General features: G+C 39.2%; 2 protein-coding genes and 1 long non-coding RNA gene across 16 annotated transcripts in view; 2 read left to right on the top strand and 1 right to left on the bottom strand.

Moving 5' to 3' along the window:
- The window catches only part of ASXL3 (ASXL transcriptional regulator 3), a 131,508-nt gene extending 90,435 nt beyond the window's left edge, over nucleotides 1-41,073 (top strand). For all 3 annotated transcript variants that reach the window (XM_085537410.1, XM_085537411.1, XM_015855547.3), the window contains 6 exons: nucleotides 344-463; nucleotides 4,887-5,050; nucleotides 24,034-24,130; nucleotides 24,632-24,737; nucleotides 29,712-31,668; nucleotides 34,491-41,073. In XM_085537410.1, coding sequence (XP_085393536.1) covers nucleotides 344-463; nucleotides 4,887-5,050; nucleotides 24,034-24,130; nucleotides 24,632-24,737; nucleotides 29,712-31,668; nucleotides 34,491-38,168 — 6,122 coding nt within the window. In that variant the 3' untranslated portion in view covers nucleotides 38,169-41,073. The remainder of the gene's footprint in view (nucleotides 1-343; nucleotides 464-4,886; nucleotides 5,051-24,033; nucleotides 24,131-24,631; nucleotides 24,738-29,711; nucleotides 31,669-34,490) is intronic.
- Nucleotides 41,074-81,837: 40,764 nt separating this feature from the next.
- Nucleotides 81,838-261,913, bottom strand: NOL4 (nucleolar protein 4). 9 transcript variants are annotated; one of them, XM_015855552.3, is made up of 12 exons: nucleotides 260,395-261,913; nucleotides 226,221-226,370; nucleotides 214,427-214,538; nucleotides 213,804-213,916; nucleotides 210,001-210,133; nucleotides 156,308-156,591; nucleotides 129,471-129,650; nucleotides 128,518-128,709; nucleotides 117,595-117,708; nucleotides 94,241-94,421; nucleotides 90,894-90,974; nucleotides 81,838-83,802 (listed from the first exon to the last, which is right to left on the bottom strand). In XM_015855552.3, exons 1-12 carry the CDS (start codon nucleotides 260,659-260,661, stop codon nucleotides 83,609-83,611), a joined length of 2,001 nt encoding a protein of 666 aa, XP_015711038.2. In that variant the 5' UTR covers nucleotides 260,662-261,913; the 3' UTR covers nucleotides 81,838-83,608. The 9 variants fall into 9 exon arrangements, with proteins under 9 accessions (XP_015711038.2, XP_032298590.2, XP_015711040.2 ...); XM_032442699.2 differs by having other exon boundaries at nucleotides 260,452-261,901; XM_015855554.3 differs by lacking the exon at nucleotides 260,395-261,913 and adding an exon at nucleotides 259,608-259,947.
- Nucleotides 261,510-286,403, top strand: LOC107310153 (uncharacterized). Of its 4 annotated transcripts, XR_014942548.1 has the most exons (3): nucleotides 278,929-280,178; nucleotides 281,144-281,182; nucleotides 282,674-286,403. It is a non-coding gene; the product is annotated as an uncharacterized LOC107310153 (long non-coding RNA). The 4 variants fall into 4 exon arrangements; XR_004306215.2 differs by lacking the exons at nucleotides 278,929-280,178; nucleotides 281,144-281,182; nucleotides 282,674-286,403 and adding exons at nucleotides 261,510-261,738; nucleotides 275,805-278,198; XR_014942549.1 differs by lacking the exons at nucleotides 278,929-280,178; nucleotides 281,144-281,182 and adding an exon at nucleotides 261,613-261,738 and having other exon boundaries at nucleotides 282,674-284,198.
- Nucleotides 286,404-288,358: the final 1,955 nt, after the last annotated feature.

Raw genomic sequence — 288,358 nt, 5'->3', positions numbered from 1 at the left:
TTTACTGCCCCATAGCTTGAGGTTAAAATATTTTTAAAGATATCCCTTGTGTGTTATAGGAAAACGTTATTTTTATTAGATCAGTGAACATTTTTATTGACTGTAATGTTCAGTAAACTTTAGTTTTCAGTGCGTAATTGACTTATTGATCTTCTTCTTCCATTTCCTCTGATGATGAGAAATTGTATTGTGACCAGAAAGGTGCATTGCCTCTCAGCAAGTAGATGTCAGTTTTCTTTAATCCCGTTTTTGCTGTGTTTACAGTGTAGCAAGGGGACAGGGAGGAGGGAGAGCTGGTGGTACGAGTGCATCGGTATCATGCTTTGTTTCATTTCTTCCTAAGGATCTGAATCTAAAAATGGTGAAGCAGATGGTTCTGATAAAGAGATGAAACATGGACAAAAGTCTCCAACTGGAAAACAAACAAGCCAGCACTTAAAGAGGTTAAAAAAATCTGGTTTAGGTGAGTAGGAGTAAAATAAGTGCATTTATTTGTTATTGTACTAGAGATGTTTAGAAATTCTGTGCTGTATATAAAAGTTTTGTGCTGCTGATTTACAGTCTCTTTCTTATACTCAGAAGTTGACCTTTTCTCAAGAAAGTATATTTTTTTTCTGTGTATTCCGAAAATCTGCAGGTGATTGTTTTTTCCCAAGAATGCTTTTCTGTACTTGCTTTTTAAATTGAACAGACCTAAGCAAGTGCAGACAGAGGTCATTTAGCAGCTTGCTTCTGATTGCTGCATTATGATTTTTGGGCGGGTGGCAAGGGGTGGAGTAGCGAATATTCTTACTGTTAAGTTTACTTGCAGTCTAATGCATGCTTAATCCTAAAGAGTACAGTGCATTTTCTTACATATCTCTTCTATTCTGAGTTAATTCTCTTTCATTTGCATTTTTGTGTGTCACGTAGCGGTTTGGCACATCATTTTTGATTTTTTCTGTTTCTTTGGCTGATTTGTTTCTTCAGTTGGATCCTTAATTATTTTTGTAGCTACGTCTCATGAGGTGGTAGATACAGTTTCTGTTTATTCTTTTTGTTTGTTTGTTTGTTTTCCATGTTATTCAGAAAGTTTCATGGATGTTGATCTGTAATTAATGAAGAATTTTCTCTGAAGAGATGCTAAGAGTAAATTCCCACTAGCTCCATGTGATGGGGAAAATTTTTCTGCACTGCATGAAACATAATTGGAAATGTTCCCTAAGGAACAGAAAAAGTACTATTCACTAAGACTCTTGTCTTGTATAAAGTAAAGTAGAATAATTACATAACCATTTCTTTACAGAAGACCTTTTGCATTCAGCAGACTGCTGAATCATTTAGAGAAGATTTTTGCAATGTGACCACATTGGAAATGTTTGCAAATAAGCTTTTCATAGTGGTTGAATAATCACAAAAATTATTTAATGTCTGTTTTTGTGGTTATAGGATTGTTTTTCTTTATGAATGGCCTCATCTATTTTCTTATATAACAATAGTGCAAAATAACTTGAAGATACTTTTCCTGCGTAGTATTATAGGTTGCTTGTTAGATATACTGTTACCTGTTTCTGGTGAGCTTTTTCACAGAACAGCCTCCCAGGAAATTGCACTTTGATTTCATGTATAATCTTCTGGCAGAATATTTATTGATCTGAGATGGCTGTGTAGTGTCTATGTTGATCAAATGGTGTTATTCAAAACTGATAATACTCCTTCAGGATTACAGTTTTTGCTGTGCAAAGATATATTCAGTTTCCGATGATTTCCTCTAACTTTTCTCTAGCTGTGAGACTGAGATGTGATTTGGTGCATACATTCGTCCCTATCCCTAGATAATTCATCAAAATGGTCTCTGGTACCAAATATAGAATGAATTCATTTTTTTTGTAGCTTTCAGAATAATTCTACAGCCCTTTGAGGTGCAGGCCTTGGAATGTGGGAAATATTGTATAGAGTTTTCTGTGGTTCTGTCCCTCTATTTTGACTCTCATACTTTGATGTAGAAACATGCATTTTCCACCTTTTTCATAGGTAATGCTTTATGTTGAAGGCTAATCTTTTCCAAGGGTGTAAGTTTGTCTTTCTCTCGCATCCTCCAGGTTCTATTTCTGATCTGTCCAGAGGTGCCCCTAAACTTTGGCAGCAGCTACATAAGGATTCAAAATGTCTTTTTTCTGTGGAAAAACAATATGAAAAACATTGACATTTGCTCTGTTATAAACTCCTGTCTCTCAGAGTTATGAGTAGCTATGCAGTAGAGATGTACAGTCCCTTCCCTTCCCTTCCCTTCCCTTCCCTTCCCTTCCCTTCCCTTCCCTTCCCTTCCCTTCCCTTCCCTTCCCTTCCCTTCCCTTCCCTTCCCTTCCCTTCCCTTCCCTTCCCTTCCCTTCCCTTCCCTTCCCTTCCCTTCCCTTCCCTTCCCTTCCCTTCCCTTCCCTTCCTTTCCCTTCCCTTCCCTTCCCTTCCTTGCCCTGCCCATGGCTGTGCTCACCACTCCCAGTGATCTAGTAGCCTACTATCCTAGGAGTAGTGTGCATGTTTTTTCCTCATGTTGATAAAGCAGCCATAGTAACCTGTAATGGTAATAGGTTAAATAATTGGAAAACGTGTAACTCAGGCACACAGAATTAGGCCTGAATTTCTGGTACTGTCTTGGTGACTTCTCACTATTAAATGTTGGATGTTACTGACTTTGCAATCATATCTTTTATTTTGGCTTGGACCACTTGTATGTGTATGGCTTTTCATAGAATATGACTGGGGAAAATGTTACTTCATTTTGGAGTTACTTAGAAGACAAGGACTTGTATGCTTTATTGATTAAAGAAAGGAGTTTATGTACAGGCATTACATTTGGATACATCATACTACTTGTGCTACACTTGGAGATTGTGTTCTTTATGCATTCATATTTTGTGGGTGGAACAGATGGTGAGGACAGTTTACTGTGATGCATTCATGAAAATGAGCCCTTCTTCCACACAATTGTATTTTATAACAGGGCATTCATTTGTTCATAGTGGAGATTTTGCTGTGCTGTAATACAGTATGTTAGAATTGAATTGGAAAAAGATATCTTGTGCTGAATGCAAAGTAATGCTTCTCTCATTCAGTTACTATTGTTTGCTAAAAAGCAAAAGGAAATTACAAGAATGTTTGTGGGAGGCTGTGACTGAAGGGGAGCTTGCAGAATTTACAAATCTATTGCAGTTTCTTTCATTTCCACATTTTGTGGGTGATGCTATAACCTTTCAGGTTAAATGATCATAGTCTTCCAAGAAATCTAAACCACAACTTTTTTATTACTGTTAACAATTTAACACTTTGTAGCATTTGAGAATTTCCTAATAATAACCCCAAATAGCCATATTCATAAAACATAAATTTTCTTAACAAATCAGTTATAATTCTTGCTACAAGGTCCTGTGCAAATGTCAAATGCCATCATTGATCATAGCAGTAGAATGACCTCTAAAATTGCTTTTTAAGAGATTCTTCAGGAGTTTATTCATAAATAAATTAAGGTCCCTCTTGTATCATTTCGGAAACATTTGCAAGTTCAACAGACCAAATCCTGGAGGACTTTCCTCTGAAGAGTTAGAAGTTTTTGATTTGTAGTGGCCATGTATGCTTTTCACTTCCTCCCTTTCTGTATTGTGCATCACAGTACATTAAGACTGGAAGGCAAAAAGGTTCACAGCAGTAGGGAGTGGCTTTGTCTAGTAATATTATCATAGAAATAAAAGCAAAGTTAGGACAGATGGGTCTTCCAGTGGTGACCTAGATTGTCCATTAGTCACAAGGCAAAATCAGCTATACATCTGTCATTCCTGACAGATATTTCTCTACGTATTCTTATTTTTTTTCCATTGATGAAGACTGAAATGCCTGTCTATGGATATAAGGAAAAGGTTCTTCACCAGAGGGTGGTTGGGCCCTGGAACAGGCTCCCCAGGGCAACGATCACGCCACTGAGCTTGCTGGAATTGAATAAGCACCTGGACAACATCCTCAGACATATGGTCTGATTTTTGGGTGGGGCTATATGGAGCCAGGAGTTGGATTCAGTAATTCTTATGGGTCCCTTCCAACTTAAGAGATTCTATGATTCTATGATAATCTAATGCCTTAGGTGGCTGGAAGCTTTGTATTACCTTGACAGTAATATTTATTACTGTGCAAGTGTTTAGGATTACTTCCTTTGCTCTACACTATGGGCAGTAAAAAGACATTTATGTCTGTACTCAGTTTTTTATATATTTTTCCTTTCCCCATGTATTGCTTGTCCTGTTTTTCCTTACAGACTGTGTTTTGTAGATTTCTGATAATTGTTGCTGTTGTCTTCTCTGTGTTGCTCATTTTAGATCGTAGGTTCTAACAAAAATTCTGGGAAATGCATGTTTTCAAACACTAAATTAACACTGTAAATATTTTCATCTCTGTGATAACTGTCTATTCACACAGGTAGTTTTTAGCAAGTCTGTGGAGTGAGTCAGGCAAACCATAGTGCACTGCAAATGCAGAGCACAGGCCCAAGAGAATCTCTCCATAATGATTGATTGGCATCAGCCTTTTGCTTGGAGATAGAATTATGTTGATGACATGACAGGAAAATTATCTGCTTCTGCTGAGTTGAGTTGATCTCTTGAGCTGAAAGTAAGAATGTGTCTGTTGTGCTGTTGACTGGAACATGAATCCTGTAAGATCTCAAGAAACAAATACAGGGAATATAAAATAAGCAGTTCGCAAAGAAAAGGCTGCTACCATCTGAGAGTACCATTTCTCTGGAGCTTTCTCTATTAAACTGATGAAAACTAAAAGCATAAAAAGAGGAATTGTTTTTATTCTCTTTCTTTATATGTGTTCGAAGTTATTTCTTGGTTGTTGTTTTTTTTTCTCTCCAGGACATTTGAAATGGACCAAAGCTGAGGATATTGACATAGAAACACCAGGATCTATTCTAGTGAACACCAACCTGAGGGCTTTAATAAATAAACACACCTTTGCTTCTTTACCTCAGCACTTTCAACAATACCTCCTGCTTTTGCTTCCAGAAGTAGACAGACAGGTAAGTAGCAACACACAATATTTCTTTCTGTACTTACTGAGACTATTTTTTAACAGTGTGTGCAGTGTGTTTTCATCTACGGACTTGGTTGCCAAGAAATTGTTCTAGAGAAGACTAAAAAGAGTATTTCCATACTTGAATTAGGTAAAACTGTGGTACATAGAATGAATGTAAAGTCTACCTCAGCACTGACCAGCTTCTGCAGATCTTCTGAACTTGTCAGATCTCTTAATTAGCGTTTTATCTATACTGTTGAAGACAAACTCGTCCACTTCAAGACAGTATTAGGAGCATCTCTGTTTTCATCTCTGATCTTCTAGTGTGGCAGCAATGCCCTTCTTGTTTTCTTCTCCACTTCCCTTTTACGCATGCTTATGTATACATCTACCCTATTTGGGTGCACTGGAGTCCATTCATTCATATGTTTGTAAGAAACATCTTGTCCAGTCTCACAGCTGTAGGCTTATACTGGTTATTAATCACTTGTCAGAGTTGAAGGATTTGAGAAGTAAAAACAGGGAAATAAAACACAACTTTGTGTGGTTTCCTGCAATGTTTAGTCCTTCGTGCATTTATTGTTTAGATTGCAGACTTCTTAGAACGAGAAGAAATCTTTCCAGCATGTCTAGCTTTTAAACAGGTCCAACACCAATTTCATTTACACGCTTGCCTGACTTCCATAGATGAACTGATCACAGTGGGGGGTACTCATGGATTTATTCAGACACATTCCTAAGCAACCTAACCAATTAGGGCACTGAATTTTTTTTTAGATGATCAGTATCTCACATCTTACTTATAAACCAGAGGATGCAGATGTCATAAACAATTGATTAAAACCTGAATCTTAAATCAGTAAGTTAAACGCCATGAATTCATTTCTTAAGCTGATACTGAGTAGTTTCTATCACACTTACGCAGGAGAAAGCAGTACAATATGACATAAAAGGGGAAAGAAAAAATCGTATTGATGTGCATTAACTCAACCTCTTACCAAATTAGTTACTGTGTACTATGGACTAAAGTAATGCACTTTGATATTTGAAAGAGAACATTAAAAAACATAGTCATAGGCAAAACAATATTAATGTATCTGTTCTTGAGCTTCTACAAGGCAACTAAAGCCAGTATTGACAAATCCTAATAATGTTTCTCCCTGCCATAAAGCAGGTTTTAATTTTGTGCCCAAGAAACATTTTACTGAGAGTTTAGAATTCTTTTCTCTTTCTAGTTAATTTACCAGTAAGGTTTCCTGTATTTGTATGTGTATATATATGTGTGTATGTGTCTGTGTTTATCTGCTAGGTAAAATCTTTTCTCTCCAACCATCAGAGATCCTGGTGTCTATACATTGCATTTCAAGCACAATGGGTTTACTCATAACCTTCTTACTTTAATTTAAAAAACAAAACAAAACAAAACAAAAACCAAACTGGAAGCTCTAGAACTGACATGTCATTTCCCTTCTTAATATATTTCTTACACCTGAGATTTTGGCAAGAAAATCAAGAGAATGAATTTAACCATACTCATTATTTAAAAGTAAACACGTTTCCTTTTAATCAGTGTTTTGGAAAATGTTCCATAGTATATATGGTACACACGTTATTTCAAGTGTCCAATGTTACATCCTTGAACACTATTGCTTCCCAAGATAGTTTGTCACAAAAAAAGAGTTGAGATGTTTACAGGTGTCCTTCTATCTTTGTTCTTTCTAGAGCATTCAGAGGATTTGTGCTGAATACCATGTTTAATATACATTTGGAAGGCCAAGGTCTTCATTCATCTCTTGAGGATTGATGAAAATGTTTGGCCTCCAGTTGTGATAGTCTGAGGATTGTTACCTGCTGGAGAGTAAAGTAGCAATGATCTATGCCAAGTTCTTACTTAGCAGAGGTCATAACAGAGAGAGAGTTGCATCCGAGCATGTGTTTTGTTTTTTTTTTCTATACCTAAAGAGCAGCATTCCCAGATACGGACTGATGAAACCAATTGAATTGATGCGTTTTTTATTCCTGTGGTAAATGGCAAACACCAGTGCAAGAGCTCAAGGATCTAGTGAGGGTGAGAGTAAATTCCAGTTAGGAAGTTCTGGTGAGAGCCTCTGATGCTCGTCGCTCTCACTGAGAATGGCAAAGGCTTTCAGTCTTCTTCCTTTATTTCTGCTTTCTAAATCAAATGGAACATCAGTCAAGCAAAAATTGAATAAAACTATACTTTGACTTAACTGTCTATCTTTGAGTGTTCAGTTTAGTTCTTTGGTGCTGTCCTTTTCTTGTGAGCGTTGCTACTTCTGCAGTTCGGGCCCCGATGGTTTTCCATTCTGTGTGCTGCTCTGCACTTGTTGGCTGCTCTCTTCCCCAGAAATAGCTGCATTTTTATGTTGTCATGTGGATATAGTATATGAAGTACTGTAATGAATGGTACGATAAAGATGTAATAGATTTATGCTATTTGTGTATATATAGTGATCTGTGACATAAATTACTAATGAAGTGCAATCTCATTTAGGCTTTATTACAGTTCCACATAGAAAAGTCCTATGATGAATGAGCCTTTGTCGTTTCTGTCATAAACACCATTTTTCTGGGCAGTATAACTCCTCCTTCCTAAATCGTACTGAGCTGAAACTTGTCATGCATATGTCAGTTTGAATAAGCATTTTTAGAAACCATTTCTTAAAGGAGTTGAGGTTTCCTTTTTATGTATGTGTTTTAGTTATAAATAAATAATATCTCTCTTAACCCTGGTTATTCTAATAAAAAAGTTAGGGGCCAGATTGGGAAATTCATAGGAAATTTCTTCTGTTTTTTTCTTTTGCTTCCAAGTTTTGCAGAAGAGTCTCGGAAGCCCTTTATGGCTACACAAAGCAGGGAGTTTTAGGAAAATTATGCCAGAATGGAAAGAGGATAAGAACAACTGTGCTGATGTTGGCCATGAGTTCTCACACTAAAAATTGAATTCAGTTTGTATATTTCTTTAAATTTTATTTCAGTAGCACTGAAGTCTGTGTATAATTCTCTCTACTCAAAATGCCTTTGAGAAAAATTCATCAGGTTGGCAGTCATGGTAGCAAGGCTTCACCAATGATTTTATTTACTTTCATTTGGGTTCTGAGTGAAGTAACATGAGGACATTGTTCACAGAAGCAACCATGAGCAGACTTGTATGATTGGTAGGCTGCTCCAAAATTTTGCATCATTGAATACTGGAAGCTACATGTCTGCAACTTTGACATTCAGGTGTTTATCCCTCCGTCAACCTAAATGGTCTCAAGAGCTCAAAAACATTAAAATTCAGCTGATACAGGAGACTTTTGGGGTATTAATTGTTTTATGAAACAAATTTAACGTTCTCTAATTGTTCTTGTCTTAATCATTCTACAATTTATAGGTAGTCGAGGTAGTTATTTAAATGCAGAACTCTAAACTTAACTGTTCTTTGAGAAAAGCCTCATAAATTGAAGTGCTCAAGGCGAGAATAGCCTCATACATGGAAGTGCTCAAGGCCAAGTTGGATGGGGCTTTTAGTAAGCTGGGCTAGTGGAAGGTGTCCCTGCCCGTGACAGGGGGGTTTGAACTGGCTGATCTTTAAGATCCTGTCCAAACCCAAACTATTCTATGGTTCTGTAAAATACTTAGGCTGCATACCATTGTCCAAATGCCTTTGAGTTGTTTCAGGTTTATAGTATGCCAACTCACTAAACAGAAAAACACAATTTACAAATCACAAGATGTTAAAATGGGTCAAAACACGCTGTAATCTCTGTGTTTCCAAATCAGTGAACTTCTGAATAATGACTGTCTCTTGGGTCAGTGCCGTGATAGCATCTTGTTGTGTCACAGTCAGCTCAAGTTCTGTTTTTCTCTCTTCACCTGCTCAGTATAACTTGATGCTGTCACATCCAAGTTGATTGTGGCACCTTGCAAAGGTTCCCTCTCACTTTGCATTGAAAAAATGCACAGGTCAATGTCATCTAGTGATGTTCTCTGTTCTATTTAAAATAGTTACAAGTAATTTGGGAGAAAGTTATATATAAAATATTTCAAAACCTCTTTGCTTTTGTATAGGTTAAATCGTCATAATATCATTCAAACAAAAGTAACATTGCACCCAAAAATGCTGCTGCTCCCAGTCACATCAGTGAGTTCTGCAGGGGAGAAGAATGAATACTCTAAAAAAGAAAAAAATCATACACTTGTAGAAGACATGGGGAGAAACCTGGTACATCCTATTCCAACAACTGAAGTTGTTTTTAGTCTTTATATTCAAAAGAATCTAATGTAGTTTTACTGTGTGAGATTTATATTAAAGAGAAGTTAAGCTTTATTTTCACATTTATTTCCTTGTAGAAGTAACCATTTTCCTATATGCTTTCTTAACTTCATCAGTGCATTAAGATGATATTTCCAGCATTTTCTTTCTGTTCAGAAATTAGTCCTGTGAGTGTTATTTCATCCCAGCTTTGCTTTACATCTCTTTGTAGAATTACAGGGTAGTAGTAGCTCAGTTGTTACCATTTCATGCTTCAGCTGCCTTTTTCTTCTAATGCCACAACCTTTTAGCTGTCCTTTTCAATTCTCTATCATCAGAAAACTCACTAGCTTTCAAATATTTATTATTATTTTCCTGTACATGTTTGAGTTCTACAGTGAAATTGTTTTAGGGTTATAACAGAAGCACTCAGTTCAGAGGAAAATGCTGAGGGAGAGGGTGAAATATAATGTATCTTTTGCACCTTAGTGTATTTAACAAGCTGTTATACTGATATACCTTTGTGAGCAGTAATTGAAGGTCATTTTCTGCCACATTTCTCCATGACATTTTTTCTTTGGCTTTATTGGTTAATGTGGATAGCACAGGATCATTGTAATCTGCTTTATTTGCACAACTTTGTAGAGTAGTTTAAATATAGCTATCTTATGGACTAAATGGATGGAGAGACTTCAAAACATATGAGCTGCCTTTTCAGTAGAGTTCCTGGTCTCCAATTTCAGATCTCTGCTAGAGAGCATCAAAGTTCAGAGAGGTTACTTCCCCAGCTGGCTCCTCTGTCCTTATGCTCCTTATGCTGCCAGTAAATTCATTTTCTTTTTTCTTTTTTTTTTTTTTTTCTTTTTCTTTTTTTCTCGCAAACACAGCTGTATGGATAAGTCTGCACAATTCACATTTATATATTAACAACAAACTTTACATGAAATGAAGACTGAAGGATATTAATTTAAAATCTCTGTTGGCTTTAACTACAGAAATATTCTTTTAGCCTCCCTAGTGCAGTCCAGTGGGGCTCACTGTAATTGCATTCTGATCTGGCTGTTCTGACAGAGGTTGTAATGGAATGCTTGCTCTCTTGTTTGCAGTCACCCTCTGAGGTCCTTCTCAGTATCAGCACTTTTACGTACCTAGAAGTTTTACATCTTTGATTCTCATGTTTTGTTGTTTTCTTTTCTCTGGAGGCTTGGTCACCGTATTTCAGAAGTGTGAACTGGAGTGTTGTTCTTTTTTTTTTTCCATCCTGCATCCGTGTTGTTGAAATGTATTCATTTCTGCAAGCTCTTTTCACACTTACAGCATTTCTCACCTTCATGAATGCCTAGTGCAGCAGTGTCAGCAGCTGCATTTGTCTGATACAGTGTTCGACTCAGTATAGCTAGTTAGGGCCCAGCAGTGGTACCGTGCCAGCTGGAAGCTTAAGGTCCAGGAGTCGTGGCTCTCTCTGCAATATCTTTCCACAAGTCCTTCTGGTTTGTGAGAGCCTTGGGCTCTTATGATTTCTTCAGAATTGAACTAGCGAAGCTTTTGTTCCCCTCTCCTTCCTTCCAAATTTTATCTAGCTTTTAGTGCTTAAAAAGGAGATTTTTGTGCAATACCAGGTCTGTTTACATTTATATAATTACTCGTACTTTAAAAAGAGAAAATAATTGATAAAACCACTCTCTTCCAGTGGGGAAACATTTACACAAATCCCCTTTTTAAAAGACATTCTGCTGGAGCTGTTATGAGAGTGTAACTAATATGTGGACATAAATGGTAACATTCATAGACACAAGGGACTAGCATACTTCAAATTATGTGGCTATTAAGGATGCACTGCATTAATGAAACATTTCAACTGCTCCTTCCTTACAAAATACTAATAAAGGGTAAGAGTTGGCCTACAGTGCCTCCAGTGTTGCCACTGTAGGGCTACACTGGAGCTAATATGGAGAACAAAATGTGCCTCCCAGAGGCTTACAGCGGGTTGGTAGATGGAGGTGCAGTGATAAGAGAGCAAACAGAATTGATCTATCCATGTTTCTGGTGCAATCACTGCCCCTCTTTTCACCCTTACTCTTTTCTATCCTCTTTTCTTCTTGTTGTTCTTCCCCCCCTTCCTTCTTCTCTCTCTCCCTTATTCTCAGTATCTCTATTTACTGATTTTACTTATATTTTCTTGATTTTTTTGCTTGCCATATCTTTTCATTTTTCCAGATTCATTATTTTCCTTAAATTGGTCATTTGATTTCTTGCATCTGAGCCCAACCAGATTGCACTGTATTGTCATTTTTGACAATACAGTGTATTGGAATGAATATAGCTATCCCACTTGTCTTCTTGATCTAGACAAGGTCTAAATTAACAAGTCACATTTCATTTTGAACATATGTTTGCAATTCTTCCAGTCTTACTTGGCATATTTCCTGCCTTAGTAAAGATCGAAGGTGTCTGTTTTCGTCTTTAAAAGAATCTTCTTCCTTCTCTCATCTTGTTGTCTGAAGCAATTATTCCTATGGTAGTAGATATTTTCTTTTTTCATCTTTAGATACATTATTTCTATGTTTAGTCTGGTTGTTTTTTAAAGGACTGAAGTAATATTTAGAATTACTTTTACCATCTGTCTTTGGAATCTGTCTTTCTATTTGCATTCCAGGGCAAACTGTCTGTGCTGTGTTGGTGGTCAGTTTGGAATGATGGAGTTTTACCTAAAAGAATCGATAATCTCATAATCAGGGCTAAATAAAATTTAGCCTTATTCTGCATCAGGTTATACTCTGCTGCTAAAAGGTGAGATGTGTGGAAGGAAGATTACACAGAGCAAACAGTAGCACTCAGAACTCATTGCATCAGAATTGCAATGAGTTGAGAGGCATAGCATAAGCAAGTATTTTTTCCATATTACCTACCTAAAATGTGAAGCTCATGTGACTGAATTTGTTGATCTGGGAGCAATTCATAAGTCAGATCCATCTATTGCTGTCTGCTGTATTCCTTTGTGTTGACTATATTTGTCTTATAATTATTGTATTTCTCAGATTTTATATTTTGTGGCCACAACAGAAAAAGGACCATGATAATTGCGTATTCTCAGAAGCAGTTTCCTTATTCTCCTACTTTTAACTCAGAATCTCATCCATTGTTTTTGGCTTTAGGTACATGGAGATTGAAGGATAGATTTTTCTTCGAAATGTGTGCATGTATTGTTGTGTTTGAGATGAGCCTCTAAGAGTTCCTTATCTTCAGGCAAAGAAACAGTTGCTGTCCTTTTGTGTCTGTGTTTTTGGCAAGTCCTGTTGGGTTTTTGTGTGTGTGTGTTTGGTTTTTTTAGACATTCTGTAGCTTCTATCTGTATTACTTCTTTCATATTCCTACCATCTGTGTCCACAAGACCTGAAAAGAGCATTTCATATTCAATTTGGTAATCAGCAACTCTTCTATTTATTCTCTCCCCCACTTTTTCTTTTCTTCCCATCTTCATTACCATACTGTGCCTTTCTCTGTGTATGTTTTTCTGTCCTTTTTTAGATATATCAAGCCATTTATGAAAGTTTGGTTCTCTTCAGGAAAGACAGACAGGGAAGACAAGAGGATTGGTTGCCCCCCTATTTAAAGGAGCAGTATATACATTTGGAGCTCTTTTATGGGATAGATTACAGTTTGATTGAGAACTCGTGGAGCAGGATCAGACGAGCGGCCAGTGGCATGGATGACATTGTGATGGGAGTGGGAGTTTGTTAGACCAAGTGATCTAACACAACCCTCATCAATGTATGTAAATATCTGGAGGAAGAATGTGACAGAACCAGAAACTGAAACACGGAATGCATAACTTGTTTACGCTGAAGGTGATGGAGTGTAGAAATCTTGCCCCAACATCTTTGAAAGGTCATGGAGATAACAAAGGTCCCTAGTGACTCATGTATGAAAATGTTACAACCATCTTCAAAAGAAGCCAAAAGAACCTGGTGTCTTCGTAGACAGGCAAGTTGTATATGTACCAGCAGTGCATCCTGGCAGTAATGGGTAGCTTTTCCTTTGCTAGTAGATCTCATTTTATGCCTGGCTTCTGTCTTGTAGAAGTTGGTGAACTTGAAATGTATTATGATGCTTTAATAGTACTGCCAGATTGATAGTTTACTTCAGCTGTCTTCATCTTTTCTGTTCGGGCAGATATTCTGAGACCTAATAATGTCACTAATGTTAACATTACATAGTTCTTGTTTGTGTTCCAGGCACTGTTTTCATGCCACTTCTGAGTGAAATATGAGTTATCTGTCTCATCTACTGATACTTCCTAAAGCTTAATGAACTCTTTATTTATTTATTTATTTATTGCTATTTTGCTTTTAGTACAAGGTTTAAAAGAGTTAATCTGATACCAAGGTGTTCTGTAGTGAGGCAGGTAGATGTTGAAATTTAATGGTGGTAGTGGAGCTTTGGTTTAGGAAAGCATACATAGTTTTCTACTGGAATTAAAGATGTGTGTTTTTTCATTGCTAGTTTCTAAATCGGATTATGTACAGCTCAACAGAATCATCTGATTGGTCAACCAGTTTTAAATAAATAAATTAATTAATTAATTAAATCTGTTCTTTAGATATATAATATTAAGTTATCATTTCATTTTGAATACTAAAATTAGCCAATTAACTCCTAAAGCTGTGGAAAGAGAAGTATGCAAAAATTTACAAGAACTGTATAAAAAAATTAAAATAAAATTCTCTGATTTTAGCTTTTTAATATACAAGACTCAGATTAAATATGAAGAGGAGCAAATTTAATAACAGTGGATTGCTGCATTTTATGAGTAAGCAACTGACCCATAGGAATCTTTTATGTATTAGAAGTTAGTACTGATTTTTTTGGGCAGATTTTATCAGATATAAATAGATGGTTGATGGATATATGTGAATAATGAGTGCACTTGCATCAAATGGACTGAAATATTTATGTGAAATAAAAATTCCCTTTTTTAGTTATATGCCACCTAGGCTAAACAGATACAGCAATCTTTCCTCTGACTGTTTTCCTAGTAATTGACTATTATGGTGTCTCTTGCAAAGCTTCATGATCTTTCCTTGTAATTATCAAGATCAGCTGAACCTCTAATTTTATCTGATGTTGCTACCATATGGTGCCAATCCCATATTGCTAACTGCAGAAAAATTTAGCTTCTTTACTTAACACTGAGTTGTGTAGCAGATACACTGTCATCAGAAATGCAACCATTGTTTAGCAGAGCTTACAGATTTTCTGTGACAAGTAAAGCTACTTTTACTTTTTTCTTACTCAAGTGTATTCACACTCATTCTCTATTACAGACTTGCCAACTGCTACAGCATCCATGTAGTTTGGTTCCATTTATCAGAGTCTCTTTGAATGGTATTTGTTTTTTAAGTAGAAAAATGACTTTTAAATAGGTAATGACATATGGAACAGTCAGCAATATTCTTTAGAAAATGGAGAAACGTTCTCAATGATTTCCATGCTAAAAGTACATGTCACTTCACTTAGAAGTATTTTTCAGATGTGTTAAATTTCAGTTCAGTAGCTGCCAACTATTATTTGACAGGGAAAGCTATAGCTGTGGAGATCTCCTTCATGTAGTTGGTCATTAGCTAAAGTACTGAGCAAGCAAATCTTATTTTATTATTATGTAGAATAAATGCAAGTTTTCTAGAAAACATTGCTACGTACAAAGCATATGAGTGTTTAATCCTACTCTGAAGACCTATAATGAACTCAGATCACTCCAGAAGTAGTGCCTCCTGTTTATTTCCATGGAAACTACTGCAAATACAAAAAAACACAATAACAGTCTTTGTTAGTGTTTTGTAGATAGAATTTGGTCTGTTTTTCAATACAGTCACCACCATTAGCTAATGCTAATAATAAACAAGAACTGTGTGAATCACTTGTAAAAATCTGCATGACGGTTGGGAACATTGGTTGTCTTTCACACCACTGTTGCCATTACTGAAACACACCACCCACTGCTTCACTATGCTCACATCCACTGTTTGGTTTCCATAAATGTTTAGCAAGCTTGAATGAATATCCATGAGTGCAGTTTTCTCAATTTTCTCCTCGTGGAGGAATTCAGTTAGACACCTTTGCTTCATAAGCATTTTCATGTCAGACACCATTCTGTCATATTGCCCTTCTGCTTCCATCTGTCTCACAGCAGCAAAAGATAATGGAATATTGACAGGAAGGTTCAGCCTCTTCTGCCGTACCACCAACATCCATCTCTGACTTTATGGGCAGCTGTAATAAAACATGAGGCATTACTTTTGCAATAGTGTTTTTATTTCCCAATTATATTTTCTGGCTTAATGAGAACTCTTTTCTACAGGGATACCTAACTTGGCCTCAAGAATAGAAGGTGTACAACCTGGCTTCTAATATGCATCCATTATCAACTGCTAGCTAAGGAGTTGATGATGGTTTGAGTATAGTTCCTAGCTATCATGAATGTGAGTGGCTGATATGAGGGTTTCTGTTTGAGAAAGACAAGTTCAGATAGCTACAGTGTGCAAGGCAAGCAGGGCCAGAGGACAGTGCTAAGAAGGTACAATGCTCCATGCCATGAAATCTGCTTGAGATGCTTACGAATCAAGTACATTCTAAGGTTTATATACAATTGAGGCAAAGCTAAGCCAATATCTTACAAAATCATGGTGTTTCTGAAAGCCATTCTGTTCAAATGACTTGTTTCTGTAACAGATCATTCACTGTGATCAGTAACTAGATTGCGCAGTGACTTGGTTAGAAGGGCATGAAGAGGTCTTGAAGGTAGTGTGAGGATTGACTTACACACATTCCTTTCACAAAGCAGGTTGATAAATGGTCAGAAGAGATAAGCATGCAAGAAAGCTTTTAGTTTTCTTTTTAATTCTGATGTAATAGGTGACAACTTGATATACCACCCTTTAGCTTTGTAAACTGGGACACTGTTACTAATTTATTTTTTCAGTTGTTTAGCATCTTTGATATCTTGGAACAGTAAATATGCATATAAAGCACAATTCCATCTCCTCTACACCAAGGAAGAATCAACAGTGTCTCTTTTCTTGATAGATATTGACTAGAAGAATTTTTGGCTGTCCAGTGATGGAGAACTCACAGTCTTTCAAGTGAAAGTCTAGTTTTACTATTAGAAATTTTTATCCTCTCTCTAACCAGAATCTTAAGGATTCTAACCATCTTACTTTTTGTTCAGTTCTACATATACCTAGAGCATGGAGATGACTGTGTTTACATTGCAATAGCCTTCAAGCCTGAAGACTGTAGACTGTGCACTATCTTCCTGTTTCCTTTTCTTGACATGCAGTGCTTGTTAATGCATTCTTTATAGCTTGAGGACCTTCAGCTTGTGATTGGCAACATTTCTCTAATCTGGAGTTTATACATGTTCTCAATTACAAATTCAATTCAAAATTGAATGTTTAACCCAGCTCAGATGGTAAGTAACATCAATTGGAGGATAACTGATTTCCATGTTTACACAATACTCTTCTTCATAACTTCCAGTGTGGTGCTCACCTTCTTTACAACTGTCTACCAAGGTTGAGTTATATTCAATTCATGATCACCCTGTGTTTTCATAAGCCACAAATCCTTATCTACAAAAGCATTGCATAGCCACTTAGTTTCTCCAATTTTGTATTTCTTTGCTTATGTATTTCTACAATAATGAGGACCTTTGCATTTACTGCTATTACAATACCCTACTTATCACCATTGTTTTCAGTTTTAAAATCTATCAAGACAGTTCTGAATTTCAGTTTACACTCAGTCCATCTCAGACTTACATCATTAGAGTATTTCTAACTTTTTAAAATCATGTCTCTGTAATAAAGCTTTCTAGTTGATAATAAGTGAACTGCAGTTAACTAAGAAAGGTTTTCTGAGTAGTTCTGCTGCCGCTTAATGGCAGTTTATATATCCTAGATTCCTTAAGAAAATGTCATGTGACACAATATTGTTAAGATACACAGCTTGTGCTATTTCTCTTCTATCATGAGGCCTTTTATGCTGCCAGAAAGAAAATAGATTGACTTGACATGATCTGTTGTTGATAAATCTGTGTTGGCTGTTGCTCAACTCGTATTAACATCCAGACAGTTTTTTATAGTCTGATATCTTGTGCTTTAAAGATTGCACATACTCTCTAGATCTTGCAAAGAGAGAGAGTAAGAAAGAGGTACTTAGCTATAGACTTTTTGTATTAATTTAGATGAGTTGTATGTATCATAGAATCATAGAATCCTTAGAGTTGGAAGGAACCTTTAAAAATCATTCAGTCGAATTCCCCTGCAATGAACAGGGGCAAACACAGCTTGATCATGTTGCCCTAGGCCTGATCCAGCCTTGGATACATTCCAACAAGTCTATGTCTCTCCTATACTGAGGACTCCACATTTGTATGCAGTACGTCAGGTGAAGTCTCACCAGCGCAAAGTAGAGGGGCAGGATCACCTCCCTCGCCCTGCTGGCCACGCTTCTTTCAATGCAGACCAAGATACAGTTCGCTTTCTGGGCTCTGAGGGCACATTACTGGGTCACATCCAGTTTCCCATTCAGAAGTACCCCGGGGTCTTTTATTGGCAGGGCTGTGCTCAATCCCTTTGTCCCCCAGCTCAATCAGTAGGGGATATTGCCTTGACCCACGTGCAAGACCTTGCACTTGAATTTATCAAACTTCTTGATAAATTCACTGCTCAAGCCTGCCTAGGTCCCTCTGGATGGCACCCAGTCCCTCTGGTGTGTCAACCACACCCTTCAGTTTGGTGTCATCAGCAAACCTGCTGAGGGTGCACTTGACCATAGATTACTAGATGTAATCTAGTACCAAGCTGCTTCTTCAAAAGAATGTAGGTCCCCTGTAGATTTTGTCTCATATTCACCCAGAATCAATCAATATGAATGATTTAGGACACCCTTGGACATTTCAAAAAAGAATGAGATATCTCTGTATAGGCTACAGAGATCTCCTGAAGTCCTTGGTCTGTAAGTGAATAGCTATGCTTATTGCTCTTTCTTCACTCAGGTGATACCTGTGTGCTGTATATGTAAAGCTAAATTATATGTTTCAACAAGTGTCACAGACCCACTTCAGTGTTCCATGGATTCTGAAATCTGACTTTTAACATTTCTGATGTAGATTCACAATAAGGCATTTAGGAGGCTGGTCCACCAAGCCAATCCAATTTGAATACAATTAAGTTTTCAGCTCCTTGCTTATTCAGGGCTGAGCTGTTATCCTTCTATTGATGGTATTTATTCTTTTAAGCACCTGGTATTAAGATGAATGCAATAAAAGGTGTTATGAGCATTAACTAAGTTCATGCATCCCTCCAGTTTTTGCACTGTGTTGCATGGTGAACTAACATTTTTTCATCATCTTCTTGCTACTAATGTGCTTACAGAATTATTTCTTTTAGAGACTGATATGTTTCTTGCCAACTGCATCTCATTTTGGCCCTTTGTAACCTGTCTACTGTGGTATTCTTGGTTAGTAACTTGAGCTAATTTTTGTTACTTGCAAGCTGCAAGATCAACAGTGGGTTTTTCACTAAAACAGTGTGTTCTCCTTATGCAGTCCCCATTGTTCCTTTTCAGGATGCTTTGCACTTGGTCAGTATTGTTTATTTAAAAAACTGTGAGGTTTCTCTAACACCATTTTTCACTTGCACAGAGTTCTAGATGTATTCTACCAACTAATTCTGGATTTGTGAAAATATGCCTAATTGGAACACATTTTTTTAGTCTACTGTCATTAGCATTTTCCTTCTTTTTCCAAACAAACTTTACTGTTTTATAGTACTATGAGTCATATGAATTACCAGATTTCCATTTTGCCCATTAAGTCAAAATGTTGATTGTCAACTAAATCTTCTTCCAAGTCCTCCTACGTATCATTTATAATTCTTGCATTAGTGTTCAACTGTTAGAGGCTGAGCTAAGTTTACCACTGCTATCATATTAGTTCCTTCTTTAACCTCCTTCTATAAATAAGCTTAGTCTTCACAATGATGCACAGTGCAGTATTTTATATCTAGTAGTTTATGTGTTTTGTTTTTTCTTTTTCCAGTCTTTCACATTGATTTATTTTGAAGTGTATCTCGCAAGTAGGCTTTAATAGTCATTCTTGCTCATATAATTGGGCCACATATATATAAAAACTGCAATAAGATGTAGAGGAAATGTCCACAGTGTCTTCACAGCATATTTCTTTTCTCTGTGAGGGCTCTTTTCTGTCTTTGCTTACCTATTGCCATATGTCTAAATATTCTCAAATATCACCTCATGGGAGAGGGTGCCAAAGCCATTCTGTCCATAACACCTATTCTACCATTCCCAATATATATCTGAGGATCTTCATCTGTTAAAAATGTGTGCATATTGACACTGTTTTTACATCTGTTCTAAAAATTCCAATAATTTTTTTAGCAGATTTGACAGTAATTTGTTTTATCATTTAGGGTTTCTGTGGAGCTACTGAGTATCCAGTACACTACATATTTCTGCTGACGTTGTCTTGGACTTCAGATTATTGGGAGGAGGGTGGTGTTTTGTGCTGTCTAGCATAGGTAGCAAATGCAGAGGAGAAATAATGGGAAGTAGATGTGGATAGAAAAATTACCCAGTTTCTTGGTATGTTTTTTACTTTTTAATGCTTTGTAATGTAAACAGATGTTGAGTTTTAGCAGATATGTTTTTGAGTTGGGTTATTTTTTGTTAGCTTTCAATTAAAAAGTGGAAATATTAAAGCCATTATGAATTCTGCATATAAATATTAGTTTTAAGACATAATTCTACCATTGTGCTTAGTTAGAATTTAAGGTTCAACAGAATAAGGCATAAAGTTTTCAAGAAATGTTTGTTATTCCAGGTCATTAACACACTCTCTCTGTTGGACGACATTTTTAAATAACATAAAACTTAATAGTGTATTTTAGAACTGCTCTTGGCATGTTTCTGCAAAGTCTAATTTAGACCTACTGCTTAATTGTACTGTTTGCTTGTCAGAGTATAGAGAAGTAAATACAGCCTTTGGCTTCAATAAATTTTGGCTTCTACTTTTTTTTTTTTTTTTTTTTTTTTTTGGCTAAAGTAAAAATATATTCTCTCAGTGAGATAAGACTTCAACAGAGGCAATGTTAATTAATCCTGTAGGAAGAATACCTGTTGGTCTTTCCAGGTTTAACAGAGCAGAAAAAAATGTTGGCCTGACTTCACACAACCAGTTTATTGAGGAAAGGACCAGAGCATCTGTGTTAGTATCATTGTTTCTTGTTGACAAGCATTTAATTCCCTGGTGTTTTGCTTTTATTTAGTAACTAGATTTACAGTTGTTAGTTCTGTGTCTGCTCAAACTTGTCTGGTTTTGGTTGCAGATTTTTTATTTCTTTTTCCGGCTTAGAATCTTTAAATGAATCAAAAATAGCTAAAAGGTTGGCCTTAATTTAATTGATGGGTTGGTTTTTTTCCCTTCATTTGGTAGTGAATCTAGCTTTCTTAAAACAATTTGAAAATTTCTGTCTCATTCATTTATTTCTTCAGCCATCGAGTTCCTTTAGGTTTGTTTGTTGTCAGCCCTTTCTCCTTGAGCTTTAACTGACTGAATGCATTCTTCCTATTCCAGTCTCAGCACAGGATTTCTTTGATCTCAAATTTCTGAGCACGTCACTGAGGACAGTCAACTCTGTATTTCCTGCTTTTTCTTTTTTCTTTTTTTTTTTTTCCCAAGAAGAAATTGTGTCTGCTTTGCATTAATTTGTTAACTTATGTGTTGATTTAAGGGGATTCCAAATCCTGTTGGATTTGCAAGTTTAGTCCTGTTACATTTAACTAGAATTCTCAGCTTCTTCGTTTTGAATTTATTTGGTATCTTTTGCCCTAAATTATGTCTACCAAGCCTATGTACTGATGTCTGCTTTCAACATTCCTCCATAGCATTTTAATCTGAAATGGTTATTTCATATTATGTTATAGAAGACCACTGGAAGCTTCTCCTCTAATTAATTATCGTTTTTCAACCTGTATCATTACATTATACATGATAGTTTTTTTCCTGTGGTTCTGTTTCTTTTTTCCTCCATAAGTACTTATTCCTTATTACTAACAACATTTTACCTGTGATCCTGCCAACATTTTATTTCAGTTAAGAAGTTCCAGCCTGTCTTTTTCTATTATGTGGTCTAGATAACCTTTCTGACATTTATCTTGATGTTTGCATTGCCTATTTCACCCCGTGTAAGATGCTATCACAAATATAGCACTTTTTGCAATTGTATTAGTTAATATACTGAAATATGTGATATCTCTTCCTATAAGTCTTGCTTCTCTCACACCCTTGTGAAAACAGTTACAATGAAGCTAATGCTATTCTTCTTACATTCATATGGTACTCTAACTTTGCAATCTTCTTAATGCTCTTGATTTATGCAGCCTAGTGAAATAGCTTGATGATACTTGGTTTAGTTTCTTGCCATCTAAAGGTTAATTGCTGCTGAAAATCAGCATTCTCCTTCAACCACGTGCAGTCCATTCCATCTTTTCATGAGATCTAATGATCATAGGACCTTAGAATAAGTTGCATCATCTTACTGGTTTAATAGAAAATTAGTGTATGTGAATTATTACTTTCCTATGCAATTTGTTGTTCTGACTCATAATACAAATGCACAGTTTACCACTAGCTGAGCAGAGGGGCTTCAGGAAGACCAGAGGTAACCTGCAGTTACACAAGGTTAAATTAAAATGTGTCTGTATTACCCTTACATGAAAAACAGTCAGAATTTGGGATGAAAATTGGAGTTTATTGATCTTTGGAGTAGAATGTACATTGATACAAGTGGGTGTCACTATTTCATCACCTTTAATGTTGAAGTTTAGGTAGCTTCAGCACCTCTCTTTAGAAAACAAAAAATTGTTTAGTAACTTTTGATTCCTGTCCTTCCTCTGTTATCACACTGATTTTATTTTCCTGATGCTTCTGCTGCACATTTCACCATTTCTTTCCAGTTTTTCTTCGGTTTTATCTTTAGTTGTAGCCACCCTGTAGTTAATGCTGTCCCACAGCTCACACTGTGTGAAGCGCAGAGGCATTATTTATCCACCTTAACTGACTCATGTCCTGTAACTTGTTGGCAAAACAGTGGCATATAAGAAGGCTGCTTTGGCAGGGAGGTTGGACTCAATTATCTCTCGAGGTCCCTTCCAACCTCTACAATTCTGTGATTCTGTGTGATTCTGTGATACAGCAGGAGATCACAGGCAGCAGCTCTGTATGTGTGTCCTGCTGAGGGGCACATTCACATAGGGTTTTCTGTCTGTAATCAAGTACATTTTGCATTGCCTGTTTCTTTTTTTACTACTATACATCTTTCTGTTTTACACATATGAGACTACTATGGAACAGTATGTGAGCTAGGCAATGAGTAAATTCTACCAGTCCTTATCCAACAAGTAGTCCAGACTTCATACCCATATTTCTCCAATTTAGAGATAAAGATGCAGTGCAAGACCACATCAAAGGCTTTTCAGAAGTCCAGGTAGATGATATCACTTGCTCTGCCTTTGTCACCTGATTGTAGAAGGCCATCAGATTGATCAGGCATGATCTGCCCTTGGTGAAGCCATGCTGGATGTCTCAAATCACATTATCAAAGGCTATTCAGAAAGCAAGGGCAGCGTGATCTGGGAAAGATAATGTTCAATGAGGGAAACATGCTTAAATATCCTGAAGTGTTTGTGGCACATCTACTTCTTTCTGACTCTGGTTTGGAACAGGTGCTGTGAGTTAAGGGAATTTTACATATCTGAAATATGCATTAATATACTGTTAATTTGGTGTCTTTCAGTACTAGATCACAAATGATGTTTTCAAGTATTAACCTGTTAGTAACTTAAAATGTAGAATGGCCTTTATTTATGAATTTGTGTTTGTAGTCTGCCTGTTGTCCTAGTAATTTGTTTTATTTAGTTTTTTCTGTTATTAAAATTATTTCAAATGCTTATTAGAATTCCCTCAGAAGTCAAATATATCCTCAGAAACTGAAAATCAACTTGTATGATAAAAAAGATCAATATTTGGATTGATTTTTAAAACTATTCCAGAAAATATTGCAATTGATACTTTTAATGGTTTTATGTCATTGAATGGTTGACAGATGTAAGAAGTGGAATAATTATAATGTTGTTCCAGAGTTTTGATGCTTGTAAAATTAGATGAATACCTGTTTTAACTTATTTTTTAAGGTTACTCATCATCCACTTACATAGCTAACATGAATGTTCATAAAACTGAGAAACAGAGCAAAGTTCTTTTGTCATTATCTTTAATTGGTTTTGTACCATATTTCAGGAAGTTGCACAAGTACAATAATGATCTTGATTTCTGACTGTGCACCACAGTTCCAGACATCTAAGGCTCAAGATAGAGAGCTGTGATTGAAACAAGTCAGTTGTAAACTCAGTTATCATTGGTAATAGTGAAGACTGATTACAGCTGAAGAGAGCACACTGATGTAGGATTAGTCCATTTGTTCTTACAGTAACTATAACGAAAAACATGTTTTAGTAGTCGTAGATTGTTTCCTTTGTTATTTCCACTTTCTATCCATCCCAGCTTCCCTTAATTGGAATTCCTCTTCTATGTAATCTTAGTTGACCCTATTTCTGACAGTATCTCTTGCTACCATTGGCTTATTTTCTAGATGGGAAGTGATGGAGTTTTGCGCCTCAGTAGTTCTGCTCTAAACAATGAATTCTTCGCATATGCAGCACAAGGGTGGAAACAACGATTGGCTGAAGGTAACTCTTTATTTGCTCTCAGATTTACCAAAGATTAATTATTTTCAAGAGACAAGCCACCGTTTCTCCATTTGAGAAATACTTTTAAAAGGGAAAGTGAAATGCAATGGAAATTTAGGGAAATGAACATTATAAATATATAATAAATATAATATTATATATAATAAATATATATAAATCTACATTATCACAACTTGCTGTGATGTTTTTTCTGAGCATTAATAAGAAGAAAAAGACAAGACATTTTCATTACTGCCAAACCTTGAAAACATAAATGCATGTGACTAAATTCCACCAATACAGTTTCAAAATAGTTAACTTACATGGTAAAACCAGTCTTGCTACTTCACACTCACTTTTGTTTTTCAGTGTATTCATTGGAGATTGTTGGCTGACTGTATCAGAAATCACTGTACATTATCTGTGTAGCTGTAATTTATAATTATATGTGAAACTAATTATCCGCAACTTTTATTCCACATATTAGTATTTGTTTTCTAGGAGAATTTACTCCAGAAATGCAGTTGCGCATCAGACAAGAGATGGAAAAAGAAAAGAAAACAGAGCCTTGGAAAGAAAAATTCTTTGAAAGGTTTTATGGTGAAAAGTAAGTATTGAAGCAAATAAAAGCTTTTATTATTTTTTTTTTTTTTCTTTTTTCCATTTTCTTTTAGGAGCAAATGAAAATATAATTCTCTGCTTCACATAGCACAGTCATATGCTGTAAAACTTAATAAAGTGGTTATCAAAGGCATCATTCCCTGATATAAGAAGTTGTGTGTAGAATTATGGTGGCACGTCTACACTTGCATTACAATTACATTTTTTAAGGTTTGTAACTCATCCATAAAAATTCATTTCAAGGAAGGCTTAAGACACAAGGCTCAGGCATGTGAGTATTTTTTAATTATCTTTTAAAAGATGAGATTAGGTCTGTTCTCCCTGCAAAATATAAATACAGCTTCTTCAGACTAGAAGACTAGTAGAAATGTTTCTTTGTTTTTTAAGCCCTTTCATTTTTTCTGTTAGTTGTAATTTTTTTTAATCAAATAATTCTTCTTAGTGTTTGACAGAGATGGCCTTTCCTGCAGAATGTACAGCAGAAGGAATACTGGACAGTCATATGAAAATGACGTCTAATTTTAGAAGTGAGATGTGCAGAATAAATAGATGCCCATAATTGGCTAAAATGAATTAGATGTTATTGCTCCAGGTGCTCCACTGCGCAGTCAGCATGATTTGATTGAAGCAGAGATGGCATTCTGCAGAAGCGTAACATTTAGTCCTTAATTCTGCATAAAGAATCAGAATTTCAAAGAGATTCACATCTTTTTAAAATTATAAAATCTTCCTTTTGAAATTTGTTTTTAAAAAGTTAATCTGTCCATCCCTTAAATCAGACTTCAATTTGAAACACCTATTAAAAATCTTAATCATAATAAAATAATTTAAAGCTACTATTTTTTTTATTTTCATATATGAATAAATGGAATTTATAAATTACACATAGTAGCCAAAATGTGCCAAAGGAACTTCACATGAGATTTCTTAGCTTTATTATTAGATGCTCTTTGCTTGAGAAATCTGAGGCACCGGAAAACCTGAGTATGAGTGGTTGACTTAAAGATGAGGCATTTAACTGAAATGCTTCTGTAGTAACACTGCTACTTCTCACAATCCAGCGCTTTGGCCTATTAGGAAACATGGTGAAAACATGGAGGGAAACAGTTATATTTTAATATTTTATTTTTCAAACCTTTCTAGGTGCTTCCTCCAAGTGTGAATACAATGTCATCTTTAAAAACTACACAATGTTATCTTTAAAAATAATGAAGATTCTAGGTCTTAACACTGAGATTTCATTACTGTAAAGTGCTTCATTTCTTAAAAGTTTTGAGACCTCGATTTATTGATTCATGTAGTATCAGTAAGTATTTATTAGGTTTTTAGGTAAGGGCTTTTCATTATGTGTATCAAGACAAGTCAGTTACCGTCTCCTTATGAAGGAAAAGGCTGTGTAATGTATTAACAAAGGACCTTCCACAGTTAGAAGTTTAGTAAGAGCAAAGTTCTATTTGAAGACTGTTGTGAAGACAAGACACAAATAACTGTCATATGCACAGACAATGATACTCTGAATTTTACAGAGCCAGCAGTCCTGCTGTGCCTGCTGAATGCTGGACACTGTAATGGTTGGCAGATAATTACTCAGTCTGCAGTGATATGTGTCACTTGGGAAGATAGGTTCCTGACATCAGCATTGTTATGCAAAATGTCATATTGCACATAATTCCCCTTTCTGACTAGAGCATTGAATGTGTTTCCCCCTGCCCTTTCTCCGACTTACATTATTTGACTCTCATGCTTCTTCTTGGTTAATATGTAGGCAGCTTCTACTTCTTTGCTGCTTGGCCAGTAGTAATTATTCTTCCCATTATTTACTGTCTCTTTGGTAACTTTCTGCTGCTTTCACCTTGTAACAGTTCTCTTGCCTTTTTTTGACTTTGTAAACTTGGTTCAAATATAATTGGGCTTCATCTATTTTCAGTCATGTTGATTCAACTGAAGTAGCAGATTTTTGAAACTTCCTGAGCTATTTCTCAGATTACTCGTCTCTCTTGCAGCCTAACTTACTTTCCAATCAATCTGGAATCTTGCTCTGACTTCAGCTAATTTGATCTTTAAATATTCCATAGCTTATTAAATTTTCACCTCATACCTAGAGGAGGATCATTAATAGATGCAGAGACTTTGGAAAACAGTTTTACATGGCATTCAATGGCTCTAGAGTGCTTCTTTCATGTAGGCTCTGTGCATTATGATTTTTTTGTGTGTGTTTATCTCTCTGCCCAGACTGTTTATCATGGGACTGCCAGTTGTAGTTTACTTCCATCAATTTATGCTCTCATTCCATTTTCTCGTGACTGTTGATTTTCCTCTCATGGACTTACTTTAAAAAACAGAAACTTCATTCTGCAGTCATTTGTCCAGGATTAGCTGATATTGCCAGAAATTTGTATTCTGGTTTACGTCCCTAGGACTACAAGTGCTATGTTCTGTTGTCTCAATATACAATTTCCTTTCCCAGTCTTGAGTGTGATACCTGTCAGGATAGTGCTGCCAGCTCATTGAATCAAAGGTTTAATTTTGGGCAGACCTCTTCTAAATATTATTCCTGATTTAAAAACCTTCATTAATTTTCTTTAATTTTCTGTAGTACTACTTATCACAACACTGGAGTATCAGCATCTGTATATCCTTGAGTAGCTGTTTGTGTATTTTACTGCTTGATAACTGTCTGCTTTTACTTTATCAAGTGAATCCTGTTCTTATCAGCAATTTCAGTAATGGCTGTTCTTGTATTTCTCTACTCTTTTACAAAGTTTGAGTGTCTGTTTCTCTAAGGAGGAAGACAGATCAGCTGTTTATCTTGCAATCTGGGATTGCCTTAAACATCCTGACCTTGAGCCTTCTTCTTTTGAAAGTATTTTTTCCTTCACAGCAATATCTTCTTCAAAATAGTGATATTTCCAGTACTGCATAAAACTGATTGAGATTCAGTGTTTGTTCTGCTGACTTTAATCCTACATTCTTATTTTTCTATACTCCTTCCTTTTTGATATATTACTTGAGTGTATGTATTTGTGCAGTGCCCATGTGGCAGTTGCATTGACCTTTATTGTGTAGTTCATTCCTTTGCTGTCTTTTCATTCTCTAACTATAATTATCAGGCAATATCTTCTGTGATGTAAGCTAGCCAGAGAAAGAATAGCAGTGGCTCAGTTTTCTGTAATGCACTGTAATTTCCCCCTCTTTATTTTCAAATTTATACACCTATTCCCAGGTAAATTAAACTTTACTCACCTAAACTTAAAATCTAAGTTTAGACTGTATAGGGATTCTATAGTCTATATAGAAGAGAGACACATCTTCAGAAATGAATTCAATGTGGGGAATGCAAATTAGCTGTTCTGAATTGCTCTCTGCAGGATCCTCCCTCGGTGTGTTGATGGCACAGGGAGACTTTGTGCATATTAACTGACTAGCACTAGTCAATATTAATAACAACCCTGAGAGTGCTTTTTGGGTACCATTTCCAGGCTGTGGATTTTCTTTTATACACCAGTCAGCGTGAATAATGCATCCAATCAGTATTTTTTTTAAAGCATATTCACAGATTGCATCTTTTTATGTATTCCTTATGTTATTTCATATATATGGACCTTTGTGATCTCTATTTCTCTGGCTGCCCATTGGTATGTTCTCCTGCTTCCATAGTATTTGAATATTTTTCATGCTCGCTTATTGCCATATTGTTATTCAGTTACTTTGTTGGGGATTAAAATGAGAACAGAGATCAAACTCCTCTTGATCAGATTTTAAGACATGACAACTTTTTAAGTCCTCCAACCAGGCTTTTGTGTATTTTCTACTGTTGTCGAATCACTCAAGCACAAAGTTTGTTTGGATGATCTCACTGAAGGTGCTGAAGACCTGTTCTGCTGTCCATAGCAGGAAATGAGGATGTAAGAGTACAAATGTTTTTTTTAAAATAACCACTTTTTTCAGCCATTGAGTTTTCTTTTTATTTTATTCTTTTTCTTTCTGTTGAAGCAATAAAAAAGTATTAAAAGTGTGGTTTCAGGAACGAAGGTAAGTGGATCTTCAGAAGGCAGCTATACAAAGGAAGGCAGTTTTTTGCACTTCATCCCGAAAATGAATACATTCATTATAAATATGTCTCCTTTTATCTCCTTAGGAATGTTATTTTTAATTACAGTGAAATCAATTGAATAGCATATACATAGAAATGTTTATTTACAAACAGTTTTTATCCTAGGTAAAGTATTTAGTTTGCTGAAAGAATTGAGCAATAACACATAAGCTTTCAGCTGATCCCTTGACTGGTAAAATGAGACTGAAGCGGAATGATTTCGATTTTCATGACAAATGTGAAATGATTGTGGAATTACAAATCCAAAATGTCTCTTTTTCTTTCTTGATTTTAGATGCAGCTTTTTCATTTTCACAGAGCATTTTAGCTATAGTGCTGGCTGTGTTGAACCTTGAAAGTACAGGAGGAAGAAATGAATTTCCTTTAGAACTGTTACTGACTTATGAAGGTGCAATTGTGCTTTGCCTCCACATTGTTGGCAGTGTTAAAATTGCAGCATTGTGCTGATATTAAAAAAACTATATATAAATAGCTGTGAATCTGTATAATTTGCTTGTTTAGTGGATTTTTGGGTGGTTTTTTTTTTTTGATGTTGTTGTTGTTTTTGTTGAAGTGCCATATAGTTAAATAACAAGAAATAGATTATTTGTATTTTAAATATTTAAGTTTTTTAACACTACTAAAGCAAGCTGGGCAATTCATTTTCCACAATTTATAAAGCCATATCTACAGCTACACAAATTAGTCTGCCACCACTTAGCCAAATTACTATTTTAAACTTAATAGTGTGTCTTTTTCTTGTAAATGGAAGACGTGAGTGAGAACGGGGATTCTATTTCTTTACCATGACTTTGATGACAAAACCTTATTTAATTTGTGGTTTTATTCTTATATAATTTTTTTTAGATTGGGAATGTCGAGAGGGGAATCCTTGAAACTCACTACAACACAGAGCAATGATGAAGATGACAGCAATTCTTTGTGTGGATCTTCTGGCAAACCTGGTCCTTCTAAGCAAGCAACCTTTGAGGAACATGAACAAAAAGGCACTAAAACTCCAGCCCCACCAGAGAAAGATAATGGTCCATCTCTTTGTAATATGGAACAGGCTCCTGTCAAGAATCTAGCGGCAGAAACAGAGGATATACTGATACCTGAGGAATCAATCATTCAGGAGGAGATTGCTGAAGAGGTTGAGACAAGTATTTGTGAATGCCAGGAGGAGAACCATAAAACAGAACAGGAGTTTTCTGAGGAGTCAAGAAGTTCAACCGGAACAAATGAAGAAACAGAGGCAGTGCAACTTGCAGACAACTCTGAGTCCTGTGTCATGATGAATGATGTAACTGATTCTGCATCTCACATTGAAATTAAAGTGGAGTTGAAGTCAGAATGCCCTCAGGAGGAGATGTCTGTTGTAATAGATCAGCTGGAGGATTGTGTATCACCAGCACAATCAGCTTCGTCCACAAATTCTGTCAGTGATACAGCAGAGAAGGATTCTGAGTCTGCAAAAGAGCTAATAGCTCCAGAAATGCAAAATGCTGCTTTGGAGGGCTCGTTGTTCACTGGTGGAGGCATTGCAGTGGATATGGAGCTTCAGAGTGACCCTGAGGAACAATCGTCTGAGAATGCTTGTATTTCTGAGACTTCCTTTTCCTCCGGAAGTCCAGAAGGACCATGTGTTTGTATTGCATCTCCTGGAGGAGACACTCAGTCAACTTCAGAGGAACCCTGTACCCCAGCTTCACTTGAAACAGCTTGTTCATCTGAAGTGTCCAGTACTGAAAACACTGACGGTGATATTCAGCAAAAGGCCACTGATGAAAACTTGCATACGCCTTTAATGTCAGAAATCTCTCCAATGTCCACCTCACCTGTAACCTCAGAAGCATCTTTGATGTCAAATTTACCTTTAACATTAGAGGCATCGCCAGCTTCTAATTTGCCTTTAACATCAGAAACATCTCCAATGTCTGATTTACCTACAGCATCAGAAACATGTTCAGTGTCTTCTGTCCTTCTTACGTCTGAAACATCCGTTGCAAATAGTTTGCCTCTTCCATCAGAAACATCTCCCATTTCAAATTCCCCAAGCAACGAAAGACTTATTTTGCAACAAAGGAAATCACCGTGTCTGTTAGAAGAGTCGCTCCCCACTTTAAAAGAAGAAAGCTGTATCATTCCTAAGGTGATTCAAGAAGAGAATCTTGTTGTTCAGCCAAAGCAACTTCAGAGTGCACCCGAAAATTTGAAAGTGGGTCCACTAACGATTATACCTGATACTTCAGCACTGGAAGAGCCCCAAAGCAAAAACCTTTGTCATCAGCTGTGTAAGTCACATTCTGAAATAGAGAAATCCTACACTGCTTCCGTCCCTGAACACTCCTCTCCTCCAGAGGTGATCAAAATTAAAAATCACAGTATTCAGCAACGAGGTGACAAGAAAGGGACACACTTGCCTTCAGAGGTACCTGTCTTACCAGAAGGATCAACAGGCAAAAATATTGAACTGTTTCCATCAAAGCAACACGAAAAGCTATATACCTCATCTCTAGATAAATCTTCATTCTCTGAAGTGTGCAGAAGTAAATCTCATAAGCTAACAGGTGGTACCCAAAGCCGACTAGAGGGTTCACATTCCTCCAAATCATTGGAAACCACAAAATCACCTGAAGTGAGGAATGAAAGCAGAGACCCGGAGATCCCAAAGAGGAAAACAGCAGAGCAGCACAGTTTTGGAATCTGCAAAGAGAAGAGAGCTAGAATAGAGGATGATCAGCCAAATCGTAGTGCTTCATCAACAAGTCCATCTGATAAAGACCAGCCACTCAGAGAGGAACCCCGAGTTCCACCTCTTAAGGTAAAGTAATGAACACCACACACTGACTGAGAAACTGGAGGTTTACTGTTTCTCTTCTTCTGGTTGCTTGCAGACCCAAAGTTTGGTGGATTTTTGTGTAGGTGTGAAGGGCCTTAGTACCATCCTATTTGCCTTACTATCCCTACCATGCCAAATTACATCTGATGTAAATATACCTGTAGTTGTTCAGGCAGGGTCTTTGCTTCAAAGTGCCTCTTCGTGAGAGTAAGTTTCCAGAATCTTTGACTTAATGTAATTAAAGACCTTCCATGTCATTTGTTCAGTGCTGCTTGTCTTTCTTTCTAACTGCCAACTATATTGTCCATTTATTCACCCACAGATGAGTTCTCCAGGAAACATGAATAATAAACCATAGCCATTACTGAGAAAAACAATCTCTGTCTTAATCTATCAAGAAAACCTAAAGTCAGAATAGTTGGAGATCCCATTGCAAGTCCAAGGCTTGGGGCAGGCTGAAGTATAAAATTTCATTGCAAAATTAATTTTGTAGTGAAAACCACAGAGCTTGCTATCAGGAGTAAGCATCTAATTGATGTATGTATAAATATCTGTTTAAGGCAAAGCAAAAGATAAAAAGAAGATACTCTAACTAAGCTCTTTGAAAGGTATCCTTCTACTGTGTAAGAATGTGAATTCCACTTTAGAAGCATTTTTTTTTCAAACAAAGGGATTTCTAGGTTTAGTTATATATAGTCCCTGTGTTTTGACCCTTTTAGTTTTCTACATGATGGTATCAGGCAAGTTTTAGATCCAATTTGCTGAACTTAAGCCACTGACTTTGCAATACTAGTTCCCAATTATTCAGAAATGCCCTTTTCTGCATTTAATTTAACTGCTGCAATCACTGAAAATTGTTAATATGGCCAGCAGGGCAAATGGGCTAACTGTTTTAATCACTAGTGTGGCAGCTTATTTCAACTAATTTATTTTTATGTGCACTGATGCAATTGGAAGTTAGCCCATTCTGAGTTTTAGTGGTATTCTTTCATATTTGGAAAGTCTCTATCTAGCCTAATAAATTTTAATCATTCTCTAAAGCCAAAGGAATGTAGATCACCAGCAAAGGAAAAAAAAAGAAAAAAAAAAAAAAAAAAAAAAAAGTCATGGCTATTATTATAAAAATAATCAAGCACTTAGAACTTGTGCAGTTCTGGTGATTCAAAGTAGAAAATGAGGAAAAAAAGCTACTGATGAAGAAAGCAAAATGTTTTAAAGTAGTTGTGAGCTTGTAGTACATTTAAAATATGTTAATATAAATTTTAATTGATCCATTCAACAACAGAGGAAGAAATCTGATGATGAAGGGTGTTAGTTACAAACGATGACCTTTCTTCTTATGTAACGTGCTATCTGAAAAGGAGGGGTAACCAAAATCAGAATTCACCTTTCGATGGATGTTTATTGGTATTAACTGCTAGGAAGAGTGAAATATTCCAGCCCTCCATGTGAATCCATCAGCTGGGCTGTCCGAAGAGACACTGCCCTGGCCTGTTCCATGAAAATTTTTATGTTACAGTACTGTCTTAATATCGATTTCCACTTGTCCTTAATAGAAAACCAGATGCTGTCAGTCTTGCACAGTCATATCAAGAAAGACCTGATGGGTCCAGGCCGTGAATGAGCATACTGAAACTTGGCAGGAATTCCAAAAATAATTTTGAATGATCATTTCCAAGATGTTTTTTGTGTGAAAACTATTTGCTTTTGGGTTATCTCACCAACAAACCACTTTGCTTGTTATTGAAAGAGAGGAAAGAACATCTCCTAAATCTCATAAGGCTTTCACTTGCTGTCATACCTTATGACTATTTTTCTAAGAAATAATACTACGTTTTTTTTTTTTCCAACTCCTTTTAGGAAAGAAGTGATAGCACTAACCACTAAATCATGTTACTGAGGACAGTCAGTAAATTTATGTCCTTTTTTAAAAGAAATGAAATGTTCTTTTGCCAGGTTTTGGGCATTCTAAGAGAGTGTATAAGTTACAGTGATCCAGGACTTCTAATCTCTAACCCTCAAAGCAGGTGTCCCTAATTGGAAAACATACAAATAAACATAGTGCTTCTAGAGAATATTGTTTTGCTTGAAGGTTTTGGTATTTAAAGTTTTGTTTGTAATTTTAATGTTTGAAGGTTTGAGATTTTTGTTTCAGAGATACAATAATGTAGGGGGTATCCCAGGGATGTGCTAAAGTGAGTCTCTTAAAATTCCAGTTGAGGACGAGAAAGATGTATCCTTGGTGATTCACTTCTTTTATAGTACTCTAAGGTGCTCTGTGATATAATGTGAAAAACAAGCTCAGTGGCGATACTGGTGCTACTTCTACATCCTCTCTAAAGGCAAGATTTGTTGCCTGGTATGTCAGGCTGTTCCTAATGGCTTAGTCACTGGAGGCTGAGGAGCAAAAGCCCTGCACCGTTATCATTGTTTCACGTTTGTAGCCAATGCTTAGTAATTTCCCAGTACTATTGCACCGGGCCTGTTCATCTTCTCAGTTAGACGCACTGCAGATAGAACAGAACTGACAAATTGTGTCAGATAAGCATCATGTAGTCCTCCAGTTCAGTCTTTCTTCCTGTCAGAAGAGCAGCATGAGTAGGCTAATACAGGTGTCAGTTAGTGCTGCTGGTCAGTGATGATATGATGCAGTGTAAACATCGTTACTTTCTAGCATTTTTCTGTCCAGTGGCACTGAACAGTAATTCCCTTCACCTTGTTCTGACCCTTTTAAGAGACAACCAGTGATTCTAACTAAAGTCGTTGGTCTGATTCAAATTATTGTTTTTCTTTTCTTCCTTTAGATTCAGCTTTCAAAAATTGGACCACCTTTTATCATCAAGAGCCAACCTGTTTCAAAACCAGAACCTCGAGTTTCCCCAAGTACATCGGTCAGCAGTGGAAGAAACACTGGGGCTAGAACTCTTGCAGATATCAAAGCAAGAGCTCAGCAAGCAAGAGCCCAAAGAGAAGCGGCAGCTGCAGCAGCTGTGGCAGCAGCTGCAAGCATTGTCTCTGGAGCAATGGGGACTCCATGTGAAGGTGGGAAGACAAGAACGCTGGCACACATCAAGGAACAAACAAAGGCCAAGCTATTTGCAAAGCATCAAGCCAGAGCTCATTTACTACAGACTAATAAAGAATCAAAATCACAGTTCAACTCAAAGGAAAGTACCTCATCTCTAGAAGTATCAGCTTCTACTGATACAAAGATTGAAGGTTCTACTGGTGTCATTATAGTTAATCCTAACTGCAGGTCCCCTAGCAACAAATCTGCGCATCACCGTGAGAATACTGCTTTATTACAGCAGTCACTTAACACAACTACATTACCAGAAACTGCTACTGAGATACCTGTGCACAGTTCCAATGAGAGTATACCTATGCCACAATTGTGTGAGAAAATTATTTCATCTACCTCTACTGAAAGTAACAGTGTGCCAGTGCTTTATAATAAAAGTTCAGTCTCTGTGTCTGTTTGCAGCACTGCTATGTCTGGAGCAATTAAAGAACTTTCTTTTGCAAGTTCTGTTGATAAATCCTCTGTTTTAATGTCTGTTGACAGCGTGAACACAGCAGTTTCAGCTTGTAATATAAAAATGCTGAAATCCATCCAAGGGGCTGATACTCCATGCATAGCCGTTGGACCCAAATGTATTGATAACAGTAATGTACCAGTCTCCATAGACAGTACAGTCTTATCAAATACCATCGATGACAAAAGGTTGCCGATATCAAGTAGCAATGCAAATAATGCAGTCTCCAGTCATTATGCCGCTGTGCCAGCTTCATCCATTGCAAATAACTTGCCAAATCATCTCTCTGGTAGTTCTGTGTTGATTCCCCCAGTGGGGACTACCAACAGATTTTCTTCTGATAAGATAGCCATAACAGGGTGTAACGAGCAAAGCACTGTCTCCGTCCACACTACCGTCAGGTCAGCTTTAAGTTGCAGCAAGGCTGTTGCAGTAGCAGATTCTGTCTCAAGGCCACCCATTTCAATGTTTACTGGTAACATGGTGACAATAAGCTCCTACGATAACTCTACTAAGTTAAATTCTGATCTCTTAGACAAAAGCTCTGGAGCACGAAACCGAATGGATCTCTCTGGTAAATCTCAGCCAGTGAGCTATACACAAACTGCCATGAATAGATCTATACCTTGCAAAGTCATTGTTGACCACACTACAAATCTGAATTCCAGTCTGTCGCTTTCTTCTTCAATTGAAAATGCAGAGAACAACACTGACCTGCAGAGCAGACCTGTACGGACAGAAGCTGCCTTACAAAGTATAGCCTGTCCTCAGGTGTCTGTAATAAGCAGGCCTGAAGTAGTCTCTAACGAAAGCCTTGAGCACAGTTCCAGCTTTATCAACATTACAGCAAAGCAAGACAGCAAGAACTTGCAGGCAGGTTGTTCAAGTCTTCGAGAAGTGCCTCTTGCTCCCCAGGATAAATTAATTGAGGTGGTTACTCCCAGCCAAAGTTTTGCCGAGCAGTTAAGAGGTCCTGCATTTAAAAGTGAAGCAGACACTGCCTGTGTCAGTCAGTATAGCACTAACAATAGAATTTGTTGGCATGATGAAGAGGCAATGAGCACAGACCAGCCGGTGGTCAGCCATCTTAACGCCAGTAAGCATAAGGAATATGCAGAACAAAACTGCTTAAAAAGTGTCAAAACCGAACCTTCCAGTTACACGCAAATGTCAGAGCTGCAGTCCAGGAGTCTTTTGACAAGCCTTGCTGTTCCTGTTAAATCCGAAACTAACGAGTCTGACAAGTGCTTCAGGATGGACACGGAGGATTTCACAGGCCCTGAAATGGCAGCCCAACCCACAGAAATAGCCCCAAGCGCACAGCCAACACAGGCCGCCAAGGCACCCATTGTGGATTCCATGGACGACTCCCTGTCCCTGACAACAGAGACCCTCAAAAGAGTTACGAGTGCTGGGGGCTCAAGCTGTCGCCTCTCATCAGTGGAGGCCAACAATCCTTTAGTGACACAATTACTGCAAGGCAATCTGCCTTTAGAGAAAGTGCTGCCGCAGCCCAGATCAGGAGCCAAACTAGAAATTAGCAGGCTTCCCTTGCCTTTGCAAACTACCTCAGTATGTAAAACAGCAGTGTCCGAGAGAAGTATTATTGAGCATCCTTCCAGTTCTCCTAACCCAGATGGTAAAGGATTTACAGCAGGCAGCATAGCCCCGCTACAAATCAGAAAGCGTGAAAACCATCCAAAAAAGAGAATGGCCAGGACTGTAGGGGAACACGCGCAAATTAAATGCGAGCCTGGGAAGGTGTCAATGGACACTGATGTTAAAGCGACTCCTTGTGTAATTAGTTCCAGCATGAACCAGCTAGGGCACGGGCAGCCATTTAAGCAAGAGTGGCTGAACAAACATGCAGTTCAGAGCCGCATCGCTCACAGCCCAGAGATCAAGCAGCAGAAGAGGCCATTGCCTTCGTGCAGTTTCCAGCAGAGCTTATTTCACATTGATAAAAACGGCAGCTTTCATGCAGAAGCTAGTACCTCACATAGACAGCATTTTTACCAAATGTCCATGGCTGCAAGAGGCCCGATTCCCACGGCAGCTTTGTTGCAAGCTACTTCAAAAGGCCCACCTGGCTGCAATGCCTTTACTTTTAGCAGACACCTGGAACAGAAGAGCTTGGGAGATGGGAATATTTCTACAGCAACTCACCAGCTGAGGCTAGGAAGTGTGTTTTCCCCCAACATTCCGATTAAGGAAGGTGATGACATTGCCAGTGCCTCTCAAACACTCCAGAGTAAAACCTTAGTGCATCCTCCCCCTCCACCACCACCCTTGCCCCCGCTTCCCCCTCCTCACCCAAATGCAGATGTCCCCTCTGATCAAAAACAACCGACAGTTACTATGGAAACCACAAAAAGACTTAGTTGGCCTCAGCCAGCAAGCATCTGTAGCAATATAAAATCTGAACCTGTTTCTTTTGAGGAAGGTTTAAGCAGCAGCTGTGAACTGGGCATGAAACAAGCTTCCTATGATCAGAATGAAGTGAAGGAACAGTTAAAAGCATTTGCATTAAAGAATGCAGATTTCTCTTCCTATTTACTCTCTGAGCCACAGAAGCCTTTTACCCAACTTGCTGCTCCAAAAATACAGACGCAGCACCCGCAGCCACAGCAGCAGCAGCAGCAGCAGCTCTGTGGAAGTTATCCAACAATACACTTTGGTAGCACAAGCTTCAAAAGGGCAGCATCTGCAATTGAGAAATCGATTGGGATGTTAGGAAGTGGCTCGAACGCTGCCACAGGCCTGTCTAACCAGAACGCGCAGATGCCGGTTCAGAAATTTGCTGACAATAGCAATGCCGATGAACTGGAACTGAAATGCTCTTGCAGGCTGAAAGCCATGATCGTGTGCAAAGGCTGCGGCGCCTTCTGTCATGATGACTGCATAGGGCCTTCCAAACTGTGTGTAGCTTGCCTGGTTGTACGGTAGAGACTGGGTCAAAGATGCAGTATCCCTTGTCAGCACAGGAGAACAGGGCAGAGGAACAGAGGGATGGAACAGTTTAGGCCATTAACAGTTTGCAATTAGTCGATTGGCTGTTTATTTTTGTTTTGTTTTTGTTTTTGTTTCCCTTGTGGTGCTTTCAGAATTTAGTTATTCTGGCCTAAGTACCATTCGCAGGAAAGAAGAGGAAACCTCCAGGACTAGTTGTAAAAAAAACTGAAAGCTTTATCACTGAAGCTTCTATGAGCACTCATACTGTGTTAAAAAAAAAAAATACAAAAACAAAGGCATTATTGCATGACATTCCTTGTTCCTATTTATTTGCACAAAGTGCAGCACGTTTTCCCCCACTTTTTTTATTGTTGTTAGAAGCTACTTGTTAAAGAACAGTGGAAAAATAACTCTATGAGAAGTGGAGTACTATCCAGGACTGCACACTGCATGCCAACTGCCTGTCTTGTGTAGGGCAATGGGAAGGTGTGCCCATCAGCCATAGTAGCTTCTCAGTTACTTTGCAGTTCTTCTGCTAATTGAATTACAGAATCACAGAATGACCTGGGTTGGAAGGGAACTCAAGGATCATGAAGCTCCAACCCCCAGAGAATTGTTCTCTTAAAATGGTTTTCACTGTCTGGAGTTAAAATATAGTCACCTCACTTAGCAAAAAATGAGGAATTTAGATTATTAGAGGAGTTTCCTCATGTGCCTGCTGGGGATTATGGAACTGAAATCTTACTCGTCATCTCTTCTTCTTGATTCCTTGAGAAAGACTCATCTGTGATGAGTTAGAGAGACCAGCACTGGAATCATGTTGCCTTCGGTAGAGTCTTGAGAAAGTAACTTCTCTACTGGGGATTAGAAGCCTCTTTTCCTGTTTCCTACTCAAATATTCTTTATTTGTGTTTGTCTCTCTAATCTGTCCATGTGATTTGTCAGCCCCAAATATATATAGGGTCAGACTATGTAATAGATTCTGGATATTATAGCCTTTCTGTGGCCTAAAATTGATGCATTCTTATGATGAATTAATAAGGAAAGATTTTAATTGTGTATTGACTGCATACTAGATTATCAGTTATTTTTCCTTTTATGCGAGTTACTCAAAATGTCTGAATTTTGTCACTTAAAATCATTCTTAAGCACTACCTTTTTTTTTCTTTTTTTTTCTTTTTTTTTTTTTTTCTGAAAGGAATGTGGACTTCTTATTCTACATTTTAGAAATTTGAAAGTGAAAAGGTGTTTTTAAAAGGGATACTGCATCTTTAAAGTGATCTTCAGTATTTATCCAGTACTGTATTTAAATTTAGGACTGTAGTTGCATTCCAAGTGTGTGAGCCACCATTACAGCAGAGAAGAAAAACAATAATTTGGGAGCCCTATACACCTAAAAGGAAAATATTATAAAGGGATAAAGCACGTGCAGTTGCTGGGGAGATGAAAATACCTTGGGTTTTGTTTTTTTTTTAACTCCCACTTCAAGAACACAGAATGTAGAGTGCAAATCATCCATCTGTCAATACGTGATTGGGTCTGCCCAAATGTGAGCATCAGAGAGAAATGTTATTTTTACCATTACAGTAGAACCTCATTAATCCAAAGGCCTTCCAATCTGCTCAAGAAAACTGGTTTTCTTTTCACAGTTCTCAGAGCAATGTAATAAGTGCGTAATAAGTGTGCATCAGGTGTAATGCTGTTTAGATCTCAGCATTAATTAAGTATATAATGCTGCAGTTACTCTGGCATTCTGAAATATTAATGTGAATGAATTTAGGAAATTAATGATTTTTGGAAATGGAAAGTATACTACATTTTACACAGTACTTTTTTAATACATTCTTTGTTTGCATACTTACTAGTAAGCTGTAACTGATTTCCCTGACGGTGGTATTAGTGAGGTCCTACTGAATGGAGGAACCACATTTATTTCCTTGTGGGACCATTTTCACAAACATGATAAATGCCGTTTACTGTCTTAATGTTGAGCTGGAATATCTACCGACATACATTCCTGTCATAGGAAGCTCTATGGTGCACCTTGATGTTCTCTTTTATTGTATTTAGCAACATATCATTATTATTTTTGACACTGTGTGATACAAAGGCCATTTATAACTACACTAACAAATTTGTTGCTGATACAATAACATTTTTTTTTCTATACAAAAGTGCTCCTTAATATGAAATGAGAGTTAAGAAATGGCTTCTCAGCACTTTCAGGTCTCCTGGTAAGAAAATACGCCAGCCAAGCAAAAACCTAGAAGTAACCGTATGAAAAATTGCACTCAGTGTTATGCCAGCTCCTGGAAAAATAGCGACTGGAAAATACTCATGGATAAGCATGAGTGTAGTCAGTTTATGCATATCAGATTCATATTTGAGGAGCCTTTGTATTGGAATTGTATTGCATTGTATTTATACTTGGTATAGGTAAGATGCTTCTATTTAAAATGAAGAGAGCGACCAGTCTTAGACTTCTTATAACCTGTGTTTATATAAGCCTGCTGGGAATCCTTATTTGTAGCTCAGGTTTTCCTGTCCACAGCACATATCAATATTTGTTTGTATTCGCATCTTGAAATACTTCTTGTATTGACTGACATCGTACAGAAATAAATTCCAGCCACAAAAAAGAAGAAAGTTTTACTTTGTTCAAAGGATAAGAGTGTGACTAATGTGGTAGGTAACTCATTCATGTCAGACTGACATTTTTGTATCAGGATTGCAACTTGCATGTGTGAGGTCATGATAAAATGTTATTTAAAGTAGCGTTAGACTAAATGGTGCTATGTTATATTATACCACTGACCAAACTCTTCCGTAGTGCAGTTCCATTTCTTTCATTTGTGAGTCACTGAAGTCGCACCAGGAATAAATTTGACCAATCAGTTAACAACAGTTGTGAAGTGTTGTTACAGGGAATAGTTTTAGGTTATTGAAATATTCAAAAGCAACTGCAGTGATATGGGAACCCAACTGAATCTCAGTAGGACTGGAAATCTTACTTGGATTCTCAAGTCACACAGATACCTGGGGAAGAGTGACCTATGGTCCTAAAGCAGAACACAATCACCTTTAGAAGTTAATTTTGAATGACTCCTTTTCTTTTGTTTAATTGCGAGGCTTTATGCCCAATGTCATTCTGTTTTCTAATGACTGTGCAGTTTGCACCCTTGGGTGTTAATAGTTTATGCACTGAAAAGTGGTGAAAGAATTTCTTGAGAACACACTGCTCTGTGTTTGCGTGTACATACGTGTTCCAATGTCCAACACATATATTTTTCTTCTTTTTTTTGTAAATCTCCAAATCTGTTCCCCTCTCCTCAGCCCCACTCCTACCCCTGAAACAGCACTTTTGGGTGAAAGGGAGAAACACTCCTTTTTTTCTTTCCTTCCTCTTTGTTTTTGTTAATTGCATACCTGCAAGTTATGCAGATTACATTAGGGCATTTGCAAGTGTGTATTTTCATGTGTTCCTGTTCTGAACTAGTTTTCCAAGCAGAAATTCCCTTTGAAATAATGTAAAAAAGAAAAAATGGAAAAAAAAAAAAGAAAAAAAAAGAAAAAGAAAAAAAAAATTGAAATGGTAAACTGGATGCTCCCTATTTGTGTTTTATTTACCTGCTGAGGTCTAGTACACAAAACAATGTTTAAAAGATGAAAATCAAGGTTGAGCCATATAGCAAAAGGTGTATTCTCTGTACTATAGACTTTCTTCTTGAGGGTGGTGCATGTTGTCAGGGTAAGCTACAGAATGTGCAGATGGTTTTTCAGGGCCCTGCAACTCCTTGCCCAGTTTTTAAACTGGTACATATGGTGCTTTATAATGCAATTTCCGAAGTAAAATTACCTTATGCTGCACCCCCTTCCCCTTATGAACACACGCACAATTTCAGAATAGTTATTGTAGCCTCTGGTTGAGCAGTTTCTCCAAGGTGTGTTGAAGTACCGGGATAAGCATGAGAAGTGCCACCGAAAGGGATCATTGTAGCTGACACATGTGAGGGGCCCTGCTTTGAGCACTGAATGACTTCCCCAGCCTCCTGGCTTCCAGCACAGCCTGGCGTCCTCTGGACTCTGCGGGACATTTGGTGGCTGTGTCACGGACCTGTGTAGCCAAGTGTTTCTGAGTCTATGAAATCCTGTTGTCTTCGGTCATCATGCTTTGTCACGGTAAAATCAACAACAACAAATGCATTTTTTTAGTCTAATTTAAGGAGCTGCTTCTTTTATAGCACATAATATTTCGCTTTGTACTATATTTGATAGTTAAAGAATAATTTAGTCCGTAGGATAACTTTGTTGTATTTGTACTGTTCATGAATGTTACAAGAAAAGTGCTTTACTTTGTTGCCATAATTCTCTTGTACTGCTGTAAAATATTTTTTCTGCTTTATGGAAACTTAACACAACCCACATTTTCAGTACAGGGTTTTTTTTGTGTGTGTATGTATTATTTTTAATTTTTTTGTCAGTATTCTGAATGTTTACATCTGTTTGACATTAGCCATTCTATGCCTTCATAGGGCAGTATTACTCCTGCAGTATAACAGCAATGTGAAATCCACTCATACTCCACGTGCATGAGAATTACAGATTTATTGGGGAGATCCCTACCGTGCATAGATATTTTTTCTATCCACATTCAGTGATGTAAATACACTCCTTCAGTCCTCTACCAAAGAAAATATTATTCCCATGGGACAAGGTTGGAAAATGGTTCTCTGAATCTTCCAAAGGGGGGTGTCATTGATTTCAGCAGGATTGCTACAGTTCAATGCTGTTATGCGTCGCTGTGTTACCCAGCCCAGCCCGGCTGGGGGAAATGAGCATCTTGGCAGTTTTGTTTTTGTTTCAAGACAGTGTTTTGTTTAGAATTCAGGGATCGTGCTTTCTTTAATGGTGCTGGTTTTGATTTTTGTTTTGTTCTGTTTTTATTTTTAAGAAAACATTTTGTTGCCTCCAAAAGTGACCGCTCACAAAACCATAAATTAAATAAAATAATTTGTCTTCGTACCTTCTCTCTTCTCCCTTTCCTTTTCCCCTTTTCTGTCCCTTGAAAATAACAACTTGAGCTTCAATATTAAACTATTCTGGGAAAAAAATAATAATAATAATAATAAAGAGATAAAATAATGTTTGCCGTTTGTTTATTTATTTTCCATTCAGTGCCCTAGGCAGGAGATCCTGCTCATGCACACCCGTTGTATGTACGTACAGGTCAGTGTAAGAGAAAAGGGAGAGAAAGCAGTTCTTTGGAAAGGATCTGTAAGTGACAGTGATGTAAGAATTAATCTGAATGGCATCTGATGTAACTCAAACACTACCATCTTATATTAGTAAAATAAACTAGGTGCTGTGTATTCAGTTATTGTAAGTAGAACTGGTCATGGATGGAAGCAATTATTATCTTGCTTTGGAGAGTTAATGCCTGGTATATCTGGGTGATTCCCCTCCATCTGCAACCCCATCCGGAATGATCCTAACAGCTCTGCGTCCAGATGTGCACCTCTGTCATTGCTATTTCTCACAGCAGAAGTAGTTAAAGGTCAGTAGTGCCTGTAAGGGGAACAGCCCAAACTGTACCTGTCAAAGCAGTTATCCTTTGAAATCTGGCACGTTATTCTGTAGTGGAAATAGAGAAATTGGGTAGTTACTGCATAAGTATATGTCTATATGTATGTGTATAACCCTAACCCTACATATATAGTTTGGGCTGGTACCCTTTCAGGCAGTACAGGCCTTTAACTATGTATATATATGATTATATATATAACCCTAGTATATAATCCTAACCCTATATATATATATATGTATATATAACCCTAACCCTATGTGAGGCTAGGGTTATATACTCATAGATAGATATGGGTATAGTTTTCAACATTTTACCCCACAAAAACATCTTTGAGTACTGGTGATTAAGGTGAAAGTGTTAGATTGTGGGTGATAAATAACATTTTCTTATGCCTCCACAGAAATACTTGGTCTGATACTTCTTAACCACCTCCTTTTGTGTAGCCTCCTATCATTATTGTTTGAATTCTGGTAGCAAATGTCGATCTTGCTAGTAGGAATCAGCAGCATCTTCTGACATAATCTGTGTCAGTGCAGAATGAAGACAGTGCCACTGTCTGTAGTTCCTAATCTTTTATTTTTCCCCCCTTAAATATCCAGTGCCTACATGGTAATCTCCTTCACCTGGGACTGCAACGCAGATAATTCAGCTCCTTTAATTCTGCTGAGATATTTGCCTTTGTATCAAGCTGTGTGAAGTCAGGGACTAGCTCTGCTTCTTACAGTGACAGCTTTTCAAGCTGATTTTTTTTTACATGTTTTCATCTAAGCAAATTCAATACAAATCAACTTCTCAAATCTGCTATAGTTAAATGTTTACTTTTCCTTCTTTTTACTTTTTAAAATCTGCCAGGTATTTCTGAACATTTTCTTTTATCCTACAGCACATTTGTTTGGCTGTTGTGTGATGTTTGTTGAGGACCTGATGAATACCAGCATGTTAAGCCCCACTGTTCCTCTCTGGTACAGGTGCTCTCCTTGGGTCAGCCCAGCCAGTCCACATCAGTTCAGCCAGCAGATGGCATCAGGAGAAAGCTCACTGATAGCTCTTAGGAAAAGATAAAAATGATAAAAGGTGTCATTCTCCAGTATTCATGTCCTTCAGCACAGGAATACCAGCCATGAATACACGGGTTTTCTTTTTCTTTCTTTATTGTGGAGCTGTAGTGCAAACAGGCCCTCCTTTCCCGTCCCACCCCTTGGACTTCGCTCAGCAAAGCAATGCCCCGAAGCTCACATCAGCCTTTCCTGGACGTTGTAGCTTTGGCACCTGTCTTTGCAAGCTCTGTCCAAGTTCTGCAGTCTATGAAAGTACTGATACACTGGAAGTAATTCTTCCCCAGGCCCAAGGCACTTTGTTTTCCCTCTCTTTGCCTTGCTGCTCACAGATGAAGGGAGACAGCCAGACAGCTCTGGGCATGGGGGCACATCGCAAACTGCTAGGAAGGTTTGATCACTGCTGGGTGTACAGAGGGGGTGCTGCTATCAGACCTGGCCCATGTCAGATCACAGCTCACAGCTGAACACCACCAAAGAGCAATACCTTTGTGTACCGGCACTTGGAGACAGCTTAACACTATAGGAGAGGTGGATGGAGTCATGGGCATTGGGAAGCACTGGCACCTGCTTATGGAGATAGAGTGTGTTATTAGCATGGCTGATTTTAAGGAATCTGAGCTAGAAAAAGAAATAAAGCAAAAGTTTGCTGGACTAATTTAGGCACCTGATACTCTCCAAACATAGCAGGCACTGATGAAAGGAGATTCTTGCATCTCACTGAAATGACAGCCACTGCCTTTTTAAGAGGGAAATTTCATGCTGCTGAGAGGTGACTTGTTTCACATGACCATGGAGAAAAAGGCCTGGATCATGCTTTTTGGAAACTAGTGGCACCCTGTGTAAGTTTTGATGTACAAGTCACCTTTCCAAAGCATTTTTGTTCTGTGTTGTCAGTTGTGGGCTCTCAGAGCATAGGTCAACCTACATAGTCTTGTATCTCTTCTTCCAGTGCCTCTGAACATCTTATGAATGCACTGATGGCAGAGAGGGCAGCTTGGGATCCCGCACACTTAAAAAAAAAAAAAAATAAAACACATTAGAAAATATGCTGAATACACTAGATAACCTACTTACATAAAAATGAAATCTTGCTGTGTCGAGTAAGTAAATGCCAGTTGATATATTTGTGAAGGAGATGTTTTATTGAGCAAGTATATGGCTTGCTGTGAACAGATATTTGTTTCTGACTCTTTTGCAGCTGCTCAGATTCACCCTGCAAATCACTTTTCATGCCCCCTCCTAATGAAATCTCAGCCCAGCATCCATCACATAGAATTTTAGCAAGAAATGGGTTCCTTTCTGGCATTTCAAGGAGCAGATCTGGAGGACTGTGAAAAGAACTGTATGCAACATCCTATTGTTTACTTATACATGGTGCATGGTCCTTTGGGAACAGCACAAAGTTAAAAATCACCTGCAAAACTGTAATAATCCTAATACGTGTTCCTTGCCTTCCTTTAGGTTACTGAGAGGAATAAGTCCAAGCTTCCTGTTTCTTAATGTCCATAATCAGCAGCTGGCCAAATGCAGCCAATATATACCATTTGTCCTGGGTTCTGTCCAGAAGTGAGTATTTACAGTTCAACAAGTCCAAACAAATGTCCTCAGAGCACCAGGAGAGCACAGCCAACCATGGTAACCTGCTGCTGAGAATAAGCTCAGGTAAGGAGGCGGTCAGCATACAGATAGTGAAAAATGTTCAGTGATGCTTTTGGAAGTGATCCTGCCTGTTGTTTGAACTTTTCGAGATCTGTGCAGAATTGTGAATATCAAGAACATCTTTTGTAGCTGTAAGTTGAGAGAGAAATTTACATATTTAAGGAAAAACAGATGCGCAACCAACTGATATTATGAAACCTGACCTTATAAAACTTGACAGCTCAGTTTTTAGTTATGGCTGATGGAATTTTATAGAGTTTCTGGTTAGAAGATTAAGAAGTTACTGAATACTCAGTGTTTTCCAAAGTATCTTTGTTTTATTTTCCTAAACCAGGAATCTCAGGGCCTTACTTTAGTTCCTTGTTTCCAAAAGCCCCAAACACTGCTGGGTAAGTCGGATTCATGTTCTTCATTGTGTAAGACAGTTCAAAAAGTAGTCTAGAAATACATTCATTGTCACGTATTTCATCTGTTAAGCATTTCATGCTACCTAGAACACAGTGAAACTTGGGGTTGGAATATGTGCATTTGCCTTATATTTTATATTTTATATCCCTTTAAAATTAAATGAAAGGGCAGTGAAGATATCCATGTGACCCAAGGGATTTTATGGAGTACTACTGAGCACGAGAAGCAGGCCTTCTCTATTCTGTATCCTCTAAATATTCAGAGAAATAATATAAAGATCTTTATGAAGTGTGCAGGTGATGGTAAAGAAGTCTGATCTGTACACCAGTGCCAATGGAACTTGAATATTTGTGAAGGGTTTATAGAGACTTAGGTGGAAAATGAAACAACCCTTTGGAATAGTGAGAGTTGTGTGAGGCATCAGCCACAAGGAGCTGTTCCTTCTAGCATCCAATGATTGTTGCTGAAGTGGGGCGGTGAAAAAGTTGATTGTATCTAACAACTACCAAAGGAGGGTAACACACTGGAAACTGGGACATGAAGAATGTTTGAATAAGGATCAAGTATTTGTGTGTTCCTGATGCTACAAAAAAGGCTGATTTTATTTGAGTATTATAGAATCACAGAAGTGGGACTGTCAGAAATCAGAAGGCCAGCTTGTCCCTTCTGTCCTCCAACAAGCTGAAATGCTTGTTGGCTGTGGTGTCCCCAGCTAACTCCTAAGGGCCTCAGTCACGGAGACAATTTGTTTCAGTGCTTCACTGTTCTTACAATTAGAAAGCTTATCCTAATGTTTAACCCAAATCTTCCTTGCTACAGTTTAAGTACCTTCAGTCTTATCTATGCTTCACAGACACTGAAAATAACTTTTTCCTCTACTCTTCCCAGCCGCCTATTAGATAGTTAGGCTGTTAATTTGCCTCTTTCAGTTTTCCATTGTTTAAGCTAAACAATCCTAATATTCAGCCTTTCTTTATAGGTCATGTTTTCCAACCTTTTATCTTTTTCATTCATCTTCTGTGGACTCTCTCCAGTTAGTTCAAATCCTCTTTGCTGTTCAGTTCCCAAGAGTGAATGCCTTATCACAGCCAAAGCTGAGCAGAGTGGTTGGAGTGTTTTGCATGCTAAAATGTAGGCTGAATTTGTGTTCTATGTCCCAGATCAGCGTGCTTGGTTTGTCCACAGACTAGTTGATGGAAACATAGTTTGGTCCCAATAATTCCTGCATGCTTCCCAGTAAAGCTGCTTCTTACATCTTCCCCACCCTATATTCGAACAACTATTTCTAAGTGTAAAATGTTTATCACCACTCCATACTATCCTAAGCTTTTAAATCATAACTCAAATTTAATTGAGATAATCTTCAAGTCTGATCTTATCCACCAACAAACCACCTGGGTGTGTATTGTCTGCAAGGTCAAAAGGAGCGTATTATCATAAGATAATTCATAGAATTGCTCACATTGGAAAAGGCCTTTGAGATCATCAAGTCCAACTATGACCTAACTGTACTACCCTAACTCTAACAACCCTCTGCTAAATCATACCCCTGAGCACCACATCCAATCTGTTTTTAAACACATCCAGGAATGGTGACTCAACCACCTCCCTGGGGAGCCTATTCCAGTGCTTCACAACCTTTTCTGTAAAGAAGTCTTTCCTAATATCCAACAACTTACCCTGGTGCAACCTGAGGCCATTTCCCCTCCTTCTGCCAGCTGTCACCAGTGAGAAGAGACCAAACCCGCTCTCACTGTAAGTACCTTTCAAATACTGGAAGAGATCAATAAGGTCTCCCCTCAGCCTCCTTTTCCTCAGACTAAACAGCCCCAGCTCCCTCAGTCTCACCTCACAGGACACATTCTCCAAGCCCTTCACAAGACTTGTTGCCCTTCTCTGGACCTGCTCCAGCACCTCAGTGTCCCTTCTGTACTGAGTTGCCTAAAACTGAACACAGTACTCAAAGTGAGGCTTCACCAATGCTGAGTACAGGGTCAGGATGACTTCCCTAGTCCTGCTCACCACACCATTTCTGATACAAGCCAGGATGCCATTGGCCTTCTTGGCCACCTGGGCACACTGCTGGCTCATATTCAGCCAACTGTCCATCAGCACACACCAAGGTCCCTTTCCATCGGGCAGCTTTCCAGCCACTCCTCCCCAAACATGTAGGGTTGCCGGGGGTTGCTGTGACCAAAATGCAGGACCCAACACTTAGCCCTATTGAAACTCATACAGTTTGCCTTGGCCAGTCCCAGTCCAGCCTACCCAGGTCCTTCTGTAGTGCCTTTCTCCCCTCTAGCAGATCAACACTTCCTCCCAACTTTTTTTCCACCCATTTTTTATTAACTAACAGCTTTTTTTCCAATCAGATTACTTATGAAGATGCCCTGGAAGTTGTGCTAAAAGCTTTACTGAAATTGAGATGTGACGTATGCTGCTTCTCAGTCTGCAGCCCTGTTCTTTGTCAAGGAAGGAAGCTGGACTGATTTGACACAGGTTCTTAAATTTATATTTACTGCTGCTGTTTTTATCTCTGGGGGCACTTTTTAATTATTAATGCTAATTTTTGCTAGCATTTTTCCAGAGAATGAAATCAAGCTGATGATGCTGATTCCCTCCACTCCTCCCATTTCTCTATTTTGAAATCTTGGTTGCTGTGGTTATGCTTTCCCCTCCCAGTGTTTTGCATTTTCCTATGAGTTCTGGATGATAATACCTCAAGGACCTCTGACCACACGCCTTCAAATGCCACTGATGAAATCCATTATGCCCACATCTTTTTAAAACATACAGTCCAGACAGATATTTTCTAACCTACTCAAGGCTGAGATACAACTTTTTGTCTTTAGGATAAGCTTTGTTAATTATCTTATTACAATCAACCTCTTAGAGATGGCTTTTCTTCTCCATTAAGTAGCCAACCAAGTGCTACCTTAATGTAATGATGATGTATTTCAAGACTGAAATATTTTTTATTCTTAATATATTTTGCTTGGCCTTCCTGATTTCACCCTGACATGTTTGTACTGTTGGTTTCCAGCTTCCGTTTCCTGCCTTCCCTTGAGGAAAGAAGTGCTCATGAGGAGGAGGTGTTACCAAATGTTGTTCTATCTGTCCTTACTCCTCCTCTTCAGAAAAACTGAACTATTTCTTCAAAATTTTGGCCAAACTGAAAAAGTAACACAAGAAAACTCCCTGGACCACCCCAGTCCATAAGGACATTTTGAAATACATAATAAAATACCTCTCAATAATCATTAAATGCTATGCATTAACAGGTCAAATTCATTTCAACATCTGTGAGAAGAATAATATGCAGCAGGTGAACTACAGCATTGAAGTCACAAGTACATAGTATGATGAAAACAGGACTTTGACACAGTGTATGTTTTCTTCAAGCTACTAGTCTTGAAAATAAACATCTTTACTGATTATAAATAGAAATAAACATCTTTATTGATTATCAGAGAACAAACTGAAAAACGAACTATAAAATAAAACTAAAAGTAAAAATGGGCATAATGTGTACAGTGCAAAAACTGGAGAAACAAGCAGAGCAAATGCATTTTAGAAACTGTTCAAAAATATGCATTTAAAAGGACTTCCCTGTTGATTTTTTTGCTGTATATTCTGCAGAATTTAGTACTTTCTGGTTCATTTGCTGTGGTTATAAGCTTGAAGGGATTTGCCTCAGTGTTTGAAGGTGTAAAAGTGTACCTGTAGGATTTTAGATCAATGTTATGTTCATTTTATTTGTTTAAAGAGCTATGTCCCTTGTCTAGGAGAAACAGGTTACTTTCATCTATGTTAATATATCATTTGCGGGCACTTCCTATAAAAGCATTGCCAGTGAATGAACTGGTTGTTTTGGACGTGTGATATTCAATGGAATATTCAAAGAAAAAAAAAATAATAGAGAAGCACAGTGGAGATAGACACGTCTTGATTTTTGATTAGATTTGGTTGAGACTCATTTGGGATTGAAATGTGTGTAGAGAAGGATCCCAGACTTGGATATCCCACCAAAGTGCAGCACAACACTGCGGCTGCCACTACCAGGCTGAATCACAGCTTGTCTTTATGCCAAGAAATGGCTGTTGCAGAAAACAAATCAATTCTCTATCATTCTGAAAGCAAGATGAGTCTCAGCTTTGGCAGATGCAGGACTGCAGAGGAAATAGATACTAAGCACACATTTAGAAATGTAAACCATGCCTGTTTATGTCTCAGAAATGAAAAACAAACAAGCAAACAAACAAAAACCCTTCTGCTGGTTGGTGCATGATGCTATTATTAGATGTGGGTTTCATGCATGTGGATTTTCTTATACTAAAGATCAATAGCATAGAGAAGTAGGTTCATTATGCTAAATTATGAAGTTTTATTAATACTGTATTTGATTCTACATTATAGCCTTTTCTTATATTTTTAAATTATGATTATCTAATAGTCTGCTAGCTTTTGCCCCCGAAGTGATTAGCATACATTATTTTCATCCTCCCACTAAAAACTGCATAGATTCACACTATTCACACTGAAGTAACAGGGAATGCATCTCTGATACACAGGACAAGGCTTCATCAACTGTAACAAAGTACATGGGTGCTACTATTCTCTATTATTCTTTAATTACATATGCATTTGGGTATGTTGTATGAATAAGTTACATCCCAGTTACAGAGCATATCTACAAGACAGAGTCCTCTTTTTCTGCTAGAAAACATTAGCCCAGTAGAGAGGCAGACCTTGCCCAACATTTCTTGCTCTCCAGCTTGTGAGCTCAGAGGATAACTGGAACAGGCCAGCACATGTCTCATAGCTCCAAAACTGGATGCTTGCATGGCTGCTGCCAGGGAATTAGACTAGGACTGCTCTGACTTGAGAATCATCCTCAGGAATTTCCTGAAATGATGCTTGGGCTGAAATTGGCATGGGCGAGAATCTCTAGTCCACCCTAATCATCTAACAAGGTCTTCTTTAATTTATCAAGGCACCTGGAATTAACATTTCAGGACAAAAATAACTTCTCAAAATCTGAATTAATTCTTGACCTTGTCGAGTATGATCTGAAGGCTGAGAGGTGTTTTCTTAGATTATTAAATTTTATGCATTTATTTTCATAATATCCATGATCTAGATATACTCAATGTAGCTTGTTTAATATGAAATAAAAGTGGATGGATTATTCTGGGAGGAAAATGGTAGTTCTTCACATTTCCTTTGAAATATTTGTCTGACTACATTTCCCCATAATTTAACTTCAATTGCATATTGCACTTTGATACCTAATTAACCCTGCACTTTTTTATTCTTTCTGAGAATCACACTGTACTCTCAAAAACATAACTTGACTGCCATGGACCTCACAGTTTCACCACTGTTTGTGTACCTGCCCTGTGGAAGAGTTTGGTTTTTTCTCCACGAAAACTGAATACCACTGTGCCTTTTAAATACTTGTTGGTCCAAGGTAAAATGTGCAAGTTCAAAAACTGAATAAAAAATGTATTACTCTTCCATGTGTAATCATAACATGTACTAGACTGAATTTAACAAATTAGTGTCTCTTTAGTTGGCAGTAAGCAGTCTTATTTAAATATAAATTGGAATTTAGAGATTGTATTGTGTCTTTCTTTGGCTTTTGTGCATCTGCTACTTAAACTCACTGACTCTGGTTTCCATAACTAATGAATAACTATGAAAACTTGGTGAGAAATTACCAAATAACTGTGGAAAGATTTTAAATATAGCAAATATGAAAATAAGACTCTGAAAGCTCGTGGTATCTAAATAATGAAATAGAAAGTGGCTAATTAATTGACTTATGCACAGGTAGCTCACGCTATTTGATGATGGTGTAACAAAGCCTAGTTTTTGGAAGCTAAATTGAGAAATATAGAATCATATTTTTAACAATGATAATAAACTGATGAATGATGAAGAGCTCCTGAAGTGTCAGGAGTTGTGGTGGATTCTCCATCACCATAAATTTAAAAGTCGTATTTGACATTTCACAAGATCTTCTTTATTTCAACCATACAGCTGTAATAGTGATGGGAAAAGCAGCCATGTCTGAGGGATCTTTTGCTTGATTTATTGCACTGCCAATTTACACCTTCTTTTGATTCAGGTATTGGTGAGAAAGGAATATAAATAAGAAAACAAACACTTAAGTAACCAAATTTTCTTTCTCTTTCCTTATGGCAAAAATCTCCAGTCTCCTCATCTTAACCTCAAATTACTTTTTCTTCCTTTGGATTTACACGGAGGGAGTCCCTCTCTATTCATTCTATGGCAGCTAAGGAGACTGAAGTCCATAGCTTAGAAATAAAGCTAATGGTTTATTTCTTCTACCTTTCTTACTGCTCTTCTTATTTTTCTTGCACCAATGAGGGCACCTCATTTCTTTCTCCCACACAGGATACTGTACAGCCTTCTTCTACCCAAATGCTGTGCATTATGCACCATTCAAAGAATAGTGTCCTATTTCAAAACACTAGGCACTTAGGATTGAGGGAGAATTATTCCCAGATACTTTGTCAGCTTGTTCAATAATGACAAGAGAGCAAATCCAACTACCAAATAAAGAAAGAAAGCAAAACCCTTATTTTCTCTGAAAATAACATTTTCATTGACTTCAAATATTCCCTATCTGGCCTGATTTCAACAACATGCTAATTCAGAAACTCTTTCCTCAGCCTTTAAATATTGTCTGATGAAAGCACACATTAAAATAAGTTCCCTTTTCAGTGTGTTAGTTATGCCAGTATGTGACCGTAAACAAAAATTGATAATTTTTATCAGAAAGGCAGTTGACTTTCTGAATACCTAAGTATAAATTAGAAATAACACATTCTAAGTTTTTGAAATAAACTCTTTTTGGGAACTTAAATGTTGTCAGCCTTGTACAATCAACACTCCCACTGAGTATCATAGAGTCACAGAATCATGAAAGTTGGATAAGACCACTAAGATCACCTAGTCCAACCATCATCCCCACCATGCCCACTAACTCATGTGCCTCAGTGCCACGTCTCCACCATTACTGAACACTTCCAAGGACTCCACCACATCCCTGGGCAGCCTGTGTCACTGCCTCAACACTCTTTGGACGAGAAATTTTTCCTAATATCCCATTAGAATTATTAGATCATGAATACCATTAGATGTCAAATTTGTCCTTGCAATATAACTTTCTGTCAGGTAATAACTAACAACTGCAGGAACACTCTGAGTGCTGGAGAAAAAATCATATCAGAGACATTTGTTACTGATTGTGTGGGAACCTGATAGATGATTTAATTTAAGAGTGCAAATTCAATTTCTGACCCACATGTCACTACACAGAAGGTTTATGTAATTATCATTAGTGTGTTGTTATTTATCCATGTGTAGATCCCGCTGACTTTTTATTATTGCTGCTAATGTTATCATTAAAAATGCATGCCTATTAACATAAATTTAAATGGAGACATGCAAAAAAAAAACAAAAAAGACCTTGACTCTACTTTAAATTTCAATGATTTATTTGATTTATTTTTCTTTCTTTTCAGCAGTTGTGGAATAACTAAAGAGACAATGGATAAAAGAATAGTAACCGGTACCAGTAACCGTATTAACTCTGTAAGTAAGGGCAATAGTTCCTCAGTTTGTGCTGGGCAAATTGTGTGCTGTCACCACTCAGTGGCCAGCCAGTTCTTTTTTTCCTTTATTTCTTTTGTGAATAACAAACCCCGGCACAGATGGCGTATCTTGTTGCAGCATTGCAGTTTTAAGGCCCTTCATGAATCACTAGAGTAGGTAAAAGAGCATCTGTCAGTTTTGTTATGTTGGATTTATTGAAAGCAGGAAATTACTAAAATGTAAGTAAGTATTAATCTCTATTTGGCAATTGATTGCAGTGCTTGGTGATCTGAGATAGCAAATTGAGATGTGATTACTAAAATGTTTAGATACATCAGGGTTTTTTTACGTCTCTTAACCAAGAAGATATTGTGACCATAATTTTACAAACCTTTTTCTTATGACAGGTGAAAGACTCCACATTTCAGATTAGATCAACTTTTCAGAACCTTATACAGAGCACAGTTTTCATGTAAGCTTTGAGGTGAAAATGAGCTTAGCTGAGAGCTGACCCCATACCAGCAATTTCAGCTCCAGCAAACTCCACACTGCCCAGCAGAAACCCACTCCCTGGAACTGCTGCTGTCTGCCTTGTTCTGTGAGGCAGCCCAGTCCCAAGGGGCTCTGCAGATGTCTGAAAACGTTAAGGAGCACAGGGCAGAAATGCTGAAATACACTGTTGGCTGGTCCTCAAAGCAAGGCAGTTATTGCTCAGGTCTCAGTTTCTTGCTAAAAGACCACATCTGTACACCACTGTTTCAGTAATAATGTTCTCCTAGCGTATATACCATAATTTTATTAATTCTATCACCTCCTTTTTTTTTCCCTTCTTTTTTAAACAGATGGGAAAACATATCAAGAAAGGTTGCAGATTATTTTTTCCCACAGCTCACATTGTTGATTAATTACAAAAATGTAAATATAATTTATAGATAAATATGTTGGTACTCTTTCCTTTGATTTAATTGTTTTTACAATTACACATTTACATTACATTTTATTTGTAAATTACATTTACACATCATAGGTATTAAGATTGAGATTACTGATTTCAAGAGACAAAAATAGGGAATTCTCCTAATGTTCAGATGCACACATTGGAAATGCTGCTCTCTCAGAGCCAGTAAACAGCATTCCACCAAAACCTGATACTTTATCTGGTCAGTAAGATCTTGTAAACTATTTCTGATATTGCCATCTGGTGAAATATCAGTCACGTTACAACTCTGCTGTTTACAAGCTATGTTTCTTTAGTAGCTAAACCACATTGTTTATTAGGAAATGAATCGCAGACTTCTTGAAAGTTAGGTCACAAACATTTCAGCCTTTGTTTTGCTGCTGGGGTGGGTTTTTTTCTTTCAAGGTTCCATTCCACCAGTTCCATCCAAAGTACCTTTTGGTATTTTCATTTTCTGTCCTTATTCCAATAATGAGGCTGCCCCTGAGCTGAAGCTTCCTATCAGGGAGCAAGATGCTGAAATGCAATCTTATCCATATGGAACAGAAGAGAAATGTAATTGGTGGAGATCATTTGAGTAATGGCAGGAAGGAAGTGCTGCTGCAGTGAATATTCTTTGTTTGTCTACTTGTATATTAAAGTACTGAATGACTTTGTAGGAAAAAATTGTCATACATTTTAGTACAAAAGGACACACAGTGTTGGAAGGAGGCTTTCACAAACGTCACTATATGTTCTGCTCATCAAGTGGATTCACAACAAGCAGATCTAAGCAGAAGAGTGCTTACTTTACAAATGATGCTTACTGATATAAGACACATAATGCTGGCTGAAGCACAGTAACACTAGCCAAGGATGTATAACATACTGTAACATACTGTCTGGTAGTAACTGCTTTAGTTTTGTTTCATAGCAGCACAGTCAAGTCAAAACTTGACTCCTCGGTATGAGGAATGTTAATGAAATGATGAACATGGTATAGAAAACTTTCTATTACCATGCTGAAAGAAGAAGAAAATATTGTTGTCTGTGGCTGGCATGGTTACATAGAGAGAGGTACTGGGGGAAAAGGGAGCTTGTCTGCCAGCAAGAATTTAAGGACAGGACAGTGAGGTGTTGAATCAATACAGAGGACAGAAACAAGGTGCGTGGACCTGTGAGCCCTTGGCCATGTTTCAGACTGGGAGGTGGGGGAGCAGGGCGGGGAGAGAGGTGGGGCTTCATGTCTGTGTAAAGAAAAATATTTGAGGAAACATATTAGTCCTACAGAGATGTTTATAATTTCTTTGAGTGTGAAGCACAGACTTTTTTGCTCTACCTTGGACAACAGCACCACTTGGCAGGCAGTGCATAAAAGAAAACATTCCTGCTAAAGTTTCAGTTTTAATGCTATTTTCATACCACTTCTGATGAGTTGAAAAAATCATGCTGATTAGAATTTAACTGGACATATATATCTTGGAAAGTAAACATCTATCAGAAGCGGAACAACTGGTCTATATACTGTGATCAATCAAATGCTAACTATAACTGCAATAGCTTCCTATTTCAGGAGGTCAAATAATAGAAAAAACAACCAACACGTCTGTAGCTTGTAGGAAATATATTCATTGATAGATAAATCCAGGAATTTTTCTGGTTTGTCTTGAGATTTGTTGTAATTCCCAGCCTATATAAAGACGAGATACATCAGTTTCATAAGAGAGCTCAATGAGAGCAGGTTTATGTGTTAATTTACTCATGATAAGTTTAGAGCGAAGATTACATTTGGAGAAACTGAACTTTATCTTCTAATTAAAAAAAAAAAAAAAGAAAAAAACACTAAAGAGAAATTAAGAAACAGGTAAGTTTATTTTTTTGACTCAGCAAAGCAGCTTTTGTGTGATGAATTAGTCCTATTTAATCAGAACAGAGAGCAGCTGGATAAATCCAAGCTTGAAAAATATTAGGTCATTTGTTAGCCCTTCTGCCAATTACACAGCAGCTGCTCTATGGTATCTTTTTCTACTCATCATTGAGCTTCTTTATCTTTCCCTTGAAAACACTAAATGGTAAGCCCTCAACAGACAAAAACATAGGGCACAGAGATCTTAAAGTGTCAGGGTGCTGGTGGATAAAATGTGATCCTTCTACATCACCAGTGCAGTGTCAATGAAACCTCTTCATGAGGCTGGAGAACTGCAGGACTGAAGGCCAGTCCTAAAGTGGCAGAAAGCCCTTTCTCTCTTATGTGTGTGTGTAAAAGCCAGATTCTTGGTCCTTTGACTATTTGGGTTTTATTAATCAGTCTGGCATTATAATGATCATGTAGCTATTGTTTGTGCTGAGGAGAAACATTAGTTAGGTGTTTTGTTCAGCCCTTCTTATCAAGACAAGAACATTAAAGCCTTGCCAAGCCATAAGTCATTGGGCAGCATGGGGGTTCTGGACATTCAATGCATTTAAGGAGCCTTGGTTCCGGTAGACAAAACAGGAATGCACTACCCTACCACTTTTTTCCTCTGTTGGAAAATTCCATGTGCCTCAGTTGCTTTCTAGTCAGTCATTTAAGACAAGTGAGAGGCTGTTTTTTTATTGTGAGGTAGAGCAACATTAGAGAGAGGTAACCAGAGTATCCATCCAACATTCTTGGACATGGATGTGGATGTGGATGTGGATTTGGACTCCCCTTGGGCAGCCTCAACTGCTTTGTGCCCTCACTCCCTGTCCTGTTGTGCAGCCAGAACAAGAACAGACCATTGCTGAGACTCTGGAGTTTATAGGATGTTTAAGCAGCAAATTACACCTTATGTTTTATTGACTGGTTTTGTCTACTACAGTGGCTTTGTGCTCTGATACATCCCCTGGGCTACTTCACAAGGTAATAATAGTGTTTCCCCTATCTTGTACATGTTAATTTTAAATTACGTTTACACAGTGTGTGAATGTGAATCAATTGAAGCTTGACATTCCTATTTCAGGGTAGAAATAGCTAGTCAATATTAGCTGATATCATTGATCATGCTGTTTGAGTGTCTGTTATGCAAACCATACAGGTAATGAACATCAATACTGAAGAGGCTGTTCAAATGTTTTGCAGTTAGAAGCAAGAAGAATTCACTGAATGTGGAAGGCAGCCTTCTATGTTGGAAAACAGCTGCCAATATTTTGGTACAATAGAGTCATCTGTAATCTGACGTACATATATAAAAATGAAATGTGAAATACTCCATCTTAAAGGGAAAACATGAACATATGTTTCACGTTACACTTCTGACATGTGGTGTCTCACACTCCAGAGTGACTTTTTTCTTTTTTTTTTTTTCTTTTTTTTTACTTTTTTTTTTTTCTTTTTTTCTTTTTTTTTCCTTCATTTTGATGCAGTGTTACACTTACTGGATTTTCAGGCAGAAGGGAAGGCACAGTGAAGGATCTCTCCAGCTCTCCTGACTGTCCCGCAGATGTCTCACACAGCTGCCTCCTCTGATTGCAGGGAACCATTTTGTTCCCTGTTCTCAGAGGGCTGAGGTACCAAGCTGTTGCTCTGGTTCCTGCCTTTAAAACTCAGTCTTATCAGATGCACACTCCAAAGAGACAGTTTCGACTGAGTAGTAATTAGGAATAGATAATAGATCACTATTCTAATCAGGATTACTAAGAATTCTCCTTACCTTAATTACAGTATCTGTAAAAGAAGAGACCAAATCTATGGCTGGTATGGGAAAATTAAGGCTGATAACAACCAGTTGCTAGCTTTGTAGCTATGGCCTCTGAAAAACTCATCTATCTGTCCTGGGAGACAGACATGGACTGTTGATGGGTGATACAAGTGATACAGGTGATCCTGGGTCCACCCCCTCCTCGCCCTCATTTAAAGATTAGCACCTGAGGGAGCATTTTTTCTCTAGAGACTGTGCTTGAGCTGTTGTTGGAAGGGGTGAGCTAATTTTTCTTTGTTGTCTTTTATTGTTTCATAGTGCTTATATTCTAGTAGAAGACACTGGTTTTGCCTCCTTTTTCCCTCATAATTTATAATCATCTTCCCTGTTCTCATCAAACTGTGTAGAAAGTCTGCTCCCCTCAAGTACTGGAAAGCCTGTGCGAGGTCTCCCTGAAGGTCTCTCTAGGCTGAACAAGCCCAATGTTCTCCAGCCATAACAATAAAGTGTTATAAACACACTAGGCTTTGTAGTGGCTGGACTCCCTCTATATATTGGAAAATAAAGCCATCTACTTGGGAACTGCACTCACAAGTGGGTGAAAGCCTGCCCCTCTGTAGTGTAGTTCGGAATGCTGATGTAAGGGTAACCACGCTTATTTTTGTCTGATTTTAAATAAATGATTTTAGAAAAGCAGAATGGTGGTGCGAATATCTGATGTCTCAGGCATGAATGATAATGTTGTTCTACATTATCTTGGTTATTAAGCTTTTCTGTAAGATTAAATGAAAGTTATTTTGATTTTTACTCAGTGAGCTATGATAAAGATTAAGAATACTAAGGAAATTTTGAAATACTTCATCTAACTAAATCTCATTATACTTAAACTGAATCTCAATATACTTAAAATCAGAACTCCGTTTACGTTTTTTGTTTTCAATCTGCCTCGTGAATGTGCTGAGTTTCTGGAAGATCCTATAGTAGAATTATTAAATATAAATACCTTTTCCTTATCATGCTTATCGAAGTATTGCAGGAGATTTTTTTTTTTATCATTCCTGAAGAAAAAGAAATTGGCATTTTAAAGTTGGATAGTTCACTCTATGAATCAGTTTATTGTTTTCAGAGTAAGGTGGTATTCTGGCTAGTGGGCTGCTATTATAGTGATTATTTACCCCATACTAAATGCTTTCCCTTGTGTGGCACAGCCTAACTTTTTATCTCTATGTTAAAACAATTTCTTCTTTAGTGACTCCACTTGAAAGGCATTGACTGCTTCCTCTGGGGACTGATGCTAACATTCCTTATTAGCTTCAGGATTGTCTCATCAGATGGCCAGCAGTGATTACAATAGTCTGGGGCATTGTCTCTTTCCAAGAAGTTGCCCTCTCAGTACTTAGCTAGACATTTCTTTATAAATCAATGCTAAGCTTTGAGCCTTGTCCTCCTCAAAGCACCAAAACCACTACAAAGTTGCTAGCAGTGTTTTTCATGCGCTTCTTCCTTTTCATTTGTTGACCTGAATATGCTGGTAAAAATTTCTGAAAGCTCTAATTGTGCATTTGAAGCAATTCTGCACTTATGCAGTGTGACATCATGTAAGAAGCTCAAAAGACGGGGGCAAAAAAAGGTGACTGATGGACTTCTGTGTACAAAAATGTGGCCATTATCAGCTTTAATTCAGTCTTGTGATTATTTTTTCCTTCACTGGAGTGACAGAAATGAATGTTCAACAAGGTACATTGCTTACCTGGATAGCAATTTCTTTGGAAAAGGGATTATAACAAGCTGTGTATTTTTCACGTATAAACTCTCCTGTACGAGGAGCTCCTTGATTTCGATGTTTGAGTTACAAGAGAGAGGTTAAGTGTTGCTAAATATAAACCAATCAATTCCACCATATTTTGCATGAGGTTCTGGGCAGCAGTTCTATAGCAAATAGATTTGAGAAGAATGTGTTTCTACCAGTGCTGCTGCTTGGATGTTCGAAGAGGATGAGAATATAAATATGCTATCTTCAAACTGGCAGTTTCCAAGAGGCTGCTACTCGGATCTCTGAGCAGATGAAACAGTTGCATGTTGTGTCACATATTCATGTGTTTAACTCACTTCAGTCATGTTATCTCCTACAGATTGCACTGAAGTCAGCTACTGCTCAAATATACATTTATCCTTTTTCACCTTACAGATGCAGCACATGCATGTGCAAAGTTCTGGATTACAGGTAGGAATGACAGCCATATGCTACAAGTATAAGATTATGAAGACAAAAAGAAGAACTGAGATAATCTAATCTGACTTCTCATGTAATGCTGTCTTTACATCCCTATAATGGTTTGCTGGAAAACATCTCATTTGGGCTTAAACACTTTTTTTGCATAGCCGTGTTAATCAGAAGTCTTCAACCATGAGGAGTTGACCTTGTTTCTCCTGGGATAACAACCACTGGGCTATTGGCTGAAATGGGCGAATGGGCTGTGAAATGAATTTTAAAAGTCGCCCTCCTATAGGCTACTATATTTCTTCCCAGGCACGTGCGCCCTGTAGTCTGTGCAACTGAATGTCCTGCCTTCAGACTTCTTGCCATTTTACTCTCATTTGGTTCAGCATTCCAGTAGCAGGCCTCTTAAATCTGACTCACTGCCACATTTTCTTTCACCCTCTGAGCTGACGATCCAGTCTTTGTTCCTCTAATGATTTGGCTTCTGCTTCTAATTTTCAACTGTAATTGTTTCCCTCTGCTGTTTGTGTCCATTCTCTGTTTCTTCCCCAGCCTTAGTTTTGTACATCAAAGGAAAAAAATGTCTTCTCTGTCTGTGTTTCTTTAAATACTCTGTATATTTGGCAGTGGTGTCTCCCTTTTCCAGTGATGTTGCTTAGTCACTGCTTTCTTGCAGTCATTTCTAATTCCTCTTCTCGTAATGACTTTCCTTGCATTTGCAGATAAGTGTTTTAGGATCCACCCCTACAGAGAAGCTTGGACTGATTACATTCCCTGGGAACTCTTCCTCCTGCAAACTGGGAGGGTAGTTGGCCCCATTATGCCCCCTGCATCACCCCACTTGTGCACCTCATTCCTGTCCCTGCTGTCCCAAGTACTTCCACAACCCAGTCCTGTTCTTTATCTGTTCCCCTTATTTCTCCCCTTGCAAAGATGAATCCCACCTCAACACAGTCCCAATAAGCTGACCCTTTTCCTGAGCTCTCCTGCAGTTCCTGTCCTGCTTTGCTTCTCTGTGTCAGTCTCTCTGATCAATGATTGAGGGAAATTTCTTCACTCTGCTCTATTAGTATTTTCTCTCTCCCTCTCTGCTTGTGTGGATGGGGGGGGAACAGACCTGTTCAGCTGTCAGAGAGCTGCTGCTGTCCCAGAAGATGCATTGCATCTATCTTACACCCCGGCTGTATCTGCGCTTCATGGCAGAAGAGCATCCCAGAATCTCCCTGGGTAAGGGAGCAGGGACAGCCACTAGAAGGCAACGTGGTCCCACAAACAGCCACATTATTTCCCTCAGAGCAAGGGAGGCTGAAGCTGGCACTTCTGCCGGGGGTGATCACTTTTGTCACTCCCTTCTGTAATTAGAGGGGATCTATTAAAAACATGGGGTTTGCTCCGGCAGAGACTGTGACACTATTTGTGAGGCAGAAGTTAAGGAGTGGTCTCTGCTGGCATGCAGGTGTTTCGGTGTTGTGCTAAAACAACATTTACAGTATTTGTCAGCTGTGTTAGCAAATTGGGCTGAAGGCAGTTTATTGGAAAAGAGTTCGATACAAATAGCAGTCTCTTGATAATTGCTACTGGTTTCATAGACCTGAAGCTCCTTATGGCTGTGTGAGGAGGATTTGCTGTGTGAGCAGCCAGCCTGCTCCTGTGGACAATTAGCAAGAAATACTTGTTTCTATCAAGAATTTAATGCTGGCAAAGCACAGTGCATAAATCCATATGTCTGGGTGGATCTGTGACTTCAAAATAGATGCAGTGCTCTCGTTTCACCTTTTCCCTTTCTTCTTTCTTGTAGCTGAAAGTCTCTACAGATGGTCCTCTCTTTATTTGTGTGTTAAAAGTTGGATAAAGCTCCTCTAAGTATTTTCTGCCTTTTAATTCTCAAGAAAACATTGAAATGGAGAAAATCTGCTCTGTGGATCAAAAGAATGGAGCCCAATTAGCACAGCTCTCAGCATTGCTCTGAACTAAGTATCATACGTTCCTTAAATGGACCATCTTGATCTACTGTTACCTGCTTTTTGTTCATGCTTGATTTGTTTCTCTTGTTTTTTCCTAGCAGTCACCTTGAATTCCACTCTCTTAGGTGTAGTTGTTTCATTTCTTACACTGCCTTTTGTCTTATGTGTGACTAACAAAGCCTTTTGTATCTGTTCCTTTTTCTCACTTGTGTTTCGTGTTCAGTCAGCTGATGCTGTCCGAGGGCTCCGGGGATGCCATGACCTTGTAACACCAAGCAAGCAGAAAGGGTCAGGGAGCAGAGGGGAAGTGCCCTGGCAGCAATTGAGTGGCCCTTCTCCCCCAGCGCTCCTCCTGCTTTCCATCAGTTTGTGGAGCAAACAAGAACATCTATTGTAGAATCTAATAGGACACCTATATTTAATTAAACCTGATGGAAAGGGGAATGAAAAAAATAATCACTTATGTCTTTGAGAGTAGAAGCTCACCTGTTACAAGTCAGGGCATACAGTCCTAATGTCTTTGCTGACAGTACCTAACACACAGCTGCCTTCTGCACAGCTCCAGTCCCTGTCCTGTAGCAAGCCTTTGGCTCCTCAGAAGTGACTCACAACTCTCCTGTGCTGTATCAAAGTGCTCTACAAGGAACTGAATGCTACGCCATAAGCATTTTTTTCTCATTACCATTGTGCCTGCATGTCTGTGGGTTGTGTGTGCCTGTGACAAGAGCCATCCATAAATCAGAAATCTGCCTGGGGACATCTCCACATCTCCTGGTTCAGCAGCATGGGACAGACCTGCCCAGTCAGGGGACAGCCTGCTGCCAGGAAGGCTGGTCTACCTGCACAGTTGTGTTTTTGCTCCAGCAGGTGCAGAACCTGTTGTTTATTTAACAAGGCTGACAGCAGCTGCTGCTCCCGCTCCAACACAATCAAAGGATGTGTTGTTTGGCAGGAGGTTGCCAGGTGCTGGCTGTCCTGTATGCTGTGACAAGCAGGGCAACATTTCATGCAAACACCTGCCAGAATCCCAGGCAAACCGGTACTAACAGGCTATTATGTACCTGCCATTAAGCCATTTGTGGGCTCAGCTGACAGCAACATGTGCACACCAGCTACTGCAGAAAGCCCTCAGAGAGATAAGATAGGGCTGTGTTTCCCTGCCTCCGACAGATGCAGGGCCAGAATGTATGAGAAAAAACAGCAGTTCCTTCATGCTCCCCTCCTAAACACACAGTGCCCAGTCTCTGAGTGGGGGAAAGACTTAAAGTAGCAAACATGGGGCAGGCCCACCAATTGCTGCCTGATTTTTCAGTGCTGGACTGTTTTCTCACGGAGAACCTGGATTTGGCATGGGCTTCCTGGCCTCCTTGTACATGATAGGCAGGTGTGTAAGTAAGCCATTTAATGGATTTGCATATAGCAACTCTGCTCTTTTAAGAAAAAAAATGTACAATCAGCACCATTAATTGCAAATGTCCCCTTGGAAAGAGCAGATGCTACTAGAGAAAAATCAGACCTTTGAAATGTTTTATAATGGTTCATACAATTCTGAGAATGTGTGTGATGACTGACGTTAACATTTGGTATATGAGCACCAGATATGCTGCTGCAGCTGCCCTCTGAGAGCGTAACTCAAGGAAAGGGGCTGTGCCTTCTTTTAAGTGACTGACAGCATCACAGATGGCTGAGGTGAGCACCTTTGGGTCCATCTAGCACAGCCCCTGTGCAAGCAGGGACACCTAAAGAAGGGTGCCCATGCAGGAGAATGGGGTCAGCCTTTGGCCATTCACTACAAGAAATACATTGAGGCCCTGGAGCATGTCCAGAGAAGAACAGTGAAGCTTTGAGGAGTCTGAAATGTAAGTCTTATGAGAAGTGGCTGAGGAAACCGGGATTCTTCAGTCTGGAGAAGAAAAGGCTCAGGGATAACCCTATTGCTCTATATGGAGACCTGAAAAGAGGGCGTGTCAAGGTGAGAGCCAACTTCATCTCCCAGGTAACAGTGATTAGGATGAGAGGGAATGGCCTCAAGTTATTCCAGGGGAGATTCAGTTTGGATATCAAGAAAAATTTCTTCTCTGAAAGAGTGGTCAGGTGCTGGAACAGGCTGCCCAGGGAGGTGGCAGAATCACCATTCAGGAGGTGTTCAAGAAACATAGAGATGCTGTAGTGAGGGACAGGGTTTAGTGCAAAAGTGGTGGTGGTAGTTGGATGATTGCACTACATTATCTGGGAGGTTTTTAACAGCCTTGGTGATTCTCTTCTATGAAAAGAAAAAGCCTTGCTCATAATGTTGTGGTAGCAGCTGATAAATTGTTGACCTTAATGGAGTAATGAGTTCACCACCAGTGCCAACGCTGCAACACGCCCTAGTTCCTGCAGACACCACCAGACCACTTCTGTCTGAAGCTCTGTGTGCATTCTGTGACTCCTTTCTCACGTTCAGGCAAATGGATGGTGTGCACATGCCTATTATTTATGCATTTTGAACTGTTCAGTGGAACAGTAGATATTCACAAGCTTACAAAAAATAAGGTTGCAGATTTCTTTAATTCTGCAGCAAGATAACCCTGCTATTGCTTAACAGGTGAGCATTCCAGGAGGAATGTATCCACATTCTTTCATGAGGAAGGGAATGAGTCTTACCTATACTTTCCATGTATGGTGATTGTTTGAACGAGCAGTCATTGCAAATGCAGCTTTCTTCCTTATTGAAAGTAAAACCTGCAGTCTCTTGCCCCCTGCAGTTTTCAGTGAATATTGTACATTAATTATTTCTTTCTTTCTTTAGAAAGTCTTTGCTCTGCGCAGCAGCTGTCATCTTGGGATTTCTCCCTCCCCCTTCTGCAGAAACGTCACTTGAAGCCATTTGGCTCAATGTAAGCAGAACTCCAAGTTGGCTGTGTTTATTCCATTAAGCTTCGTGCACTCCTTAACATTTCTTTTCATCTGGTGAGGATGCTGGTTAATATGAACCATTTGTGATTAAGGTCACACTTACAGGAGTATCACAGGATAACGTGCAGATAAATGTGTGCTTCAGAAACACTGCTCTGCTGTTTGCCCATGACATTCAGCTCTTAACAGTTAAAACACTATCAAAAGCAAAAAGCCCCACATTAATTTCACTTAATAATAATAATAGAAGAGACTTTTTGAATCAGTTCTTTGTTTTAATCCAGAAGTCATGCTAGCTATTCCTTTCTAACATATCTTTTCTCCATTTGCCGAGGCAGGGAAATCTCCTCTTGCCAAAGAGGCAAGATGTCAACTGAAATTCAAGGCACTATGTAGGTTAAAACGGACCAAAAGGAGCTGACCTACAAAAAGTCAATAACTCAGTGGGATGGCAGGGTTCTGTTGCTGGCTGCCCTTCCTCAGGGAAGAAATAACTGTGTCACACAGAGTAGTAACTTTTAGGAATGCTGTGAATTGTGATTCCTATTTTTATTTTTTTTTAAAAGTTCAAAGTAATATTCTGAAATAAGGCCACTAGGTGAGTTCCTGTATAAAGGGCAAGAAAATACAGTTACTGCCATGAGATAAAAGACAAAACTAATATGAGTAACAGGACAGAGAAACTTCAGAAGTAGACGATGTATCAAAGAGCAAAACAACAGAGGTTGATAAGGAAGAAGATTAAAGTAGAATAGGAAAAGTAATCAGAGGAGGTCTCAAGAGAGAGCTGTTGGAGGATGAACTACAGAGAGGAGGAAGCCTTTGAGTCGTTAAATGCACCTCGAAGTGTAGTTGTGCCTTTACTGATGGTCAAAACCACGCCCACTGAAGTGAGTACAAAGATTTCAACTGATGCAGAAGTGAGCCTACAAAGACCCTCAGCAGTGTCACTGCTGGATATGGCACAAGTCCCCTGCTGATGCTCTTCTGGTCACAAAGAGGAGCTGGAAAACTGTTACCAAAACAAAGTACGTGCAGTTCAGCGGTGCATGGCCTCTGGGAATTCCTTTTTTTAGGAATGCTGTTAACCAAAGAACCTGAAATCGGCCACAGTGTGCTGAGACTCCTGAGGGCAGATAAGAAGGTATATGGGGTACTCAGTGCAGGTTTTTGTGTGCAATCACAAGTGGATGTCTTGTGGAGAGAGACCTCAAATGAATGTGAAGAGAGTAGGCATATCAGCAATCAAAGTGGAAGATAATATGCCTGCATTAACATTGGGATTATGATCACTAACATCCACTGTTTGGACTCCACAAACATTCAGCAACCGTCAATGAATGTTAATGAATGCAAAATTTTCCACATGGAGGAACTCAGCTAAACAACTTCCTTTCATCTGCACTTCCATGTCAGACACCACTCTGACAGACTGCCCCTCTCCTGCCATCTGTCACACAGCAATAATATGTAGTGGAATATTGTTGGGGAGGTTCAACCTCTACTGCCATAACACCAGCGTAATAAAATAGGAGGCCTTACTTTTGGAGTAGACTTTATATATATATAATTATTTAGAAATACAGGTCTATGACTCTAAAGGATGAAGCCTGGGACATGGGAGCACATTTCTAAGAACAGAGGTTTCAAGCATGCGGTGGCAAGAAATGCAGATGGAGCCAAGAACTCAAAGAAAAAGAAGCTTCGTATGAGAAGATCACTTGTTTATAGGTTTTCTTTTGTTTGTTTTGTTTGTTGTTGGTTTTTTTTTTGTTTTTTTTTTTTTTTTTTTTTCTGCCTGTTAAACCTAGCAGTACAGGTAAAATAATCATTATAGAATGACCATTCTGCTCTGCTGGAAAGTGAACGGCAGTAAGGGAGGGGGAAAACATTAGCTCAGTCCTCTCAGAAAAATATGAGACTTAGACCCTTGCTCATTCAAGGGGAGTGTTAGAAAGATGGTCAAGTTCCAAAATACTGAGCTGGATGAGAAAAGAGAAAAGAGAAAAGAGAAAAGAGAAAAGAGAAAAGAGAAAAGAGAAAAGAGAAAAGAGAGAGAAAGAAGAGAAGAGAAGAGAAGAGAAGAGAAGAGAAGAGAAGAGAAGAGAAGAGAAGAGAAGAGAAGAGAAGAGAAGAGAAGAGAAGAGAAGAGAAGAGAAGAGAAGAGAAGAGAAGAGAAGAGGGAAAAGAAAAATGTCTAAAGGGGTGAAATCATCTATGGACAATGGACAAATGCATGGTTCAGCTGGAATCTTGTAGACCTTCTGAACAGCAATTGATTGTCTTCTCCTGCATGTGAACAGGCAGACGAAGTCTGACCTGTACCACTGCTGCTGCTAAGAGAGACACAAATGTGAGTGCATGTGTGAAATAAGGTTTATGTGACAATTCCATCATTTTTATGAAGAAGATATAATTTCCATATCACATTTGGATTGCGTTACTTGTTTGCAAAGCAATCCCACTTTTCTTCTCCTGCATTTCAAAACTTCAGACATTACAACTGTAAGCAAATATTGAATATTTGGTAACTAATGACCTTTCTAAAGACATCGTTTAACCAAGGGACCATGTAGTATTGATTAATGGCAAGAAAATAAGTGAATGTGTGAATATGCAGAAAAAGTGGAAAGCACCAAGAAATGTTTTTAGCACAAAAACTGGGCACAGCTTTAAAGTCTTCAAGAAGAGTACGTCAGCCATAGATAATGGTCAGGGTTGAGGTTTGCTTTCTACCAGAAAATGAACTGCAGACTTGAAGGGGAACCAGGGAGTGGAGTGGGGTTATGAAGACTTATTTCCCCTTATAAGGATGATGACTAGCCCAAAGAGGCCTAGTGAGAATTGGTGAATGAGCACATCACTGGGCTGTGATGTGGAAGGACCTCCAAAGAACTCAAGAGAGTAGATGGTGCCTGATAAATAATTGTATATTCTTGATTGTAGAAGAACTGCGAACTCAAAATTTATTCAAGACCCTTTTTGGTTTTTTTGTTTTCATAGAACCATAGAATAATAGAATGGTTTGGGTTGGAATGGACCTTTAAGATCATCTAGTTCCAGTCCCTCTACTATAAGCCAGTACACCTCCCTCTAGACCAGGGTGATCAAAGTCCTGTTCAGTCTGGCCTTGAATGCTTACAGGGAGGGAACATTCACAGCCTTTCTGGGCAACCTGTTCCAGTGTCTCACCAACCTCACAGTAAGGAATTTCTTCCTAATATCTAGTCTCATTCTTCCCTCTTCCAGTTTGAAACCATTTCCCCTCGTCCTGTTGCTACTTGCTCTTATAAAAAGTCCCTCACCAGCTTTCCTGTAGGCCTCCTTCAGGTACTGGAAGGCCACTATAAGGTTCCCATGGAACCTTCTTTTCCCTAGGCTGAAGAGCCCCATCTCTCTCAGCCTGTCCTCATAGAGGAAGTGCTTCAGCTCTTCATCTTTGCAGCCCTCCTCTGAACCTGCTCTGACAGCTCGATGTCTTGTGTTGGGGGCCCCAGAACTGGACACAGTACTCCAGGCAGGGGTGTTTTAATTTTGCAGCACCACTGAGTGCAGTATGGGGTTGCTTTCTCCCTCAAAAAAGAAAGCAAGCTGTTGAGTAGAAGAAACATGGTCGTCTCGATCAGCACTGGACAGTTCCTCCACAAATCACTCAGTTTCCCACTTTACTGGGGACATGATGCAAACGGTGATTTGATAACCAACTTCTTCTCTTTTCAGCCTTCCTTTAACTCCCTCTTCTCCTTATTAGTTACACTGACATCTGTTTTACCCCCTGTGTTGTCCCTATCTCATGTCTCATACATGAAATCTCATATTCAATACATCAAGAAGGGATTGAAAAAGCAAGGTATTTGAAGAAGTAAAATATAAGCTAGATTTAAAAGATTCAGTTGAAGAAGAAGTGTCGTATTGATTGTCTTAAGTGTAGTGTTCTCATTCAATGAAATTAATTTAATTGTACATTTCCATAATTAATTCCTGTTATTTTCAGTTGCATCAATTAGCATGGAACACAAATAAAGGGAAAAGGAAATAGTTGGTATTTTGCCTTCAGCAGCCAGCAGTGTAATATGTTAAGCCATCAAATGGTATATGTGCTGTAGATTATTTCTCCCTTTGCAAAAAGAAAAGAAAAGAAAAAGAAAAGAAAAAGAAAAAAAGAGAAGAGAAGAGAAGAGAAGAGAAGAGAAGAGAAGAGAAGAGAAGAGAAGAGAAGAGAAGAGAAGAGAAGAGAAGAGAAGAGAAGAGAAGAGAAGAGAAGAGAAGAGAAGAGAAGAGAAGAGAAGAGAAGAGAAGAGAAGAGAAGAGAGGAGAGGAGAGGAGAAGAGAAGAGAGGAGAGAAGAGAGAAAAGAAAAGAAAAGAAAAGAAAAGAAAAGAAAAGAAAAGAAAAGAAAAGAAAAGAAAAGAAAAGAAAAGAAAAGAAAAGAAAAGAAAAGAAAAGAAAAGAAAAGAAAAGAAAAGAAAAGAAAGAAAAGACAAGAAAAAAAAGAAAAGAAAACCCCCCAAAAAACCCCCCTGCCATTAAGGAGCTAGCAAAGAAAAATGAGCCAGAAGTTTCAGACTGAGGGGCAGTGCTTCAAATGTACATTTTATGCTGCTAAAGCGATCCACAGTGCTGTGACCAAAATCCCATTAAATGGAACACTTTCTATTTAAATCTTACTATGACATGTTTCTGGTATTACAGTACAGAGAGTCATATAACTGTCAGGCTTAGAGGCTGCTCTTCTTTTCTTCCTTGAGTAGCTCTGCAGATGCAAACTGTCACATCCAGTCCAGGATGTCAGGCTAAGTACTACATTTCTGGACTCAACACCTTCCCTTGGACTACTTCAGTTTACACAGCTCACCCGGTGAGGAATTAGTGAGGTGAGGAAAACCAAGACCTCTCACAGGAAGCTTCCACACTGTTGTCCCTTCCAATCAGCACTTCTACACATCCCTCATGGGATGGGCTCCAGCACTGTGTTGCTACCCTTCTTGGGCATGTCAACCTGGCCAGTGGTGAGTAAGCAGGAATAACTCAGATGAGGAGCTGTTGGCTGCTTCTCTTGCAGTGCCCCTCTGGGTGTCTGGAGCATGCTGTGGCTTCTGATGTGCACAAACAATAGTTTCTCATCATGCAGGGTAGCAGACTGCAGCAAGTTACAATTAAAGTCAATGTTCACCCGCTATCACCATCCGACATTATCTGCAATGCCACACTTTTAGCTTTCTTTCCAGGGCTGATCTCAGCATCTTGGATACACTTAATGCTGATTCACATTAAATGCTTGCTGTTAAATGCTTTTAATAGTCCCGAATGCTGTGTGTGCTGAATGGATAGTGCGGGACATGGTTCAGAGGAACAGAGAAACAGATGTTTAACTAAATCTTAAAAAATTGTCATCTTGAGCTCCCAGGTTAGTGACAGTGCTGAAAACAACAAAAAAGAGAATGAACTCAAAATGGTAAACTCATGTCTGTGAGTCTTACTTTGTCCACTGAGATACCCAAGTAATTTTTTTACATTCTGAATAGAAATGGATATTTTTTCCCTAATTCAAGTGCTTCCGTGTAAACTTCACTTCTACAATGTAGACCTATAGCATTATTATTCTATTAGCCTAGTTTATAAAATATGTAGAAAACTCATTAGATGTGGGATTCCTCCTAGAAAGAGCTTATCCAAACAGTGCAAGTTAGTAGCTCAGCCAGAGCTCTTGTTTTAATTATAAGAATTTTACATATTGGTGTGCTTTCTTCAGTTTATGTCTTGCAGTTAGATACTGAACTTTTGCTGCAGTTTGGCTGCCCTAACCATGGTTTTCTCACTTCATCTTGGAATATGAGCAACACTTTGGAAAAAAGTACCCTGGAGGTAATCACTTGGTGTCTAAAGTGGTCTCCATCCCCAAATGGGCATAATCATTGCTGGCTGAAATGGTGTCCTCCTCAAAGGTCTCAGATAGGATACTGAGACTCATACAGGTGCTGGATTCTTGTAGGGCAGTTGATTTTCCACGTTGGTCCATAGGCACATTGTCTGGATCAAGGAATTAATGTTCAGCTGATACATGTGTAAATCTTACTCTAGTATCCTTCCTAGTGCTTGTTCTCTGAGAGTTAAATCCAACTGAGCCCTCCCCAAACCCACAAACCAAAATAAGATCAGATAAATGAGTCACTGTCCCTGGAGGTGTTCAAGAAACATTCAGGCATCATACTAAGGGACACAGTTTAGTGGGGAAATACTGGTGGTAGGTGAAAGGTTGGACTGGATGATCTTGGAGGTCTTTTCCAACCTTGGTGATTCTATGATTCTACAAGATTATGAGAAATAACATATTGAGAGGGAAGAGCATGTTAACATGTGGTAACTGTCAGGTAACTGAGCCTGTACTTTGTTGCAAATATTTTTAAATGATTTTTCTGGCTAATATTACTATTTATCAGAGCTTCCTTTGTTTCAGTAGGAGTTTGTTACCTCTTGCTGCCTCCAGCCTGTCTACTCAGTCCTGCAGCACAGCCATTATGCTGAATTTATGACACAACAGTAATTACTGTGCCAAACTCAACCAGATGCTGTTTAAAAAGAAAAAAAAAAAAAAAGAAAGAAAAAAAAAAAAAGAAAAAGGCTGAGAAACAAAACCACTGGGTTGTGCCTAACAAAGCAGAATGAGATGGCAGAGGAAGGAAAGCTTTATTCAGGCAGTAGCATTGGCTGAGCTGGCATGGGCATTCAGGTTAATAGCAGTGTAAACAGCATGTTGATCGACATTTCCTCCAAGTCTGCCGCCTTGTGAGAGCCCTTCTTTAGTGCACCGAGCTGTGCAGCATCAAGCACACCACAAGCCTGGTGCTCCCTCAGAGAGAACAAAGCTGGTCTCCTGCTGATGCTTAATGCCAGAACTTTTATTAGCAGCAAGTGACAGCAGTTTAGCCTCCCTTCCTTTTTTTAGATGATTACATTCTTAAGCCGATTGACTGTGTTGACTAAAGGCAGCTGTTGATCCATACTCTTTCCTCTTGCACACAGTGTCACATAAAGAAAGGAAACGCCAGATTTTGTGTGCTTGGAATAAGCTTCAGATTTGGATTGCCTGAGCAGAGGTGAAAAATTGGTTGCTTTCTCTCAGGATGCACAGGCCTGGGCAGAGCAGGGGGCTGTGAGCAGGGCCTCATGAAGGCCCTTTCCTTGCCCACACCTCCCGGAATGGGAAAAGGAGAACAGTCACTGGATGGATCTGGAAGTCACCACCTTTAATGCAGGGAAAGTGCTGTCAAGAAGAGGGAGGATTAGTGAATGAAACACAAGTACAGTCTGCAGTCTTCACATAGAGCTAAATACGGATGTGTAAATGAAGCTGATCTCTTTTATTCAGTAGTGACTGTTAGTATGAAGATCTATACCCACATCCTAGGCCCCAGCAGGTGCTTTGCTCAGAGGACATCTGGGACATCAAAAATGGCAGCATATTTTTGGGCTCGAGCATGGGGATGTGATACAGGAATGCACCACCAATGTGTGGGCATGTGGATGATTCACCTCAGACTTTCTTGCTCTGAATGTGCAGCAATTCTCTGAGCTTGTGAACACTATAATTTTAGGTCATGACACTGGGAGTGTCCCCATAGCCACAAAAGAGCTGAAAAGCTGCTCTGCAGTTCAAAAAAAGGAAACTCCTAGAAGTCCAGCTGAGGGCCACAAAGATGACAAAGGGTCTGGAGCATCTCTTGAAGGCAGAAAGACTGAGAAACCTGGGTCTGCACAGCTTGGTAAAAAGAAGACTGAGGGGGGAATCTGATTAACATTTATAAATATCTAAAAGAAAGTGGGAGGCAAATGGATGAGGCCAGGCTCTTCTCAGTGCTGTGTAGCAACAGAACAAGGAGTAATGGCCTAACTTGAAAAAAATAAGTTCCATAAGAATATGTGAAAGTACTTCTTTACCAGAATAGTGATGTAGCACTGGAATAGGTTGCCCAGAGAGGCTGTGGAGTCTCCTTCTATGAGACAGTCAAGAGCCAGATGGATGCCTACTTGTGTAACCTGCTGTAGGGTACCTGCTTGTGCAGGGAAATAGACTCAGTGATCTCTAGGGGTCCTTTCCGACCCCTGCAATTTGGTGATTCTTGGAGAGGAGCTCCCTTTTAAGCACCTTGTGTGTGTGACTAGGCAAGCACATAACTTTACGCAGGGGGAAAGATGACAATGCAAATGACTTGCAGCCATAATTATCCAATTAAGCTTTTTTTTTTTTTTTTTCCCCCCAAGAAAAAACATGTCTTCCCTGATATAAATTAATAGAAAAAACTCTTTCTGTAAGGATTTAGTAGACAAAGTCTCTGGCTCAGTATCTGCAGGGTGTGATGCATGGCAAATAAACACATCAGGTAAAGATATCATGGGAGTCTCAACTAACAAGAAGGATCCTGATAGTGTCTTATCTCAGGTGAGAGGCAATTTGCTGATGCAAGTAACATCCAAAAGCAAATAATGAAATAAGTTTTGTTTGTTTCTTTTTTATATCCCCTGCAATCTGGCTGCAGTAAAAATAAATGAATAAATACAAATACATAACTTAGATCTGCACTTTCCTTCCTGACAAAACAGTTGCATATGGTCTGCTCAGAAACCTCTCCAGCTAATATGAAAACAAAAGCTGAAAAACTGCTGTTTTCAGACTCTATACTTGCTTTTTGAGTATTTTGTGCCTCCGTTTTTAATATTATTGACAGATCCTGGGCTGCATGCTTGGTCTGCATGGAGTTAGAGGACCATGATTGTAGGAGCAATTATTTTGCATTTGTGGCCACAGAAATCATGTAGGACCATCAACTGAATGTTCACAAGTCCACAGGTAGGTTTCTGATCCATCTGGTAGGTTTCACCCTGGTGTACCCTAGAGATAGCAGATGTTACAAATGGACCTCTCCAAGCAGTTTTCCAAAGGTCTTTGGAATCTAGGGAAGTCCCTGATAACTGGAAGGTAGAGACAAAAAAAGGCATGAGAGAAGATCCAAGAAACTATAGATCTGTTAGTGTAACCCCTGTACCTGGAAAAGTTGTCTAGAAGACTATCCTGGATGCTACCACACTTCATCCTAATACATGATGTAATTGCTTTAGTTGAATATTTTTCTAATATTCAACTGCTTAAAGTTATGACTGAAATTCTGCCTAGTCATACATTTATCCTGTTCATAGAAACTCTATGACATAATCTGAATCGGGTAAACTTATGACTTAGGTTACTGCTTCTCATTTGTATAAGGATTTTCTAACCTTATAGGTGCTCTCTGTTTAACAAGTGTCATTTCTTTTTCAAATCAGGAGTGCCTCAATAGCTATTATTTACATCCTTGGGTCAGGATTTGGAATATTTGAACTGCAGGTAATGTTCTGTAAAGGTTCTAAAGCATAACACAATAATTCTAACAGTATACTCTGATGCATATTGAAGTAATGAATCATGATGTTGCTACAAGGATCAAAATGATTTGGTGCTTAAATCACTAAACTTTAGTCAATACCGACACAGTAGTTTTTGAATTGAGTATGATTTCAAGCCCTACGTCAGCAAAATATTTATAAGGCAGCAAAGTGGCAAAGCAGTTGTCAGGGAGAGCAGACAGATGTATACCACCTTTGATCAGCTGGTCTAAAGTAAAGGGTTGACTCCCACTTTTCAGATTTCCCCACTCAGTAGAACTCTGTACTCTGTTTAACGTCCACTTGGATGACTGAAGAGTTTCTTCTGTACTATTCTAGTGTACCCTTCTCCCCCTCCCCTCCCCTCTACTTCTTCCCTCTCCTCCCTTTTCAATTTATCACTATTATTATAAATTCCCTACTGTCGTTTCCACCTACTTCACTAACAGTAACACAAAAGGAGCAAACATAAGGTTCTGTAGATTAGCAATGATACTACTAGCAATGATTTTCTGAACTGTAGACCTCAGCTGTACATTGGACATTAAAGACAGATATGAAATCTATAATTTTCTCTTTTTTTTCTTTATAGATAAATGTTTGTATTAAAAAGATGCTTGGGGGGAAAAGAAAAAAAAAACATTTAAAAATCAGCCTCTGCCTCTAGTTATTAAGGACTAGATCTGCAAGTGGAGCTTGCCTTGTATCTTGCAATTTTCAAGTATCAAGGGCAGCAAATAAATGCCAATAAAGCTGCCTGCTGGCTAGGGCAGTAAGAGCTTTTCTCAGCTAGAAGCTATTTCTCCATGTAGCAAATCCTTCCCTCCCTGCTACAGAAGATGAGAAGAAATAAATGGGTCAAGCCTGCAGTGTTAAAGCACTCTGAGTTTGTCACCACAGATAAAATTAATTTCTAAAAGTTAAACAAAGATGTTTGAAATAATAATAACAAAAATACTTTTCCTTCCTTTTTTTTTCTTATTTATTCTTCCCCGTGCTTTTTCTGCTATAAGTGTTTCGCTATGTTGTGACTGAGTATAAAAAATAAACCAGTACTCTGAACTGATTAGCAACCATACAACAATAAAATACTGACCTTGAAGGAAAGTGGAAATTTTATCTATATTTCCAGGGAAGCATTAGGAAAACTTCAATAACCAATGCAGTTTAGGGGCTGACCTTCTGGAGAGGAGATATGCAGAGAAGGACCTGGGTGTTCTAGTGGTCAGCAGGTTGCCTGTGAGCCAGCAGTGTGCCCTTGTGGCCAAGAAGGCCAATGGGATCCTGGGGTGCATTAATAACAGCATGGCCTACAGGTTAAGGGAAGTGATTCTCCTCCTCAACCCTGGTGAGGCCTCATCTGGAGTACTGCATATAGCTCTGGACTCCTCCATTCAAGAAAGTCTGGGAATCTCTAGAGAGTGCAGTGGAGGGCCACAGAGATGATGAGGGGCTTGAAGTATCTCCCTTCTGAGGAAAGGCTGAGGGACCTGAGTCTTTTCAACCTGGAGAAGACTGATGGAGGATTCTTATCAGTGCTTATAAATATGTAATGAGCAGAAGTCAAGTGGAGGTGGCCAGGCTCTTTTCAGTAGTGCCCAGTGACAGGACAAGAGGCAACCAACACAAACTGCAGCAAAGGAAGTTCCATACAAACCTGAAGAAAAACTTCTTTACTGTGGGTAACAGGGCACTGGAGTAGGCTTCTCAGAGAGATGGTAGAGTTTCCTTGTAGCAGAAATGGTAACTCATGGCCTGAACCAATGATTGAGCACCTGGTGGAAAGGCAGGGCAAGTCCAGGGGTGCTTAGGTCTATGCAATGCACCTGAGGGACTGGAAGGGCTGGAGCCAGGATCCACCTTTTTCCAGACCTCATTTAAAGGGTTGACAGTGGAGGTGAGGGTATCTTGCTGGAGATCCTTACCTACGTGTGATCTTCCAAAGGTAAGCAATTTATCTTCCTTTGTTTCTGTGCCTGCAGTTGCTATATTTGGGTTTGTTCTTATTTGTTGTAGCCTAGGCTTGTGCTACTCTGCTATTATTGCTGTAATTTCCATGTATTACAGCATTCCTCTCCTTCTGAGGAGATATTCAAGACTCACCCTCTTTAGTGGGAGACTGCACTTCGTGCTCTCCAGAGATTCTTTCCAAACTTTACATTTCTGCAATTCTGTGTTTCTCCCCCGCTGACTCAGTGGTTGCTTAGGCTTTCAGGGGGGATGTGATCAACCCTATCTATGAACAGTTAGTAGATTGGATCGTTCTCTCAGCTATCATTTCACCACAATTTTATAGTTGGCTTACCATGGCAAAGGTATACTTAGAATACAAATTATGTATATATGCATCATCACCGTAATTAGAATTCCTTTCCATTGTGTTTCTAGACATTCATTATTAGAACAAGGAATGAAAAATTTTGCATTAAAAAAAAAAAAGAGAGAAAACTTTTATCACAGATAAATTACCTGATTGGGTAGTGTAACATAAAGTCTCTATTCATAAGGCAGATAACAAATTTATATTATTTCCAACTCCCTTTTGTTCTTTTTTTTCTTTTTTTCCCCACTGGCATCTAAGAGATTTAAACAGATTATTTGGGTTGGAATATGAAATCATTTTGCATCCTCTTCCCTAATATTTGATCCAGTCCTGAGGACAGCTTAGCAGAAAAACTGAATCCAATCCCTGAACTTTACATTCTGTACTTGGCACATCTGGAGCGCTGTTTACTAGGGCAGGATTTTGGAAAGGAGTCAGTGGACCTGGCTCAGGCATTCACGCATTGCATGGCCTCAAGCAACTCATTTGTCTTTTGTGCCTGTTTTTTCCTCCCACTCACTGATATCCATGTAAGTAGAGTGGTTTTATAGCAGTATGATATCTCACTATATTTGCAAAGTACACAGTACAATGGGTTTCTGGTTTTGTCCAATACCGTTGTATTCCAAATGACAAAGATGCCCTTTAGGTCAAGCAACTCCTGAGCCTCTGTGTCGGGTTTGGCTGGGACAGAGCTAAATTTCTTTACAATAGCCCGTATTTTGCTTTGGCTCTGTGATGAAAAGTGTCATATGTTATGCACCAACATTTTGCTGGATAGTGACTGAACAACATCAAAGTATTCTGCTTTCCATGTGCTTCCTCACCGAAAGTGGGACTGGATGAGAAGCTAGGAAGGGACATAGCATATGGGTCTGTTGACCCATAGTGTCCAAAGAGATATTCCCTTTCATACACTGTCATTCTAAGATTTCTTTCCCTCTCTTTTGCACATCTGATTTTTCTCCTTTATTCTGCTGGGAGTAATGAGCAAGTAACAGGATGGAGACTTACTTACCTGTTACAGACTTAAACTGTTGAAGGCCGTGAATGTATACTTTAAAGCACCACTCTATGCCTGATCTATTCTTCTGGATTGCTGTATTGGCTATATTTGCCACATCTTTATATGCTTTATTTATTATCAGAGCCAGGATACAAGGCTAAGTGCAAGATTGATCTTCTCCCATAGAGTCATTTCATATTCTTAGGTACTTACTTCAGTAATCATCTGTGTGGCATTGCTTGATTTGTGTCATTATTTCAGAATTCACTTTCATGTGCCAGTAATTGGTTTTCACTAGTGGATGTCAGGGTAGTCCTGACTCTAGTCTCCAATCAGCTCAGTTTTACTTAGAACATATACATCTTCATTACAAATGACTGACAAGCCTCTCAAACTGAGAGGATTTTAACAAGTCTGCAGTAGGCTTTTAATGCAAAGATAGGAACTTGAGGAAAAACAAGTTTTCTCCAGGTTTGAATGGAATTTCAGCAACAAAACTATCTCCACTTACTGTTATCAGCAGGCACTCGGATCCTTACAGGAAGAGTATCCAATTCCTTCAGTATAGCTGCTTTCTGATCATTTTTGTAACTATGGCCATATACATGTTCATCTGCTTTTCCTTATTCAGAAGATTCTTCATAAAGAAAAGGAGGTAACTTGCTTACTCATACACTGGTTTTCTGGAGCTTGAGGTGTTCATCATGGCTGATACAGTGGTATTTTTTGACAACAAGGAGAAAGATGTCAAACTAGAAGAAATAATTTGACTGCAGGTCTTTCTTCACATGTTCTGTCTCCAGTTTTCCAGCTGACAGTGTCAAGTACAGTAAACAAATCAAGTAAGTTACTAAGCTGGTAGCATTTCCCACAGTCTAAGGCTGTATCTAAAGCTGCTGACCATAGTTGCCTGCTCTATCAATAGAAACCACCCTGGAATTTTAGGAGAGAATAATGACTTTCCTCCCTAGTGTGAATGGTTAAGACTAATGAAGCCCAATGCACTGACACCATTGTCAAGTTTGGTACTCTTGGCCCCAGATAAGATTGGAATTTAAGGAGATTAAAGGATATGCTCCTCCAAGACTTCCTTTTCCAGAAACTCCCTGGAAGACTGAAGGTTTTGCAGGACAGAAAACCCAAGGGTAGCAGAAAAGATGTAGGGCTGTCTCAAGGAGTTCCAGTACATACAGTCTGCATGGAAGATGTGTACTGAACCATACATCAGCTTGAAGGAGTGGTACAATAACAACATCAGACATAACGGGAATGCTTTTCTGAAGGCGGACTTTGGCAGGAATACTCAGATGTGCCCATACTGGAAGGGACTGGCTTTATTCTAATAGCAATATTTAGACTGAGGTTATCAGGCATTGATTACAGAAGATGTGGTTAAGTAAAAGGTTACTCTGAAGTTATTTTTGGATACCTTATTCAGTCTGTGGCTTGAGGGAATTCTATACCTGAGCCATCACTTCCTTAGGAGGTTCAGGGCAAGTAGAGAGTAGGTGGCTGTGAGAGCTGTACTGGATCCAAGAGAGCAAATTTGATTGTGATGCTCAGATCTATATTTGTACATACATAAATGGACTGAGATTTATAGTCTTTCCTTCACATGATAGGATTGAATTTCAGTACCCTCGTAGGAAAAGAAGTTATGGCTGAATCTGTGATTAATACAAAGAAGAGATGAATAAACCCAGTACACAGAGGTAGAAGCAGCTGTAGACTAAAAATTCCATTAGTCTGCTGGAATTTGGCATGGATAAAGCACTTGAGGGCTGAAAGCTAAGTATCTCTGTGACCATTTAAAGAAAGATGCATCTAAAATTGCCTCTAAAATTGAAGAAGGCCTTAAATGCTTTAGAGAAGGCATCCAGAAGAAGAGGATGTGGTAATAGAAGACATACTTGGAGAATGCTTAATGTAGGTCGGGAGTAGAGCAGAAAAAGGGGAAGGCTAGCAGCAGTCCCTGAAGGTCATTTGTTGGCCTATAACATTCCTAGTTCTTCCTCAAGAGAAGATATTATAGTTGGAAAGAGGACCCAGAGGGTAGGCCACCAACATATAACTCTTACCACCCTTTCCAAAGCCTGTTGTCCTTATTTGGATTTAGCAAAGCATCTCAAAAACTACTGAGGCTAACCAGTTGGGAAGCATTCTTGGCTGGGAAACAGCCTTCTGGACAATCTGCTGGTTGCTGCATACTGGCCCTATGAGACAGGACTAATGAAACCTATGCATAATTTTCACCCTTCTTTATGGAAAATAGGTGCTAGGGTTGTCCTTTAGCTCAGTAACGTAGCAGGAAGCCTGTGGCAGATTGCTTTGTCCCCTCTGACAAGCAAGAGACAGAAGTTGGAAGAGAGGAAAAAGGCACTTAGATCCTAATAGACTTTTGAATGTCTAGAGAGACAGAAGCTGAGGGAACCACATTTCTATAGGAGAGACAAGATACAGACTTTGACAGATGTGGTGAGTAGATGTGAGAAGTAAATGCATCTCTCAAGTGATAGGTTAGCAGCTAGTAAATAATTGAATGAATATTCTTATATCCAGGAACAAAAGTGTCTTTTAAAAAAGGCATCCAATAGCTTTTTTGTTTTCTCAAATAAATGTGGAGTAGCAAAATGGTGTTGCCTCCAGCCAATCTAATATTATAAGATGTTAGTGACTTGGATCTTGTGATTTATGGACCACGCGCTTCTAGACTTATTGAGGAAATTCTTCATTAAAAGAAAGTTCCAGCTAGACAAGCCTACTGGATTTACCCAATTATTTTGAGAAATGAGCTTTGGCTGTCTTCATGAATTGGACTGGAAGTATGTTTTTCCTGTCTAAAGAGAACAATTCTTAAACTTTAATGCTATTGCAATTTAAACGTTATAATGTTTCACAATCATGTATTTAAACACAGAAATATGTTTATTTACCCAAACAAAACAGAGGAAATGATTCCAGCCCTCAGGTTTTGAATTCCCATTTAAATATGTGAACATCAGTTCACAACTTAGAGATGTTTGTGTATTTATGTACCTTCAAAATACTCATATTTCATAGGCTTTTTCACATTAATATTCACCAACAGTATCACAAAAGTTCTTTTTCTTTTACATAACTGTAAGCAACAGTAATTCTAGAAACACTAGAGGAAAAAAAAGCATAGCAATGTCCACACTTACAAGAAAAAGTGCACATTACTTGGTCACAATCACAGTCATTACTTGGAAAACTATATGTAACAAGTAGATATAAAATATCACCGATGCCTTAAACTCATTGTCAAAAAATGGAATTACATAAAATTTTGTACATGAAATAAGGCAAATTTAGGAATGCACAAGAAACTTGTTATTCAACAAAAGCCAAACAACAGAACAGATAGTACAGTAAGCATAAACTAAATTACTGTTTCTATATACTTAAAAATAAACCTGCCATAGTGCACAAAGAAAACACCATTAATGTGTAATCAATATTATAAAATAAGAAATAGAGGGGTTGGGAAGAGTTGGGGGTGGGGGGGTAGGGGAGAGAGAAGAGTTTCAGTATAGTTGCAGCTGCATCCATTTACATTTTTGTACAGTTTTTAGCTAGGCCTGGGAATTATACATATCATACCAGAAGTGTCAGTGACCTTCCTCCATTAGAATTTTGTTTAAATTAAGGAAAATAAAATAAATACACACAAGAGTGCAAATTTTCAGATTGTCACTTGCAACCTCTTAACATTCATCACCTATATCCAATTACAACTAGAGGGACTTGTCTAGGACAGCAGTGATCATGGAGTTAGATGAGCTCACTGTAAGAAATCAACTTCTCAATTTGTTTTCTCAATGATATGTCATTTTTTTAAAAAACCCTCAACTTTTTATTAATTGCTAATAAAGCTGCAATATATTACAGAATGGAGCTGAGAATGGTATGAATGCAGGAAATTCATGCTTCCTTTGGAAGGTATTCCGTAGATGACAATTTACAGTACACAGGGGAGAATTATCCAGCATCAAGAGTTACTCACTGTAGAAAGAATATGAAGTTGGGGAGAAGGGCACATTCAGGGGTTCAAGAGAGGAAAGGGGACTTACAATAGCTCCTCAAAACGTTTTCAGGACCAGTGAAAAAGTTTACCAAAGTAAAAATGAAAAATCTTGAATGAAAACAAAAAAATCTTTTGTTTTGTTTTTATATAAAAATTACATATTTTTTTTTAAAATACAAGATCCTTTTAATTGCAATTGTGCCCTGTAGCAACAGGACATTTGGCAACGGTTTGCCATATACTGCAGCTTTAAGTCCAATGAGTCAGTATCACATTCCACTAATATTGCACTTGGATCTTGAACCTTGTTTTCAAAAAACATCACAGCATCTTCTGTTTCCTCCACGTGTTAGAACGAGTTAATTTCTAGCCACTGTTTCGATATTTATGCTGACACACTAAAACAAAAGCAATAGGCTGGACACAGTAAAGTACCTCAGAAATACCAGAGGTTGAAGTTCACTTGAAGCACCTTAACACATCACTTTATGGATCAAGAACAGTGTGGCATTACGGTAATTAACTCTCCTAAAAGACTGTGCGGTAACTGAAGTGTGTGCTCTGGGAAATCAAAATGTCATTAGTGGAAACTCTGAGATAAGACCAGGCCGGTGTTGTAGATCACATGACTCAGTTCTGCTGCAAAATCAGGTTTTCCAGTTCATCTGCAGAACGCAATAAAAAGGCGGCTGATTCCCGGTACCCTGCCACCAGCTGCCTCACAGCGTTGATTTCGGTGGGGCTCAGCTGGGGTCTGGAGCTTGTACTGCTGGAGGAGCCCGAGCTGCTTGCTAACTGCCTCTTCATACTGAGATCTGTTGGACCTGCAGGAAACAAAGGGAAAGAAGAGAAGGCTCAGATCCCACTGCCAGAGACGTTTCACAGCCACAGGTTTGTAGCAACAAAACCACAGCAGCAAAACTGGATTTGTACTCTCAGTTGAGTGCCAAAGAGAAGCAGCACATACAAGTAACAGTTCAGTTACTGTTCCCTTGACAGGAACCATAGTGATTTGTTTTTATATGTGACAGGAGTCCTTAAAATTCTGCTCACATGACATGAGTCCTCTGCCAGCAGGAACTTAGCCCCTGGGGTATCCCAGCAGTGTAAGCTGCTTGACCTGACACTGATGGGATCTACTGCTGGCAGGCAGGCCATCTGCACACTTGCATTCATTATCGCAGTGTACTGAGCTTACACCCTCTAGGTATCTATTTTCATAATTTTCTGCTGCTTCAATTAGCATGTGGCCAGATCGTGAATCTCTTACTGACATAGATAAGTGGTCATTCATTTGAATAGCCTCGATGCCATGTGTTAAATAGCCAGTCATGAGTGATCTGAGGTTGGTGATGATCTGGCTCATATAGGTAGGAACACACTGTAAGTTTCTTGTGGGCTGCATACAGCTGGCAATATACATCAGGGACCCTGTGAGGTCTGAGCACTGGCAAGAGAATCTGTAGCAAGCACCAATTTCTGCTGGCAGTTTATCCACTGTACCAATGCATTCTCATCATAGAATGCTCTCAAGAACACGTTTACTGCAGCAGAAGACAGCACTCCCAAGGGTAGGCTGCAAAGTACTGCAGTTAGCAAAGCCACCTGTGAGCATGAAGACCAGCTTTCTGGCAAACTTCCCTGGACCACAGTTATCAGCTAAAGCATGTGGTACTTTGATGAGGTGTCTGTCTGTATCACAGAACACCAATATAGTTTTTTTTTCTGCCTAGAGTTTTATACAGTCAAAATTGGACTTTTTTTAAACATAAGGATATCTATCATAGAATCACATCAGAGAACCCTTTGAGTTGAAAGGGACCTTTAAAGGACATTGAGTCCAACTCCCCTGCAGTGAACAGGGACACCTACAGCTACATCAGGTTGCCCTGAGCCTGATCCAGCCTCACCTTGGAAGTCTCCAGGGATGCAGAATCCGCTACCTCTCTGGGCAACCTATTCCAGTGCCTCACCCTCCTTACTGTAAAAGGCTTCTTCCTTATATCCAGTCTAAATCTCCCATCTTTTCATTGGAAACCATTTCCTCTTCTCCTGTCACAACAGACCCTACTAAAGAGTTTGTCCCCCTTCCTTCCTATAGTCCCCCTTTAGGTACCGAAAGGCCGTTATGAGGTCATCCCAGAGCCTTCTTTTCTCCAGGCTGGATAGCTCCAGCTCTCTCAGTCTGTTCTTGTAGGGTAGTGTTCCATCCCTCCCATACCTACATAAGTAAATATCAGGAAGTTTATTATATGCAAACGTGGATAAATAGCATTCATTCGGCTGACAGTGTAGAAAATCTATTTTATCAGGCAGAAGATCAGCCTAACGCAATATTAATCTGCTGGGAACTGAGATAAAGTCATCCACAGCAACGCATCTTACTTGTCTATGAGATAAACATGACTGTTTAGTTTCACCTGGAAAAACTGTGTCAGGCACAAGGCTTTCTTGTCACTGGCCTATTGGATACATGTTTCTCTCTAAAGAGATTGGAATCATTATAAAATCTAACATATTCAACTTTAGATTACTAAACACAGCAATTTGTACTCCAGAGATGTACCTAAATAATCTCATCAGAATCACAGGAATCAAAAATACATTTCCTAGACTAAGCACTACTCTCAAGAGTTGCCCTGAATTCCAGAAGCTGAAAATCTGGTCAAAAATATTCTTGTTTTCTTTCTTTTATGTTTATGCAACAACATAGCTGAGATCACAGAGAATGCTGAAATTGCCACGTCTCCATTTTCCCGGAACTTAATGAAAACCTCCCCTCTAGTGAAAGGAGAATGGGACCATGAAAAGAAACTACTCAGACCGAAAGGGTCCTTTTAGATCTTCCTGGTTCCTGCTATGTAACTGGCATGAACACTACTTAGCCTTACAACTGTATTATCCAGTTCTACACTAGCATAAATGAATTGACTTTAAATGACTTCCAGAGCACAAAGGATAAATAAAAGGACAATGACCTCAGCGAATTTGTTTCAGTGAGAACATGCACTACAGGGAAATGATCACAGTGCGAAGAAGCACAGAGGATACTTCCAAGTAAAACCTTAAACCAGCACAGAGAAGGGTATACTAATCACAAAGCCAGCTGGAATGAACAGTGGTGATAAGCCATTAAAGAAAGACTTGTATATTTATTGAGGCAGCATTGGAAAAGCTACCACAGACACACTGAGAGCATCATGCTCCAGGTAAACCTACTTTAACTTTCATGCTCTTGCCTGGATTTTCATTCATGTCATAGCCTAAAACACACACAATATGGGGCAGAACGGAGCTGCTGTGGCAGAGCTCATTTTTTTCCTGAAAAGAAACTGAAGGGCTTTTTTCCTTTGTAATCTAGATTTTAAGTGTTTGAGCAGAATGCTATTACACTTATAAATTGAAACTGTATAGAAATATCCTTGTTTACACTTGTGATGTTTTACTTTCAAAGTTTAAAGACGTATCGTAAAAGCACCACACTGAAAGGAAAACCAGGAGAATATGTGATGGTGGGCATGCATAAATCAGTGCAATGCCTCATAAATCCGTAGAGTAAATCTAGAGTACACAAAATGCAGACCTGGGCCCATGTTCATAGACATCCCAATTAACAATTATGAAGACAATTCCCTAATTCCCCAAAATAAGTATCTTTGAATCATAGACTCATTAAGGTTAGAATAGATCTTAGACATTCTTTCCAACCATCTATCTACCACCAATATTGTTTCATGCAAGTGCAGCTAAGAATTAAGAAATTAATTTCACCATGCTACTTCAAACTATTTTCTTTTTATTTATAAGTAGTAGGAAAATAGGTTTTTCATTAACAGGGCAAGTTTCACTTTGTTCTCAACAAGTAACTGCTGTCCTCCTTCCCCTCAAAGAAAAGCATCCCAGGCAATAAAACAAAAAACCCAGACACACAAAAAAGAGTTCTGGGCTATGGTTTCTGTTAGTGAATATACTCTTGCCTTCCAGGAAGGGAAGCCACACATGCTGTCAGAGAACCAAACAGAAGGAAACAAAACCACACCTGATGTGAGGATAAGGACTTCAGTTCTTTTAATTTTGCAATGTGACCCCTATGCCTCACCTGCAAAGCTTGTCATGACAGGCCAAGCTTTTTATCTGGGACAATATCTCACTCAGACACTCATCTCGTGATGTACTACATGGGATTCAGCTTTTAATAGCCATGATAGACACTTACTGGCAACGTTACAGATTATTCAGCCTGCATTATGCTAAAAATGCTTTAGCTTATCTGTAGTTCTGTCAGTCACAACTAGTCCTTCAAGAAGGAAATCAACTTTTTACAAGGGTAGACAATGATACAAAGGGGAATGGTTTTAAGTTCAAGAATGGAAGGTTTATATTGCATGTCAGGGGGAAGTTCTTCACAGAAAGAGTGGTGAGGTTCTGAAACAGGCTGCCCAGAGAGGCTGTAGATATCCCATCCCTGGAAGTGTCCAAGGCGAGGTCATAAGGGGCCCTGGGCAACCTGGTCTAGTACCAGGTTGGTGGCCTTGCCTGTGACAGGGGGGCTGGAACATGATGATCCTTGAGGTGCCTTTCCAACACAAGCCATTCTATGATTCTAGGATAAGGATAATTAATGCATCTTACTCTTCTAGTATTGATTTTCCTGTGTAATTTTGTTCAAATTAGCTACTGAAAAACAGGAACCTAAAACATTTCCACCACATTCCTTTACCCAGGCAAATAAATCACAACTGTTCTTAATGCTTCCTAAAATAACTGGTTACATTATACATTTCATATCCCTCCATCTCCAGAAGCCATCACTACTGATAACTAAATACGGAGAAAGTCAAGTAGCCTTTGCACTATTTCTCCTAAGTAGAAATATTTCCTTCATATGCTTAACAGTCCTTATTAACCTGCCAATCTTCAGAGGAACGTGGGAGTGTATCCTTAATAGAGGGAAAGCCTAATCTGATTTTTTTTTGTAACAAATTTTGCAGTGTTGAGATTCTCCAAGGTAGTACAGCATGATTTAGCATAATATTTCCCATCCTGGAGTATTTCAGGAAAATTAAAAATCCTATATGTAACTATTTACAGGTTCCACAGTGTCTGTGGCAGTGTGCAAGCAAAGATCAAACACACACTGTAAAAGTAAATACCCAGTTTTCAGCTTTATCTATTTTTCTTAGTGCATGCGTGTAACTCATTACTGTCACCACCCATGTTCCTATAGTGGCACTATATTCTCTTAAGCAGTGAGTTAAACATGTTCACAAGACAGATCCTTTCCTTTACAATCTCTGCAGTATACTTTCTGAAGACCCTGAGATACTGTCCCTCCACCCTTTAGAGAGGCTATGTGGAGACACTTGAACACAGGAATATAGTACATTTACCACCTCAGCCTAGTTACACAGACCTAATTTCCCCTGTGAAGTGAAATGTCTCCTGTTGGAATCACATCAGGCTAAATAGGAGAACTCTGAAAATCCACTCTTCATGTGTTAGACAACCACTTATCAAGTTGGCTGCTGGGAGTATCTGCCATTAAATACACTGGGCAAATGGTTTTTCCTTAAGTTGCAGGTCTGAAATGAAGCTGGTTATTACCTCGTGCACTACTCCTTAGCAATGCTAGTATATACATATATGTGGTGTATATACATATATATATATAATTTCAAAATACAAGTCAGACATAAAGGTACTATTTCTGATTACCTAGACAGTATCACATGTCCTAGCAAAACTCCCTTTAGAATTGTATGCTGTAGCTGGATAGACAGAAGTCTTATAATTACCAATAAAGTGAAATCAATAAATAAATAATAAATATGTCAGTGACTCAGTGTCTCTAATAATTAAAAATAAAAAATCATTTTTAAAAGTTGTATAATTTTATGCATCTAAGCTTGTAGACTTTTACTAGCAGCTATGGAACCTCTTTCATCAGCAGTTTCACATGTCTTTTCAACTGCACGTATACTGCTCCTCCCACTTTTTCCTCCATAAATGGCTTCAGAAGAAGTGAATATTGTACTTGATTCACTCCTATTCCCACAGAATTAAATAGAAAAGACTATCAAAACATGTAACTTTCCTGATTAGATGCATTTAGTATCACAGAACTGTTTCACTGAGATATTATGTATTTGTCAATGTTTCTTGTCCTCCTACCTCCAAACAGAACCGATGTGCCTTAAACTTTTGTTATAAGTGCCGGGAGATCTTAGATTCGGAAATCAGGGACCAATGTATTGTGCCTTTCAAGTTTATTTCTCCCTCCTACACCCTTCCCTCCAGGAAATACATTTTTTAGCTAATTTAAAATGTTGCCTGAGAAAAGAGATGTCAAAACACAAAAATATCTACAGCCACTGAATATCTTTTCAATGATCAACAAACACACTGGTTTTCAGTGACAGGATTATATGAGGCATTCCAGTAATGTTTCATAGCCATCACATGAGATTAGATACATAGCATACACTTGTCTTGCCTGCATGACTGTCTCCTGGACTTCGTGTAAAGGCAGAAAAGATACTGTCCGATTAATCCACAGACATTTCATCACAGTTCTTATGGTGAGAGCAGGATAATACTTGCAAATGCCATGTGGCTGATCATTTGAAGAGGAAGGGGAAAAAATATAAGGATGACCTTAATATACAATTTAGACAGTATTTCACTGTTCTTAAGGGAAGTTCCCACTTCTGCCACAACATATGCCAATTTTTCCCAGCACTGCATTTTGCCTTTTTGAAATGGAACTAAGCACACCCTCCCAGATTCCTAACTGTGTCAGTCTTATTCTGTATTTCTGTGATCAAGAGAGGCTCCTTTGCATTTCCTTTCTAGCTCTACTTTGGTTTCAGAAAGCCAGCACTGAGACCACAGAAAGCTGTACAGCAGTAGAGATGTAAAAAAGAGCTAGAGTAGGCAACTTCAGGGAGAACCCTGTTCACTCCCTGCATCATGGCATGCCACGTTGTGGGTTACCCAGTCATCACTTTAAGAACTTGCTGGACTCTTGATATTCTCAGTTGGACTTCATTTTTAATTACTTATTTCTTCTTTATTACCAGGAAACATCTACTGAACGTTCAAATGTCAACATTTTACACAAGATAATCTTTACAGCTTCAACAAATCTGAGCACATTTTCTCAGAACAGAGAAAATCCTCAGTTCCATGACAACTCCCTCTGCCAAGTGTTGTTTGTGGGCCATTTCATAAAGGTGCTGGGGCTCCTCATAAGCACAAAAATGTCAAGCCTTCCCAATAACCTGTGGCTAGATTACTTTTGATGAAACAGCTTCAGAAATATTCAGCCCACAACTGACCTCTGGATGGAAAATTTCAATTCAAATAGTTAAAGCTTGGCAAAGTTTATACACAAGGAAAATAAGATTGCGTAAAAGAAAGAATGGAAAAGACATACAGTAATTTTCATAGAATCATAGAATTGCTTGCTTTGGAAGGGACCACAAAGATCACAGCCCTCCTGCCACAGGCAGGGCTGCCAGCCACTAGATCAGATTTCCCTGTTTATCAGTAATGAATATCAACAGAAGTTAACTTGGACTGAACATGGGATAGATTGGTGGCTACTCATTTTACAAAACTACTACAGAAATCCTGCAGCCTGGGCTGATTGGATGACATAGGAGACTTTTCAGGAGCTTGAAGGACCAGGAAGGCTGATTTGCATGTGGCTAAAGCTGAGAATGGCCTATAGAGCAGAGGCATCATGGGGCAGCAGGGGGTGATGAGCAGTATGACTGGGGTACTTGCAGGGCAATGGGAATTTTGGCTAGTGTGTGAAGGCCTGCCTGTGGGAAAGGGGACTGCAAAAGACTCTCATCCAGATTCACGATCTGGTCAGGGTGCAAATTTATTAGAATTTGCTAGGAAGACTTACCTGAGTTGGAAGGAGACTGGACGTTTGTGGAGCCTGGGATGCAGTGCTGAGTTGTGGCTGTAGTGGAAGTTGGCTGCAGATCTGTGTAGAGAAACAGAGATAGAAGGACTGCTTTGTCATATCATAATAAAAAGGAATATCTTGAATAGCCAATCTATCAAATCTATCATCCAGACTGAAATGTACTTTTTTTTTTTTTTTTTTTTTTTAATACAGACACAGTTGGAAATGGTTGACATTTCTGCCTAGAAAACCTGACAACAGAGAAGCTGTTCCTGGAGCACCTCAAGGAAGCCCAGCAGTGGTAGTAGAACATACTGCTCACTGTCCAAGGGAAAATGGGCCTTAGGGCTGTGGAGATCCAGGCTCAAACTATGAAAAACCAGTCCTGACAGCTGGCAGACACGAGGAGAGGATGAACTGTAATCCATCAGACAGAGACATCTGGGACATTCCCAATTCTGTGGGGTCTCTGACAAATGATAGTGGCAATTAAACATTTTGCTCCCAATGGAGTAGTTTGTTTCCTGCCCTCAAGCTATGTCTCCAGGTTTGGTGGAGCTGTGCCAGATGAAGCACTTGTGGCTGGCTGGGAGCTTGGCAAGCCAATTTCATTCACACTTGCATCATCCTGGAACTTTTCAGCTCTGTAGCAGAAACTTCATCAAACTTAATAACAAGAACCATGGAAAGCCATGCTTCTCAACAAGTAGTTCTCTTTGAACATCTACAAGACTCAACAGTTTCTTTCCAGCCTGTGTACAGGCTGAAAGAGGCTCTGACAACCTATGGACTTCTTGCTGTTCAGGCAAAGCTTTCAAGCTGAGATGGTTTGCCTAGATGGCTTAAAAGCAGGAGGGAAAAAAAGACTTAATACTTTTAGACCAGGCCTTTTCCTGCTGTGCTTTTTTCATGCCTACAATAAAGGAAGGGTCATTGTACAAGCTGTTGTGTTCTGCTTGCTCATATTTAGCAGTTACATGAAGGCTCACTCCATACAGTTGTGTAAGGAGCTAATTATGGATCTGTAATTAGCCATGTGGACAGACAGACTGAGGAGGGAAGCACTGCAACAGCAGACACGGAGAGTTCCCTGAGCCAAAGCCACCAGACAGTTAGGTGAGCAGACATCAAAGTCCATAAGACGGTATCAGCATAGGAATGAACTGTACAGGGGAGGAAATAACCAAATTAAATGAGTTAACTGAGCAAAAATACCCAGAAATGGACATTCAAGCTATGAATTTTACCTAGCTTTTCCAACTTCTTTCTTTTTTCCTTGTTTTAGAAGATACACAAAAACAGTGTGTATTTGTTTTTACACTAGGAGAACACTTGTAAACGTGATGAGAGCATTTGATAGGTTTCTGAACTGAAGAGGAAACATGATCTTAAAAATCACTTAGGTCCATAAAACAATTTGCAACAGTGTCTCTCATTCTCCAGAGAGAGAAATAAAAAGATTCCCTGAAATGTAATAATGATTGAAAACAACCACAGTGTGAAGTCTTTTAGAAGCGAATTTGTTCCTACTCTCAACTACAACCCCACCCAATAATGAAAAACCAAATATCCGTGAACATGTAAGAGGTGATGGTCAAATCCCAAATAAATGGCCTCCAAATCCCCTAGTTTGCCCTACAGATATACTAGCTAACGGAGCTAGAGACTTTGCACTCAGTAGTCCAGAGATAATCAGTTTGACTACTGATCGCTTCTGTGCCGATGAAACTAAGAAATTGATGGCATTCCCACTCCACAACTTTCTTAATGAGCTTCTTGAAATGGCAGGTGGGACACAGACCTGCAGCCAGCTAGATTGTTAGCATCAACAACTGGTTTCCAAGAGCAGTCACCAGACTGTAGGTTTGTGCAGTTCTGGATCCCATGAGATCCCTGCAGAGAAGACGAACAACTTTGTTCTTGTTTCAACTGTGCAGAGCCAACTGGAAGAGGTGCAGTTGTTTACTTGTCTTCCAAAGTAAAAAGAAAACATTCAGACAAAATTTGCCAGGGCAAGTAGGAAAAGGAGAGAAAGAACAAATATTTGGACATACATCACTATGCAAACCGTAAGCATCCACTGATCCCTTTTCTGTGGTTTTGCTACACAGTAAAACACAGTGAAACACAGTGAACTCCCCACAGTTAAGTGGCAACATTAGCTGTGCAGCATCTGATAGATCTATGATACATTTTTTCCTACAAAACCCATCTTCAGCTTTAGTTGCAACAAAGCACTAGACTCCTCTAAGATAAAGAAAGAAAATGATGCTTTTAATCTGGAAGCAAGACCGATTTCTGATGCCAATTTGGTACCTGTATTTATGTATTTATTTATTTATTTTTAAATCAAGCAAATAGTGAAGTGACAAAATACTCTTGCCTAAATTTTACAGTTCACTGTAAAAAGTTGTGGAAATGTGTCCAGTTACAAGAGGTTTGAATGCAAGAACAAGGATACAACACAGTTGTGATTCCATCACAGTTTAGGATTACATAGAACAAGGAAAGAAGATGCATGGGAAAGACCAAGTGCAACTGTTTTCAGTGGGAACTTATTTGAACATTCTCTGACCATAACGTAAAAGATTAAATTTAAAGTTATTGTACGTTTTCCCAGGAAAACAGATTTCCAGTCTTACTCCTCTAAAAATGTTTGATCAGAGAGCATATTAGAGACCTCATATGTGTTCTTCATTCATATGGAAACCATTGTAAAATACTATATTTTTAAAGCCTTTTAAATGTATAGCACAAATTATTCGCAGAAGGGAGATGAAGTAGATGTGACTGAAGGTCACCAGTACACCATGCACTGCATACACTGCAGGCTGCAGCCTTGATAACATTTTGAAAACTGCTTAGCATGATGAAAATGGAGGCTGTAGCTGAACACTTCCTGTCTCCACAAAGTCAGTCCATGTACCTGAAGCCAAAAACTCCTCAACTGCTGAGGATTTTTCACTTAACACTTGTCTTTCCAGATTCTTACCTGCAGTAAATTAAATTAGCCAGAGAAACCACATGAGAAATCCAGGCTTATTCATTTTCTTCATAAAAAAAAAATAACAATATGGAGCTTCATGCTTTCAAACCAAGCTCAGCCACATAGCTTGGGTTCAGTCTAACACTGTTGTCGATTAGTCCCTTGAAACTGAAAGGGACTTGTAACATCCAGAAAACAAGGATTTTGCTTAGCAGTAGTCATTTGCAGGATTGCATTCCTCTTCATTATCCACTTATACCCCATGGATACTGAATCCCTTGGACTAGCTTTCTGTACAACAGGGGAAACATACACATGAGCACATACACACACAGACATATTTTGTAAAGAAACTCACCACTGCTAGAAGCATCATTGAGATTTAGCAGCCCACCTCCGAGCCCTCTGTAACTATGGTAACTGTAGGTCCCGTTTCCATTGATGTACAACACCTCCTGTGTGCTGGAAACAGCTGATGTTGAGTAAGTGACCTGGGCTGGCTCCTGTTTGTACTGTTTGTCAGCTGGTGTAGCTTCATCCTGCAAAAACAAAGAAAGGTTTTGAATTATTTTTTCCATTTTACCATGCATAAGAGTGGTCTTTTCCATTATTAGAACTTCCCAATTATTTGCTTTCACAAAAATTTTATTTATGTCAAACATGCACAGACATGTCTCTGATAAGCAGAACAGCAGCTGAACAGAAGCAAATAAATAAAAATGCAGCTTTCCCATAGATCCAAGAGTATTTATTTGTGCTCCAATAGCCAAACATACAGTTTCTTAAAAGGGAAGAGGCACCCTCTCATCCTGAAGATCTCACTGTCTCCTGAAAAAAAAAACCACCTCTGTCTAAAAATAGTATGGGAAATGAGAAAGAAGCCATTACTTTCTGACTACAGGAGTCACTAGTCTGAGTTGGAGAACCATCTCCTTCTCAATAAAAGAAATCAATGAAAAATGCTCCAACTACTTATCTTGAAGTATCATTCTCGGAAGTGACAAAAGGAGTGGAGAAACCAAATATAGTAACATTTTCTGTATTTGCAGATGGCTCAGATAACGACCATTCCTACAAGGACCAAGGGGGAAAGATGATTCCACAGACATGGTCTGAAAGCATTTACAGTCTTGCGTATGAGCAGCAACTGCACACCATGCATTTCCCTAACACTCTCAGTTTACTACTATGATGCTTGCATGATATGGAACAAGATTTAGCACAACTGTCCCACAGCTTTCCCCTTGAGAAGATTACATTTCAGAAGTCTGCTTTTCTCCATCAGATGCTGTAAGGACTGCTGAGAGCTCCACACCTCCACTCAGACTCACAGTGGCCACTTTAGCAAGGACACAGGTGAAAAAGAGGGAAAAAAAGACATCAAGGTTGTCCTTCTTTTACTAGTTGCACAAGGAAAACCATCAGTATCTGATAAAAATGTATTTCAGTGAGTTCAAATAAAGTAGATCCAAGGAGCTACCAGTATTTAAAAAAATAAACAACCAAACACAGGTTTGGTTGTAAAATATACTGAACTTACTGAGATTACTAAAAAAATATTACAAACTTTTAAATATTTTTAAAGAAATATCAATGTATATACCAGCATAGAAGAACCAAATAGTTCAGACAGCATCCAGGCTCTGTCAAAGAAAAAATGGTTGTGAAGTAGATTTCCTGTTTGCTTTAATCAGTCCCACCACCCACTTTTACGAGATGAAGATATCCCTGTCTTTTAGTTATTTATTGGCTAAAGAGATTTGGCTATAATTGAGATGACTCACAAGATGGAACATATATTATTAACAGAATTTTTAATATTTAATACAGAATGTTGAATCATCACATAATTAACTCCATAAACAATCAGAATGAGACCTCTTGGGCACTAATATGAGCTGAAGCTAAACTCTGCATTTTTTTAGAGTAGACTAAATTGGTCTTTTATACATTTTCTTAAACAATGATAGACTCGAGCAAAAATTACATTTTTGTTTTGTTTTGGCCAAGAATTCAGCCTTAATATCATTTACCTTTTAACTTCAAAGAAAACTGATATGTCATAAGATATAATGCATTAATTTCTACAAGAAAATATCCATAAGTTATACTGGAAAATTCTATCTTAGTAACAAAGCTTAAATCATCCAGTTCCTTAACAGTGTCAAGGCTGAGATCCTTATTTCTAAAACTATGTGGATCCTTTCTGGTATAAACTTCTTCAAGGCCTCAGTTTATGCTCACAAAAATTTGCAAGGGATCCTCAGCAAATTTACCAATAACCAGGTCACGACCAAGGGTGCCGAGGGAAGGGTACTAACTCATGCAAGCTACCAAAATAACTAAATGTATAGGCACAACTGGCACATCTTTACCAGCAAATGCATTGATGGCTCCAGAATAATTCCTATACAGCCAAGAAGTGCTATCCCACAGATGAGAAGAGCATCTTCTTATCCTGACTATCTGAGTACCACACATTTGCTGTCCCTGAATACACATTCATGCCTGAGCCCCCCTTGATCACTGTGAACTGAACATACAGCAGTGAGCGTTTTGCAGAGCTGATGCACTGAGCTCAAGGAAGAGCACAACAGAGCCTGGCCACAGGGCTGCACATTGCTGTACACTGATGTATGCTAGCCTGTGTGTTAGAGCACATGGCTGAAAGAGACCAGAGCTCTGCCTTCTTGTTGCGATGCACAGTGAAGAGGCATAAAATCTGGGATGTGAGCTCTTTGATAGCTGTGGTGGGGAGGGTACCTGAACTCAAAAAGCTGCCATCACTTAGCAACCAGGCTAAAAGCAAAGCTGTGGGAGGAGTCATAGCTGAAGTTGTGCCATTCACTGGGTGGAAATAAATGTACAATTCATAGAACAGCAAACAGTCAGGGAGCATGACTCAGGAACTCTTCCAGCACATACTCCTGACTCACCATCCCCCTGTCACAAATCTCATCAGCTGCTCTGACACTGGGATCTAAAGGCTTTGTATCAAACTAGTTATGGCCATGTGGAACAAATGGTGTGCCCTGTGCTGGGAACTCAGGAGGTAACCACATTTTGGCAGGGAAGACACCCCTGGCTGCTATGAGATAGGCTGAGTAGGATGCTGGGCACAGGACTCTTGGTTATGCATATTAGGTACTTATAGGCAATTTCTTCTAAATATAGTACACATTTTTAAAATCAGAACTATCACCAATTCCCAAATAGTGGCTAAGGTGCCATTCATTTCAGTCCTCAACTTTAGGCTTAAGCGCTTAGTTCAGCACCTCAAGATGTCTAGGTGTAGATGCAGGGTAGGATTTTGGACAAGTGTTTTCTGTGCAGGCTCAGCAGTCAATATTTCCTTACTGACTTTATCTGGGAGGAAAGGTGATTTGGGTCTTGATCTGGAAACGGGAAAGTTCTTTACTAGAAGAGTGGTTAGGTCCTGGAACAGGCTGCCCAGGGAGGTTGTGGATGCCCCGTCCTTGGAGGTGTTCAAGGCCAGGTTGGACGGGGCCCTGGGCAACCTGATCTAGTAAAGGTGTATGTTTGGTGGCCCTGCCAGGCAGGGGGGTTGGAACTACATGATCCTTGAGGTCCCTTCCAACCCGGGTAATTCTGTGATTCTGTGTGATTCTGTGAAATGTAGAAATACCTCTTACATACATATTATCTGTTCACTTTATAGACCAGAAGCATAAATTTGTGACCCTCAAAATGATGTATATCAGAAAGACATACAATGTCTCATATTTATGCCCAGGTCTGTATCAGGAGACCAGGTATTACTTTTATTTATTTCTCATGTAAGCAATTAAATAACCTTTTAAAAACAGTACATAATCAGAAAAGATTTCATGAACAATTGCATATCCTGTATAGCGAGGAAACCCTGCTCTGACTGAGACTTTGAGCATCTATGGAATAGTTTAAAGGGTAATACATCAGCAGCACAGATGTTAGTACAGAATGTCACAGCTGTGCTACAAGTAATCCTACTGGCAGCATCCCCATGTCCAACACCGATGCCAGAGGAGATACAATAAAGACATCTCTTTTTAAGGAGTCTGTATTTTCTGAAAATAACTCCTACATTACCAAGATTCCTTTTTGTTCCCTATCTCCTTTACCACCACCATAACAACAAAAGAAACAGCTTATTAAAATAAGAAGCTTTGGTAAATTGATTCTGCTCCGAGTTTTGATCCCATGTATACACATACACACACGTCAGAAATTCTGTGTACTCCCTTTAAGACAAAACATAGCTACTGCCTTGGCTTTTGCTTCACTGTTATCACTAAGCACAAAAAGCACACAAACAATGCCAGCTGACCAAAAAGCTAGCAAAACTTCATCAACATAATATAAATTGTAATGCTCCAAAAATGACAAAGATAGTGACATGCATTTAACTTGCTGCTTTCATGAAAGGCACTTTCTACCAGATCAACAAATTAACAGCTCTGCAAATACCAGCTTTTCACTGCCCCTATGTCAAGGTGATTTTTCCCCATTCAATTAGAAAAAAAAACAAAGAAACAAAGAAACACATTTTTGCCTCATGTTGCACATTTCATTTCTGAATATATTAAACTGCTTAACGTGGATTAGTTTTTGTTCCTGTCAATAAATACTGTTCTCACAAGATGACTTTGAGGCTAGAAAACCTCAAATGTAGATTAGTCTTCAAACAGATAGGAAAGCCAGACCTCCGTTTCTTCAGCACAGGAAAGAACACATTCACACTTGAAAAAAATAAAACACTTTCATGTTCTTTAAAATAATTTTTAGCCTCAATAGCTTGTAGCGTGGCTTTAGAAGAAATTAGATAATGTTTCATATATTTTTCCCATCCAAGCCACACCAATTTATTTATGTGATTTTTGATTCAAAAATGAAACAAACAGAAACGAATGATAAAACTGTGGAACAATTTTCAACATAGACCCAATTAATCCTTACAATACTCTTGCTGGATGGGAATTTTATCACTGTTTTTCAGATGGTGAGATTCCAGCAACCTTAAGCTAGCATTAACTAAGTGCTTGAGTTCTGCAACTATAATAATGCAATGGGCTCTGTTTGTTTAACTAGTTGTTGTTTTTTTTTTTAAACAATGGGAAGAAATTCAAAGTTCTGTTATAGGAACACTGCTGAATCTGTAGAGGCTGTGGGGCTGGAAGTGACCATCAGCAACTGCATACAGCAGTGCTGGAAGCAGTGTGAGTCAGGGGATTCCTGGCTCGCATTATCAGGTCTGTAGGCAGGCCCCCATCTGGGGACCCAGGCATTGCTGTTGTTTCCCCTTCCCCCCCCCCACCATGATATGATAACATATAACATCCTGGACTCTGCCTCTTCAGATTTGTTCCATACTGTGCCTTCCAAATGCCTGACTCATCCCATCCTCCTTGCTTTTCCAGTTTCACCTTCTACTCTCCATCTCTGTCTTCTTGCCCCTAAATCCTAATTTCCCCTTTTCAAACAAGACTCTTGTTCCTCGATACATAAGTAGTTTCAGGAACTCTAGTCCATTCATTTCCTATTTTGCATTTCACCATTGTTAATGTACACTGATGGTCCCTATCTGAGGTTTTCTTTCCCTCCTGGGACTTGTTTTCAGCCTCAGATCCCCAGTATCCTCTTCAATAAAAGCAAAGCTGGCTTCCACATCCAACAAAAGTTACTCCTGTTTTCAACTCATGTTATTTTCTCTTAGTCATTGTTACAATCAGAAAGGTAAACACAGTGGAAGAGCAATACAGGAGTGCAGTAGAAAAGGGGCTAGCATGAACGGAATGGCGTTACAAAGTGCTCACCCATCTCTGAAGGTCTAGGTTTGCAGGGAAAATACCATTTCAGTCAGCCCTGAAATGAGGTCTAAGAGAGGCGCAACGTGTCTCTGTCCCTCTAGATTACACAAGATAATTGCCTTCACTTGCTCCCAAAACTGACCAAGTTCTTTCACCAGGTGCTCAATCAGTGGTTCAGGATGTGACTCAACAGCCTCATATAGACAAATCTGACCCTCTTTCTTTTGCTTCAGCTTCATCCAATCCCATTTCACAACCTCACTCTTCCTTCATCCTTTGTTATCTCCACTCTTGCTGTGGTTCACAGCCCTGGTTCTTATCTCCTGTTTTCTGCACTGAAACCAGGTTCCTAGTTACACCCACTGAAATTCAGATATTCTGGGAATTTAGCAAATGAATATTGGTTGTGTAAGCATGTCCAGCAAAACATCGTTGACTTAAACGACACCATTACAGTGTAAAGATTAAAAGCATTATTTACCTTATTGTGAAATGCTCATCACATTTAAGTATCAAAGTACCCTTAAAGAACAAACCTTTCCTCATTCTTGAAAGTGGCTGAAGTTTTCTCTGGAATTCTTCAATAGATGGAAGACATACAGAACAGTAAACAAAACCAAGTTATTACCCAGCTGAATATCTGATAATAGAAATTGTCAGCTAATCTTAATAAGTGATGATACTATTGACTGCTTTGATGACATACATTGTTCTGATTGAACTCTGCATCCTTTAGTGGTTTTAAATGCACTACATAAATTCTCTTGGCTTTGATCCACCTTTTAATTTTATGACCAATATCCTGGAAGCCCAGAAATCTAAACAATATTTTAGCATAACACAGGAGAGTATATTTTCCTTTAAGACAGCAGTAAGGCTTCTGATTCACTTAGCAATGAGCTTCTTAGCAATGATGGAAGTGATATTTTCATAAGTGATGGATGTGAGTATTCACTTTGGTTTTGGTTTTCACTGCACATTCTTTCTCTTTCCAGTTATTAGGGCTACTGGTGGCATTATTATCCACTAAATAAAACCTGTTCAAGACCAGAGAGTCCTGAATAAAATTAAAGACATACACAGTTCAGTGAATTTGAAATCCAAATGAGGCTTTATGATAGTTCTTTAAATAAGGTCAGACATTGCAGAGTACTATTTATAGTCCTTTAAAAGAATAACATCTTTTAACAGTGTTAGAGGTGTTCTTACAACTTTGATCTAAGTATAGAGGCAAAGTGAGTGTAGAAATGGGTGACATCTTTTCCTAGACCAGGAGAAGAACTTCTATTCTTTCAGGTGCATTTATTAAAAGATATTACCTTTCCCAGAAAGCCTTATTTCTCTTATGGCACCATGTGAAAAAGCCAGGTGTATGGTTGAAGACAGCATAGATTCAGTATTTGTAATGAGAAAATTTCTACAGGTTTCCTGATCAATTTTTGTGAGGAAGACTATTCCATGTGACTTTGTTTGCTATGTTGCATATCTTAAAATTATTATAAAAAACAAAACAAAACCTTACAAAATCCCCAGTCTCTAAAGTTAGACATTTAAAATAAACATCTACCTGAGATTTCAACTACTCACAACACATCTACCACTGAAATCTGAAAATTTAATTGCTAGAATCCTTATAGTCTGTTTAAATATATATATATATATTCAAAACACACAGATGTATTTTACCATAGGTACAAAGTTATTCTCTGATAACTTCCCAAGTCAGACATTCTGAATATTTCTCCACCTCTTGGGCTGCTCACAATGGTGTTTTTTTAAGACTGGACATGACCCAGCAGTGTGCCCTCACAGCCCAGAAATCCAGCATGCCCTGGATGCATCAAAAGAAGCATGGTCAGCAGGGTGAGGTAGGTGATCCTGCCCCTCTGCTCTGTGCCGGTGTGACTTCATCTGGAAGAATGTGTCCAGATGTGGAATCCTCAGTACAGAAAAGATGAGGACTTGTTGGAGCACATCCAAAAGAGGGCCACACGAATTAACCAAGGGATGGAACACCTTCCTACAAGGACAGGCTGAAAAAGCTGGGGCTGTTCAGCCCAGAGAAGGCTCCAGGGAGACTGGAAAGCAGCCTTTCAATATCTAGAGGGGGGGTATAGGGAAGAAGGGGAAGGGTCTTTATCAGAGTCTGTTTTGATAGGACAAGGGGAAATGGTTTCAGACTGGAAGAGAGAAGATTTAGATTGGACAAGAGGAAAAATATCTTCTACAGTGAGGGTGGTGAGGTACTGAAAATTGTTGCTCAGAGAGGTGGTGGATGCCTCATCCTTGGAGACACTCAAGGTCAGGCTGAACAGGGCTCTGAGCAACATGATGTTCCTGTTCATTGCAGGGGAGTTGGACTAAATGGCCTTTAAGAGTCTCTTCCAACTCAAACAAGTCTGTGATTCTATGAATTATACATGAAGCCTATGCACAACCAAGAGAGAGACTCCTGTTTTTGGTTTGTTGGCTTCCCCCCGACCCGAGAAGCTCTAAGTATAGATTTGAACAAAATAACAAAATGAAAATACAAAGTCATCTCCAAATATTTTCTAAGGACTCATGCCAAGTACTCTTTAGATTAGGAATTGTTCTGATAATTTGGGATGGACTTGCCAGTGAAGTCAAGAGGATCCTAATTGCTGTTCTCACATATTCATGCTATTTCTTCACTTGAAAGGAACAGCTGGGGGACTGCACAGTTTTCCATTTTCCAGCCTCTGTATTCAGAGCTAGACTTTATTTTTTCATGACCTCCCTCTCTGCATCCCTTTTATATATTTAAGGCAAATACATTAAAAACTCCAGAGAAAGCCTGTTCTTAATAATTTTCTGTCACAGGCATAACATCAAACGAAAAAGATGCAAGAGATGCAAGACATTTCTGAAAGAAATGTTATTATTAATGATTTTGCTGGTCAGTCCAGTATTAGTTTTCTATGTCTTAGAGACAAAAATGATTAATACAGTTTTTCAAATAGCAAGGAAATATTGGTATAGACTGCTTGAGCTAAATCAGGCATAATACAGAGTCCAATTAGGAATCTAAACTCCCTGCAACAGAAATGGAGACACGCAGGATCTTGAAGTGTCCATCAAAATACTGTTAGTTGCCAGAAGTTCAAGAAAAGAAAAAGTAAAAAAAAAAAAGAAAAGAAAAGAAAAACTACTATACTTCAGTTTCTGATTATAAAAGAAGTAGGTTCCTTCTGTTTTTGCAGTTATTAACAATGAAATGAACTGCCAAAATCAGTGCTGTCACCAGGCATCAAAATTGACAATGCCAGCTCTCAACAAGAAATGAAAGCATGAGACTGGCAAGGGAAAAGATCAAAACATAAAGGTGCTATTGTGGAGAAGACAGTAAAACACACTTTAGTCTCCTGCATTTCTGATGGTATGACACATTATTTGTAGATTGGAATGAGTATGTTAACCTTAAATAAAAGGTTAGCATTCACATTGCAGTCTGAGCCATGTGGGGTTGTTTTTGGGGTTGATTTTTTGGTTTTTTGTTTGTTTGTTTATTTGCTTTTGTTTTTGCTTTAATCACCGTCACCTCTCCTACAGGACAGGAAAATTCTGGAAGAGAGACTCAGATGATCATTGCAAGGAGCTGTCAGAGACTCACCTTCGTTGGAGCGATAGCAAAGTAGAGGGATCGTTTTTCATAGCCTATCAGCTACATGTAATTCATTATCCACTGTGATATCAGAACAGTGTGAGCTTTTAGAGGTCACCAGCACTGTTGACTGGGAAACACAAACAAGCTAGGCTTGTGGTTTATATATCTGTGATGGGGAAAGGAGACACTGCGTTCTTCTAAAGAATTGATTCTCCTTCTGCTTAAATTTAGGACAGCTTATATCTTCTGCGGTGCTGGAGTTTATCACTTTCTTTAGCACGGTTCAAGATAGGTGATTCCCAGTGTTTTCCCCTGGAAAGAGCCCCACAAGTTACTTTTATTGCCCTGCTGTTCTTGTCTTAGGCAGAAGTTACGGTGGCTCACAAGATACTTGAGCATTTCCTGTTACATTAAAGAAGGAAATCTGAAACTTGGATATGGTCATGCTCTTGTCTAGCTTTAGTGTTGGGGGAAAAAAGAAAAAAAGTACTTTGCTAATTGTTTCTCGACTAATAGTATTAAGTGGAAGTGTCAACACAGGGGCATAGTGCAAGACTGCATACTGCACTGTAGTGTATGCACAGCTGTGGCTTCCTCAGTGTGATTTTAAATAGCACATCCAATGATGGCCAGCACCAGATTAGAAACTTCTACTGAACTTGGCTTGAGAAAGTAAACTGCTGCAATGCCTTTGGATCTTGGCAAAACTTTTCTGTGCTCATGGTATTTTTCACAGAATACTTATGGCACTTATCTTGGAGAAAGCCCCATCTATTTCAGTTCAGAGGGACAAAGGTGCCACACAAAGAGCAGAGTAGTCCTTGGAGCTACAGATTAATGGAGGAAGATGAGAGGAGAGGTGATGGGTGGAACTGTTGTTTTATCCCCATCACACCAGCAGAGAAAAGAGATTTGTTAAAGTCCAGACTTCACACAGATGTTTGTCCTCTTAGGATATATTAGCTCAAAATGGAAAAAACCTTCAAGATCATCAAGTCCAACCACAACTTAACCATACTACCCTATCTCTAACAGTCCTCTGCTAAATCATGTCCCTGAGCACTACATCCAAATGGTTTTTAAACATATCCAGGGGTGGTAACTCAACCACCTCCTTGGGGAGCCTATTCCAGTGCTTAAAAACCCTTTCTGCAAAGAAGTCTTTCCTGATATCCAACCTAAACTTACCCTGGCGCAACCTGAAGCCATTTCCCCTCGTCCTGTCACCAGTGAGAAGAGACCAACCCTGCTCTCACTGTAAGCACCTTTCAGATACTGGAAGAGAGCAACAAGGTATTCCTTCAGTCTCCTCTTTCCCAGACCTAACAGCCCCAGTTCCTTCCGTCCCTCCTCCTGGGCATGTTACCCAAGCCCTTCAAAAGCCTTGTTGCCCTTCTTGCTCCAGCACCTCTATGTCCCTTCTGTACTGAGGTGCCTACTGTCGAGGCATGGGACCAAAGGAATAGGCAAGCTGAGCTTGTTCCTAACAGGACTTCATCTGCTAGGTACCCAGTCTCAAAAGCAAAGCATCAGGATGCCCCCAATAAATAACTGACACCTTGCAGAAGATATTTGTGGGTGTCTATTGCTGCCTTCTCATTGACAGGCAGTACAAACAGAGTACTGAACACCTGACCTTGGTAACAAACAGAAACAGCATAAACTGCACGGAAGCAGTATTGTCATTTCCCATCCCACAAGCAGATTTGCCTTCAGGTAGTGCTGTTGAATGAATCAAGATACTGTTGAAACTGATGCATGGTGATACAGATGTTGCAGGACCTGCTGTATCTTTCTGGTTCAGTAAATTGAGAAAAATTCCTCTGTTGCCATCTCCGGTTCAGAACAAGTCTTGCAATGCCTCAGGCAACTCCACTTTTATTATAACAATTGTGAGGTTTTTTCCTGTGCTTTTCATAAATGGATGTACTGATCTCAAGAAACTACGTCAGTTCCATTCCCCCCTGCCAATATGCTATTTTTTGGTGATTATTATGGGCAAGAAGTTCATTGGGATAGATGAACATCACTCCAGTCAGTGGAGTAAAACTGTGACACTAGAGAACTTTTCAAAACTCATGAATCAAATATTTAGAAAGTACGCGAAGGAAAGCATGTGGGAGAAGTGGAGCAATGCTTGTGTGAGCTCTGTGGATTTATTACTATAATATCATCACAGTCAATATAATTAAACCTCCCACTATAGGTTTCATCTCATGCATTACACATGGAATCACTCCTGTAAGGAGAGGCAATCACAACTTTCCAGTCACCCAAGAAAGGTAGAGGTCCCAATCTGGTAACAAAAAAATAATTTCTTACCCCCTTTCCAAGGATCAGGACTCACCAAAAACCCCAAGGGAAGCAAACCCCAAGGAGAAATACTTTCCTTGCAGCTGCCAGCCCTTAAATGAGGTTCTGGTTGCACAGGTGAATGCTTCCACCTGTGCTCCCAGGGACGGATGGCTATGCCCCTTTACCAGGTGCTCAATCACTGGCTCAGGCTGTGACATAATGCTTCTCATACGGTTCCCAGCTACTGGCAAGGTATTTCCTGGATTCAAAATGGCTTTTCATACACCTGTTGACTCTGGGGTAAGGAGATTCAACTGCTTAGAAAGATTTTACTGGAAAATTATGGAGTATGGTTTGAACTTTTTTGAGCTTTTTTCCTACTTTTCTTTTGCTCTGCACTTTCTTTTAGTACTGTACGTGTTACTTTCCATGGTGGAGGGAAACACTGTATATTAGATTCCAAATGAAATTCTTTTTCATTTAGAAACGGGATCTGATAGCCTAGACACAAAGTGCTTGAGGTCAATGCTGAAGTTTTACCCAATTAAAAACATCTCTGTGTTCTGCCTTGAAAAGGAGAAAAATCCTGGAGATTTCAGCAGCATATTGCTGTTTTTAAAGTCTGGCTTTTCTGCCATGGGTAAATTCCAATGGGAGACACAGATAACTGCCATACAAAAACAGTTTTCTTGTCTCAAAATAAGACAGTGACAGTTGCTTTCCTGTATGCATTTAATGACTGGTTCTTGTTTTCAACAGCAGGTTCAGATACCTTGAAGTGTTTTGCCCTGTGGTTGACACATTTGATTCCTAACTACTCAGTTTCAAACCTGCCTTAAAATCTGAACTGTGTGCTTGTGGAAACCAAAATCATTTCTATGAATTTATTGCGTGTTTTTAAACACTGCCTTAGGTAAAGCTTGACTTTTATGTTTTTTTTGTTTTTGTTTTTGTTTTTTTTTTAATAAAAAATAAAAAGTATCTTTTTAAAAAAAGAAGAAGAAAAAAACTGACCTCCCCACCCTGTCTCAAACTATTTAGTAGCAGGGAAATGTTTTGCTAGAGAAGAAGACCAACTCTAAATATTTTTCTGAACTTGGTGTGTGTCCTTTGATTTCAGTTTTGTATTTTAAAAGAAGATTGAATAAAAAAGAAGTGATGCTTTGGGGTATGGCCTTTTGATTCCATAACCATTAAACCATAGCAGAGTAAGTGGCTGGACGAAACAAAGAAATGAACTCTGATCGTGCTTTGGAGGATGCACAGTCTGATTTGCTTTGTTAATGGAGACAGTAAAACTGAAGCTTAATATGAAATACCACGAGTAATAAGCATGAAATTTGTGCACTGCAGTATAAATCTGTTCCCCAAATATGCTCATTTCAGGGGAGGATTTGCTTGGCACAATGCCTGTGCTGCTGGCTACTGCCTACTTGGCTGCCCTGCCCTGCACCTCGCCTCTACGGCAGCTGGTGCTGCTTCTAGGCAATGCACTCAATTCCTGCTCCCACAGTTGATTTTTTTTGGCTTGGTTGTTGTTTTTTGTTGCTGTTGTTGGTTGTTCGGTGTTTTTTTTTCTTAGAAAAATATGTTTCTAAATTTAGCTTAGGGACATGAAGCCAGTTGTTGAATTACAAACATGTTCCTGCTACCAAACAGAAGTAGCCTGTGCATATATTCCAAATATATTTCCTGTGTGAATTGCCTTGTTCTGAGGAATACAACTGAATATATTTTGCAAATGATGTTTTGAATTTAAAAGTAATTTGTGATTGTTTAAAATCTTCTAAATCTACTTAATTTACTAACTGAAACCAAAACACATCACTGTTCTCTTGAAAAATAAGGGTTTGTACATGCACATTGTGAGTTTGCCTTGATTTCATAGAATCATTAAGGTTGGAAAAAATCCTTAAGGTCATCAGGTCCAACTGTTTACCTACCACCAATGTTGTCCATTAAACCATGTCCCAAAGTACTACATCTACTCTTTCCTTAAACACTTCCAGGGACTGTGATACCACAACTTCCCTGGGCAGCTTGTTCCAGTGCCTCACCACTCTTTTGGAGAAGAGCTTTTCCCTATTATCCAACCTGGTGCAACTTGAGGCCATTGCATCTTTCCCTGTCACTGTTACCTGGGAGAAGAGGCTGACCCCCAGCTTACTATACAACTTCCATTCATAGAGTTGTAGAGAGCAGTAAGATCTCCCCTTGGCCTCCTCCACACTGAACAATTCCAGTTCTCTCAGCCATCCCCCACTAAACTTGTGCTCCAGACCCTTCACAGTTTCATTACACTTCTCTGGCTAGGCCCCAGGTCCTCAGTGTCCATCTTGTAGTGAGGGGCCCAAAACTGAACACAGTGCTAGACATGTGTGCAGAGTACAGAGGGATGGTCACCTCCCTGCTTCTGCTGGCAACGCTATTTCTGATACAATTCCTTCTGGGTATGAAGGTGTTTGGCAGAACAGCCTGCTGTGAAGGTACAACACATCTCATATGCAGAGAGGTGCCAGAAATATATGTTTGTTAGGGCTCCATGGGGACAAAAAATACCAGGGAATCATGAATTGACTCACAGTTTCAGCTAAAAAGAGTCTGGTCAGGTATTTGCTACCAAAACATTTCACTAAACTGGCTTAAATTCTGCACGACAACAGGGATTTACTCCCAGAAACTACATCCCCACTCCATGTTGAAAGTGAAGCCCTTAGCTAAACAAGGAAAAGACAAAATAAGACTTTTATATATTTATCTATTCTAGAAGCATCTGACAGACTAGAAAGAGCTTCATGTTTAATATCTTCTTGTCATGTAAAAGGGAGGGATCATTAAATATCTATAATTCCTGGCTTTCAACATAAGAATGGAAAGAAAAAAAGGCCAAAATCTATGTCTTTGGGCCTGAGTCTCCTGAGAACATTTATTTCCATATTTCCTCTTCTGTCTCCTTGACAGAAGACAAATATTAAAGACACAGAAAGACAACTATTTTGGTACCTGTTCATTTGCATTCCATCTAGAGTAGGGAAGGGGATAAGATTATTTTAAAATTAATGTCCAGAAAACGTTTCTGAGCCTTAAACTTTACCAACCTCCAAAAATAAATAAATAAATAAATAAATAAATAATAAAAATGACATCAGCATCAATTTTACCTCAAATTCAAGACTGCAGCTCTGTGTGTTTAAAATGTTAGCAGATTGAAATTCACCACAAAGAGCCTGGAAAAATAAAGCTTTTACTAGTTTAATGATCTTGGTGTTGAGGTGAAAAATTACTTGCTCACCTTAAAGCCCCAGTGTAAATCCAAGGCATGAAATTATTTGCAATTGCATGCCTTGCACATTATTCCTTTCGAGTACATGTTGCAAATTCAACGCGGGCTGGGCTGAATGCAGCAGGAGGGGGTTGCCCTGTGATACTCAGCAGTTCCTTCCAGCTGCATCTGCAAATAGCACAAATCTATCCAGCACTGCTGAAATCAGGAATTTTGCCACTGACTTGAAAGGCAGCAGGATTTAAAATTACAATGCATGCTGCTTATTTTCTTCCCCTTGACAATATGGTTGATGCATTGTGGGTAGGAAGCTGAGTTTCCCACTACTGGTACATAATTTGGTCTCTTGACAATAATCCACATGCAGCTAAATGGTGCCTGCATAACATTTTGTGCCTCAGTGGTTAAACCATATCATTTGCAATCACAATAGCAAACCATAGCCCAACTCAGAAGTAAAATTATCATTAGGTGGGGAAATGATGGAAGTGTATAAAGCCTGAAACGCAAGCTGGCACGTGGTTATCCAAGGACAGTACAGTCTTCTCACTGACAACTTTGACCACAGATAAAGTAGGATAGGTACTGAAATACAGAAATCAGTCAAATCCCTATTAAATACCAAATCACAAGGAGGAGGCTGAACACTAAATAACCATCAATTTTCATTAATAAAACTAGCATTAATATAATAATAAAACTATCATTAATACAGTAAGAGGCATTGAACACTGCAATGTAAAGTGACTTTGCTTTGTGTGGTCCTTAGGATTCCAGTCTCTATTTGCCCATTTCTTGTTAAGTGAACTGTCTGTTTCTATTTGTTCTTTTCTGAGGCTCCACAAGTCTCCTATTCTGAAGGAAAAATGACTTTGAGGTGAAATTTTTCAGGTTTTATGGAAATACACAGCAGTGTCCCTCTGCACTGTTGCTACTTCTAGTCAGTGTGAATGAAGCACCTTTCCTTTCCCATCCCCTAGAGAAAATTAGGCTCCATGAAACCCAAGAGGAAGGGTAACCTTTTCCACTTCTTACAAGGATTAGAGCTGGTGTGCTCTTCCTGCATACTGAATAGCTGTTGCAAGGACTCGGTCTCCCTGAAATAAGACCAATTCCTTGTGCTTGCTGTATTTGTAGCTTTCTGCCACAGAAGCTCTGCATCAAAGGGCATTGTCCAGCTCTCCATTGGGAGATGTTTCTGCATAACCCCTTTTTATGTAACTAATATTGTCCAATCTACCCTGGATATGAAATCAGGCAATATAAATAAACAGAATAACAGAATTAAGAGAGCATTTAAGAGCCGTACTCTTTGTCTCTTCCTTCCTCCTTCAAATTGCAGTAGACATTCATCAGGAAGGAGAACACACACTGACACAAATATTCTCCTTCTTTCCTACTGTTTGAATTGTAACACAGGAAATACCTGCTCAATGTCAAGATTGAGAAGCTATGAATTATTGGCAAAGATGAAACAAATTCTCTGTCCTCAAATATAAGTTTTAAAGATCTTTTCCCCCTCAGTACTGAATACCACATACAGTGGTCCTGAAATGGAGGTCCATGCCCTCCCTGCAATTCAGATTTTCAATTAGTTTCTTCCAAAATAATTTTAGATTTACCTGTAATTTGCCCACCAATACCTTCCTTCCTTCTATACCTGGTCTATAACAGCCAGGCATTGAGTTTTTTTGAGTTTTGTCAATAAACCACACTTAAAGAGTCTTTCTTTGGGTCAACCACCTTATCACAGGTGGAGGAACAACAACAGATATTAACACTTTACAAGCCTCTATTTCTTTAAAAACGAACATTTAGGAACTACGTGTGAATGGAAGGGAACAGTATTGGTGATCTCCATGTATATGTGTGTTAATTAATATTCAGATGTATTGCATTTACACAGAACCTTTATCCAGACTGCAACTGGCACTTGTATCAAGCTTCTCTATTCAGGTTGCTGCTATGACAACTATCCAGAGGCAAATGTCAGGTCAGCTTCCAGCATGTGTGCCTGGGCTATAATCGCTTTGTCAGAAATCTAACAGCAAACTACTCCTGCTCCTCTAACAGAAAAAAACAATATTGTGAAAATTACAAAATGTTGCAATGTTCTTAACCCTCTATTCTTATGCATTGAAAAGTTTAGATTTCCCTTTTCTTTGTCCCCTAGCCTAGAATAGGGCATAAGAATATGTCTACAGTGCCTGTTTGCAAATTTATATTCATTTACCTTTTGCTGTAAACCTGGGATCATTAAACTTTCTCATCCTTGGGGGCTGGATATTATCCTCAACTCCATCATGATGATTATTGATATTTCATTTGCCTGACTACAAATGACAGTATGGGAAAAAAAATATCGTAGCTGCCCTCTTGATGAGAAGAAAAACAAATGCACTCAGTGTTTATCATCTGTTATCAGCTAAATGATAAAGAACTACATCATAGCATCATAGTGCACCAGAGTGACTTATTCTTATCAATTTGAAAAACTCAAATAATCAAAGACTCTTTTACTGAGTTTAGCTTTTATAATTAAACTGATGAGTTCCATAGACCTCAGACTATCATCCACATATTTATCTTAATATTATTCTAATTTTATGTTGTATTTTTTAACATAACAATGAAGAACAAACTTTTAGTATTATGTTGAAGATACGCAAACTTTTCTGGCATATTAAGCAGGGAATGAAATAATGAAAGCAGAGATAAAATTAAAGAAAGTAATGTTGTAACTGCAAAGTTGTCTCACAGCTATCTCCAAATACAATCTGATGTGAAGAATTAAAGAAAGTGTGCATATAATTGGTTTGTTCAGCGGAAGGGAAATTGTCTCCCATGTGCACATGAAGATGTACACATATTGTAATAGTCTCATTTTGTTACCTCTCATTTGCCTCGTAGGTAGTGATAACGAATAGCTAAATTAAATCAAACAAAACCAATTATGTGTTTTACAAGAAAAGTATTATCCAGATTTCTATTTGCAGTGAAGGTATGAGGCCATCACCTTGGTCAGGCTGTAAAATTGTCTGACTGCTGTTGATTTCAGGCAGCGTCTGTAATGAAATTAAACTGTTCTCCCTACGATCAGTTTTTTAAAAATGATAATGCAGAATTCTTTTTCTTAATATGTGTATTCTATAAAATACTGACTGTCAAGCACTCTGTAGAGTGTCTACTAATTTAAAACCTCAAGTTTTGGCTGAGAAATGCTCTTGTTACAATGGGAAATATATATGGTATCTTTCATTTTCCTTTGAGCTTAACCTCTCTTTTATCTCAACTTGTCATTTGCTATGTAAGTACAAAAAGAAGCCTACATTGCACATCCTATTACTTAGGGCATAAGGATGAAAGAAGTGTTATGTAGCTCACTCTTTTAGCTACTTAAAAACCTCTGCATGCTAAGGTAGCATTTCCATAACACTACTCGCTGAACTGGAGGTCAGACTGATAGGATAATGTGAACTGAATCGAGAGAATCCCATCCACTGGCTTTGCTGTCATATGCAACTTCCATTCTACCTAAAACGTCATAGTGAATTCTTAAGGGTTCAGATTCGTAGGCAGTATGAGTGACCATGATGCCACTAAAACTAGCTCATTTTTTTTGTAAAATGATCTGTCTATCTATGTCTAGAGATATAATATTCAGTTCTCCTACTTTCTGTTATTTATCCTCCTTCCTCTCATATTTTGTCTTGATGTGCAAAACTTTACTTCAGTTATAAGGAAAATGTTTACTCATAAATTTTGCAACATGAGAACATGCAAAATATTATTTCTAAGGAAGAAAACAATGAAACATAAGGCAACTGTTGTAAAAAAATAACATTTGTGTCCAAATATATGTGAAGGACTTTTTTTTTTTTTTTAATTAATATTATTTTATTTGCTTTTCCAAAGGAAGATTTCAATTAGAAAAAATAAAGGAGTAGGTGCTCCAACATGGAATCATATAATTGCTCAGGTTGGAAAAGTCCTTAAAGCCTGTTACAGTGCTCCATCACCCTCACCGTAATGAAGTTCTTGCACACATTTGTGCAGAACTTCCTATGCTCCAGTTTTTGGATGTTTCCCCTTGTCCTGTCTCCACACATTGCTAAAAGAGTCTGGTCTCGCCACTTTGCCCCCCACACCTCAGATATTTGTAGACCTGGATCAGGTCCCCTCTCAGTCTTCTTTTCTCAAGGCTCAACAGACCCAGTTCACTCAGCCTTTCTTCATAGGGGAGATACTCCAGGCCTTTCACCATCTTCATGGCCCTCTGCTGGACTCTTCCCAAGAGATCCCTGTCTTTTTGTACTGGGGAGCCCAGAACTGGACACAGTACTCCAGATGAGGCCTTACCAGGGCAGAATAGAGGGGGAGGATCACCTCCCTCAACCTGCTGGCCACACTCTTTTTAATGCAACCCAGAATGCCATTGGCCTTTTTGACCCCAAGGGCACACCGCTGGCTCAGAGCCAACCTGTTGTCCACCAGGACACCCAGGTCCCTCTCAGCAGAGCTCCTCTCCAGCAGGTCATCCCCCAACCTGCACTGGTGTATGCAATTATTTCTTCCTAGGTGCAAGACTCTACACTTGCCTTTTACTGCCCAGCTCACCAGCCTGTCCAGGTCTCACTGAATGGCAACACAACCTTTAGTTGTGTCAGCCAATCCTCCCAACTTCATATCATCAGCAAACTTGCTGAGGGTGGCCACTATCCCCTCGTCAAGATCATTAATGAAGATGTTGAACAAGACCGGACCCAGTACAGAACCCTGGGTAACACTGCTGGTTACAGGTCTCCAACCAGACTCTGCATCACCAATGACGACCCTCTGCACTCTTATCAAGTCACTAGTACTATAGGTAAAGTAATATTTTAGTTTGGAAAGTTGCATTATTTTACTGAAGTGCAGACTTACAGTAGGGACTTCTATGCAAGATGCTCTGAACTTCTTGCTATGAGATTGTTGTGTCAGACAAAGGGGAGAGGAAAGCACAAATAGAGTTCAGGAAGCTGCTGAAATTTCATCTTAATTTCAGGACTGGGTATCAAACTCATGTTCATTTCACAATGGCTCCAATCACCCCCGCAGTGGCAAGGTGTCCTTGAGTGATTTGAATGAAGTAAAGGATGTGACAGGGGACTGACACCAACCCTGTGTAACAGTGGAGGTGGCTCTATTCAGTGGTGACATTACACTGCTTCAAAACATGTACCATTCACAGCACTGACCCTGCAAGACAGAGACAATACACCTGAGGCAAGCACTTCTCAGCAACATAAATACAGAGACATTTTCTGTATAGCTGGAGCCAGGGAGAATGAGCAAGTGTGAGAACATGAGAATGAGCACACAAGGAAGAGTGACTGGGACCTTCCAGTTTCCATTCTTACAGACTTGATTGGTCAAATTACTAAGTTTCCTTGTAAAGACCTCCATGCATATGCATCATTTGCTATCTATATATTTATATATTTCTGTATATTTTTTCAGTACCTGAACAGGGGTTATAAGAAGAAAGAGGAAAGACTCTTTAGCGGGGTTTGCTGTGATAGGACAAAGGGAAATGGTTTCAAACTAGAAGAGGGGAGATTTAGATTGATTATAAAGAAGACAATTTTTACAATAAGGGTGGTGAGGCACTGGCGCATGTTGCCGAAAGAGGTGGTGAATGCTTGGAGACACTTGAGGTCAGGCTGGATGGAACTCTGAGCAATCTGATGTAGCTGAAGGTGTCCCTGTTCATTGTGCAGGAGTTGGACTAGGTAACCTCTAAAGGACCCTTCCAACTCTAAGGATTCTATGACTGTATCTACAAAAGTACATTTGCCATATTCTGAAAAAACGTTTTAGAAAACTACCCATAAAATGCATATACATGTCTGTATCTTCTGTGAAGATGGTGATGGGATTCAAATTACATCTATATCTGAGGCAGACTGGGCCCTCTGGAGAAAAAAAGGATGTAGCACAGTGCACCATAAAACATCTTTAATGCAACACTTCCATTCGCATCTGAGGGGAAGTGCTGGAGGAGTGCTCTCACCAAGTCCTTTCCAGAACCATCTAATATTTGTTCCCTGTTAGAAAGACTACTGATAAAATTTATTGAGTGGTAATTTCCATTATCTACAGCGTCTTTCCCTTTTCCACCTACCAGATTTCCATTGACCAGTCCTTAAAGACTGTGTCCATTTAATTTCTTTAATGCCTAACTTTGCAATATACATTTAAAAAGGAAAAGTAGAGCTATGTTAATGAGAACATGAGTTTCTTTTTGTTTGGCTTTTTTGGTTTTGGTTTGGCTTTTTAAATTGAGTTCATTCTCATTTTTAAATTTCATAGTTTCATAGTTTCATAGTTTTGTTTCATAGTTTTGTGCGGGTTGGAAGGGACCTTAGAGATCATCGAGTCCAACCCCCCGGGATTTGAGCCTCTGTGTAGCAGAGCGGCACTTCTACCACTTGCACCACAGGGGATTCGATTCGAACCCAGGGCCTCTGGTGTTGCAAAGTGGCGTCTTTAACCACTGCGCCACCGGAGGCACACAAATTTGTTTTTGTTTTCAAAACTACAGAAAAGTTAAAAAAATAAAAAGGAGGATGAACTCAACTTTCTCAACATTATTCTGCTTAAGGAATAAAGCAACATTGAAAATGTTTCATTTTGGATTTGTGTAAGAAATGTGAATAAAATTTGGAAGTAAATGAAAGGTAAAAATAAGAAAAATAAGAAGAGAAGGATATATTATCCTTTTATCTATAAAGCACTTTCTCCAGATACAGACTCACTACCCATCTCAGCATGAGAGTACAGCACTTTGTGTTAAACATTCCACTAAGAAATGTTCCAGAATACTTTCCTCTCAATCTACTTTATTAATGTCATATATTTGCAATAAATAACTACAGTACGATGGAACGGGGGCTGGAATCAAGTTTTTCTACTTCTTTAATGACTGTCTTAACTCTTCACCTTCATATGTTAAATTTCTTATTGTAGGTTTCACGAAGCTACTACAAAAATATTCCCATGTTTTTTTTTCTAGAAAAAAATATTCAGTACATTTATCCTAAATTCATGAATAGTTTTGAGAGCACCATCCCACATCGAGTGGGCTAATTTACTGCTTACTAAATCAAGTACCTGGCAATAGCCCTAACCAAAAATCTTAATTACTTTAACAGCACTCTTGGAAGTGAGATTATCAGTTTGGAGCTGTTCTGCCTGCAAATATTGAATTCTATAATTAAAAGAAAAGAAACGGCTCACCCTGTAACTAAAATTGTTACCAAATCCTTCAGAAACACCACAAATTAAAGAAAGAAAAATCCTATTAATAGCTTTCTGATTTCTGTCTGCAGCTTTTAAAACGTGCTTATTTCAGCAGCTCTCTGGCTCCTTGGGGAGAACTGTGGGATTTAAATCACTTGAAAACTCTGCCTCACTCTGGATGGACTGAGGAATTGAGCCACTCTATTTGAGATTATTGAGGTCAGGTTAGTCTCTAGACAGTGCAGTGAAAATAGCTGATGTTCGCACAAGTCTTTTCTCAGTCTCCTTGGGGCAAGTATGTTGATTCTGTAACTTTTTTGTTGTTGTTCTGGACAAATGAGAGAAAATAGTATATAAATTCTGCACAGTCTGCATGAGCAGTAAGCCGCTCACTCACATTACACAAGTTTGACATTCCAAGGGATTTGGAAACCTTAATGTAAATATACGGCATTAATGAAAATAAAACAACAACAAAATTAAAGAACAAAAGGACATATCATTATCAACTCACAAATCTCAAGTTATCAATAATCTAAGCATAACAGTAAGAATCCTTTATTCAGCTAGGGCAGGACCTGGGGGAAATAAATGGGCTGTGTAATGGAAATTCTTTTAAGCACTGCATTAAAAAAAAAAAAGTTCACCTACCATAACAGGAGCATATTTCATAAAGAGCAGAGATATTACTTGGACTGGGCTTTGTGATAGTCATGAAGAGAAATAAAGACTAGAATGGTTTTTGCAATAAAAATGTTAGACATCCACTGTATCCTTGGAACAATTAAATAATCAAAGCCTAAAATGAGTTATCAATTTGGATTTTAAATGTTGAAGGAAGGCAAACAATTCTCAGCAATTAAAAAATAATGAAATCCTATCACACAGTATAAAAGCTGAAAAAAATGCATATGAAAAAAATAAACATTGATATGAGGTTAGGACACTCACCGAGACATTTGACAGCTTTCTTTTTATGTATATTCTAATAACTTTTCTGTTTTGAGTAAATAGGTATTTTCAGAAACTTATCGAATTTCACACTGCACTTAAAAATACATACAAAAATTGGAATGGGAGTATGCTCACAGTAAGCAGTCTGACTCACGTATGCAAGCACTGTTTTTTATATTTATGTAACACATATACTGCATGTCCTGTTACTTATAATTTTAGCAGGCAGACTGCACGCTATGTCCTCAAAATCTACGGCTGAAAATACACAGCTTTATCCAGCTGAACATCGTAACTGTGCTTAGCAGCCTCATACTTCTCATGTACATATAAACAAAGGCATGCTACGCTCATGTATTGCTTTAAAGAAGTGCAGCTTCTGCACCACACTTCAGCACAACTGTCAGTTGTAAAGAGCTGAGTACATTGATCAATATGGATGTGGAAGACCCCGAAGAACACAGTACCTGCTGTCTATCCAACCGCATCCTTTTTGCAGCATTTCTGCTTTCACTCTCACAGGCGGAAGCCAGGATACTCTCTGCAACTGCTGAAGTAAGGTGTGAGGGAATAGGTCGTGACTATGAGAGAAAAAAAGAAACACAGAAATTATTTCTAGCACAATCCACTACGTCCTCATCAAAGCACACAATGCCGTCACCCAGGCAGGAGGATCGCTCATTGAAATGTAGTTTATACCAACAGAACAGGGAAATGGAACTCGCAAAGATGAAAATGAAACTAGTCAGATGCTAAAGCTGCAGCTGATCGGCAGATCCATGAGAAGCCCTTTCCCCCCACAGCTCTATTTTCCGGTGTGTTCAGTCTGCCTCATTACGCTGTACTTTACACAGACAGTGGCATATTCTCTGTGTTCCAGCAGCACTCCGGCCGTCTGATTGTTGGTAAGAAAGCCGAACGGCTTTTATCCTGTACAGCGTGTGACGGAGACAAGTAGTGGTTTTTTTTATAGTCATAAAACCCAAAACAAAACAAAACCAGGAAAAAAAAAAAACCAACAGAATGATGGGGCTGAGGCATCACTCAAAACAGAACAGATTGTCAGAGCATTTCGGAGCAGTCTCAATCTGTAGTATGTGAATATTTGCATTCCCTGCTGCAACATGACTGATGTGATTAAAATGACTTCTAAAAAAAAAATCTGTTTTCTTCTTGTTATTGCCAGCCTTCCAAGTATGTAGATATTTTGTGTTTTAACTAGATACAGCTCATTATTCACCTACAAAACCCCTTGTCACTAATTTCATAGAATTTACATGCTTTAGGTGAAGGGTGCAGTGAATCACAATAAATAAATAAATAAATAAACCTAAACATGAAAGAATGCTAAAATCTGTTTTTGCTCCTCTGTCAGTCATGAATTTCAATATGATCTTCCCTACCCCTTTATCAATAGGACCATTTACACGTATTTTCCTAATTACATCCACAGCAACTTAGATATGAGGCAAACAATAAAACTAGATATATTCTTTGTTAGTATATAAAGAAATAGTTGAACTATCAAGAAAATGAAGAAAATTAGGATATTGTCCCAGAAACTGTTATATACAGGGGCTACTCTGAAAGTAATGCTTTCTATCTTATGCTTGCCCACAATGTCAGAAGCAGAGGTTGGTGGTATGGCAGTAGAGGCTGAACGTTCCCACTTTTATTCCATTACCCATTGCTGCCATGCGACAGATGGCAGCAGAGGGGCAGTCTGACAAAATGGCATCTGACATGGAAGTGTGTATGAAGCCAAGGTGTGTCACTGAATTCTTCCATGTGGGAAAAATTGCACACACTGACCATCATCAATGCTGAATGTTTATGGTGACCAAACAGTGGATGGGAGCACAGTGAGGTGGTGCATTTCAACAGTGGTGACAGCTGTGTGAAGGACAATCCACAGTCCACATGACTGTGTAGAGCTGCCATGCTGTGAAACAAAAAGTGTCTCCATCAGCTCATTCACAGAATTTGGCTAATGGTGTGGCTGTGATGAGAAATCATCTTTTTGTAGTTGAGAGTTTGATTTGTGAAATACAGTTCCTGTGCTCTTTGTAACTATTGTTGTTTCCATGGAAATAAATAGGAGGCATTACTTTTGGAGTGACCTATGCACATAAACTTAAGAGCATTGGAGACCTTACAGTTTACTGGAACTTATTCTGAACTTCTGTAAATTTTCAGAGCTTCACTGAACTCGAGGACTTGAATTTATAGCTACTGGGAAGCTGGCTATATATAGTTCAGGGGATTTTTTTGGTTTCTTAATTGTTCTGTTTTTCACTGGGCTGGGCTGTATGTGTGGATTTTCTTGGGTGGTTCTTGTGGTATTTTCTTATTAAAAACAAAAAACAAAAAAACATGAACCTAATGTGAAATGTCAGAATTTCAGAAGCAGATTTTGAAGTACACCATTCAGTTTTTATGCAACCTCTGTGATCATATTGGCACAATTGATTTTATGGTTTTCATACAATTCCAGAAACTATGAGGAAACCACTACTACATTTTTACCTTTAAAAATTTAAATCAATTTATTGACTTTGAATGTGCTCTGCAGAATGTCAGTTTATTATCTTGTGCTCTACTTTCTCCAATTCTTAGCACCTCAGTCTGCTGGGGACCAGAGGCTGAACTAGCTTTGAGAAACAGACAAGGATTTGTAGGCCTCCATCTCTAGTGCACTTGGCTTAATTCTCCGCACTCATACATGAGGAAACTCTCTAGGCCCTGAAACAGCCATGCCAGAAAGACAATCAGGGGCAGCAATACTGCAATAAAATATAATATTTGGGTTTATTTGATGGAACAAAACCTAGTGAACTTGTATGGAGTTCACACAGCAATGCACTCCCATGCACTGAAAATAAATCACTCTAATAGACAAGGGATGCTGATATTAAATCCTGGTGTCATAACAAAGGTTAACATCATAGCAAATGCAGATACCTTCCACAGAGCTCCAGAGGAGGGAGTAAGCCTCTGAGTGAGGTTTTCATTGATAAAGCATAATTATTTTTCTTGTCTAGAATGTTGATGTTTTTGTGGTGATCTAAATACGTTAGCTAATCATTTAGCCACTCTAAATCCCTCTCTGTATTTGGTGGCCAAGTTTCACTGTACATGCCTTTTTTCTGCATATGTTGAAGATGCGTGGAAGTCTCGGCATGCTCCTCTAGTAGAGGGTTTCCGAAAATGGTGTGTAAATATCTGGTTTGTTCCTCCAGCTATACTTAAAGCTCAGAGATATAGAGCTACATAAACATCAACATACTTAGAAGGTGATGTAAGAGCTAAAAAAGTAACATTCTGCCCAAAAATGAAGTTCCCCAGATAATTTAGGGGAGATAATAGTTTTATTAGAATTAAAAAATAATGAGTCACCACCATTATAATGAAGAGTCACCTGAAGTTCTCTAAAAATAACTGAAGTGGGTATATTCATCATTAAAACACTTCTCAAAAGTTAAAACCCGGAAAAATGAGGAAATCTCCAGGTAATGGAGTATCTTCCTCTTGAAATATCTGTTAACCCATAATTTCTCACACATCACTGCAGCCAGCTGTTGATATGTTTATGTCAAGGACTATCCAGTATAAACTTTAGGAAGAACATAATGAATGCATGGTTGAATCACTCAAGCAGTAAAATACTTTAACAAAGCACAGCAGAAAAATAGTCTGATTGGGCTCTATGAACTCAACTCAGTCAGAGCCCTGGTCTGGCACTGACTGAGAAGGTGACTGTCAGTAATAGAGCTGTTAAAAAGATTTTCTGTTCCATGAAATGCCATATCTGTGAAATGTCAAAAAGATCAATTTTGAAAATCTTTGCCTAAGAGGGAAAAAACACTTTGAAATAATCTTCTTTCTTCTTGTACATATTCTTTCTAATTTCTAAATAAACTGAAGTCATAGCCTCATCTTCTAAGCTCAGAGGCCCTTTCTGCTTTAGCTTAACTTCTGATTATTTTTTATCCCTGTCATGATTACAGCTATAAAATCCTCTCAGTAAGATGCCCAAACATCCCAATCTCCGTGGACTGCCCATTTCTAACCTCCCTGTCTGAGGGTGAGACATAAAGACATAGGGAAATGTGAGAAAAGCAATGTAACTCTGCAGAATAAAGCTGGCTGATCTCAGACAAGCCAGCCTTTTTTTCAGGCTGTCAGGCTCCCTTCTGCAGAGCTGAGTGCTGTTTCACACGATTCTTTTGTTTCTATATGGAATCTAACAAAATGCTATGTTGCAAATGTACATTCCTGGTATAAATCTACCAATTACAAATATAAGAGAGGGGTTATTTCAATCTAAACCAGTAGGAGCAGTATGTTCACCTGAAAGAATTTTTGATCTGCTATTTGCTGCCTATAGTTGGAGAACTTTTGCCTCTAAAATTACTACCTTAACATTTGCTGTTAGGTCTAGTAATTTCTTATATGTAAAAACAAGTTTTCATGGAGGTAGTTTGTCTAGAAACTCTAGCACATATTGCACAGGTCTGACTCAATTCTGTAAAAAAATCAGCTACCAGTTATGTCAGACAACAGGCAGATGCATACCTGCTAATACACCAGACTTCTCAGCTTGACCTTTCTGCATAAATATTTCCCATTACTTTAGGCCAATCAACAACAAAAAGGAGAATCCTGTGGTACAAGATAGTTGCAGTCACACAAATATACAGGTTACTTTTGTCTGTTCACAGATGCATCTAATACAAATGTGTGAATGAGAACACATTTAAACTACTACTCAAAAACAAAAACATATTTTCCAAAGCAGTTGGGCATCCAAAGGTGAAGGCAAACCCCTAAGATACCTCACTGGCAATAATTGATTTTTTCCAAAGGTACCATCAAGCATTTTGAGCTCCTAACACCATTAGTCTCCCTACTTCTTTCCTGCATGTCAGTTATTTGTGTATGCATTATGTTCATTGCCAGAATCAAATATTGTGCTACAAACCTTTCATAATAACGTATTATGATCCAACACATTCTATTAGAATCTCTAACATATATATAATAGCAATAAGCAATCCCCAATTAGCAGTTTTTCATAGAAAACATCCAAAACATGGAGGGTGTGCATTATCTTCAAATGAGCTTCTTAATCAATATAATGGAGTTAACTATATGGCACAGAACTATCCTGCATTGCACAGTTAAAAGGATTCTGAATCCTTTCCATACAGTATTTTTAAATTCATACAGTAAAATACAGTACTACAGTCTCTCAAATGTACTTTTATATTTATTTAGGGCAGAATAATGAAATGTGAACAACTGGACTCGCATTTTAATTGCTGGCATTGCAGGAACTGTGTTTCAAACTGGGTTTTGATGTATTTTACTCAGTCTTCCAGACTGCTGTGATAAATAAGCTGTGATAAATACTCCAAAAAACAACTAGAAATATTTCTCCTAAAACATTCAGTGATGTTCACACCACTTTTTAAAGTTTTAAAATACATTAATTGAAATATTGACTATTACACATTCATTATGACAGCACTTAACTGTATCCATTTACCTGAATATATCCATATTCCTGCCTATATGCTAAGCAAATGACATTTTTCAACCGACTAATTCTTTCCTGCTCCTGCACCTACATACATGGCCAAGTCCTGGTCCAGTCATACAAGATAGCACTTTCAGTGGGGCTAGTGGAAATTTTAAATATATTTTGTGAACAACAGGAATAAGATCTATCTTATTTTATCCACAAAAACAAAAATGACCTGGGGTATTTTATCTAACCTAGTTATCTAGGCTCATTTTTCATATCTTTGAAAAGGCACGCATCTCCAGAGGATGACTCTCGAGATAGCTGGGGATAATCACTCGGGTGTGTGTGTCACCTATGGGTTTCATGTATTATCTCTGAGGGAGCCCAAGTCATCTAATTTCTCTCAACTCAGCTAACATAAGTGTGATTATGACTATCCTAAATATATCTGGTATTTCAGAGTCACACAAAGACATAGAAATCACTGGACAGAGCTAATTCCAAGGTGGGTTTGGATTGAATAGATTGGTTTAAACCTCCAATAGATTGGTTTAAACTGCACTCCAACAAGAAGCAGTTTGCTAGCAAAACTCCAGAGGACCAGGAACAAGTGAGTCTGATTTAACATTATTTCCTAGTTCAAACACTTCGAGTTGGGTCACGTACTCATGCTACTCGCACAAGCCAATTCATCAAGTAGCACTGTAGCAGAGGTCATAATATGTCAGTCATAGTACAAGAAAACCTAATCAAGCTGAACATTCTTTTCTCTCTCTCTCTTTATTTCCCCCCCCCCCCCCCCCCATAAAATAGTGGGCTTTATTCTACATCAGAACTTACTGAAATTTTTAAGTAAGAGACTAAAACAAATGTCAAAGTTGTATTTTTGCCTTTTCCATTCTCACAGAATGCAAAAGAAAAGAACAATTAATATAGGGTTGTATTTTTCACTTCTTTGTTTTCATCCTCTTTTTTTCCACATATCATGCCATTTTCCTATTTCCAAAGCTTACTTCTTCACATATTCCAAAGTTACTGGAAACAGGATAACTTCTGCTACTCACTTTCAAAACATTCTTCATACCTGCATAAGTTACTAAAAAGCAAAACAGATCTGAGACAGACTTAGGATGTAATTTCTAAACAATTAACATAGTACACATTGAAATGTCTTTAAAGAATCTGTTTCTAGAATTTTTTAATGATATGAGTTTGTTAGAGAAACGTTTTGCCCTTTTTAACCAGTTTACCCATCAGAATTGTGTGAACTACTGCTTCACAAGAGAGAAGTGCTTAGAAAGGAAAGGGACAGATCAAGAGTTTGGGGTACAGTATAAAATAACAATACTGTTACTATATGTAGATCATCATGCAACTGTTTTTGTGATATTTTTCTTAATACCTCCTTATTTAATCAATCAAAATTAGCTATATAACCCTCAACCCCACAGGCTTTCATACTGCTGAAAATAGATGCAATGTTTCCAACCAACAGGGGCTTGGAGGTCTGAAAAGTCAAGCAAATGCAAGGGCAGCTGGAGTACTCAACACTAAACTGATTAAGTAATGGAAGCTTCCTCTCTGTAAAGATAAAACTTAATAACAGAAATATTGTAAAGAGGCAGATTTCAGAAAACATACCACCTTCTGAAAACAGTCCCCATAGAATTTGCTCAATTACAATATAGGAGCATTTCGCCTCAATAGATACATTGCAAACATCTCAATCCACCCAAGCACGGTTGCAAATTGTAGAAACACCACTTACAGCCAATTGGCACAAACAAAAGACAAAAGAACCAAACGACACCAAGCTTGTTTTTTTGTTGTTAATGCTGGCAATAAGCTAGAATAAGATGGGAAGAACAACAACAGGATGTAACTCAAGAACTGTCTTTAGGGGAGGGGAGGGCATTACGTCGTTCCTTGTCTCTTACACATCCAAACATCTTTAGACAATGAAAGGCATTTATAACTTAGCCCATTTCCAATATATTACAGTAGTGACACTTGGCTCTTTGATAATGTTTCTTTGTATTACAGTAGTGTCTACCAAGGAAGGTTTACTCTAGCTTAAATAAAAATAAAAAGAATCTCTCTGTGACTGTGAGTTAAAAGCCGTGATCTTGTCTTGCGCTGCACATGGAAGAAAATACATCTGTGCAAAAGATACTGTAAGGTGCGGTGTCAAACAAAATACAGCAAGTGAGATTGATGATAGGAGATCTTGTAGGTGGGAGATCTTGTAGATGGGATGGAGCAGACAGTAGAACGAAGATATGCTTCTTATGCTACTTCAATCCCATTTGATCATTTCTAACATTAAAATTTTCTGGACCAATTAAGTAGATACCATCAGCAGCTGTCTACTATCTTTTTTTAATTATTTTTTTTTTTCTACAGATACGTAGGCAGGGACAACTCTAAACTCTGCATTTTATAAAATTAGTGAAGTAGGTCATTGAATATTTCCAGGAGAAAACCCCTCCTGTATACCGTATATAGGTCAGATAACACTTCTTATATAAAAAGGAATTCTCATTAACATCAGTCCTTCAGAGAAAGATGTTAATTGATTCTTTTTTTTTTTCTTTTTTTTTTTTTTTTGTGGTTGTGGGTTAATAAAGAAAATCTTTGTTTTAGTCTTCAAGAACTTCTTGATGTTCTCAAAGTGCTACAGCATAGCACAAGTGGAAGCAGAACACAGAGATCTCATCAGAAAGCCAGTGATTTCAGGAGGCAAAAAACTTCCTTCTCAATTGAAAATTATGAGCAAAATCAAAGAATTTAGTGAGGGAACATTCTCAATACACCACACAGAAAAGAGAACCCAAAGAGAAAATTGATATTACAATTCCTGAAAAAAAAAACCAACTTTACAGTGCTTTTCTGAGGGAAATGAATGAAAAGTGGGACAATTGCAAGCTGAAGAATCAAAAAAAAAAAAAAAAAGAAAGCATATTCAATTCTTCAAAAGGCTATTTGTAACAAGATGCTATTCAAGCTGCTTTGGAGGCCACAGACTCCAAACTGTCGTAAGTATGAGCAGAATAAATATAAGTATCTCTTAAAAAAATTAATGCTAACAAACATTATCTAACATGAACACTTGTGAGACTGAACCTTTTTCATTGCCTCATAGCTAGAACTGGCCTGGTATGCAGTGAGAATTGTCGTTTGAACTACAGATGGCAAATAACTGACAGAAGCATGCTGCAGGCATGATTTTTCATCTTTACTAGGCAGTCTTACACCAATTAAACTTAGTGTTTACATTTTCTCTTCACTTTGCAATATGACACTGCAGATAGCTGCACCACTCCACATGCACACTCTGTGCTGTCACATGTCACCTAAGAGATTAATTCTCTTTTTCTCCTACAGCAAGATGCTCAAAACATATAATTCTTGCCCTGAACAAAGTGAAAACCTTGTGTTCAATATGTCTATAGTAAAAGACACCACCTGTGGAGATTATTATCCAACATCCTATTTAGTGTAACAATGATCACACTATTGCTCCTGAGGAGATCATTATCCTGTTTTGCTGTAGTTGAGGGTAGTACTTGATTCAAATCAACACCGACATGTCCTTTCATGATTGTTTTGAACAAATGTTGTTATCCAGACAAAGTGATTCCTTTCCACGGTCAAAATGGTGAGTACACTGAAAATAATCATACAGTCAAGTGTCTCTATCCATGGCAGTAGCTTTAAAAAACTGCTTATAATCATGAGGTGCTAATATAGTAATTCAGAAATTAGAAAATAATTAAGACCACCAAACAGATACGTATTTCATTTGAGAATTATTCAAGACATAAGCATAAAACATCACTTATTATCTCAGGAAAAGAATGGGAAGTCCTCCAAATATACTGAAGATATTGAATAGTCTTTGGCTCATATTCCTACCTGCAGATTTCCCTTCTGCCCCATGACAGCCTCAAACTTTGGAATGAACACCAGTGCCTTGCCTTGTCAATTCCATTCATTGGCAGCAAATGTAATATTTTGGAGGGTTATTTGTTTGTTTGGAAAGAAATAAAGCCCATCATGAAATGTAATGGAATATTATAGGGAATATTTCTGAATTACAAAGATTGCATATTTGAATCATGTGCTCTCTTTCACCTCAGGGGAATAAATTTAATCCTGTAACCTTTATTCCTCTGAAAGTAAGCTTTCTAAATATACACAACCCTCGGAGGTCAGGCCAACCTAGCTTTTATGGGTCAGACTGTAAATTCCTTATTAATACTGAAAAGGAGTTGCACAAATCTTTCAGATAGCAAAAAGGAGTCAGTTTACATAACTCCTCATCAGTGTGAATAATGATTAATAAGGCTATAAATCAGAACATTGAAGAGACTTGCTAGCATTGGCTAATTTTGTAAGTATTTTCATTTGAAAGTACAGCAAAACAAAAAATATTTGGCATCACGAAAGGTGGGCTTAATGTTGTTTTTCATCTGGAGAGAATAGATGCAATTTAATGCTACATACTTTATGGAAGAACATATTTACCTTCTGTTCTTTGGCACTGGAAATCTATACAATTTGGCATGTAAACCATAAGTCAATCTTTGGAACTTTTATCAATACAGATGTCCTTAATTCTACCTGTGTCTTTTCATCTGTGTGCCCATTGTTCGGGAACAGCATTATCCTGTGTTTCCATTATAAAGCAACGTACTCATTTAGAATCACAAACACATATAAAAATTTTGTTTCTGTCTCTGCTCTTTGTAATATCCAACAGTGGTCTACTACAAAAAGAATTGTCAACTAACATCTTAAAACAGCATATGGACATAAGTATTCTGCAGAGACTGCAGGAAAGAAAAAGACAGAGAGAAATAGAGAAACAGTAAAATTCAATTATCCCCAATAATATTTTCAATGCAATCAATGGGTTTGCAGATGATTCATTAAAATAAAAAATGATATGTTTGATTGCTAAATGATATCTAATTGTAAAGATGAGGTGATTTCATTGTCATCTAATGGCCAGAGAGAAAGATAAGACACATCAATCATAAGGTGTTCAGGTAACCTAATTTATTACAGCTTTTCTGTCTAGGTTTGGGAAATACAAAAGATTGTTTTTAGAAACAAAAGCAAGTTGTCAACTGGTGAGAAGAATTACTCTTTACCCATTCTCAGGGGACCTGGTGATACTAAAACAGCTATGACTGAAAACAATGTCAGTAGTATGTTAATTTACTTTTCATGGTCTTTGGTTCAATTACACTTACTGCATCATTGTGATGCTCAAAATGTAAAGTTGATATCTCCCAACCGAAAGAATTCAAAATGGTAACGTCTACTGACAGCTGATAGAACAAACTGTGCAAGGACAAAAACCATTGCCAATGCGATGTTACTGAACTGGGCATTTGCTTGGAGATAGCATTTCTCTAGCAAGATATATTATTCACAGGTAACACAGAAGTATGGCCAGAAAAAGCATTTTAAAGAAAAAACTTAAGGCTTTGCCAAAGCAAAAATTTATAACTGTAACCTTGAATAGGAAATGAGCCATCATGATGACCACTCATGTAAGCCATCATTTGGTTTCCCTCCCTTATCTCTTGTTTTCCTATGGATCCATATTAGTTCAACTTGTGAACTGCAGTGTCTCAAAGCATTTTTAAACCAGTGAAGAAAGGGGATAAATTCAGGAAGAATGAAGGAGGGAAAAAGAAACCTCTGACCTGGCATTACCAAAAATAAAATAATAATAATAATAAAATAATAAAAAATGAAAAAAAAAGACACTAAGATGAAAACAAAATAGTGTCATGGATTTACATATGGGGTTTTGATGGAAACTAGGGCTGGGTTTTAAATCAAAACTCACCATCTCAAAACCACTTCTTTTCATCCGCCTGCAGGACTTGAGGTAAGTACGTATGCGCTTTCTGGCACGCTCTTGATACTCAGGGAATTGTCGCCTGCATGAGTCAATGATAGCCTGGATCTTTTCTTTGGGCTGCTTAGAGATTGGGACCATTCGGTCCAAGTTTTCATCTACAAACAGCCTGACAAACATCTGTTGGCAAGAGGGAGACAGAGGAGACGGGTTTGGAGGGCTGCTCTCTTCTCTTCCTAGCTTTCTGTCTTGATTACTGATAGGAAGACATTTTTTTCTATCCACGGAATAGCTTTGTAATGGGAAGCCAGAAATATTAAGCAAACAGTACTTTAAAGGATTATTTAGGGAGTGGGAAGAGGCTAATAAAAAAAATAAAAATAAATAAAAATAAAAAAAGAAGAAGAAGAGGAAGAAAAGAATAGCCTACAGGATATAGCACTTGTGAGATAAACCAGAACAGACTGTGAAAATAGGCACCACTTAGTTTCATCATTAACAATAAGCAGTGATTGCTACTTCATTTTATTGAAGTGAATATTACTTTTCTTGGTTTGAACAATTGCTTGTGTTTTCATGCATAATTACATACACTGGGAATGCAATAGAGAACAGCTGACCACTGGAATGGTCTTCTTATAAACTAGCTACAGCCCCTTTACATACACTGACTGAACATGCACTTGCACACATCCACACACACAGGCACACATATGCACGCACAAAACAAAGCTCTGCTTTCTTCACTGGTAAAGATGGCACTCTGCTTTAAATTCTAAACAAAGCACAGTAATCTGTCATCTTTTGGCAAGTGTTTAATCTGCATTAGTATAATAATTGAAAGAGATCAAGCAAATTAATGTGCCATTAATACTGTCAAATTCACCCATAAATAACAAAAAGATAGAAGTAAGCAAAGCAAGAAGTGAAGGAGGACTTACATTAAAAGCTTTCAGTCGCTCAGCTTCTACCCCATCTGACTCATTAACCTTCTCAGGATCTTCCTGCTCATCATGGTCATCCTCGTCCTCATCCCCTCGATTCAGAGACAGATCTTCAGCACCTCTGTCTACGCTCTCATTCTTGCCAGAGTCATAGCTTGAATAGCTATGTGCAGGAGACTAAAACAAAAATTAAAAAATATGTTAGTAAAAAATCACCATAGGAATAAGGTCTATTCATCAAAAACGCTTCATCAACATTAGATAATTCCATGATTTTGTTTTATTCTTTGTTCAACAAAATGTGCTCATGATTCTCTTAAGAATGAACAATTCACCATGATATTCATTTCCGTGCTTTAAAAAAATAAATGTGACCAGATGTAAATTCAGTAAACCAATTACCAAATAGATTGCCCATGGTAATTACAGTTAAGATGAGGTATTTGCCATACAACACTGTTCAAGTGTTACACACAGAATATTCTGACAAATACTGACCTCTGTATATTAGCCATGAATAAATAAGGGGCAGTAGAATTGCACAAAATTGCATATTAAAAATTATATATTTTAAAGCAAAGCAGATTTCAGTAGGAAAAAATATGTAAAGATAAATTCAGTTGGTATGAAATATAAAAGCTGCAATAAGTTCAAGATATTCAAGACATGGAAGTGATCATATTCTAGTTTTCACTTTCAAAACCCCAAAATGAACTGGAGGTGCATAGGTTTGTTAACATTATGAATGCTCTGCTGAGAAATATATATTACAGCCATTTTCACGTATCAGCACTCAGAATTTCCCTCAGCAGAACAGTCAGCTTATTATATAAATCAGATGACCATCTCATTAAAGCTCTACCCAGTTGTAGGACCTAAATTTTTCAGTTAGAAAGAGAGTCAATATTGTACATTTTTCCTTGTAACATTAAGAAAGACTTCAGTTACCTGCTTCCTCTGCATATGCTTCAGAATGAAAACCACAAAGACAACAGGAATAAAAAGCTTTATATGACTTAACACTTTGAGATCAAGTCTTTGCTCCAAACACACAAAGTTATCACAGAGAATCTTCAAAAGAGCTATCACATTCACCTGAAAGTAATTCAGAGCTCAATTTTATTTCTGTAATATTTTAATCCTCTAATATTTCAATATATTTTTCTCTCACTTCAAAGCATACCGTATTCAATTAGCTTCAGAGAGTCTGAATCAGGTGCTTCATTTTGAATTTCACATGAATCCCTTTTTGATACCTTGTCTAAATGCCGCCCAAAAAAAAAAAACAAAAAAAAAACCAAAAACAAGCTCAAGAGCATAATGCCTCACTCATAAATTTATTTCAAATGCACATACATAAAATCACATTTTGAGCTACATTCTAAGTCTCCCAGAATTCTCTTTTTATTTCAGGGGTGTTTTCATCAGTCACAGAATGTAGCTGGGTAATGAGGTAGAAGGGAAAGGCCAACAAAACTGCACTAGTCTTTATGATATACTTCTTGGTTTAAATTCTTACTCCCATAACTTTTTTATTTCTCCATTTTCATTTCCATCTCATCTTTGTCTTCTGTACATCATGAGTTTTGCAATTATTCCCATTCCTTGCCTTTCCAGCATTCATTGTCCAAGCCTTCCTTATCTAACCCTCCCAGACGACATTCTCACAATACAAATCCTCTTGAGTTCCACTTTTAAATATCTAATGCACCTAACAGCAGATCTTGCAGCATCTTGCTCAGCCCCTTTCCTAAGAGACTCTTCACTGCCTAGATCTTCCGTAATGGAGACAGGAAGAATGAAGAAATACCACAAGAAAACAGAAAAGCCAGCCTTGGAAAAAAAATGTCTCCAACAATTAGTAAGCTCAGCATCACCTCTTGTCTTCCTACAGCCTACAACTGCACAGCTGCAAGGTAAAAAATTTTTGCCTGATTGTGGGGGTTCAGGAAAGCAGATGTGGGATGGAGTGGAAAGACTGAGGAGAGAAGCAAAAACCCTGTTCTCTTATTTGGCACACTGATTTTTTGGAGGAAAGATGGTGAATATCTACATTGCTGCCCATTCATAACTAATCCTTGTAATAGGTATTGAATTCATTGAATAATAATAAGTTTCAGGAAGAATATGTTTCCATTCAGATAGAAAATGATGATTATAACATATCAGAGAGTCTAGCATACATAAACAGTATTTAACTATGTCAGTGGCTACCAGAAGGCCAACAGCAGCAGTCTGGTAGCTTTTTATGAAGGAATGACCAGAGCAATTTCACTTAGTAGTAAAGAGATTCTCAGAAGAGGAAGAAAAAGAAGTAGAAAGTAATTTAGCTTGCAAGAATTGTTCTTTTGCACTTCATAATTTCTCTTTTTACAACAGCTAGAGCTTGAAGAGAGATCCTAGATGATCTAAATACAATTTCCTGGGCTAAGCACCATATAAAGTTCCAGCAAGCAGAAGCTATTGCCCTGAAGAACTCTACTGTCTGAAATTCTTGTTCCACAAACACTTGGTTTTATACAAGTCATTTCATCAGACTAAATTGAATTAGATTACTCATGTGCATAAAGTTAAACAGATGCAAAACTGATTTCAACACATACATATGTTTGGGCTAGATGCCAAGATCATAAATTATGTACTAGGATTGAAATTTGCTTTTGTGAAGGAAAGAAATTCAGGCCAAAATGTATTAACTATGTCTGTAAAATATGCAAAAGTTTTCCTTTTTTCTTTTTTTTTCTTTTTCTTTTTCTTTTCTTTTTTTTTTTTTTTTTTTGTCTTTGCCCAATGTTTTCTGCCAAATATTTATTTCAAGAACAATTTTAGCATTATAGATGAAAAGTGGAGAACAACATGCCCTATGAACAATGCATGACAAAAATTATTCATTGGAGATTTTACAGTGGTGTGAAAGAAAGAAAGAAGGAAAGCTTTTTTTCCTAGCAGGAGGTCAACAAATTGTCATCACAAAAGCTCAGCTAAAAATAAATTTTCTACATTTTTATATTTCTGCACAAAAGAATATTTAGGCAGAGAAGGAAGAGGCGGTTCCCTCATTATTTTTGATTCCGAAGTTGTGCAGAAAACTGATAACCATTTTCTTATGCTACTCCATTAAGCATTTTCAGAGGTATAAAAACATGGAGTAAGACAGCATGGGATAATTTTTTCTTAAGAACTCCTCCAGCTTTAAGTCTTACATCATAGAAGCCTGATTACTTAAGATTGGCACTGTCTTTTGAAAAGGCTGCTCCTACCTTTGCCAGGCAGGAACATGCTCATTTGTTCCTGTGCATCCTTTGATACATACATTTTCATAGTCCTGGGGTGAAATAGACTAGAGAAGCAATTCTAGCTAATCCCACTTTTTTTTATTTATTCATTCATTTTAAGACCAGTTCTTGGTTCCAGTTCACCACCCAAGAGCACTGTAGGGGAACTGTTAGGACATAGCATGAACTGGTGATTGAGCACTTGGTGTAGGGCTGTAGTTGGCCCAGGGAGCACAGTTATTCCTTCATGATGACAAACTGGGGAAAAATGTGGCTTTAAGGTTTTTAATGCCTACGGGGAATGAAAGACCCCAGCTTCACAGAGAAACAGGTTTCTGAAGAAAGTCTAGTGTGACTTTTTTGAAAATTATGCTTCGTTTCTTACATTTGTGCTGTATTTCTTATATTTATTTCTATAGTATATAGTTCTTCCAGTTGCCTTATGAGACCACAGAAACGTGAAGAGTTATCAGACATTAACTCAGATTCCTGTCCTGCATGAGAAGGGAAGAAAGCGTGAAACAATATTTGCTGCTAGGTAGAGATGAAACTACTCTACTGGCTACATCGAATTCCTTTCTAGCAATCTGTCCCTATACCTTTAAGAGTTACTAAATTAAAATAAAGAGAAAATAAAATCGTAATATAAAGCTGATAACACTCTGCTCATCCCTCATACAGAGTTGTACCTTCAACATTTTCTTCCTTCTCTTTTTGCACCTCTGTCCTTCCCACTCTGCCACTGAATACACAAAAGTCTACAGCTTCAGCAAATACTCTTGCAAGAGTGGGTTTGTGTATACATTTTCTATTTGTGCTATTTGTGCATGCACGTTTTGAAAGAGAATATTCTCATTGTTTCAACATTAAATCTGTAGAATAAATAACATAAATAACACATTAGAAAACATTAAATAATTCTGGCATACATGGTTGGGTTTTTTGTTGTTGTTGTTGTTGTTTTGTTTGTTTTGTTTTGTTTGTTTTTGTTTTACTTTTTGTTTTTGCTTTAAAAGAGATGACATTATGAATTCAAACTTTCCTATCTTCTTCTTAGTTTAAACAGCAGTCTAGGAGGCAGAACTGGAAAACTAATGCTCAGTTGTAATCCCAACATTCTCTTTTAGTCTTTAGAGATAGAAGTCAGAATCTCCACAATTTTTTGTTAGTAAGCCATCTTTTTCCGTAACTCTTCTTAAAATCTATGTCTTCATCTCCTCCATACTTTACTGCTAACATCTTTTTACATATTCCCTTTAAACCTTTATATTATCATGTATGTGAAACTTTACTACCCATCATTTCTTTTCTTATTATAGAAAAGACATTGAAGTCTCAAACAAAATTCCAGTATCTCACACTTATTTCAAGATCCAGTTAACCCCATTTTCATGTTATCATATATTTGCTCATGTTACTCATATACTTGTATCTGACTCACTATTTTACTCCTCGTTATACTACAATTGTCTTTTCCAGCTTTTACATAAAACTTCACCCTTGATCATGGAACAGCATCATCATACATAATTCTGCTGTTTGGAGCATGAGGATAGCAGCGTTTTAATGGAAAAAAGAATAGAAGAAATCTAGGGTTTACAGGTCTGAATCTGTAACACTGTTATTTAACGTGAATATTTTGGAGTACATTGCATAAGATATTTTTACACAAAACTTGTATTTCACCAAAATATTAAAAGATCTATTTGTTTGTTGAGTCTTAACAGTGTCAGTTCCACAAACCAACTGTTCATTTATTTACAATAGGACTAATGAATAGATTTTTTTCCTCCTAGATCTACCTTTGATATGGTCTCTTCAGACTCACTGTTTTTACAGTAGTCACCAAAAGAATACCAGCTGTTCCTAAGATCTATTTGCTCTTTCTCAGTAATTAGCCAGTTTATATCATCTTACCTGTTTGCTCCAACAATTCTTTCACCAAAAGTATATTTACTACCAACAAGCATTGTAAACTGTTAATTATCCAAATAGTTTCATTCCAGCAGGATACGTCTGGGTGGATAGAGGATGAAATCTATTTTTATCTTTCAATTATCCAAAGACTCTGAATCACAGACTTTACTCTGTACAGTTACTTGATTTAGACAACATACAGTCTATCCTATTTCAATTGGTATTGATAAACATTATCAAAATGTATCCCTCTACTCCAGGAGAAACAACCTCAAAAACTAAGAAGATAATAAAACTAGAGAGGCAACTGAGAATTCTCAGACAAGTAAAATAACAAAGTGTATTGAGAGGTAATAGGCAAAGGAGTATTTTTCTAATTGATCCATAAGCAGTCTCTTCCTACTTGGCTTAACACCCACAAATAGGATCCTGCTTGGCAAAAAGGTGCTTACCCAGGCATTCTGGAGGAACAGAATTCTTTAATAATGAGAAGTGTGTCCAATTGTTCTTAGCCCACTCTTGTCAAGAAGACAAAAGCAGAGCTGATTTAACAGATCAGGAGATTTGCCTGCTTCTCACTGCTCTTATTTTATAAACCTGTATTCTTAATGACATCTAGAACTCCTGTTATGGATGTTGGAAGGAACGTATTTCCAACCAAATAGTAAAAAAACAAAACAAAACAAAACAAAACTAGTTGAATAACCTGCAATAACTAGTCATATCTTACAATGTGGCTGCTGTGTTTTTCAGCAAAAATTAATTAATCAACCAATAAATAAAGCAATAACATTTGCTTAAAAGCCAATGCTAAATTGTGACAGATTCAAGAGTCAAAATTATTTTTGGCATTATACACTGCTATTTTGGATTTTTAAAAGCATCTCACAGTTTCTGTGAAGTTGGGAAACAGGCTGCCACATAGGAAAGCTCCATCATAAGCTTCTGCAGGTGCTATCAACTCATCTTTGAAGTCAGGGACAGCCCCATATCATTCTTGTGCTTTTGTCAATCAAAAACTTTAAGTAGAAAATCACTGTTTCTACTTTTTGATGAAATACTGACCTTCTGAAAAGGATCTCTGCAGTTTCTACCCTTCATTTGTCACGATATACGTATATTTTAAAGAAATATCAACAACTTATGTGTGAATTAGAGAATATTTTCCATTTGAAATACTCTTTAATGGCCACTAAGTTTCACATCACAGCCAGAGAGCGAGCATTTCTGACTATCAGTAAACAGCCATCATTCTTCGATCAATTGTTCAACAACTGGCTGCTAAAAGCTACAAACCATTTTCTAAAAAGATTGAGCTATTAATTTCTTCTCACTCAGAGTTGAAACCTACAATGTAGTCAAATTTAAGAAGAATTACTAACGTGAAACTTAAGGATATTTTCTCAAGTCCTGTAGAATCTACACTGGGAAATTGTGTTTATTTGTGAATAATGCCACTTGAGGCTAAGACTGTCAGCTAGAGTGAAGCTCTTGCTAGGACTACACCCACACATAACACAAGGACTGTGTATCTGCACCTTTGCTCCACCTTTTTCTTTCTCTTGCTCTTTCCTATAATGTCTCCTGTTCCACCATTGAAAAAGTTTGTATATACCCAAGCTGCAATCTGCAGAGGAAAGTTCCTAAGGAGCAAACACATCCACAAGAGTTCAGATCATATCAGTAGTACAGGGGATGGAGATTTATTTTTATATTCACTTTCGTTCTGCTATTATGTCTCCCAGGTCCCCAAGTATCACAGAAAAAGCTGAAGATGGAAGCTATGCAAGGGGCACACACGCAGTTTCAAAAGAAATTTCTAGAAAGTAGCAGCAGAGACAGATGTAGGGAAAATAATAGGTCATCGCTGCAGGGCTTGCGTACCACCAGAGCAGGAGCAAAGGACAGGAGCATTTGTTTTCACTAGGTAGAATGAAAGAAATGAAAGATGCCTCTGCCCTTTTCTTGCTAGGATTTTGGCAAAAGAGTGCTTTTTGAGGTTCAGGAACTCAGCAACTCCCTATGAAGTTTGCCTAAGACTGTACAGCAGCTGGATGTGTTCAACACATGGCTAGATGCTGAGCTGCAGACCTGTATTTTCCAGGGTAGAAGGAAGAGCAGCACTTCCAAATTTTATTTTTATCCTTACTAATATGAGAAAGAATAGACACAGAGCAGAAGCATGAAATAATGAGGGACTGAAACTGGTGATTAGGACAAGAGAGGGAAATGCTTTAACAGTGGTATAAAAAGGATCTTTCTTGGTGTGCTTTTTCCAAATCTATTGTAAGCTCTCCTCTACTGATTTCTCCTTCCTACTTTATTCCTACGCAACGGCACTTCAGATGTTCCCTCACCTTCCTCCTTTTCAGTCTGAGCAATACAAATCTTTGAGAAGGAGATTAAGACACAACTGGTAGAAGCAGCGTAGGAGGGAAATCTAACTCAACTATCTCAATTGCTTGAGACAAATTGAGGCTCTCCCTCCTTCACATTGTGTTGCTCAGTCACTAGGGTCACATGCCAGGATGAGTGAGAGGAGACTCTCCTATTAATCTATCACTACTGATCATGTGAGCCTGCCTGACCACATATATATTGGGAAGTACAGACTGGAGGAAAAAAAGACATTAATGGTAACACTGAGAGACAGACTCACAAAAGAAAAAACCCCAACTAAACAGTGAAAAACCAACTACCAAAACCAACTGATTGATGACTTGCATACAACCTCATATCTATTTAGTACTGAGCGGCCATTCACACCTCATCTCGGTAATTAGGTGATTTCTTTACTATCCATTGTTTTGGGTGAATGCTGGGAACAAAGCAAGGGTATTATGGCAATATGTTGCATACGCAACAGAAAAGGATACCAACTACAGATAAGTATGAAGATACCAGAAAGAAAGCCTATCTTGTTTTTCCTTTCCCTTTTCTGCATATATCTATTTAAAGCAGCAACCTTTTTCTTCACTGAACTTGTCTCTGGAGATGAGTCAGCTGGTTTGGGTTAACAACCATCCCTAGAAGGCAGAGGCTAATTGCCTTAATTATTGCTTGAGGGCCAGGTGGAGAAATTAAGAACTTGAGATCAATCAAGAAGAGATAGAGGAAAAGAGTGCTTCTGAGCTGGTGGGCGGTGTTTTAGGTTTGTGCTAGTCTCTCAGGCAGGAGAACATCTGAGATGTCTGTGGCTGAAGTAGATGGAATAGATTTACTGCTTAGCTCCCTACTTATCAGCTGCAAATAAACCTTTAGATTAATCCATGTGAGTAGTTTGTAGTTTCCTTCTCCTTGCGTGGAGAAGGACAAATAAAGCCTTTACCATAGCCCTCTAAAGGAAGTGCTGTGAGAAAAAAGCAGCTGAACAGTCAAAGCTGGTTTGTCTTTCAGGATTGAGGCCAGGCAATAAGGATGGTGGAGCAGGTCCAGACAAGGTCCTGAAGATGATCAGAGGATTGGAGTTCTTCTTCTATGAAGATAGGTTGAGGGAGCTTTGATTGTTCAGCCTGGAGAAGAGAAGGTTCTGGGAAGACCTCATTGTGGTACTTGAGGGGAGCAGAAGGGAGTCCAACATTTTACATAGTCTGGTAGTGAAAAGACAAAGGGGGATGGCTTTTAAAAAAAGAGGGGAAATTTAGATAAGATGACAGGGAAATTCTTCACTCAGTGAGGCACTGGTGCAGCTGCCCAGAGAAGCTGTGGTGCCCCATCCCTGGAGGCTGTCCAGGCCAGGCTGGATGGGGTCCTGGGCAGCTGAGCTGCTGGGGGGCAGCCCTGCACATGGCAGGAGGCTGGGACTAGGAGGGTTTTAATTTCCCTTCCAACCCAAGCAGTTTTATGATTCTATGATCCACAGACCAAGAGAACATCAAGTTTTCACCCAGAGACCTTTACTGCTTCGTTATGATTGACTAACCCAACAGGCTAAGGGTAATGGTACTACCTCAATTGCATGGATTTAAAGAGAACTACATAAAACATAAAACAATTTCATCTGCTCTTCTTATTTGATTTTTTAATTATTATTTTTTCATTTATTTTTTCAAGATCCCCCTGGCGGACAACTAGAATGTGTCTCAGCTTTTTATCTAAATGGGCACTGGACACTGGAAGCAAAGAGTCTCTAAATGTCTGAGTCCACAACAAATCTGCAGTTCAGCTCACTGGAAGGAATTCGTAGAGGTTCTAGAAATGTTGCAGTGTGTTTATTTTGTAGCTCATGGATTGCAATCAGATCTTCCAAATTACAAATGAGTATATTATTACTCAGAAAATGGTCCTCAAATAGAATTCCTAAAACATATATGTCCCTCTGCAGTTTCTAAAGGTATCTGCACCTTCAAGCTTTGCAGTGCTAGAATTTATAAAATAGCAGTTTATTTGTTTGTAAGGCAGACCTTGAGCCTGCAATACCAATAAAAGGATCTGTTCACACGTGGCATAGGGCACTATTAGCTTTGTTTTCCAGTGTTAAAGTAACATCACACAGGCAATAAAAGTATACAGAAATTGGTTTTCTCCCATAAATATGACTTCTGCAGTCTTGTCAAGAAATTTTGCAACTGCTGTGCTATTTTCAAATGAGTGCAACAATATGTCTTCAAGCTATTGATTTTTTATATGCAGTAAGCTCTTTCAACAGTGCCATAAGCAACAAAGTACAGGGATTCTGTAGTTGTTCTGGAAGTCATAGACAATCTCAATGAGTCCTGTAAAGGCATAGCTTTAATAACCACTCAGCAATTTCTTTGCAGAAATACCCAATATATTAGATTATTAGATTAAACAGATTTCTCTTCAGTAAGTAGAACTGAAAGAACATGACAGCCTATTGACTTAAACCCCCACATCTCCACCAGCATGCCTTTTCCATTTCAGTCCATGACATTCTATTGCCTCACAGCCACTTCCACTTTCATACACTGCTTCCAATGCTCTGCTCCAAAAACGCTGTGTGACAAATGGACCATCTGGTAGTTTTTAATTGTTAATAAATTCTGCATGATACGCTCAATCAAAGCTCCGCATGACTTTTTGAACAACCTAAGCTTTCTTTAAAACCTGAAAACCAAGTTTAGGACTTGAAAGCTAAAGTTTCTGACATTTACTTTTCAGCCTTTCAGAAGTTAGTGAAGACACAGAAACTACTCAGCGGCACTGTCAGTGTGAGAAAACTGGAGAACTTAGAACTCTGCTTACCAGACCACCACATATTACTATCTCAGGCTGCTTGTTATGCAAAAGAATTCCCTGCAATAAATCCTTGAGACAATCTCCAGAGGGAAGAAGGAAGCTATTTCTACACTAACCCATGTTTTTGATGCTTTCTCAAAAGTGGAATACCAAAAGTTATGCCTAGAGCCTACCAGGTCTTCTCTCACCTTTGAAAAATATGGAGTAAAATAATCCAATTGCAAGACTTCAAAAACACAGAGAACCTTCTGTTCTGATCCATCACTCACTCCAAAGGGACTCTCGCTGAAAACTAACCACAAGGAAATATTTGTCCTGCCAGTACTCACAAAATTCTTTCTAATGTGTTCGTGTTAATATCTTAAATAAACAAGTAATCCTTAATTCTTGCCTTGTGAAAATTAAGAAGAAAATATAGCATCATTGCACACAACTGTAAACACAAGCAAAGTGTTGGAGCTAAAAGTCTCTCTTTCAAGATGGACCAATACAAGTTATGATTTTCCTTTATGGTCTACATTCACTGCTTCTACGGTCAGTATTTTAGAAACTGGTTTAGAAAAAGCTTTGAAGTAAGCATGAGGCCTATTTAGCTTCACTTTTCTATTTTTTACAAATAGATCAACTTATGTGCCACTCCTTGAATAAGGTATCAATAGTACCTTTTTTCATTGTTAATTATTTTTGATCCTAAAAAAAGCTCAGCATCAGCTAGTCCTAATGCCCACAGGCAAATCATTGATTCAGTGTGCTTCTGAAGACCCACTACTGACTATGGGATCATATGCTCAAAACTAAGACTTTGCTGTCTTATTTTTTTATAGAGCTCATACAGGTTTTAAATACTTAGAACTGGAAGCAGTCTTTATACCTTAACTTTGCACACCAGAAAGTGTTTTGCCTTGGTCAGTGCTGCACTTGGTCTGGTCACTGAAAACTGCAATGGTCTTAATTAACTAATTAAAGATAAAAACAAGTCTTATTTTGTTTTGTTTAGGGTGGGATTGGTGAGCCCGAATTATTTTTGAAATTAAAAGCCTTCTTTCTGCTTTCCTGCATCTTGGATTCTGACTTTTCCACCAAGTACAGAGGTAAACAGCTTTGTGGTGCAAGACAGCTGGTGGTAGCCTCAATACGTCTCATGGAAATTTGCTCTTGCAGAATTAATGCAAGCTGTCCAGGATGAGATAGGAGCAGACACTGAAGTTAAAATTTTGGGTTTTTTTAACCACTGTCACTTAAAACTCTCCACTGTTTTCTGTTGTGAACTCCTATCCTAGCCAGAACCATCAAGATTTATTTGTTCTCATCATCTTTCCTGGGATCACCATCCCTCCATCTCTGCCCAACAGCCCCAGTGAAGCTCAGGCCTGAGCCCCAGCCCCAGGTACCCCATGTACTGCTCTGGCATGCCACGTGATGCATCCACACTGTACCATCTCCTAGAATGTCTCTGGGGCTTTTGGTGGGACTTTCTAAAACCACCAAACCTGCCCTACTGGTTGCAAGTCTGGGCTCACATCAGAGAGAACACTGACTGCTCTTGTGCCACTCCCAGCTCTACATTTGCCTTCCATCTGGCAGGAGACTTCTTCTTGCTGGTCTCAGATAATGCTGGCGCTCAGATCCATTCTAAGTACTGATGTTCTGTTTGCAGAAATGTTTCCCTTCAGTGCCTTTCTGCCAGTCCTTCTTTTAAATGCTACATGTAGGATCATTCTCTTCCTTAGTCTCTACTTAGAAAAAAACTTTTGGAATAGCCTCTTCAAAAGTAACTTGTGAAAATACTATTGCATCTAATTTTGCTCAATTACAACAAACTCTGTAGCAAGTCTTCTCTGTGAAAATTCTGTTAATTGCATTTTTCATGCTATTTCCTAAATTAAAGTCTCCATGATAGTACATTAGTTTCTCTGCATGTTGAGAATTTTGTCTCCTTTTCATAAATTTTTCAAAGGTAGAGTAATGACATTAAATGTATTCTTCCAAGACAAGGTAGGGTATCTCTTCTATTCTTGTTATTCTCACTACTTGTTGTAGTCAATAAATTATCTTTCTGAATATTTTTTTGCTGAAAAGAACAATGACAAGACAAGGTCACTGAACTGAGGCAGTGATAATGTAAGACTTGGGCTGTGAGCTGGTCTGTGAGCTGGTTTTGAATGGGCAGCTTTTCTTACTCCTCTGTTGGGTTTTACCTTCATGTATTTTTCCAGAAGCAAAAGGAAGCTTCTGCTTCTGGCACAAACATAAGAAGAGAGATTGAAATTCATGAGATCATCTGTTAGGATAATTCTGTATGAACAGAAGACTGCCATACAGAGTGGATCCACTTTGCAAGCTGAATTCTCTCAATAAGTAATTATGCAGCATAATGGATTTGGATTAACCTGTTAAACAGATTGAGGAAAAGGTCCCTACAACACAGGAAACAAGAGACAATAACATAAAAGGTAACTTATGCCACATATAGAGGATGGTCAGAGGAACTGAAGGAATAAAGTGGCTGCATGTCCATGGAAGTTTTATGTCCCGACAATGCAATGTCAAATAAGAAGGAAAGAAGAAGGAGGTTAATGCGCACACAGCCTCTGATTTGCAGGAATGATGAAGAACTAGCAGAGGTTTATTATCCTCAGTGCTCCACATTCCTTGGTACTTAAAGTAAAAAGTTCTTAATTTTTGGAAATTTTCATGTTTTCTAAGTTACTTGTTTCAGTTCACACCTTCCTAAGAAGAGCAAATGGTACATACATTGCCTGTAAAACCAATAAATGATGTGTGTTTACTACTGCACAAATCTGTTGGTGTCAACATTAGTTATGTGCCTGTAGTGGCTGAAATACATAAATTTAATATATAGTCTGCTGGAAAAATAATTTTTAATTTAAAAATGTGCACAAAGGCACACTGTCAAAGCAGTTGACAGAAAAACAAGAAAAGTAAGCCTATTAAGGAGGAAATAAATTTAGCAACCTGGAGAGCATTCAGCCAAGCAAGTTACATATACCATAAACCAAGAAATGTGTTGTAAGAAGTAATATTGTAATATTTAAGGAGGAAGACAAACAACTTGCTAGACAGGTACACACACGTACATGCACACTCCTACTTTACACATAGGAAAAAAAAAAAAAAAAGATTTTAAGCACAGTGCTTCAGTGATTTTAACTGTTATATTCATTTTGCCTTTTTTTTTTTTTTTTTTTTTAATAAGTTGCTTGTCTAATCACACTGCCATACAGTTTCAGACAATCATTCTGACACTCCTAGGCTCTCACTATTGTGCAGTTCTCTCAGTTTTGGTTACTTACTCAAGTAATTACTTAGATTTATCAATGGTGCAATCAGCAAAATAATAGCTGTACGCTGTCCAGCTCTTTAAGGCCGGAGAATTAACTGCAGCTTGTACCAAAGTACTCTGAACTCACACTGCTGTCAAGAGGAAAGCCTGTATGGCCCTGCAGGACAGTCTTAAAGGGAATCAGATGCATACATCAAAGGCCTCAGAGCCCCATTTCTGTTTTAGAACAGAATAAAAGCACTTTAGGATGCTGGGAAATGCCACAGTGCCAGTTGGATGCACACATCCTTCCACAAAAGTGTATACTGGGCACAGATCAGCCAAAAATCCCTTCAAAGGTTCCAAATGCCCATGTGTATGCAACTGAATCCCATTCTACCATCTAAAAGAAGGACAAACTCACACAGGTTCTAACTTCTGTATTACGTAAATACAGCATACAGGGAACTTATATGATTACTTTTAATGGAAACCTCTAATTTTAAGGCAAGATTTATTCACGTAAATGTCAACAATGTCATCCTCCTGTGTAAACATACGTATGTTTTCATGATGAGGGCTGAATACATTTGCCCAAGGAATCAGTGAAATTTTTCTTCTTGTTCATGGAAGAAGAAATTAAACTTAAAAAATTAATTCTGCCTATGCTAACAAATCCAGAGGAACCTTTCCAACCATTATTCAATTGAAGTTGACTGTAATTCTACTGAAACTGAATAACAATGTCTGGAGATCAGGGATTGCAAACGAAAAGTAAATCTCTATGCCAGCTTTCCTACAGATTGTTTGACTTTACAGAGGTATGTTCATGCCTGTTTTTCTAATCAATAGACAATGGTGGAATATGCTTACCTTACAGGAGCTGATTTATTCTTACTAGTGCTTCAAGAATCACATACGTGCTAAATAAATACAAAGAATTAAGATATAGGAAACCCTAGCAATTAAAATATCTTCTATATCTATATAGAAATCTATATAGATTTCTCATTCCTGCTGCAGAAAGAAATTCCTGCACAGAATTATCCTACTAGAAAAAGTGTATCCTAAAAGTTAAAGTAACAGTATGAATTATACACAGCAGCATTGTATAAAGGCCAAGGAATTCTTCAGTAGGAAATGACTACAAAAGGTTCATGAGAATTCTACTGACATTGCCTATCTCTTACAGGCAAAACAGCTGAAGTAAAGATAGCAAGTGCCTCAAAGTGAATGGTAGATTCATAAAGCCTAAATTCATTTTTCAAATTTGTTATTTGAGACACATAGACTTAGACATAATTACAGAAAATTTAGACACTAGAATAAGTTATTAGAAAGTTAGCATCAAATGTGGTTTAAAAAAAAAATCTAACAGGAAAAGAGTAAAATCAAAGCAGCATACCGCCTGCCAATTTTATACAGGATAAAAGAAAGAGAGAAAAATAAGGAATCTTAACACTTCCAACACATTTTAGAGGTATTCTTAAGAACTACTTACCTGTTATACTGGTGAGAATGATCTTCAATTGGCATGGTTACTGCTGTAAAAATAAATAGCCCATCCAGAGTTTTATACACCAAGCCATATATGTATGCAGGGCTTAAGATCTACTAAGGACTGCAAGTTCTAGACACCTAGGCCAGGTTTTTCATAAGTTTATGCCAGGGAACTAGCAATTTAAGAAGCTAAAAGCCATTTTGGCCCTTTAAGCATTCAAGGTGGAGCATTGGAATAGGCTGCCCAAATCTCCTCCAGAGATTTTCAAGACCTGACTGGACACCTTCCTGTGCAACCTACTGCAGGTAACCTGCTTTAGTACAGGAGTTGGATTTGATGCTCTCTAGAGGGTCCCAACAACCCCTATGATTCTGCGATACTTCTACAGACTCGTGGATTTTAAGCCCAGAAGAGAATATCTGCACTGCAGAACACCATCAAGTAATATCTGAACATAAGGAAATATTTTTCACTCTTTTCTATAAGCCAATCATTCCAAATAAATTGCACATTAAGTAGAACAAACGTATATGATAAGATCTACTATCTTACATAGAACAGTTTTATGTAATGGTTACCTACTTTCATAGGAATGGTTGCTTACAGTCATTCTGAAAATAGCTTATCTCAGTTCCAGCCTGTTTTTAAAAAAAAGTAAGTTTCAGCCACTGAATGTTTTAGAAACTTTGTCTTCTTAGATACAATATAATCTATTAATTGATAAGAACCAGTGAGAATATCTGTGGAGAAGCTGCCATTTTGCTTTATTTCTATTAACACAATTCTCTCCTTGTCTTGCAAGTTTTTCAGCTTCTTGGTGTTATATCACATGTTCCAACCTACTACAGTTTCCAGTAGCTTTTTTTCAATATTACGTAAATGTGTATGTACTTCCTGAAGGCAGAGCGGATATTTAATTGTTCTATTATGTATAGAGGTAGGTTTTAAAAAGCATCCAATGAATCACACAGAAGCACAAACTTTGTAAGAAAGTCATAATTGATGGAAGAAGCATATTCCATAAGATATTGGCATCTTGTTACTATGTTTCTCCATTTCTTGGCTGAGCCAAAAAAGTGTAGAGTGTCATACATGCCCCAGATTCTTCTTCTCCATTAAAATTGGCTATTCCCTCTAAGCAAACACGCTGAGGGAAACAGGATGTTTAAAACCTTTATTTTAATTTTTCAGTACAACTTTTGACAGATGTTCGGTCCCACGGGGGTCTATCTGTAAAATATTTGTTAAGAGTTTGTGACTAACTGTACAAAGGGTACAAAGACACATGCATTTGGGAAGGGAGGGGGCAAAAAATTAAATATCACTTGTTCAGTACAAAAGGCCCAAAGAATATCCATATATCTTTTTGAGGGCTGGTATGGAATTCATAGTATAAGGCTGAGGACTGAGGACTGAGGACATGCCATACTGGGGCCATTCATGCTAACCACTAAGGAAATCAACTCACCTTTCCTCGCTTTTCTTGTGTATTTTCTTATCCAGCCCAGGAACTCAAGTGCAGCGGGTACAAGGTAGAAATTCTGAATAGTTTTGCAAAGGCTCTTCCTGATCATGTAAGGCAATTCCCAAAGGCCATGAGAAATAGAAGCAGAGGAAATACACGACATCATGAGCTCTACCCAAGTACCAAATATATAATGGAGTCAGAAGCAACATACAAGATAAAATTCATATTTTAATTAAAATGCTCATGAAAGACCATCACATATTCTTGTCTACTGGAGCACCTTTACACAAAGGTTTGTGTGGTGTTGCAGATGCCTCAACAACAAGAGACGTGAAGTATTCGTATGCCCTTGATTCATCCATATGATGCCTTCAACTTCCCATCATGGCCACTGAATAGGACTGTTCTCATCAGACAACAGCAAAAATATGTAAATAAATATATTCACTCATGTATCAAAATGTATATATGCTTCTGTGAACGTATGTGTAAATAGGAAGAGAACAGCATGTATTGCTATCCATCAGATTAAAGGAATAACTCATGGCAACATTGGGATGGGAATAATTAAGAAAACAAACTGCATAGATGGAAAGAGATGCTGAGAATGATAGTATGGGACCAATACAGCTGAACAGAACATCTGTAGGGGAAATATTTGTACTATGCCAAAATCCAAGCAACAGCTGAAATATACAGAAGTCCTGTGAGCTCCAAGAAGCAGCAGGTTAGTAAAAATACTGTGGATGTATATTGTTTCTTGTTAGCTGCATAACACTTCTATGACTGGAATGAAAACTCAACACAAGTTATAGACCCCGACCTTTGGCAGCATACTTTCATACTTCACACTTCTGTACTTTGTCATCAGTACCCAATGAAGAATAAACTTTTGTTTACACTATACTCAAAGCCAATTCCCAGGTTTTTTCTCTGCTTGCACAAGAACACTGTTCTGTAATGTTCCTAACAACCAGTGGTTTATTTGTTACCATGGGTTTTGAAAGATTATTTGATCTATGACTTTTGATTATGTTTAATTAACATACCACATGTTTAACAGCTCCTACTGCTTACCTACATTACAATTCTCTCCCTGTCACAATAATGAATTTAGATACTGCATTTTTCTGTGTGTCTTTGAAGCACACAAAACTGGTCACTGTTAGAGCTGAAGTATAAGGCACTATCTTTTAATGAAACATAGGGCAAACAAAACTTGAGGCAAACTGTTAGGGACTACTGGAGGTTGTTGGTTTTGTTTCCCTCTTCTGTAGAGAATGAAAGGGACCATTTGGGTAATTCATCTGGCAAATTATTTGTTACTGCAGAGACTGAGGCATCAGTGATATCTCCAGTACACCTCACATTTTTCCTGTGTCACAATTCAGCTGCACAATTGTTGCTTCTTATAAGGCCGAAGGTTATTAACCAGAACTTTATGAAAATTTTGGTTTTTGGTGAGCTGCACTGTCCTGGACCCCACTCTATGACTTAAGTTGCCATTTCAAGAGAAAGGTACACAGTAACTTAGGTGACTCCTTGCAATGCCCTTTCCTGGTAATTGATATTATTATCTACATCTATTATTTTATTTGTAAAAAACAACAACAAAAAATCAGCTAGGTCTTCCAAGGAGTCTTTGGAAGCAAATACAGTAGAAAAGAAGATAATTAAGGAAGAAAAAGCCAAAGCAGAAAAAGAAGGTTAAAAGACAAGCAGCAAAGATAAATATAAAAGAAAGCAGAGTAATTAAATAGTTTTAAAGATGAATTTTACTTGTCCCTCCTTCCTTCCTATCCTAAAAATTAACCTATTTACTTCCCTCATATCACCTTGAAAATCTGGTTACCTGAATTAGTAAGGATCTGAAATAAATATTCTGTGTTCTATTGTGCCTGATTATTCTTAGCTGTAGAGGGAAAACATAAAACATAGAAAAGCACAGTATGTTTGCAGGTGTGTCAGACATGCACAAGACATTTGCCTACTGACATTCATTCAACAACAACAAACAAACAAACAAAAAAAAAGATTAGAAAGGGAGATGTCTGTAAGAACTAATAAAAATATATTTATTTTAAAACCTCAGCAACACATTTGTATAAAAGTCATTAAATAAAAGTGGGAAAAAAAAGGGGGGGGGGGGGAGGTGGGGAAGGGAAAAAAAAAAAGCCCTTCAACTTCTTTCCTGAGCAGCAGAGCTGGTGTATAGAAAATAATTCAATATTGTATGAAAAAAAATAATAGGATGGAGTATCAGGATTATCAATTTCTTAAATAACAATATAGCTTTGGAGGAATATCATGTGTAGAATGTGGCCAATTATCAAGCCATTCATCACAGACCCGTTTCAAGGATTAGCTCTTCAACCTCTGTCATCTGAAAAATAAAAAAATGACAGTTCATCAGCTGTAAATAATATTAAGACTAAATGCAGTTGCAGCGAGTAGCAATTATCGCTGCCCCATTATGTCTTACTCAATTTCCCACCAAATAGTATTTAATCTTCCAAGAGGAAGATTTGCCCTCTATTTTTCTCTAGTTGGTAGAGGAGCTGTGATAATGGAAGGAGAAGAAAAAGCTGCTGTGAACATTTGACCCAGTAGGACTTCAACATAAATTCAATTTCCTTCCTAACGAAAAAAAGCACGCTCACAAAAGCAAGGGTTAGGGACTAAAGGTATCATTCACTGTTACAAGACCCAGTCCCAAAGGTATCTGTCATGAACAAACTCAGGCTGAAGTCAACAGGAATCTTCCTGAAAGATACAGACAGATAAAAGATAAGATATCCTGTAGATACAGACAGTTGTTTCCCAGGCTATTGAGTTACATAAAGTTCTTGGTTGTACATAGGGACAAACATAGCAATTTCATACACCTTACCTCATTGATTGCTGCTGCCCTTGATAGCTTTTTCACTCGACTGAACAGATGTCCAGTCACTAGAAACAAGGTGGACAAAATCCTGCTTCCCTTCCAGGCACGATTGCTTCTGTTCCAGTACGAGGGACCAGTGGCTCCAAAGGTGGGTGTGAATGAAGACAGACAGCTGGATCTATGAGTAACACACATGCAATCTGGAATCAACAGCACAACTGTCTGCTACTTGACCAGTGTGCATTTGTTTCTTTAAAAAAAAAAAAATCTGTGAAAATTTATAAAAGATGACATTAAAAAATATTTTCTTCCATGCCAGTTATACACTAGCTCTGATTTCATATGCATACAGAGCCAGATTTTATTCTCTGTTACTAATATGTAAATCTGAAGTAACATCATCAACTTCAGCTTAACTGTTCTGGATTTGCATCACTGTAATGAATTCCCTGCAGGGAACCAATTTCATTTTCAAGGGTTTTCACGGAATGTGAAAACCAGCTACTAAATGTATTTCCAGTAGGAGGAATTAGACATGGAACTGATGTTACCACAAACAAAGGGCTTTGATGAATGTGACTGCTAGAGGATCCAAGAGTATTCATATTTCCTGACAAATAATGCACTAATTTTTGTATGCACCTGTAGTTGTTTCTCATTATAACATTGTTCTCTTTGCAATTCATTATGAAACTCCAAACTCAGAAGATTCAAGTCTGAAAAAGACAACATCTTATAAACTTAACTTATTTGTTAAGGAACGGGATCCTTAACATAATATCAAATTTTCATCGCTAGAAAGCTTCTCAGTGGCATGTAACCATTACCCTATCAAAGAGCAGAGGGGAAAAAAGAGAGAAAAAGAAAAAGAACAACTTCTTCCTTGCAGCTTTCTCCTAACAATAAATAAAGTAACTTCTAAAACAAAATGTAAAGGTCTATGTCTTTACAATGAGATCAACCTACATAAACCCTATGTATGAAGTAGGAATTGATAGAGAAAAAGAAAACATGTTGCTCTGTCTTATTCTTGCATAAATGTGGCAGTAGGAAAAAAGGAGGAGACCATAAAACTTTTTGCATTCAATTTTTGTTCTCCATGTACGTTTGAAAGGGAATCTCTCTTTCTATTGAAGTGCATCTCCAAAGCAGCTGTAGAAAACACTGGTGTCTGCTACATTTGCACAAACCTAACAATACAAGAGAAAGAACCAAGTTGCATTGTTCAGCAAAATATTTTTGCCTGCCTTCGCATACAAAAGATGCAAGCCAAATGATATTGTAGCCTTGCACCACCTATACACAATGGCAGGAAGGGTGGATTTCACATTCAGTTCACTTCTGTTTTCATTTCTTTGTTTGAGTTTCAGTACAAACTACTTCCCAAGAAAAGCAATAATCAATCAGATAAGAATTAAGTCACGGCTGGAAGAAGTTACCACCCTTTTATTGGTGCTATGTCTAGAATGGTGAAAGCAGGCTGTAACCTTGTAGTGGTACAGGCTAATATGGGCTGATGTCTTGCTGCTTCACAGGATGTGTATCATGATGGGTTTGCATTCTGTCCTGCTCTTTTGTTGTTGTCTGCTCAAAATCTGTTATAGCACCAAGTGTTGTAAAAAGTCTTACCCTCATCTATCATCAGACTTTGTTTCCCTCCTCATAGTGTAGTAATTACAATAGAAAACAGAATTTCCCTGAGTCTTCCATGGACTTGATACTTAATCCATAAAACAAAGACATCAAACACCTGGTATGCAGACTTTTAAGACATGTTAACAAAACAGCAGTCAGTAAAATATGCCACTGCTTTAATACCTGCTATCTGACTACAAAATATAACAACTGAAAACAATACAAAAGGAATCCAGTTTCCTTTTCTTACAGACAAAGTAAGATAAAACTTTAGGCAAGAGAAATGAGCAAGATGTTCTGTGAAGATGATGAATTGTCAAAGTTTTTCTCTCAAACCTCAACTAACTCCTAATCCATATTTTAATCTGTAATCTGGGCACTTGGATGCAGAGACTTAAAGGGAAGGAGGGAGGGAGAAAAAGAGGAAAAAGGTAAGTAGTATATTCAACACTATTCTTCACCACAACAAACTCTTACAGTTTTCATTTTACCCCTCCCTTCAGGTACATGCGCACTTGTTTCACATCTCATCATGGCTTTTTAAAATAAATTACACCCTAAGTAACTCAATAAACCAATAGTGACCTGTACAAAAGTCCTGTGTAACTCCTGAGGACACCACTTGCTTTGAAAAAAAAAAAAAAAAGTTGTGTGATCCCTTAAATTCTGAACGTTTCTTAAGGCAGACCTGAAAACAAACATACAGTGACTCCATGTGCCTCAGATACCCAAAATCACACTTCATGCCATTTACAGGACATTAGGAATGATAACTCATACGATACTGATGTAACTACCTTAAAAAAAGAGAGAATGAGTAAGAAACACATTGAAACTCTACCTTATGCTTTGGAGATTAAATCTAACTGAGGCTACATTCACATGCACTTCTGGAAACTAGCTGGAATCGTGTACCAACCAATTACATCAGCTTTCTCTGTATATTTGTGTTGGGTTTTTTTAGGTCAGATTACTTTGATTCTGTATGCTTCCTTCAATAATGCTTAACCTCAGCAAAACAGATGTTACAAGAAGCTGCAAGTGGACTACCTACTGAAGATGACTGAAGTTTTACATACAAATGCATGCAGAAAGTTCAAATGATTCCTCACATCTCATATATGCTTTGGCTTTCAGAACTTCTTTTAACAGTTGTTAAAACCTTCTTAGACTGGGATCTTTCCTAAAAATGGACAACCTGCTAGACTAGCCTGCAACAATGTGAGTGCATCCACTTCAATACCAGTTTGAAGTTGCAGTAGCTGGGGACAAACAGCCCCAACCCCAGGTTGTGGTCTATGACAATAATTCTTTATATCAAGTTGGAAAAAATAGCCTACATACCCTTGAAAAGTCTAACATTAAAGGAGTTATAGAAAGACAAGACTTCTTTCTATAGAAGGAAGAAGAGGAAGGAAGAGGAAGAAGAAGAAAACATTAGCCATTTGTCCACAATTAGTAGGTGTCTGGCAAAGTGGACACACAGTGTGTGTTGTTACTTCACTGAAATGTATCTATTAGGGATTCGTGATCAGTAGCACACATTTCTATCTGGGAAATCGCATAACAGAATTTTTTCGTATGAGGGGTGTCCTTTGCAATATACACAGGATGAGCTATTTATTATAATCCATATAGGGTATATAGCACAACATTAGTACAGCTGGTTAGCTCAAAAAACTGTTTTCCCACACTATATTACTGTAACCCAATGCAGAAGGAAGAAAGTCATTTAACAGGTGTGGGCTTGCTGTATATCATGTAATAAATGATGTGGAAGAGATAACACTATATAGTGAGTTTCAAAATACATTGTACACTATAGGAAAAAGCAGTAACACAAGAATCAGAAATCAAAGATCTCATTGCTATGGAGACTCCACCATCATCAAACTAAACACAGCATTCTCACACATAATGATCTGAAATAATCTATAAATGCACTTAACTATTTAAATTCAAAGAACTGTAACTGCAGATTATTTAAAGATGAGTAAATTTATGAGTTTTCCATAATACAGATTTGGTCCTGTTGAGATTTATGTATATATATTTGTATCTAAACAAAGTTCCACTGATTTCAGTAGAACCTTAAATGACTATAGGAAGTTCTACTGATGTGAGCATCTGGTTCTTACAGGAGGATCACTTTCAATAAAAATAAAAATCAGTGAATGGAAAGCATTTTGGACCATAGTTTAAGTTTAAGCTGCAATTTCCAATACTCTCCATGTCAAACAGAATGTGCTTTTTCCACACAAAAGTTACCACACATGCTTGCTGCTTGGAACTGTGGATCCAACAAGAAATTTTACACTGTCCTCTGAAATGTAATTACTGTTTAGGGATTGTTGTCAACATTAGTTTTTAAAGACTAAATAGACTGATTAGAGTGTTCTTTCAGTACCGTGCTCTGCTAGTTTGCAAATTTCAATTGAGATTTGTTCATATCTGATCTTCAATTATGCATCAGTCTTTTCAGACAAACTTGATTCCCAAAAAAACTACTTTACTTTACTCATTATTTTGTTTATGAGCTTGGATTTTAAGAAAGTATTAACTGTACCTGTTTTGACATTCAGTACTCTCTCCTTTCCAAATGAAGCCTCTGTCTAGCAAACTTTCTACATAGCTTAAGAATATAACTTCCTAAAATGGGTGGATATTCTGAAAATTGGAACCCAACAAATAAGTGAGCATTTTCATTAAACATTTGCTTATTACCTGCCTGATATGTGAGGAAAACATGATGGAAACACTATCATCTTTTCTCCAAATGTTTCCTGTGATCATACATCCACAGCACGTACACAATTATCAATCAGAATTCCATTGTCAAGTGGTGGAGCTTACCATTACATGTGAAGAAAATGTTCTTGAAAATAGCACTGTACAACCAAATACCTTAGATATAGTTTAAGAAAACTACTAGTTTCCAAGAAAAAAATAACATTACAAGTCTGTGATTTGGTGGAGGAGATATAATGTGTTGATAACTTTCAACTAAAGACAAGTAACCTTTTGGTTTTTATTCTGGCTAAATTCAGCTTTGACATGCCAGTGTAAGTTATCTTTAAACCTAGAGACAGATCCAAATGAATGCAAGTTGACCAGAGAAACTGCAGCTTCGAGTTTGCTAAAACTTATGATTAAGTATCCAAAAGGTGCATCAGGTAGAGTGCGTTTCACAGAGATATGGCCATCTACAGCAAGCAACATCCTCTGGAGGCTGAATGGGCCATTGTAGAAAATGGACAAAGCACAACATATTACTTCCCGCAATGCTAGCCCAATGATTTAAAATGTATTTTCCTGTATTAAGAAACCAGATTTTTTTTTTATCACTAATATCTCATGTAACTTTTTTCTTGATCAGGTGTAAGGCCTGTAAGATATTCTCTGACTCTTTATCATGTAAGATACCTCACAAGGTAAAACAATAGGAATGATTTAGATAAGTGAATGTGTATGTGAATGAAACGCTGAGTTGTTGTATAGCCCATTTTATTCTAACATATTGATGATTCTTGTTACTTCTAAAACCATTCTGTTACTACTTTAAAATTTAAAAGTTAAGAATAGAATTAATCTGTAAAATAAGAATGTGGCCATAAAAACAATTTTACTCTACAATAGACTTACAAACCTCTGACTTTTTTTTCATTCCAGGAGTACGCTCTTCCTGAAGTCTTCACTCCATATTTAATAATTTTTACTGCATATTTAATCAATCATATATTTAAATCAACTGTAACCATCAACACGAGTTTTGCTAGGACAAAAAGGAGAAGTAAATTTGCATATTATTAGCAGTATGGAGTGGGTAGGATGACAGTGAGTGATGAAAGAGTGTATCAGTGTGCGGGATGATTCAGACCTCTTAAAATTTGTAAAGTAACAAAGAATGAGTTGTCTTTGGTTGTCATCTCAACTCATTACAGACAGATTTTTAACACTTTCTGATAACTTTTTTTTCTTTGCACCTGAGTTGAAACTGAATAAAATTGATAAGAAAAGAATATTAGGTTATATTCCCGTCTAAGCTGTGAATGAGTTCTACATTAAGATTTCTCCCTTCCTTCACCAAGCTTATTTGTGTACAAGAGTAACGGCAAAAGCAGTAATATCCCCCAGGCAAAAGAGCCTGTGTGTCTATCAATGTTTGGGTGACTGGCTTAGAGAAGGTTCATTGGAACAACATGCCCTGGAGCAAATGAAAATACCATTCATATATGCCAATTTGGAACTCACTGTGCAGTAGTCAAAGTACCGAATAAATCCAGCACTGGAGTGCAAACACACTCCCAGACTTGAGTTATTTAGAACATAAATTAGAATTTGTAGAAACAAATGCATTCCAGGCTGATTAACGAGTATCATGAAAATTTAGTGATGAAACTTTGGGTATACATCATTTGCTAAACAGGACTGATCAAGAAGGAGAACTACTAACAACCTCCTGTTTTGTCTCCCCTTTTTTTTTTACCCATCAAAACCAGACACTTGAATAAACATTTCAAGTTTTTATTTTTACTCCACAGGCAATGATGACAGGAGTTAAAACTTTCCTGAAAATAACTGCTCTTCTCCAGGCACCAGTCATATACAATCCCATTATGGAATGCCTAAAAAAAGAGATTTCTTGCATCACTCATATTTCAAAGCTCTGCAAAAAAACAAGGGAGTTCAAAGTATGCCTTTGCTGTCAGGTAATTTTGTTGTGTGCTACTGAGAGCTAGTGACCAGCATTAATAGTATTTGGATCCAGTACTAACATCTTATTATTGCTGCTGTAAAAGAGGTAATCCAGTTTGGAGTTATCAAAAAAAAACAACAAACAACAGTACTTGCTGCCAATAAGAGCAGAGCAGAACATCAGATAATTTCTATGATAAAAGCCATTTCTTCACCCTCCCTACATATGTCCTCGTGACATTCCCTCATGATAAATACCTACCAAGCTATCTATCTAGTCTATAGAATGTGCCTTTATTCACAATATAACCATTCTTGCTCCTCCTTCCCCACATAACGGCAGCTACAAAGAAAAGCCCTGAGGGGATTACAGCTTCTTGAAGCAAACTTGTCAGTTTTAATTCAGGTTAGGTACCCGCCTAACACAAACAATCAGGAAGGAACCCAATCAGTTCCTTTCAGATGCTGAGAGTTAACACATAATAATTTGTTTGGGCATACACACTTAACATTTATACAGATTCATTCTATAGGTACATAATACATGTAATGAGATGGTCATCTATAAATGTACATATAGATGTGTATCCCAGTATATGCATATATATATGCGTATTTATTAAATATTTTAATATATATCTCTCAAATTGATAATGTAGATATCACTCAATAAATGAACTGATAAAAGTCATGCCTGATGGAGAAATGTACATATTTTTGTTGAAGCATGAACACACTATATATGCCTATAAGTATACATGTACACCCATATACACTTGCATACACTTAATGTACATATGCATCATATGTGTGTAAGAGAGCATACTAATCTGTATATAGCATTTGAGTAATGATGTGACAAACATCAGACACATTGCATAAGTGCTTAACTGGGAATAACCTTTGGCTTGGCCTCTCAAAGCGTTTCCTTTTCTAATCTACACACTTCACATCTGGAGCATGTGGAAGCATCTTACCTTGCTTCCATTTTCTCTTGCCTCCCGTTCCATCTTGAGATCAGAAATTAGGAGAGTCTTGTATTTGTTCTTTCCATTACTGCTGTGATCATCTAGTCTGTATTCTGAAGTCAGCTGAGCAGAGAGGGGACTGTCACTCAGGTTCAGAGGCTGCTCATCCTGCTCCAGATTTGTTTTGCCATTACTGTTGGTTTCTGCCATCTCCCTGCAGTGTGTTCCCCCTGAAGCATTGGAACTGTGTCCCACGGTCTCATTGCCATTAAAACTCTCTGCGGCTGAATCATCTATTAAAAAATATATATTTCAGTCATATGCCACATCATCATCTTTGTCCAGTTCAAACATAATTTATATCTTCACAATGTTTTTCAAAATAGAGTTGAAAAGGTTTATGTTACTTAATCTCAGTACATTTCTGCAAAATGTGTGCACACCCCTCCACTTTTCCAAATAGAAACTCAGTGAAAATCAACAAAATATTGCTAAGTTAAGGGAAATGACCTGGACTGACACCTTAGTGTCACTGTACACGAAAGCTAACCATCACACTGGAGTTTTAGGGACAAAGTGACAAAATCTGTCTTAAACCATCTGTCTGTCCATATGTCTATGGATCTATATATTCTTATATTGTGTTCATTGCTTCAGTCTTGCATGTTTCTGAAGTTAGCAGAGATGCACATGGTATTGAGAGAGAATGTAGTTCTCAGGTTTTAAGGGTGCAGAGCAGCATATGTCATATCCATAAACATCCTCTTACACAGATACAATGTAAATATATTGGATGTATTCGCTGCTGGCAATAGAGATTATACTGAGAAAGCCAGCTCCAAAAGCAAAGATCTCCTCTTTGTTTTGCTCATGTGCTCATCTCTTTTGCTCGTTCATTGTGTTGCAATACATTTTAAAATACCACTTAATAAATGATTAAATTATCAACCTGGAAATTACATCTGGAGACTCAGGATGTGGTGCTGTTCACCCCTAGATTTTACAGCTGAGAAGTCTGAGTAACATACATTTTTATATGCTTCTTGGTTTGTATATCCTGTGTTTGTCAGTACTGGGATTTGCCACCTGTTCTACTTTCTCAGCCACTCTTTGCTCCTAAGCAGTCCTTGGGATATCTAGCAAAACAATTTCTCTTTCAGTGGATGGATTTGGACCTCAATTTGATAACGTGCTCTCCCAAGCACCTTAGAGAAATTTAGATCACGGAGCAAAGCCCAGCCCATGGTCCAACAAGTCTATGTTTATCACAGGCAGTGAAGCTGGAATCAGAACTGAGGAGTTAGGAATTCACACAGATCGAAACTGGAGACATGAGATGAAACGGGCCTTTATATGACAGCTGCTATCAGGCCCTACTAATCAATTTCCATTGAAAAGAAAGAAACACGTTCACGTACAGATGGTATTTAAAGACACCACAATGCATACTTTAAAGGATGTGCTCAGAAACATTCACAAACATTCACACTTCAAGCTACACTATTAATCAAACTGTTGTCTATCAGTAGTTAATATGGTAAAAAAACAAGTATTCCTACCCTCAGATTAGAATTTAAAAGCTGAAGAAAATGCCATATAAATGTGTAATGACGTAATTCTGTTAAGTACTTAGAGAGCCACAGGCAAGACATCGTACTTCAGCGTTTTGCTGCCACACGCATCTAACGCCACTATGTCAAAGTACATAAGACTTGGCCCCCATTATGAAGATTTTTTGGTTTCTAAACCTGTAGAAAAATCTATTTTTATGAAAATACATAATAAAAATCACATTTTAAATGCTTTTATTTAAGGAGCAGATTCAACTTTTACAAAATGCTTTATATTTAATGACTGCAATGAAAAAAACACAAGCAATATATGTTTCAGTTTATAACATTTTTACATTACCTCTCTTGTAAATTCAAATGTATATACACTAAAAGATACATGCTGTTCCTAGAATCAGATATTTAAATACATACAACTTGCATTCTAGGCACCATCTCAATCTGACATTCTCATTTAAAAGCCTGGAGCTAACTGAAGACTGAAGTGACATAATTTTGACGTCAACACAATGTATCCGTAATAAACTTCCTACCATACCTTGCGACTTACGACTTGGAGGACAATAACAATAACATATTAATAATAATAATAATAATAGTTTTAAAAGATTAAAATCCTGAATAAATTTTCAAAAATAAATATAGTTGTATAATTTGGAACTAGCAAATGGCATTTGAAAAGGGAGATATACATATTTTTAAAGAAAACAGCTGTATTTTTTACTCGTTTTAAAAGCTCTGAAATATCAAAAAGAAATCCAGTCTAATTATAAGAGAAACACTTTTAATATGACTGATTTGTATTTAGGACTGTTATCAGATGAGTGCCTTCTTGATTATCACTTTAACAGTGATAAAGCGACGGTTAGATTCAAATTAATTAAATCAATCAGCATCAAGTGGTGGATGCTCCTCCCTTTGAAAAGTTCAGGATATTCCCCATGGTTGGGAACAAAGGGAGAAATAATTCAGTTACCAGAGAAGGTACAGCTAAAAGCTGAGGCCAGTGTTTTCTTGCAACACCTAAATCTGATCACTGGGAAGCCAGTGTGCCCTGGCAGATGAGAATCTTGTACAGAGGAGCCAGATGCCTAAATGGGAGTGATGGAGTAGGAAGGGAGCTGTGTCTGGAGCCAGATCCAGGAACAGCTGAAATTCAAAGCAAAGCTTTTACTTTGGGCTTAGAGTCATTAACTCTGGTTTTAATTCTTTCTTCCTTTTCTTTTGTGGATTTTTTGTTGTTTTTCTTTCTGTATGATGAATGATTGACAAACAAAACTTGCACGTGTGCCTGTTACAGTGTTAAAGAAAAATATTAAACCTATCTTTTCTGCTTTTTCTGAAATATAACCATTGAAATAGTCCTATAAAATACCTATGCTGAATAAATGTCATCAAATATTATGTTATTTTGAAACAATAGTACAGTGCATGCATGACTTTGGCTTTGCTTAGCAAAAGCTTTGTTACTTGATGGTAGATCTCAGTTCTACTATAAAGTCAAATGCCATCTTTTACAGTCATTTAACCTTGCTCATTAGAAACATTTTCTTGATTGTCAGTTAGGAAAAATGTTCAGGAGAACAACAGCAATGGCCATAAAGCACACTTTTGCCAAGTAAAAATAAATATGCATTGCCATAAGAGATTTAATATATATATATATATAATGATTTAGCACTGGTACTTACTTACAGATGTTACCAAGGTAACTAAATTACAAGGTTTCATGCATTTCTCATTCCTGGGCAGGTGGTATGTTCACGCCAAGAACAAGGCAACTCTAAAGACAGAGCTACCCAGTGCCTGAGGCACAAAACCACAGACTTGTAAGAAGTAGCTGGTTTGAGGAAAAAAAGGCTCCCATTTCATGAAGGATATCACTAAAGGTGGGCACCAATGGGGAGAAGGCACAGGCCCAGACACTGGGTTGCAGAGTAATGTCAGCAAGGAACATGGTGGGCCCTGGGTTTCATTGATATCATGGTGGCAGCTGGGGTCAGCCCGGGCCTGGCCTCCAGCGCACACAGTTCATGTGTGGGCAGTGCTTGTACCACTAATGCAAGGACAGTGTGTTTTTGCAACATGCTTCTTGCGAAGGCTTATGGGAAGACCTCCAGAAAAGCACCCTGCAGCTGAATGTACCACAATTTGAAAGAAGAGGGGCAGATAGCCTCCTGACCTATGTCTAGTGCCAAGACAGTCACAAAAGAGGCACTGCGAAGAGTTCATAGAATCATAGAATCATATAGAATCATAGAATCACCTGGGTTGAAAAGGACCGCAGTGATCACCTAGTTACAACCCCCCTGCTATGTGCAGTGTTGCCAACCACCAGACCAGGCTGCCCACAGTCATATCCACACTGTCCTTGAATGCCTCCAGGGATGGGACATCCACAACCTCTTTGGGCAACCTGTTCCAGTGCGTTACCACCTACTGAGTGAAAAAAAACCTCTTAATATCTAACCTAAGCCTCCCCTGGTTTAGTTTAAAAACATTCCCCCTTGTCCTATCACTATCCAATCTCATAAACAGTTGTTCCCCCTCCAGGCATTCACATCTTCAATTCCTCCCCAGGCCACCACTGTCCACAGACATCAGCCATGATAGTGAATGATGGCCTCATCAGACAATGCTGCTGGCTCAGAGCAAGCCATGTCTTTAATAACTGTGCCACTTTGAGCCCTTACACCACATGCTGGAAGGATGGAAGTATATCTACATTTTTTGTTGCATAAGTCTGAAAAGGGAGAATCTGACTGCAAAGCAGGTATGTATTTTGCTTCTCAGAAACACCTACACAGATATTCTCTTTAAGGAATTAAAGAGTATAATCCCACCAGAGAAAAACTCATTGTTTGGATGGGACAGCACCCTGCCTTTTTGCCAAAACAAGGAGCACTCCCCAAACTGAAAAAAAAAAATGCCAGGAAAGAAAGCCCAACCAACACAGAGAAACAGGCGCTATAAATAGTTTTGTTTCTCAGAACTGCTGTATCCTTCATTTACCTACTACATGACCTAAATCTTTCCCAAAAATCAGTTTCTCTATATTTTACACCTCACACTATGCAAGTGATTTCCATGACAGTTCACAGTCTTAAGGACACTCTGACTTAGAGCAGGAAATCAGGTATTAATTTACAGGATTACCTTTTCATATCAACAGCATCTAGGTTTTTGAATGAGCCAAAGAGCACACTTTGCTTGGAGTAAAGAAATTTCTTTACAAGTTAAAATGGAGTTCTTCCACTCAGAGAGAACTGTCCTCAGATCAGTCATGTCAAATCCTCAACACTCTTCACAGTACGTGCCCTCTTAAAGGGAAACAAGCTGAAATGTGCACGAGATTTCACTTGAATAAGTCCCTCAGACTTTTGAGAGCACAAATTTTACATCTAAAACTCTGATATAAGCATCATTGATTTGCTGTGAACCTCAAACTAAGGTACATATATATGATTCTTGCTTATCTCGTGAGAAAAAATCTTCAGATATTTTAAAGGATCCCTTGCATTACTGTTAGCAAACAATTTCAAGCTATATATCACTCATACTTCTTATAGTCCTTGCAGATAATTCAGGGAGTCAACAAACCCTTCCACAAAAAGTCAGATCTCTGAATAATTTGTCTCCTTTTCTCAAATTACTTGTCAAGCTAGAATTCAATTAATATTTACAGCATACTTAACAAGTTTCTCTAGTTGAAATTTGTATGAAAATTGCCTGAAACTCACTGCATATTTAACAAGTCAGAAATCTACAGTTTTGCCCTTCAGCTCTAACAGCAGTAGCTTGACACAGACCCACAACCACACAGGTACATGGAGGCTCAAATCTGCCTAAAGGGTGGTGATGGGTTAGGAAGACAAGGATCCCTCTCATTAACAAAAAAAAAAAGTGAAGCAAGACCCCAAAGATGCCAAAGCACTCATAACATAGCAACTTTGGCTCTTTTGGGAAAAATTTGACCATATGAGGAGAATCATACAAGATAACAACAACACTGATCATAATCAGCCTGATTAATCACAACAAATGCATAGGGCAATTGTAGGGGCCACTTTGCTTGCTTTGCTCTAAGATATGAAGATGGGATATGGGCACACATGCAGCCCAGACATACACTGATGCTTGCAGAGTCCAGGGTAGCATGCACGCAGGTTAAACGAAAACTTAGAGTGGGCTGCCTGTTGACAGAGCATCTCTGAGAGCTGCAGTCACTGTAAAATGGGTAACTGTTCTTTCTAAAAGGAGGAGGTTGGATATGAATGAGCTGAGTGGGAAGAGTGAGACTGAAACTGCTGCCTGTGCAATTGCAGAGTGTCACAAAACCCACTCTCACAGATTGCCTACCAGAGGTCTGTATAACAAAGGTTGATTTAATCTCTTTGGGCAGGATACCAGCAGCTGAGGTCTTAGCAAACTGATTCGTTTGAACAGGACCACTTGCAACAGACAGTTGCAGACCAAAAAGTGACAGACTGGAGCAGTTTTGAATTACTATGCTGCTTTCTTTAAACCTTTGGCCTCAATATTATGCATGCTTTATTATTTTTCTGTGCTAAAACACAATTTTGATGAAAATAATATGCTACATAAGCAAATGTTTAAAAGTAAGTAAATTACATTCATTCTGTACTTTCACATGCCCAGGCCTAATGGTAGTTATTGAAAAGAACAACTCTACTGGTAACCAGTAGCTATCAGGTAATCTGGGGAGAGGAGCATGGTGAATCAGAGAAAAGGTGGCATAATCTGCTGACTCATAGGAACTTCTGTAGTATGAAATAATTATAAAGACTTTTCTCCAAGAACCAATAAAAAAGGCGAGGTCACATTTCACTCCCACCACTTTTCACAATGACCATTTAATATCAATTTGTCACAGTTATATATTTAGTTATGCTTCATTTGTATCACAAGTCATGTTTCAAGCATGAGCTCAATACATAACTTAAAAGCCAGTTCAAATCAACTAAGTCTATTCATCTTCTCCTTTTCACATTATGATAACACCAGGAGAATTAATGGAGGTACAAAGGTGATTTCAGACCCTCTATTATTCCTTATTTCATAAAGCATAAGAATGGACATAGCTGGTTAGATCAAAAATCCATTCAGCACAATATCCTATCTCCAGAAGTGGCTATTAGGAAATGTTTGGGGAAGAGAATAAAGCAAATGTTGAGAATTCTCCCTTCTCCAGCTTGCCTAGCCCTTAGTGAATTTCAGTTCAAAGTTTTTTTGAGCTGGAGGTGATCGGACACTCAGCACATTTCTTTTCCGTGTTAATATCCAGTCACTCATTGACCCTGTGTAAGTCTCAAGCACCCTTAGAAAAGTCCTTAGAAAAGTGACTGCCACTGTGTTTCCTCTAAAATGTCAGTACTATGGCAAGGAAACAACATACGGGTATAAAGAAAAATAACAATTATTGGCATCCCTTTGATCAGTGTGAAAAACCTCTTTCTTGTAATGAATGCTAAAACTCCCTGAGATATGTACAGAAGTTATACAATAGTATAGTTTCTGATATCTTTGTACTACTGCAGTGGAGCTACCAGATCATGGCTAAGTACCAGGTGAAAAAGCATGGCTAATCCAGGGAACTCAGGTGCAAGCCATATACCTGAGTGACCAGAAGGGGTGGAGCCTGGATCTAACCCTTCCTCACTCTCATTTAAGGGTTAACAGCCCAGTGAGCATCATCTCTCTGGATAGAGGTTGCACTTCTTTTGAGCTGTCATGGGTTTTCAGAAGTTGAGTGAGCCAATTTTTTCTTTCTTTGTTACCTGCTATTGCTCTGTTGTATTGAATCTCATTAGAAGGAACTGTCATTGCCTTCTTTTGCAATACAGCTATGAAATAATGTAGCTGAAGACAATGTAATCCCAAATCACATTATTTAATTTTCATTGGAAAAACAGCAGATTTTCCAATAGTATCTATAAATTGACATTTACTATTGGGATCTTTACAACCAGCTGGATGATATGAGGCAGAGGACTGTGGACTTGACATGAAATACTTATATACTTCTGCCTTTGTGAAAGTCCCCAGTTTTAAATCCTGACTGCATTGTGCTACTATATATAAATGTTAACGTTCAGTCTGATTGTCAGAATTAAAACATGTTGTTTTATTTTCAGGAATTATTTTCAGTAAAGGCCCTAAAGGCAATACATTTTGTACAGTTCCTACAATACAGCTGAACATTTCCTCACACATCACCCACAAATCAACAGAAGAATAGGTACCTGAAGACAGAATGATCTTACTAGATCTCTAGCAAGTCAAATAACTATGATACAGTGAGCAGAAAGTTCACAAAGCCCAAAGGGTCTGAAAGACATTTCTGCTATATCCACTGTTATTCCTCACCAGAGTTGTGATCTTGAAACTGAAACTGTCAAGCCACTTTACTAAGCAATGCATCTAAATCTGAATCTCTTCTCCCTGTGGAATCTGCACAGTGAACTGCCCTTAGCTAGAGAATAGGACAAGTATAAGAGGATGACTTGAACATGCATAAAAAATAAAGATGGGAAAACTTGAAGAATTCTGTGCTTGAAAACCTTTACGTAAAGGCAATCATTTCATAACTAAAGCCAGTAGAAACACTAATATAAAATCTTGGACATAATACTAATTCAGCAACTTTCAAAACTTTTCATCTTGTTAAAGGTGGTCAATTTGCCCTTACTGAGTTACTATGGCCTAGACTCAAAAACAGAATACTCAGCAGTGCCAGGAAGTAGAACGAACAGAATCACTTTCTTCAGTGAGAATCCATGAATGGTTTTGCATTTCTTTGCAGACCAGAGAGATTTCTTAAAGAAACTAACAGACCTTTGGTCTGAATTCATTTCTGATGCCACTGCAGGATACAGCAATGGGAGAGTCCATCCACAGAGTATTTGTGGCACATGCTTTTTCTGTGCTTTACAGTATTGATGAGGAACAATTACCAGTAGAAACAGAATTTGAGAAGGTTTTCCAGCACAATTCCAACTATTTAGGTGCAGGTTGTTGTTAAAGCTCAAAGTGCTAGAAGGGGAAACAATGAAACCATAATCAACTGTAATACTTCCTTGGCAACATTATAATAAGGGGCTACCAAAGGATGAAGAACAGCATAAAATGTTGAGAAATGACTATTTGCTGAGCTAGCTATTTGCTGATCTGTATGTGGAAAGTGGCAGGATACTCCTGGCAAACAAAGCATCCTGATCTCAATATTGTTCTCTATTGTAAAGCTCACCAGGGTTGAGAGCACTCAAAGACATGTCTGGTGTTATTTTAAATAACAAAACAAAGGACAATGCTATTGCAAAATCCTCTGTGTTATTTACTTTCCTTGAAAATCTCCTTGTAAAAAATCAACTTCTTTTCTCCCCAAATAACAACAATATACTAATTCTGAGGCTCGCCTATAAATTTTTAGAAACAGAATATGAATCTGAAGCTGGATTTGAGAACAGAATAAGCTTATCATTTCTGGGTGGAGAGTTATTATCATTGGATCAAGTAGAAAAATTACTTGTGCTGTAAAAAGGAAAACGTGGTATTAGTGTTGATCACAAATAGAATTCCATTTGCAATACCTATTACTACCAGGATGGCTGTTATTTTTGTATTTAGTGAAAACACAAACAATAATACTGATACTCAATGACATGAAATGCTTGGTGTGTACTCTTCAGCAAAACAGCAACTGATTTTTCCTTTTTGGCACCTATAAATTACTGTAATCAGAAGAAATAATATGACCAATGCAACAAATAATATTATCTAGGGTATATAGTAAAAGTTCTCTGATCTAAACTATTACTTGCACTTCAAAAACAAATTTGGGTTGGCAAGTTTGTTGGTAGTGGTACCAACAGGTGCTCCAGATATGACAGCTTCTCATTCTGTTACCAATTCTGTTCTTATTTTGGAATCAACAGAAGGCTTCAGGTCTAGCCATTAAACTGGTCCAAAAATTACACATCAATCATGGTAAAGCATTGTTTTATTACTCCTGGAGAAGTGAATGCAACAGAATTCAGTGCATAGAAAAATATTGACATAAAATGACCAATCGTACTACGTATGTCCATTCAGCCCCTTAAAAAAGTTTCAGCTTCAGTAAAAATAATTGTTGTCATTTTTGTTTCTCGAATGTAAGAACAAAAACACTTTGGAAGACTCAAAGGGAAGACTCTGTAAAAGTGAACACCACTCTTTATGACCCTTAGACAACTATAGTAGCTCCAACAAAGAGGCACTTAGAAGGCATTCTAAGATTATTCTGATCCTATTCAGAAAAGTTGGTAATACTTCAAAGATATTCTTGGCACTCCTCTTCATGCAAACAGCTAAGAACAGTAGTGCTGATCCCATTTCCCCAAAATTAGCTGAAGTCCTGAAACAACATACTGTTGCGTGCACACTGTCAACACAGCAAAGAAAAGTCTGTATAGATGGAGATGGAGGAAATATCAATGATGTAGAAAATACCAAAATCTCAGTTTCTTCACTGCTTGATTCAGATAACAGGTTTAAATCTCTCAGCTGTAGGAGAAATGTCCCCAGAGGAGGTTTTTTGACTTTTAGTCCAAAAATTTTCAGGCTGAACTTGAAAAGCCTTTCATGATCAACACCTTTTGAGAGTTACTTAAATTTTGAGATTATCTTATTCTTCTAAAGAAAACTTGGAACAGCTGTTATTTGACATTTTCCTAACAAAGAGCAAGAAACAACTGAGAGATTAAGTGAACACCATGGGCAAGGAAGTCATTTCTATGTAGATGCTACAACTAATTTTCACAAAAAAATGCATTTCTTTCTAACTTCAGCAATGAACTCTGCAGTGTCTGGAGTTTCCTATACAAAAAGTAGCTGTCAAACTCAACAAGACAGCTACTGTTGTAGGAAATTAAGATAAAAACCAAGAAGCAGAGCAATGTCAACAGCACATTTGCAAATAGGACTGGTACTACTAGTGCAATTTCTACACCATGTGGTAACCACAATACAAACCATTAAAAACAATCTTCAGTACATTACATGGCAATGAAGAACAGAATGGAATGTCATGAGTGAGAAGCATGACATTGCTGCACTTAGACTTGAATATCCAAAACAGCATTTCAATCAGATCTCATTTGATTTGCTGCTGGCTGAATGCATTCACAAATCACAGGCACTCACAGGATTACTGCTAATATTATCATCAACCCACATGAATGGTCCTGCAAGGGCCAAGTATTTCAGGTGGCCGATGTCTAACTTCAGTTCAACTACTCACACATAGGTAACATATTTTTAAGAAAAGAAATTGATAAAGCAACGGAAACCTAAATCAAATATGCACTTTAATCCAATTAGGGATGGTAATTACTCTTATTGCTACAAATGATAGTGAGTTTACAATGTAGATAGAATCCCACTGTATATGGATATTGGAAAAACAACCTGCACTTAAAAAGTTGGCTCACACGTGTTTTTTACATAAGCCATGAAACATGCCACTTACTCTAATACAGAAGCAACTACCTTATCTTCCTTTACTCACTAGAGGACATATTTTTCTAAAAAATCTCAGTATGTTTCAGAAAACTATTTCAACTATAATGACTAGAGAAACACAAACTCAAAAGGACTTATTATCCACCTATAGACATACCATCAAAGGCGTCCGTGCCAGAGTACACTAGTGACTAATATATTGCCAGAAACAAAAGTGCAATGAGTAATCAAAATGCACTACAGATAAAAAGACCAATCACTTGGATCTTTAGATCATATTCATTCTCCTAACTTTTGTAAAAGTCCAGGTTGTTGCAAAGAGTGACAGAAGTCCTGGATTTCCATTGTATAAATTTCCACTGTAATCGCAATCTTCATATTATTGAAACTACTGTTATATATTTTGATATTTTGATTGTAAAATGACGCTTAGTGTTGCGCAATAGGTTCGGTGTTTGCCCCTCATGCTCCTTTTAGTCTGCTGCTGTCACAGTCTGAGAACTGAAATAAACTTTGGAGAAGATTAGAAAGTTCAATTCTCCATCACTAGCAGCATATGCAACTACAAGAATACTGAGGTCACAACAAGAACAAATCCCCTTGCATTAATATTAAGGCTGTCATCAGTAAAGCAGGTAGTATCTTGTGTAGATAGATGTGCACTAGAAACAATTTGACCAGGAAATCTTATTTTCTCACCCTTTGTATGTGGCCTTATTGAAAATTAACACTGCTGTTTTGCCAAGCTCCTCAGCTAATGTAACATACTACACACAGATCATGAAGCCAATAGTGCAGCACTGAGGAAGCATTTTTTAATTAACTGGTACAAAGCTGGCCAGATAAACACCATGCAGAGGGCTGAAATCTACCTTTGGATGTATATGTTCTTAATCTCACTAAAGTCAACAGCAGCCAGTGTACGCTGCCCAGGAAATAATTTAGTCAATTAAATTAATGTAATTTACACACACCTACTGACTTCAGAGTTTTACTTTGGGAAGAAAAGAAAGATGTTTCAATTAATCAAAATATTCCCATGTGTCTATTACTATTTCAAGACAAACTCTCAACTAAAATATATATATATATTTTTAGATCCTTGCAGATTTGTTTAACTAAAAAGAAAAATACAAATAATAATCATATGACTTGAGCTTCTGTTTCAAGGAAAAAAAAAAAAAAAACAAACAAAACCAATAAATTTGGTTTGGTGTTAGCTGAGAATGCCATTAATTGAGGGGCACTTCTGCTAACTTCAAGCTTCTTATAGTCTTTTTTGAAACATGAGAAACATGTATTTTTAAGGAATTAAAGAGGCAAAGAAAGCTAATGAAACAAAATGCCTTGCAACCAAGAAACTACACATATTGCTGCTTTCTTAACAAAATGGGCTGGATAAATCTCTGAGATGGAGAGACACATACATTGTGCTTAAAGATGCAATGTAGTCAAAAGATTGTAAATAGTATGTTTGTGATTTCTGCTATTGATTTAACAAGAGTACCAGCAGCAAGATACCTGCTGGGACAGAATAGAGTTTGTGATTTTATCTTATCTATGGATGTTATCAGGCAGCTAGCTCCTGCAAGGTGCAACGTGCCACCTGAAAAGTGCTGAACATCTTGCTTATTCATCCCTCAATGAGCAAGTATTTTTCATATTAATGTCATAATCCTAAACTCTTATCCGATTAACCAGTATGCATATTAAATCATATTCTTTTTATAGAGGAAAAGATGTGTCAGGGTGCATCACATTTGACCATCCAACATCTAACCAGCAGACAGCCTGAATGCTGTGACACTGTAGCATTGGAAGGAGGCAGGTCAGGTAGAAGCAATATCTGCAGGTAGCAGGAGCACTGAGGAGAAATGGAATAAAGAGAAGAATCACTGTAGAATAGAATCACAGAATGGCTTGGGTTGGAACTCAAGGATCACAAAATTCCAACCCCCACCACCACAGGCAGGCCTGCCAGTCACTAAATCATGTACTAGGTCAGATTGCCCAGTGGTGAGGAGGCCAAGGGTCCTCACAGCAAAAGAATCCAATTGAGGAAACTTGATAGAAGATGCTATCGCTATAATTTTTAGGAGTTCGGGAACTCCTTTATTTTTTTTTTATGTATAGTATTGTGAGTCACATCTGCTTTTTATTTTCTCATAACTCTAGAAAATTAGTTTCCTTTAATCAAAACACAGCCTGACAAGTTTGGAGGCCTGGACACCTAAGCCTGAGCTGCTTCTACCACGTGGTTCTGTTCTCACACTGTTACAAGGAGTATTCACATCCGTTTTGTGAAAGAGAATGCAGCACAGGTTATGGGTCTGAGAGTAAGCTTTGATCCTTATTGCACTCTTTCACATACAGTTAGTCCTGCTTACAGTTAGTGGTAAAGTTGTCTAGAGATGCAGATAAGAAATACAAAAGCCAAAGTGAAAATTCAGACCTAATAAAATCTGGAGAAACTTCCTAAAATCACGTGCTTTGCAGAAGACAGAAGAAGCTGAGACAAACTTTGGCCAGCCAGCCTTACTCTATACACAATTTAGAAACTAGATTAAAAAACAATAACAATAATAAAGCACAACTTTGAGATAAAAAATATTCACATCTTGTTTAATTTAATGTAATAAAATGGTTCAAAAGGTAGAAAAATTCTGCAATGAACCATGTACAATTTTTAAAGATTTGCATACAGCTAAGTTAAATGGTCTCGCTAAAAGAGCCTCATAGAAGTTGTGAAAGAACACAGTGAATTGTCTGGCAAAAGTCTCCATGTGCAGAAGGGACTTTTTAATCAATGGTTTAACTGGAAGGGTAATGAACACTAATTTCTCAGTGAAATATATTTATTTATTTGATGAATTTTGTTTTACCCCAATCCCCAACTTTGCTTGGCACTTTAGTGGATTCCCTGTCACCCATATGTCTACCACATATTCAACGGCTAGCCTGAAAAATGCAATAAAGCTTCCATATCTCTTGTGTTTATTTCTATAGTCCTCTATAGATGCAGTGGCTACTGATTTTACCACCTGTGCAGCAGAGAGACATTCTTTTTGATTGACAATGCTCTTACTATTAGGTAAACAAGCCAAAATAAACAAAAACAAAGTTTTCAGGGAAGATTACTGTTACATTAATCAGTCTGTATGAGTCATTCTGAGATGTTCTGGGAGGGAACAGAGGAAAACATTTGTCCCTTCAGAAGCCATTTTATGGACCCAGGTCTCAGAAAAGACAACACAGTGGTCTTTCATCCTATCAGTCATTATGCTTTCTCTTTTTACACTATAGAGACACAGAGAAATATGGAAAGCGCTGTTTCTTTAAGCAGGCTGAGCATTGTTTATTGGGTTTTTGCAATAATAAATGTTTAAGATATGCAAAAATCACTTCTTCAAAGAGAAAACTGGTCTGTTATATTATCACAAATCACTAACGGGCCTCATTAAAACAAAGAGCCTATTTGCATATATATATATGCGCGCATGTATGTACTGCAGAACCACACACACATACATTTTATACATGTAAAACATACGCATAAATATATTTAAATTAGATAGAATTTCTGTATATTAAATTATCTTAACTTTTCCACTTAAAAACTCAACAGGGAAAACAAACATAGTAATAATGTAAAAATACATGGGCTGAATATACAAACAACTGGAAAAAAAAACAACTTTAAGAAAAGCTGACAATAACAAAACAAAAGCAGCTCAAATTTTATTGCAAATTGTCTAGTTTAAAGCTGGGGAGACCTGAGTATCTATTAAGGCGAAATACAGGACCACAGCAAAGAAAACGAGAGCATTAAAACAACCGGCAGTGGAGCAGCTACAACACCCCCTGTTTAACTGCTACGAGCAAGAGAACAGACACACATTTCACACGCTGCATCATGTCACACAACGCCTCAATTCTGCTACATTAAAATGAGTTCTCCTCAAAGAAAACCAGGGATCGTGACTATATCTTTAAAAAGATATTTTCTCTGTTTGGGTTTTAATAGGAAGAAAACACACTGCTGAATCAGGAGTTGTACATTTTCACTCTTACTACTGGCAGCTCAGCACATTTGCAGCTGGTTTTGCAGCACACCCCAAGCACGTTTCCCGCTCGTTTTTCGGCACACGGAATCCCCAGGCACGCAATTTGTAAGGCACGCACATCGTCACTTGCTCAGCTTTGTGCACCAAACAAGGCACGCTCTGGGTTTCCAGGTGCGTGTCTCATCGCGATGCTTTAAAATTTTATCACCTAGATTCCAGGGAACTAAGGCTTTGAACCTGTCTTTGAAATAGCACCTGTGTGTGGAACGCACACACAGCCTCCTGCTGTCATTCCACTGTTGGCATGGGACAGTCTGCAGCGAGACTCAGAAAACCTCATCCAATATTCCTCTCTGGAGGATGTGACACTTACTGTGAATTCTGCTCTTCAACTTAAATACCAGTGTCTGTGGCAGGCCAATTCTATCAGTGCGGGTACAGCATCCCTCAGGCGAGGTCCAACCTTTCTCTCGCAGTGCACCCAGGGATTAGCTTGACTTCCCCTAAATTCTCTCCAGTGCACAGCGCGAGCTAATCTTTCCTGTAGGAAGCAGGAGATGGGGTTGCCATGGCAACAGAGCACGTTCTAGCAGTGGGACCAGGGAGATGAGCTGCACAGACGACAGCAAAACATGCACTCAGCCTTCCTTGGGGGCACGGGCTCCTTCCTCTAGGATTTAATTCCCCTGCAAGTTCATTGGCAGGCTGGGAGTTTGATTAGCTATGTGTTTTGCTATGGGGAGATTACTAGTTAAGAATATGCTTGAGTGATCAGAGTGTTATTTAATGCAACTGCCATTCTCGCTTACTTTACATCGCTGATTCTATACGCAGCCTTGAAACACCGCTTGTTCACACACATCACCCCACACTAATGTCTCACTGTGATGAAGAAACAAAGCCGATAACCGAGCACTGTGTATCAGCAGTGGTTTCTCCGCATGTTATAACGACATCTCTGCTCACCCATCACACAAAGCAGCACAGCGCCGTGCTGGGAGCTCAGGGCTCGCTGCCTGGGGAGGGCTGGGTGCTGACAACAGCAAATCGCAGCACCACGTGTCCCACACACACAGCACAATGAGCTCCGGGAGCCCCGCTCGTCAGGCAAAGGAAATTGAGTGATCACTCCTACAAATAGCTATTTGCTGCCCCAGCATAACATCTGGATCCTTCGCTTTAAGCATTTCTTCTCAAGAAGAACAACAGAAAGCTTCTGTAGACCTCACATTTCAATTATTGATGCGTTTTTAATTGTTTGTTCAAATTTCCATGCAGAGGGGTTTTCTTTTCATGTTTTTTACAGCACCACACACCATCTTATTGTGGTAAATTCCTGGAGGCGGGAGTATGACAGTGCCTTCCTCTGTTATTGCAGACACAAGCATGTCTCAGGGAGTTTTCCCCTTAAAGAAGCAGCAGCTCATAAGGCCAGGCTCAAACTATGCTTTTCATCATCCTTTTGCACGGAACCATTTCCTTACCCTCTTGTGCTCTTGCTCTTGAATGCTGATGTGCATGGCCGCATCTATGGCACAGCATCAGCAACAGGACCACCAGTCCTTCAGTGCCAGCAATGGCTTGCTAGTACTCAGCACTGAAAGAGCTCTAATTGAGTCAAACGTGGACCATCTGAAACCACTTCTCTCTCTGGAAATGTGGAATGAAAAGAGCCTCATGATGATCTCCAATACATGAAAAAGCCCGAGACTGCATATTAGCCATGACTTCTGCTGTGGGAATGGTAACACTGGGCAGGTATGTAACAGCTTTCCTGCACAGCAAGTCACATAGGAGGGCTGGGAGATCAGCCCCAACTTAACATGATCTCAGTAGACAAGGTCCAGCCAGGAATAAGGCTCCTGTAGTAGAGGGAAGGGGCCCTCTTGTATCTGCACCTTGATGCCTGGAATGGGAAAGGAAATTGTGGGGAATTCTGGGAGTGAGCTGGACAAGCTCTTTCCAGGACCAATGTGAACGGACTTATCATCCATTTTTTTCCTGCCGTTACTCACATTGCAATTGTGGTGAGGAGCACATAGACAAAACCCAACAAAACAAAAACCATCCAGTTTATTTTCCCCACATAGAAAAAATTGTGCATCCAGATTTACATTAATTTGAATCTTAGCATGCACTAAGAATATATATGCACATGCACAGAATAGTATCAATCAGAATCTGCTGTCCCTGACTCATCCCACGGCTTGCTGTGAAGATGAATTACACTACACATTATAGCACCTGTATTTATTATCATCTAATTAGTATTAGCCATCTTCTTTCTTTTTTCCCCACTCTTCTACTCTTGTTCTATGCAGCTGGAGAAATTCCAAATCCTGTAAACGCATATGGTTTTGCTTTTGAAATCATCCAGCTAGAATTCCCAAATACTGAAGAATCTTTGGCTAAATAATTTTCAGCTTAAGAAACAATATTTTATCCCTTCAGTTCCACTGGGAAACACTGATATTTGTAGGCGTGCAAATTGGCTTTGAGGGAAAAGGGCACACAATCAGATGTTGAATGATGTTACAGATTTTTTCTGTCACGTGCTGTCTTCTCACAATGTGAAAGGGACATATAGTAACAAGATTAATGCAATGAAAGCACCTGAACTACAACTAATGTTAATGACAGTGAGGTTCTGTTCCTTTCCCCCTTCTCCTCACCACCCCCGTCCCCCTCTCCTCCCCCCGCTCCCACACACAAACTATAACTCACAATTAATAATACTGAATCTCATATTTCCAGAAGCTCAGTCCTTCAACCAAATAAAAGTTCTGTAATTCTTTAGTAGTAGCAAACTGATTCCCTTGCCAGCACACTAAACTCATATCCAGTTACCAAACTCAGTCCAAATTAACTCTGAGCATCTTCAGCATTTCAGGCTGAAATAACTTGGGTTTTATTGCAGATGGATACTCTAATCATTCCCTCAGTAGTAACACACTCGCATGCATGCAGAGAATTTAAGGTCACTTAAACTCTGCGAAGTTCAGAGATCTGATCCAAGAACTCACAGATATCTCTTCTGCACATATGTGTCCCTGGACTCAGATAAAGTCAGCTGTTTTAATAAACTTGTATAGAACTTGCAAGAACTAAATGTGATGGCATCTATTTAAGCAATCTACTCTGGCTAGAGAGAAACACATGTTACCACAATAGGACCAAAGAGTCTGAAGTTTGTGTCCTCTGTCTAGACTAGAGTTGGAGAGGGAATAAGTGGCAAAAGCACTTTTCTTCTCAACAGGACACTCCCAGTTTAATGAGAAGATGTGGGAACTCAGAAGATACATTTCTACACAAATTCACATTTTGGGCTATAAATGAGAAGTTTGAGGATTGCACATTTAAAGTAAACAAGAGAAAAGAAAGAAAAATAAAGCCATTAAATGGGTCTGACATTAAAAGTTGGCAAAAGAAGCTGAAGGTTTATTTATTATGCCCAATTGTAAAATCACCATTTAATTCTCATTCTTATTGAACAGATCCTGTACACAGCTATTCATAGAGTGAATCTGTGAGTGAAAAGGAATATCAGTCTTTTTGTTTGTTTTTTTTTTAAAGAACTATTCATTTGAGATTCAACAGTGCTAAATGCTGACCTTCAGCATAAGCTTTAAGGACATGCCACTCTTGCTGACACTGAGCTACAGTGCCCATTACTTCACAGAATCAAACCCTTGATCCAAGATTTTGAAACTCCTGATTACATATCTACTCCTTTCTCTTTTTAAACATCTTGGTAACTCAGATTCTGGCTTTGTCTGATGAATTCATGATATGAAACACTGAGTGCCTTTCAGTTTTAGTGCAGTAATAAGCCAAGGAAGAGAAGCTTACACCAGTGCAAGCTCTATCAGCACCTTGTGATAGCAAGCAGTTTTAATATTCTAAATGCAAAACTAAATGAGCAAAGTGAATAATCAGATTGCATATAAATACATAAATCAAAAAGAAAGCTTTTGTTTTTGTACTTCAAGACAGTAACAAATTTGTTCTTAAACACAATCTTATTTTGGCAAAGCATCATACAATTTAGCATTTTCCTTCTGTACTTCTGTACATTGGTTCGTTTGAGCAACTGGGACCTATTTCTTGTACCACTTAAACTGTTTTTCTCCTACTCTGTTTCCTCTCAATTCACTGATGTTACACAATGTTTACAAATAGGAGTAGGTATTAACAGAATCAGGGTTCAGGTTTGAATCGCTACCGTAAGTAATGACATATTTTATGAGAGGTTATTTTGAAAAATGCAAAAACCACTGTGATTTCATTCAAATAGCCAAGTTAATTTATGCAGAAAAACTAAAACAACCTGCACTTGCAGAATGTATAATATCACTTTGTCTTTTTAAGCCAATACATTGCATTTTGGAAATGCAGTGCCAAATGTAAAAGCAGTCTACTCCATTGTTAGACATGGACAACACTTAACACTGAAATAATTATTTTAACACTGAAATTGTACATGCAAATTGAGGTCAGAAGTTAAGATGCAATATGATGTTCTCATTTTCTGTGTCTTTTAAGTCTAGTTTATCAGCCCAGGAGTGATGGAGAGGCATAACACAGATAAAGATGCACTTTCAAATGCTTGATGCTTATGCATTCTAAAAAACGAATTTCATGTGTTTCTGAAACAGACTATGGAGTTGGACCAGGCAATTTCCAGAGGCCCCTTCCAAACTCAAAGGTTCTCAAAGAATGTCCATTACACTGGCTACTTTGTGGCAGTAGAGAGACTGATGAGTGAGACCAAAAATAAAAGATTACATCATATTTATGTCTGACAGATAGTCTTATTGACAAAGAAAATGCATATAGAAAATAACACTGACTGTACAAATACAAGTCATTGTTTCCAGCAAGGGGCCCTTACAGCTCTATGAAAGACAGTAGGAACAGACACCAGCCAGAGTCTAAAGCCAAGAGTGAGAAGCAACCATACTTTCATGGTTTATCATCCCATCACCTTTAGGTTAGACACTTCCTTCAATAAGCAATCAGCTGAATTTCCATAGATCTGTTTACTATTCCCCCACAATTTTATCTCAAGGTGGTAACGACCACTTAAGAGCCAGTGTGAACATTGGTTAATATTTCTTCACTGTTCTTTACATCCAAAACAGATTAATTTCGTAGATCATTTTATTACCTAGTACCAAGAGATTCTTCAGTAACTCCTTACAATCAGGATTTATGATCCTGAGTAAATTTCTGTTGATGATCTCTTCCCACTGAGAAAGCTAAATATGCACATTACCCATGTCTGATTTTTCAGATAATGGAAACCTACAGAGCCTTGAAAAGGAGCCTTGTTAAAGCCTTCAGGGGGTCCAGTGCTCAAACTTACAGCCCTGACCCCTTTCTATTGTAGATGTACCGTACATCAGTCACAAGCTCAGTGACACACACTAATAGTTTTTGCTTTTAACACGTTTGAGTTCCCAACTCTTCCTCTGTACATTGTATTTATATATTATACTATTATGTACTCCTGCATAATAAACCTGTTCTTCAGATTGGTTCTACCAACATGACCAGTGAAGACCTCTGATTTTTTCATGTGCAGTTCCCTAGATACTGGTGGCTGAAACACTGAAAAAATTCACATCTGCTATCTTCCCTCTCAGTAAGAGATGTTCTGAAGGTCAGATTGTTTATATCTACCTAAATACAAGTGTGGGCATTAAGCTGCACGTTCCCAAATAGAAAATTCAAGGCACAGATATTTAAAATTTTTATTTCAAATGTGATCTAGGTATTATCATTAAAAAGTTGCATTTAGTACCATGTTAATTTAGACAGATGAACATGTTCAATAATGTAAAACCTATTTATACTCTGAGATAAGTCTCTATTTCTAAATTTGTTTTCCAAGTTCAGTGCTATTGTCTTTTTTACATAGCATCAAAACATACCCTCTGAAATTATTTCTTTTCTATATCTGTTGCTTCAAATATTTACATTTTACTACTAAAGAAGATCACTGATTTCTGTTTTGATTTCTGCATATGAATTTTGCTCTACAACCTGATTTTGTGTATAATCTTTGTGCAGACAGGGCTGGCTAACATCAGGCTGGGCTTTTCAGACAAAAATAAATAAGTAAAACAACAAGATGACCTGGTATTTATTGCTTTCTTCTTTAAGTGCTGATAAGTTCAGTCAGAAAGCGGCATCCATACATTAAATTGTACACACTATTCAGTCTGGCTTCTTCAGCAAATTCTATAAATCAAGCATGCTTTGGAAGCACAAGTGAAAAACAGTAGAGCCAAGATTATCTTCTCTTCCATTTTGCCTGTTTAGAATGGGCAGGACAATTTTGGGGAACAGGCTGGCTAACCTTAATGAGGCACGCTTTAAACTGAAGGAATTGCAGGTAGGGTTCATAAGGGCAATGCTCATGCCATTGCAACTGACTGGGGAATGCCCCAAGAGAACAGAAAGTTCCTTAGCTCCTTCTCATAAAAGAAGGCCAGCCACCTGAAAAGTAAGTATGCCTACATGAAATCTCCATGTATCCCTCTAGGGATACCCTCACCCTCTTCTTCCCTAAAGTATCTGCATACCAGCGCACTCAGAATGGGAAATAAACAGAAAGAATTAGTGATCTGTTCGTTTTCACAGAGCAATGATCTCATTGCAATCACAAAGACATAGTGGGACAGCTCACATGACTGATATGCTGTCAAGGATGACTGGGCCCTTTTAAGGAAAGACAGACAAGTGAGGCAAGGTGGTGGAGATGCTCTTTATGAACATATTGGGCTCCACCTAGGGGTGAATGATGATTGAGAGCTTGTAGGTGATAATTATGGCCCAGGCTAATATGAGTGACACTGTTGTGGGTGTGTACTACAGGCCACCTGATCAGAAGGAGGAAGTAGATGAGGCCTTCTACAAACAGGTGGAAGTAGCCTTGTGAGGAGGGCACTGGTTCTTGTAAGGGACTTCAACCATCACAATATTCGTTGGATTAGCAATACGGCCAAGCATGCATAACTTTCTATGGCAGGTGGTGAAGGAGCTGATGAGGAAAAGTGTGCTGCTGAATCTTGTTCTTACTAACAAGGAAGGTGTAGTCAGGGATGTGAAAGTTGGGGGCAGCTCAGGGTCTTGTGTTTGTGAGATGGTGGACTTCAGGATCTTGTGTGGAAGATGCAAAGCAATAAGTAGAATTACAACTCTGGACTTCAGTAGAGCCAACATGACCTCATTGTGAATCTGCTTGTAGATAACCCATGGGATAGAGAATTGGAAGGAAGGGGCACCCATAAGAGCTAGTCCATATTCCACCACTTCTTCCAAGCTCAAGATTGGTACATCCTTAAGAGTGAGAAGGTAGGGAAAGTTGGCAGGAGATCTGCATGGATGAGCAAGGAGCTCATGGATAAACTCAAAGGGAAGAAGGTGCATGAAATATGGCAAAAGTGCTTGTCCAATTGGAAAGAATATAAGAATGTTGTCAGGACCTCTAGGGATACAAACAGAAAGGCTAAGGCCCACTTAGAATTTAATCTGACAAAGGAGATAAAAGATAAAAAGAAAGTTTTTAAAAATTATAAAAGTAAAACAAGGAAAAATGTAGGGCACTACTAAATGAGATGGGTACCCTGGTAACAAAGGATGCTGAGAAGGTGGAGATACTGAACACAACATGCTCCTGTGGCCAAGAAGGCCATAGGGATCCTGGGGTGCATTTAACAGGAGCATAGCTAGCATGTTGATGAAGGTGATCCTCCCCCTCTACTCTGCTCTGGTGAGGCCACATTTAAAATACTGAGTCCTATTTTGGGCTCTCCAGTTTAAAAAAGACCGGGATCTCTTATACAGGGTCCACTGGAGAGCCGCAATGATAGTGAAGTGCCTGGAGTATCTCCTGTACAAAGACTGAGAGACCTGAGTCTGGTCAGCCTAGAAAAGTGAAGATTATGAGGGTATCTGACCAATGTTTATAAACATCTAAAGTATGGGAGTCAACTGAATGAGGCCAGACTCTTCAGTGGAGCAATGGTCAATAACTATAACATAGGAAGTTCCACACAAAAATACAAAAGAACTTCTTTACCATGTAGAGTTACAGAGCCATGGAGCAGGCTGCCTAGAGAGGTTGTGCAGTTTCCTTGTTTGGAGGTATTCACAATTGGCCTAGAGGCCATCCTGTGTACTCTACTGTAGGGAACCAGCTTTAGCAGGGGATTGGACTCACTGATGTCTAGAAACTGCTTCCAACCTTTGCAATTCTGTGATTCGGTTTTTAAAAGGCCAAGTGTTTATTGGTTAAGTACTGGGAAAAATATATATATACTACAACTAGTTAAGAAATAAAACAACTCTGATTGGCAACAGCTTTATAAAGGTAATTTCTGCCACATATGATAATTATTATATTATAGAATATGACTACATTTTAAATATTACCACTAAATACAATAGAACCTCCTTCTGCCCCACTCTTCTGTGTACATCTTTTCCATTACTTCCAAAAAAAAAAGTTCCCACAGCTTAATGCAATTACAGTAGTTATTATCAGTAGGATAAATACTTTTTATAATCCTCATTATTTCAAATTAAATTAATTTTAGGAGCTGCATCAAATTTCCTTTCTGGTACTCCAGCTCTTGTCATTACAGTAGTCTGGATATGTTTAGGTCTCCTTTCAATATAGCACAATGTACAGTGGAAATAATACAGTTGAAATGGTACAAATATAGATGGAAATGAATAGCTAATAACAAGCACTCACCAACTCTGAGGCCTTCAAGATAGGCGCTCACCAATGTCAAGGCTCACTACAAGAACTCCACAAAGGAGCAGTCTCCAGAGATTCTGCCTTAGTGGCGGTCAGCCCTTAAATGGGATCTGGGAGAGGTGGAGTCAAGCTCCACCCCTTCTGGGAGCACAGCTGAGTTACCTTCACCTGTGTTCCCGCAGCTGACTCATCACTCGCCTCAAATGGTTAATCAGAGGTTCAGGCTGTGATCGACTGTTTCCCTTACACACAAAGTCTGATTTTTTCCTGATATAATATTAGATCTTTTTTGGAATTTTACAGCTTCTTCTCCTAGCTATCAGTTTAAGTTACAGTTTAGGGAAAAAAAAATACACATATTAAGAATAATAAGCTGGAATTAATATCCAACAACATATTGAGATGATTGAAAGTTCTATACACAAACAACTCTGAAAGATGAAAAAGGAAAAAAAAAAAAAAGCTTATTTCCCTATTTTGTCAGTCTAGAAGTTGTATTTACTGCTCTCTGAATAGCTTTGTGAATGCAGAGCTGGCAAAAAAATTTTAAGGAATTTTTATCTTAAAAATCACAGAAAATAACTATTTTTACATATAGCATGTTATCTCTGATGTTTCTCCAGGAGCCATTAATTATGACAGGCACATGGAGGAATCAAGATAAGGGAACAAGAAGACAAGCAACATCGTATTAACAGTCCAGCAACATTTGAGCTCCTTATTTCTTAATATCTATGGGTGAATATTTGATGTAAGACCAAGAGTACCAAAATTAAAAGTGAAGGAATGTATGTGCTTTTCAGTGCATAGCTCTTAAAAGAGACAAGAAAGTTGCGCCAGCCATTTCTTGACAAAGCACCATAGTCAAGCACAGAAAAAGTCTTGAACTCATATTTTCATTTTGGTTCAGTATACGTAAGTACGTTTGTAAGAAAGTTACCCATAATATCACAACTGCTTGAATAAAAACTAAGGGAGAAAATAAGGAGTTAAAGAATGTGAAATTTGTAAGATAGACACTTTTCATACATCCAGCAATTACAAAGTTAGACCTCAGTCCCCTTAAGCATAGCTGATCTGTACAAAAATACCAGCTTTGGTTCTTCACTTTATTACAAGGTGCATTGCAGAAGACTTGTATGAAATGCTGAAGCAAGAGCAAATTAAGAGGACATACAGAAGATTATGAAGAAAGTTTTATATCCTCTCTGCTTCTATCTGCTCTGTTAAATTTCACTGGTAGGTATATAAAGAACAGTTCTTTGGGTCTGGTAGGAGCATTTTCCAGAGTGAAAATCTCAGACAGGAGTCATGAGAGCATGATTCAGTATCTCACCTGGCATTAGACTCAAATAATTAAATAAAGAAGTTACCCAAAGGACACCGATCCTGTAGTAAATCATTTACATACTGCAGATAAGAAAAATAAATAAAGAAAAGTTCAGACACAAGAACATTACCTGGGTCATAACCTCAGCTGCTTATTCATCTGAAATCTAATGTTCAGAAATAGACATTAAAGTTGAGGAACATCTAACAGGGACAGAATGGATATGGAACCATAAAATTGATCTAAGAATATTCATTGTAGAGGAGCATCAAGGCTCTGACTGCACCTAAAGCACAGAGCAGGACATGCTATGACATTCACTGTCAAGGATAATGGACTGAGATTTACAGCCTGAGATAGGACATTTGGACAAACAAGGAAACAAATGCTCAAAACCTGAGCACTGGCAAAAAAAAATCTGGAGCTCCCACAGGTGCAAAACTGATTTCAATGAGAAGTGCATGGCTGGGATTAGGGAGCTGGAATCCCAGTTATGTACAGAGGCTTATGTGGGTTCTGCATAACTTAATTCTCCAGTGGGTGACTTTAATAGTACTGTGACCTTCTGATTTAAGAAGTTAAAAATATAGAAAATTATACTAAATGCATGATAGGGTGAGATAGCCATGTCTTGAGGAATTCAAGTGTCTCTTCTTTCCCAGTCCTCCATGCTTTGATTGGTGGCCCTGATACAGAAATAATGCAAGCCTAATATTCCCCTTAGTGAGTCAGAATGAGTGAGGCTAACTTTGGTTGCTAGTCTTGGTACAGCCTAGACCAGCCACACAGAAAAGCGATGAGATGTGTGGGATATTACACAGAATCACAGAATCACAGAATTACCCGGGTTGGAAGGGACCTCAAGGATCATGTAGCTCCAACCCCCCTGCCTGGCAGGGCCACCAAACATATGCCTTTACTAGATCAGGTTGCCCAGGGCCCCGTCCAACCTGGTCTTGAACACCTCCAAGGACGGGGCATCCACAACCTCCCTGGGCAGCCTGTTCCAGGACCTAACCACTCTTCTAGTAAAGAACTTTCCCCTAACATCCAACCTAAATCTTCCCTCTTTCAACTTGTTAGCTTCCACCTGTGCATCACTTCCCCATCTCTCACTACGAAACATGAATCACGAAGACTGTTAACCACCAACATTTAGCTTTTAATACATCAAAATGAGGATGGCAACATTTTATCCTGTCTTAAAATTAGAAAAGATTTTCACTGAAAGAACCAAGTCCCTTTTATTTATTTTTTTCAATTCTTTTCTGCATTTCCTGAAACCAGATCACTAAAAGGCCATGGATGCTCAGAGACAGAACATACTAGAGGGTACTGGTTCCCTGTGGGAAGAATGGGTGTGTGCTCTTGGTTTGCTTTTTTAGCACAGGTGCTTGAGGATGCAGTAAAAATGCCTGGCAGAACTGCTGAGAACACCTGTGTCTCTCTCAAGCTCTGCCTCCAAGGCATGTCTGAGTGCATCACTCCTTGCAGCACAGGGGAGGCATGTGAGGGTGACGCAGGTGACCAGGCTGGTGGGACCACAGAGCAGCCATCAGGTCAGGAACACCCATGCACATTCTGGAAGGCACACTGAGTTCAGGCAGCAGTTCCCTCAAAATTTACTTTTCCTTTTAAAGCAGACCATCAAAGAGAATGACGTTTTTGTTTTAAAGCCAGCTTGTTGCCAGCTGAGAAAAGTTAAGGAAAAGAGAGTGTGTTAGCAGAGTATAAGAGGGGAATAAAGAAAAAAGGGCAAAAGTGAAGAGCCAAGGACTTCCCTCTTGCTGTTTCTCTGTGCTCAAGTAGTTTCTCTTTTGCTTGCTTGGTTGAAGTATTTCTGCTTAATATAAGTAAGTGCCTGTATAAGTGCACTAGTGTTTACATGCCCCAACTGCTGTCAGATCATTGTTAAGGCAGGCTTTGTACACATACAGAGTAATAAATTCCCCAGCCCAGACCCTACTGCTGAATCAAGAAAGACAGAAAATGGATGGATTTAAAGTAATATTACCACCTTCATCCTCCAGACAGGAAAAGAAACAAAGAGAAATCAAATGACTAACCATGGCAGAGATGACTGGGAAACACATCCAAATCTGCTCAATCCTATTTCTGCATCCCTTCCTCTGCATCAGAGGACAGTGTGCACACTGGTCCCTTCCAAAGTGGTATTTTTTCTGCTTAGTCATTTTTTCCTAACATCCCCAAAAGGGCAGTTTTGCCGTGGTGCTTCATTTCTGTCTGATCTAGTTGATTTGGTTGTTTTTTGTTTTGTTTTGTGACCACTACTGCATCTAATACTATATCCTCTATTTTTAAAAATGAAATCAAAACAAGAACAGCAAATTTTCAGCAGTAACAAACTGAACACCTGAGGATGGTTGAAATGAACATGTTTCTACATGTTCAGCCAGGTGAAGAATTCTATATTAGGCAACGTGGGGAGGTAAAACAGAGATTCAGGTAAGACTCAGCTTTTATGATTGTTTATTATGATAATTAGCATAATGGATGCTCAAAATCAAACTGTAGGTTCATAATACAGTACGTGACTGAGCATTGCCTTGTCTTCCTTTTTTGCTACACATTCCTCCTCTGCTACTCTGTTAGTGGAAGTCAATTCTCCTACCACCTTTAACTGCAGGACTTTGTTTGCCTGATGCTACGTAGTATGTCCTATCAAGTCTTTGACCAAGAGATGTGATACCTGGACACCTAAAAGCAAGCACAAATAATCACAGTGGATCAAGCAAGGATTTGTTTTGCTAAGCATCCCATTACAAAGCAGATTAGAGAATCTACTTAGGTCATTCTCCACAGATGTCTTCTCCAGCAGATCATCTCCTAACCTATACTGCTATGTGCAGTTATTCCTCCCACAGTGTAGGACTCAGCTCTTGCTCTTGAACCTCATGAGGTTCCTCTTCATCCAACTTGTTGGCCTGACCAGGATTTGCTGAATGTAGCACAGCCTTCTGGTGTGTCAGCCACTCCTCCCAGCTCCGTATCATCAGCAAACTTGCTGAGTATATATTCTGTTCCTTCATCCAGGTCACTGAAAATGTTGAACAAGATCAGTCCCAGTACCAAACTCTGAGAAATACTGCTAGCTAAAAAGCCTCCAATTATACTCTGCACCACTAATCAACAAACCTCTGAGTTCTGCCAGTCAGCCAGTTCTCAATTCACCTCACTGCCCACTCATCAACCCCACATTTCTTAAGCTTATATTTGAGGATGTTCTTGGAGACAGTGTCAAAAGCCTTACTGAAGTCAAGGTACGCAACATCCTCTACTCTCCCCTTAACTACCTGACCAGTCATGACACCTACCAGATTAGTAAAGCATGATATCCCCTTGGCTGTAGTAGTCAACAATCCATGTTGACTGTTACTGCTAACCTTCTCTTCCCCTTGCTTGGAGAGTAAGTTGTTTCATCACATTCCCAGGGACAGAGGTGAGGGTGACTGGCCTGTAGTTTCCCTCTATGTCGTCCTTCCTCCCCTTTTTGAAGACTGGAGTGACACTGGCTTTTATCCATTCTTCGCTCTCTTTATCCTAGTACACCCTTGCAGCATCCAGCAATCAATACTTCAGGATCTACCCTGAGTAAAGATTTTCAGAAGCTTTGCAGAATGGCAGCCAGTGGCTCTATGCTTAAAGACTGTTTACTCCGCTTTTGAACTGTTCATACTTTTGACTTCTGAAACATTCTGTGACAACAAATATCACAACTTGTTGATGTCCTATGTCCAAAGACGTCTTTTGATTCTTATGATCTCACTGCCTGCTTTTCTTATGAAGTGTGCCAATTTTTGACAGTATGAGAAAGTATGGAAGAATACGACGGTTTATCTCTATACAACACTTAAAATTGTACAGATCCTGGTCATACCACTTTTCAGACATTTTTTTTTTCTAATCAGAAGAGTCCAAGAGTTTATTTATGTCTCTTCACATTGCCTTGCATTCTAGTCATTCTTCATTCTGTCTCCTCTAAGTCCAGAGCATCTTGCACCCATTTTTGCTCTCTAACATCACTTTTCAAGGTGCAGCAATACAGCAAAGTTCAAGGAAGCACAAGAAACATAATATGATAATGAATTTTTATTCCACATGAAACGTTTCCATATAGTCTAAGCAGAGTTACTTAGCTAATATTTCACAGAATCACAGAATTATCAAGGTTGGAAAAGACCTAGAAGATCATCTAGTCCAACCATTACCAATACTTCCCAGCTAAATCATATTCCTCAACACAACACCCAAACGTTTCTTGAACACTCCCACGGTCAGTGACTCTACCACCTCCCTGGGCAGTGCATTCCAATGCCTGACTACCCTTTCTGAGAAGAAATACTTCCTAATGTCCAGCCTGAATCTCCTCTGGTGCAGCTTAAAACCATTCCCTCTAGTTCTATCACTGATTACACGAGAAGAGGCCAACCGCCAGCTCACTACAGCCTCCCTTCAGGAAGTTATAGAGAGCAATAAGGTCTCCCCTGAGCCTCCTCTTCTCCAGGCTGAACAATCCCAGCTCCCTCAGCCACTCCTCATAAAGCCTGTGCTCTAAACCCCATACTTCTTCATAAGTACACAAAAGTGTGATTGGTTTATGTACAAGAGATTCAAATCCGCTATTCTTCCATAAACTATCAAACATGAAGGTTCGTGCTTTCTAGCATAATTTGTTATTGATACATATATCAGTTTTTCAGCAGTGTGAGAAAAGGATGGTGATTCCAGAGCGCACTGAACTTACTGCAAATATTTGGTATATTAACAATAATTCTGGTGTATTCAGGGTGTATCTCACTTGCTATCCACATATAAACTGCAATACTCACATCAGTGAGTCTGATGGGCTAAAATCACAGAACAGGCTTTTATGATACACATATATTTCCCTAGCTAAAAGATATATCTTGCAGGAATACAGTAGCTTGCCTTAACCACCTTCCTCCCCTTTTGACACAGTTTAACCCACTTAACACCAGTGAGCTGGGAAGATAATCAAAGAAAACAAAGGAGTAGAACTAGTGTTGATGTGATGCACAATGCAATTGCTCAGCACCCAGCTAGTCCCCTACGAGTGTTTTCTTCCTCAGCCAGATCCTCTCAGTTTTACTGTTGTTTGTTGTTGTTTTTCACATGATGTCAGGTGGTATGGAATATCCTTTTGGCTAGTTTAGGTCAGATCTTCTGGTCACACCCCCTTCCAGCTCCAGTTTCTTTCTGGCAGGATAATATAAGAAGCTGAGAAACTGAAATGTCCTTGGCTCTGTGCAGCACTGCTTATCAACAGCTAAAACATTAGTGTGCTATCAACATTATTTTTCTCCCAAAGCCAAAACACAGCATCACACCAGCCGCTATGAAGGAAATTATCTATCCCAGCTAAAACCAGGATGCCACTTTAATATATACCTCTAAGAAAAAAAATAGAAAACATGTCAAAAATGATCTCAGTTTTCATGTTATAAATAAAAACAAAACTTCCTAAGGAAACTCAATCTCAAAAAAATATGAGGTATATACAACTTAATGACAGAAATAGGTAGGAAGACAATGCTGTTCAGTCAGTAAATTATAAACATCAAAAGGGGAAGCAAGTTAATGGTGCCTTCATATTAAAGGCATTATTGTTAAGGTTTTCAGATTTTTCACTATAAGAAAACAGAATGGCAATCATACAATGGTTACAATTCTAAAAGTTCCCAGGAGACAGCACTTAAATTTAAGTAGAAAACTGCTTATTAGGATAGCCTTATGAGAGATTCTGTACATCTCTTCCTGAACTTCCCAAGGGGAAGGCAGTCAGACAACCTCACTTCAGCATCCTGCAGCACAACACAAACAACATCAGGCAGGACATTCACTCCGGACTAGCAGACAGGCGCTGCCATTAGATTGTCATGGGAATTAAAGGCTTCAAATACAGGCATCTTAGCATTCCAGCCACTGAATCTGTGGAACATGTGAAAGCCATACATACTTATATGTATAGAACTCAATGCCTGGGGTAAACCCTTTCCAAGGCTTGCTTTCACCCAACTTGCAACACACAAACCCAGGTCCTGTCTCTGAGTCACAGGCCTGGGGGTTTTCTATTCACAGCCACCTTACCCTAAGTAAAATATACAGTACAATGATTCAATTAATAAAACCAGCACCATAGAGGCTTTCTCCAATATGTTACCTATATCCAGTTCACTGAGTCTCTGATATTTAATCAAATCATTTAATATGAATACAATATTTAAATCTTTTATGTTGTCAGCACTTGTGTTTTCACACAGAATGTGACAAGAACTCCAGAAATTGTTATTTATCCATAACTTTCTCTCTCATGGTTTCAGGTCCCTGAACAGGAAGTCCCACATTCTCCAAATTGTTACTAAATTATACATATGTATACACATATACGTATACTCTTCTAACAATATTTTGTTTACCAAAATGGATTTTTGCATTTCATTTAGTGTCATCCTTGGATCCTGCTTGAATAAGCATTTCTGCTTAATACTCTCTTAAAGCCAATCAGCTTCTCTGGAGAACTGAAACAAAATATGAAAGCAAAAAAAGCTTTTCAGGTCCTCAGGGTGCTTTCATTGTGAACTCAGTCAAATCTGCTGGCTGTATCTTTGAGCTTGAGGAGTGGCTGACAATCTTGCACTGAACAATATCCTTCTCATTTACTCCTAATGCTCGAAGTGTATTTCTGGCTGAGGTCCCTGCATGAGACAGGAGTAAGCATAGCTAGTACTAATAAACTGTCATTTGATTCCTCATCCCCTCCTCATAGGGAAAAGAAAGCAGAGAGTGGAAACTTGCCACATTTTACCCAAGGGAAGGAAAAATAATTTGTCCTTTCTTTCTTCCCCTTAAACTTACTTACAGAAGCAACAACAGCAACAGACATAGAAGCTTTGAAGAGGTGAATCAACAATTCTGGAGCAAATATAGCCAGGAATTCAAACATCTGGAAAAGAATGCCTTTCTGGCTCCATTGATTCTGCCATATAAGTCCATTTAAACACTGTATTTTAGAGTTAAAAAGAAAATTGTTTCTATTAGACTTGCTACACTGAGACTCTGAAAGCAATGCCCCATTAGACAAGTATAGTTTACATCTTCTGTTACCTAAATACAAAAAACAGAATGGTCCCTTCTCATGACATATCTTGTACTTTTTCTCTCCCTCACACTAATCATTTTCAGCACTCGTTTCTCTCAACTATGGGATGGGATGCTTGAAGGGAAAACTAGACAGTCCAGGTATTTGGCCTGTTGTATGGACAATAATGATGAGGACAGAGAATGGCTGGAGAATGTTCTCTTTGTCCTAACATGCCATATCTCTTTTTCTCCATCCAGTATCACCAACAAGACTTATTTGGAGTCCTGGCAGCAACTTTAAACTACCTTTCCCCCAAAATGTAAGGTAGGGAAGAGCAGCTGCACCACTTGCTCTCCCAGGAGGGGAAACCCAGGTGAAATGCTGGGTCTGGACCAGTATGGCAAGAGGTGATCCCACCTCCTAGCATTGCCTTGAATAAATCTGATCACATGCCTTTCACACCAATGACCCAGCTGGTTATCTTCCTCTTCTATAAGAAAAGCAAGGATATCATCAAAAGAACTAATTTTACAAGTCTTTCTACAAGTAGGCAAAAGTGCAGACTCGTCATGTAGTATTTTCACTTTAAAGTGAAGAGAGAGAAAAACAAAATATTTTCGTAAAGGGAAATGAGTGAGAACTACCTCAGGCATGTCCTGTGTATACAGTGGCCATTCATAGAAGTTTAAAAATTCTTTATTATGAAGATATACCCTGAATTGTTATGCTATCACACTAATCATCTCCCCTCCTACCAAATAGGTATGCTTACATCAAGAACTCTTATCAGTATGAGGAATGTGTGGATTCCTTCATTAAAACTGATGAACAGTTGTGACCAACTGATTTTTTAATATTATATTAAGTCTGAGAAAAGGCAGATTTTATATGCTTCTCCTTTTCTTCAGCTGCCAGCCACCTGCCTTTCACTAGATGGTTAATTGAAGTCAAAACACAGTAATATCCCTCATCCTTCAGTGAAGGACAAAAATGAGGTATGTTGTCTATGTATTAAGAAGTTGAGGCATGCAGGCTGCTGTTTTGTGACTGGATAAGCCCACACCAAAGAGGCTGAAAAATCATTTTGCTGAACAGGAACAGACAAATCATGTTTAATTCTATACATTATCCAGGTCTCAGATTTATCATTTTCCAACCTGGACCAATTCCCTACAAATCCTAGGTAAGGAGCTCATGAATTATGAAGCAACTGTGACTTAATATATTTTGTTGTTGTTTTGTTATTTTGGTTTTGCTCTGACTTAGATGCAGTATTTGTCACCTGACTGCAGGGAAGTCTCTGGAGAAAAGTCATTAATGTAATGTATCAGCCTTTATGTTCCAACAAATACTTTCCTGTTCTTGTGATGAATAACTAGGCCTACAGGAAACAGAGTAATCTAATTCCCACTTCTTGTTAGAAATTTAAAAAGTAACATACTAAGACTATTTAAAAGAGGGATTGAAGATTGTTTTATTTTTTTAGAGACATAAAAATCCTCAAAGGCAGGTGGAATCCAATAAGGCCATAAAAAGCCATTAATTGTAGGGCTATTTCATTAAATCATTGTTTGCTGTAAGGTTAATCACAAAGAAGTATTCTACCCAGTGAATTACATTATAATATACTTACTTGGTGAGTATACTTGGGAAGATTTTTAGTCACTTTTCCTTTCAGTCATAGATTTTACATTACAGCTCTTCCCTACTTCAGCAAAATGCTGCTCTATTAAAAACAACACTATGAGGTTAAATATTCAGAGAATTAAATTATGCACCTCACAAAGCAAACAACTAATGCTTAATGAGGAGCATTTTCTTCTGGATGAAGCATTTTTAATACTTGCAGAAATAATTGATGTTGGCAGAATTTTGATATCAGTAGACCTCTAGTGGCTATTACAGTAATTGGTGATTACATGACTTTTGTTAATATTTTCTAAAAATACGAATACAGAAAAATCTAACCAGCAAAAACAGGGTAAAATTTTGTTAGAGTAGAAGAAAAAAACATAACAAGCATCTAATTTCACAACTGTTATTCAATACATATTTAGAGGTACAATTCTGGTTTTAATTTAAGTTAATTTAATAACTTAATAGTTAATTTAACTTTAATAATTAATTTAAAATTACACAGCTAAACACCTTTTCAAATCTAGTCATCAAAACCCATACCTGAATCAGAAGCAGATGTTTTAAAATTTCCTGAGGTTGGCTTAAAAATATTTGCCAAATGCTCTGAAAGATGTATTGATAGGTGGAGTCTCAAAAGAGACAGAAAACTATCATCTACCTTCTCCCTAGCCTGGGCACATGTCCTGACAGTACACACACTGCCCCTCCTCAGTTTGCTCTCTAGACCTGCAAGTCAGAGTTGTCTTCAGAGGGCTTGGGTCAGGTCCCAGTCTGGATCAGTAACTGTGGGACAGGAGAATGTGCTATAGCACAGATGGTTGAGTCAGATAATTGGTATTTGGTGAAATATCCAGTTTAACTGCCTTTCATTTATTATGGCATAATTGTCACACTTCAGTGCTTATACACTTGTTAGTGTAAAATGCATAGGATTCCTTGCAGTGATTTAGTAAAGAAACTAATAAATGACAGGCCTTGATGACCTTTGAAAAATCAGGCTTCATTAGCTTAATGCAATTTCAATGACTTGGATTTGGTGCCTGAATATGGGACACTCAAAACTCAGAATTTAATGTTTTGCTTATTTAGTCTGCCTATTTAGAACTTTTGGCATTCCATGACATCTCACTGTCCTGCTCTTGTCATGTAATGAGTTAAAAGGCTTTGGTGATATATAGGCCTAACACTTCACTGCTGGTTTAGATGGCATTAACTATATTCTCCTCTCTGGGAATCCAGAAGAACTTTATTTCCTAAGCAGATACTCTTGACATCTTGCAGCTTTAGTCAGAAAGCAGTATGAAATTTAAACTTTCATTACTCCAGTGCCCATTTAAGAGATTTCTTTAGTTGGTTTCCACATACTACTTCCAGATTATTTCAGACTGAGAATAGATACAATTTTGTTCTCTTAATATTGTTTTATATTTTATATATATATATATATATATATATATATATATATATATAGTTTTATATTATATACAATGTTAATATATATTAATTTATATATATATATAACAATATTATATTAATTATATATATACGTGTGTGTGTGTGTATATATATATACATATATATGCTAATTCAAAAGAATTCTGCTAGGTAAAAATTATTAATTTGGTTCAACAGATTTTTGGTGGGTTCTCTTTAAAATGCAGGTGCATAACTGGTCAGTCATACATACAATCAAAGGACAATCCTGTGGTCACCTATATAGGAAATCCATGCCTCTGGATGAAATCTATAGTGATAAGAAAAACATAATTCTGTACCACATATTTAGGTTTACAACATAGTTGGTAGCTAGAAAACATCTCTACAAAGCATTACTTATCTTTGTGTGCACAAATCTTTACCACAACACATGATTTTACAAAAGAATTTAAGACCTAGACAACCAAAGACAAATTGTTTTAATGAAGGAAATGTAGAAACGTCCAAAGAGATCTGAGCACACACTAGGAAGAACAATGATCTAAAATGTGTGTGCCACAGTCAAATCTGTGGCTTGAAGGAGAATTTCCAATACATATCCACTGAAGCTATTTTTGACTGATTATTGTAGGCTGAGAGGTTCAAAAAGAGAGTGTTTAAAATATTTGCAGCTAGACAGCCATATTTCCAAAGAGTTCAGCATATGACCTCTTGGCAGGCAGTGTCCAATAGTTGTCTGTTCAGCTAGGATGATGGCTGTTTATTATCAAATCGACTCTTTGCCTGAGGCAGTTGCCAAACTAGTTAATGATAAGTTTGGCTGAGCAACCTGGATAACACTGGAAGCAATCTTACTCTGCAGATACTGCATGCTGTGTGCCAGCAGTGAAAACCTGCCATGGATGATTAAGCCATGCTAAAATAGTGACGTGTATTTTTTACTTTAAACTAAAAGAGCCCATGTGATTGGATTAATTGATTTACAAGGATTCTTTGCATTCCTAAGATGTCTACACAGCTACAAATTGGGAACTCTTAGGAAATATCTTAGTTCTTATACTTAACACTTTTTAGGTCTTAAAAACCTTGGAACTGCACCATTTATTATTTTTAAAACTCTTTGAAGTAACATTTCCCTTTGTCAGTATATTAGCCAGATCTTCCAAGTCCGTGAAAAATGCTATCTCCAAGTGAGATGAGCTTGTGGCTCACATGATTCTTGACACACTCTGCCAAGACAAACCTTCATCCAAACAGTTAAAATTCCTGTTCCTTACTCTGCTGCTCTGAAGCTTTTTCAGAGCCAAAAGCTGGAGAGAGCCAAACCTTGGACAACCCTAATTTCTTCCTGAAAGTTCCAGGTTACAGTATCTTTGGAAACAGAACAGTGAAAAGATGCACAAAAGGAAGCAGTTCCGTTTAACTGAGCTCCTCACATTGGCAATAAGCACAAGAGTACATCTACTTTAGCATGACACCAATAGAATCACTTCCAGCTTAGGCTGGAAGAGACCGCAAAAGATCATGAGCTAAAGTCTTCAGTGGGAGGAGTGTGCGTGAGATTATCTAATACCCTATTCAATCATATATTGAAACTTTCCAGTGATGGGCAGTCCACCACGTCCCTGGGAAGGTTGTTCCAGTAACTGTTCTCACTGTAAAAAATGCTTTTCATACCAAAATGAAACCTCTCTTGATGCAGCTTGTATCTCTTTCCCCTGATTTTCTCAATGTGGTTCCTCGTGAAAAGAGAGCTTCCTTCACACTACAGGAACTGGAAAACTGTGATGAGGTACCTCCTCAGCCTTTTCCAGGCGGCAAAGACCCAGCTCCCTCAGTCCTTCCTCACAGGGCAGGTTTGCCAGCCCTTTGACCATATATGTGGTCTTCCTTTGGACCCTGCCTGTGTCTTTTATTTTTTTTATAGCAGAGCCTAGAACTAAATACTCCAGGTATAGTCTGACAAGTGCTACGTGGGATAGTCACGTCTTAATCTCTGCTAGTAACAGAGCTGCAAAGTCAATAGAAACTAATTTTCAACTTCCTTACATATTTCTTCAAGTTTGTCCTGAAATGGAACAAGTACAGGGAGAGTATCAGCAACTCACATTTGAAAGCTGGTAGTGAAGAGCTACAAGTTCAAGGCATTCTGCACTCAAATGATACTGAGTGGACTTCAGCCCAAGGTAGCACCTGGTAGAGACTGAAGATCTGGAATCAGAATAACCAGTGAAACTATTTATCCATTGATTCTGCTACCAAAATCCTATTTGTGTCACAGGGTGCACTGGTACATTTCAACTATGTAGAACTCATTTGGGTGAATGCACAATCTATGAGGCTCCAAAATAAGCTAATAAAGACCTTGGACCTGAGTTCAAACTTTATTATCATAAACATTTAGTGGTATTTTTAGCCAGGACTTCAAAGGGTTTATCAATGTTTGTGCTTCAAGCAAAGAACAAAGGAACTCTCCAGTGTTTTGTGCTCATAGTCAATTTCTTTTTTGCACAGGATCTAGACAGCTGTAAGAAATAGGTCATGATCCAAAAATGCAATAGGAAGACCTCAGCCCTACCTTAAAGACACTAGCATCCAACAGGTACCATATGGCTTTTATGTAATCATGTCATAAAACAAGCAGAACTCTCACCATGTACAAAGTTTCTGGCCTATCTTCACAGCTATCCTTTCTTGTGTGAACATGTCACTGAAAGTACTTGTCATGTTGCAGACTGAGCTGAGCTGTAACATGCAGAATGAAAAAGGTTCCTATTTTGGATACCTTTGGCCAATCCGTATGTTCTACCTATTCTCATATTTTGTATGTTTACAGAATCTAATTTAGAGCAGTAGACTATCTCATAAGAGGTAGGTGGATTTTTAAGTACCAACTAGATTTCTAGCTTAGTCTAAAAGCTACTCTTTAGTAATACCAGAGGAGTGGATTTGTTGAAGGGAATTTTATATATATGTATAAACTAGTATAAACTATACATATATATAGTTAGTGCTGAATTATTGTGAACATCGAGGGAAAATAATAGTAATAATAATAATACAAATTGTCTGCAGTTTGCAGGGTAAAAACCCTTCCACTCCTTCCAAAAGCCAGTCAAATTTCATTAAAGTGTAGCGCAGATTTAACTTAACATACAATTTTTTTTCCACAAATTCTCTAGTTCCCTCCCATTACAGCTTATAGATGTCAAAGGACCTTCATCACTTCTGTTCACTCTCAAGGGAGAAATAGGACAATTATGTCCACCCTCTTCTTTATTCAATCAGAAGATTTCCTCAGTACATTTCTTAAAACATCAATAAATTCCAGTGTCTTCAAACTGGCAACTCAATTTATAAAACTCTATCTTTGGAGTATTTTGTTGTACGTTTTTTGTTATTTTTCCTTTATTTCACAACTATAGATTTGTATTTGTTTTGTTTTGTTCTTTCTTTCTGCAAGCAATGTTCAGACCTTCAGCCTCATTATGGGCAATTTCTGACACCTCCAGATTTTCCTGTGGCTCAAGACAATGGACATTACTCTTCTGTCTATGACCCATCCTTGCTTTATTCCCTCAACTCCATTGGCCCTCTGATTTAACCAGGGGGATAGGAACCTTTCTGGGCTTTGCTATCCCTGCTACTAGCTCCAGACCTTCTGGATTAATGTTGCTCTGAGTCACTGGAAATTGTTGTATGGAAGGGTATGTTTAACAAAGATGGTAATATTCTCCCAAATGCTCCCAAGTTGAAAATACTTCCTTTAGTATTACTACCTGGAATGATAAAACTACTGAATCGGGGCTTCAATTTAAATGCACAGGCAAACATCCTCAGACTGGTTTGAAAAGATATTCCACATGTACAATGTGGATGGAAGAGGTGACAGCATCCCTTTTGGAGTTCAGACAACATAATATAGTATGCCATTTCTGCTGTGGTACGGACGGACTGGCATTCCAGAGCAGGTTTTATTGTACTGAAATCAAGTAGGCATTTATCACAAACATCTATTTGGTTACTCCACCATTTGAAGATCAGAAGGAATAGCAGGTGGACCTCAGCATGTTTTCTTCATTGCCACTGCACAGTGGACTTATAAAATTTGCTTAACAATTAAGGAGGTTAAAACCACATTTTTAATGCTTATGAGAATGTAATGACAACTACCAACTATCAAAGAAGTCAATACTGAAAACACAAAACGATAGCTGTTTTTAAACAAGATCAGAACCTCATTTGCACTGAAGCAGTTTAGGCCCACTGAGAATATGATGAAAGACACCTGAATTTTCCTGTATTGCCATTTTCCTTTCACACACCGGCAGTACTTGTTTAAATAGCTCCTTCATGGAACAACTAGAAGAGAACTTGCAAACCTTCACTAGGAGCAGCACTTTCAAAGGCACAAATTGCAGAAGTGTTTTCTTTCCTCTACCTCTGCAGGAATTAGGTGTCTAACTACCAGTTATGACTCTGCCAGCCCAATTACTACCACCCTCTTCTTGTCTTCTATACAGCTCTTTGCAAAATTTTTTGCTTGCTGCTAAAAATGCCTTTCTCTTCTCATGCTTAGCATCCCAACCAGAAATCAGCACAAAGAAAGCTTACTTTTTTATTAGCTCTAACTCAGTCTGTTCTCACTGAAGTACAGATCCTTCAACCACCAATTGAAGGATCCCATCCTTTACAACAATTCTCCTTTGATAGTACATACTTAGAGTTGGCAAATAACCGAATATGCAGTATTGAGGATAAATACTTCAGAACTTCCTTAAATTGAGTGCTAAGGATTGTTATGAAAACTATTTCTTTCCCTCTGTAACTCTCACCTTGGCAACAGAAAAACCTTAGTGTTCTTCTCAAATAACTACATGAAGCTATAAAAAAACTCTATCATCCCGACACTACTGAAAAAAAGTTATTCAATCCCTGGTCCATTTCTCTCTATCTGTCTTGACGTTTACATGACAGAAAATAAAATAGAAAATGAAGGTGGACAAATGAAAAGTGGTAGGAGGAAGTGTTTCCTAATCATCTCCCTGTGACAAGAACATCCAGCTTTAAATTGTTTAACCTAGTCTCAGTGTTAAGACCTTCCAAAATGCTATGATACTGGCTTTCCACTTGGACAGCTACAAAAGCAAAAATAAAAAAATAATCTTTCATTTGTAAAGAGCCAGAAATACCCTTTCTTTTTTTAGGGCTTATGAGCTGTGCATTTTATGAGTCCTTGTCTACATTACCACCATCATCACTGGGCACTGAAACAGGCTTCCCAAGGCACTGGTTATAAATGGCCATAAGCTGACAGTTTGAATTTTGGGTTGTCCTGTGTGGAGCCAAGAGTCAGATTCCTTTTGGGTTCCATTCAACTCAAAATATTCCATGATCACACTTAAGAACAAAACAACCCAAAGAACTGCCCCAGATAAACCTCAGGAGATCATTTACTCACTAGTACCATTTCTCAAGTGCACATCATCCCTGTGTTCTCCATGATATTTTTATCTTGCCCAGCAAAGCACCACCAGAAACAGATCCAAGAGGAAGCTCCCTAGATGGACACTGTCCTGTACTGGGACAGCATTTTGAGGGATGAAAAGAGCTTCCCTGTAGGTTTCATATATAAATACATGTTTCACATAAGCTTCACTATGGAACCTACATAAGTCTTCTACATAAGACTGTCATCCAAATTTATTTTTGATGCTCCTTCCCCACAAAATTCCAATGGAATATTGTGAGAAGAGCTAAAGATGCTTCCTGTTGCTTATGTAAACATAAGCTTGTTGAGATGGCATACACCTTACGACTTGTCTCAAACCAAGTCGTACACTTTCCACCAACATCAAAACAACAACAAAGAAGCAATAGTTCTCACTTCTTTGTTTGTTTGTCTGGAACAGGCTCTGACTGGATTTAGCATTCACAGAACAGTTTCTTCTAGAAATTCAAGCCTGTTCTATGTCTGAACTCTGAGGCAGTCACAGTTTAGATCACAGCAGAATGTATCATCTGCTTAATAAAGGATTCTCATGCCATAAACCTCTATCTCTTTTCAGTGGCCATTTCATTTAGTTGAAATACACGACTGCAGAAAGAAATATACATTCAGTAATAGAAATGCAGATCTATAAATACGCTTATAAAATATATAGATTGTATTCATAGAAATATATACTTTTGTTTGAATTTGAATTAACTTTGTGCTTGTTCCATATTGCGTAATGGAATACACAAGATGGCCAAAGGTTCAATTCAAAGCTTACTTTATTTTTAATAAACGCTGCTAGAAAAATCATAGAATCATTTAAGTTGGAAAGGACCTTTAAAGACCATCTAGTCCAACTCCCTTGCAACGAGCAGAGACACCTACAGCTACATTAGGTTGCTCGTTCAGCCTGACCTTAAGTATCTCCAGGGATGGGACATTCAACACCTTTCTAGGCAACATGAGCCAATGTCTCATCACCTTTACTGTAAAAAAAAGCCTTCCTTATATCCAACCTTAATCTCCTCTCCTTTAGTTTGTAACCATTTCTTCTTGTCCTATCACAACAATCTCTGCTAAAGAGTCTGTCCCTGTCAAGCTAGAAAGCTCAATTTCTGCCATTCCCTAGGCAGTCTTTCCAGTCCGCTGTTCTCTAGCTCCTTCCTCAAAACTGATTCCTGTTTATACCCATGATGTTCAGGTAGGTCCAGGGTCTTACTAGCCAGTCTGTTCACCCTCAGGGGTTAGCCAGCTCATGTTTTACACAAGGTCCTACAATCTACTTTGGCTAAGAAGTGATGATACTTTATTTGTGTTACAGAATACTAGTTTGGTAGGCCACAGGCCAGATTTGGAAGCCCCTGTTGTTCTCCCCTCTGAAATCATATCACAGCATCCTCTTTTACTGACAGGTGATCATAGAAACAGCAGAAGCCCAGGAGAAGTCAAAGCCAGACAAAATAGCTTGACCAGCACTGCTCCCACAGAATATCAACTGCACTACTCAAAACCAGGCAGGGTGCTGGAAGGTGAAGCAAGAAACAGAAAAGGCTAAAGGTCTACCACTAACCACCAAGTACATCATCCAAGCAGCAGGAACTCTCCTGAATAGAGCATTGTTCTTCTGTGTAGCCAAAGCAGTGTCTGAACTGCCTGTAAAAGTCTGGAAGGCCAGGACTGTGCATGGTTTCCTAGCTGGTGAAGAATTATGTCTCAGGAAAGAAATAACTGTCCAACCTTTCCTCTTCAAAACTTCATTTAAACAAGCTTCTATTGAAATCAACATTACACATTGCCAACAGAGAGAATTAAGAGAATTAAGAATTAAGAATTAATCACCACAGAATTTTCTTCTTTAAATCAGCGTGGAGAACTTGTCACCTAATTTTTCAAAATCTACTCAAACTATATACCTTTTTTAATGCTGTCACCACCATTTTCTTATTTCTTTGCATAACCATCTTAGATTCTAATAGTTTTTTTCCCCAGGAAATGAATGGAAACACACTGCTGAATAGCTGATTCAGAGAACAGAAAAATATTTGTCCTTGCTATCAGGCTTTACAACATCCACACTTTTAATAGGACCTACTTGCAGAAGATACAGCAACGTGTGCAACTACAAGTCTGTGATTACAGATGTATTAAGTATTGTAGTCTGAGCCAGGAATTTAAGTAGATGCAGTTTCTAGACAGCACACGTAACAGCTAGTACAGAATTGCAGGTATGCTGCAAAAGAAGAAAGGAAGATACAGGAGCACTGATAGAGCCCAGCTAACTCACTGAGCTAAAGCTTATCAAACCTGCATAAACTACACAGATGGTTTAATTAAAGAACCATTGGCAATTTCAGCATCCACATTAATTCCTTCAGGCTTGGAACCTATTAGGAAATTGCAAAAGATGAAACCTTGCCTTCACTGGCCTTTATACTTGTTCTCATCATTGACTTTAGTAAGGTTTTAACTGCAGCCTTATTCTTTGGACATGATCATGCAGGACACAATTTCTAAAGACAAACCAGTAGAAGATGAAATTCTCTCAAACTTTTCATGAAAACATGGTCCTTGAACAGGTAACTTGGAGGGGCATTTGGAAAAAAAAAACAACTTACTTTAAGACAGAAAGAAATTAAAGGTTTTCTTTGGTGAAGAAGACACATACAGACCTATAAATATTATTTATAGATTTATAAAACTAGATGTGCATATATGTATGTATATAAATCTTTATATGCATACATGGAGTCTGTTGTAAAAGAAACTTGATAGCACTTTTTTGTTTACATTTACTTTCAGCCTCTCTAGACCATCTGGCTGCTCTTACTATTTGCATCACCTACTCTTGAAGAGGGCCTATTTTCCCTTTTGCAGGAAATTCACATTGAGAGTTCTCACATCTTGTAATTCTGTCTCTTCATCCTTTCATTGATAGGCTGCAGCTTCAGCTGCCTTTAGAATAATCACCCAAGAGACACTTAAACAAGCAACGTAACAAACCTCTGCATGTTTCTGCCAATTAAGTCATTAAAATTTTAGCATGGTTCGTATTTTGGTTCTTTGTGGAAGAGTGACTATGTGTAACTGAAATGTCATCACTCTATATCGTCTTTGCAAAGAAAAACACAGAACTGTTCCCACTCTGTATCTCTCATTTTCTTTTTCCATCAGACCATTAATACTAATTATTGCTACTAAGAATTTAAACTAGTCTGTTGATATCATGGATTTATCACAGTGTTTCTCAAAGCACAGAATCAAATTTTCTAATCAATTATTACCCTGAAGTACACATTACTCTTGTCTTATTTAAAATCTGCTAATGAACCACATAATTTAACCTTGTTTACAATCTTTCTTAAATATCCATGACCATGTCTCTAGTGATGTGAAACCCAAGTTTCAGAGTATGAAAGGCTGAAAAGAAAGATTTGAATTCCACCTTGCAGCCAGAAGTAATTATTGTTTTTACACAAGTTTATTCACTTGTTTATAGCAGGGATCTATGACAGTTTTTATCAGAAATAACTCTACCTACTCCTTAGGGAACAAACCCATCCAGAAAAACTTATGGGCCATCAGTAGATGCAGTCACTTGCTTTCTCAGACATGCATTAACCTGATTCCTTGATTCAGTTCACAATAAAATGACCTTGTAAAAACTCTGAAATGAAAATGAAGATCTGAGGAAGGATTTAAGATGCTAAGATGTAAATATCTCTATGATCTGCAGTAGAGACTGATCTCAAAGCAATGTTTCTGCTGGAGAACCATGATCTAGCTGCAAGTCTAGAAGTCTAGCTCTTCCCTGAGTGGGTCTGAGTAAGATAAAACTGTCTGTCTATCTGGGTGTTCCTCCAGGACCAACTTTGCATGCAGCAGCAGTCTTGATACTTGCATGCCTCCCCAGCAGGCTGCAAGCCAGTCACCACATGCTAAATTAACTAGTAAAAGAACATGTTTGTATTGCAGTCTGTCTTGGTGTTGAGTAATTGTTCGTGTATTTTTCTTTGTCATTTCAGTCTATGCTGTCTTTTTCTCAATAAACACGGGTTATTAGTGTTTGTGAATACTTAGAGGAGATACTGATGTTCAGCCTAACCAAAAGATTCCAGAAAGATTAGACATTTATTCCGTCCTATTGTATAGAAGTGCCAAGAGATAGTATGTCCCCTGCCTTAGAATAAGGAAAATGGTTACTACTTGGCAACGCTAAACCGATTATTTGAAAACATTGCTCCACAAATCTCAGGAAAACTTATATAACAACTTCCTATGTGTTCAATATTAAAAAACTCTACAGTGCTGAGAAAATATTACTCTCTTTTTGCAGCTGAAGCATTTGCATTTGGTGAGCAAATCACTTCTAATTTTAAACATTCATCGGGAAAAAAAAAAATCAAATGAAAAATACATTGAAGAAATTTCCGTTTAAAAAAAAATTGCAAGACAGCTCAGTGTCTCCAGTGAATTTCCTGTTCAGATAAAACATACATATTAAGAGCTTGCTTAATTAAAATATAACACAGTAAGGAATTAATGGCTATATTTAATTTTCCTTAAAGTATGTTCCTTTTACTAAAACAAAAACAAAAAATATGCTCAATTATATTTTTTATGAATTTAAATGAAATAAATAACTAGAATATATTTTAATTGTAATTATAAAAAATACATATATTTATACTGTAAGGAAGCTTATCAAATTCATCTATGAACATAACTACTGCTAATGTCAACTGGTACATGCAAAAGAATAAAATGGATAAAGTGTCTGCACTGGAAAACAAAACTAACTCCCTGTGCCAGAATGCTTCTCACTGATTTTGAAGTTACAGAGAAATGGAAGGGAATAGCTTGAGAAATGGTAAGATAAGGAGAAAATAAACCAAAACCAAACCAGCATATTCAGAAATCCTGCTAGGCCTAGTTACAAGGTGTTGCGTAGTTCTGCAGACTGGCCCACTTCAGTACCCACATAAGGAAGAGAGAGATTGGTAGGTTGGGTATTGACAAAGTGAAACTTCTTTGACAGAGGACCTGTATATCACTGCTGCAACCCATAGACCTGTTCTGAAGATGTAAAAGAACACAGGTGTGAGGCTAGACTTTCACACAGGAGTAGGCTTCAACACCAGACTACTCAGGTAAAAAGAGTGGCTGTTAATAGAGTGACTGGTCTGCAAGTGTTTTAGAATTACTTTTGAAAAGATAATCCTCATTTCTGAGCTATTATTGGTTGAAAGTATTCCCTTATGTAATTATGGAATAATAGCAGAGAACTTGATTGTAACCAACAGTTAGTAGTTTGTTGCTAACAAGCCAAACACGACAAACAATTTTGAGGCAATTATTGTCATTAGAAGGCACACTCAATTGTTCAAGGCAAGCATAATAGAAAGTGACAGTTGCGCAGCTGGGAGGGTGGTACGGGAAATGGGATTGTTCGCTGCTTGCAACCCAACAGTCACACTATAGCTGAGAGTCTGCTAAATGCATAATTCATGTTTAATAATATTTTAGTCTCTAAAACAAACTACAGTATAAGATAGAAAAAAGAATACAAAGTCATCAAGGAAAGAACACAACTTTTTATAAAAAGACGAGAAGACACGATTAGAACTGAAATGCAGGGGGAAATAAATATTCAGTCCAATCAACTCACAAGATGATTGCAACACTGCAACCAGAGAATGAATGTACAGTAGCTTTTCAAATGAAAAGAGTCAGCTATAAAAGTAATATCTGCACTACACATCAGGGAGAGGTGTTCATATCCAAATCCTGGTTTGAAAGCCCAATCTGATTAGGTTTGTTCACCCATATAATGGAGTTCTGGTCTCAGCCATGTGCTCACTTGGAGGAAGGAAGGCACGTTTGGCATGGAGAGACAGTGTCAATCAATACCTAAAACATATTTGAGTTGTATAATGACACAAAGGAAGATTCTACTCTATCAGTGCTCTGATGACAGTGTAAGCATAAGCTGCCTCAAAAGTAAGCAGACAGTATGTCAAAATACATGACTTGCTGAAAAAAAGTCCACCCAGCAGGATCTCCAGAGGATCCTCAACAATGCTGAGAACTGAAATTTCTAACACAGAAGCACCAACACTTCAAACTGTTTCACAGGTTCAGTATAATGCAATATCCCTGACATCGTAGCAGTGCTCAAGAGTCCTGACAGTGTCACTCATCGTGCCTTTTGCACTGATAGGGTGTCACCTCAAAAGAATCCCTTAAAACACTGGTGGAAAACATTTAGTACAATTGTCTGTCTCTGTTCTCATTTCAACTTATTTTCTTTTTCTTCACTCTTAAATGTATTAGCGTAAATCCAATTACATCAAAGCAAATCTGATGGGCCAGATCACACCAGGTGTAGCTCCACTGAAGCAAAATAATAGTGTCACTGTATGCCAAGCTCTCAGGTTCACTTTAAGCCTGCTTAGGTGAAAATGATATTAATTTCCTAAAATGGAGCAATATAATATACCTAACTCTCTGTGTAAAGGAACATCTGTAATTTTGACAAGAGTATGGTAACGCTTCAGTGCAGCCTAAAGACTTATTCAGAAACAAGCACACATGACTCCTGGCCCCAACTTGAATTGTAGTTTTAAATGGTCTGCAAAGAAAAGATTTTTTTCTACACTATTTATAAGATAACAGTGCTACTTCCCCCATTCTTAATCAGCTCAAACCCCTGCTATTTAGCAAAAAACTACCTTTTGCTTTAGGGTAAAATGCTAATCAGCCTAATGTCTTGTATAAGCGACTTTTATAGCAATATAACTGTGTTAGTATACTCTACAAATTGCAAATAAAGCCAGTCAAGTCACAGAAAAACTCCCAAATTAAAAAGCTTTTTATTTGTATGGGAGGTTGCATGGAGGAAAACCAGTAGGCTGCTCTTTATGTTCAATATTGTTATTACTGCTTTATCACTTTGTGTGGTTATTTCAGTCCATCCCATGCATCATAGAAGTGTCAAGTGCTTCATTTTGAAGCCTAAAGATGTCAAAATTTTAAGTAAAAATACCCAAATCCCACAAACATTTTGGTTGATCTTTAATGCCATTGCGGAAGTCATGTGCAATTTGTCTTCATAGACAACAAGGATATTTGTAAAGCCTTTCAGTGCTCCAACAGAAATCTGACAATATCCCTTAATGCAAAAGAGCATTTCCACAGAGATATCGTAATTAGCAGCAAAAACATTGCAGTGGATTTAATGTTGAATATCTTCTGCTTGCATGTTGTTTTTATTTTTACCGCTTGCTCTATTCAATATCAAGAGCATGGCAAAAAATATAGGCAATACTGGGGACGATTTACCCCAGTACACTCCTTTACCAATCTGTCTTCACTGTGGCCTGAACCCGTAACCATATGCTTGATCCTGTGCATCTCACTTAAATCACATTGTGGAAAAAGAAAACTCAGTACTGCAAAACAGTGAGTCCGTGTTTTAATGGAATAGAAGTAAAAGTAGAAAGAAGTACTACAGTACAACCAGTTGAGAATGAGAAGATGGATTACAATTTTGGCTAGCGCTCAGTTCAGAGAGAACAAAACAACAGTAAGCATAGGTCCAGCAAACTCCACATCTTGCACAGAGTTTTAACAACTGAATCTTACTTCAGGTGAAATAAGTAATATAATCTTAATTATAATCTTAATTAAAGATTATAACTTTGATGTACAAAACAGGTACTTAGATGATTAACTCCAATACCTCCATTTACCACAAAAACCATTTGTGTGCGGAGGAAATGGTTAATGCAAACTGCCACATCTCTTAACTAAATACTGTGAAAAGCCTGGCATTATGAACAAGCTGTGGAAACAGCATGAGCATCATCCAAATGACCACAAACTACCTGAATGCAATTGTCTACCACATCACAGTACTATTGCCCGATATGCTATACACTGATAGCTGGGAAAAGCTTATTACTAATCTGCACATCCAAGATTATAATACAACTCCTGTCAAATACTGAATCATAACATATTTTGCTATAGCTATCTCCTATGAGCGCAGTCTCTATACAGTATCTGTGAGAGGAGCTCTATATATTTATATGTACTTATATATCTGCATCATTTTCTACAAACTGGATTAAAGATAACATAACCCCTCCCCTCAAATCCAAACAAAAGCATTAAAATGTTTTGCTGCACCTTAGCAGAATGAAAGATATCGCATATAGGAGGATTCTCCATCTTGCATTAAATTATAGTCAAATAGACTTCTACCTAATTTCTACTCAATAGCTCATAGCATAAAATATAACATTTACCCCTCGTTACTTCGAGTTGTACAAGAAGAAAAAAAAAAAAAAAGTATTTTGTAGAGGTTCCCGCAAAGAGTTCCTGATAAAATAAAAACCAAAACCAAAACAAGCTCCTTTATTTCAGATTCAATTGGCAAATCTTGTCTGCAGTCTGCGCTCTTAAACAAGAGCAAAAACGTTTTGATCCAGCCACATCCAAGTCCCTAGAGCATTATTAGTAAAAAGCAGAATTAAAGCCATCCCTCAAGCAGATTTGCCTGCAGATAGCCAGAATGCAGCACTCACCCCAAGAACAAGCTTAGGATAAGGGAGTCATAACATGCTATAGGGAAGCAGACAGAGTGAACAGAAGACTGCCAGAATAGGTGAATAAGAAAATAGGAGCAACTAAGGGGAGTGAGTGCAAAAGAGAAAGGCACACTTCAGCAATTTTCAGCCCTATTATCCAGCTGGCTGCTAGGGAAAGCAGTTCCCAGGGACTAGTAACCAGATAGCCCTACCCTACTCGCAGCTGGGGAACAAACCAATTGCAAATTAGAACTGCTTTCCTTTTCTAACTCCCCAGGGAAGAGCAGCAGCTCTTTTCCAACTCCTCCCCCACAGTTGCAGCAGCCCTGCAGGTGCTCAGGGTGCTATTTTCAGCCATCCACTAGCAGGTGTGACTCAGGGATCTGTTATTTAAAAGCATTCAAAGGCTACCTTAAAGTGAGAATTCTCTTTTACAGTGTTGTTGTAGGTTCTCTGCTATGTGCAAAATACATCAGCTCTCCCTATTTTTATTTTTTTCATTCACTTTTAATTACTATATTTTATACAGTGCATCTCACAAAGCTTCAGCACGTTTGCAGAGCTCAAGACTTTTATGCAGTACGTACCTACACCCATTTTTAGTACAACACCCATCTGTTACAAGCAAATGCACACCTTCCCCCTCTGCATCTTCCCTCTCAGCAGTTTTCCTGCTGACCATGATATTTCTGGATGCAGGAGTCTATCACATTCAGCCCATACTGTGGGTGGCTCTCGTAATTGCCTTTATTCTACTTAGGTTAAAATGACCTAACCATGAGAAGCAGAGAACACAGAATACTAGACTAGAAGTTGTTGAAAAACCAGAGGTCAAATTTTCTACTATGAGCTCTGTAATGGATTTCCAAATCCAAGTATCTGAATATAGTTTATATATATAGTTATAACCCCAGATAAGAAGGCATGTAAACACCTTGTTTTCTTTAATGGTTATAGTGTCAGCATGCTACTGCACTCTGACAACTGAAATGGAAAGGGGGGTGTCTTCATTTAAACCCTGGCGGCATGGTCAGGACCACTATGCATTCCCCTAGAATACACCAACTTTGTGTATATCATATTGTCAATCAGTTGAAATCCATGGGAAGAGAACGATAGATATCCCAAAATATTCTTAGATGAAAGGCCACGTAAACACACAGTGACAGAATGGACAATCTCTGGCCACTTACAATCTGTCCTTAATCCAACCCAGGTAGCAGTGATTCCTATTTGCATATTATTCCCACTAGCAGACCTTACCCCAGTGAGGGCACACTTGCAGCAGCAAAAGATGCATGCTGTCCCATTCCACCACAGGCACCATTCCCAGCCATGTGTTCACAGTCACACACAGCAGTAAGCTTCCACTTGCCTGAATGCAGCAGACATGTTTTAGATAAGCCAGACACCAGGTGTCTTTACAGGCAGACCAAATATGGTGGCTGACATAAACTCTCATAGACATATAAAATAGCTTGAGGGAAAGGGAGAGGAATCACTTCAGACACATGCATATGCACTTAAGTCCTAATTTGCATGAGCATGCGCTGTAATATAGTGTTACATTTGTGAAATTTTACAGTAAAAACTGTGACAGCAAAAAGAACACTATTGCTACATTCACTTTTCCCCTTTGTCTTCCCTCCTTCCAGTACCACTTCCTTCCCCATGTTCCAGCATTCACTGATTTCTTCCAATCTGTTTCTCTTCCTGCCCTCTGCTATCATTCCTCTTTCCTTTCCTTCCTCACAATTTCTTTCAGATTCTCCTTCAGCTTCCTGCATTTTGGTCAAAACAATGCCAGGCAACCCCACAGGCTTGGGGAGGTGTGGCTGGAAAACTGCCTGATGGAAAGGGACCTTGGCATGCTGATGGACAGTCAGCTGAATATAAGCCACTGGAGTAGGTCCAGAGAAGGGCAACAAGGCTTGTGAAGGGCTTGGAAAATCAGCCCTATGAGGAGAGGCTGAGGGAGCTGGGGCTGTTTAGTTTGGGGAAGAGGAGGCTGAGGGGAGACCTTACTGCTCTCTTCCAGTATCTGAAAGGTGCTTACAGTGAGAGAAGGGCAAGTCTCTTCTCTCTGGTTACAGGTGAGAGGACAAGGGGAAATGGCCTCAAGTTGCACCAAGGTAAGTTTAGGTTGGATGTTAGGAAATACTTCTTTACAGAAAGGGTTGTTAAACACTGGAATAGGCTCCCCAGGAAGTTGGTTGAGTCACTGTTCCTGGATGCACTTAAGAGCTATTTGGATGCAGAGGGTTGTTAGAATTTGGGTACTATGGTTAGGCTGAGGTTGGACTTGATGATCTTTAAGGTCTTTTCCAACCTGGGTAATTCTATGATTCTATTATTCTCCTTGCCTATCTTGAAACAGCATTGCTACAACTACCCTTTCTCACGTTTGTAGCTTGGTCGCATCTAACACTGGAAAACCATGTCAGGAAGAGATGTTTTCCCAGATTTCTTGGTCAGAAAATGTTTTAGTCAGAAGCAGCAAAAGAAATAGGATTGCTTTAGGAAGGTGAGAAAGTGCCATCTGGAAAGAGGGGAAGAAAGCAGAGTGATTTGATGCAATTCTGTACGATCGTGCTACCTGCAGATCAAAATCACAGTGCTTTTATTTGCCACAGGTATTAATTGCAAGTGACAGATTTTTGGCATTTTATCATTCATACATACGTTCTTCTATGATCAGATGTATTGCATGACTCTTGTTAAAGAATGCATTAAGACATGCATGTAAGGCATTTCTCCATAGCTTGCTGCACTACAATTTCTACCTCATGTGCATTTATGTACATGCACTCAGTTACCTATTAAGAAACATTTCATATGTAAAACATATTATTTATGTAAGCAGTAACCTCTAAACACAATTTTTCACCCAAAGTCAGACACATAAACTCAACAGTTTCCAAAGTATCTCCAAAAACTCTAACTTAGCAGTATTAAGTCAGACTCCAACGGCAAAGTGGACTGTCTTCCCCTACTCCTAGAGTAGTGCTCCTTTCGTCAACATATTTACACACATTTTGTGATAATTTAAGGACACCAAGAGAAAAAGTGGCTGTGGTTAAAATCTGACATAGGAAATTATCATAAACATCCTCCTCAAATATTTATTGATTTGTTTCTTTGTTTGTCTAGAAAGTGACACGGCAGAAGTTCCTGTCCAGAACCAGATCCTGTCAGCCTCAATGCAACACATGCATTCTTACCTACAGAACTTACAAGCTAACAACTGATGATGATGCTTTAAGTGGAAAAAATCCAGATTAACTATCAAATTCCATATATTCATGGTCCAGGAGAAATACAAGGAACACTTCTAAATTGGCACAACATGTTTAAGAAATTATGGAATAACAAGTACAGAATATCAGTATGTTATATTTAATAGCAATAGAACAGATCTGCACTTTGGGTGTTGCTCACTCGTGCCACCCATGAGTCACTGTAACAGACTATACAAGACAAACCTTGTGTGAGCTCCAGACCAAAGAGAAATTTGAGTCCAAACCAGGCAACAGAGTAAAAGAATACACCTCTATCCACCTTTTGCACAAAGTAAAACTTCTGTCTCTTTCACCAACAAATCAGGTTTATGTTACAACTACAATAGAAATATTAATGTTCAGATTTATAATGCTGCTGCTTCTATTTTCTATACATCTGTTTCCCTGTTGGAGTTTGTCTTTTATATCCTTTACTCTGAATAACACATCCCAGTTCCTAGCTTTCAAACTTCTCTTACATCCTTCTTCTTTCTTCCCCAATTCAACCAGCAAAAACAACTTTCTCAGACTTCTGGATTGCCTTGGTAAGGTTTCAGATTCATTTCCTTTTATGTCTGTATAGAATCACACTTGGTATATAAAAATAGTAAAATAATACTAAACATACAGTGGTCTAACCACTCACCTGTTGCCTAAGCAACAAATAAATTAACCTAGGGGGAAAAAAAAAAAAAAAAAAAAGGAAAGGAAAGAGGGAAAAACCAACCAGCTTCAATCTCTTCATGCTGAGACAAAGGGAACATATAGTTCAAATTGCCTAATGAAACACACTATGAAGTGAAGGACACAGCAGGTACTAAATGAAAGTACAGAATGGGAAGGAGACAAGACAATAGCACATTTTCTGTATGAAAGGAGAGCCTTACCATCCTGCTGGCCCTGGAGATTCTGAGGACTTTGCATTCTTTCTTCGAGATTTGAACTGAGGTCAGAGTTCACAGCTGACATCCTCGTAGAGTCACTCATATCAAACTCATCACTTTCTATAGAGCTTTCATCCTACAATTTGAAAGTTTCAGAGACATGTCAGAAAACACTGGATGCTGTTCACTTTATATGTGGGGCTCACTTACTCCATTTCATTTGTTCCTGGCAGAGAATATATTCATGCTAATACTTGTGTACATAAGCAAACAAGCAGAGCACATAAAGAAGAACAAAGAACATGCAGCATTTATGTGATATGTTAGTCTGACAAATGCAATTTGATCAACTATGATGACATCCCGTTACCACACTCGTAACTGTTTCCATAGCATTTTGTAAAACAGAGTTGTAACTGGAGACCCCACGCAAAGTCCTTGTTACTCAAACGTGGTTGAGGAGTGCTCTCCATAGTCTGTACCTGAAGTCTCTACTTTTCCTAGGCAAGGCAGGTAACCCTTTGATTTCTACTTACAGTAAAACATTTCCAGATGATCTAAGAAAAATCCACATCCAAGTTCCCTCAATATGACTTCACCCCTACACTGCTATTATATTTAAGGAAGCATCTGTGAAAATTTTGAAGACTGTTTATCATGCTCAAATGACAGTCAGTGGAAAACCAAAGTAATGAGATCACGTGAGAATCACTTGAAATTTATTCTACCTCACACGTCTTTAATATGATTAATTGATCAAGTCCAATTACCAAATCTCTACTAGGAATGATGTTAAAGTGCAAAAAGTCCCAATCAGAAATGTTGTCCCCAGTTACAAAACAGTTTGAGAATTAGTCCAGCAGATGTTCACATACAAGGTTAACATGTATATAGTACATTTTTAACATCACTCACTTCAGACCCCCACATCCACTCAAGGACTAAAAATTTAGCTCTCATGAGTCTTATTCTGCAAGCTGCGGTGGCAATTCAGAAACCTACAGCAATGTATTTTCAGTAACAACTTTTCTGAAATAATTACTCCTACCAGGAATAAAAGCCACTTAAAGGATATACAGAAAAAAAAAATATATACAGTGTCCCCTGAGGGGACTTCTCCAATTTATATGGGGTTTTTTATTTGCTTGGTTGTTGTTGTTGAATTAAAACAAAACTATCTGGCAGAACTCTGACTATTTTTATTTGGGTTGATTACCAGAAGTAACCCAGAAAAACAGCAACATTTTCAACTTTATTTACTGTGTATTTACTGTGAACTGGTTTCTACAGATGCTAACATAGTTGCTTTCTTCTGCCTAAGCAGCTGGCCCTATCAGTTCATCTTGTGGGTCTTGGTGTTGCTTCCAGCTTGCGTGGGCATTTCTCTCATTTTTGGAAGTGAAGTTCCCTGCATTCACATCTCTTGTTGAAAGTTATCCAGGAGTAAGAGAGAGACAATATATAAGGTGATACTTTTCTGCACCATCACTCCATGACAATGTCAAATACTGAAACAAACACAGCTTGTTTCTAAAGTTGTATTAAAAAAAAAAAAAAAAAAAAAAAAAAAAAAGGAATGGAAGAGTGAGGGCTTCTCTTGTGGGCACTGCTTTACCTTGTCTGGACAGGGAAGGAAACACCTCAACTACAGCATGGCAAATACCAGGATTATTGCCCTTGTATGATAGCTGTGCAGAGCTGGCGGCCACCAGGCTTGTGCTCCAGACAGATGGGGTCAAGATACACACTGAGCTGGCACTGGGATTTAGCAGAAATGTAAAGAGAAACACAAATTTCTCCGGGCCTTCTGGAACACTGTGACTCTGTTGAGGCACACTAGTATTTCTCATTTGTGCCTTTTAGATTGTCCATTCCTCTTCTAGATTAAGCCTGTTTCCATTTTGTTGATGGCCTCATATGAAAAATGAATTGAGAATGAGAGAATTTGAAGACTTTCAATCGCTGAGCTGGCTTGTTGTGGCATGCAAGTTCACTCCAGTCTCAATTCCGCCCCCTCCATAAGAACAGAGATGTGACTGATGAAGCCTTGGAAACAGAGCCTTCCTACAAACCCAAGCACGATTTCAAGTGCATGAAATCTTTCTGCTTTGCACTGTAATATTTTCACTGCCATTTCTTTCTCAGTGCAACAAATATGCAGTCTGGAACAAAAAATTAATTCTTAGCAAAACTGCTTTGAGAAAGGGCATAAATGATTATTTGAGGACTTCCTTTGTGCCTGTCCTGTTGTGCCCAGGAAAACACAACATGACTGAAATGTATCAAAAACTACTTTTCTCTTGATAAAAACAGCAGTGCAGATATTTCATACACAGTGAGATCAGAGCTACAAAACTGAACCAGGAAGGAAGATACCGAGTAGTGCTGCTTCCTGCTGCCCCTGTATCTCTGTGACTGGTTCATCTAGATGAAAAAACAACTGAAATATCAGTCATCAGGCCAGAAGAACTATACCAAAACATTCAGGCTATAGAGGCACTGTGGCAGATGGCCCTGATCCATCATGAGTGCCTGATCCTACTGTGGGATGAGTAACTGTCAAAGAGGGGAAGTGGGGAAACCAAAAAGTCCTTTAAACCCTAAGGCTACTACAGGGATAAAGCTTCTTACCTCCTGCTGCTTGGAATCCTGCTGTCAGATTCCCATAAAGGGGCAGTACACAGAGGGGAGACTCCATAGGAGGGAAAGAAGACCAGGCTATATTTGTGTGAAGATCTCAGTAAGGGATCTCTACCTACACCCTTCTCAATAAAATATGAAAATAAAAAATAAAAAATAAAAATAAAAACAAATAAATAAAACGGGCAGAAGTGAGACAAAGATTCCCAGTCTATGGGATGATGAATAATTCGTACCTCTCCACCAGTAGCCAACATCTACTTATTAAGAAACAAAACCTAGCTGATTCCACAGAAGTCTTGAGTCAATCAGAATCTCTGACATAATCCAGCTGCTAAGGTTGTTTTGGATGATTTTCTTTACTAAAAACAATCTTGTAGTCAGGCAGAAGGACACAGCATGTAGGATTGTTTTTTGGCTGGCACATAGCTGGGCTTCTAAGTATTTGGCAGCTCAAATGGTAAATGAACACATTTCTAGCAAAATGAGTTTATTACATATCACTTGGTAGGTGGCCTCCAATTGATGAAGTACTGCTTAAGATTCAAGAAAAATTGGAATAAATCACAGAAATTATTTTTGAAATAAAATAACTGTAATTTGACTTAAGTTGACTCCCTGAAGAAACTTAATTCTCAGCCTACTTTCTTCTTTTTCCCTTCTATTTAATTTGAAGTTTCATGAGAAAACCCTACTCTTATTCATCAATAAAGCAAGTTTTTGCCTTAAAGATTTGAACTGATGTGGCTAGGGCTTCCCACCAAAATGTGTTGTATCCTGGATACTAACATAGAGAGCATCATGGCATTCATTTCAGCTCTAAATGTTGCTGCTTTCTAGAAGTAGAGAATTAAAGTCACTGCTGAGCATAACACTAAGGTTATACTCAGCAGCCCATTTCATCCTTTCTGGTCAATGAAAAAACACCTTCAGGTTCTTTGAAACAATAAAGCATATTACCATGGAAGGGCATTATGTCATGACATTTTCTCTCACACTGATTATATATACGCAGCCTTGGTTTGATTTCCATCATTATTGTAGCAATGAAATTACAAAGATGACATCAATATCAACTTTCAGTTCTGTTTCTTGGCTACCACAAATACAAGCATCAAAGAATATATGAGAAAAGAAAAACAAACTTAAAAGATTTCAGATTTTACCTCATCTTGCTGTGAATTTAGTAGCTGCAGCTTCATGTGTTTCATATAGGCCATAGTAATTGGCATATTGTAATCAATCATGCTGGTCACCAGTGTTGGTGGTTTTCCATTATCTGTAATAAAAACATTTATTATGCATTATATGTTCGTTGTGGAGGCTACTTCAGCCTACTTTACAGTCAAAGTCAGACAGTTATGTCATTCAGTTCTAACTTTGGCATTTTCAATTGCTTGTAGGCTGTGCAGATGGAAATCTCCTAAGGAAAAATGAAAATCAAGTTCAAAACCTGAAAAGTGATGAGTTCTTCTATCCTAAGTGACTACAGCACATGCATCCTATCTCTTCCTTATGTTTAAGCCTTCATATAAACATTTCCATAGCAAAATAAATGATTTCCTCCGGATAAAATCATTTTTCTATCAAGGGTGCAGATGGTATTACACTCCATCCTTAAGCAAAAGCAGAAGATTCACTACCTTCCAGATTAAGTAAATGAGATGATCTGACTTACTGAACTGTTCCAGTCTACCAAATTTTTATGAACCTTCACATAAGCTAGGAAAATATCAGTGGTATTAGAAATAAAATTACTTTACATCTCACTGTTTGACACTGAAACTACCTTTATGATCTGCTCCATCTGGGTTTAAATGCATTCTTTTCTGGCACTCTGAGCAACTCATTAGAAATCGTGTCACCGCTTCTCTCGGTAGGAAGGCATAGGTCTCTGAAATCTGAAATGAATAACAAAATATAGGTGTTATTATATAAGCTGATTGAACATGATTTAACAGAACTGATCATTATGTTTCCAAATAAGGCATATTTTCATATACTGCCAGGAAGCACAATGAAAGCATGTTCTGCATACTATGTAGGATTTCAAGAAACATCTGCCTACTTTTCATCTAATGGCTAATGACAAAATTTCACTTATATCACTGGAACTTCATTTTCTGCTTATAGGTTTTTTTACAATTTCTTTTCAGCAAAAAGATTCATGCATAAATGGCATCCCATAGAGGACTATTTAAAAAAAATAAATAAAATCACAACCACAACCTTTTACTTATAACTAATAAGGGAAAAAAAATGCTTATCTTGCATGCTCTATTAGTATTGATTTTAACAACATGTAGACATGCACAGAAGCCTGTGTAAGAGTGACAATGACACTCTCTTTGCAGTTCTAACTTGGCATTTGAAATTTTGGTGAAGATATTCCCAAAAAGCTTGCAATTTTGTATTTCAGGGTGAATTAATTATTGACAGTTATAGAATTTAGGATTCATTCAAATTTAGAGATTCTGCTTCACCTGGAGATTCCTTCCAACAGCAGATTTTGGTTGTCTCCTTTCAGCGCAATTATTCCTTCTAACCACATATTCAATGTTTTAGATAAGTATTATTATTATTACTTTTTTTTTCTTTATTTTTTTTCTTCAAGAGAAGAGGAAGAATGTATTTCTGTATTTAAAAACTGCATTTTTCCTGCTTCCCCAGCAGGGATATATATATATCTTTATAGACATTTTTGCCTTGCTGAAAAGAACTTGGAGGAGATGGTGCCAAGTTGAAAATGAGCCAATAGCATACTCTGATCACAGATAAAATAAAACTGATTACATTAAACATATGGCCAACAGATCAAGAAAAGTTAATGCACCTCTCAGTTCTAGTAAGATAGCAGCTGGAATACTGTGCCTGGTTTGCCACTCCACTGTTCAAGAAGGCATCTGAGAAGTCTGAGTGGCAGGTCAGGAAAAATCACCTGATTTGCACTTATATACCTTTACTTTAAAACCTGCTGCAGGATTCAATTTCCTATCAAGAGGCTATGTTGATCAAAGTCCAGACAGGAAGTTCAGAAACATGGAGACAGGATGTAGGAAAGTATGCATATGGAAAGGACAAAATACTTTCTTTAAATGTGTGTAAATTGAATTTAATATTAAATGTTATGCATATAATTCAAGTTTCTCACAAGGATGCTAAGATGAGGGCAAATGGCCTGTTTTATCTCATAGACATTCCTTCTTGACTGCTTGTTACACTTCCTAAAGTTACACTTCCTAAAACTCCATGAACGAAAAAACTCTACCACTGATGAATTTAGTAAATAAGGGAATTTTAAATTAGTGCTTCTTCTTGTGATATCAGCTTTGTCTATAAATACATAGAAAATTATGCATTGCAAAATAAGAATGTGAATTATAACATTCTGTTAACGCTACACTGTTTATTGCTGCCGGGTTTTTTATACAACATAAATCTTATTGGGAGGGGCAGAAAATTGGATTATTATAGAAGCAAAATTTGTTCTGTGTTGAGAATTGGTAGAGATTTTCTCTGGGCCTGAAACAGTTTATCTGAAAATGAAGGCAGTAACTGAAACTCTTTTTAAATGGGAAATCCTACTAGAAAAGTTATTTCAGATAATTTTCCTGTTTTTTATACCACTGAACAAATGTTCATTTACCTTCCTAGATTCAGAAATATTGCTCATTTGCAGTCCCTGTGGAATATAAAATGAATTGTAATAAATAATTATTAATAATTATAATAAGTAATTATATAATAAATATAAAATGAATTCTATAAAATGATTAAAATCAGCTAGAACTTACCATTAAGAAAATTGGTAAGTGCATGTATGCAACAACCTCTCTCTCATAGCATTTAACACATTTAGCACTGTATTGAAATTAATGGAGCTTGCCCATGGATTCATTAGTTACCTGCATTTGATAGGAACGCTCCATTTATTCCAATCAAACACCTCTGTCAAAATTCCAGATCTGTTCAAACAAGACAAAAATTCTCCCTGGAAAGCAAGTGAGCTAAGTCCCAGATTCAATAGGTATGCTCCACTGACTATAAGGGAGCCAGGTTTTGTAGCTAAATTTATCCACATGGCAGATGCTTGTGTCTCCAACTTCCCACTGCAACACAGTTTTAAGGATGCCCTTCCGTAAATAACATCAGTTTTCACCAACTTCCTCCCCTGTTTACTTTGTAACTTGAATTAATCACTTACAGGCCAAGATTTCAGCTTGTTTAAATTGGCATAACACAAGAGACTCACAACTTTCTTTACAAAGATCTCTTCGATTTTCAGTGCTAGAAAGGCTTTTTTAAAAACATCCCTCACACCTCAGTAATGCAGACTCCCTTTTGCTTTTCTCAGTGAAGAAGAGCATCTCTACTTCATGAGATGAGGATAATGGCTTGCTAGCTCTGGCCTTGCTCTGAAGCAGCTGGCTTAACACCACCAGTGTCCTAAAAGCTCTCTAACCAAATCAGCACAAAGCTGAACACAAAATCCTGTATTTTACCCCTCAGTCAAGCTAAATGCCTGTGCTCAAGTTTGGGCTTACATACAAGCTGGCTTGCAAGTATTTCAGAATAAAACCTGTAGACCTATGACACTTCGTAACTAACTATATAGAAATACCTCAATGGTCTGACTTCATTAAAAAAAAAATGTTTTTCTATCCTCTATTCTATCTGAAAGAAAGCAACAGTGAGTCAGACCTCACAGATGCAGTAAGTTCTCACTGCCTTCAATGGCAATGTTCTTCTCAAGGCCATTAACTAACAAAAACTACAGCCAGACCATTTCATTTAATGATGCCCTGCAATCAAAGAACAGTACTGTATTGCAATTCCATCTTAAAAAAATAATAATAAAAATAAAATAAAATAAAATAAAATAAAATAAAATAAAATAAAATAAAATAAAATAAAATAAAATAAAATAAAATAAAATAAAATAAAATTAAATAAAATAAAGTAAAATAAAATTTTAAGAAAAAAAGGTCAGAAAAGTGAATTGAATTGAACTGAATTGGGAGATACTACGATTTACACCCACACACTTATGGTGCATATTTTTTTGTATGATTTACAGGAAACTGGTCATGTATACACCTCTATCAATAAGATATATCATACTGATAGAATATCCCAGAATTCATCTTATTAGCCATATTGATAATATATTCCAGAGCGCACCCAAAGAGGGAAATATGACTTGGATTTCATTAAAAACAATATATATATATATATATATATATATATATATATATATATCAAATGTGCTACATTAAAGTAGCTTTATGTGATTCCTTACTCCTACAGATGGTTTTATTATTATGTCTTCTGTTCTTTTGTAGGAACACTTTATCTTGTATCTGGATGTATTGCATGCCATGTACAAACCAGAAAATAAGAACATTCTAGCAGGTCAGCATTTAGGTGATGAGTGCTAGATACAGCTACTACAGTTGAACGCTTTTTACATTGTAAAGGGAAAAATACTCAAAGAAGAAACTAGACAGTAAGCTAGGAGTGCTACAATATTGTGTTCAGTTTACCTCCAGAAGTCACCGTCCATGAAAACCTACATATATTTGTGTTGTAACTCTGAACACAGAAGGAAATAGAAACAGAGTTGATATCAATGGCTTATGAGTCAACATTTTTATAATTTTAATCTACTGCACATGAAATGTCTACAGTATAGTAGATTTTGACAAAGAACCATAAAATCATTAAGGTTGGGAAAACCACTAAGATTCCCCAGTCCAACCATGAGCCCATCCCCACCATGCCCACTAACCACCTCCCTCAGTGCCACATCCACATGGTTTGTGAACACCTCCAGGGATTGTGATTCCACCACTCCCTGGGCAGCCGGTTCCAATACCTCACCACTTTTTCTGAGAATTTTTTCCTAACCTGAACCTTCCCAGCACAATTTAAGGCCGTTACCTCTTGTCCTATTTCTAGTTAACCGGGAAAACTGGCCAACTCCCACCTCACTACATGTGGGGGAACCATAGCATCCCCCAGAGGACATACGTCAACCCTTTCAAAATATCATCCAACAGCAAAAGCCTTCTAAATCTGGAATTAGTCTACATGCTGTCTATTGGATCCCATGCAAAACTACGAGAGGGAATTAATCCAGTATCTGATCATATAATCTGATTCATATTGGAGCTAAGTGAAGTATGCCCTAACTACCCATGAGAACAACATCGCCTTCCCATTGCATCACTTCAGGCAGAGAAAATGGGCAAAGTGAACTTCACATTCCCCAGTGTTCAGATGATTTAAGTGCAGGATGTTGTGATGATATAGCTTTCAGAGTTCCATTTTATTTGGTAAATTAACAAGCACTAAATTGAAGGCAGATTTTAGAACACATATGGCAGAGTAGGAAAGACAAGTGTGAGGAGAGAAAGTGAAATATTGCAAGTGAACCTATTAACCCCTAAAGAATTAACACAGAGAATGTATGTGTAGTCTGGAAGACACGATGTGTCAGATACGAGAGAATTTTTGTTGTGCATGTATATGGTTTTAATTCAGGATGATGAGGAAAGGGGAGATAATCCAAAGAAAAATTGAAAGAGGTGAGAGAGACACGTAGGGAGAAGAAAATGACAGTCTGTCCTGGGCCAACAGCCATCAAACCAGGTGGCAGAAATTGGTTTCTTGATGACAGGAGTGCAAGCCAGACAAGGAAAGTCCTTTCCTCACTTCAGCAAGAGGTCAGGATAGAAGGCTGACGTAGAAAAGCATATATATTATTACTGAGAGTTTTATCAAGAGCTCTCTACCCTGATATATTGAGGAAAATGTTTTTCTCTTTCATATCCAACTTTACCTTCACAGCTCCTCTTCCTCCCTACATAACAGGACTATCCTTCTGAGAGGGAGGGAATGCAGAGCATCTGTTATCTGGTTCCCTGCCAGGGCACTCAAAATTTGCCCTTGGGGGAAAAAAAAGAAAAAAGAAATAAAGAAAGGAAAAGCAGAAACAAGACAGAAGGACAAAAGTGCATAGGGCTTGGATGTTTCACCTTGCACAAAGGACTGGTGCAGATACGAGTATGTTAGTGTGTTAAGACCCTGCACATGCCTCATATTCTTCTTCTTCCCCAAGCACAGTTTTGCCTGGATAGAGACCAGCTAGGCTGCAAACTTTCTTAATTCTACTTGATCAAGGAAGTTGTACTGGAAGGAAATGATATTATTCATAATGTGACCTGTCAAAAAATTCTTCCCAGGGAAAACACGTTCAGTGTGGTGCTTAGAGGGGACTTGCAAACACATTCTTGATTCGAGAGGAGGAAAAAGTCACTTTATGTTTTACAATTTGAAGAATATTTTTCTTAGTTTGACAGAACAACATCTATTAATGCAAGAAATGGATGAAGAACAGGACTCCAGATATTCCCCACACCTAATAGACTCCCGTTTTTCCTCATATGTTGTATATTTATGTACTATGTTTCTGATGAGTCTTGCCTCTAGCTACTTCCCCTTGACACATCAATATGTCCCACAAGTTTTACAAGCCTACTTCTCTTCCAGCTCATCATTCTACTACTCTTTCTTCATTCATGGACTGGGAATTTTATTAACCAGCCCATTTCTCCTGAAACCTTTGCTCACAACTCAGGTTCATTGCTGCAGTGTTTCAAGACATTGCTCTGTGGCAATGTAGGCTCAACAGGCAGATCATTATTCACATGTAAAATATTCAAGCACATGGTATTTCAAGAGTTTAAGGTGGCTTCAAGACCTATGCAATCTGTTCTCAAGTAGACACTTAATTACAGGAAACACTCTCCAGATGTAATACACAAAGGTGAGGCATTTACTCTTCATATTTTATTGTTTAAATGTTATAAATCCATACATACATATGTATGTATGTATGTATGTGTGTGTATATTAAGAATAACAAAGGAAAATAAAATCTATTCTTAAAATCAGGGTTCAACCACTAAATTTGACTTAACTGTATGCAGAGCTGGGCCTGAGAAAAGGCGGAGATTTTCTTCCTCAGACTCATTAGTGCCATATCAATTTCTTGAAAATTTAATGAGGTACCTTTTTTCTCCCAGTTTGCTCAAAATTACAAAGAGATTTTGTGACTTTTGCAATGCACTGTCCCTGAAGCAATAACTTCTCCCATTTGCTCCCACCTTCTATATACCCCTCAACACTTGAATTTAAATTTCATATACAGCTGAGTGGTTGAAATCAAGATATGTATCTCAACAAAGGCACAGAGAAGCTAGTCATGCATTTGCTGCATGTCTGTCCCATTAAGCTGTACCAGTTCTTCTCCTGAACACTTCAGTCCTGTGTGTCCCTGTCTCCAGTTTGGTACAGCAGCTCGAATCTTAGAGCCTGATGTCTACACACATCCAAACAGACCTACAGGACATGGAGAGAAATATACTATCTCAAAGCAAAGCAGAGCCACCCCTCTGGGGATCATCTGCACTTCTTTCTGGCTGCTCAGGTAACTCTTTTAGGCCACACATCATTCCTCCATCTGTGGAGCTTGGCTTCCTAGAGAACCAGGGGGAAAACAGGAAGGGCAGGCACTTGTTTGGGCACAACTGCTGTCCTTGGCACCAAGGAACACACTCCTTTCCCACTGACCGGCCAACTGTCCTCCTGCTGAGTCAGCGGCTTGGCCTGACCTGTTGTCCTGTATCCTGCCTTGTAAGGGAATCTTCTCCCTCAAAGCCCTCCTGTTTGTGAACTTCCTTGGGAACCGTAGAACTAATCAAAATTATAAACACTGTATTAGGTAGTCCTTCAATCTGATGAATTTCAGTACTGAAACACTGTGGATATAATTTAAAGGTATGACAACTTCTGGTTTCATTTCATGTGTCTAAGTCATGCCTTTTTTTACTAGTATAAGTCTACCTACAAGTACAGCTATGCTGGCAAGGAACATAGCCTATCAATCTTATATTGTATACAAGTCAAGCACTTGAAATAAGCATGAAACCTGCTAGTTAAATGGGAAGTTCTCTCTTTTGTAAGTACATTCAAGGTTACTCTACCAAATTATCCACACAGAATTTGTATGGTTTCCTTCTCAAGTGTAAGTGTGCAGAGAAGAATAAAATGGGAACTTATTCTAATCTTGAATATTGAAGCACAGATGCTTTAACTAATGCGTAGGAACTGTGCCAAGAAAACTTAAAGTTTCAGTTTGGTACATTGCTGTACCATGAAAATGTAAAAGTTCTCTAAAAATATGCTGCTCTTTTAAAATTACCAAGCACCATATCCTATGTACCTTCCTGTGCAGCACCTCCATAGAAATCAAGGAGAAATCAGTTGCAAAAGCACTATTCATTATTAACATAAACAACTCACTAAAGATTATAGAATTGGTAATTTAGTCTGTAAGTTGCTGTGAACATATTTTTAGAGAGAAGTAAGAATGTCTTTGAGTACTCCAGCAACACTATAAGGGACACTATCAGAAATGAAAAAGGCTCTACCAATTCCAAATTTGTTACTCCATATAAATGCCAACAGTGGTTAATTAAATTACTTCTGACAATATCATTACTTGTCTAACCATGCTTGAATACCATTCAAAGTCCTGAATAAAGCAGTTTTTCAACTGAAAATAGTGACTCATGCATATGTAAGCATATTAATTACTCAAAATTACTATATTGCAGTCCTTAGAACTGTGCCACGTATTTTTTTTAGAAATAATCGGGTATGAAATATTTATGGATTACAAAAGTTTAGCAGTTTTTACCAAAAATGTGGCTTTCTTCCCATCATTTTTCTGTTGAGACATTCTAGTTGTCCCATCTGAGAGCAAAAGCAATGTGATCATGACATGTAAGGGACTATGAATTACACATAGCAATTCATAGAACCACAGAATCACAGAATGGCTTGGGTTGGAAGGGACTCCAAAGATCATAAGTTCCAACCCCACCTGCCACAGGCAGGGTTGCCAGCTGCTAGATTAAGATCAGGTTGCCCAGGGTCCCATCCAACATGGCCTTAAACACCTCTAGAGACAGGGTATCCACAGCCTCCCTGGGCAACATGTTCTAGCACCTTACCATTCTCTCAGTAAAATACTCCCCCCTGACATCTAATCTAAATCTCCCTTCCTTTAGTTTAAATCCATTACCCCTTCTCCTATCACTGCTTACCTATGTAAAAAGTTTATTTCCCTCATGTTTATAAACTCCCTATAAATACTGGATGGCTGCAATGGGTCTTCTCATATCTTTCTCTTCTCCAGGCTGAACAAGTCCAGTTCACTCAGCCTATCTTCATAGGAGATGTGCTCCAGCCTTTGTGGCCTTCCTCTGGACCCTTCCAGCAGCTTCACATCTTTCCTGTATTTGCCCCACACATGGACACAGATGGGGCCTCATGAGGGCAGAATAGAGGGCTACAATCACTACCCGCATCCTGCTGGCCACCCCTCTTCTGATGAAACCCCTGATACCATTGACTTTTCCAGGCTGCAAGTGCACACTTCTGGCTCATTTTAAGTTTTTCATGAACCAGAATCCCTAAGTCCTTCCCAGACAGGCCATTCTCCAGGATTTATTTTCCCAACTTGTATACATATCTGGGATTACCTCAACCCCAGTGCAAAACGTTGCAGTTAGCTTTATTGAACCTCGTTCAATTCACAAGAGCCCATCTTTCAAGTTTATCAAGGTTCTTCTGGATGGCATCCATTCCTTCTTTTGTATCAGCTGCAATTGTATCAGGTGAAGCACCATCCCTGTAAAAATTGTTCACTCAAACTATCTGCTGAATGCTTATGCATAATATATACATTCACAGAAGTCAAGGATGATTCACTTTTGACTTGTGAATAAAGAAGCAAGACTAAATTAATCATGTTTCCAATTCACTTAATAAAATTAAGATCTGCCAAAGTACTTCTGTTTGATTTATAAAGCTCTTAGGGTATCGTTTTTACAAGATTATTACTCAAGACGCTACCTCTTTCCTGCTGCTTCATCACAGAAGGAGATACTGTGTGGTTTTCTGGAACAGACTGACACTACTGCATATCGTTTTTAGTGAGAGTATTTTCATTGACAGGGCCAGTAAAGCAGCGTGTGTTCCTCCAGTTATTCTGGAAGAGTTGGAGGCTTATTTATTTAGCCTAATCCTTGTCTTGGGACAGACAGCAAGAATTGAGATTAGTTTGTTCTGGAGTCTTCTTTTCTTTCTTTTTCTTCCTTTTTCTTTTTTTTTTTTTTCCCCTCTTTTTTCTTTTTTTCCTTTTCTTTTTTAAGTCTATGGAGATATTTAAAAATTATGCATATGGATCTTGTCCTTGGGAAATACGATTCAATGTCTTTAACAAACTATTAAGTAATAAAATGAATTAAAAAACATTACTGACTTTGGTAATGACATAGAAACTTACATTTGCGCACCATGATTATCAGCTCATAGCAATGTAATAAACTCATGTCTCAATCCCAGTAAAAGTCACTATCACATGAAAGTACCATGTAGGCTACTGAGTCTGCAAAAATTGTTCTCGTAGAAATGACACAAGTTGTCTTTCCTGCTGTTTACAATAAGCATTTTTTTAATTTGACCTGGAATCATGGGATACATACAGTAGTAAATATTATGCTTTGTTTCATAAATATTTTACAGTAGGTTAAGATTTATAAATATTTACAGTAGTAAATATTAAATCAAACATAAGCATTTGTAGGATTATGACTTGAAGAATTCTATTTACAGTTGACAAAAATCTTTATACCTGTATATTATTCTACAGACTTTGTGACCTATACATTTGAGCAGCTTATCAAAATAAAGCAAAACAGAAAGATAAAGGTCAGTGAAAATATTACTTTTCAAATGTTTTCTAAAACACAAGAACAAGTATCAAAATGGCTGAGGTGACAGAAGAAAATTAATTTAGACAGTTTGTGTTTGTTAATCCTGAAATATCACTCCAAGCCATACAAAGAACACCCAGATGACTGGTGTCTTCCTTCATACATCTACTTTTAGGTCAATACAGCTGGGAACAAATTATAAGAATCCTTGCCAAGAGCTTATCCCACAGCAAACTGTCTGAAATAGCCAATAAATAAAATATACGTGAAGGGATTCAGAGAGACATAGTAAAGATTGTTATACACCTGAAAAAATAGTAATGAAAAAACAGCTATTTCTTACAACTAAAGTTTGAAATGTCGGAAACCTTGAGTACCTACACATTTTTGCTGGCCTTTCGCTAAAAATTGGTTAGAATCATTAGAATCATAGATTTCCATAAGGTTGGAAAAGACCTTATGATCATGAAGTCCAACCACAACCTAACCATACTACCCTAGCTCTAACAACCCTCTGCTAAATCATGTCCTGAGCACCACATCCAAATGGTTGATAAACACATCCAGGGATGGTGACTCAACCACCTCCCTGGGGATCCTATTCCAGTGCTTCACAACCCCTTCTGTAAAGAAGTCTTTCCTGATATCCAATCTAAACCTCCCTTTGGGCAACTTGAGGCCATTTCCCCTCATCCTGTCACCTGTCACCAGTGAGGAGACCAACCCCGCTCTCACTGTAAACACCTTTCAGGTATTGGAAGAAATCAACAAGGTCTCCCCTCAGCCTCCTCTTCGCCAAACTAAGCAGCCCCAGTTCCTCAGCCTGTCCTCACAGGCATATTCTCCAAGGCCTTCACAAGCCTTGCTGCTCTTCTTTGGGCCTGCTCCAGCACCTCAACGTCCTTTCTGTACTGAGGTGCCTAAAACTAAACTCAGGGTGGGACCTGACCAGTGCTGAGTACAGGGGCAGGATGACTTCCCTAGTCCTGCTCACCACACCATTCCTGATACAAGCCAGGATTCCACTGGCCTTCTTGGCCACCTGGGTACACTGCTGAGTCACTGCTGGTTAGCATGACTGCAGGTCAATTTTAAGGTTAAGAGCACTGTATTCAGTGCGACAAGTTTCCTCAGTACCCTCAGCCACCCTCCTGACGCCTTCATCTCACTGGGGTACTCTGTGTTCCAGCCAGGGTGGTAACAGCTGTGGCTTTAAGACTTCCAGAAATACACATTTTCAAACCATTAAGCCATTAAGAATACTTAGTAGCAATAAATTATAAGGAAACTTCATATGTGGAGATACAACACCCCATTTAGCAAAGTTGTCTCAGTATCTTCTAAGTCTTCTTTCAGACTTCATACATTTAATAACATCTTGTTAATATAGTTATTAGAGAAATTGTCGAGACATAATAGAAATAATAAATTCTGTTCTTCTACCAGTATGGGCACTCCTACTGGAGTCTATGGATCTGGCCCAGAATCCAGTGCATAGGAAGCATGGCCTTTCTGATTTCCAAACTGTATTTTGGCATGCATTACTGAAGTGCCTCTGATATAAATTTGAGGGTGAAGTTTGAAATACTAATCTGACTGGGAAAAAAAAAAAACAAAAAAAAAAACACCACACAAATTGCTTGTCATGTGACTAAATCCGAATAATCCATTAATTTAGAGACTGATGTTTACTTTTAGTTGGTTGTTTGTTGTTTTGAGGGGTTATTTTGTACTTACTGCTTTATATGTTCTCTTCTGTCCAGCATGTTTTCTGATTTGTTCTCCATTAGGCCCAGTTTCAACATGCATGGAATAGATAATGTCAAAGAAATCTTCTACCACGGCTACCCGCCGTAAAGACAGCTTCTCATCTACACCTACTCCATCCTGAAAAATAAAAAGAGAGAAAGAAAAAATAAGGAGGAGAGAATATATCTGTAAATGGTGATCATCATGGGACATATTCTCCTCTTATGACAGCAAGCTAAACACCCTGCCATTGGGAACTGAAGGTCACCCACTCAGTGCATGGCAGCAAGAGTAATGTAAAAAAGCTATATGATCAGAAGGATAGAATCATATGACACCATTCCCTGCAATCAGCACATTTTGCCAGACCAGGACATTTGGTCTCTTGGACAGAAGAGAATCACTCACTCCAGCATTTATAAAATGAAACAAAAAGTACCCACGCTTGTTTCTCCAAATGCACATACAACATTAAAAGGCATAAGCAGTTCCCATCACGTGGCACAGAAATGTACTATATGGCTGTTAATAAGAATCCATGAGATTTTATCCTCTCATTCTCCTCCCAGTAAATCTGTACATAGCATCTCATAAAGGTATTTAAGAAAGGGTTCTCATTTGCAGGTGACAGAGCTGACTGTAATTATGAATACAAAAGGAAGTTGTTAAAAACAATTTACTGACAGGAAATCTGCCTGAAAATATATTACAGGAATACATACCACAATGTGAGGAAAATAAAGGGATTTTTTGTTGTTGTTTTTGTTGGTTTTTTTTTACTCAGAGGTCAGAGTGGAATGAAGGACAGAAAAGTGAGGACACTATCATGTGATTTCTAAGCTAAAGACTTCTAAACAGAGAGAAGTCCCAGTGGCTCTGAAATTTATCATTGCTGTTCAGTTCATGCCTTTTAGATAGGACTATCCATAAGAGATTGTTTGTTGTTTTTTTTTTCACAGCTGTCTATGGATTCAGTTCTGATGAAGAGGCAGGAACTGAGACTCTTGTTTTTCCAGGGCAGGCAGCTGTCAAGCAGGCTGTTTTCTAATACAAGGTAAGTATGTGAGGAATAAAATGAGAATGGCCCATTCACTTGCAATCCATCACAATCTTTAAAGTCAGATCTCAGAAGGCAACGACGTCACTTAACCTTCAAAGGGCATTTTAAGCAATAAATGCTTTCAAAACCTAAACATTTGATAATGCTGTAAGTCATGCTACAAAATAATAATAATAATAATAATAATAATAATAATAATAATAATAATAATAATAATAAACCCACTCTGATTTACATTCACTCTTTTGTAACAAAGCAAATGAAGTTAATGCTGTTGTGACCAAATACAGACGAAAGATGAGAAATGAAAATACAACAATTACATACAATTCCAAGTTGCTGCCCCCACTCTAATAACTTCTTAATAATCTACCCCAGTAAGTTTGCTGGATGTGGAAAACTACTTTTTTTTCTCCCTCGTCATTTTATTCCAACCCATGTACTTTCATATTTTACAAACTTCATAGAAAGGACTAAAATAATCCCAGTGGCTTCAAAGGATCCCCAGTGGGGCAAAGGGACACTGACACATCACTGGCAATGATAGAGAAAATATCAGTATCTCTATAGCACAGTTTTCTACAAGTATCTGATGGTATCAGATTAAGTGGTGTTAATACTCTACTAGCCATACAAGCTTGTGCTGTCCTGTTCCATCATGCCCCTGCCTCTTCCCAGCCTTCTTCAATGAAGTCCCCTGCCCAAAGCTAGATAGTTTCTGCCATCCATTCAGAGGTCTGCTCTCTGTCTCAGGAAAGCTGGAATGGAGCAGAACTCCCTCACACACATGATAAGAGGATTGCAAAGAAGAATGGCAGGTGTGACTGTTTTGAGGATGGGCGAAAGATGAGGAATGTACAGTCTCCACCAAAGATTAAATCCTCATTTAATCTTTGAGATCAGCTAGGAAGAACCGCTCAGAGACAGTAGAGATGCTCCCATGCCCTGAGGAGTCCCTACAATTTCACTAACCACCTGCTCAAAAATGTTTGGGCCTCATGCCAGGTTCTGGTATCAGCAGCATTAAGAATTTCCTTTGTACTGCTCTTCATTGCTGTGCATTATAATAAATAAATAAATAAATAAATAAATAAATAAATAAATAAATAAATAAAGTGTTCTACAGAAAGGGCCAACACAAAATCAAGATTTTTGTTGTTTTAATCTTTAGGGAAATTCTCATGTGAGTTCTGCAGGGGGCCAATCCTCCATCATTATTTTCACACCACCCAAATGGCTCAGTGGGATCCCTAATGATTTCAAATGCTCTTATTATGACGACGGTGTTATCTCATGCCACTCTCAGAACTGTCAGAAGTTTATAGCGTTGATTAACTGATAAAGATTTTATCTGGTTATTACTAATGAGTTTTGTTTTAGGAAATTTCCTGTGGGGGAGCTCTCTTTTTTAATTAAAGAAAAATGCATTACAACAATATTAATTTAAAACCTGAGATGCCAGATCAGCAAAGCTGACACGTACAAACATTAGGGATGTATTCAAAGAAGAACTTCAAGATGGAAATTATTTTTGCTGCTGTTGGTGGCAATAATGTTCTTTTTTTGGCAGTCCCCCTGCCCACTCCCTCACTGGTCTCTGATACCCAAAGGGAGGTAGGCATGTTCTTCATTTTGTTCTTCAGGTTTTGTTTCATTCAGGTGACTATAGCATGAAGTATCACTGCAACCTTTAAAAACACAAGGAAGTAATATCTGCACACTCTTTGTCATGCCCTTTAATTGGAATGCCAGAAAATGCATACAAACTTTCAAAATCTTGTCAGTCAGAAATGACAGGAAAAAAAATGGTGTACACGGAGCAGAAACTTCTTCAGGAGAGACAACACTATCACTTAGCAATTATGTTTGTATTTCATCATAAATGAATCTGGTTGGACCTGGGCAATGAATTGGTCAGGATTCATTCTGCATAGTGCTGCATACGGTGATGAGGCAGACCTTGTTTCAGAAAGCTTGCAGTGTTAAAAAAGGTGCTGAATTGCCGTGAGTCGGCTGTTAAGTACATCTGGCAGTGCTCTGCAGAGACGCAAGCTCTAACTGCAATATACCAGATGAGTAACCTGAATGAGAATGAGATAGCTATTTACTAAGACTTTAGATATCCCAGCACTGACATTCCAGCAAGCAAAAATCTGGGCAAATGATACAACCCCAGATCTCCATTTAAACCATAATGTCTCTGAAGTGGACGCAGTTGTATCAGACTTTCCTATCACATGCCATTACATTACACTTTTATCCCGAAACTGCTATTTGACAAAGGCATTAACAAAGCAGGTCTTCTTCATAAGCTGGCTTTGGGTAAAATTTTCAGTGCCTAAGGGGAAATTTTTTAGCTTCAACAAAGTCTAAAAAGAGATGAATGGGGAATACATGATAATGCTATTCAGATGTCTGAAAGGCTATGAAATGTCCACAAGGGACAGGACAAGTAATAGGCTTAAACCACAGCAAGGGAGATTTACATTACACATTAGGAAAAGCTCACTATTGATGTGGATAGTCAAGTACAGTAATAGTTTGCCTGGGGAGGTTTTGGGATCTCTGTCACAGGAGGATTTTAAGACCAGGTTAGGAAAGTATCTGTCAGGAACAGTTTGAGTAAATCCTCTCTTGGATAGACCAGATATTAATTGAGCCCCTTCTTGATAACTCAATAACCGAGAAGCTCAAAGTTCACTTTCAAAGTTACAAGTGTACTAACAGCTCTAGGAGAGCAGGAAAGATATTTATAAATCACTGGGATATTTTTAGGCATCTTTTTTGTCTTGGCAAGAGCCCAAGTCTCACTCTTGGAGTTAACTTAGGGATAGAAGTTTCACTGTGTGTTTCTTTTCAAAAAGTGGACTTAGACACTGACATTTTTTAGGTTGACTGTCATTCCACTTGTTTCAACTATCACAGTCATATATCCTTACTTTAAATCCATTGCCTCAGATTCCTGTCTGGTCAGCAGTGTGACAATCACTACAGTATTCTCCTTACAGGAATTGGAACAGTTTCAATCTCTGCCACATCAGAGTTACTTAATTCCACTCTTTGCAATGCGGACCTCATTTTATGTTTATTACTATGATATTCCTATGTGCCTATCATACAAATAAATAGATGTTTCTTTTTATTTTCAGCCCTACAAACTGTGTTTTCAGTCTGAGATTAAAGTTGTTCAATTTTGTTTAGATATCTACACAAAGAATACTCTAATACACTTCTGGACAGTACTGATTTTACCGACAGTTATGCACCTCTCAAAAACTGCTGAGCATCCCTTTGAACAGTGATGCTTGAGGAGAAAGTCAGTTTCTTCTATTGAGATGGAACCCACAGGGCTAGCAAAGGTAAAGAGAAAAAACATTGCCAATTATGCAAAGAGGTAAAATTCCTAGCAATGAGATGAAAAAAATCTATTAAAAAAAATAATAATCCCAGAAAGCAGTCATTTTAGCAGTTAGATGAATGAAATAAGCCTTTAAAATTAAAACTAACCAAAAAAAGGTTCTTGCTGTTTCTTCCTTGAGAGCACCTGCAACATCTCATGTTGAAGTTTCGTGGGGCAAATAAGACTCATAAAACATCCTCTTGCTTCATGAATGAATATAACTATCAGCATCCTTACAATGTTTGAAAAATATTCCTATAAAACGCTATAGAAGGAAATAGCAAATAAAAGAAAAGGTTTGGTTGGTAGTTCTGTAAAAAAAATGTTTAGGTCTATAAAAAACCCTGCTGTAAAAGCATCAGAGCCAGAAGAATCTACAAAACAGTTTAGGGGTAGATGGAAATGACAATCAACCTAAAAATGTTGTCACGTTACATAAATCACATGCAAATACAAGACCACTTCGAATGATGCAGTATTTGTGTAAAATTTTCTGGTATATACCAGTTCGGATTACAGAGGACATAAAGCAAATCAGTGCAATCGTATCTCAGCTGACTGGCATGCACATTTTCACCGGACAGAAAGCAAAGTCTTTTGCTGATTGAAGCCCTGTGCCCTGAATGTTCTAAATGACCTTACAAATTTGTTTGCATGTAATCCAGCCACCATGATAGCTTACACATAAGGAACACCCAACATGATTGTGTGCTGGTGTTTCACTCTTTTTGTAGCAAACACTAGCAACGTTTGAATTGTAAACAATAGGATGAACCAGTAGCCTATGTGTAATATAATCCTTATATACCTGCACGCTAAAATATTTTACAATAAGTCATCAGATTGAAAACACCATTATTTTTTCCTGCTTTCATCTGCTTGCTCAGATGTAGCTGTAAAAATACGAAAGATTGATGTCTGTTTAAGAATATCTCTCGCTACTGTAGAAGTGAACAAATCTACTTTTCTCAGCACACTGACTTGAATTCTCAGGTTATTAGTACATTCATTTTAATATCCAAATCTCTTCTGTCTGCATCACAAAAAACTACAACAGCTCAAAAACTATTATGATTTTTCAGTTATTATTAAGTGGGGAAAAAATAGATTGTTTCCATCTAGTTCCTAATGGAAGTTGCCTATAAGAGCAAAAGGGACTTATATTACTTGAAATTTATTGTTTCTGATACCCATCATGTGATCCATCTGAACAGCTAATCTCATCTTTTGCCAGCAGGTGGAGACGGGAAAAATCAAAGATTCATTAAGGCAGGAATGCACCATTTCCGCGAGCCGAGTTCTCCCTCTAGAACTTTTAGAGCATTAAACACTACAACGAATAAAGCAGGAAGCGTGGATGTGACATTAACAAGTCAAACCTCCCTGTGGAAATAAATTTTGAAAATCAAAAGGATTAACTTTGAAAATAGAATCAACTGAAGTAAGATAGCAAATTAATGTGCCATTTGAGATAAGAAACTAAAAATAAACAATACAAAGTTTAGGATTTTCTTCTGAGCAGAGATTTATGAAAAATGTATGAGTAAAAGTTCCCTGATTGTCTCGATGGGAGATTTTCAGAGACCCAATAAACAGCAAGAGCAATCACATGAACTCTGAGTTCATTTTCTCTTTGTCTCTTGGACCAGTCCAGATGATGGGAAAGCACCAAAGTAAAATCTTTCAACAAGCCATAAGAGAATGAGTGATGAGTGCCGATTAAATCTAAAAGATCCCACCTAAAAGGACTGTCCTACTGAGTAATTTCAGGTGAGCTCATCCTCTAGTGTAAATCACTAGCCCTATTAAATCAAGCTCTTGCAATTACAGATAATGGATTGTGGAACCCAGCTTTGCCAAGCTGCAAAAGGAAGGTTTATTTCCATGAAATGTAGTAGTATGGTCCTGGGAATGATTTCAAGACTAATAAGATACCTTCAGAGGTATCATCAGAAACCTGTTTGGTCTTCTGGCACAAAGAGAATAATAACCTGGTTAGTGTCCCTGGGACAAATATTTAAAGCTTTATCCATATTGGAGAAGAGCAGAAACTTTTCATCTGTCTTAGGAGAATTACAGATGGATCCATGCCATCACCAGGGCTAGTGCAGGGGAAGAGCTTACAGATGAAACATGGGGCCTGTGTCCCTTGTATTTCCTATTAAAATAAGGAAGCAAGAAGCATTTTCAAACAGATGCCTCAAGTTGAATCCAAACGAACATGTACAGACAAAACCCCAGTGAAAATTCAAAACAGGCAGAGCCTGCAGGTTACATTCCTTAATCAAGAGCTACTTCTTCACTAAGGTCTGAATGCTGTTTTTCCTTAGCATGCTAACACTTGTGGGTTTTTTAAATTTATTTCTACTTTTTTTGTTAATTATTTCTTTTTAGACTTTTAAACATTCACATAATAGTTGTGAATAATAGGTCACAAGGCAGGCCAAATTTTACTATTTGTTAAGTCTGTTGATCCAGTCTAACCAAACAGCATGGCTGATATGTAGGTGAGCAAGCAGAGGAGCACAAGAGGAACAGAGATGCAGAGCTAAGCTGTTGATAACAATGAGCTTCTTTCACAATGCACGTATTTCAGGCTGGCTCTAGTCTGCTCCCCAGCACTGGATGCAGTTAAGTGAATGTGGACATCTTTGTTTCAAGCACACTTTCCTTTTCCAAAAGAAAACACCAGTGCCAATGCAGCCATTGTATCTTAATTACAACTTGCATCTTTTTTATGTGTGGTGAACGCTACCCAGACTGGTGAGGAAAATGCTTACATATCTAGCTCAGGGACACACACTGCCCTGGTGTGACAAGGAGAGCAGGAGGAATGAAGATGCTGAACATATATGCTGCCATGGAAGCCATATTGCCATTTTACCCCCTCTACACGCCTCCTACGTCAGCAAATTCCTGCCTGCTTAGGATGCTGAAATGGCAGGAGATGCTTTCATCACTAGATGCACAGTCCTAGTGTGCCTGTGCTCTTTCACGCTTTTTGTTTGTGTGAGAGAGAGAGGTTTGTTTGTTTGTTGGATTTTGGGTTTGGTTTTATTTCACAGAGAAAGCAAATGATTGCTTTATTTTGCCCACAAAACTATCTGCAGTAGATATATTTAATACTGAATGAACCTAGGTATTAAGTGCATCATATTTAGTAAAAAGTAGCTGGAACTGGATGGAAAGAAGGGAAGAGCTCATACAGCACCTCCAGGAAGACTGCAGTTTGCACTTTTGTGTGATCAATTTGAACAAGTCCATAATTAAGTAATAAATTCATCTTTTAGAAAAAGCATCTAGAAAATAATTCCTGATCTTAGAGCATTTTTAATGGTATGTCCAGAAGCCTTTACTTAATACAGAGATGTGACAACTATTTCCTTCTTTGAAAATGTTTACCAGACTTTCAATCCGTGTTCTCTGAAGGATGCTGTCTGTTTTCTAGTGAGATGGTTTTCTATGAGAAATAATTAAGTTTTATCTTTGAAATGTATCTCTCTCTTTTTTTTTTTAACATTCACTTAAGCTATGGAAATATTCAGTACATTTCACTTGCTCACTTCGAACCCACTGTTTTGTAAGCTACAAGGTAGGACACTTAGTTAGGATGTTAAGAGTAACCAAAGAGGTGGAGTGCAACACAGACAAATTTTATCTAAAGTTTTTGATTCATCTCATATTCATTATCAAAGTTTTAATGCATTTTCTTCTTCCTGATGGCTCATTAGAGGATTTGTCTAAGTATGAGGAACTTTCAACAAAATTTTCTGTAATTGTGTGAATTCTAAGAAATGGCATTTTTTAAGCTTAAAAAAAAAAAAAAAAAAAAAAAAAAAACCTGCCAAGACTTCAGTTCTACCATGAAACATGATGAAAATGTGTGAAAATTCATCCAATTAAAATAGCATGCTATTCTTTTACTATAAGTAAAACTGAATGTAAAAATAAGTAGTAGGATAGCAATAATATACAATAAATATCTCTTGTATGAGAATGACAATAATTGCCCAAACAAGGTTACCAGAATAAAACAGTTAATTCTCTTCTATTATTTTTGCCTGCTGAGGGTAATAAAAGGGATGAGTGTGGATACTAAAGTGATCCTGTTTGATATGTTTTGGTATTTCGTTTTGCTGTTTGTTTGTTTTTTTTTTAATTATTGTCTCTGGTATTGTCACCAGCTCAGGAAACAGCAATGGTAAATCTACTAATAATATTAACTCTTCACATTCCTTTGATATCTCTAAACTCACCCAATTACATTTTAAAGTTTGCTATACTTTACAGGTATTCGAGCAGTAGGGGAACGCAATGTAGATCTATAATGCCACCTTTTTTCAGACTGATGAAATGCAACTACTGTATGCCCAAAGTAACCTAACACTAAAGTGGAGTATAAATGGTGAAAACACATTGCTCCAAAGTGCTGCCTGTAAAATTAAATGTGTATTTTTGAATTATCTTCCACATACTCTAAACTGTCTGATGCGAGGGTGCTCCCAGAGGGAGCTTTTTTAATAAATAATGTGATCATGCATGTGCCAAGAGTTACATACTGTAATCAGGTTACCACACCACAGATCAACACTGTTCAGTGACAATGCTTAAAAACATATATATAATAAATAGCTTTAAAAGCCTGTGTAATTTCTAAAATACTCTGAAAAGTCAGGGTTGGATCAGAATACTGTTAGTAGGTTACGGTGTTACTCTGTCCAGATCTTCGGGCTCAGATCCAGCAAGGGCTTCTGTCCCTTCAAGTTCCTTCCACCTGCTGTGAGCTGCAAGGAATAACCCTGGGGTGGCAGGGATGAAGTGTGTGACCTAATCTCTCCCATCTATGTTTCTGCAACAGCTGTTCACTTGCTTACACAAAATGAGTTCATGGTCTCAGCACAGTTCCCGGAGGACAGCTGTCTCCATCACCAAAACCATTGCTACAACAGACCATTAGGTGCCATTAATTGGTAACCTCATTAGCAACATCAGTAAAGGCACCAGGGATCAGCTTTTCATCTGCACTGGTGCTGTACAGGCAGCTTATGGTAGGAATGGATGAGAAATCATTAGTGGCTTTACATTACCCATAGAGAGCCTTGATTCTGATACAACCCAGGTACTGGTTCAGTGGGCACAGAAGAAAGAGAGCTGTCTGTGGCCCAAGTGCCAAAAGGGACAGCAGCCTTCAGCACAAATCATGCTCTAAACAGGGGCTGGTTCTCTGTTTTAGTTGCCAGTATACTGCCTACTCTGGGAGAAAGCTGCCTGAGTGGAAACAAAGTGGTATCTCTGAGATTAGAATTTCCTGGAGGAAAAACTGAAATGGAAGTCCCTCTAGATTTCTGCAAGCAGTAGTGAATAGGGATTATGAAGGGACTTGCTGTAATCATACAAGCAATGTTACGTGATCAGGCTTACAGGCCTCTGGTCACTCATCTGTAAGATTAGCACAAAACTGCATCCAAAGGTCTGAGTGCACGGCACAGATTTCTGTTTGCACACAAGGTGATCAAATCAGACAATCGTGGAATCGCCAATGTTGAAAAAGACCTCAAAGATCATCCAGTCCAACCATCTACCTACCACCTATGTTACCCTACTAAACCATGTCCCTCAGTACAATATTTAACTATTTCTTGAACACCTCCAGGGACAGTGACACAACCACTTCCCTGAGCAACATGTTCCAGTGCTTCACCACTCTTTCAGAGAAGTTGTTTTTCCTAATATCCAACCTGAATCTCCCATGACACAACCAGAGGCCATTACCTCTCGTCCTATTGCTAGTTATGTGGGAAGGGAGAACCCAGCCAGAACTGGTTGTAGAGAGTGGTAGGACCTCCCCTGAGCCTCCTCTTCTCCAGACTGAACTATCCCAGCTCCCTCAGACACTTCTCATAAGACTTTTGCTCACATCACAGCCCTGATGAACTAAGGTCATGAGTGAAGTAGGAACTGTAAAGAGAATTAGAATCTGTTCCCAGATGAAGGGACACAGGATCTAGAAAACTCCAGCAAAACATCAGATACAGAATGTTTCCATCAGGTCTGAAACAGAAATAGATAATGGCATGTCAGATATCAACAGTAAATTCTCAGTGTAGCCAGAAAATGTCACAAACCAAATACCTAGCAGAGATCTTCAGGAAAACTCACTAAAAGGACTGCAGAAATCTTCACTCCAAAAATATACTGCTCTTATGCCAGACCTGAGGGAGGGCTTGTGTGTTCAATAGTGCACACTGAACTAAATTAGTTGGTAAATAAAGAATATTGCCTTTTCTATAATAATTTGTTAATGTGTGTGCAGATCACATTTTACAAAATGAAATGACCTCAACAGACTTGTATGGGGCTCTTTAACAACTCATTTGTAGCTTTAATCTTTAATTAAATTACCTTTGCCTAATTCTATTTTATACAACAATTTTCTCTCCTGGGTTACCTAGGCAAGAACAGGTACCAGATGCGATGCCCAGTGTTTCTGCAAGGCAGCATCACTGCAGTCAGATCCTTTACACCATTTTTTCTCCTCTTCTTCCTCCTCTCTTCCCCAACTGTAAACAAAGTCCACAGCATGAAGAGGCCAATCCCTGCCAGCAGAAGCAAGTTTTGAAAAACACTGCTCAGCCATATGTTCAGCCCTGACCAGCAAGATCGTTAGGAGGCTGACATCTGCAGATGGAGAGTTCATATCACCATTCAGCAGAAACATGCTGCTACTGCACACTGAAGTCAATATTAGCTAGGCTTTGCTTAGGATAAATTTTCAGCACTGGCCTGCAATTTCACCTTGCCAATTAATTTTCTGCTACACTGCTATCTAAAAAGAACCTAAGGGAAAAAGAAAAAAAAAAAAAAAGTGGTGATGACTGAAATAGGGAGCCTTTAAAAACCCTTCTCATAATGAACATTCTTCTGTATCAAATACTATAATGAAAATGTTTCTGTAATAGAAAGCACTTGAACCTTCATGAAAGCCCACCAAGCTCTCTTTGGCCTACAGTACTTTGCACTAAGAGGATACAGCCATCTTAAAGGGTATCCTTAACTTATTTGAAGGCCAAGTAGACTGAAACTTTCTCCAAATAAACTCTCATCAACGTGTTTTTAATGAGGATAAGAATATAAGTCTTTCTCACCTTACTTAATGCCCTTCTGAAAACACTGAGAATACTCTGCGTTCGTGGGAGTCGTATTGGTTCTTCCTATGGAAGCAGTAAGATAAAACATGTTTTTCCCACTGTTTTTCTCTCCTCTGCTCTTCTTCCAGTCTATCTGCAGCTTCTCATGTGCTCCAAACCGTTATTTTTGTTTGTTAGTCTGTTTGTTTGTTTTTTTTCCAGGGCTTAAACAGATTTATGGTTAGCAATTTCCACAGAGACTGTGTGCATGTTCTCTCAGGCATGCTCAGGCACCACTCATTGGAGGGCTGGGAATAAAAGCTGTGTCTGTTCTGCCACTGGCAATGAAATTCAGTGGGTTCATGCTTGCTGGGCCCTTCCTTCAGGCCTTTACTTCATAGCAGTCCCCTTCTTGGAAAGCCTACACTTGAACAATATGCCTCCATATGAACTGTATGCGTTTTGCAATCTTATCTAATATGCACTTGTATCATTGACTGTAAAAGTGGGAGAGTTGGCTTAAACTATTTCCTTTATTTGCTTTGAATATGAATATGACATAGATGTCTGGACTACAGATTCAAGGTAGAAAGGGGTTGAAGCTTCAGTTACAATAACTGTACTCCAATCTAGAAAACACCCTAAACAGCAAGCAATTCAAAACGACAGTAATTGCAAATTAAAACCTCAGATTTGTAAATGTTACATTAGTGTGGAAAAGGTAGGGTTTTTCCTCATAATTTTTTAGTGAAGACAGTAGATGCACTGCAGTTCTGATCACTGATGATGTTGAGAGCCATCCCTTTCCTATTTTTAGCAGAATTAAACAAACATACAAACAATGAAGGAAAACTTAACTTCCTCAACAGCAGTTCAAAAATAAGGGGATAGAATAAGTAGGTAACTTGAACAGGAAATCAGAGTATTTGCAAGTTAAGGACTCCCTATTAATCAGATGCTTGCAAGTCTCTGTCCTAATCTACGCATGCCCATGAATTTACTACCATACAGTGTTGCTTTGCATGCTAATGTTAATACACGTAAAGCACAGTTGATGAAAGAAAAGATGCAGATGAAATAGTCTGCTCCATATAATTAAATTCTGTGATTATTCCTTCATATCTGCAGCAGTTAATATGCAAACTATAAGGATCTTCACAATTATTAGTAACACTCTGTGAAACAAAACGCAAACCCAGCAGTATATTAACATTTTTTTTTCCTCTTTAATAATGTATCCTTGGTTGCACTTTCTTTATACAAAAAGACTAAACTTTCAAATTTCTCAGCTGTTTACCAGAACAGGAGGAAAAAGTTGAAAGACAGCATTAGAATTCAATTATGTGTTAAATACGGTATAATGGCTACATTATTCATCAGGTTTATGAGAATTTGGTGCTCTCTGTCTTAATCCTACTTTAAACTAGTCTGTTCAAACTGAAGCAAAACCATAATTCATCAGTATTAAGTGACTTGCCCATTTTCTCACTCCTCTGCAAATACTGTGTGTATTAAGATAATGGGATACAGCGCTCGGATGTGTTCAATAATAATAATGATAATAATGTTTCTCTTCCTCTCATTATGTACACATGCTGTGTACAGCTTGACTGATTGATACGGTCATCCACCCCAGAGCCAGTCATAATTCATGGCTTAGCTTGTAATGTGCCAGAGGATCTCTTGAGATGAGTAGTACTCTACAACATCAGGGATGTTACAGATGAAAGAAAAATCATCTGGTCACTTATCCCTGATCGTATAGGAATGTTTTTATATTGTTTATGACCTAGTCTGCGCAGTCAAGTTTTAAATGACTTTTCTGAGAAACTGTTTTACAGACTTTGGATGAGCCTCTGGGAACAGCCCGCTACAGAATGTTTGTAGACTGTTGTGCCACTGCTCCTTAGTTATGCTCACTTGGAAGGTAGGCACTACGCTAACACTCCCCAGGACACACCTCACAGACAGTCCCTCTGCCACATGAGATCATGTCTGCGGACAAAGAGAGCCAGCAAGGGCAGGTGATCCCCTCCTCAGGGCTCTGCTGCAGCTCACAGTCCCTGCTCTGCTCGTGCAGCTGCCAAAATACATCTTCTTTTGTTAGATGTCCAGAATATTTTTTTTCTTCTGGAATAATAACATAATTCAGAATCCCATTGAAGAATTGTATTGATTTCAATAAACCATGACTCAAGCTCCCAAGTTGTTCCCTTCTTTCTACAATCTTGCTCTGTCTGCAAAGACCAGGGATACACTGTCATCAGTTTTAGCCTCTTAGCAAAGATAATACAAAGCTCATACAAAGCTGACCGTAGTTTCACAACCACCTCAGAGATAGCTGAGGTTTTGAGGCTTCAAGTCTACTTTACAAGGAGAGCCAAGACTTTTATCTTGCTGGCAACATCAATGATAACATTTTTTAATATGTAGAGCAAAATGCTATCAAGAATGCAATCGGAAAGAGAAATATTTTGTTTCTTTTTGCAGCAATTCAATATTAAAATGCATCCTCTGAGACACCACTGTGCCTACATGAAGCAGCAACGTGCTTGTCTCAGGACTTCATCTTCTCCTTCCTGCACTACATTTCCCAAGACACACTGCAAAAGGAGATCTCGTGTATCAGGAAACTTTTACTATTATCAAGGATGCCAGCATAGTATGAATTTTTGCATCACATCTCTCTCTTTGTAAATACATTGTACGTGCTCATTTCTTTGCCCTTTATAGCAATCAGTATCTGCAAATATCCTAAAAGGTTTTGCAGCGTTTGTACCAACAGATGGAGTCAGCTGTGTGGACTGAATATGTACTGTATCCACATCACTTAAGCCCTGTCTGCTCTAAGAAATACACTGTTACGTTCCTGATGAATCACACCTGCTACCCAAACTGCAGATAAGGCCGGTTCTCCCCCACTAGAGAAACCATAGATTTTAAATCCTGCGTCTTCAGTGGGAAAAGAAGCATGGGGTACCTACAAGATGTTAAAAGACGGTAGACAGTCCATGCTCTGTTCTTGCAAATAGCCTATTACAGTACTACATTCAGAGTGCTACAGTCTTTGAAAGGAAATGACACAGTAATTTCCTATCAAATCAAATCATTTCCAGCATAACTTTTCATTGGGGGTATTCTGCATGTATCCTGGCATTTGTTTTCTGGGGAGACATCAGGCACAGCTGCACGTCTGGTAAATATGTATGTTTGTTTTTATGCATGCGTGTGTGTGAAATTAAATTCAATTTGATTCAATAATATGTTACTGGCATGGCAGGCTGGCTAGCCATTGCCTGAGAAAAACAAACAGACCCTTGAGGTAGCTGTCAGCAGCTGGTGTAATGTGTTTGGGATGGGGTTTCATTCTCTATCTGGGGTTTTATTCCATCTATCTGTTTATTACCATTTCCAATCCTGTTCAGTCACTTTTAACAGTAATCTGAAGGTACTTCATCTGAAGCCATCTGAAGGTACTTCACAACACAATGCTATCACTGCACTCTGTTTCTCCTAGGGTCAGGAACACTTTCTCATCAGGCTTTTTTGACAAACAAACGTCACGATTTCTGGTATAAAAAAATAAATATCTTCCAGAAACTCCCCCACATTTTGGCTGTGGAAGCAAATGTGTTGCTTCATTTCATTTTCTCCTGATAAATTTTCTGCTCAGATGCTCCATTTTCTCTTTTTTGCTGTTTCGTTTTATTTGCTTGTTGTCTCCTTGTGTTTCCCCTTCTATGTCACGGCCATCCATTCTCCATTCAGTGTATCTGCCTCTGCTCTGCATATTCACTGAAATAAAGAAAACTATTAAGATGACGCAGCATCCAGCCTAACATCCTATTGTTTGCCTTCCTCCTTTCCAGACCCCAGTGATATTGGTTTTGTGACCTCAGCTATATTGGGTTTTGTGAGTTATTAGAGAGTAAGGAACCATTTTGTTCGTCTCATCTCATACTATATATAACTTAACCTGCAACATTGTGTGAATTAATCCTTGTGCACCATAGGTATTAAGGCAATTTATTTGGTCCCACACAAGTCAACCAATTAGAATTATGCAGCCCAGGAAGTGAAACATTCATGACACTTTCACATCAGATCGTCCCAAGCTCCCAGGGTTGCAGCAGAAGGAATTCTCTCAGTTTGGATAAGACAGCACCTGGTGAGTACAGCCTTCAACAAGTCATTTACCGCAGGGCTCTCATTTGCCAGAGCCTTTCAGTATGCAGCAGCATAGTCACGCAACTTTTTCCATATAATGCTTTTACAATTTGATTTGTAAACCTCAGAACCCGAAACTTAAAGACTCTCCTACCATAAAGCTAAGATTTATATAATTTGAGATACATTCAGCATTCCTTCTATTTAATTAAATATTAGCCTTTTGTTGTTGCTACAATGTTGTTAATAATTACTTAACCTGGATTTGGACCATTAAAAATTAATGAAACCGGTCTGAAAAATATTGTGATTTAATAAATAAAAAAAGGAGCAGTTGTTCAGTTCCCTGTTTTCCAAATACACAAGACACAGAATCATGGAATCCTTAGAGTTGGAAGGGATCTCTGAGGGCCATTGAGTCCAATTCCCCTGCAATGAAAAGGAACGCCACAGCTAGATCAGGTTGCATGGGGCCTTATTCAGCCTTGCCTTGAAGGTCTGCAGGTCATCAACCCCACTTGGGACTTCTGCAGACTTTTAAGTGAAAGTTCCCAAATAGCAATTGCTGACCATTTGCAGCTTACAAATCAACTGTCTCTGTAACCACAGTAACCACGGGCATGTTATACACTCATCGGTCAAAAGTTGATAATAACATACCTGGGGTCCTTGAGAGATTTTGGGAATTGACAGGGAGTTTCTGCTACAACTACCAGTCTCTTCTATAGAGATGGGAGGATTACTAGGTGATTTTTGTCTGGGTTTTTTTTTTAATACAGAAGTAGAATTTTCACACAAGCATTTGACTTTAGATGAGATTTTTTGAGGGAAAAAAAAAAAATGACAAACACCATGGGACTCACAAAGAAATTGTAACCATTGATAGCACTCAATTTTAAGCTATTTCAACATCTATGAAGGAAGAGAGAGCTTCCTTCTCTTTTGCACTCTAACATCTTCAGGATACAAATAGGGCTTTGTGGTTAGCTCTTCACAAAGGAATTCAATGTTATTTTCATGAGTGATGCTATTATCAGTCAGGTGCGCTACTATTAGGTGTCGTCTGTGTACTATTGAAGACAATGGGAGTTCCCCATTCGATGGGGATTTGATGATGTATTCAAAGACATGCAGCCCAGCAAATAAAAAATATATTTGGTATATTACCACAAGAAGATAAACCTGTTCTGTTGCTCAGAGCTATGCACATCCATCCTAACCAGGGCTCTTGCTGCTTCATCCAGAAGCAGAGCAAAAGACTCACAGGTCTTTTTTAGAAGGGCAGACCTGACTTCATAGAATCTTAGAATTTATAGAATGTCTTGGGTTGGAAGGGACCTCAAAGAGCACTGAGCTCCAATCCCCTGTAGCAAGTGAATATTTGTGTGTCAGAGAGCTGAGATCACATTTTCCCACCACAACCATGCTCAATGATTTTTATTGCCCAAAACAGCCCATTTTCTGCAGCTTGAGGGCCATAAGTTAAGCAGCATTGCTCCTCAGTGATAAGTGTACTAAGCTATGTCCAAAGGAGGACTACAAAGATGGTGGAGGGTCTAGAAGGGAGGATGTATGAGGTCCCTGGGTTTGCTCAGCCCAGCGCAGAGGAGCTGAGGGGAAGCCTCACGATGGCTGCAGCTCCTCACAGGGTGTGGAGGGGCAGCGCTGAGCTCTGCTATGTGACAGCAACTGGGCCCAAGGGAACTGCATGGAGCTGTGCCAGGGGAGGGGTAGATGGGGGTCAGGGAAAGGGTCTGCACCAGAATCTGGTGGGCATGGAGCAGGCTGCACAGAGCAGTGGGCACGGCCCTGAGCTGCCAGAGCTCAAGGCCAATGTTCACAGACATAGGGTTTGGATTTGGGTGGTACTGTGTAGATCCACGATGATATTTGTGGGTGCCTTTCAACTCAGGATATTCTATGATTCTTAACACTATGTAGCTATGCACACACAGGCAGCAGTCCTCAGCACTGGGTTCTGGCAAAAGCAACAGCACGAGGATTTTTCACTCCCTGCACCTCGACTCACCCCAACCACAGCACATCAGCAAACACTGGCGACTGCCTGCTGGGCAGCCCCACACCTATTGATGGGGTCTTATGGAGCAGCATGTCACAGTGTGGAGTATTTGCTTGGGGAACATGGGGCTTATTTCCAGAAACAAGGGTTTCCCGAGGCCAAACTGTTGTCCCTGGCTGCCTACGATGCCCACACACCACATGAACATGGCGCAAGCCTGCTGCGGGCACCCTGATGAATCAGAGAGCGTGCTGCTGCTGCAGCACATCCCCACCAACGCCCCGTTACTATGGGTGCACTAGGAGGGATAACCTCCCGCGCAGGCTGGGCCGCTCTCCGAGAATATACATTCCCGTTAATATTTCCTCTCGCCTTCCCATTTCAGACACTCAACACTGCGGCCGCCAGAGGCGCAGCGCCCAGCCCAGGCATGAGGCCCGGAGGCTGCGGGCCCGGAGGGGGGAGCGGCCGACCGGGAGCCGCTCTGCGACGGCCGCACAGGTGCTGCCGCAGCCCGTCGCCATAGGAACGGCGAGGGAAGGGGGGGTGGAGAACGGCCGTGCCCGCTCCCCCACTGCCGCGAGTGGGCGTGAGGGGCGGGTGTGTGTGTGTGTGTGTGTGCGTGTCCCGGAGGTATTGCGCTGTTACTATAGGAACCGGCGGGGGGGAGGCGGTGGCGGCGCGGCCGCACCCTCTCCCGCTCCCCCTCCTTGTGCCCTCAATGCTCGCCCGGGCCTTGCATGCACTCACGGGGCGGCAGAGGAGCCGTGCAGCCATGGGCCAGGGAACGTCCTCGCCCCGACCCCTGCTTCGGATGGGGAGCCCGGCTGTGCCCGTGGCTGTGCGCACCCACACGGGGGGAGAGGAAAAAATAAGAATTAAAAATAGTAATAATAATAATAATAATAAACTACAATTAAAAATAAAAAGCCAAACCGCTCAATGGTGGTTGTTTACTGTACCATATGGCTGCAGGGGGGAGGGGTGTGGGGGAAATGTCTGCCGGTTGCTGAGCCGGTGCACTCATTATGTCCGATGGAGTCAGAGTCAGCCGTGCTGCGCCTCGTTTGGCCGGCACCAAATCTTAAGGCTTTCCCCTGAATTTCCCCCCAGAACCTCGGCCGAGATGGGAGCACGTGGTTTGTCCTCCTCTCTGCCACTACTAGACAGGAGATGACAGGGCACGGCCTGCCCTGCGGCTCCAGAGCCTCCATTTTGGGCATCGATGTGTTCTGTGGGGCCTCAACCAGGAGCAGGGCTTCTCCTTAGTCTGTCTTCATTAAAACCTGTGCGTGTCTTTTGTTTTGTGATGTGTGGTGCGTAGCTCGCAGCCATACGCCTTGTGCCAAAAAATAGTCAAATGCTGCCAGTATTTTTCATGGTTTGTTTTGAGATGAAAAGCCGGCCCATCTCAGGGCGCCCCTGTGCATTAGCAGGACACGGGGAAATGGTTTTAAGTTAAAAGAGGGAAGATTTAGGTTGGATGTTAGGGGGAAATTCTTCACTAGGAGAGTGGTTAGGCCCTGGAACAGGCTGCCCAGGGAGGTTGTGGATGCCCCGTCCTTGGAGGTGTTCAAGACCAGGTTGGACGGGGCCCTGGGCAACCTGATCTAGTAAATGTGTATGTTTGGTGGCCCTGAGAGGCAGGGGGGTTGGAACTACATGATCCTTGAGGTCCCTTCCAACCCGGGTCATTCTGTGATTCTGTGATTGCAGATGTGTAAGAAGGGTTGTAATGGGGCGTTTCTGTCACCAAATGCCACAGAGAGTGGCATCTCTTGGCCAGGGTCGGCGGACGTGCCTCAAAACGGCTTTCCTCACCGTGATTCACATGAGAAGTGCTGAACCTCGGGATTATCAGAGAGATCAAATCCACAGGCAGCAGTGCCTCTGAATAGGCAACTGTACTGCTATCCACATTACCTTGTAAAATTGAAGTATTGATTTTTTAAAAGCATGGTTTGCTACTTAGCGGACCGATCCCACTACTACTGCAGTCAGTGGGATTTTGATATTGGCTTCAGCGGGGAGCAGTTTTTGCCATTAAAATGGTCTATTTCACATTATTATGGTAATGTGATTTACTAATTCTTAAAATCAGCCTTCTTGGCCTTGCACATTTGAGAAGATTACAGTACAAGTTATCTCAGCTCAACTCATTCTCTGCGTTTCTGCTCCTGTCATGTCCAAAGTTTTGTTTAGATAAATAAGATAGATAACTTATTGCTCCAGATGGCTGTGGGCGGATTAGGCCTAATAAGTTCTCCAGTTACACGTTTTTGAGGTTTTTGTTGGCTGTTTGTTGTTGTTTGGTTGTTTGGTTTTGTACTTTTTAAAAATTATATAGATATCTACATTTAGAAACCCGTTTGTAGATCTCCTCTTGGGTACAGCTTCAACTGTATTTGGTTGCTCACCAAAATAGCATGCCTTCCAAAGAAAGATTAAAAATATTAAAATGCAGCCAGCGCAAGTGAGCGACTCAGTTCAGCTGATGTGACACAAATGTGCTGAGCTTACTGCCCATAGATAATATACATTTGAAGCTTGGCACCTGCCATTGGATTGGAATTCAAAATGAGAAGCTGCAGGCCTCGAGGTCTGGAAATAAAGGCAACATAAGGGGGAAAAAAAAACTGTTCTGCATCTAATAGTAAATAATAATCTGCAGCAGCAAAGGCAAGTGATGAGGATCGAAGAAAATGTGTAGCTCTGCAGCCATCAAGTAGATATTGAGGCTGTTGTACAGTGGTGAACATACTCACATTCAAACTGTGAGGTATGGCCAGCACCTATATTCAGGATTTGCATATATGTATAAAGACAAGTTTTTGGTGTCTAGCAACATTCTGCATAGGTTCTTTCTGCTATATCATGCTGCGATACTCATTAAACTAAATGTTGACTAATAAGCTCTGATTTGAAATAAATACTGGGGAACATACTTAGAATTTGTTCAAAATACCTCTGAAACAATATTTCAGTAAAGAATACAATAAAAAAGTAATCGTGCTTTATCTTCCTCACAATTTCCAGGCAGTTTGAATTGTTAGGTGATTAATATCTTATAGTCATTCCGTGTTTATTGGTGGCCGACAGGTATGCTTAGCTGCATAAATGCTGATTTTGAAAATCAATAGTTGTCTTATTACCAAACCAACAGGAAGCACCGTCCTTATTTTGCTTGGTTTATTTCATTAGCTTTATTATTATTGTTCTGAAGTTTGTAGTATGCACTTCCAGGCTGAGCTGAGTTTCCCCAGCCTCCATCCCTCCCAAAGCTGCCTTACTTTCCTTAGTATGAGCTCACAGGGAGCTATTAAGTGAAAGTTTGTTTATCCTCTATTTGCTTTAACACTTTACCCCATTTGTTCTCTCGTCTGGCTTTTCTTTCAGTATTATTAGAAGCAGAGCTCCTCTAATGTAAATACAGTTCAGAGAACATGGAAATGAGAAAGAGATCTGAATTCTCCCCATAGTGCATGTTTTAATGAAAAATCTGTAGAAATGGGAGAATATTTAAAACCAAGCAAACAAACTACTTCAACAATGTGACTGAGGATAAGGGTGTGCGTTGTGTGTGTTCAGTAGGAAAGAGAAGATGAGATATATGCCTTTAATGTACTGGATACGGGGAGTTTAAAGGACGGAGGTCAAGCTGATTTCTGCAGCAGGGAGCTGTTCATACAGTGCTCTGGCACTGCAGAAGCTTATACTATACCAAGGAATGGTGGCTGCTTGCTTACAGGAGTGTTTTACAACTGGTGTTGGCCTTGGTGGAATTAAGCCTTCGTATGGGATTTTATATGTTTCATAAACTTATTTCTACATTTGTTAAGCGCTGTTCTATAGCTTTGCAGTATCTTATGGCAAAGGGGTCCATAAGCAGTTATAGGTAAATTATTCTTTACAAATGGAAGAACTTTATTCAAAAAGATCCCAGCCATTGCCACCCAGCCAAGAAACATGGACTGTGCAGAGCACTGAGTGCATTGGGTGGGTGCTTTCTGAATGGCTGTCACTGAAGAACAGCACAGTGCCTTCAAAGCAGGGGCGTCGTCTTTGTGCCAAAAGAAAACCCACAGCTTTTCTGCTTGTCCCGTCCCTCAAGGGGATTTTAACCAGTACCATTTAGAACTGTAGAATCATAGAATCCTTAGAGTTGGAAGGGACCTCTGAGGGCCATGTAGTCCAACTCCCTGCAATGAACAGGGACACCGCACCTCAAATGCTAGAAATGGTCCAGCAGCTCTCAGATTTAAACAGCATAATTCTTCCTAACAATCTACAGCTGCAATGTTTCATCTCCTTTGTAGATCTGTTCATTTACTCTTTGGATCTACCAGGCCAGTTACTATTTTATTTTGAGTTTTTTCACAGAACATTTCACGCTAAGCATTGTTCACCTGCCTGCTTTCAAATAGCAGCAAACATGGTAAAGCGAATCTGTACGAATGTTTGAAGTTTGCATATCTGAAAATTTTCTTGACAACACTGATTAAGGGACACATTTTTAGAATAATAAAATAAAATTCAGGCAATTACCTGTAAACTTATTAATGTTCCAGTGTAAATGGCAGAGAAGACAGTGTTATTATTAAAGAAATTTGACCTGCTTTCTCCTATCTAAGAATGCTTTTTTCCTTCTTTTTTTAGCTCAGGTTTTGAAAACAGCCCTTTTGATTTGAACTGAAAATGTAGGATGCAAGTAGGAATATTATTTTAAGAATAGTTTCAGTTCTACAGTTTACTCAGTATTCCATGTATCTCATCAAAACTGGACTGATTTGAATAAAATATTGTTACAAATTGTTATGTAGAAGGACAACTGAAAAGGAAGGGAGTAGTTTTATTTGAACCAGCGTTATTTAATTCTAGAGCTAGCTTAATTTCCACTGAGTTATTATTTGCTTCAGTAGAAATGTAACTCACCAAAAGCTTACCATATGCCAAACTTATCTCTCGGTTACTACGAAACAATAGTAGCAAGGCCTTTTATACTGATAGAACAAAGTGGAGGATTTGAGTAGGTTTTCTAAAAGGCAGTGTTGTTGCCCAGTGCATTTACAATATACATTTATTTTTTTGAGAAATCCCATTATGTGCAGATGCATCCCTGAAAAACTATTCTGTCAGCTTGCAGGGTAGTCCCAGATTCAGGCTAAAAGGGGTAAACTGGAATGGAGTCTGTCTGAACTACAAGCTTTAGATGGATGTCTGCCACTGGAATAGCACATTCATTAAAATAAGGCTGAGCTGTTTGCTCACTCTGAACTAAATTCTTTAGTATTGTGGAAACCATGGCTGTGGAACTTCACTAAATTCTCAGAACAAATGATATCAAAAGATGTCATTAAAAAAAAAAATCAAAAGGGAATACGTGTACATTAAGGGAAAAGAGAATGAGCTACATTCTTTATTTCTTTCCATTGTCATTTCTTGAGAAATGCAGTGGGACAGCTCCCCTAAGTAGATACATGCCATTCATGCTGGTCAGGCTGGTCAAAGGCAAAGTGATCCAGAAATTATATTAGTTTGAATGATTTTTCTCTCATATTTGTAAATAATTCTGTAATAATCCCGTGTGTTTTTGTTTGGTTGTTTGTTTTTTCCTTTTTGCCTTAGTAAGAGTTTGGGAATAGTTGGGAAAAAAAGAAGGAAAAAAAAGAAAAAAAAATCCAACAAAAAGTGCTTGTACAAGTAGGCAAAAATGTGAAGGTGAAATCAGCACATTTCTTCTCATCACAACTGAACTGGAAAATGGAGGTGGTTAATTGAAATATTTCTGTATAATTCACTGTAATCTCATACACCGATCCACGTATGTCTGTACTGGAGCTCAGATATTTGTCAGTCTCCGTCCTATTTCCAGACTACTAATAGCCCTCCATCAACAAGCCACAGAAACTGCCAGTGTCAAGCTGACCAACAAACCATCTAGTCCCAGTCTCCAAGGAATTCTGTAAAAGATGCTTCAGAGCTCAGTAATTAACAAGTAAACAAATAAATCCTTAAACAAAATACAATGCATCCCACTGCATTGTGCACTAATGACCAAATTATTTTCCTCTGCTAGCCTAACCAACATAAGAAAACATAACAAAAGCTTAATAATCCATTTATGGAACATGAAGCCAGAGCATGATGGTTGAGACTGACAGCAATACCAAATTTCAGCACAAAGGATAAGGGCGTGGGAAGATGCTGGGTTTCCACCGCACTCTATGAGTCTTTCCTCATGTTGACTACAGAGGATAGAGTGCTCTATGGGAAAACACACAGAGAGCTGCTGCCTGCCTCCAGGTAACACAGGTGAAGTACCATTAGCATGTCAGCACTTCCAAGGAAACAGAGGAGGAAGGGCTGAAACGTCACCTTGTCCTGTTTTGTTCCAGCCAGCCTAGCTGAACTGATAAAAAAGAATCCTTAAAAGAGCCACAAAACTATCACTCTCTTGTAAAATCCTTGGGAGAGGCTTTCACTGAATCAGTTAAAGTTTCTCCTAGACTTTCCATTCCCAACACTAAGGTTATAAAACAATAGCCTAACTTTACCTATTAACATAGTTGTCACATGAGTCTCAGAGGATGGGATGGGATTTAAAAGGGCGCCTGCTGAATTTTTTCTGCTGTTCATCAGTATTTACACCACGCCATTTCTCTCAACTTTACCGTTTTACAGATCTGTTTTCTACTGTGCATTTTTTCTTAAAGCTCATCTTTCTGTGTGGCATGGCCAATTAAAATGTATTTCATTTGGAAGCAACCCTTTTGTTTAATTACCTTATCTACCTTCCCTGGAACTTTCGTATGTCTTGGCCTTTTAGTGAGGAGGTAAATACACTAAGTGTATTATTAAAGGTAAGGGCATATCATTTAATTAATGAGAAGAATAAGTTTTCCATATGAGTCTCCATACTTTTCCTAATGGTATACTTATTTATGATGTGCATGCATTGATTTGTTCAAAATTATTCCTAAATATTTCCCTTGAGATGTTATGATAAATCTTCTCGTTTTAAATGTGATTGAAAAGCGTGAAATCTTCCATTCCTTTCAAAAAGCCAGTACCACAGTGGCATGAGATGTAAATTACCTGGCAATGGTCTGGAGGGAACTGCCTGCCATAATTTCTCCTTTTATCCTTTGTTATGATATTTCTATTCTCTTTCCAAACTCTTCCTTCACTTTCTTAATCTAATTAATTTGCATCTCCATTTGGCGATGAAACTTCTTTATTTGTCTGGGTTTTATCTGTACTCTTAGTATACGTGTATGTGCGTGTGTGCACATCGAACTACACTTGTATAGTTATGTCACTTTCTATAGTTTTCCAACTTTTCACCAGCTTTAAATTGTCATCACAAATTTTCAGCCTAACTTTTGTAAAGCCAGTATCAGACCATTTTCATTTCAGAAGGGAGACAGAACAAAATTTTCACTTGAAAATTGAATACATCAGCTAAAAGGAATGTAATTAACCTTACAAAATCCAAACTAGTTGCATCAACCAAGTACAGTTTGTATTGACACATAACAGCTCTAGTATTAATGATTTTCTTATTGATTGTTTTTCTAGTGTTGAAATATGGTTCAGTGGTCTGTTACTTCTACCACCTATTTTTTTCTCTTTCCGATACATTTTGGCTGTCCTCCAATATCATCACTGCATGTAGTGGCAAGTGATATATTTCAATAATATTTTGGTTACTTCATTCCTGTGTTCTTCAGTGTTCTGTGATTCCAGTTAGCCCTGGTGATTTACTGCAATTTAATATCTCAATTCACCATCACCTCTTTCTTTGTCCCTCTGTTTATGATAATTCTTCTGTTTCATCATCTGAAAAATGTAAACCCGGGAAACATATTTCCTCATTACCCATAACAAAGAAAATATGCACAGAAAAATTAAGTCCTGTGAAATTTTTTATCCTCTTCAATTGTCTTCCCTGACCGCTGAAACCCCTCGCCATACTTCAGCTGTTCTTCTCTTGATGTACCGAATAGTTGTATACTTATTCATCTTCTGTTAGCTCAGGTTACTAATCATTCAAAAGTCTGATTTCTCATGTATCAGTACAATTCTGCTTTATGCTATAGGTAGGTCACGATGTCATGGCAGCTACGTCAGCTCTAGATCAGCCTTGAATAAAAGTTCTCTACAAAATCCACTTGGCATATTGCTAGTAGTCCACATGTAAGTCCATAGGTGTCAGTGAGAACAATTCCAACACTTTTTCATTCAAAAAAGCTGAATGACTTTTGTCTTGAGCTGCAGTGGATCATTTAATATAAACTGTCCTTCTAAGCTGTTATAGAATACATATTTTTGGGGGAAAAAAAATAATAAGAAAAAAATTTAAAAGTCTTTATTTGAGGTCAAGGCTTCCATAGATTAGACCTATTATGTAAAAAGTTCACTACCAATAACCTCTTAAATTGAGGAGTATCCACAAATATGACTAAGTGTTTCAGATCCTACCATTCAGTGTTGGCAACTAGCTTTAATCCCTGCACATGCACATAGTAACTGTCAGGCTTTGAGGCTTGCAGTCATTGAATAAGCAGTTAGAAACCTGGACAACTGCCTATGCTTAAAGCAATAATCTCTGAGGAAATCCATCGCATCCAGAAGGATGTCCAATGCTATAACTTGTAGCAAGTCCTTCTTCTCTACCTAGGTATTTTATGTTCATAAGCCATTAAAAATACCTCGCTGGTGGACATGTGAGGCTGTGAGGTTCATCTGCTTAAGCAGAACCAAAAGGTAATTTAAGAAAGCTTCAGGAATCTCATTCATTGCTGCTCTAGGGCAATGCCTGCAACTTCCATGCACTAGCTCGTATCATCCCTCGAGGTTTTTAAAGCCAAGAAGGCCCCTGACAGATCTAAAATAACATATTTAAGATCAAAACATCTTTTATGTTCTGTGAAGTTCATTTTGCTGATCAGTTTCTTTGCTGCAACAAAGAATAAATGATTCCTGTGATGCTCATTGATTGATACATGAGGAGTTGCAGAATCTAATGGGATCTTCCTGGAGATCCATGTTTCCTGGCATGCTACCTCATGATCTTTCTCCACACCAAGCTTATTTATAGCTCTGTTCAACATTTGCCTGCTTGCTTTGTTCCTTTGTTACCAGCAAGCTCTCAAGAGCATTGTCATGTGTGCTGGGAAATAACAGGGTCCAAATAGCTTCCTTCAGACCAAAACCAGGAGCTGATAGTTACCTCCTTTGAACAGCAGACCAAAACTTACGGTTTGGTGACAGCCAATCTTTGTTTATTTCCATGGTGTAAAACTGGATTTGAATCATTAACTCAGGAGCTGTCCAGCACGACCCTTTTTCCCTGCTCATGGGAAGAAGTGCTTTCTCTACCCGGAGTCCTTTGGATCACAAATGCATAGCCTCTGCAAATTGCATCTCATTTCTGTCTAGAGCATTGAACAAGAACAGTGGTGAACACCCCAGAAATTAGATGGCTTGTTTTCAAACTGGCACCATTTAAAAATCAAATTACCAGTAGGTTGTACTGGTACACATCAGCTCATTCTAGTTGTGACTTACTAGCAAATGCCTTCTTACATTTCATACTAATCTCATAGCTGTGTGGCTACAGGAACAATACTTGCTACCTAGTATTTACTAGTATTACAGAAGGAGCACTGTAAATGATCCCTTCTTTAAAAACTGACTCTCTTTGGCTCACGTTTCTTTGGAAAAATCTAGTTTTGCATTGTTACTGCAAAATCTCAAATCCTCCTCTCCCATTCCCTCTCTGTCACACACATGTGGAGATACCATCTTACATATGGCCTCTAACATTTTACAGTTTCAGGACAGAGTTATTCTCTTAATTCAGGAACACTGAGCTGAATGCCTACATTAAGAGTTGCCAAGTATAAACCGGTTTTGTTCCATCTGCTAGGACCATTTTCCAGCACTATCTGTCTGATTCACCAGCCTCCCTCCTTGCAGAGCCTGTAGGGAGGCCTGAGAATGGCAGTATGGAAGGCATGGGTAACTGAGGAGCTCTGGAGACCTGAGCAGGGAAAGTGTGGCTGTCAGGAAAATGAGACGGATGCGGCAGGGCTTGAATAAAGCTGCTGAGCCCAGAAGGTGCATTTAATAGGACTGTAAACTACCGTGGAAACGTACCCTGGGATAAATCACAACTCACTCACAGCATCACCTTTCTGTGGCACTTACTCCCATTACATGTTGGCAGTTCAGTTGACTGCAGAGCTACAAGTATATGTTTGATAAACCCTTTTCTTTCTTTTTGATACTGGTGGCTAAAATACCAGAGAAATGCTTCATAACGAATCTATGTATTTTCAGATTGCTATAAAATTCCCCCAAATACCGAGTGCATTTTAAAACAGAAGATACTTTAAAGCACCGTATTTTGACATATAGCTACTTTATACTGTGATCTGTTTCTGATATAATATCCTTCATAAGAAAACTAATTTATGTAAAATCAAATGAACCGTGAACTCATGTGCCCATCACTGTTCCTCATCACTAACAGAGCATGAGGTAGGCTGGGATACACCCTGTTCCACAGACCTGACTGGCCTATAATTTGTAAGCCCTAAATCCTGTAATCAGATTCAGTAGCACAGCCCTGCCTGTGTTGGGCCTCACTCTCTGCTCATGACAGTCCAAGAGGTGCCAGGTCCTGCTGGACAAAATGTCATTTCCGAATGAAAAGCCATTCTGTGTTACTGGAAAATATAAAAAAAGACATGGGAAAAAATTGTACATTAAACTTGGGATTTTGTTAAAGTCTGTGGAGTCATTCCAAAGTAAAAATGACATAAAAACAATCTGAACCTGGCATTTGAGGTTATGTTCTACTAGTTTGCTAATACAGTGTACGTTCTGTGTCGGAATCATATCTCAGTCATTCTAGGCCATCGTATTTTGAAGAGAAGTTCTGCTTAGAACCTGCTTGGGCCATTATTTTGTAACTTATCAGTGCATCAATCTTGACCTTAGGAGTCATATTTATGTCTACGGAAGATGCAAAACAAGAGAAAGAGAAGTTACATTTTTTTTTTCCCAGTTGCAGATCAATGTATAATTCTAGGTAGAGAACTAAGCAGAAAACATACACAAAAAAAAAAATCCACCATAAAAATCACGTATACGGGTTTGGTAAGATGCTATACTAGTAGTACTAATTCCATACATCCTTGTGGTTGGGAGCACCACTCATTAAAATCCGATAGCAATAGCTGTCAGGCATTTGGCATATTTGTTGGCTTAGCACGTGCATGCAATGTGCCTGGGCCAGGCGTCATCTCACTGTTCACATAAAACACAACCTGGGCCTAATGAAAAAAAAATATACAGGATGATAATAGCAGCAATCAGAAAAGTAGCAAAGCAAGCTGTTCACCAAGTTGCAAATACAAACGCTGCTCCGTGTGCTGTCCCACTCTGGACCTAAAATGGCTGTTTTGCAGGGGCTGTTGTTGCTTGGTGACCAACAGTGCATCTCCTAGGCCACAGAGGGATGTGAACATTCAAAAATTGATTTGTTCCTGCTGCTTTTGAGGAGTCCAAATGTGAAAATAGATGAAGCCAACACATAATCAGCCATCCATTCTCTTTGCTGGCGTGCTTAAACTTGGTATTTAAGGCAGGCCTGTGATTTGGAGCTCCTTCCCAACCAGAGGAGGAAACAGCAGAATAAATCCTAGCCTGCTCGTGTCTGCAGAATATGAAAGTACACCAAGCCCCAGCTACTGTGAGGCTACAAGATACCCTTGCTTCAATTAAGCCTGTGTTGTACATCCAGCCTGTTCCGGTGCAACCTCCCAGTTGCTATCAGGCTCTCTTTCTTTCATTAGAATCAAGTAGTTAATTAGCCCCAGCCTGTCCTCTCTCCTTCTCTCTTTCCCTTTAACGCAGCAGTAATGATGTCTAATTACCAGCAGCAGTGGATTACAGCACCATCAGGAGCAAATCTCTCTGGCTGACAGCAAAGCTGAGCAGCAAATCTTAAAGCTTCAAGGAGAGAATAATTCCTAGCAAAGTATTTGAATATTATTTGCTTGTTTTGGACCAGTTGAATATTATTTGCTTGTTTTTGACCAGCTTGTGAGTTTAGAGTCCAACTTGTAATTTCATCCATCCTGTTATGGCAGGGGGAGCGTTCGTGCTGCCAGTAGTGATTAATATTAAATTGAAATTACTTTTACCTATGGTGAGATCAAGCGATGCACAGAAGAGAGAGAGGATGAGGGTGAGAGTCACAGTTTGGGGATCTCTTTTTGTTTGCGGCTCTCTCTGGACAAACTCAACCATACACAATAAAATAGGTATGAAAAAAATAACAGTAGGGAGGTCTCTAAATTATTGTAAATTAATAAACTCTTAAATAATTCATAAGAGACAAAGGAAAGAGAGAACGGGCTTTTAAAGGCTTACCAACAATTACTGTCCAGTGAAAATTCCATATTTCCTCCTGTACATGTCCTTTCTGTCTGGGTGAAATCCTGCCCTGTGCTCACCAATGGAAGATGTGCCAGTGGGACAGGAGCTGCTGCAGCCCTGCTCTGGGCACACCCAGCACCAGGCACACACTGGTGAACTGCCTGTACCTCACACAAAGAGCTGCTACACCACAGGTCTGCATAAACACCTCCTCTGCCTTGTGTGGGTGGACACTAATGCTGGTTCCATGATTTTAGGTGGGCATTTATTTCTCAGAGCTGTCTGTTTTGTAAGAGTGCTGAGTGTGGTCTCTTATGTTGGACAGTGGATTTGCCCTGGATACCAGCAGAAAGAAGGATTTTTTACCTAAATGTAAGTCCTTTCCTATAAGGGTTTGTATGCTCTTGTTTAATGAACATACATATATTCTGAAATTCCTTACAGATATGTCATGCTAACTTTCCTTCCTTGCCTATTATGATGCCTGCTTGGTTACTTAACTATTTTAACTATATTTGAAAAGTCATGGCAGCCAGATGGAGTCCCTGGTGTGTGGAAAAAAAAAGGCCATGTCACATTCATTGTTAAGAAGGGTAGAAAGGATGACCCTGGAAACTACTGACCTGTCAGCCTCACCTCAGTGAAATGGAAGATCATGGAGCAGATCCTCCTGGAAGCTCTGCTAAGGCACATAGAAGAGAAAGAGGTGATATGGGATAACCAGCACGGCTTCATCAAGGGTAGGTAGTACCTGATCAACCTGGTTGCTTTTTATGTTGGCATAACTACACTGATGGAGAAGAGAAAAGCCACTGATGTCATCTAACTGGACTTCAGTAAGGTCTTTGACACAGTCTTCCTTAACATCTTTCTCCCAAGACTGGAAATATATGGATATGATGTTTGATGGATGAGGAACTGGTTGCGAGATTGTACCCAGAGAGTGGTGGTCAATGGCTCGATGTCCAAATAGAGATCAGGGACAAATGGTGTCCATTAGGGGTCAGTACTAGGTCCCATACTCTTTAATGTCTTTATCAGTTATATTGACAGTGGGATTGTGTGCACCCTGAGCAAGTTTACAGATAATGCCAACCATGTGGTGTGAACAACATGCCTATGGATGGGATGCCATCCAGAGAGACCTAGACAGGCTTGAGCAGTGGGCCCAAGTGAATATCATGAGGCTCAACAAATCCAAGTGCAAGGTCATGCATCTGGGTCGTAGCGACCCCCAGTATCAATACAAGTTGGGGGATGTAAACACTGCCCTGCCAAAAAGGACTTGGGGTACTGGTAGGTGGGAAGCTGGACATGGGCCAGCTGTGTGCCCTCACAGCCCAGAAAACGAACCATATCCTGGGCTGCATCAAAAAGGAAAGGCTGAATGACCTGGGTCTGTTCAGCCTTGATAAAAGACTGAGAGGACATCTGAACAACGTCTGTAAAAAGAAGTACAGCCAGCAGGGTGAGGGAGGTGATCCTGCTCCTCTGCTCTGTGCTGGTGAGGCCTCACCTGGAGCACTGTGTCCAGATGTGGAGTCCTCAGTACAGGAAGACCTGTTGGTGCTCATTCTGAGGAGGGCCAATTAATAATCCAAGGGATGGAAAACCTCCCCTTCGTGGACAGGCTGAGAGCTGGGGCTGTTCAGCCTGAAGAAGAGAAGGTGCTGGGGAGACCTGAGAGTGGATTTTCAGTATCTAAAGGGGGGCTGTAAGAAGGAAGGGGTTGGACTCTTTAGCAGGTTCTGCTGTGATAGAAGAGGCATTGGTTTCAAACTAAAAGGGGAGAGATTTAGATTGGATATAATGAAGAAGTTTTTTACAATAAAGATAATGAGGCACTGGAATAGATTGCCCAGAGAAGTTGTGGATGCCCCATCTCTGAGGACACCCAAGGTCAGGCTGAACCAGGCTCTCAGAAACGTGATCAAGCTGTAGATGCCCCTGTTCATTGCAAGGTAGTTGGACTACACGACCTTTAAGGGTACCTTCTTACTCAAAAGATTCTGTGATTCTGATGTAGTTATTTCCATACAAATATCAGTACACATAAATGCATTTACAGGGATATGCACCTAAATTCGCTGTTGATGGCGTGATCCTCCAAATGAACAAAGTTGAGCCCAGCAAGGTGCTCAGCCTCTCACTAAGATAGCTGAAGGAAGAGGAAAAAAAGAAGAAGAAAAAAGGAGAATTTGACCTGCAAATAGAATAGAAGGAAGGATGAGAGGTGGGACCTCCAAGCTCCCACGGACAGGCAAGGGGAGTGGAAATATGCAAGTTGATCATCACTGAATCTTGTGTGTCAGAAACCCAGGTAAGCCCTTCATTATTACATTCTGTGTTGAATCTGGGATAGCCCTTTTGTTCAGTAGGGTGCTCAGTGCAGTTTTACTCTCAAAAATACAACTGCTCACAGCTTTGAACTCTCTGTGGTAAAGAACGGTCTTAGGAATAAAAGATCCTGCTTGCTGACTCTCCAAAATGATCATTACTGTTAAGCAGAAGAGATACTAAAAAATAGCAACCTAAATTGAGCCTTTGGTTATGGACAACTTTTCATTCTGTTTGTTGACAAATTTCACTGCAAATTAAATATTGTCTGGGTCACCTGCTGTGGGGTGAGGTTAGCAGCCAATCCCCCGGCAGGCCAAAGGGGATGGCCCAGCACCCTGCTCCATAGGCACACCTAGAACGCTACAGCGCACAGAAGCCACCGGGAGGGATCAGATTCCCTTCGGTGCTTCCCCTTCTCTTTCAGTCTTCGTATTTATGAACTCCCGATCACGAATCTCCCACCTCGGCCTCCCCGCAGCCAGCGGGCGATGCTGCCAAGGGATGCCCGGGCTCCTTCCCTCCCCGGCAGCTACGTCACGGCCAGACCCAGAACGCTTCCAAGGAGCCCCGTTGGCCGCGCCGCCCACCGCCTCCGGGCTCCCACCGAACCGGGGAACGAACGGTGCTCGGCCACGCCGGGTGCCCGGCCGGGGCTATTTTTAATTGCCGGGTTTCCTTTCGCGGCCGCCCCCCCTCCCCTCCCCTCCGCCCTCCGCCCCGCACATAGACAAAAGAAGCTTAGCTTGCGTGACCCGGAGCGTAAGAAGTCAGAATAATGAGACATTAAGAGAGTTCAATAGGCAAAACCTACTTGTAGCCAACCGTTCCCATCTTCTTACATAGGAAAATCTGTAGCTGCTGCCACCAGCCAACATAATAGCTCTCCCGCTGTCAGCCCCGAGCCCCGCTCTGCGGCCCCGCATCCCGCCGGGGGCTGGCAGCGGCCGAGCGCAGGCTGCGTGGCTGCGAGCCTCGCTCAATCCCGACCAGAGCACCGAGAGACACCATTCGGTCATGCGGAACCCCATCTCCCTTTGTTGAGCATCCTCTCCCCGCCGCCTCTCTCAGCACCGGAGCCAGCCAGGCGCACGCTCCCGCTGCTCGCCGTTCCGAGGGCTGCGGTCTAACAATAAATTAAAAAAAAAAAAAAAGACGACCCCCCCCCACCCCCTTCCTTCCTTCTTTCTCCCTCCCCCGCCTCGTCGCTACACACATCCCGGGGAAAGCCCCGGCCGAGCCGTGCACGGCGCCTGCCCCGCGCATCCGTGGTGCCCGAGGCCGGGCACAATGGCCGGGCGGGCGGCGGGACAATGGCCCTCCCCGAACAGCCGCCGCTCCGCTCCGCGGCGGCCCGGGGGGGAACGGGGGGCGACGGCGGCGACGAGAGCGGCGGCGGGGAGCGGCGGGTGTGTTCCGCGCGTGATCGCTCGCTCGGGCCCACAAAGAGCGCGGCGATGGGGATGTGACAGGCGGGCGCGACATGGTGATGATGACTCGGGGGAGAGGGAGGAAGGAGCCAACTGTGGCTGCGGCTCCCCCCCGCTCCCGGAGCGGGCTGCGGCGGCCGACATAGAACAAGAAGACGATTCTCTACTAACCGTGGTTTTGACTGGCACGTACAGCACTTGCTTCCCTCCTCCAGCACCACCACTGACCTCGTCCGAGTCGCCGAGCTGGAAGCCTTTAGATTTGACCCAGAATTTGAATTTGGCGTTATCCGTGGAGCTCGACTCGGAGCCGTTCAGCAGCTGGACGATCCGCTCGTATTTTTTACGGGTCACCGTCTTGGTTTTGCCCGAGTCCCCGTAAGTCCGGAGGCACCAGTCCTGGAACTGCCGGTACATGTCCCGGTCGCCGCTCTCCATCGTCCCCCGGCACCGCTCGCACGCGGCACCCCCGAGCCGAGCCGGGCCGGGCCGAGCCGGGCCGGGGCCGCCCGGGTCACTCGGCACCTGTTCGCCCGGCGCTCATGGGGCGCCGGCACAGCCCCGGCGCAGGCAGGCGGCCCCCGGCGGGGTTTTTTTGTTGTGGTGGTGCCGCTCCGGGCGGGGGGGCGGGGGCCGGCCGGGGGCTGGGCGGGGGGGGCTCTGCGCGGTGGGAAGCGGGGCGGGTGGAGGGCTCCGCGCTGCGCAGCGGCGGAGCGAGGCAGGATATCCCGGCGGCTGCGGCGGCGGCGGCGGCGGAGAGGGAGCTTCGGCCGGAGAGAAAGAATTAAAATCCCATCCTTAGCAAATCTCCGCTCGGCCCCGCGCTGCGCCCGCGTTCATCCTGGATAGCGCAGGTGAAGGGGAAAAATGGAAAGAAGAAGGAGAGAAAAAAAAAGAAGCGAGCCCTCCCTCCTGCTCCTTCCTGCAGGCTGTGGCGGGCTGTGTCCGTCCGGGCTGTGCCTCCCGAGCAGCGCAGGAGGGAGGGAGCACTGAAGGGCAAACCGCTCTCCTCGTTCCCCTTTATTCCAGGGCTGGGCGCGCTGCTGTCCCCGCTCCGGGCACGGAGGTGCTGGAAGGAAAGAAAGTTCTTACCTGCTATTTTCTAAGCTTAATACATCCGATCCGAGGGTTTAGTACAAATTTTTGTTAAAGAAAAAAAAAATCATAATTATATATTTTTTTAAAAAAAATGTAATGCTCCGTAAGCATTTCACTTCTTCGTATTCCGTCCCACTGAATTTGGTGATGCCCTTTTAAGGTTTTTCATCCATTGATTCACTCCCAGCAGATGGAGGAGGGGGGGGGGGGGGGGGGGGGGGAAGCGAAAAGATGTAGGAGATGGGAGATGGGCTCGGCCGCTGGACTGGAGGAGAGCAAGCTCGGTCCCAGGAGGGCTGCGAGGGAAGGAGGCGGCTCTCGGGCGCTGTGCCGGGGTGATGCTCGCACGCAGGACTCCTCGGGTGCGGGGGAGCCTTTGGGGGACCCTTCGGGCTGATCCGGCTGCCAGGCGTGCAAGTAAGTTTGCGTGCGGATGCTGAGCAAAACCCCCCTCCCCCCCCCCCCCCCCCCCTTTTTTTTTTCCTTTTTTCTTTTGTAAGGGATGAAGAAGAAATGATGAAAACGATGCTGATAATAATAATAATAATAATGAAAAGCAGTGATTTTTCCTACTCCTTTTGCCACCGCTTCATCTCACGCCGTTCCAAGCAGGACCCCCCCACCCCCCCTCCCTCCTCTTCCTCCCGCATTTCTCCGCCTCCTCCATCCAGCGCCGGGCTCCGCTCCGCTCCGCGGCTCCGCTCCTCACCGGGCTCCGCTCAACCCCCCCCTCTATCCCCCCATCCCCCCCGCTCGCTGATTGGACGCCGGGACAAAAGTTTCTGTGGCGACGGCGACGGCGGAGCGGGGACGGGAGGCGCTGTCCCGTGCCGGGATGGCGGCGGAGCGCGGCCGCTACCGGGAGCTGAGCGGGTGGAGCGGCGGAGCCCAACCCCGGGCGCGGCGCTCCGGGCCGGCGGCGCTGCGCATCCTGAGCCCCGGTGGCCGCCGTAAGCCGGGATGCTCAGCGCCGCCGGCCCGGAGCGGGGTGGCTCCGTAGCGGTAACAAAGGAAGTGCTCCCCCATGGCAGGCTGTGCGTGTTTATGATACGGATGCGAGGCATCGGCTGCTGAGAAGATGGGAAAGGAGAGGGGCGGACACGTGGTGGTATTGATGTGTGAAAACTGCAAGCAAGGGGGTGCCTCCTGGTGTCTGAGCTGTCGGCTACGGTGAAGCCGAGCCCAAAGTATTAAAGCATTGTTGTTGTATATAGACGTTTCCTACTAATTCTGCATGGCTCCCAATTCTGATGTCTGCCTCTATTTTTATTTCTATTTTTTCTCATTAGGTTTTGTTCGGTTATTCGGTTATTTCAGAGGCTGGGGCACATCTCCCGTGAGGAAAGGCTGAGGGAGCCGGGCTTGCTCAGCTGCAAGAAAAGGCTCCAGGGAGACCTCACTGTGGCCTACGGCTCCTTAATGGAAGCTCATAAACAGGAGGGAGACCGACATTTTACGTGTGCAGTTAGCAACAGGACAAGGGGTAATGGCTTTAAATGAAAGGATAGTAGATTCAGGTTAGATGTTAGGCAGCAATTCTTTACCATGATGGCAGTGAGGCGCTGGCACAGCTGCCTGGAGAAGCTGTGATGCCCCATCCCTGGAGGTGCTCAAGGCCAGGATGGATGGGGCCCTGGGCAGCTGAGCTGGTGGGAGGCAGCCCTGCACATGGCAGGGTGGGCTTTAACATCTCTTCCAAACCATTCCGTGATTCCTGAGTTTGGAAAAATTAAGAGGAGGTGGACCAAATGGCTTGGAGGTAGGTTAGAAGGTAATATAAGGTATGGTCCAAAGTTGCTCCAGGGGAGGTTCAGGTTGGATATTAGGAAAAGCTTCTTCTCAGAAAGTGGCACAGGCTGCCCAGAGAGGTGGGGGAGTCACTGTGTCAGGAGGTATTCAAGAAATGTGCTGATTTGGCACTGAGGGACGTGGTCAGTGGGCATGGTGGGGATGGGCTGGTGGATGGAATAGGTGATATTAGTGGTCTTTTCCAACCTTTGTGATTCTGTGGTTCTACAGGAGCACACCAGCTTGCTGATTCTTTGGGTGCAAGAATGTATGTCCCCGTATTCTTTTAAGATACCAAAGAATGATGTCGTAATTCTGGTTGGCATCTTTTCATATAGAGCTGATGTGCTGATGATGCTGATGACAACAATCTTGAGATAGATTCCATATTTACATTTTAACAGCCTCATTTAGAGACATTTGGGGTCTGTAACGGGAAACATACAAACCCCCTTTATTGCTGCTCAAAAAATTCAGACTTGACTTCATTCTACAAAGACGCTTTGCTTTAAACAGTGGTTCTGCAAATCATAACTTCACGTATTTCTTTTACCCTCTGCTTTATTAGTATGAATATTAGCATGAAAACGGGGCCTTTGTATAAAAGTTCCTGCTTCCTATTCCTCACAGCTCATTGGGTTGGAAGCAATTATGGTTCCCACCACAGAAGGCTCCACTCCCTTCAGAGGATGAAAACACGGGCAGCAGTAGGCATCCTTGCAAGAATCAATGTGTTGAGTTTTCTACATGGGACTCAAACATTCTTCAATGTTATGATGCCCCATGTTCAGCTTTGCTTGCTTTCATCCTGAAGGGGAAGGTGTGCTCACAGAATTGAGAACTTTTTTCTGTTGCACAGGATTTTCTCTTCCTTCCGCAGCTGATGTACCTTACTCAGCTAAAGCAACACTGATGTAAATCAGCTCCTTCAATATCACCCAGTATGATGGCAAAACCAAGCCTAGACCAATAGGAAGGTGCTGAAAATGCACCTCTCTTAGTGTTCTTGGCTTTATTGCTGTGGAAGAAGATGTGATAATGGGAATTTGGTCCAAAAGTTCCTGCTCAGGTTGCACAGTGGCTGTTCAGGCACGATACACATGGTTGCCCAGCTGGCACATTTCTCCTATAGTGGGAGGAAACTGCGGAGGAAGGAAAAGCAAAGAGAATTACTCCATCCAAAATATTTGACTGAACACATCTCTAATCCCTCCCCGGTATAAAACATCACCCAAATTGCACTTCTGCTTCTGAAATGGATGACAGTGTGAGCAGCGCAGGGTTCTCCCACAGGGAGACCATCAGCTGGAGACCAAAGCAGGAGGAACGAGAGTCACTTCTCCCTTCACTGCTTTGTGGTTTTCAGCTCCTTCACCCGAACGATGTTTCTTCACGGATGAAATCTGCACAAAGTACTTCCCAAATTTGTGCTGCTGTGGTTCTAACACAAGCTACCCGTGCTCTTCACATGAAAACACAACGCTCATTTTGTGCTCTGCATGTAGGGTCATCAAATGGTTGTAAAGAAGCGGCCTTTCAGAACCAAACCTTACAAGCGTCTCTTGACAAAGTAACATGCTTGTGCCATTTTAATGCCCTGAATAAAACTATCGTTGATACACCGAGCAAATGCTGTTAAATTAAACTTTCAGCAACAGAAGAGGGTAAGTTGTGACTACCCCCACGTGACTTGTCTCCGTTTATCTACTGCACGCTTCTTACATTAATCTCCTTGCTCCTGTTAAAATACCAAGTACTGTTAATTGAATATAACTCCAATCTGAATAATAGCAACAAAAGATCATTATTTTGTATTTTTAAAAAGGAAAAACAACCAATGCAATTAATTAAATAGAAGAGTGGAATGGATTAGGTTGGAAGAGACCTTGAGGATCGTTAGTTCCAACCCTCTGCTGTGAGGTATTCTCACAATAACTGGGGAATTAAACATTAAAGTGGGGTGCAGATCTCAATTTATGGAAAGAAAAGTTGTTTTTTGTTGTGTTTTGATTTGGGTTGGAGGGCTGTCCCAGCTGCTGCTGCTGCTGTTTTGCCTGTTGGTTTGCCTGCTGTTGTGTGCATGCTCCAACATATCTATGCTGACCAAAACAGCTGTTAGAGGCCATTGCACCAATGAACCTTGCTTCTGCTCACAGTTACTCAGGGAAAAGAAGAACCTGGAACAGAGAATTCCAACAAAAGCACAAAAGGTTTTCTGGTGGTAAATAGCATCAATAATAGAGGTATGGATACACCGAGTAGCCCTGGATTGCTGTATAAGTGTGACTGCTACCAAAGCTCAGATACTTTAACTTCCTCCTGCCACGTCATCCTCAATCTCCTCAGTGATTGCATTGTATTCTTGTACTACAGCCTGAGGCACAGCCCACACACATGTGGCTAGCACTCCCCATGTAACACTGGTTGTAGAGGAACTGCAGTAAAGGCTCCGTGGTGTTGCTGCTGCTCCCTGGGCCATTCCAGAGGACCTCTGACCAAGAGAAGTCCTTGTCACCCACTTGGAGAAGGACACTGCCGCAAATCTAAGGAGAGAGAAGATTTTGTGGTGATATTTGTGGAAGATGCCCAGAATGGGGAGCTGCAGGTGTTATTGTGTCCTGCACCATCTCTCAGCTCAGGAGCACAGTTCTGGAGGACACCTCCTCACAGGCTCTATTTAGTGTAACATTTAGACAAAGGCTGGCTACAAAAATCCTTCTTCATTCTTCCCAACCACTTAATGACTCTCCCAACCCTCTGCATCAAACTGGAACCCTGCAGCAAGAGACTAAAATCTGCAGAAGTTTGCAACAACAGGGAAATGGCTGTGGCTTTGATTTCCAACCAACTGCAGGGGAGGCACTGTGTGTGAAAGACATCAGCACTCAGGAATTAAACAACTTCTGAGCCCTGCACCACTCCTTGGTGAACCATCTCTGCAAATCTGCCAGAATCTATATCAAGACCTCAAAGGATATTCTTTATAAGAAGCAGGTATATTTAGGCCTCCGTGCCGGTGTGTTGACTGAATCCCATATTCATAGCATGTAGAGCAAAGGCCAAAATCAAAGTCATCCAACAGTGGGGTTTTAGGCATGGTGGAGCCAGGCATCACCATGACCTCTCTGTCCATGGACCCCTTTGATGCAGCCCCTCCCTGAGGGAGGAAAGAGAAGCAGAGAGAGAAGGAGCACAAGCTGCAACCATGTGTTGTTTCAGGAAAGACATTTTAAGCAATGAGATTTTTCCACTTGCTGTCTGCAACCACTTACTAATATACCACCCTCTCATATGCAAGAAATGCAAAAGTGGTTTTAACAAAAGTGATCCTGATGCCGTATCTCTTAGACGATGATCTGAGACAAGTTTCCCAAGTGCCAAAGACCAAGTGATTCACCTGAACCTGGATGTTCTCTCTTATTAGTTTGATTTCCCTCTCCCCAAAGGAGAGACCATCTGAGAGAATAGGAGCTCACTGGATGCTTCAAGTCTTGACAACTGGAAACTGCCTAGTGGAAAAACTCAATAATGACAGCAGTATGGCTGAAATTTGAAGGATCACGTGAATATTTGTATTTATTGCCACCAGCCTGTAGAGAACAACGCTGCCTTAGCAAAGTCCACACCCTATTGAACACATACTGAACTTTAAGGTGTTAAGCTCTGTGTATTTTCACACTTTTCGTATTGAAGTTTGCATAATGTTTTTTATGGACAAAAGTAAAATTGGAGCTCTTTGTACTTCACACAGCCATTTTTCAGACCAGAGGTGTACTTTGTTTTCTGAAATTGATATCCCCTTTCAAACAAATATGCAATAAAAAATGTGTTCATGTGTGAAAAAGCCATATGCAGTGTTGAAATTCTGGCCAACTTGTTATACAGATACTACATGCTAGAGAAATGATGATTCAGTGGGGGAATTTTACTCATCATTTTATGTGCTAAACTTCAGAAGCAAAACTTTACCACTTTGCCAGAGATCAGGGATTTAGAAATGAGTGTGGCCATAGATGGGAGAGCTTAGAAAGCCATTGTAATGCTTTAGTGCTTCTCAGGGTGGAAGGGAGGAAATAAAAAATAAAAGGGAAAAAATACATTTACTCTTTCCAAAAGATCAAGTACTGTCATGGTATTCCCATTCCCTGTTGGGAAGGAAAATGCCATTTTGGCCTTTTCCTCCCAACCTGTGAGATTCCCAGCTCTTTGACCACTCACTCCGTCGTTGTCTTTGACACCAACAGAACAAAACTTACTGTCGGATGCTCACTATTTCATTTCATTTGTTTACCAACTAGAGGAAACACAAAAAGAACATATTCCGAACCCAACATTTGTCCGTCATGTAGTTAGTTCATGTTGTCTGGCCCAGTTTTTCACTTTTATCATTTTTATCAATGAATCTGGATTCATGTAAGAGGTGGTCCCTTAGTACAGTGCTTGCTATAGGCCTCTGAGAATGAATACAGTAAATCCACCCGTAGAAGCAAGATCCCTAGGAAATGAAGAGCAAGCTTATAGACAATCTGCAGGAAATAACTGTGGTGTGCTGAAGACAAAGTATATCACTTCTTTTTTGCTCTCCAAACCATCTCAAAGCACAGATCCCATCCTAGAACATCCCTTATCTCTCACTTCAGAAAGTGAGCTTGAAACACATCCTAGAGAATAACAATAGGGAAAAAAAGCCTTTCCAGATACACTTCTGTCTGTATTTCTCCAACGTTGCTGCATGTCCTGGCTGTGGTAGGTGTTATCCCCCCAAAAAGAAAAGCAGATGCATGCGAAGAAACAACTCAGTTGTAGAAGAATTGACTCAATCAATCTATTTCACTTAACAAAGACAAGGTTAAGGGGAGAGCTGGTTATAACTCACACATTTCCCTCTCCTGTGGAAATGGAGGACTAGGAATTTGATAATGTATGTCACTTCGCTCAAGTGGAAAACAGTCTGACAAGAACCAGTGAAATCTGAAACAAGATGCATTTTAACATAGAAGGTAATTAATTATTAGAACAACTTAGTGAGGATTGTAATGGATTCCTCATCGCTAGACATGCTGAAGTTGAGATTGATTTATTTTCTCAGAGAAATGCCCCAGTTCATACAGGAGTTAATCCAAGAAAATCCCATAACCTCTCTAATACAGGGGGAAAAAATTGATGATCACAAATAGTCTTTCCTGCTTTATGATCCATATATTTGCACCAGGTAGCTGAAGTGTAGCTGCCAGTGTCTTATACTCAACTAGTAAATAGGATTCAAACATTTTTCCCTTTATTTACATTTGTTTGAGAAATGTACAGTAAAAGACTATAGCGTAAACGACATGTTTATTGTCTATGCAGGATATTTTGCCTGGCAGATGGAATCAAAGCTTGGGGAACACCTAGCCACCATTTAGCCTGCATACCTCCAGCACAGAGCACAGCATTACCCCCATAGTCCCTGCACTGCCTGAGGAACTGGCGTGCAGTTTGCTGTGGGCATACAAGAGGAGCCAGATGCCCTTCTCGTGGCCATCTCAATGGAGTTTGAACCCTGGATTTTTCCAGGCTCTTCTGTGACTTGCACGCCAAATCCAGTGTAAAGGATAAGGTCTCAGTAGCGCTAAAGACACCAGCTGCCTTGACTTGGATTCTGGTGAATGCCACTAGATGAGTAAAAAGACACAGCATTGGCCACAACAAAAACATCTAGGAGTTCAGTTAGTAGCTCATTATGGATTTTGTCATGCAAAACTAAATGTGAAATAAGGCATCACTGTACCTGCTTTACCAGGACTTCTGTATTCCCGATCAGCTTACACCTAGCTGCATGAAATAGGAAGCACAAATCTACTACAAACTGGAGGCAGTGAATCTTCCATCTCAAGACATGTCCCAGGCCTTCCCAGCAATTGCACTGAGAAGTGCTGCCCAAAATCCAGGAGCCCATCTGTCTCTGAGCAATACGGTGCTCACTGCAAACACTACTTGACCTAGAAAATTACAGCCCACAAGGAAAAGAACCCTTTCAGCATCCTGGTGGTAAGTCATGGAGACCAACGAGGCAGAGAACTGCAACACTTAAAAGTGTAGCTGCAGGCAGTTATGCTTAACTCTTATAAAGCCATTATAATACACATACCTATATAAAATAGTCAAGGTAGCGGAGGAAGTATTTTATTACAGCTGGAAAAAATGAATAAAGCAGTTGCTCTAATCAAGGAGGTGAATTACTTTTTCCCACAAACTTTACCTCTCATGTCTTTGAACTGTCATGGCTAAAAGGCTCTTCCTGCACACAGAGTTGTTGGCAGAGCTGATTTTACATACGGCACAACACACCTGAGCCAAGAAGTAAAACAAAAGTAATGACTGTCCACAGTAAAATATGCACTTTAAAGCGAAGGTAGAAAAAAATATATATAGATAGATATTCTTGCTGTTTTGTTTTGTTTTTGTTTTTTAATAGAATGAAATAACCAATTTTCTTTATAAAAATAGTCCTCACCTTTCACATTTTGTCTGAATTTCAAATGCTGTAGAATAGCGGTAAAAAAAATAATTTAAAGAACCCACCAACTGAACGACTCATCCCAGTTACTATCTTCACCAAAGATATCCCCTTATTTTTTTTTATTTTTTTTATTTTTAAATCTATGATCGCAGAATTATGGAATCATAGAATGGTTTGGGTTGGACGGGACCTCTAAAATCATCCAGTTCCAAACCCCTGCTGTAGGCAGGGACACCTCCCTCCAGACCGGGTTGCTCAAAGCCCCATCCAGCCTGGCCTTGAGTGTTTACAGAGATGGGGCATCCACAGCCTCTCTGGGCAACCTGCTCCAGTGTTATCACCACCCTCACAGTAAAGAATTTCTTCCTAATATCTAGTCTAAATCTGCCCTTTTGCAGTTTAAAACTGTTTCCCCTATCTTGTTGCTACCTGCCATTAACAAAAAGTCCCTCCTCAGCTTTTCTGTAAGCCCTCTCCAGGAACTGGAAGGCCGCCATTGAGGTCCGCATGGAGCCTTCTCTTCTCCAGGCTGAAGAACTCCCAGCTCTGTCAACCTGTCCTCATAGGAGAGGTGCTCCAGCCTTCCAATCATCTTTGTGGTCCTCCTCAGCCAGCTCCAACAGCTCCATGTCCTTTTTGTGCTGGGGGCCCCAGAACTGGATGCAGCACTCAGGTGGGATCTCACCAGCGCAAAGTAGAGGGGCAGAATCACCTCCCTCGACCTGCTGATCACACTTGTCTTGATGCAAACCAGGATACAGTTTGCCTTCTGGGCTGCAAGTGCGCATTGCTGGCTCACACTGAGACTTTCATCAACTGACAGCCCCAAATCCTTCTCCTCAGCGTTGCTCTCAAGACATTTCTCTGCTCAACCTGTATCTGTGCTTGGGATTGCCCAACCCAGGTGCATGACCTTACACTTGGCCATGTTGAACTTCATGAGATGGGCATGTCCCCACCTCTCAAGCCTGTCCAGGTCACTCTGGATAGCATTCCTTCCCTAAAGCATGTCAACTGCACCACTCAGCTTGCTGTCATCTGCAAACTTGCTGAGGGTGATCAAGTGATTTTTTTTTTATCTGTAATCAAATAATTATGCTTTGATTTTCATTCAGAAAAAGATGGTACATGCTTATTTGGTCAGGCAGTGGCACACGCTGCCCAGGGATGTGTTGGAGTCACCACCCCTGGAGATGTTCACTAACTGTGTGGATGTGGCACTGAGGGATGTGGTCAGTGGGCACAGTGGGGATGGGCTGATAGTTGGTCTACACGACCTTAGTGGTCTTTTCCAACCTTTATGATTCTGTGATTCTATGATTTATATAAGAACATACACACACATCTACATAAATTCTATCTACTCTAATCATGTGCCATCTATTTCTGAAGGAAGATGAACTCATAATCATTTTTCTTAAGTTCATATCAAAGTATAAGGGAGATATTTATAAAAAGACAAAAAATCTTCAGCTGTAATGAAGAAAGAAGTGAAAGAAAAGAATTTATATACTGAGTATCACAATCCTGCATGAAATCGGGTGGCAGCAACACTGCAACAAAACAAAAATATTCCCCTCTCTCACCTTCCTTTCTGAAGACCAAAACAATCGTTCATTTACAAAATGACAGTAATCCAGAGCTACTCTTGGCTGAGCGTGTTGAACACCTGAATGAGACGCACTGAGCACAGGGTAAGGGTGATTCAGATGCTGAGAGGTCTGACTAATGCTTCTGTGCATTAACAGCAGAGATTAGTGAGCCGGCTCTGTGCATGTGGCAAAATGAGCAGTAAGTGGCAATGCATGGGAAAGCATTAGAGATTTTGGGGGGGGATGAAGGAGAAGGAGGGGAAATTGCTGCTATCTGTGGTGCAATTTAACAGGTAACAGCAACATTGGAAGAATAAAAAAGCATTCAGAACCTCTCCTACTTCAAATAAGGTGGGGATGAAGTGATTCCTGGGTAGCATGCTATTGGGGCAGCTGCTGCCTTTGACTGTGACTTCCTGGATAGACTTGCTTTGGACTGGTACATTATTTCTCTAGCTCCCTCAGCCTGACTTTGTAGGGGATGTGTTCCAGCCCTCTGATCATCTTTGTGGCCCCCTTCTGGACCCTCTCCAACAGCTCCACACCTTTTCTGTATTGGGAGCTCCAGACCTGGCCACAGTACTCCAGATGGGACCTCACAAGAGAAGAGAGGGACGATCACCTCCCTGTCCCTACTGGCCACCCCTCTTCTGATGGAGCCCAGGATACCATTTGCTTTCCAAGCTGCAAGAGCACAACTCCGGCTCATGTTAAGTTTTTTGTCCACCAGGGTGAAAACATTTCACAAAGAACTTTTAGACATATTTTTCAATGTGGGAATTCTGCAATCAACAACCCCTCCCCTCTCCCTTCCCCCTCCCCCCCCCTCCCCTTCCATGAGTAGCTTGCTCCAGTTTCTAACAGGAATCACTGTTATCAGACAAACCTGCACTTTAGGCATGTCATCACCCCATGGGAGATGTTCTGGGTGTAAGCAGTTTGTCTGTTCTGAGACCTTCACCTCCACTCCAGCGCCTGTTTGGGAAATGGATGGCCACTAGCAAATGTGGGTAAATTTGCTCCTTGTCTTCTTAGATTCCTCAGGGGAGTTCCTGGCTGCTTCACACAGGCTATGAAAAAGCATTTTGAAATTACACAGTAAGAAAACATAAAAAACAGAACTATATCTGGCATGAACCTCAAGGCCATAGACAGGGCCAGACCCACCTGTGTACTCGAAGGAGTTGGATGTCCTTCTTGTGGCCATCCCAATGAAGTTTGAACCCCAGATCTTGCCTGCTCACAGCACCAGCTCTTGGCCATGCAGGGTTCACAGCAGGACAGCTGACCCTGTATCGTCACTGGGAGGTGCGTGATAGAGGATCCATAATAGAATAACATGTGATATCTTTTCCAGATTTCCAAATAGATGATATATTGCCCAGAGTATCTCCATGATCCCTTCTGAGATCTAGCTGCAGAGAAAGGAATGTTTAATGAGCGGGCAGCATAATGCCAGGCTGCTGTGTTCCGGGGCTTTGTATTATTGATGCGAGCCTCAGTGAGAGCCGGGGGTAATTAGCCCGGCGCTGGGGGCCGCAAGGCGTGTTCCTCTCCTGCGGCTGCAAGGCTGAGCAAGGAGGTGGGGATGTGCAGGGCTAGTAGGAAAAGCCAGCACTGCTGGGAAACCACTGCAGGTGGCTGCTGCTCCACTACCCAAATGGTAACAGCAAGTTTCCCAACCCGGAGATCAGGCAAATCTGCAAAGTGACCAAAAAATGGAGCAGAGCAGAGCATAAATGTGTGCTGCAGACTGTCGCTTTGCCCGGGCAGCAATGAGTTGCATGGGGCCATCACATGCTTCAGCTTCCCTTTCCCTTGGCCCAAGCGTCACACGCTGCTGATGGTTCTTTACTTTTCAGTACACTTCCAAACATTTGTTTTATAAACAATGACAGACTCCCAGCTATATTTGTCTTCAGAGGCGATTACCTTAGAAACCCAAACTGAGAAGGGCTTAATTTGTCTGTATCTATAAATAAGCATTTTCAAAGAAATAATTTCCTTTAAGGAGACAGTTTCTTTGTGACAGTAATACCCACCTCTATTAGGGCATGTCGTTTTACAACTCAGAAGCACTTCTCATGCTGCTCAATCCAAATGAATTCATTGATTTAAAGAAGGCAGAAGCCAATTTCTGGGCTAATCCGTTGTTCCGTATAACACAGGTCACAAAGTTTTATCTGGTTTCTTAGTAACCTGTAATTGTCTATGTATGTGCTTAGGAAGACTAGCATTCTCCCTAAGATTTCTAACAAATTATATATATACATACTCATCTGGTCATGTGTGAGATGGGGCTTTAAGGAGATGGGCTTAGCTCCTACCTGTAACTAATCAGCTGTCTCCCAGTTGATGAGATAAGACTAACAAGCAGCTTACTTAAGGGAGGAGCCCCCTCTGGGGTGGGGTTAAGGGGACTGGGTCATGGAGTGGGCAGGGTTTAGTTGTGAAGAGCTGGGTGAGCTGAAGGTGGTCAGGGGGTAAGCCCTGGTTACTTGCCTCACCTGGCTGTGGTTCTGTTTGGTGCAGTCCTTTTAGAACAGCCACAGGAAATGCTGCTGACACCCAGTTCTGGCTGAGAGGAACACACTCTGCTTTCACAAAAGTTGTTCCATTGCAGAAATTGTTACTGACCTATGAGGGATATTTGACTTTTTTTGTTCACTGTCTCTTAGCTGCACTTGATGCTATTTCTATGCAGCATAGAGCTCTGAATAGGATGGGTGATACGCAAAGCTACCAGAGAGCATGTTAACCCCTTCTATAATGGTTCTTCTGCTTCACTAGTGAAAGTCTATACTACCAAGGGCTTCCATCTTAGTGGAGCCTGCCTTAAAGCCTTGCACCAGGTGCTGCTCAGAAATTGGTTCGGTAGCTCCCTCCAACCAAGTTCTTGCCATCTGTCATCACACTGCTGAAATGGGGCATTTAATCCTGCAGTAGGGATGCTCCAATCTAGGGAGAGGCTTATGCAGATGTCCTCCCCCACCCTCTTTGTGGCTCAGGCAAAGATCCAAAAATAAAAAGAGGGCTATCTGGGTATCCAGGGTACAGATCAGGCAGAATTCTGAAGGCACAAAGCCACTCTGGCATCTCTCGCTCTCATTTATTGTTAAAGCCCTTCTGGGGTGCCTGTGGGTTTAGCACCGTCCTTCTCGCCCCGTTAAGGGATAAACAACGCCTGGAGGCAGCTTCCTTCCCAGTGAAGGAGTCCCCGCACTACACTAGATGGCACTGCTTAATACTCGCGTCTTGCTCTGCCTGGTCCCTGGATCTGGAGCATCCTGCAGCTGCTCCATCGGGCTTCCACCAGAAACAGAGCGTCACATGAAGGGAGGGATGCTGGGCAGCCATGTAACAGGAGTGCGGGAATGGTCTATGGGGACGCGTGCTGATCTTATCTCTTTACCCTATTAAACCGTTAAAGCAGAGCTTTTCAGTGATTACAAGTTTAAAACTGAGTTCTGATGTTATCTGTGACTCCTGTTAACATCCCCAGACTTACTTCTGTCATGACTAGAATAAGGGGCTGAACTGGTGGAACTCCTACAGACAACAGTCATTGTAGGAAACAAGAAATATGAGTGATAACACAGCTGTTAGATCAATGAGTATGGTGGGAGGACAAGCTGGGGGATAAAAAGAATTCTATTTGCTCTCATCAATATGCTATAGACCTGGCAGTAAACAACAAGATTTCTGCTTTCAGAACAGTGTTCAGCTCAATCTGAAGGCTGATACTTGCAGGGATGGTCTGATCAAAACTTAAGAATACTGTTGAGCTCTTAACTTCTTTCAGATGCCAATCTTATGTTGTGCCCTTCACTTACTACTAACTTGCTAGATGCACCTAAAATATGGAAGCATACAGTGCTACCAGTATTTTGTGTCCTTTGTAGGCACATGCTGTATTTTCAGAAAGTTATATACAACTTTATGACTAGGGTACAGTTCTTGCATAACTGTTTCAGAATGCTGTGTAAAAATCAGCTTTCTGTTCATGCACAGTTCTCAGAGTAAGAAGGCATTTAAGTAGTCTGAACCTATGTTACATACTTCTAAATATCTAGCTGGGCCTGGAACACTTAAACTGACTAAATCCGTGTTAGAATGATGTGGTATTACTGCAGATGGATAAAGTCCTGGACATGTCAAAATGAGATAATTCCCACATAAATATGGGAAAAATAGATGGTTGTGGTAGCTGTAGACTGACCACTCTGATGCCAGTTCCTAGGAAGTACACAAATAAAAGTCTACTATAGTAATGGAGGGAACCGCAAGTTAATGAATATTGACTTCTACTGATTCTTTGTGGAAAATGTCAAGACACCTCACTTCAGCGGATATTGAAAGAGCCTGTTTAGCTGTGATGGAGCACTGGAGATATCCTGGCTGCTTTAACGTCGATCCATTTTGTCTCTGATTTGGGCCTTGAAAGTGAGCTTAAAATCTGGGGTGGCTTGAGGTGGAACAAAGTGCAAGTGTACACATGGGTTAAATTAGAAGTTAAAAGATCCAGAGAAAATGGCTTTAAAAATACTAGCTGGGATACTATAAGGATAGATAATATCCATTTTTTTTCTCACTTCCAACAGAGTATGAAGACAAGTGCTGAGGAGCCTTTTCCACATGGATCTGAGGCGAATAGTTAAACACAAACCTCAACTGTGCTGTTGCCAACACTCTCCTTCCATCTTATTAGAGTGGGAGATAGACAGAAATATCAATTGCAAGGCACATGGGAAATCCTTTTTCCACCCATCATTGATCAAACCACAGCTGGAGCATTCTGCCTGGTTTTGGATATCATACTTCAAGAGCAACGTGGCATGCTTGGAGAGCATCCAGCGCAGAACGTGTTCTTCCTTGTAAAGAACATAACCTATGAAGAAAAAGACCTTTTATAGAAGACATTTTGCTTTTTATGACGTTTGTTTACCATTTCTTACCAAAATCAGATTGTGCTGTGGATAGCAAAGGGGCAACTCATTGGTGTGTCAGACAGGGATTTCCTTTCCTCTGCCTACAGAGCCCACCGCTCTTGAGTCTTGGCACTCTGTGTCCTGAGCACCCTGAATGGATCATTCATTCACACTCATTCAGCAGAGTTTTTATCAGCCTTCTATTTCTGCAGAGTTACTTCCTTCCAGATACACCAAGGTAACAGTGCTTAAGATTAAACACTGTTCTGATGGTAATTCAGGAGAGACAAACTTAAAGATTTCACTATTTTTCTTGATATTACCATGAGTTTGAAATAGTGAATCATTAGAGGATCCCTCCTGCTCACTCAGCCAAATGCTTATTACTGGCTGCATGGAGCCTGCTCTGTAGCAAGGAAACCCAATTGGATGGGAAGCACTCCACACTGAGGTGCTGCAAAGAGGCAGTGCTGCTTCTTAGCACCTCAAATTGGTTTTGTCGTGTACAATCATAACACAAGCTGGATATTGAAAATCTGTGGTTCAGTAATTTGAGCACTCCTCGGAAGTGACACAAATAATGCAAAACACTTTCCATGAAGTCTACTTTAATGATGAGAATATCGCTTATTTTCAGCACAAAGTTACATCTGTTTTATCTGCAGCAATGAGCAAAGTGAACTTTAATTATTCAACTTTGCAACTACTCAGTGACCCTGGCTCAGCAATGAGGTCTTCCTATTCGCATGCATTTCACATTTGAAAAAAAGAAATGCTATTTGTAAAAGACTAAGACATGGAGTACAGTAGACGCTACCTTCATATGTTAGAATGCTCTACAGCATGGAGACTGAGAATTAAAAAGGAAAGAGTTATAGTGTAATGTCACAGCCCCCCACCTCCCAAAGCTGATAAAATTCTAGTGTGAGAAATGACTTGTATTGTAACATATAACCAGCCTCTGTCATGATCTGTATATTTATTTCTGCGCTGGCTGTTAAGAGAGCATGGCACAAATGAAGTGGTCTTAACTAGATACACTTATAAAACTAAAAGCACTCACTGCATGAGAAATAGGCATCACAAATGCTTTTCAGGAGCTTGTTTCATAGACTCCTTCCTCCAAGTATGTCTTTGCATGTGAATGGTTGGCATGTGCAAGCATAAGAAGTCTGAGTGTGGATGGTTTTAATGGTCCTGGTGGCTTTTTGGTGTGTTTTTCTAGCTTTCTCCCTTCCTTTATGTGTGTGGCTGTTCATATGGAGGAGGCAGGGAGATGGAACACATAATGAGCGTCATGTTTGTTAGGTGCTCACTCCTTTATGTTTTTTCCATCTCAGAAGCTCGTATTTGCTATTTTAAGTGTCAGGAGCTTGCAAAGGATGTAGACATGACATGTAGAAGAGTTGGTCTGGGCCATGCCCCACTGGGTTGAGGAGGCATTGTCCTGTGAGAACCACCACCTAGCCCAACAGTGATGTGGCCTGAGGGCCTGCTCTGTTTCTCTGCGGGCATGATTGGACAGTGGGCTCTGGGCTGCCTGCGCTGCTAATGTGCAGCAAACTGCATGCAACAGAAGAAAGCAACCTGCTGAAAATGACATCTGGCTGAGCCAAGTTAAAGCAGTATCACTGGCCATCAAAGTTCAGCCTCGCAGCTGCTTTCTCTTCTCCTCATGAAGTGCAGCAAATGTAACTCAACGTGGCAGCTCTGTAAGGCAGAGAGAGAAGGGGCAGTCAAAGCTGTTTATGGATCGGACCTGCTCCATTCACAGTTTGTCCACGCAGCAAATGGCACTGAATTATTCAAATCTTTTTGGAGTTAATTTGTACTGGGTGACTGGTGTATTGATGTAACTGAAGTGGTTCTTGTTCTGTGAAATGGAGAGGAAAAAAAACACAGCAATGCTAGCAGCAAACTATAACATGCTTTGCCAGTGCCTCTGTCAGCTTCTCAAAGGCCTAAACTACTTGATTTGTTGAGCAGCCCGAGAGGAAGATAAATGCTCATTTTACAGGGGGGGAAGTTAGGGTTGTTGAAGTACTAAAGCATTGGTTACTAAAGCAACCTTCTCCAAGTCTTTTCTTCTACTAATCCATCAGAACTGTGATGAAAATCCTGAGCATTCTGGTCCTCAACTTATTTTTTAGCCATAATTTTCATACCTGATTTAGAAGTGCTTACAACTACGCGGTCCACTCTAGAGCCTGGCACCCGAAGTTCCGTGTGAATAGGAAAGCAAAGATGAAACAAAGCTCTGAGAAAGAACCCAAGTCTCAGAAGTTCTGAATGCAATTCAGGTGAACATTTTGAAACTGTAAGAGACAGATACAAACATGACTGACAGGCTTCCAGTATTCCTGACCCATTCAAACAAAAATAAGGACCTAATCATAAAATCCGCTTTCCCCATCTAGCTGTGGGTACACATTCAAGGCATTCACAGGAACTTTTTCCTTGTTAACCTGGCCTCACCCAGATGTTTCACACTGGCACTCTCTCTCCGTACTGAGTCCCTGCTTCACGCCATGCTGATCAAAGCTGCACATAGAGCTCTGGAATAGGTTCCTTAGGGAGGTGGTAGAGTCACCATCCCTGGATGTGTTTAAAAACTGTTTGGATGTGGTGCTCAGGGACATGATTTAGTGGCGAGTTGTTAGTTAGGGTAGTATGGTTTGGTCATGGTTGGACATGATCTTAAGTTCTTTTCCAACCTGAGTGATTCTGTAATTCTATGATTAAGAGGGGCCTGACCTGACTTCTGTGCTGTAGGATTGTCAGACTACTTTGATGCACAGTGCAATGCATAAGTATGAGCCCTACTTTTTTTCTGGTATTTGTACATTGATAGTTCAGAGAAAATCTCCCTTCATAATGCCTGTCCCAGCCCAATTGCCAACTGACGTGTACCCCAAGCCCCAAGATTCAAGGGGATCATTAAATGAATTTTTCAACAGGATCCATTACTGACATATCTGCAAAGTTTTAAACTACAAGTGTAAGGGCAGTGAGAATTTTTATGCTGCTTTTGAATTTCCAGTATTGGCTTAAACTCTGAGAAAAGGATAGGTAGTAATTATTTTGCAGTGCATCTGACCCACTTGTGCTTGTGAAGCCTAGGAAAATCACTTGGCTCAATAGCAAAGTCACTGACTGTGCATTGCACATAATTCTTATTAAGAAAAAAGAAAATATCACAAGTGGCAGCCCATTAAGTATGGCTCCACAACAAGCTTGTTTTCCTTATAATTAGAAAATAAGCACAGAAATACTCTTCTGTAGGTCTTCTCTTAGCAGAGTAGACTTTTTTTGCAGGAACCTGAAAGCAACAGTGTTTTCTGCAAGCGGTATCTTACTATGCTGTAGCTTCTGTGTGCTTGATTGTAGTGTAGGTGGGAACTCCTACCAGCAATAAACCAAAAGCAATAAATGTCCACCCATAAACTGTTGCCATGATTTCATCTCCACCTGGGGAATATTAACTCTCAATACAAAATCATCAAAGTGAAGATAACTTCATAGTTCTTGGCTCTTCCGTTAGCTGGGGCTCAAATGAAACTAGAGTTTGAGACCAGAGTACACAGCCAAGAACAGTCAGCCTCACTCCTAATTCTACTTTCTTGTCTTAAGTTCAGGTCTATTAAAAAGATTTTGGATTTCTTTTCCTTTTTGTGAGGGCACACCTCAGTGTGATCAGGTTACTTCTCAATTTTCTCTTTGATAAAGCTATAGACACTCAGGCTTTGAAAGGTTTGTCAAGGCCCCATATTTGCTCTTTTCAGTTCTGGACTTTTTCTGTTTGTTTCCCATGTTATCTGATTTACAGCAGCAGCAGCAGCAATGGCGCGCAATATTCCAGTGCCCCATTTAGCAGAAAAATCCTTTCTCCTCGCAAGCTGCCAGTTCACGCACCATGTGCTTCGACAGGGCACCAGGATTTCCTGCTGAGTTGCTTATTTCCTGGGATCCTCACATCTTCTTCCATTCTGCTATTTTCCAGGATGTGACTGCCCATTCTGTAGCTCTGAACCCTTTCTTTTGCCTTGGGTATGTATTCAGCAAATCAAGTAAAACTCTATAATACAATGAGCATTTACAGTCTAGTTAACAAATAAGCATTCTCCAGTCTCTTGAGTTTAGTAGCTCTAAATATCAAAGAGCTACAAAATCTCTTCCTTTACTTTCAAAAAAATTGGATTTATATTCATCAGCACTGAGATTAAAAATTTAGTCTGCAAAAAAAAGGCTGGAAAAAAAGAACAAACAAATTACTGAATGAACTGCAAGGCATCAACCAGAAAGACAAAAATATGCCTGAAGAGATCTAGCTTCATTAATAAGTGAACAACAGATGATGGAGTAATTACTATTTCAGTATCAAAGGGTCTCAGTCACTTTGAGGAGAGAAGTGAAACAAGGCTACATGCTGTAAGTAGGAAAGTAACCAGCAGCACAATCACCGCCAGAATCTGATCTTGATAAGTTAGCTTTACTTAGAAATCCTGTCTACACACAGAAAATACAAGGCTACAAATTAATAAAACAAGTACAATCAAAGCCTATTTATACTTTAGAATAAAACTCAATGAAAATATTTGCCTTCAGAGACCACAGACATATTGAATTCGATGTAAAATTCCCAATTTAAATGATATGAAAGACCTTTGTCTCCAGTCACAGTGGATCCAACCAGTACTTGATAAATTTGAGCTGCCCGTTTGATCAATGGTTTCCTTGGTAGAAAACACTTCCAGAAATCCAGGGAGGTGGGAGAAAGGTCGGGGGGAGAAGACCGTGATTCTGCAAATGCATTTGTGTGTCCACAGTTGTGAAATCATAAGTTGTCCCATTGACTTTAAAGGGCGGGCTGTAGGTTCACTGGCAAGGCAGGAGCCTGATGTCATAAATCCCATGGGGCTAGAGGGATCCATCTGGGCTCTGCTCACAGAAAGTCTTAGAGTCCTAGGGCACTAAAATAAATGGACCGATCGTTGTTCTTCTCTGTACAATAGGACTACGGAGGAACATCCACTGGAGACGGTAAAAAAAAGGTGAGTTGTAGCCTCCATGTGTTCTCTGTTGTTGCCAAAAGAACCAGGGACCACCCTTGAGATCATGTGTGTGTGCATCAGGGATGATCAGAATCCAGCCTGTCACCCCATAAGATGACACCCTGCCTGGTAAATTGCTCCTGAGAGCAGACAGAGCCTTAAAGCCCAGCAGGTGTAACGAGCACACACATATAACCCTACATGCATTTATACCAGTTCCATTCTGTCTGCAGCAGGCTGCTTGGTGCTGCCCCTGGCCTGTGCTCATGTCCTGCTTTGTGCAGCCTTCTTGGCCAAGGGATGAGTTTTTGTGTGATCAGCCTTTTCCTGTATAAGGCAAAGGGATGCTTTAGGGCATGAAGCAGGGTTTGGTACATGCCAGCTATCTCACACAGCCTCTGCTGTACTGAAACTCAGGATAGGAATGGAGGTAGCTGCACTGCCTCAGGACCATCTAAATTCAGATTTCTCATGCTGGAAAAGCATATACTCGCCAGGACAACCGAGAAAAGTGGAGCAGAAATAGTGACTTTAACCCATAAAAAATCTATCCCAGTTTGAAAAAAAAAGGTTCCAGTAAAATGGCCAGGCCCACCAGACTGCATTATTAACTGCAAAAGTAACTGCAATTTCTTATCCTTTGTAAGTCCATGCATTTTATGTCTCTGGTAATTCCTTAGCCTGCAAATTCCCAGACACAGAAATGTCCTAACAGGCTTTTCTGCCTATCATGAAATGCACTTATTACTTCTGCATGGGAAAGTAATTTGCTATTTTGATTTTCAACAGTCATTTCTGTGTGAAGCACAGCGACTCTCAGCAGCAACCAGCAGCTTTTTGTAAGCTGGAAGTTAAACAGTGGCCACCAGCTCCAGCTGTCTCATTCTCCTAATGAGATTAAGGCTTGTTTTTCAAACTAATAATGAAGTTTAATATTCTTTGAATCATAGTTGTACTATCTAGAAATATTCTGAGCCTCATTCTGTGATTGAGACGTAGTCCCACACAGCACAAAGTGCTTGGAAATGCTGTGGGCTGAGGTTCAGTGTAGAGCACGGAGCAGATCCTCCATACTGGTTGTGGCGCTCTGCAAAGCCGCCATTAGTTGTGTTTAAGTCATCCTGCAAGGATTCCTCAGCTCTGGGGAACATCTAGAAAGTGTGAGGCCGCTGAAGAGTTCCTCCAGTCAGTGCCCACTGCCTATGGGAAGAACTGCTGTGGGAATCCAGTTGCTCCCATAGCTGGTTTAGCTGCGCTCCTTCTAGGGCTATGGGTAGGCACTGAGATTGACTGTTTGCTAGGAAGTTACATCATTTCAGTGAGCTCTGTTGTCTGAAGCAGAGATCTGCTTTGAGGTCAAGTGCACTGTTGAGTGGTGACATTCCACTGCTGTTTCTGTGGATGAACCACGGCCCTGGCAATCAGTAACACATCTGGAAAATCAGCTGCCTGAGGGTTCTGATTTAAATCACGTTTTGTTGTTTTTTTCAGGTGGAAGCAAGAGAAATCAGTGGAAGCTTTTCAACTGGAACAGAAATCAGAGGTCTCATTTGCTCGAAGATGTTCAAAAGGAACAGAGCTGCTGGCGTGCTGACAGCTCCCACATCACACAGACAGGAACAGCACTATCAATGCAGGCCTTCTTCTGGATCAGCTTCAGGCTCTTTCCCACCCTTCCACCTGCACTGCTGACAGAAACAGCGGCTGATGCCTCTATACGGCTGCTGATGCTTCAGACACTCTGGTCTGAAGCCCAGCACAGTTTCTCTTCGCCAGGGAAAGCCCCATCAGCGGCACACGTTTAATAGAGGTGCTGCCGGCAGCCCACCCGCCGCGCTGTGACTGCAGGCAGGAGCAGGGTTGGCAGCTCTGCCAGGACACAGACAGGGCTGTGGGCAGCTCACCAGCAGCTTACACAGCTCTTGCCCAGCCTGCGCTGGTGCAGGCAAGCTCCCTGCACAATGAGAGAGCCCGGGGCAATAGGCAAACACATTTCTCTTCTCTTTGGGAGAAAACAGAATACTGTGTTGTAATTAAATTTGCCAGGCTCTACTGCAGCATGGTGGTGCAGATGACAGGATACAGATATATATTTCTGGGCAGCCTACTCTTACGTTAAAGCACTGAAAGGTTGATTTTCTTTGTTTGCTTTACAAATAGCCTCGGTCCTGCCTAGTCCAAAAGGGAGCGTTACTGAAGGACAGCTTACAAACATTTTTTTCTGCACTAAAAGGAGGATGCAGTTTTTAACACTAATAAATATAGAAATGTAACTTCTCTCCAGACCTGAGCTAACAGAGGTCTTGCTTTCCTGACTTGGAAAACCAACCAATCAAACAACAACACACAAAACAAACAACAGCTACCACAGCAGCTGAAGCAAATAGAAGGTCTATGAAAGTGGAGTTATTACTTATTGCAAAGGATTTTTATTCAGACTATCATGACTTGCTCCCACTGATCCCAATAGAAGTTGTTTGTCTGTAAGGAGAGCTGTACCAACTGATTTTCATAGAACACAGAATCACAGCATCACCAAGGTTAGAAAAGACCTCCAAGATCATCCAACCCAACCATCCACCTACCGCCAATACTTCCCCACTAAACCATAGAATCATAGAATCATTTTCACATGGTTGTTCTATTTAAATATGCTTCCTCAGTTTCCCAAGGCACAGAGGAGGACAAGGTGCAACATTTGCCTTTGAGCTACCAGACACACTGTTTGGAGTACTGTGGCTATGCATTACAAAGTGGCCACAAAGCTGCAAGTAGCTCATTTCAGATCGTGCCTCTGATCACCTGGGAAATCGGCTTTTATTGTTGTATGCTCAGATTCCATCATGATCCAAGTCCCTGGGCTGATCAGTGCAAATAGCTGCTGAATACATGTATAACCTCTTCTGATTATTATGCAGCTGTACTTGTGCAGTAGCTTTCCTCCATTTACGTTGTCATTACCTGTTTAATGTTCCTCTGTCTCTCTCTTTTAAAAAGGAAATCTTTTTTACCTCAATCAGTTTTTCTTCAAACTCCTTCCTCCCCCACCCCTATCAGGCTCATGCTTCTCCATCAGCCCATAATGCTCCTTTGCTAGGGTGGCTTATCCTTCATCACCTGCTGTCCCTCTCCCACTTGTGCTCGGACATCTCTGTGGCAGGACATGAGAGCTTCTGCCACCCTCACTGGCCTGTAGTTACTGGCAGGAGGATGAGAGGAGCTGTGATGGTGACACAAAGGCAGAACGAGCCCCAGCTGGGTGAATGGGGAGAGACTGGGAAACACACTCCTGTTTGCACCACACCATGGAGGTTGTGCTGCCGTGGGATTCTCTAGGCTTTTAGCCTGAGAACTTTTAGCAGATAAGAGTGCACTGCATGTGATTTTGGATAACCCTGAAAGGTATTGTTTGTGTAATGGTGGAGAGATTGGAAAACATGATATATTTGTTGGCATGTTCACACATATTCACTCAGGAGGGTGGTGACGCACTGGAACAGGTTGCCCAAGGAGGCTGTGGATGCCCCATCCCTGGAGGCATTCAAGGCCAGGCTGGATGTGGCTCTGGGCAACCTGGTCTGCTAGTTGGTGACCCTGCACATAGCAGGGGTGGAAGCTAGATAGATGATCATTGTGGTCTCTTTAAACCTAGGCTATCCAATGATTCCGTGATATGGCTAGGAGGCACTTCAGTAATTACAGATATCATCCAGGACACTTCTGAGAGCAGTGACAATGAGACTGGAGGAGAATAACTCAAAAGGAGCATAGGCTGGACTGCCTGAGCTCACCTTGTAGCATTTTCACTGTTTCAGACCATCACATCTTGGACAGGGGCAGGGCTCCACACCACAAACATGCTTCAGCTTGATGGTCAAAGAAGATTTCTTGGTAGTTGATGAAGTGTTCTCCAGTTCAGACTCAGAGAAGCAGGTTCTGTGCTGACTTCCACCTCCTTTCAGCTTTATAACCTTGTTCTTCAGCACCAGACCAGCTGAGTTTCACCCTTTTCAATATCCCAAACTTTTCACTCTCCCAAACATCTCAAAGTAGTTACACCCTATTGGAAAAACAAACATTAGCTTTTCTTGTCTGCTAATTACCGCAGTCTAAAGATGCTGGCTACCCAGAATTTAGCTCCTGCTTCCAATGATCTGTCATTAAATTCCTGTTCTCCTTGCAGAGCCCAGCAAGCCCTCTGCAGCAGCACCGGTTCACTCAGCACACAGCCAAGGACAGCCAGGAAGGTTAATGGCGTTTCACACTTCCTCCGGTTCTGTCTCTGGCACTGTGGGATTCCTGCAGCCGCTCACACCATTCGTTCTTGTGCCAAAAGCGCTCTTTAGCTTAGCTTAAATAGCCCTTTCCCCCTTCCTGCTACTAACTCTTCTGAATTACTTATGAAGGGAGATCATACAAGCTCCCAGTCTTTTGCTGAGCTAATTACTCTTCTATGTATTCCCCCAAAAGAGAGTGGCTGCCCTGGCCGTCACCTTTATATCTGTTCCAAGCTAATCAAGTCCTTCCAGACTCATAGCCACTTCTGTAACATGGAGATGAGATCCCTCCAGAGATCTCTGTGACAGCAGTAATAATAATCTTTGATCTCTGTAGGAAGTACTTTGCCTAACAGATTTTTAGTCACTTGTTTTTATTTCTCAGGTAACACTTCTCAGTGGTCATTGTCATCTTGTGAATAATAAAGCCAAGACACTCCTCTCAGTTATTCACAGCTGATGAACATAAAGAAATTTCCATGATTAATCCCAAAGTAAGGAGACTATTACTTTACTATTAAATACATTTTCATTTCAACCTAGAACTTGGCTGAGAGCTGAGTCTGCCTCTCCTCAGCTCAAAATACATGTGGCGAAATGAGCTTGCTGCCTGTCTGTGCTACAACTGCCTTCCTTTCTATGGACAGAAGAGAAGGGTCAGTGGTTTTACCTGGGTACCAGAAAATTAATTCCATATTCTATGAAGAATCTTCCTTTCAGATGCCAACTGAGAGGTCAGTGTAAGCACCCACATTTCTAAAGCACCAGATTAGGTGATGGGAGGGTAGGCTACCTGCTGGATAGGCTTTTACACTAACTATACATTTTGTAAATGGAAAAGAGAGGTGGGTGCCAAGCGCTGCCATAAATTTTTCTGCTGCTGGCTTTCTTTACTCTGTCTTTACTATAATTAAATCCTAGCTATCATTAATATTTTGCAATAACTGGGTGCAAGATTTGTTCCTTTATTGTCTGCAACCTACAAAAACATTTTGTGCATTTTTGTGTTTTGTTCTCTCTAAAAACTGATGCCTTTCCCCACTCCATTTCAAGTGCCTAGCAGCTCATTTTGGGTTATTGTCTCCTTAGTCTCCCCCATGTTATTCCAAAGTTGACATGATGACAAAAGCCACTCAAGGATGGCAGCTAATAAGGCATCTGCTTTCCTCTAGTGAGGGTGTAGGGAGGTCTGTAAGGCAGCAGTCAGATGCGTACTGGTAATAGGATGCGCTACCTTTCAACTCTGGGTCACTGCTTCACCTCTGATCCTGTCAAAAGTGGCCAGAAGTTGTTATCTGGATGTAAATCATGAATCTAGGAAAAGGAGTTGATGCTCTTTCTTGAAACCCTGCTGACAAGCATTCACACTGCAATTAGCCAAAGTAGGCAGGATAGACTGCAACAAGGTCCAGCAGGTCAGGGGCAAGGATGCTTACAAGGCCAAGGGCTGTGTAGGACCACCAGTGGCTGAATTCACATGGGTCTGGGGAACCACCATTCTACAGGCACAAGATGCATTTTGATATAAATAGAAATAGGGGTAAAGTGCAGTGAATCTATACAAGATTTGGATTCCCTGTTGTTTCTAGAGTACCATAAATAAGAGAAAAAGATGCCCATTTGGTAGAGTATACTTCAAGTAAGACTGGACTAAAGAAACACTAAGATTAAAAAAACATAATTTTCAGTTGTTACGGAGTCAGAACATTTAAAGAGTTTCATGGTTCTTTTAGTGTGCAATGTGGACAGCTCTGGGCTTTGTACTGATTTTGGCTGCTTTGTGTTTTGGCCATACATAAATCACACCAGAACTGCCAGCCAGCTGTGCCACACTTGCAATATAAACATTACAAATTTCCTTTGTAGTTTCTCTCCGTATCTTAAGGACTATGTAAGATTTAAGTCTGCAGTTTTTTTTAACTAGAGCCATTAATCAGTGAAATGTGCAATGCTATCAGGTGGTTTGTGTTAGCCAGTTTCACTACATGTAATTACCAGTGTTCTTCTTAATTTCAAGTTGTCACTGTCGCCATATTATGCATATAGATCACTGTATTTGTTTGTAGTCTTTATGGATGTCAAAACGTAACAAAAACTTAATCCCAATGAAAGATACATTGAGGAGCTCCATTTGTGCTGATTAAATCATACATTAACCCGAAAGAACAGGTCTGACATCACTCTCAGGTAGTTAAGGATTATGCTTCATAATGTCTCTAAATATTATCTTGGAAATGGCCATGTCGGAAGGCCTAGAAACTCCTCAGAGCTTACGCTTTTTTATTTTCAAGCATCCAATGTCAGTACATGATCAGAGAGAGACACAGAAATATGAATTAGTTAAATGACCCACTAGAGGTTGAAAAAAAAAAAGAGAGAGGGCTAAAATCTGCATTTCTTTAGTCAGCTCTCAGGCAAATCAGTCATCAAATATTTCTGGGGTGATTATTTTGCTCAGGAAATTATTTTAGAGCAAAATAGGAATAAGCGGATCCAAATATCTAACAACTACTAGATATTTATTTCAGAAAGCTACCCCATTCACTTTAGTGAGGACAGGAACTGCCATTTGGATTTAGCACGAGGTCTATATTTCCTTCAGTGGATGCTCCAGGATGAACACCAGAGACTGGGAAACAAACCATGATGAGTCTTCCACCTAATTCCTCCCTCATAAAACAGCAAACTGAGGCCTTCAGGAAAAAAAAGAAAAAAAAATAAGAAAAAAAGAAAAAAAGAAAAAAAATTACTCTCATAGAATCACAGAACTGTAGCATGGTTAGAAGCCCATCAAGTCCCACCCCCTGCCATGGGCAGGGCTGTCTCCCAGCTGCTCAGCTGCCCAGGGCCCCATCCAACCTGGCCTTGACAGCCTCCAGGGATGGGGCACCACAGTTTC

Source organism: Coturnix japonica, chromosome 2, assembly GCF_054131305.1.
Source record: "Coturnix japonica strain WE chromosome 2, WE-NBRP24, whole genome shotgun sequence".
Taxonomy (NCBI): Eukaryota; Metazoa; Chordata; class Aves; order Galliformes; family Phasianidae; genus Coturnix; species Coturnix japonica.
Note: the sequence above shows the minus strand (reverse complement) of the source record. Positions and strands in the feature narration are given on the sequence as shown.

Bases quoted from the DNA above. Each gene is read 5' to 3' on its own strand.
- NOL4 (XM_015855552.3), bottom strand. From the start codon at position 260,661: ATGGAGAGCGGCGACCGGGACATGTACCGGCAGTTCCAGGACTGGTGC. The intron at 210,134-213,803 runs GTAAAATCTGAA...TTCAAATTGTAG, and splicing joins TAAATTCACAGCAAGATGAG to GATGAAAGCTCTATAGAAAG. The intron at 117,709-128,517 runs GTGAGTTTTGAT...TTTCTCTCATAG, and splicing joins AAAGAAGTGGTTTTGAGATG to TCACGACCTATTCCCTCACA.